This window comes from Phyllobates terribilis, unplaced genomic scaffold (assembly GCF_046119375.1).
Source record: "Phyllobates terribilis strain yellow unplaced genomic scaffold, ASM4611937v1 Scaffold_3__8_contigs__length_932513732, whole genome shotgun sequence".
NCBI classification, from domain to species: Eukaryota; Metazoa; Chordata; class Amphibia; order Anura; family Dendrobatidae; genus Phyllobates; species Phyllobates terribilis.
In genome coordinates, this window is record NW_027362763.1 from 146445370 (window position 1) to 146733727 (window position 288358).

A 288358-nucleotide genomic window follows, 5' to 3' on the forward strand; every position below is an offset into this window, starting at 1 on the left:
TCTACTCTCCTTGACTGCTAACCCTGCTTCAGCCCCGGGTTTATATAGGGGAAGTTCTTCCCCTCCCAAGACTGGGCAGGAGGTGTGGCATGCACAGGATCCCTGACCAAAGGACCTCCCACCTGCTCTCAGACATAACATCTCTATCACTGTGGCAACCAGACCCCTGGGGTGTCACACATGCGTCCACCATTCTCTGGTGCTCTGCGCCTGTACAAAGGATAACCTTTGTCATTGGTTTGAGTATCTTTTAAAAGTTTCCTTGGATATTTTTTGGTACATTTTCCTTCTTTCATGCATGGCGATGAAGAATTGAATGTACCACATGGCTCGTGAATCATATTCTTTGTCACTGTATCATAGAGCTTTTGATCGGTTTCTGGGTTTGGTATCTCAGCACATATGATTTCATCAATTTGGTTCGGATGCAATTTTTCCTTTAACCACAGCAGTAAGTGCACATGAGGCAAACCTCGCTTTTGCCACTCGATCGAGTACATGAAGCATTGCATATCACCAAATATGTTACCTTTTGTAAGTAGAGCTACCAACTTCTGTACTTTTATTCTAAATACTCGAGCTGTTAAGTCATGTCTGTCCGTTGACCAGCCATAAGCTCTTTGGTGATTTCAGGCCAAGCGGGGTTGCAAGTCATTGTAATAAATAAATCAGGCCTCCCATAATTACGTACGTATGTGAACGCATCTTGTGTGCATTCGTGTAGGTATCTCGGGCTATTTACAAATGATGACGGGAGAATCACCATCTGACCTAAGTTATTTGGATCCAAATCCGCATCATTTCTTATTGCATCTTGCAAGTGAATATAATTTTCTGCGCGCAGTTTTTTTGGATTTAAAGAAATGAACCTTAAGCGCTCACTTTCCATCTTTACATACATGCCGACCAGAAACTGATGAAGTAGGAGCCCACACTTAAGCATCAAATTAAAATCGCTGCGACGGACCATCAAGTGAAAGGCATAAAAATCTTTGCAGGACACCTTTTTGCTTGGCATTGCTTGTTTGGTAATTGGATTTATCTGAGGAATATCAGTGCTGTACCCCTCTTGTCCTTTCCAAAAAATTATTGGGTACTCGAGAGCGTCATAGAATCTATGTGTATCGGGAACCCTAGTGAGCATGCCATCGCGCGGCTGCACAACGATGTCCCGAGACATAGTTTATTCGCTGCTAACTATTACAGCAGCTATTTCATTTGTAGTAGGGGCATTGAATCGTCTCTCATGTTGACCACGTGGTACACGGTCTGGGTGAATCACTACTTTGAAATGATCGTCATTGATCATTCTGTCTCTAGCCGTTTTAAATTCATGCACCAAAATGTTGTGGTCGTGAAGTACTCGTTGTAATTTTTTAACTATGTTTCTATCTACACTTTGCACGCACTCAGTATGCCTGTTGATTTGTTCTTCTTCGTCACCTATGAAATAAACTTGTAAAAATTGTGGTTGCGAAATGGACGTAGGAATTAAAGAACCGATACGGTGGTATACTTGTCCTTGTATTGTAAAGGTCGGGCAAAACCCTGGCATTGAGACAATTTGATCTGCTCCAAAAGACGTCATATGAAAGCACATGTTGTATTTTCTTATATTATTTAGAAAAAGGCGAGATTCATCAGTTTCATTAGAGAAAAGCTCTTTTAAAGGTTGAACTGGCTCGTCTATATAAGGAAGAGCTACTTTCCCGTCCAAACAACACATACCTGCTGCTTCCTCTTTCCACTTAAGAGCTCCGCAATATTTGCAATCTATGGTCATTGCTTCTATTTTTATAAGCTTGTGAGTTTCATAATCAAGAGTCTTGTCATACTCAAATGCAGCTTTATTAAACAATATCCATGTATTTCTTGTAAATGTTTGACGTCGCTGTGCTGCCCTTTCAGCAACAGTTCGTCTGCGAGATTCGGCCATTTCATAAGTTTCAGTGGCTCTTTGGGACGCCATGTAAGTTTCTTGCTGCTGACGTCGAGCTTTGGACTGTTCTGGAGTTTCAGCAGCCCGTTGAGACGCCAGATACTCCGCATGCTGTTCACGTCGGGCTTGGGACTGTTCTTGAGTTTCAGCAGCCCGTTGAGACACCAGATACTCAGCATGCTGTTCACGTCGGGCTTGGGACTGTTCTTGAGTTTCAGCAGCCCGTTGATATGCCAAAAACTCCGCATTCCGTTCACGTCGGGCTTGGGATTGTTCTGGAGTCTCTGCAGCTCTATGTGCCGCACAACGCACCGCCTGCTCAAGCCTTCGTTGCTCGGCTTGTTGAGACGTCTCATCACGTCTAATTATTTTCATAGCTCGGGCTTTATTAGAGCTTTGCGAAATGTTAGACTTACGCTTTCGCGGCATTTTTATAAGTACTAATTACAAAATAGGTACTTAGTAAAGTTCAAACAAAATACTAAAACAATCTAATTAGCTATATTACGATCACTGTACAGACGATATCAGTTGTATATGACTGGTCTATGAGGAGCAGCTGTGGCGCGGTTACCCATAGCAACCATTCCCAGTGCTCTGTGGGAGCTGAGAGCTGCCTGCTGGTGCTGTGGGTGACATGCTGCGCTGCACACACACAGGGCTGTGCTGCACACAGGAGGGGAGGACGCCATTTGTGTAGCGCTGCTGCCGGTGCTGTCAGGCTGCAGTGTGTGCATCCTCCATGGAGCCGCGCTCAGGTTACTGCCCCTCCCCGTGTGTGAGCCACTTCCCCTCCGCCCAGTTATAGCTTATAAAGGCAGATGGTGTGTTGGTTATGTGGCACCCCAGGGGTCTGGTTTCCACAGTAACAGCCATGTTATGTCTGAGAGCAGGTGGGAGGTCTCTTGGTCAGGGATCCTATGCATGCCACACCTCCTGCCCAGTCCTGGGAGGGGAAGAACTTCCCCTATATAAACCTAGGGCTGAGGCAGGGTTAGTGAGTAGAGAAGAAGCAGAGAAAAGAAGCAAATATAGGAAGAAACAACAGGAGCTCTGTGGGAGCAGTGTTACAAGGAGTCAGGGGCTGGCAGCTGCAGAGCTCGCCCTGACTGAGAAGTTATCACCGGACCCGGAGTCCGAGGCTGTGGGGACTAACTCCTATCCAGCAGCAGAAACCGTCCGGCAGGGGATTGCAGGTCCTCTGGCCCAGAAACCCGAAGGCCCCGAGTCACCGGCCATACGGGTGAGCACCACACGGTACACTCAGGGACGTGGGCTACTTATACCCGCCTCTAGCAAGGTAGCCAGAAGCGTATCGTTAGTTTGGGAGGCCTACAACTCCGCCTGGCCAGGGGAGATCCCATCTGCTCAAGGACTGACCAGGCCCCAATCGCTAGCCAGTACTCCGGGAGGGTCTATCTTTGTCACCAGTAAAGACCCTGAACTACACAGTACCGTCTCCGAGTGGTTCCTGCTACCCCCATCATCCACGTCGGCTGCCCTGAGGCCATACCCCTCCCGTTGGGGGTTATACTATCACGCTGCACAATCCTACCACCGGCCTCAGCGGTCTGCCCTGCAGCAGCAGCTCCCTGGCTGCACTCAACGGGTGGCGTAGTCGTCCAACATCTACCACTAAAACAGCGCCACTTAGTCTGACTCCCTGGGCACGGACCGGATCACCGCCACGAGACTACAACCCTCAACAGATCCGGCTCCGGGTAAGCTCCCGCGTGCGCAACGCAGCGCGACACAGGCCCAGGGGCGCGTCAACTTTTGGCGTAGTCGGCAGGATTTCGTGCCCGCAACCACCGGGTACTGCGTGCCTGAAAAAGAGACTTTTAAAACTTACCTGTGGTGAAGATTCCCGCCATCCGGCGCCATCTTCAGCCTTCTTCCCGCCATTGGTGAAGATTCCCGCCATCCGGCGCCATCTTCAGCCTTCTTCCCGCCATCCGTGGAGTTTTCCCGCCGTTGGACGCCATCTTGGGGACGCCGCGCGGGAAGAAGAGGGGCGTGGACTCCGAAAACGCGCGAGAACTGAAGCCCCGCCTCACGTCCGGACGTTGCGTAAGGTCCTGGAAGGAGCCCAGCAGACGCCGACGTCACAGGAGCGCGACGGAAGGTCCTCAACCCTGACGATCCACTGCGGAGCCGCGGCCTACGGAAGAGGATCATCGCAAGGTAGGCCACGGTCCACTACGGGGGAGAAGGATGTCGGATACGGAGGAGAGCTTCACCGCTCCAACCCCCGCCAGCGCCACCGCTGTTGCGGTCATGCCTTTCACCATGCCCTATATCCCGGGGGCAGCCTGGCTACCCCAGTACTCAGGGGAGTCACATACCCTGCAGGACTTTAGAGAAAAACTGGATAGCCTCTTCCAGGTGTACCCCCTCACAGAAGAGCAAAAAGTAAGCATCCTGGTGGCCCAATTAACCGGGGCAGCCCAAAGGGAGGTAAAGTCCTGGCCACCTGGGGGGAGGACTGTCGCAGGGATACTAACCCGGCTGAGGGACACCTTTGATACCCGCACCTCAGCCGAGATCAAGCTTAGATTCTACGGGTGCAAACAGCGGGCACATGAGAGTATAAGGGACTATGCCCTGAACCTACAAGAGGCCCTGAGAGCCATTAAGCAGACCGACCCTGACGGCGTGGGAGACGAGGACAGGCTGTTAACTGAACAATTTATAGAGGGTTTATATTGCAATGCCCACCGAACCCAGTTGCGGGCAATGGCCTTACAGGACCCTCATCTGGGATTTGCACAGTTCAAGGACAGAGCCATCCGGGTGCTCCGAGAACCGGCACCAGGTGGCGTTGTGACCCACAGACGCCCCACTACCACCTACCACCAGGAGGCGGCGCCCTTGTCGGCAGGGCCTGTGGGAGCTGATGCGCAGGCTTTGAATAATGACTCGGCTCCAGACCTGCACCATCAGGTCCAAGAGCTAGCTAAAAGCGTTGCTGCGCTAACCCGAACTGTGCAGTCTTTACAGGTTTCCACTCCAAGGAAGATCCAGCTGGCATCCGGACCGGAGGACATCCCGTGGCGTCGACCAAGGAGGACCCCACCGGCCAGAGGAAGACCCAGCGACCGATACAACGAGGACGGACGACCCATCTGCCGCCGCTGTAATCAACCCGGACATATGGCAAAGTACTGTCCTTTAAACTGGCACAACCTAGGGTAGAGGGCCAACCCCTAGGAAAAAGATCATCAGGCCCATCGAACTGGCGCGACAAATATGTGGGAGGACGTCCAGTCTTGCCTGTGGTACTGGATGGCATTCCTATGAGTGCCCTAATGGACACCTTGCTTTCTTCAAAGACTGCACCCGGTTACGGACATGCCGTGACCACCTTTATGTGTTTCTTTATTGTATTGTTATTGTTATATCTTGTTATGTTTTTCTAAAATATGTTTAGTCCCGGAGTACTAAATTTCACTAGGGGGGAATGTGGCACCCCAGGGGTCTGGTTTCCACAGTAACAGTCATGTTATGTCTGAGAGCAGGTGGGAGGTCTCTTGGTCAGGGATCCTATGCATGCCACACCTCCTGCCCAGTCCTGGGAGGGGAAGAACTTCCCCTATATAAACCTAGGGCTGAGGCAGGGTTAGTGAGTAGAGAAGAAGCAGAGAAAAGAAGCAAATATAGGAAGAAACAACAGGAGCTCTGTGGGAGCAGTGTTACAAGGAGTCAGGGGCTGGCAGCTGCAAAGCTCGCCCTGACTGAGAAGTTATCACCGGACCCGGAGTCCGAGGCTGTGGGGACTAACTCCTATCCAGCAGCAGAAACCGTCCGGCAGGGGATTGCAGGTCCTCTGGCCCAGAAACCCGAAGGCCCCGAGTCACCGGCCATACGGGTGAGCACCACACGGTACACTCAGGGACGTGGGCTACTTATACCCGCCTCTAGCAAGGTAGCCAGAAGAGTATCGTTAGTTTGGGAGGCCTACAACTCCGCCTGGCCAGGGGAGATCCCATCTGCTCAAGGACTGACCAGGCCCCAATCGCTAGCCAGTACTCCGGGAGGGTCTATCTTTGTCACCAGTAAAGACCCTGAACTACACAGTACCGTCTCCGAGTGGTTCCTGCTACCCCCATCATCCACGTCGGCTGCCCTGAGGCCATACCCCTCCCGTTGGGGGTTATACTATCACGCTGCACAATCCTACCACCGGCCTCAGCGGTCTGCCCTGCAGCAGCAGCTCCCTGGCTGCACTCAACGGGTGGCGTAGTCGTCCAACATCTACCGCTAAAACAGCGCCACTTAGTCTGACTCCCTGGGCACGGACCGGATCACCGCCACGAGACTACAACCCTCAACAGATCCGGCTCCGGGTAAGCTCCCGCGTGCGCAACGCAGCGCGACACAGGCCCAGGGGCGCGTCAGTTATATTTTATAAGGGAGGACATTGGAGGTTATAGTTCATAAGGGGGGGCAAAGTGGCATTGTAGTTCATAAACGGGGATGATGTGGAGGTAGTATTTTATAGGACAGGACAGTGTAAAGGCATTGTACCAAAAATGGGATAGTATGGGGGTCATATTTTGTGCAGAGAGCACAATGTAGAGCAATTATTTATACAGAGGCACAGCATACACGGATATTTTTATACATTTGACCTTTTTATTTTTAAGGGCACTGTGTTAAGATATGCTGCAGAAGGCAGTAGAAAAGGGAAGTCTGCATAGATGAGCTGTGAATGTGAAAAGTCATCATGGCATCTGCACCAGATGGAGAAGAAAGGGATGGGAATGATTCCAAACACCTGGCTGGATGTAAAAGTTTTCTTGTGATACTGACTACTAGTGTTGAGCGAGTATGTTCTGTTAACCCTTTCGCCGAGTATGCTCGGGCGAGCACCGAGTAGTTACAGCTGCTCGGTGTTATGTTTAAATCACTCCCGTGTGCATGATTTGAGACTGTTTGTCAGCTTTAATACATGTGAGGAATGATTGTTTCTTTTGCATTCCTCACATGTAATAAAGCTGTCAAACAGTCGCAAATCATGCACACGGGAGAGATTTAAACATAACACCGAGCAGCTGTAACTACTCGGTGCTCGCCCGAGCATACTCGGCGAAAGGGTTAACAGAACATACTCGCTCAACACTACTGACTACGTTTAATTAGTATTGTGGTGTACTATATAGGTGGGGCTGATATGACATTGCAATTGATTGCTTTACTAAACTTGGTGTTGATGGTGGTTCTAATGCTACATTCATATACTGAAAGGGATTCTGATGATGCATTCATGTAACCATGATGGTCCTGGTGCCTGTATTCATGTACTGATTGATGGTGGTTTTGTTGCTGCTTTTATGCACTAATTTTTAATCTGGTGATGTATTCATGTACTGATATTAATTCTGGTACTGTATTAATGTTCTGATTTACAGTTTGGTGATATGTTTGTCTTCAGATTATGGTTCTGCTGATGTATTCATGTACTGATAACAGTTCTGGTGATGTATTCATGTACTACCAGTGTTTTTAGAAATATATTTATGTACTAATGATGGTTTGGTCCTGTATTTATGTTGGTTCTGATGCTGTATTCTGTATTCTGATGTTGATTCTGCTGATGTATTAATGTACTGATGTTGATTCTATTCATAATTTCACTGTTTTTAAAGTTCAAAATAGACTTAAGTCCATTGAGTTCAACCACACGTGGTCAAAATTGTTGGTACCCCTCGTTTAATGAAAGAAAAACTCACAATGGTCACAGAAATAACTTGAATCTGACAAAAGTAACAATAAATTAAAAATTTATGAAAATGAACCAATGAAAGTTAGTCATTGCTTTTCAACCCTGCTTCCACAGAAATTTTTTAAAAATTAATCTCATGAAATAGGCCTGGATAGAAATTATGGTACTCTTAACTTAATATTTTGTTGAACAACCTTTTGAGGCAATCACTGCAATCAAACGATTCCTGTAACTGTCAATGAGACTTCTGCACCTCTCGACAGGTATTTTGGCCCACTCCTCATGAGCAAACTGCTCCAGTTGTCTCGTGTTTGAAGGTTGCTTTTTCCAGGCGACATGTTTCAGCTCTTTCCAAAGATGCTCAATAGGATTTAGGTCATGGCTCATAGAAGGCCATTTCAGAATAGTCCAATGTTTTCCTCTTAGCCATTCTTGGGTGTTTTTAGCTGTGTGTTTTGGGTCATTATCCTGTTGCAAGACCCATGACCTGCGACTGAGACCAACCTTTCTGACACTGGGCAGCACATTTCTCTCTATAATCCCTTGCTAGTCTTGAGATTTCATTGTACCCTGCACAGATTCAAGACACCCTGTGCCAGATGCAGCAAAGCAGCCCCAGAACATAACAGAGCCTCCTCCATGTTTCACAGTGGGGACAGTGTTCTTTTCTTGATATGCTTCATTTTTCCGTCTGTAAACATAGAGCTGATGTGCCTTGCCAAAAACTTCCATTTTTGTCTCATCTGTCCATAGGACATTCTCCCTGAAGCTTTGTGGCTTGTCAACATGTAGATTGGCAAATGCCAGTCTGGCTTTTTTAGGATTTTTTTTCAACAATTGTGTTCTCCTTGGTCGTCTCCCATGAAGTCCACTTTGGATCAAACAACTACGGATGGTGCGATCTGACACTGATGTTCCTTGAGCTATAAGTTCACCTTTAATCTCTTTAGAAGTTATCCTGGGCTCTTTTGTTACCATTCGTATTATCCATCTCTTTGATTTGTCATCAATTTTCCTCCTGCGGCCTCGTCCAGGGAGGTTGGCTACAGTCCCATGGATCTTAAATTTCTAAATAATATGTGCAACTGTAGTCACAGGAACATCAAGCTGCTTGGAGATGGTCTTATAACCTTTACCTTTAACATGCTTGTCAATAATTTTTTTTCTAATCTCCTGAGACAACTCTTTCCTTTGCTTCCTCTGGTCCATGTTGAGTGTGGTACACACCATGTCACCAAACAGCACAGTGAGTATCTGTAGCCCTATATACAGGACCACTGACTGATGACAAGATTGTAGACGCCTGTGATGCTAATTAGTGGACACAACTTGATTTAACATCTCCCTTTTCTCACATTATTTTCAGAGGTACCATCATTTTTGTCCAGGCCTATTCATGAGTTTAATTTTTTTTTAAATTCTGTGGAAGCAGGGTTGAAAAGCAATGTCTGATTTTCCTTTGTTCATTTTCATAGATTTTTAATTTATTATTACTTTTGTCAGATTCAAGTTATTTCTGTGGCCATTGTGGGTTTTTCTTTCATTAAACGAGGGGTACCAACAATTTTGACCACGTGTGAAGCTCAACATGTTGATCCAGAGCAGGGTTGCAAACTTGATTATTTATTTTTTCTGGAAAGCTAATCAAAAAATCACAGATATTCAACTTTTTTATGGACACATTAAATGACCATACTATATCATTAAGATTATAAGTGAAATATGTTTACAGACAATAAATCCTATATGAAGACATTAGTTGTATTCACTGTGAACTATAAAAGGGTGATAAATACAGTCATAAAAATCTGTACAAGTCTCTCCAGCTTAAAAAAAATCACGGACACATCTATTTTTTTTTGGACAGAGGAAAAGTGTGCCCTTTCTTATTGACTTATAACCTTCTGGATGGTTGGTAACCTTGATCCAAAGGAAAGCAAAAACCCCATGGGGCAGATCCTTGTAGCTCCATATTAGGGGAAAAATCCCTTCCCAAGTCCACATATGCAAATCAGACTAGCTTCCTGGATTAACCTCCCATCATAGAATCTATTACCCATAATCTGTAATATTATATTTTTCAAGAACGGCATCCAGGCCCTTTTTGAAATTTTGTATTGAATTTATCATTACAACATCAAGTGGCAGAGAGTTCCATAGCTTCACTGCTCTTAGGCTAAGTGCCCACGTAGCGTTTTTCAAGCGGATATGCTGTGGAATTTCCGCAGCATAAACGCTTGGGAAACGCTTGGTAATCCGCCCCCCATGGTCCCCAATGACAAGCCGCACTTTCAATGCCCATGCTGCGTTTTTTTCCGCAGCTTTTATGCTGCGCTCAAAAATCCGCAGCATGTCCATTAATTTTGTGGAAGCGCGGCGTAATCGCCGCCATTGACTGGCATTGAGACGCATATAATCCGTGTCAGTACATTTGTACTCACGGATTATATGTGTTTCAATGTGCGGATGGTACCCACGTCTGGAGGAGAGGAGACTCTCATCCAGACCTGGGTACCATAGAAACTGTAAAAAAAAAAGAATTTAAAATAAAAAATAAAGATTATACTCATCTTCCGATGTCTTCTCAGTGTTTTGTCTGCTCCGTCCAGTGTCTTGCAATGTTCGCGTAGATGTGAGGGACCTGCCATGACGTCACTGAATCATGTTACCCTTCACATGGCTCAATGACGTCACCGCAGGTCCTTCACACCGCCGCAAGCAGTGCAAGACACCGGACGGAGCAGAAAAAACACCGGGAAGACATCGGAAGGTAAGTATAAACTTTATTTTTTTTATTTTTCACCATTCTTATTCTTTATTTTAAATAACTTGGTCACGCTACTATAAATCCATGCCGGTTGCATGGATTTATATAGTGTGAACAAGTTGTCAAGCACTTTTCCAAGTGATGCTAAAATCCCTTGGAAAAGCGCTTGATAACCCGCATGCAGAAATGCATGAAAAGACGCTTGACAAACGCTTCTACCTGGCGGGAAAACCGCATGTAAAATTCGCATGCGTTTTTCCTGCCAGGGAGAAGCGTAAAAAATCTGCTTCATTTCCGCAACGTGGGCACTTAGCCTTACAGTAAAGAATCTGCGTTTGTGATTATGACTAAACGTTCTTTCCTCTAGACCTAGAGGATGTCCCCTTGTCACTGTTGCAGGTCTAGGTGTAAAAAAAATCATTAGAAAGATCTCTGTACTGTCACCTCATATATGTATACATTGGTTGCTCTTCTCTGCACCCGTTCAAGCTCAAGTTCAACTATGTACTTCTTATACACCGGAGACCAAAATTGTACACAGTATTCTAAGTGTGTCTGCAATAGTGACTTGTATAGAGATGTTCTTGTCATAAGCATCTAGGCCTCTTTTAATGTATCCCATTATTTTATTTGCCTTAGAAGCAGCTGCCTGGCACTGGTCACTAAAGTTGAGTTTTCAAGCCACCCATATGCCCAAGTCTTTTTCAGTGACAATTTTACCCAGTGTTTTACAATTTAGTAAATAATTATATATTTTATTTCCTCTACCCGTGTGCATGACCTTATATTTATCTACATTAAACTTCAATTGCCATTTGTCAGCCCAAGCCTCATGCTTACATAAATCCCTCTGTAACATTGCATTATTCTCCACTGTGTTGATTTCCTTGCAAGGTTTAATATCATCTGTAAATTTTAAAGAGGGCACAATACTGACCCCTGTGGTACCCCACTGTTAACTGTAACCCAATCTCAGTGTGTTTCATTAATAATGACATTTTATTTCCTATCACTGAGCCAGTTGATAATCCAGTTACACATATTTTTCCCTAGTCCCACTACTCTCCTTTTATGAACCAACCTTTGCTGTGGCACCATATCAAATGCCGTTTAAAAGTCCATATAGACAATATCCACTGCATTTCATTGGTCCTGTCTGGAACTTACCTTTTCATAGAAGCTGATGAAATTAGTTTGACAGGATCGATCCCTCATACAGCCATGGTCATGCTGGGTTTTGAGGTTATTCTTATTGAGATTCTCCAGTATAGCATCTCTTAGAAAACCCTTGAGGATTTTACCCACAGAAGAAGTTAAACTTACTGGCCTATAATTTCCAGGCTCAGATTTTGTCAAATTTTTGGATATTGGCCCCACATTTAGAATGTGCCAGTCCTGGGGTACAGACCCTGTTATTATTGAATCTTTGAATATAAAAATTATGGTCTGTTTATCACAGCACCATATTCCTGCAGTACTCAAGGGTGTATGCATCCGGGCCTGGTGATTTGTCTACTTTAGTGATTTTGAGGCAGCTCCATACTTCCTACTGGTGACATTTAATGGAGAATTTATGGTATCCATGTCGTTGGTCATAGGATTGCTGTATAAATGTTCTGATTTTGGTTCTGGTGATACATTCATGTACAGGATATGGATCTGCTGATGTATTCATGTATAGATTACAGTTCTACTGCCTATGAGAATGAGGATCTCATAGACTTACCTTGGTAGCTTGTGACCGTTACCTCTGACTTACGGTCAGTCAGGTGTTGCAGCTGTAAAGGCCCCGACTACCAATGGCGGGGGTAAGATTCCGTTTTGATACAGTGATGCCACTGACAGGACAGATGAGCTTCTAAAGAAAAACGGTGGTAAAACAATAACAAAATTTATTGTAACAAAACTCGTCCCTGTTTGTATGGGGAAGAAAAGTGAATAAAATAAACAGTAAAATTTTTAACCCTACAACTCGTACAAAAGAATTGTGTTTTATTTTCCTTACCAGGAGAACAGCCACATATCCCTGGTCCCAGTAAGGGGATGTCTTCTCTTTGGCCAATAATGCCACTCCTCTCCCCTAAATGTGTCCGGACTTAAACAGGGCTAGTTCCTAAGGGGAAGCCATAATATGTGTCTTTTCTCCTGGCTCACAATCTTAATACTATTCTCAGTCAATAAACTCTCTGGGATCCCAATATGACCAAACTCAGCTGTACAGCTAGGCGTATTACAGCCCATGTTCACCTAACAAGAATAACATATAAAATAAACAACCATATTCAATTCCCATTTACAAGAACACAGATGATAGCAAATTCATTTGATTAGCATGCTCTGCGGGAAATTCAATCCAGACAGGTGGGTGCCTTGGGAGCTTCAGAACTGACTGTGGCTTTTCTGAACTTCGCACTGCGCTATCAACAGTCGTTGACAAGATGAACACAGTTCATGCCTCACTGACACCGTCCCATAGAGACTAGTCATTTAGATTGGTCTCAACACCTAGCTGACCCTAACTAACTCGTTGGACCGGTCAGGGAGAACTTAAAATAATAAGAAGAACATGAGGTACCTCATCCTTGTTTAAAACATAGGGTGCTTGACCCTCCGCGGGCGCTATGTCACACTTCACAAGATGGCTGGCTCTTTTCAATGTTATCCCACTGTTGAACTTCCCTGCTCTCTTCACCGAACAGAAATAGAGGATTATTGTCCCAGACGTCACCAATCACAGGAGCACGAAACCACTGCACTCCAAGGGGGGAACCAGGTTCGCCTACTCCGGATATTCTATTTCTCTTCACCGAACAGAAATAGAAGATTATTGTCCCAGACGTCACCAATCACAGGAGCACGAAACCACTGCACTCCAAGGGGGGAACCAGGTTCGCCTACTCCGGATATTCTATTTCTCTTCACCGAACAGAAATAGAGGATTATTGTCCCAAACGTCGCCAATCACAGGAGCACGGAACCACTGCACTCCAAGGGGGGAACCAGGTTCACCTACTCCGGATCTTCCTTTTTTTCCTCATCCACCAGAAGCTCCCAGACCACACGCGTCACGTCTCAGCTCCTTCTCCCTGGCAACCCAACCCCTCTCCACCAAACAAACTTTATCCATCCTCAGCTTGAGTGGCAGAGCAATGATGCAATGAAAGTATTTTATAAATCAAGCAGCAAAATTGCATTTTCACTGCACAGTTCGTCTATTATTTGCATCGCAGCATTCATAAAATTATTCAAGTATTGTTTTGCTAACACTTAATAAAATTTAGATCAACAGTGAGTGTCACTGACATCTAGTAGTCAGATGTCATCGTTACAGGTGTGGTCTCCACTCACAGCCATCACCAACACACATATCTCTATACACCCTCTTACACAGCCACAAGATGGCGGCGTGGGACTGGAGTGGCATAAGGAAGAGCTGAAGAGAGCGGCTGGTGAGTATATTATTATGGTCTAGGAATAGTGATAAGCGAGCATGCTCGCTACTGCTCGATGCTCGCCCGAGCATCTCAATGCTCAAGATGCTCGGCGCTCGCTTAGTATTTCAGGGGTTGCTCGGCGGGATCTTGGGTCCACTCCCTGCATGTTTGGCGCTCTTTCCAGAGCCAGTGAACACGCAGGGATTGCCTGCCACTCACTGTAATGCCGCAGCTATATTGGTTGTGGCATTACAGTGATTGGCTGGCCGCACAGTGTCATCAGGTCTATATCAGACCTGGTGCCACTATGCTCGTCACAGTCACTCTGGAATCAGACAGTGTAGGGAGAGCTGCTGCTGAGCTAGGGAAAGATTTGCTTGTTTCTAGTTAGTGTAGGTGTACCAAACTATATTAGAGACACATATCCATCTCAACCAACAGTCCTTCTGAGGACTAATCCATCTGCAGAGATATCAGGCAGGGTATATAGCAGACTTCACAAGAGGCTCCATTCCAGTTTTGTCTGCTGCTACTGTTAGATATTTCTATACATAGGCCCAGGTCTCAGGGGCCAGGAATAATTTTTTTTGGGATCTTAATCCTCATTATTTGCTTAAAAAGCAATCCAGTGAACACCGTTTTTCTGTGCCATTTGCTTGTTGGCATTGCAGAATACAGCCAGGTCCATTCCATATTACAGCGCTAAAAATCCAGCTATTTAAAACTGTGGTTGGTTCGTCACATGGATCACATATAATTGTGCTGCAAATACTGCCACTTCTGGCCTCCATTAAAAATTTGTTTCAGTGTGTCAGTGAAGCTATTGACACCAGTTTGCTGTTCAAAATAGTTACCTACAGGCCAGGTATTTAAAACTGTGTTTTCTCCGGCACATGGATCACATATACGTTTTCAGAAAATACTGCCATTTCCAGTTTGCTGTTCACAATAGTTATCTACAGGCCAGGTATTTAAAACTGTGTTTTCTCCGTCACATACTGCCATTTCTGGCCTCCATTAAAAATTTGTTTCAGTGTGAAGCTATTGACACCAGTTTGCTGTTCACAATAGTTACCTACAGCCCAGGTATTTAAAACTGTGTTTTTTCCGTCACACGGATCACATATAAGTTGGCTCCAAATTCAGCCATTTCTAGTGAGCGTGGAAGATATTGTCCTCCATTTAAAATGGGCAAGGCACGTGGCAATGGACAGGGAACTGGATGTGATGGTGATGGTGCATGCAGAGGCCGAGGCCGTGGGCAATCTGAAATTGTGCCACAGCAAACACTCACATCTTCTTGCTCGACCTTCCTGTCCCAATTAATAGGGGACCACAGAACACCACTATTGAACACAGAGCAGTGTGAAAAGGTTATTGGTTGGATAGCAGATAATGCTTCCAAGCACTTAGCCACCACCACCACCACCCTGTCTTCCACACGGTCAAGTCTCAGTAGCCATGAGTCTGGACCGCATATTCCTCACCCTGAACCTCCTTCCTCCCACCATGCCGAGTGCCCACACTTGGACACTCTGAAGAGCTGTTCACATTTCCATTTATAGATTCGGGCCTCTGGTCTGGTCCACTTGAAGCAGGGCAAGAGGGGATTGCATGTAGCGATGTCAAAATATTTGAGCAGCAATGGTCACATGAAGGCGACGGTGGGAAAGTGTCACAATAGGTGGACGATGATGAGACACAATAGCCAGAAAGTCAGGAGGAGGACCAGGGTGCAGAAATGGAAGACGAGGTAGTGGATGATATAGTAACTGACCCAACCTGGCAGGAGGAGATTCAGAACGAGGACAGCAGCACACAGGGGTAGGGAGGCAGAGCACCCCAACAGGCAGGAAGAAGCAGTGTCGTGGCCGCAGACAGAAGGAAAGCAACCGTTCTCCTTAACACTAACACGAAGGAAGTTGCCAGTACAACTGTTAGGTCTTCCCGAGTCTGGTTGTTTTTTAAAGACTCTGCCGATAACCCCAAAAAGGCCATTTGCACCACCTGCCAGGCCAGCATCAGCAGGGGTGGCAAAACTACCAGCCTGACCACCACCAGCATGATCAGGCACATGGCAGCAAATCACCTGACTTTGTGGGCTGAACCCCAAGGTCCAGGAACAGTGTCTGCAGGTGGCACCACTGCTTCTTCCGCTTTTGTGCATGCAAGCCAATCCCCTGTCCATGGTGCATGCGAAGATGCCTCCTGCCCTGCACCTGTCATTGCACACTCTCAAGTAGCAGCATCAGGAAGCACGTCCATGTCCTTGTCCCACCGCAGTGTTCAGTTGTCCCTACCCCAGTCCTTGGAACACAAGTGCAAATATGCTGCCAACGCCCCTCAGACCACACTACTAAATTCCCACATTTCGCGACTGCTTGCTCTCGAAATGTTGCCTTTTAGGCTCGTGGAGACGTAAGCATTCTGCAACCTGATGGCGGCGGCCATCCCTCGGTACTCGGTCCCCAGCCGCCACTATTTTTCCCGGTGTACCGTCCCCGCATTACACAAGCATGTGTCCCAAAACATTAGCCATGCCCTCAACAACGCAGTTACTGGGAAAGTCCACCTAACCACGGACAAGTAGACAAGTGCTTGTGGGCAGAGACAGTTTATCTCGCTGACGGCACACTGGGTTAACAAAGTGGAAACTGAGACCCAGTCGGATCTTGGGACGGAACACGTCCTCCCGACACAAAGGATTGCGGGTCCTAGGTCAATCAGGGTTGCCCCTACAGTCTACAGCTCCTGCACCTCATCCTCCTCAGCCTCCACCTCCTCTTCAGCCTCCATCTCTGAAATGACGACATCACTCACAAGCTGGAAGCACTGCAGCACTGCCTCGGCCAAGCGGCAACAGGCTGTGCTGAAGCTAATATGCTTAGGTGACAAACCGCACAATGCTGAAGAGTTGTGGACAGCTCTGAAAGAGCAGGCAGATCTGTGGCTTACACCGCTGAACCTACAGCCAGGCATGGTCTTGTGTGACAATGGCCAGAACCTGGTGGTGGCTCTGAGGCCCATGTGCTTAACCTTGTGGTTCAGCAGTTTCTCAAATCCTACCCGGAGCTGCCGGATCTGCTTATTAAAGTACGCCGCCTGTGTGTCCATTTTAGAAAGTCACCTACAGCTTCCACCGCCCTTGCCGTGTTTCTTCTTCCTGCTCACAGACTGGTGTGTGATGTCCCCTCGCGTTGGAACTCTACACTGCAGATGTTGGGAAGGATTTGTGAGCAGAAGAGGGCAGTTGTTGAGTATCAGCATCTACATGGCCGTCTGTATTCAGTTCAGACTCCACAAGACCTCAGGAGTGGACATGGATGTCAGACATATGTACCATCCTCCAAAACTTTGAGGGCTCCACCAAGATGGTGAGTGGCGATGGCACCATAATTAGCTCCACCATCCCGCTTCTCTGTCTTTTGAAACGCTCTCTGCTCACAATCAAAGAGGATACACTGCAGGCGGAGCACGATGAGATGGAGCAAGGAACCATACAGGGTGATTACACACAGCCCAGCCTCATCTCATCCCAATGTGGATTGGGTGACAATGAGGAAGAGGAGGAGGAGGAGGAAGGACATGAGCTAGTTTCATGCGCTATAGACGGTACTACCTGCACAACTGTCATACCGTCTGTTCAGTGTGGATGGCCTGAGGACAGAGAGGGGGAGGAGGAGGAGAGCATGGTCTGTCGTCCTCTTGGTGAGGACACGGAAGTCTTGCCTGTTAGCAGTCTGGCACGCATGGCTGAGTTTATGTTGCGCTGCCTTTCCCATGACCCTCGAGTTCTCCAAATTTTGGGTGACAGTCATTACTGGTTGGTGAAACTTCTAGACCCACGCTACAAGGAGAACTTTATATCTTTTATTCCTGAGGCGGACAGGTCTACAAAAATGGGGCAGCACCAGAAGGCCCTTGTTGCTGAACTATTAAAAAAATTCCCAACTGAAAACGCAGGCGGCAGATGTCACAGTTCATTGGACAACCAATGACTACAGGCGAGAGAGACACAACTCCAATCCAGCAGAGACAGGGGAACACTGTCCAAGTTCTGGGAGAATTTTCTCAGCCCCTCCCATCGCACAGGCCCTGAGGTGCGGGGTACTCTCACAAGGAGTGCAAAGTTTGGGAAGATGCTGAGGGAGTACCTTGTCGTCCGTACCAATGTCCTCCGTAATTCCTCTGTGTCTTATAATTATTGGGTATCCAAGCTGGATACGTGGAATGAACTGGCTCTCTACGCCTTGGAGGTGCTGGCCTGCCCTGCCGCTAACGTTTTATCAGAGCGGGTTTTTAGTGCCGCCGGTGGAATTATAACTGATAAGCGCATTCGCCTGTAAACTGTAAATGCTGACAGGCTGACACTTATAAAAATGATCAAGGGTTGGATTGGGCCAGACTTCTCAACACCACCGAATGATAGCAGCGTAACATAAACTCAAATCCAGTGTCTTTTTTTGGGAGGTGTATTCCCATGCAACTTTTCACACCCAGACATGGGTATACACTTCCTGATTTTGGCTATTTGCTCTTCTCCTCCTTCATCTCCTCATCCTCCACCACCATATCACCAGGGTGACCGTGGTCCGTGATGCAACACCCACATAATTTTTTTAAAGGGTGTTTATGATGCCCGTAAAAAAAAATGTTATACAGTATGTTCATGTGTACCCACCAGGGGTAAATGTTTGTCAGCCCATACACTTAGTGCATGGGCATTACAAATATAGGAGACCCGCTCCCTTCTAATGGGAACATTTTTTCCTGAGGCCCTGTACGTCTCTTCCATGGGGCATTGGAGTGCCTCCCAATTTTTGTCAGCCCTTGCATTCACTTCATAGGCCAACACTATGGGAGACCCACTTCCTAATAATGGGAACATTTTTTCATGAGGCCCTCTACGTCTCTTCCAAGGGGCATTGGAGTGCCTTCCAATTTTTGGCAGCCCTTGCATTCACTGCATAAGCCAACACTATGGGAGACCCACTTCCTAATAATGGGAACCTTTTTTCATGAGGCCCTATACGTCTCTTCCAAGGGGCATTGGAGTGCCTCCAAATTTTTGGCAACCCTTGCATTCACTGCATAGGCAAACACAATGTGAAACCCCCTTCCTAATAATGGGAACATTGTTTTCATGAGGCCCTCTGACCTCCATGTCTCTTCCAAGGGGTATTGGAGTACCTCCAAATTTTTGTCAACCCTTGCATTCTCTGCATAGGCAAACACAATGGGAAACCCACTTCCTAATAATGGGAACATTGTTTTCAGGAGGCCCTCTTACCTCCACGTCTCTTCCAAGGGATATTGGAGTGCCTCCAATTTTTTGGCAACCCTTGCATTCACTGCATAGGCCAACACTATGGGAGACTCACTTCCTATTAATGGGAACATTTTTTCATGAGGCCCTCTAGTCTCTTCCAAGGGGCATTGGAATGCCTCCCAATTTTTGTCAGCCCTTGCATTCACTGCACAGGCCAACACTATGGGAGACCCACTTCTTAATAATGGGAACATTTTTTCATGAGGCCCTCTACGTCTCTTCCAGGGGGCATTGGAGTGCCTTCCAATTTTTGGCCACCTTTGCATTCACTGCATAGGCCAAAACTATGGGAGACCACTTCCTATTAATGGGAACATTGTTTTCAGGAGGCCCGCTGACCTCCACGTCTCTTCCAAGGGGCATTGGAGTGCCTCCAAATTTTTGGCAACCCTTGCATTCACTGCATAGGTAGACACAATGGGAGACCCACTTCCTAATAATGGGAACATTGTTTTCAGGAGGCCCTCCTCTAAGTCTCTTCAAAGGGGTATTGGGGTGTGTCCAAATTTTCAAAGGAGTATTGGGGTGCATCCAAATTTTGGCCAGTCCTGCCACTCACTGCATACACAATAACAGTATAGGAGACCCACTCTTTAGTAATGGGAACAACAAAGCATAGCCGGCTGATGGCTCTCTAAGAATAGTGAGGGCCCACTGCTGGCCCTTTAAGAATAGTAAAGGCCGCCTGATGGCCCTATAAAAATAGGCTTTGTGAATTTCAGAGTCCCTCCTTCATAAATGAAACACAATGTGTCTGATGATATCTCACTCACCACATGGCCAGATAAGGTTGTAAAATGTTAAAATGACATTTCTCCTGTGAATGCATTTGTCTCTGTTGAAAGCAATGCAAAAGTGCAAAAACGCATCAAAAACGCTATGTGTGAACATAGCCCAAGGTGTGGAAGAGTATTTTTGTTTTTGGTTATTTATATTGCCTTATATACAAGTCATTACCCTGGAAAGGATGTTCCTTAACATATTTCCCAGGAAAATGCATTTTGGGTTCGTTTTTGTATGTTTTATTGTGAGTCAGTAAAAGTGGCGTAATACCTCTGACAACATTGTTGACAGCAGTGACCTGGGAGTCAGAAATGCTTCCAGGGGTCTTCCCCATGCTGATCCCATACCATTTGAGCACTGTTCCCATTGATTTGGGAAATTTATAGATCCTCTGCAGACCGCCGGGGGTACCGCCTGAAAAATGCTTGAGTTTTCCATAGACGTATATTGGGCTCATTGCTCGGGTCGAGCACCCAAGTATTCCAATGTGCTTGACCCGACCAACGAGCACCCGAGCATTTTAGTGCTCGCTCATCACTATCAAGGAACTTAGGTAAGTAGCACCACTCCAGCACAGAGAAAAAATGCTGGAGTGATGCTTTAATGAGCATTGCCTAATGGTATGTGTACACTGTCAGCAATATTAGCGCTTTGAACGCAGTATACTTGATGCTGCGTTCAAAGCGCTGCACGCAGGTGAAGCCGCATGTGTTCATTGAACACATGCGGCTTCACCGCATCCTATCCATTGCACTGGTAGAATTTCTCTTTCGAAGACTAGCGTCTCTGCAAGAGAAATAGACATGCTGCGGTCTGTGAAGATGCGCCGTATGTCCGTCTCCGTGGGTAAGCCGCATGAGCACGGGAACGCACAGTGGGCATGGGATTTGTACAAATCCCAGCCACTATGCTGTAACATCTGGCCGCTGCGGATTGCATGCAGCGCAAGTGTGCTGCGTCCAATCCGCAGCGTTTATTGATCGTCTGCACATACTTTATGACTTAGGATAAAAGCCAAACCAAAATCCCTAATTGCGGACACATGTTTTGGGGTGTGTAGTGCAGTGGTGTTCACACTGTGCTGTAATGAGGCAGTGACCCAGTAAAGTTCAACTTAAATGTCTTTATTTTCCAAAAACTCACAAAGTAAAGGTAAATGGTATCCTCCAGATCGCAGCCGGATTGTAACACAGTCCGTCTCCAAACCCGTTACCTTAGGCGACTGCACTGCTGTGTCGTGCTGAGGTGCGCCAGGAGTTTTGCTTTCCTTGGCTTTATGGTTGCTTCGCACAGACCTATGTTGCAAAGCCACCTGCTCTGCAGCTTGCAGACAAAACACTGACACACCCAAACCTTTGTTGTGGGTTTTTAAAAATGAATCTGTGGCCATGTAAGACCCGGCTGGAGGGAGTGACCTGTCCCACTGCCACCTGTAGTTCACTCCCAAAATAAAAGCCCATGTCGGGTTTTCTTAAATCCAACTTAGCCAAATAGCTTGACCAAGTTCAAACTTTACTTTTATTCTACACTGCAACCACAGCTGTGTCTGTGATTGCAATGCACTCCAGCGGGTTCAATATGCCTCTATGCACATTCTAGGAGACACATACCGTCCCTCGCATATGATCCCTCTCACTGCCTCAGTGCAAAGTAAGAGATCTGATTTGGCTGTATGAGGGGCTTATGATTGGGGTCTAAGTAGTAACATCTCTCCTTGTGTTGAGTGACATGTCTAACATGCCCTTAGACCTCTCATACAGCCAAATCAGATCTATTGCTTTGCACTGAGGAGGGGCAAAACCCAAAAACACGTGTCTGCAAATAGAGATTCTGGATTGGCTTGTCATGTGGCAAGGCTCGGTAAAAGGTCAATATTGACTTTTAGGATTGCTACTTCCAATAGGTGGCAGGATTTAAAGGATGATTCTGGCAGCCAGCTGCAAAACTAGGTATATCACCTCCCGGACAGGAAACCAGGTATATTAATTAATTTGTGTCTTTGAAAAGTTCAGTGACACTCAATTTTATTTGTTAGAAAACTGAATCTTTCAAAGCCTGCTGTTGTTTCCCTTAGCCACACATTCAGGATTTACCTATGGCAAATCTGAAGTGTATTTTGCAAGAGGAACAGCAAAAGAAGTCATAATATAATGCACTATACAGATTGTTCTTACACAGCTTAATGCCATAGGAAGAGGGAGGGGGAGCACTGTGACCCTTAATTGTGCTGATCAGTGACCTCCATTAATCAAACAATGATGGCCTATCCCAAGGAGACACAGTCACGATGTGTTCTGCAATGTTGAAAAGAAGACATTCACATTTACAATGTCATTAGAAGATCCAGCATTTTACATGTATTAATAATTGATTTATGACCGTGTCTGCTACCTTGATATCATTTTCTATAAGTTGAAGAGTTAGCATATAAATATCTCCTTTGTTGTAGGAATTAAATGCACTTTCATCTTTTTACATTAGAGACTGTAAATTGAAGTAACAGAACCATGGGTCACCCTCCAGCATATAGGCGGATCGTGTGCAAATAGGCCAACCGACAAGTGTTAGCAGCATATCTGCATAACCTATATGCAATGCTTTTGTGTAGGCAGTCATCTTAGTGTATATTCACGCAAATTACTGTATATAAATTCCATTTATTGTAAAATCACCATCTTTTAGTCAAATGTTTCTATGGGTACTGAGGTACAATTATAAGAATTTCGTACGTTTTTTTAAATTTTTTATTGACAAATACACAATGGAATAACTAGAATTCTATGTGCCCTGGTGCAAAATTTGGACCTTGGCCCCCACCAGCATGTTGGTCAGAGATATGGGTCGTTCTAGAGCCTATATAAACATATGTGTTCGCTCTCCCCCCTTTAAAAAAAAAGACTACAGATAAAATATATAAATCCATTCGAAAGCACATCAATAAGATAATTTTCTAAGTAATACTTCTAAGTAGCAGTCATACAGTTACTAAATAACAAATGTCACTATACTGTTGCTGGATAAGTCCGCTATACCAAAACTAATATACTGGAAATAAACCACGTAAAGGGGACTGCCACATAATGACCATATATTGTCAATGCATAGTGTTCCAGTATAACCACCATTCTGTTACTGGACAAAATCCACTATACCAAGCCCAATATGCCAATAATATCACATGCAAAGAATAAATATCACAAGTAACTGAATAATATCACCATACTGACCATTATCAAAAACCACAGTACTAACGTTAATATCACTACCAGTGACATTATACACAGGAGCTCTGTAGATCATATAATGTATATGGTAAATCCAGAGACTTACTGGTAACGCATCCAAATGAAGTCCTTCATTTTCGCTTTTATTCTTCATCTGGCTCTGACCGCTATGACTTCTTCCAGCCAGGTTTGCTTTTCTTTTTCACCTGGCTCAGATAAAATAATCTGCAAAAATGCAGTATATTACATTAGTGATATCTCCCTTCGTGACTCCTTCACAGTAGAAAACTGTAGCCCCCGTCCAGCATTTATGCTTATGTCCCCTTTTATGGACCTCATGCAATACTAAAATTCCTTTTTGTGGCGCCATTCAGAAGTAATGTCCTTCTTTGTGCTCAAATATAACAGTAATGTCCTCTCCCCAGTGGCAACAATACAATAGTAACACGCATGTCTGCCCCCATGCAGTAATAGTGTCCACTATATGCCTCGATATACTTGGAACATCCCATATTGTGGCTCCATAAATTAAAATACAATAATGTATGGGCCACAATTGGGAATATTATTAATGTCCCCCATAATCGAGTTATAGTGGCCCCTATTGTTACCACCATACAGTAGTAATGTCCCCCAATTGGCCCCATACAATAGTAATATTCCCCTTTTGTCCTTATTCAATAATTATGTGCCCCACTTGCTACCATAAACTAATAATGTAAGTTCCAAATTCTGACCCCCATGCAATAATTATATCATCCATGTTGTAATAATGTCCCCTATCCTAGCCCATATCCTTCAATAATGCCCACCATCCTGTCCCCTTTGTATAACAATGTCCTCCATACTTTAAAAATGTCCCCTATCCTGTAGTATTGTCCCCAATCCTGACCTTATTGTTTAATAATGTCACCCAGACTGGCCCCTTTGTTTAATAATGTCCTTCATCCTGGCCCTATTCTTTAGTAATGTCCCCAATCCTGGCCCCATTCTTTCATAATGTCCTCCATCCTACTCCCCTAGTTTAATAATGTTCCCATTCTGCTTCTCTATCTTTAATAATGTCCCTCATCCTGGCCACTTTGTTTAATAATGTCCCCCATCCTGTCCCCCCTTGTTTAATAATGTCTCCCATCCTGTCCCCCTCGTTTAATAATGTCCCCTATCCTGTAGTATTGTCCCCAATCCTGACCTTTTTGTTTAATAATGTTCCCCATCCTGGCCCCTTTGTGTAATAATGTCCCCCATCTTGGCCCCCTTGTTTAATAATGTCCCCCATCCTGTCCCACCTTGTTAATAATGTCTCCTATTCTGCCCCCCCTTGTTTAATAAAGTCCTACATCCTGTCCCCTTTGTTTAACAATGTCCTCCATATTTTAATAATTTCCCCTATCCTGTAGTATTGTCCCCAATCCTGACCTTTTTGTTTAATAATGTTCCCCATTCTGGTCTCCTTGTTTAATAATGTCCTTCATCCTGGCCCTTTCTTCACAGGTGAGTGTACTGGCACTTTTTAAATTCAGCAAATAGCCCTGTGAGTCTACACATGCGCCCTTTCTTTTCTTTTCACTTTCTTTAATATTGTCCCCACCCTGGCCTCATTCTTTCATAATGTCCTCCATCCTACTCCCCTTGTTTAAGAATATTCCCATCCTGCTCCTCTATTTTTAATAAAGTCCCACATCCTAGCCCCTTTGCTTAATAATGTCCCCCATCCTGTCCCCTGTTGTTTAATAATGTCCACATCCTGGCCTCTTTGTTTAATAAGGTCCCCCATCCCGCCCACCCCTCTTGTTTAACCACTTCGCACCAGAGCCTGTTTTTGCCTTCGTGACCAGGCCAATTTTGTCAATTCTGACCACTGTCACTTTATGAAGTAATTACTCTGGAACGTTTCAACGGATTCCCCTGATTCTGAGATGGTTTTTTCGTGACATATTGTACTCCATGATAGTGGTACAATTTCTTTGATATCACTTGCGTTTATTTTTGAAAAAATCGGAAATTTGGCGAAAATTTTGAAAATTTCGCAATTTTCAAATTTTGAATTTTCATGCCCTTAAATCAGAGAGATATATCTCACAAAATAGTTAATAAATAACATTTCCCACATGTCTACTTTACATCAGCACAATTTTGGAACCAAAATTTTATTTTTTAGGGAGCTATAAGGGTTAAAAGTTGACCAGCGATTTCTCATTTTTCCAACAAAATTTACAAAAACATTTTTTTAGGGACCACATCATATTTGAAGTCACTTTGAGGGGTCTTTATGACAGAAAATACCCAAAAGTGACACCATTCTAAAAACTGCACCCCTCAAGGTGCTCAAAACCACATTCAAGAACTTTATTAACCCTTCAGGTTCTTCACAGGAATTTTTGGAATGTGGAAGAAAAAAATTAACATTTACCTTTTTTCACAAAAATGTTACTTTAGACCCAATTTTTTTTATTTTCACAGGGGTAATAGGAAAAAATGGACCCCAAATTTTTTTGTGCAATTTCTCTTGAGCGTGCTGATACCCCATATGTGAGGGAAAACCACTGTTTGGGCGCACTGCAGGGTTCAGAAGGGAAGGAGCGCCATTAGACTTTTTGAATGTAAAATTTGTGTGAATAATTAGCAGACGCCATGTTGCGTTTGGAGAGCTCCTGATGTGCCTAAACAGTGGAAACCCCCACAAGTGACACCATTTTGGAAACTAAACACCTTAGGGAACTTATCTAGATGTGTGGTGAGCACCTTGAACCCCAAGGTGCTTCACAGAAGATTATAATATTGAGCTGTAAAAATAAAATTTTCACATTTTTCCCACAAAACCGTTTTTCATCCCTTAATTTTGCATTATCATAAGGGTAATAGGATAAATTGCACCATGAAATTTGTTGTGCAATTTCTCCTGAACACGCCGATACCCCATATGTGGAGGCAAATTACTGTTTGGGCGCATGGCAGGGTTTGAAAGGGAAGGAGCGCCATCTGACTTTTTGAATATAAAATTTGTTTGAATAATTAGCAGACGCCATGTCGCATTTGGGGAGCCCCTAATGTGCCTAAACAGTGGAAACCCCCCACAAGTGCCACCATTTTGGAAACTAGACCCCTCAGGGAACTTATCTAGATGTGTGGTGAGCACCTTGCACCCCCAGCTGCTTCACAGAAGTTTATAATATTGAGCCGTAAAAATAAAATTTTCACATTTTTCCCACAAAAAATGTTTTTCATTCCCTAATTTTGCATTATCATAAGGGTAACAGGATAAATTGCACCATGAAATTTGTTGTGCAATTTCTCCTAAGTACGCCGATACCCCATATGTGGGGGAAAGCCACTGCTTTGGTGTACGGCAGGGTTCGGAAGAGAAAGGAGCGCTATGTTGGCTGGGATAGGTGGCAGACACCATGTCACATTTGAAGAGTCGCTGACATGCCGAAACAGCAGAAACTCCCACAAGTGACCCCATTTTGTAAACTACACCTCTCAAGGAATTCATCTAGGGAAGTAGTGAGTATTTTTTAATTTTTATATTTATACCACTGGTCAGTGAAAAAAGCATAATTATATTTTTACCACAAAAAATGTTTTACCCTCAGATTTTACATTTTCACACAGGGCAATGGGTAAAAATGGTGCCGAAATGTGTCACACAATTTCTTCTAAAAGTGGCAATACCCCATATGTGGCTGTATCGTACCGCTCAGCCATACGGCGAGATCTGGGGGGGATGGAGTGCTATTTGACAATTGGAGAACAAATTATTGTGCAATAGGCATTTGGGAGCACAAAATTTTCTGAATTTCTTTTGGGGGGCAAGGGCCATTTCGCTTTTCCAGAGGCAGTAGAGTTACTCTGGACTCCGTCTGGCCTCTGTTTAGCGGTGTCCTGTTTTTCAGAAGTCCACAAAACTGTGGCCAACCGCACTTTTATGCACGCCTAAAACAAATGACACCATGGGATCCCAGGCTAGACGGCGTCCACAGTGGCCTATATCTGCCTCTTTACAGGGAATCTTCCGTCATGGGTTCCGGCTGAATCACATATTTCAGAGATTTACACGGAAACTCTGGTGTAAGTGCTCAGCGCAGAGCGCAGGATAAATGTGAGCAGAGCCTTACTGCGATCTTTGGGAGACATAATAAACAAATCAGTAGCAGGTGAAGAATTGGTTTTATTTATTTTTTACACCGTTCCTCGTGCGGTATAAGTGATGAGATTACTTTATTCTTCGGGTCAGTGCGATTACAGAGATACCAGATTTATATCGGGTTTTTATGACTGACAGCTGTCACACACTAAAAGACGCTTTTTTTTGCAAAATCTAGTTTTTGCATCACCATATTTTGAGAGCTATAATTTTTCCATATTTCGGCCGACAGAGTCATGTTACAGCTTGTTTTTTGCGGGACGAGTTGACATTTTTATTGGTACCATTTTTGGGTACGTGACGTTTTTTGATCACTTTCTATTCCATTTTTTGGGAGGTAAAATTAACAAAAACCAACAATTCAGGAATTGTTTTTTGAGTTTTTTTTTTATGCCGTTCTGCGTGTGGTAAAAGTGGTCAGGCAGCGTTATTCTTCGGGTCAGTACGTTTACAGTGATACTACACTTACTGTATTTTTTTATGTTTTGGCGCTTTTACACAATAAAACAATTTTATAGAAAAAAATATTTTTTTTGCATTGCTTTATTCTGAGCGCTATAACTTTTTTATTTTTCGGCTGATGGAGCTGTATGGCGGCTTTTTTTTTTGCAGAACAAGATGACGTTTTCAGCGGTACCATTTTTATTTCTATTTTACTTTTTGATCGCATTTTTTTCCACTTTTTGTTTGGCGATATGATGAAAAAGCATATTTTTTTGCTCCGTTTTTTATTTATTTTTATTACGGTGTGCACAGAAGGAGTTAATTAGTGTGACGGTTTTATAGCTCGGGTTGTTTCAGACGCGGCGATACCAAATATGTGTACTTTTTTGGTTTTGTAAAAATATACGGATTTATTGGTTTAATATTTTATTTATTTATTTTTATTTATTTTGTGATTTTTTTTTTAACAGTTTAAAAACATTTTTTTTTACTTTTTTTTACATTTCTACTTAGTCCCTGTATGGGACATTAATTTTTATTTTTCTGATCACTGATCTCATGTAATGTAATAGACATGTATTACATTACATGAGATCTTTGCTGACTGTTTCACAGTCAGAGTCTCCTGCCTGGCTTCAGCTGCAGGCTGAGCCAGGCAGGACACCATATATGGCAGATCTGGAGGCGGTCATGTGACCTCCAGCTGCCATAGCAACCCCAGGTCCTGGAAGGTATCAGGGGTCGTCGGAGAGGTAAGTAAGACGATCCCCTCTCCTCTGTCTATCTTCTATATGCCGCAATCACTATAGATCGCGGCATATAGAACATAGCAAAGGGTTAACATCACTGGGACATGATCCAATCAGTTCCCGATGATGTTCCCTGTCAGAGCTAACGCTCTGCACTGGAATCGCAGCGCTTGCAGGACCCTGGGGGTCCTGAGTGCTGCGAGACCACCCACCGTTTTTAAACATCGGCGCTGCACAGAGCCCAGCAAGCGCCGACGTTTATCTACAGTAGGCGGTCGGGAACCGGTTAATAATGTTTCCCATCCTGCTCCTCTATCTTTAATAAGGTTCTCCATCTTGCCCTCCCTTGATTTATAATGTTTCCCATCCTGCCTCCCTTGTTTAATAAGGTCCCCCATCCTGCCCCCCTTGTTTAAAAAAGTCCCGCATCCTGTCCCCTTTGTTTAACAATGTCCCCCATCCTGCTCCCCCTTGTTTAATAATGTCCCCCATCTTGCTCCCCCTTGTTTAATAATGTCCCCATCCTGTCCCCCCTTGTTTAGTAAAGTCTCCCATCCTGGCCCATTTGCTTGATAATGTCCCCCATCCTGGCCCCCTTTGTATAATAATGTTCACCCACTTTTGGGGTTGAGATCTGGAGAGTTTTCTGGCCATAGACCCAAAATTTCAACGTTTTGTTCACTGAGCCAGTTAGTTATCATTCTTGTCTTTTGACATGGTCTCCATCATACTGCAAAAAGCGTTGTTCATCACAAAATTGCTCCGGGATGATTAAGAGGAAGTTAAGATATCTTTCTTTAAGCATGGCAGTTCTTACCCAAAAATAATGAGTGAGCCCCCTCCCCTGGATGTAAAGCAAAGCCACACAGGAATGGTTTCAGGAGGCTTTACTATTGGCATGACACAGAACTCATGTCAGAACTCACCTTTTCTTCCAAATATCCTCAGACTGATGGAGGCTTCATCAGAAAAAAATAACTTTACTCCAGACCCTCCAATCCAATCTCTGTACTTGCTGAAGAATATCAGTCTGTCCATGATGTTTTTCTTGAAGAGAAGTGGCTTCTTTGCTGCCCTCTTTAACCCTTTTTAATCTTATTGTATATACTCCTCTTATATTATATATATTCCTTTTATCGTATATATTCTGCTCCGCTTCTCGGTGACGTCACCGCAGGTTCGACTAGCCGGCTCACTCTATGCCCCATGCGTAGATGTTCTCCTCTTATACGCCAAGTTGTTCTGCTTTCTCTGTCATTTCTGCTGCTCTCTTCACAATTCGCCACTCTTGTGATTATAATATGGTTTTATGACACAATATATGAATTTTGTCTTTTTTCTCCATTGAACTCAAAATGCCAGGAGACGACGCAGAGCTCCAGTCAACACATAACATTGCAATCTGATCCCTAATGTTGGATCAAACAGTCAGTAGGTTTTGTGATTACATCTGTCACGGATATGACAGGGCAAGGTCAAGTTTTTGTCTACACCTGAGCAATGGCTTAATAACTGGAAAACTAGTGCAGCAGAAGAAATAGAAGTTACTCCTTATCTGCAAAGTGCGAATCAGCCATGTTGTAGAGATGAACTTTCAGAGTATGTTCACACATGACAGAAAAAAACCTGTGTAGTTTCTGTTGCAGGTTAAATTACATTCTAGTGGATTTTTGTGTGTATTTCATCCTCTGCATTTCCAATGAGGAATTCCACAGTCAAAAGCGACATTTAGGGAAAGAGATCTCCTTGGCTCGTCCATGGGCGCACATTGGCCCTCTCACGACATTGTTGCCATGGCATCCAGCTGTACAAAATAAATTTTTTGGACATCGCACCTTGTCTTACTCGGAGGGGTTATGGGTGTGTTCACACTATGTCTTTTTGTGGTTTAAAACAACTGTTTTCAAGCAGGTAATCTATTGTTTTCTCTGGAGTTTTGTGAATTTGAAGAGCCTTTTGATTCTCATTTTTACAAAGTGCTGATATTTTTTTAACCTCTAACATGAAATAAAGAAACTTTACAAGTTTGGTATATGAAATTGACCTGAAAAATCGTGCTGTTAGGTAATTTCTACAGCAAAATGAACATCAGAGGCCTCTTATAAAGACAAATCAGATTTCTTGCTTTGCACTGAGGAGAGGCAAGACCCTGATACACATGTCTGCAAATAGAGATTCTGGTTTGGCTTTTATCCTATGTCATGTGGCAAAGCTCGTTAAAGGGTCGATATTGACTTTTAGGATTGCTATTTACAGTAGCTCCATTAGCGTTTAATTCCTCTTCCGTTCTCAAGAGGCAATTTGCAAGTTGGAAAAACAAAACTTAAAAAACAATGTCAGAATTGCTTATTTTTCACAATTTCTTTGCATTTGGAGTTTTTTTTCCAGTTTTTATATACAATATATTGTGTGGTAAAGTTAATGGTGTCATTCAAAAGAACATCTCACAAATAATAAGCGCTCATACGTTTATGTAGACGAGAAAAATACAAGGCCACGTTCCCACGTTTAGTACTTGGTCAGTATTTGACATCAGTATTTGTAAGCTAAAACCAGAAGTGAGTGAAAAATCGAAAAGTGATATTTCTATTATACTTTTCCTCTGATTGTTCCACTCCTGATTTTGGCTTACAAATACGTATGTAAAATACTGACCAAATACTGACCGTGTGAACACTGCCTAAAAGTTATGGCTCTTGGAAGAAAAGAAGGAAACAAAAACGAGGGTGCAAAAACAAAAATTGGTAGCATCAGGAGGTGTGAAATATCCACAGCGCAGTTCTATTTCTGCACAGAAATTATCTGCATCGTGTGGATGAGATTTTTGATATCTCAAACACTTTGTTGCTACTGTAGCCAGTTGCAGATTTACAAACCATGATAAAAAATCCACAGCTAATTTGCAATATGTGAATAGGCTTTAGGTGCATACAGACTCTCCAGGTCAGGATTATTGGATGGTCATAGAAAAGTATAAAAGTTAAAGGGTTATTTCCAACAAACAAATTATCTTATGTCCAAAAGAGACAGATCATGCCAGCTCCGCTCCATTCAATATGGCACTAAAGAGTCCCAATCTCTGAATTCCAAAGCCCTGACCTGAGGTTGGACCCTCAGCAATCTTCAAATTAGGGGATATCTTGTTTTTTTGGAATAACCTTTTAAAAAAATAATATTAAACTTCTAATCAAGAAAATTCCTAATTTTTCTAGTATACGGGGGTGTGATAGGGAATATGAGCCGTCATAGGCACCTTAACTGTTCAGGGTGAGAGAAGCATAGACATTTTTCCCCAAAACAGTGTCACATCTGAGCTAAAATAGAAGATCGGATTGGGTGATCTGATATTGATGACATATTCTATCAATAGGTCATCAAAATCATATCTATTGCCTATGGACAATTTAGGGTTTTCTCCAAGATACACTTATTGGAAGTGACTGGTTTATGGACCTATATGTAGCAATGGAGAGGGGTTTTGTAATTTAGGACACTTTGCTATAATAATTGTAATATCATTCTATATAATGTGACTTTTCATCGAATTGCTGGTGAATGTATTACACCTAGCCACTAGATGGCAACCATGAGCTGCAGTTTTCCCATCAGTAGGTAAATACATTATATGTAATTAAATCCATAGAAATGTGTCAGTAAAATTGAACTTAACAATATCCAAAAATGTCTGCTGCTCAATGCAGAGACACACGCCTTCCCTGAAATATTGTCATTAAATAGAGCATATCACATTTCATTTAGAAAATGACTAACCTCATTTATGTGAGCATGGACGTATATATTAGAATATCGCATTAACAGCAATTCCAGATAGGTAACGCAGTAATATATGAATGTCATGTGAAAAAGTGGGAGCCCCTGGATATTAGAACAGGAGAAAAGAGATAAATCCATGCTATGTCCAGGGATGAACTGACATTCAGCCCCGGTATTTGAAAGCACACAGGTCTGTGTAGCCCCCCACACACACTTCCCCAGATTGGGATCTCTATTTTATTGCCTGAAGTTGAAAGAAATTAAGATTTACTGCAAGACCAATAGTACAAATAATACCGCTATATAAGGTTAAATAATACAACCACATAGTGACAGAATAATGCCGCCATACTGATCATTACCAAACACGACTGTGCCAAGACAAATATTAGCATCAATGCTTCAATATGAGACAAATAATACCGCCAAACCATAACCACATATTGGCAGCATGTGGAGTGGTGATACCACCATACTGATCATTAACCAAAACTACTGAACTAAGACTGATATTACCACCATACAGTGAACATATAATGATAGATATCAATGACTCACCAGTGATGTCCTCACTAGTGATGAGCGATCATGCTCGCCACTGCTCGATACTTGATCGAGCATCGGGGTACTCGGCTACGCTCGTTTGAGCATGGCTAGCTCCATGCTCAAATCCCCGCCCTGCATGTTTTGCGGCTGTGCCCATGATCAGTAATTCTAGCGTTCTGGACACTGTATTTTCGCTGTAACCAAAATGCTGCATTGTACAGTACAAGCACAGTGGATGGGATTAATAGAAAGCCCTTGCCCAATGTGCTTCTTGTTTGCGCTGCATAAACTTACCTGCGGTGCGGGTTTCCAAGCCGCAGCATATCAATTTCTCTAGCGGGAACACTCAGTCTTCTGTGCCGAATTTCCCCATAGACTTGCATTAGATGTGATAAAGCCGCAATTAAAAAAAAAAAGCACATGCGTTGTAAGTGCGTTTATGCAGGTGTTTTTAGCCTGGTTTTATTAAATAAATAAATAAATAATGAAAAAAAAATGACGTGGAGTCCCTCATATTTTTTGATAACCAGCCAAGGTAAAGCAGACAGATGTGAGCTGATATTATTAGGCTGGGAAGGTCCCTGGTTATTGGGCTCTTCCTAGCCTAAAAATACCTGCCCGCAGCGGCCCCAGAATTGGCGTATCACATGAGATCCACCAATTCTGGTGCTTTTCCCAGCTCTTCCCAATTGCCCTGGTGTGGTGGCAATTGGGGTAATGGTAGTTGGGGTTGATGTCAGCTGTGATTTGTCAAAAATCATAGCCGCCATCAACCCCTGGTGTTAATAATTGAGAGGCGTCTATCAGACACCAGCATTACTAACCTAGAAATAAAAAATAAAAACACACACACAGAAAAAAAACACTTTATTTGAATGAAGACTTCCCCACACTATCCCTCGTTCACCAATTTATTAAAAAAAAATACAAAAATCCCATGCTGGTCCAAATTAATCCAACAAATCCACAGTAGTCCAGAAAAGGATAACTGAAAGACATAAAAAGAGAGAAATAAAGACAATACATACTCCCTCATTCACCAATTTATTACCCAAAATGTTTCCACGAAGCTTCGATGTAGTCCACGCTCCCCGATGTCTCCAGCATATGTGAATAGCAGTAAAGTGACCTCTATTCACACGTGCCGTGTTCTGACTATGACGCTCATCAGAGCTACTGAGTATCACTGCGCTAAGCGAGACCTGGCGACGATGATGAGCGTTGTTACTTCTTTCCTTTTTTGAAGATAGGGACAAAATTTGCCCTTCTCCAATCTTCTGGCACTTTTCATCTTCTCCAGTGTTTTTCAAAGATTGTGGATAGTGGTTCTGCAATTTCCTCTGCTATCTCTTTCAGTACTCTAAGATGTAATTCATCTGGACCAGGAGATTTAAATTAATTTAAATTAGATAAGTGTTCTCTCACCATCTCTCTGTTTATCGATAGTGTGGATTATTTTATTCCTTTGATAGCACAGTGAAGATCAGTTGATAGTTACATTTGCTTTCTTAGAGAAGACAGATGCAAAATTGGAATTTGAAAAACATCATCTCAACATCATTTTTTACCACTTCACCCTTTTCATCCTGCAAAAATCCTATAGCATCTTTGGCTTTTCTTTTGCTTTTGACATACCCCCAAAATCCTTTTTTATTGCTTTTGGTCTCCCTTGCAAGCCTCACTTCATTACTGGCTTTAGCTCTTCTAACGCTTGCCCTACATTCCCTGCAGACAGCCTTATATTTTTCTTTAGCTATGCCCCCCTCTTTCCATTTGATATAAATTTCTTTTTTCATTTTTGCAAGTGTTTAAGTTCTGTGCTCATCCATCTTGGTCTCCTTAAATGCTTCCAATTCTTCCTTTTTGGGATTGTTACTGATTGTGCAATGCAAATTTCATTTAGCAAAATCTCCCATTCTTCTCAAACATTTCTGTCCTTTAGAACAGAGGTCCCCAACCGCCGGTCCGCGGACCAGGACCGGGCCGTTGGGGTTTTTCAGCTGGTCCGCGGCGCCGCTGACAGTTGTAGAGGATCAGCAGGGAGAAAGCCAGCATGTGATCAGTAGCCTATAAGAAAAGAGGAGGAGGGACTGACAGTGAATAGATAATTAGCCATGCGGCCCTACTCGCAGAATGTGCTCAGGCAGGAGCAGGGACAAGCAGGTCATGTGTGTCCAGCGCTCCTTCCCCTCCTGCTAGCTGCGAGTTGGAGGGGGAGGGGCTCTGGATGCTAATGGGCAGCTAGATATGATGTCAGGTGTCCCACCCTTATGACTCCTGTAGCTGTGTTCTGGTGTCGTGCGGCCCAGCAGCAGATTTTCTGGTTAAAGTGAAAAAAGCAAATAACAGTGAAAATTCATAGCAGCAGTGGCTGTGTCCAGTAGCAGCAGTAGTGGTCATCATCATCAGATGGGACCTAGATGGGACCGTCTTGTTGCAGGAAAACAAGCCCAGTGCTCCCACTGATCCGGGGAAACAAGCCTGGTGCTCCCACTCATTCTGAACCTATGGTAAGTTGAATCACATTCTCATTATAAATGTCATAATTATATGATAAGTATGCACTAAGCTCCACCCCTCCATAACCCCACCCACATATGACCAAAGCCCCGCCCCCACCCCCACCGGGCCATTGAAAACTGGTCTTGCTTAAAGCCGGTCCCTGGTGCAAAAAAGTTTGCCGACCACTGCTTTAGAACATCCAGCCATTGGATCTTTCTGCCCTCTTTCTGAATTCATTAAAATCTACTTTTCTGAAGTCCAGCCTTAAGATCTGAGTCCTCGCAGGTCTACCTCCTCCTGTAATCCAAAATTCGAGGATAGCATAATATCTGCCTCCTAAAGTCCCAGCTACCTTTACTTCCTCAACCATTTCCTCCCAGTTAGTAAGAATTAGGTCCAAAATGGCAGATCATCTTTCCTTTTGCCCCTGAAACACAGAACAGTTCCTTTTTCACGTCCAACGAGCACAGCAGCAACTTGGTCAAAGCCGACCTTTTACCTTCTGACCATTATGTTGGATTCTGAGGCTTCTCTCACACTCAGGTCTCCCTGGCACTGGACTTCCCCACATAGATGATCGAGTAGGGACCTTGGGAGACAATCACTACAGATGGAACACTAGCTGTTTCGGCTAGGTCCAAGGTCTTGATGTTGTCTGTGGAAGACGTGGAGCTTCTGATGGTTTCTCCACTGCTCTTCTGGGTGCGCTAGGAGGGACCTGAGAGTGTAGGGCTTGGAGGGGTGGGAGCCTTGCAGACGGGATGGGATTGGGTGGCCGCCTTGGGATTCGCCTCTTCTGGCCAGATAACTGCCACCATGTACCATCCCTGCAGCCCTTCTTCTTTTACAAAGTGAATAAAGTCACCTTTTGTTGATTGGACCCGTAATGCAAGGAACCGGCATTCACATACACTCGGTGGCCGGTTCAATCTTGCGGCACAAGACCGTATCCCTTTTTGTCCATCAAAATACCTTATGCAACCGCTAGTCATCCGGTCGCCAACCTCTCCACCCCTGGGAAGACTCAGCTCTTTCTTCCCTTGGATCACCCTCCCCACCCATCTGGCCTTAGTGGAGTCTGGGGCTAGGGCCTTTTCCTCATATAACCATGGCAAGGGTGGGTGGGAGCTACTTCCTGAGCAGGTACCTCTCTAGGGGTCCAAGGGGTACTCACCGCCAATGCCGCCACCATGGCTTTCAGCCATTCTGCCTGACCACAGGGCCTCAGCCATACTGACATGGCCGCCTCCGCCTTGGGATTGGGTTACGGTTTTGGGACCTGTGGTGGAACCTCCTTCCTGAGATCGGGCTCCAAATCCTGGGCCTCAGCTGGGGCCTTCGCACAGACCTCTGTTGTCTGCAATTCTCCTGGCTGCATCTCTTTCTCCAGCTGGGCCATCTGCCTCTTCCACTCTGATCATCCTGAGCCTCCACGGAGTGGTGCGACACCATATCACTGGCCATCTTCTCCCGTGCCCAGCAAGGGCAGGCACCACTCATTATAGGTCGCTTCCTCCAGACAGGACCCTTACCAGGCTGGATAGATTTTCTGGCGCTTCAGATGTGCCGACGCCCACAACGGGTGGGGTTCCCTCCGCCTTGTGCACCACCATCCTCTATCTTGGGTTGGGCTGCGACCGCCATCTTTACCTTTGCAAAAATCTTCCCATTTGCCATCCGTCTGCAATCACCACCATAGCTAATAACAAAGTGAATATTTGTACAACTCCTAATAGGATGAGTATTTGAAAAAACATTTGTCTTCAGTCCAGAAAAAAAAAAAAAAGTTAATTTTTCCACCAAATAGTTTTCTATGTCTGTTTTGCACTTCTCTATGTCATATACTGTATATGTAAGCTTTTACTTTCACAATTAAAAAAAATAAATAAAAGACTTTATGAAGTTTTCTAGGTAATCTGTGCAATGGAGCCATTAAGAATTCATGCCATATGGATGGTGGCAGTATCCTTTTTTTTAAACGTACTCATTGAATTCTAGGGGAGAGTGTCATCCAAAAAATGAAAGAGACAAGTTCATGCTGTGTTTTTCTTTCACACTGTCACTCGGTCTGTATGGATAATCACTTATTTGAACTGACACATTCACTTACATTCATCTGTGTGCTATCCGATTTTCAGATGCTCCTCTCATAGGATACATTTATGGCAGATTCATATGTCTTATAAATGTCAGTGATCAGTGAGAATCTCACTGCTGGGATTCCCATTTTCATGGGTTGTCCAGAACATTGATATTAATAACCTTTCATTAGTATAGGTCATCAATATCAGATTGGTGGGGTCTAACACTTGGCACTAGAGATGGAAGAATTGAATCCCAGGATTCCTGACTGTCGGCCAAGCCAGCACTCTTAGACTGCTGTAAGGGAAGCTTGTGAATCTCCTTACATTGTTCCTCTTTTGATTAACGTCATCGTTGAGGCGTCATGCATACACAACATCGTGCCAGCTCGGCCAATCAAAAGAGGAGCCTGGAATGCCGGGTGTAAGGAGATTTGTAGGGCTTCTCTCCAGTGGTCACAGAGTCCTGTGAATCAATTTTCCCATCTCTTTTTGGCACCCCTACCAATCAGCTGTTAGCCGGCCTTCAACAGTGTATGAAGCTGGAACAACACTGCTCTGTACACTGTGTAGATTCCTTTCTCGGGTACTGTAGCTCAGCTCATATTCATCTAAAAAGCAGAGGTGATACCGTGACACAGTGAGCCCTCCAAAAACTGCAGACTGTGTGTTATCTTATTGTTAACATAAAGTCTGTTCTCTCTACGAGAGATTGTTGTGGCTGTCACACCTGTTGCCTCTTATAAGACCTTTGTAACCATCAAGCCTGTTGCCTCTTATAAGACCATTGTAACCATCAAGCCTATTGCCTTTTATAAGACCATTGTAACCATCAAGCCTGTTGCCTCTTATAATACCATTGTAACCATCAAGCCCGTTGCCTCTTATAAGACAATTGTAACCATCAAGCCTGTTGCCTCTTATAAGACCATTGTAACCATCAAGCCTGTTGCCTCTTATAAGACCATTGTAACCATCAAGCCTGTTGCCTCTTGTGTGAGACCCTTATAACTGCCTGCTTGTTTCCACACACACAACAAAAAACAGTTCCCAATCCACAACACCTGTAGATTCAGATCCTTGGATTCAGGGAGTTTGGAAGGGAGGAATTTGGACTGAATTGCTGTCTGTATTTTATTAATTCTTTACATTTCTTTTTATTTAACATTTTTGTCTAGGGCAATCCCCATTAGGAAATGAGCTCCATTGTCAAATGCTATCCAGTGTACATCTTGCCACATGTATGCAATCCTTGAACCGCTGGTCGTGGAGGCATACTGCTGTACGAGATGTGTGCACGTTGTGCGTTTGGAAGCCCAGATACTGGATCTAAATGAGCAGCTGGCAACACTGAGATCCATTGACAATATGGAAAGGAGCCTGCTGCTCACTGAGCAGATGCTCACTGGGGTAGATGTGGGGGAGGGTGGTAGTAGGGAGCTGCAGGACAGTGAGGCAGCTAGTTGGGTGACAGTTAGAAGGGCGGGTAGAGGGAAGAGTGCCAGGGAGGCTAGTCCTGATCTGACACACCCCAATAAGTTTGCAAAGTTGGCAGATGAGGGGGGTGTCGGTACAGGGGTAGCACTGCTGCAGCAAGGCATGTCCTCTGAAAGCCGGAGGAGTGACAGCTCCAGTAAGGGGGGAAATAGGAGAGCTGGGCAGGCCAGGCAGGTGCTGGTAGTGGGGGACTCAATTATTAGGGGAACAGATAGGACAATCTGTCACAAAGACAGAGATGGTCGAACAGTGTGCTGCCTACCTGGTGCTCCAGTCCGGCATATCGCTGATCAGGTTGACAGATTACTGGGAGGGGCTAGTGAGGACCCAGCGGTCATGGTGCACATTGGCACAAAAGACAAAGTTAGAGGTAGTTGGAAGGTTCTTAAAGATGATTTCAGGTAATTAGGCTGCAAGCTTAAAGTAAGGACCTCCAAGGTGGTATTCTCTGAAATACTACCTGTACCACGTGCCAGGCCAGAGAGGCAATGGGAGATTAGGGAGATAAATAAGTGGCTCAGGAACTGGTGTAGGAAGGAGGGGTTTGGGTTCCTGGAGAACTGGGCTGACTTCTCTGTTGGCTACAGATTCTACGCTAAGGACAGGCTGCACCTCAATGGGGAAGGTGCAGCTGTGCTGTGGGAGAAAATGGCTAGAAGGTTGGAGGAGTGTTTAAACTAGGGATTGGGGGGGAGGGTATTCATTTTATAGATGGGGAAGACAGTGCAGATAGTGACCTGGGCACAAATAAAGAAATTGGGGGTGGGTTTAGAACAGTCAATATAGTAAGAAGGAATAGAGGTACAGAGAGATACATAAAATGCATGTACACTAATGCCAGAAGCCTCACCAACAAAATGGAGGAATTAGAATTAATTTTGTTGGAAAATAATTATGACATGGTAGGGATATCTGAGACATGGCTGGATGAGAGCCATGACTGGGCAGTTAATTTACAGGGCTATAGTCTGTTCAGAAATGACTGTACAAACAAGCGAGGGGGAGGTGTGTGTTTATATGTAAAATCATCCTTAAAACCCATCTTGAGAATATAAGTGAATCTAATGAAAATGTAGAGTCCCTGTGGGTGGAGATAAGGGGAGGGGGAAAAAATAATAAATTACTGATAGGGGTTTGTTATAAGTCTCCAAAAATAATGGAAGCAGCGGAGAATATCCTCATAAAGCAAATAGATGAAGCAGCGACTCAAGGAGAACTCATTATTATGGGGGACTTCAACTACCCTGTAATACATTGGGGAACATAAACCTGTAGTTCAAGCAAAGTTAATAGGTTTTTGACAACTTTGAGAGACAATTACCTTTCACAACTGGTTCAGGACCCAACAAGAAGGGGGGCACTGCTAGACCTAATATTAACCAACAGGCCAGACCGCATATCAAATATACGAGTTGGGGGTCACTTGGGTAATAGTGATCACGAAATAATACGTTTTCATTTATCCTTTAATAAGATGTGTAGTAGAGAGGTTACAAGGACACTAAACTTCAGGAAGGCAAATTTCCAACGATTGAGAGATGATCTTAGTGCAATAAACTGGGACGATATCCTGAGACATAAAACTACACAAAGCAAATGGGAGACATTTATTAGCATCCTGAATAGGACCTGTGCACAATATATACCCTATGGGAATAAACATGCTAGAAATAGGAGGAAACCACTATGGCCAAATAGAGCTGTAAGGGGCGCAATAAGTTACAAAAAGAAAGCATTTAGAGAACTAAAGCAAGTAGGTAGTGATGAGGCATTAAATAAATACAGAAAATTAAATAAATTCTGTAAAAACAAAATCAAGGCAGCAAAGATTGAGACAGAGTGACTCATTGCCAGAGAAAGTAAAAATAATCCCAAAATATTTTTTTATCTACATAAACAGTAAAAAACTAAAAAATGATAGTGTTGGCTCCCTTAAAAATAGTCTGGGTGAAATGGTGGATGAGGATGAGGAAAAAGCCAATATGCTAAATGATTTTTTTTCAACAGTATTTACACAAGAAAATCGCATGACAGAAAACATGATTAGTGATGACAAAAATTCTCCATTAAATGTCACTTGCTTAACCCAGCAGGAAGTACGGCGGCGTCTAAAAATCACTAAAGTTGACAAATCCCCGGTGCCGGATGGGATACACCCGCGAGTACGGCAGGAATTAAGTAACGTCATAGATAGACCATTATTTTTAATCTTTAAAGATTCCATAATAGCAGGGTCTGTACCACAGGACTGGCGTATAGCAAATGTGGTGCCAATATTCAAAAAGGGGACAAAAACCGAACTTGGAAATTATAGACCAGTAAGCTTAACCTCTACTGTGGGTAAAATCCTGGAGGGTTTCCTAAGAGATGCCATACTAGAGTATCTGAAGAATAACCTCATGACCCAATATCAACATGGGTTTACGAGGGACCGTTCCTGTCAAACTAATCTGATCAGTTTTTTTGAGGAGGCAAGTTCCGGACTGGACCAAGGAAATGCAGTGGATGTTGTGTATATGGACTTTTCAAAAGCTTTTGATACGGTTCCACACAAAACGTTGATGCATAAAATGAGAACAATGGGGATAGGGGAAAATATATGTATGTGGGTTAAGAACTGGCTCAGTGATAGGAAGCAAAGGGTGGTTATTAATAGAACACACTCAGACTGGGTCTCAGTTAACAGTGGGGTACCACAGGGGTCAGTATTGGGCCCCCTTCTTTTTAACACATTTATTAATGACCTTGTAGGGGCATACAGAGTAGTATTTCAATATTTGCAGATGACACTAAACTCTGCAGGGTAATCAATACAGAGGAGGACAATTTTATATTACAGGAGGATCTTTGTAAACTAGAAGCTTGGGCTAATAAATGGCAAATGAGCTTTAATGGGGATAAATGTAAAATAATGCACTTGGGTAGAGGAAATAAAATGTATAATTATATGCTTAATTGTAAAACACTGGGCAAAACTGTCACTGAAAAAGACCTGGGTGTATTGGTGGACGACAAGCTTACATTTGGTGGCCAGTGTCAGGCAGCTGCTGCAAAGGCAAATAAAATAATGTGATGCATTAAAAGAGGCATAGATGCTCATGAGGAGAACATAATTTTACCTCTATACAAGTCACTAGTGCTACCACACTTAGAATACTGTGTACAGTTCTTGTCTCCGGTGTTTAAGAAAGACATAGCTGAACTTGAGCGGGTGCAGAGAAGAGCGACCAAGGTTATTAGAGGACTGGGGGGTCTGCAATACCAAGACAGGTTATTACACTTGGGGTTATTTAGTTTGGAAAAACGAAGGCTTAGGGGTGATCTTATTACTATGTACAAGTATATGAGGGGACAGTACAAAGACCTTTCTACTGATCTTTTTACTCTGAGGCCTGAGACGGGGACAAGGGGGCATCTTCTACGTCTGGAGGAAAGAAGGTTTAATCATAATCACAGACGCGGATTCTTTACTGTAAGAGCAGTGAGACTATGGAACTCTCTGCCGCATGATGTTGTAATGAGTGATTCACTACTAAAATGTAAGAAGGGCATGGATGCCTTTCTTGAAAAGTATAATATTACAGGTTATATATACTAGATTCCTTGATAGGGTGTTGATCCAGGGAACTAGTCTGATTGTCGTATGGAGTCAGAAAGGAATTTTTTCCCCAATGTGGAGCTTGGTGTTTGCCACATGTTTTTTTTTGCCTTCCTCTGGATCAACATGTTCGGCTATGGGTTGAACTAGATGGACTTAGTCTTCCTTCAACCTTAAAAACTACTTTACTATGTTACTAACTGTCCAAGTGTGTGTTTTTGTGCTATCATCAATTGGGACCCCAGACAGACCATTTTCAAGGCCAAAAAAATCTTGGTAAAGACTGACATCCTTATATGCAAAAGTGGACAAATGCATCTTCTTCATTTACAAGTGTCTGGTTATTAACAACATCAGAAATCAGAAATAGAAGAGTGTTGTTACAAATAGCGACTGCACCGCGTGCGCGTGCGGAGGATTGACCCTGTGTACAAGAATGTTATTTCCTGGAAGACAACCGGGACATGAAGATCTCATTTATAAGCATGTTATACAATGTCTCTCTAGCAGGAGCCGACGCTCTCAGGACAATGATGATATTCTACTAGACAGAACTCTAGTAGGATCAAATTCAAAAGAAATATGGGAAAAAATTGCTTGTGGCAGATGATCTCACTGTAGGTAATGTCATTTATCCGCCACCTAACATGGCTAGAGCACAAGGAGGGCTGTAACTTAGAGGGAAAAGTGATATAAATCAATTACATGGCAACATCTGTAGACATGTGCTGCACAAAGGACGGACAGGGATAGACCGGGTGCGTGAATGAAGTGTGACACAGGAATTGGGTCCAGAAAATGCATAAAATAAAGCATTCTTCATAGCAATCCCATGAGATCATTGACTCACAGGGATGACCTGTGTGACACGGGACTCGTGTTTTATCTATACCCTCTCCATTTGCTGACATATCAATATTAATAACACAGGGTCAGTTAAAAGCAATATCTACTTTTCATATGTAGTATTAGGGCATGATTAGTTAATGGTCAGGCTCCCACTTTATTAGCCATGTTCGGCACAACTCTTGACAGGGGGAAGCCAAACATGCTCTGGCAACTTTGAAGAAAGAAATTAGGAAGATTAAAAAAGGCATTTAAAATATAAAATGTGTGCCCCAACCATTTCTATAGGAATGGACCCCAATATACAGAATTTGAATTACACCTCAGATAAATCCAGATTCCGAAAACTAATATAGACCCCCAGAATTAATATAAAGCCCAGACCGCCAATAAAAATGTTGACCTGAGACCAGATAGTAGGAATAAAAATAGACCCAGAGCCTTTAAAGAAATCCCCAAAAATCTCAATACAGGCCCCAGACCAGACCTCCATATACAGGTTCCAGATCAGTTACTCCATTTCTACATACTCAAGACCAGTCCCAGCATTTATTCAGACTTCTGACCACAACAGAGACCCCATTTATACAGACTCTAGACAAGTCCCTCATTTATACAGATCCCTGACTAGACACCATTTTTATATCCCTTAGACAGACCCCACCGTTTTACAGACTACAGAGCACACCTCTCTTTTACATAGACTTTAACCCAGACCCCCCAATTTATACAAAACCCAGAAAAGCTCAATGACTAATACAGGCCAGACATACAGATCTCTCTATATTTCCTCACCTTTCATCAAACACAGCCGCCACAGAAGAAAACCTTCTGATGCAGGGACCTTTCTCAAAGTTGTCTATAGTAGTGAAGAGGAGTGCAGGAATGAGGGAGGTCAGTAAGGTTTTAAAAAAAGATGCCGCTGCTTTTTCATTCTTGAATCTTAGAAATCCTTTTATCTGGAAGTTTTTCAGACACTTTCCATATTTGTCCATTATGTAGCGACCTTAAAGGGGTTCCCTGGGCATATTATATTGATGACCTATCCATTGGATAGGTCATCAATATCAAAGTACTGGGGGTCCAACAACACGATACCCCACCGATGAGCTGCTATTACCTCTGGCAGCCGAATGTAAAAATTGAACCGGGTACTTAAGATCTGTACTGATTCTTTTGATCAGCTAGCAGCTGATTAATGCGGGTGCTAATGCCGCGGTTGTGCTGACTGGGGTACTCGGTAGCCGGGCAATCTGTCTGACAGCAGTATCACGGTGGCGGTTGCCCAGTTTCGTGGCCCTGACTGGGCTAGTGAAAGAGGGGATTATTTATAGGGGATTATAGTTTATAATCTATCTGGCCAGTGATGACCAGCGCTGCATATGGTGTCCCCAGGGGATAGATGGTAGTGCAGCAAGGTAGATCACTCCCCTCAGCCGGAGCGAGCCCTTGGGGTGATGATGGGGGTTGTGATGAGCAGTGCAGCAGAAAGAAGCAAATAGGCAAATTAATTCAGGCTTTACCTTTACTGATGATGGATGGCAAGTTGATTCCAGCGGTACTGGTCACCAGGTCCAGGGTCCAGCCAGCCTGGAAGCAACTGGAGTCCACTCCACCAGATGGGATCAGTATGCCTTTCTTCTGCCCTTTATATTTAGATTCTCAGATGCCTGTGAGCTGATCTGTTCCTCTTTTGTGCTCCCTTTTCTCTGTAATTTTCCCAACCAGCAGGCAGTGTGAGCCTATCAGGGGTGTTGTCAAGTTTATTACAGCTCCATGCTCTCTATACTGTGATGCTTTTGAGTCTATACGTGTGACCAGCAGACTTGTAATCCTCTGGTCTCCAGACTTGGCTGCCGGGGCTTGCAATTCCCTGAATAGTCCAGTGCTCTGGTGTCCTCCTCTCAGCATGAGCCTGGAGTCAACCTGCCAAAAAACCAACCCCAACCCCCCAGAGCTCTTGTATCCTTTAGCCTCTTCTCCCTTCCCTTCTTCACACTACTGCCTCTCTCTCCTCCCCCCAGCCAGAATAGGCTGTAACTCCCCAAAACTAGGTGCTTGTGCTCCCCTTTCTGGTCAGGGATCAGGCCTGTGTGTAGATGCGTGGTTATCTAATGCAGGGAGCTCCATTTACCTCCAACATGATACCACCCCCAGGTAGGGAGGCGATACCATTGTGGCTGCCGGACCGCAGGGACGCCACAGTAAGTGGCTGTACTAAACCGATCTGATATTGATGGCCCAGCTTGAGGTTAGATCATCAATATCATATGCCCAGAGAACCCTTTTAACTTCTGCGTATTATAGATCAACATATCCCCGCCGCTCTGGTTCCAGAAATCACTCTCACCTACATTGTAATACACAAACATTTGGATATTGCTTCATGTGAATTCAGGTCATTTATGCAGGGGCATTTATGCATATAGCATTTATGCATACTTTATTGAAGTGCCATAATTTAGCAAAGTGCCCTGGCAGTTAGAAAATGGCATTGCTAATATTCATCTTTCTTCTCTTCTTACAGGTATATATTTTTCACTGCTTGTGTGATCTGTCCTGAAAACTGCCTTGTATCTCCATGCAATGCTCTGCAGACTATCAATTTCTGGTATTTATTTTTCACTGCTTGTGTGATCTGTCCTGAAAACTGCCTTGTATCTCCATGCAATGCTCTGTAGCCTATCAATTTCTGGTATATATTTTTCACTGCTTGTGTGATCTGTCCTGAAAACTGCCTTGTATCTCCATGCAATGCTCTGCAGCCTATCAATTTCTGGTATATATTTTTCACTGCTTGTGTGATCTGTCCTGAAAACTGCCTTGTATCTCCATGCAATGCTCTGCAGCCTATCAATTTCCGGTATATATTTTTCACTGCTTGTGTGATCTGTCCTGAAAACTGCCTTGTATCTCCATGCAATGCTCTGCAGCCTATCAATTTCTGGTATATATTTTTCACTGCTTGTGTGATCTGTCCTGAAAACTGCCTTGTATCTCCATGCAATGCTCTGCAGCCTATCAATTTCCGGTATATATTTTTCACTGCTTGTGTGATCTGTCCTGAAAACTGCCTTGTATCTCCATGCAATGCTCTGCAGCCTATCAATTTCTGGTATATATTTTTCACTGCTTGTGTGATCTGTCCTGAAAACTGCCTTGTATCTCCATGCAATGCTCTGCAGCCTATCAATTTCCGGTATATATTTTTTCACTCCTCTACCTTTTTTATTCCATGATACTTAAAGGTCATCACACTTACTTTAAGAGTTTATGATCCATGCCGAGTTTGCTAGTCTGTTTTTTTTTTTTTTCCCTGCACTTTATGGTCTCCTGTTGTCTTTTAAGCTAGTGATTGATTGTTAATGAGTTAAATCTGTGCAGATCTAAGCAGATACGTCCCTATATATTGAGACTTAGTTAAGGGGCAGCATTTATGCGGGGGCATTTATGCATATAGCATTTATGCATACTTTATCGAAGTGCCATAATTTAGCAAAGTGCCCTGGCAGTTAGAAAATGGCAGTTGGACAGGGCAGGAGACAGGTAAGACATGCAAGACAAACCAACAAACTTGCTTCCAGGTCATCTTTTTGGCAAACAGTATTCACCATTTGTATCTGTGCCATTTATTTTCTGGTTGCTACAATCATCCACATTCACCGTTCTCCCACAAATGCGGCACACTTCATCCATATTAATCCCTCACTCCTCTCTTCTCCTATGTACAGTTGTCATGCTCTCTTCACAATGTTATACCACGCAGATCCATTCATTCCCACCATACAACGCAGGAAACGCTCTCACAAATCACTCAATCATCTGCTCACTCTCTGTATCTTCCTTCTTTTAGTCGCAGGTGATATTTCTCCTAATCCAGGACCTTCCAGTAATAATAACACTAACTCTTTCCCTGTTACATTCAGAAACCCTGCTAATCTCATTAATATTCCCTGCATATCTTCTGTCTCATTCAACTGTGCCCTTTGGAATGCACGCTCAGCTTGTAATAAACTCTCTTACATCCATGACTTTTTCCTCTCTAATTCCCTCAACCTTCTGGCTCTCACTGAAACCTGGATCCAGCAGTCGGACACCACCGCCGCTGCAGCTCTCTCCTATGGTGGCCTACACTTTTCTCATACTCCGAGACCTGACAACAGATCAGGTGGAGGTGTTGGTCTGCTTCTTTCAACAAAATGTACTTTTCAGGTTATCCCCCCTGTACCCTCCCTTATCTTCCCGTCCTTTGAGGCCCACACCATCAGACTCTACCGGCTCTTCTCCCTGCGAGTGGCGGTTGTCTATCGCCCCCCAGGTCCCCCCCGTCAATTCCTGGATCACTTTGCTGCCTGGCTTACAAATTTTCTATCCTGCGACATCCCCACGATAATCATGGGAGACTTTAACATCCCAATTGGCGATCCTCTTTCCCCATCTGCCACGCATCTTTTATCATTAACCTCCTCCTTCGGCCTTTCACAGCTTGCTAATTCTCCTACACATGAGGACGGGAACACATTGGACCTGATCTTCTCCCGGCTTTGCTCAGTACATGACTTTACTAACTCTCCCCTTCCACTCTCTGACCATAATCTTCTTTCATTCTCTGTCAAGAACTGTGACTCTACTCAAGACACTCCCACCGTCCACACTTATAGAAATTTACGCGCCATTAACACCCAGAAATTTATAAAAAGGTTGCAATCATCATTGGCCCCAATCTCCTCCCTCTCATGTCCCGACTCTGCATTGAAGCATTATAACAAAATAATGCTATGCGCCCTGGATGAAGCCGCACCTTCTACACAAAGAACAATTCGGCATAGACGGCGACAACCCTGGCACACGCCTCAAACACGTCTTCTCCAGAGGTACTCCAGGTGCGCTGAACGGCTGTGGAGAAAATCAAATCTGCCCGAAGATTTCCTCCACTATAAATTTATGCTGAAAACATATAACTCTGCCCTTCACCTCTCCAAACAAACCTACTTTAACAACCTCATCATCTCACTTTCCAATAATCCTAAACGACTCTTTGACACGTTTCATTCTCTCCTCAATCAAACAGCACAGGCCCCGACCACCGACCTCAGCGCTGACGATCTGGCTAACTATTTCAAAGAAAAAATTGACCATATCCGACAGGAAATTTTCTCCCAATCCCCAAATATTATGCATGCTCCCCCCCGCCACATTGTATCTTGCTCATTTTCTGACTTCGAACCAGTCATGGAAGATGAAGTGATCAGGCTCCTTGCATCTTCTCACCCTACCACCTGCACCAGCGACCCTATTCCCTCACATCTCCTTCAGTCCCTTGCTCCAGCTGTCACCTCTCACCTAACTAAAATTTTCAACCTTTCCCTCTCATCTGGTATCTTTCCCTCTTCTTTTAAACACGCCAGCATACATCCATTACTTAAAAAACCATCCCTCGACCAGAACTGCACGGCCAACTACAGACCTGTTTCCAATCTTCCCTTTATCTCTAAACTCCTGGAACGCCTGGTCCACTCCCGTCTAATCCGCTATCTCTCAGACAACTCTCTTCTTGACCCTTTACAATCTGGTTTCCGCTCTTTACATTCTACTGAAACTGCCCTCACTAAAGTCTCTAATGATCTACTAACAGCTAAATCTAATGGTCACTACTCCCTGCTGATTCTCCTGGATCTCTCTGCAGCATTCGACACTGTGGATCATCAGCTCCTCCTCACTATGCTCCGCACTATTGGCCTCAAGGACACGGTTCTCTCCTGGTTCTCCTCTTATCTCTCTGACCGCTCCTTCTCTGTGTCTTTTGCCGGCTCCTCCTCCTCCCTACTTCCTCTTACTGTCGGGGTTCCTCAAGGATCAGTCCTAGGCCCCCTTCTTTTCTCCTTATACACCGCTCCTATTGGACAAACAATCAGTAGATTCTGTTCCAGTACCATCTCTATGCTGATGACACCCAATTATACACCTCTGCTCCGGACATCACCCCTGCATTACTACAAAAGACCAGTGATTGTCTTTCTGCTGTGTCTAACATTATGTCCTCCCTCTACCTAAAACTGAATCTGTCAAAAACTGAACTACTCGTCTTTCCTCCCTCCATTAATCTACCTGTGCCCGATATTGCCATCTCCGTTTGTGGCTCAACCATTACTCCCCAGCTACAAGCCCGCTGTCTTGGGGTCATTTTTGATTCAGATCTTTCTTTAACATCAAATCACTCGCTCGTTCATGTCATCTATATCTCAAAAACATCTCAAGAATCAGGACTTTTCTCACCTTTGACTCGGCAAAAACTCTTACTGTCGCTCTTATTCATTCTCGTCTTGACTATTGCAACGCTCTACTAATCGGTCTCCCTCTTACTAAACTCTCCCCTCTCCAATCCGTCCTGAACGCAGCAGCCAGGATCATATTCCTTGCCAACCGCTACTCAGATGCCTCTTCCCTGTGCCAGTCATTGCATTGGTTGCCCATCCAATATAGAGTTCGTTTTAAACTTATCACGCTTACCCACAAAGCGCTCCATGCTTCAGTACCCCCCTACATCTCCTCCCTTGTCTCAGTCTACCACCCTACACGTGCCCTCCGTTCTGCAAATGACTTGAAACTAAAATCCTCCATAATCTGAACTTCCCACTCCCGTCTCCAAGATTTCTCGCGTGCTGCGCCAATTCTCTGGAATGCACTACCCAGGACAGTTCGATTAATTCCCAATACCCACAGTTTCAAGCGAACCCTAAAAACACATTTCTTTAGACTGGCATATCACCTAAACACACTCTGTCCATCCCAGCTTTCCCCCATATTAAAATCTTCTTCAACTGCGGGTTCAAACCAACCATGCACATAAAAGCCTCTGTCAGGACTGCACACATACTGGCTGGCGACCAGTCCATGTATTATTATTTATCCTATTCAGTATATCAAGGCTGCATTATACAATATATGTACTTTTTACCTTTTGTGTCTCCCCCACTTCCTCATAGACTGTAAGCTCGCGAGCAGGGCCCTCACTCCTTTCGATATGAGATATGCTTATTCTGTATTGTCTGTATAAGTCCCCCCTAAAATTTGTAAAGTGCTGCGGAATATGTTGGCGCTATAAAAATAAACTATTATTATTATTATTATTATTAGGTAACCTCTATTTTGACCTTGACCCTGACCCTGGTATTAATCTTGCATTTGGATTTTGCTTTCCTCTTTCTCGTTTGATTTGATACTTGTTTCAGTGTTTCTCATCAGTCTGTTGAAATCCTCATTCAGCGGGTGGCATCAGGTGGCCACTGCAGCCAATCAATAGTCACTGATTGACTGCAAGTCAGTTTTCACCAAAGCCAGAAGAAACAATCTGTTCTTTCTTTGATCTTGGTCTTGAATATGACCATTGCAGCAATCATCTGGCGCTCTCTGTCAGAAGAGGAAGCCAGAGTTTAATGGGTGACACCGGCAGCAGTACCAAGGAGCAGCAAGGGTCTGGTGGATGAGTATATGGAGCTTTTTTCTGTTAAGACCACTTATTTTTAAACAAATGTGGTGGACAACTTCCTTAAGGGGGATTTCCAAGGGTGCCAAAAGTTCAGAGAAGTGGCTTTATATTTCTGGTTACTCTTGAAATAGAAGAGAAAAAAAGGTGATTGTGGTGTAGGGAGCAGAGAGGCTTAGAGAGAGAAAATCCCATCCTCTTGGAATATTGGCCCCAGTTCATCAATGTGAATGTAAGGGTGTGTTCGGGTCAATTCATGCCCTTCATCTCTTCCTAATGAAATAGCTAAGCTCTTGTTGTAATGTCTATAAGTTTTTATAATTATTAACACTGTGAATGATTTAAATATATCTTATTGACATTGACATATTCATTGACATTACATGATTAGATAGGGATAATGTAAGGATAAGCCGTTAAAATATAGGTATAAGACTAACATTAGACATAGGTTAAAACTTTAGATAGTGCAGTTATGGGCACAATAGAAATAGGACGTTCAGTTCATGCTGTTAGAGGGTAGTGACAAATGTTAAGTGGGTGAAGGGTGAAATTTGGCCAGCAACCAAAGGAGACATTTGGTGATTGGTCTAGCTCCAGTGTGGGAGGGGCTTAGTTAAGGAGTTTAGGGAAATTCCCAGTTGGGAGGAGTAGGAGTGGATATAGGAATGGGCACTTCCTGGTTACATTTAGTTTAGTCAGAGGTGGTGAAGTGACTAGTGTGATGTCCAAGTTCAGGTGCAGTGGGCTTCTAGAACAGCATGTGTCAGTCATGCGAGGCCAAACTGAAATCTACAATGGATATTCCTGTAATGTCTGACGCCTACGGCTTGGGCCAGGTACCAAGGAGCCAGCCTGGTCTTCAGGTCAGCGGACGTGGAACTATATGGGGAGCAGGTGGCCGGTCCCGGGTGCACTGCCAGAATGTACAGCGAATCGCTAAGGCTGATGGAGTCAGCGGGCTTGGGGTTTGTCCAGAATGAGCGTGTGACAGAAGAGAAGAGGAGTTGTGCTAACGAGGGAGAAAATCTGCATTGCTGTGTCCTATCCCACCTGTATGTAGTAGTGGGGAAGGACGTAGTCTTCCTTTGGCACTGAAAGAGTTAAAGAGAATGTTCCCATAGTTAGATCTCTTTGAGCTGACGTTAGGTCCAGTTAAGGGGTTAGCTGTGACGATCCAGCCAGTAGAGTAGAGGGTGAACTTAGTGCCATGATCAAGCATAAAGTGTGTATAAAGCTTGTCCCTGATATATTTCCTTGTGGGGCTGTAGTACTTTTAATCGGCCACAAGATGCCACTGTCGGGCGCAGCTGTTAGTGAGAGCCTGCTACCAGAATGACAGTGACAAATTAACTGCCGCAGGGGGCGGAGGTAACCTAGGTAACGTCTGGAGAATTTTCCAGAAAGTGTCAGTTGGAGTCCTGTCAGAGTTGTGACAGAAAGCCATACGGGTGGACAGCCAGGGAAATTGGCTGCTAGGGTAGACAGGGGCTCCCTACCCTCAGACAGTGGATAAGCAGTGTAAATATCTCTTCATGCATGAGTCCCATTAGCCGGCCGGAGAAACTCAACAGAGATATTGAGGACCCCGGGGCACTTCTAGTCTGCAGGTAGCAGAGAAAGATAGGACTCCAGGCTAAGCCGTGAGGGAGATATAGGATCCGGATACACTGTTGCTGGTGAGGAAACTTCTCTTCAGCTTAAGAATAGAGTTAGAGAGATGCTTCATCTAAAGAGGGCACCAGGGCTGAAGATGTTTCTATGACCTGTATGGGAGATGAAAACCTGTTGGGCCTTATCCAATGTACCTGACTGTAAATACTGTATATACTCCTCTCCCCCAAGTAAAATCCCAGTTATGGTTAAGAACTTCATGTCCTCTGAATTTATTGCTGCCCTGGTCCCAGAAGAGAAATGCCTGCAGACAGCCGTGATCAGATGGTTTGAAGTAAGTGAAGAATGTCACATACCCAGCCACACATCAGAGGGAGGACTCAAATTGTCTGTAGGGTGTCAAAGCGAGCAGGGGCTACAACTCGCCCACGACTACCTCACTGGGGCTCCTTACATGTATATACCTGATGAACTTGGACTGTTAAGTAAAAGTTTGAATGTTGCAAAGAACCTGGTGTCCCAAGTATTGTGTGTGGCGGCTCCTGAGGACAGAAGTCTGGAAGAAGCAGAGACCTACAGCCCACAAGTGAGTCTGATGCACCCCACACCCTACAGCACACTTGGACTAGGACACCCCCCTGTCTGTAAAGTGCCAGAGCACAACTGGATAACAGCTCGGTCGCGACTACCGATCTGCAGCACTTTACTCGATTACTCCAGAATTCTGATAAAAATTGCTTTGTAATGTGGAAAAAATGTTGTGATATGCAGAGTTGAGCACAGCAGGGGGTTGGGGCATGAATTAAGGCCCCGTCACACTTAGCGACGCTGCAGCGATCCTGACAATGATACGACCTGTCAGGGATCGTTGCTGCGTTGCTATGTGGTCGCTGGTGAGCTGTCAAACAGGCAGGCTCACCAACGATCAGGGGAGCAGCGACATCGTGGAAAGAATCTTTCCACGATGTCCTGCTCCTTGTTACCAACCTGCTGAAGCAGGAGCAGGCTGGTAACCATGATAAACATCGGGTTACTAGGGGCACACGCACACCTAGTAACCCATTGTTTATCATGGTTACCACTCTGCTACGGTGAGCGGGAGGTTACCGCTCACTTTAGCGGGCTCGTAACCATGATAAACATCGAGTTACTAGGGGCACACGCGCACCTAGCAACCCGTTGTTTATCATGGTTACCGCTCTGCTACGGTGAGCGGGAGGTTACCGCTCACTTTAGCAGGCTCGTAACCATGATAAACAGCGGGTTACTAAGTGCACGTGTGCCCCTAGTAACCCGATGTTTATCATGGTTACCAGCCTGATCGCTGCTCCCGCTGGTAACACACAGTGATGTGTGCTGACAAGCGGGAGGGCAACGACCAAAAAATGGTCCAGGACAATTTGCAGCAATCAGCGACCTCACAGCAGGGGCCTGATCGCTGCAAAGTGTCACACATAGCGACATCGCTGGTGAAGTCGCTGTTACGTCACCAAAACCGTGACACAGCAGTGATCTCGCTAGCGATCTCGCTATGTGAGACGGGGGCTTTAGACGAGCTGAATTCTTGACTGGAGTAAGATTTGTGAGGAGTCTCACACGGAAACACAAACCACTCATCAGATTCTCCTGAGTCATCAAGAGGTGAGAAATTGTAAATGAATCAGTTGTGTCTGACTCCAGCTCATCTCCTCATCAAGACAGACATAACATTTGCCGATCTTGATGAATTGAGGTCATATTGTACTGATCTTGCTGTTGAAATGAGCTTCTAAAGGAAAATTGACACAGTGCTGCACCATAGTGTTTGGGAGAGAATGAAGCAAAGTAAGGTAAAGTAATGAAGTATATTAGAAAAATATCCTAACTTTTCCAATGTCTAGAGAATAAATAAATTTAAAAAAGTTGAGTTACTCTTTAACTGTACCTTGTAGTTGAGCAATTCAAGCTCAACACCGGGAGAGGTTTAATAATCAGCGTCAGCTGCTGCACCTGACTTGTATTCCGGTCAGTATGAATGCTTTATTGCCACTTACCTTAATTTCTGCTGAAATAGACAACGTGTTTTGGCACCGTGCTGGTACCTTCATCAGGTTCCGGCGATAACTTAATGTTTCAGCCCGCTCCTGGGCCCAGGAGCGGGACGAAACATTAGAGGAGTTGTCCAGTACTTTTTATTATCTCCCCAATGTATTCACCCTGTGCCCATAAGTGTTCTTGTAATTACCTTGCTGTGTCTTTATGGCCTGTGAGCGGCGCTATCACTGGCCGCTCACAGGCATAACGTGACCCCCGGCTGCAGCCTGCTCTGACATCCGCTGATGTCACATCAAGTTCCGGCTGCAGCCGGGCGTGACCCAGTGCTGCATTCCACGGTGGATGCTGGGCTGTGGGTGGGGTTACCCCGCACGTCACACTCAGCAATCACCGTGGGCTCTCCCTCTGCTCATTCATTGGGAAAGTGCGCGGTGGATGCTGGGTGTGACGCACGGGGAAACCCCGTCCACAACTCAGCATCCACAGTGGGGACTTCGTCACTAATGTCATACCTCACTTGACTTGACATCAGCGGGGGGTCACGTGATACCTGTGAGCAGCCAGCGATAGCGCTGCTCACAGGCAAGAAGGACAACTAAAGGTAATTACAAAAACCCTTATGGGCACCGGGTGAATACATTGGGGGATAATAAAAAGTAGTGGACATCTTCTTCAACCCCTTAACAACATTAGACGTACTAATACGCGTCTGTGCCCTGGGACTTAAGAGCCAGACCCGTATTAGTACGTCATGGCGATCGCGGTCGCGCACAGGCTGTGCGGGTGCGATCACCGCCGGGTGTCAGCTGATTGTCACAGCTGACACCCGGTACTATGTGCAGGGAGCGGTCACGCACTGCTCCCAGCACATTAACCCCCGCGATGCTGCGATCGAAGTCGATCGCAGCATTGCGGTGGCAAGGGGAGGTGATCGCAGATACTCACCTCCTCTTCCGGCTTCCAGCGCTGTCTGCCGTGGCTTCCAGGATGTTCCCATGACGACCCGATGTCGTCATGACAACATCCGGGTCACCAGACAGCAGGAAGATTTTTTGGACATGCGCAGTGCATCTCCAAACAATCTTCTACCTGTCCAGCGCTGACAGCCTGCATGGCACAAGGATGGTGCTGCATTCCTGTGCCATGCAGGCGATCAGAGAAAAAAAAGTGAAAGTCCCACAGTGGGACAAAGTAATAAAGTATAAAAACTATCAGAAAGTGAAAAAAAAATTTAAAAAAAAATTGTGAAAATATAAAAAAAAAATAAAAAAAATAATCCACAAAAATAAAAAAATATAATGTACCCATCAATAAATATTATTATAAAAAAAACAAAAAAAAACAATAAAAGTACACATATTTGGTATCGCCGCGTCCGGAACAACCTGACCTATAAAACTGTCCCACTAGTTAACCCCTTCAGTGAACACGGTAAAAAAAAATAATAAAAAACTAAGCAAAAAACAATGCTTTATCACCATACCACCAAACAAAAAATGGAATAACACGCGATCAAAAAGACAAATATAAATAAAAATGGTACCGCTGAAAACGCCATCTCGTCCCGCAAAAAACAAGCCACCATACAGCTCCATCAGCTGAAAAATAAAAAAGTTATAGCTCTCAGAATAAAGCGATGCTAAAAAATAATTTTTTCTATAAAATTGCTTTTATTATGTAAAAGTGCAAAACATAGAAATACGATATAAATGTGGTACCGCTGTAAACGTACTGACCCGAAGAATAAAGCTGCCTTATCAATTTTACCACACGCGGAACAGAATAAAAAAAAAACAAAAAAAAACAATTCCTGAATTGTTGGTTTTTGTTTATTCTGCCTCCCAAAAATCGGAATAGAAAGCTATCAAAAAATGTCACGTGCCTGAAAATAGCACCAATAACAACGTCAACTCATCCCGCAAAAAACAAGCCGTCAAATGTCTGCCAAAATCTGGAAAAATTATAGCTCTCAATATATGGCGATGCAAAAACTAGATTTTACAAAAAATGCGTCTTTTAGTGTGTGACAGCTGTCAGTCATAAAAAGCCCATATGATTCTGGTATCGCTGTAGTCTCACCGACCCGAAGAATAAGGTCGTGTAATCACTTATACCGCATGAGGAACGGAGTAAAAATTAAACTCTCAGGTTAGGGTTGTGCTACGGTTAGGGTTGTGTTAGGGTTAGGGCTGGGGTTGGGGTTAGGGTTGTGATGGGGTTGGGATTTTTTTCAAAAGTAAGAAAAAAAGATGACGATATGGCGACTAGTGTTGAGCGCAAGTGCTCGCTACTTGAGTTTGCATCGGGTGTTCTGGTATGCATTGAGTATCGTGGGTATTTGAATGACATGCTCTAGTCTCTGCCCCATATGCTTTACGGCCCAAAAAACTTTGCGGGGATTGCCTGCCATGCACGAGCGATCCCCGCATGTTTTTTTTTGGGTGTCTAATAACCGTGAAATATCCGGGCGGGGACTCGAGCATGTCACTCGAGCACACGCAGTACATGGTGCATACCTGAGTACCCGATGCAAACTCAAGTAGCGAGCACTTGCGTCGAAGACTAATGACAACTTATTCAATATGATGAGCTAATGTTATCAAATTCTGTGTCGTACCTCTGGGTTCAAAATGTTCACTATACACCTTAATAAAATCCTTGAGGGGTATAGCTTCCAAAATGGGGTCACTTGTGGGGGAGCTCCACTGTTTAGGCACATCAGGGGCTCTCCAAACGCGACATGGTGTCCGCTAACAAATTGAATGGAAAATCGGCTCAAATTGTTAGCGGACGCCATTTTGCTTTTGGAGAGCCCCTGTGTGCCTAAACTTTGGAGCTCCCCCACAAGTGACCCCATTTTGTAAACTAGACCACCCAAGCCACCTATCTAGATGCATAATAAGCACTTGGAACCCCCAGGTGCTTCACAAATTGATTCGTAAAACTGAAAAAGTGGAAAAAAAAATACTTTTTCATTTTTACGAATCAATTTGTGAAGCACCTGGGGGTTCCAAGTGCTCACTATGCATCTAGATAGGTGCCTTGGGTGGTCTAGTTTCCAAAATGGGGTCACTTGTGGGGGAGCTCCAATGTTTAGGCACACAGGAGCTCTCCAAACGCGACATGGTGTCCGCTAACAAATTGGAACCATGTCGCGTTAGGAGAGGCCCAGTGTGACTAAACATTGGAGCTCCCCCACAAGTGACCCCATTTTGGAAACTAGACCACCCAAGGCACCTATATAGATGCATAGTGAGCACTTGGAACCCCCAGGTGCTTCACAAATTGATTCGTAAAAATGAAAAAGTGAAAAAAAAACACTTTTTCATTTTTACGAATCAATTTGTGAAGCACCTGGGGGTTCCAAGTGCTCATTATGCATCTAGATAGGTGCCTTGGGGAGTCTAGTTTCCAAAATGGGGTCACTTGTGGGGAGCTTCAATGTTTGGGCACACAGGGGCTCTCCAAATGCAACATGGTGTCCGCTACAAATTGAATGGAAAATCGGCTCAAATTGTTAGCAGACACCATGTTGCGTTTGGAGAGCCCCTGTGTGCCCAAACATTGCAGCTCCCCCACAAGTCACCCCATTTTGGAAACTTGACCCCCCAAGGCACCTATATAGATGCATAGTTAGCACTTGGAACCCCCAGGTGCTTCACAAATTGATTTGTAAAACTGAAAAAGTGAAAAAACAAACACTTTTTCATTTTTACGAATCAATTTGTGAAGCACCTGGGGGTTCCAAGTGCTCATTATGCATCTAGATAGGTGCCTTGGGGGGTCTAGTTTCCAAAATGGGGTCACTTGTGGGGGTGCTCCAATGTTTGGGCACACAGGGATTCTCCAAATGCAACATGGTGTCCGCTAACAAATTTAACGGAAAATCGGCTCAAATTGTTAGCGACACCATGTTGCGTTTGGAGAGCCCCTGTGTGCCCAAACATTGGAGCTCCCCCACAAGTGACCCCATTTTGGAAACTAGACCCCCCAAGGCACCTATCTAGATGCATAGTGAGCACTTGGAACCCTCAGGTGCTTCACAAATTGATTCGTAACAATGAAAAAGTGAAAAAAAAAACACTTTTTCATTTTTACGAATCAATTTGTGAAGCACCTGGGGGTTCCAAGTGCTCACTATGCATCTAGATAGGTGCCTTGGGGGGTCTAGTTTCCAAAATGGGGTCACTTGTGGGGGAGCTCCAATGTTTAGGCACATCAGGGGCTCTCCAAACGCAACATGGCGTCCGCTAATTATTCAAGCAAATTTTACAATCAAAAAGTCAAATTGCGCTCCTTCCCTTCCGAGCCCTGCCGTGCGCCCAAACAGTGTTTTTTCCCCACATATGGGGTATCTGAGTGCCCATGGGAAATTGCACAACAAATTTTGGGGTCCATTTTTTCTTGTTACCCCTGTGAAAGTAAAAAAAATTGGGTTAAAGTAACATTTTTGTGAAAAAAGTTAAATGTTCATTTTTTTCTTCCACATTCCAAAAATTCCTGTGAAGCACCTGAAGGGTTAATAAAGTTCTTGAATGTGGTTTTGGGCTCCTTGAGGGGTGCAGTGTTTAGAATGGTGTCACTTTTGGGTATTTTCTGTCATAAAGACCTCTCAAAGTGACTTCAAATGTGATGTGGTCCCTAAAAAAATGGTTTTGTAAATTTTGTTGGAAAAATTAGAAATCGCTGGTCAACTTTTAACCCTTATAGCTCTATAACAAAAAAAAATTTGGTTCCAAAATTGTGCTGATGTAAAGTAGACATGTGGGAAATGTTATTTATTAACTATTTTGTGTGACATATCTTTCTGATTTAAGGGCATAAAAATTTAAATTTTGAAAATTGCAAAATTTTCGTCAAATTTCCATTTTTTTCCCCAAATAAACGCAAGTGATATCGAAGAAATTTTGACCAAAATCATGAAGTACAATATGTCATGAAAAAAACATCTCAGAATCAGGGGGATCCGTTGAAGCGTTCCAGAGTAATTACCTAATAAAGTGACAATGGTCAGAATTGTAAAAATTGGCCTGGTCATTAACGTGAAAACCACCCTCGGGGGTTAAGGGGTTAAGTCGCCTCTAAACACAAGAACCGTATTTTGTTCGCTACTTGCACTTTTTTCCAATGTACTATTAAAAACTTTTGCATTGAACCCTCTGAGTGTGCGGTGAAAATTTCTATACTCTAGTGATCGTGGTGTCTGCAACTCCCTTCCACCTACACCTCACTCTACAGCTGTGTGCATGCCAATTTTTGTAATTACTGATAACACATGCAACAGCTGAAGCTGCTTTTCTGCCACTCAGGTGGCACAAATATCAGTTTTGTAGACTACTATTGCTAGAAAAATTTAAGGACAGTAACACAGGTAGTTGACTGAAAGTAAGTGCAGGCCTACCGGTCCGGGAGTACTACTGCTACAGTCAACACACATGAAGGAGACCCAATTTGGAGTGGAAACATATTCAAAAATTTGGGGCAGATACTACTAAAGTGGCATCAATTTCACCAGAGTAGAAACAGTATAATGGGACACTGACACCCCTTCCACTACATGAAGCACACCAGATGGAGACCTAACTAGGAGTCTCCATATTTCAAAAAATTTATTGCCACACACCACAAAAGTGGCATCAATTTCACCAAAGTAGAAGTAGTACAGTATAATGGAGCACTGATACCCATACCACTACAGGCAATGCACCAGATGGAGACCCAACCAGGAGTCTCCGCATTTCAAAAAATTATTGATAATATCAGTAGCAGTAGCAACAGTAGGCACAGAAACCATGACAAAGATGTCAAAGACTGCAATAATGTGAGATCAATGCAGCACACTAAAAACTACATCGCCTAGTCTTCACAGTCTACGATTGGGGTGCAAAAGTCCTTAGAGATTCACGTCTTGTTCATCTTGATGAAAGTTAGGCGGTCTACGCTTGCAGCGGACAGCCGGATGCGCTTATCCGTCAGGACACAACCAGCAGCTCTGAACACACGTTCTGAGAGAAAGCTGGCTGCCAGGCATGACAAAACCTCCAAGGCGTGACAGACAAGCTCAGGCCACTCTTCCATTTTTGAAGACCAAAATGTAAAAGGGTCCAAACCTTCCCTGATGGCATTGATATTGAGCTTGAGATACTCCTGCACCATCCTCTCCAGTCGTTTCACTATGTGTCAGACCTGTACTCTGTTCTGCTGGTGCACAGGCTGGTGTAAAAAATGTATGAAATGGCTCACAGAAATTGCTTCTGACACTTACACTGCTGCTGCTGCTAATGTTTTTGCGTTGATGACTCAGCGTTCCCAGGGTTGGAAATCTACAACTGCGATGCACAATGTGTGCCTCGCTGCTGTCTTGGGAAAACCACTCTTAAGGTTGTCTACATACCTGTTTCTATACTCCAGCATGCGCACGTTCCTTTCCAGGGGGAAAAAGCATCTGGCAAAATTTACTCTTGTGCTGTGGATCTAACAGAGTGGCAACCCAGTAGTAAGCTCTATTTTGAATCCTAACAATAAGGGCCCTTAGAAAAAGCCGGTATACCGGCGAAACGCACGTCAGGGACTCTGCCCCGAGTTGCGTTATTGGTGTTTGAAAGGGAATCACCAATATAATCTCATAAAATAGCCCAGTGGTAATGCTTTCAACAGTGGCACTTATAATGTGTACCAGCACAGCTGCTGCGAGTGCATGTTACAAGCTACAGCGATCAGCTTTGTGCTTCGGGTACGCCGATCGCATGTGAAGGTAGCGGAGTCAGAGATGCATGGAGTCGTCCGGTCACATGGACCATCCCTTGCCCTGACAGCAGACCTTTACAGATCATCCCTCCTTAGCCGGGTTATTGCCATACCCTCCGGCAGCGTTCAGCTGTGTTAGTGTGGACACGCTGTCAGATGCATGATCGTATGGGGTAGTGGGGATACATTGCACAACCTGCAATTGCGGAGGCTCATGCTGCCTATCTTATTAATACAATCATCAATCTAATAATATATTTGCCATATTAGCACTCATATGACCTATGTGCTTTGGCTGGGGACTGATTAATGTGAATAGGGACTTTATTTAATGAACCATTATACTGTAGGCCCTATGAATTTTATGACGGACATCTTATTAGTGCCATCTATGTCTGTCATATTTTGGGGACAATTATTACATGGTGTGATGTCCTATGAGATTCACATTTTTTAACTCCTGAAATGGAATAATTTTGAAAGAGACGATCTTTACTATTTGCCAAATTGGCAATATTGTGTATAATATACAGCCATAACTAACTTAACTAAAGGATTGGGTTAGGCATTCCCATATTATAGTAACACACTACGCAACCGGGAATATTTGTGGGTACTGTCTGAATACTTTCTAGACGGGTATCTTATATGCATCTGTAGATGCATGAGAATTATATATTTTATTAATCAATTTTAATAATTTTTCCAATAAAGATTAGTTTTATATATTCACACCTTTTTTTTTCTTCCCCCTTCCCTACAATTTTGCTATAGTTTTTTCGGTGGTGTACATCTGTGATTATAGGCCGGATGAGGTTTGACTTATGGTTTAGGTTAATTTTAACACTGGCTGATTGCGGTAAGCCCTGGCTGCGCAGTACGGAGGCAGGGAGGATTATCTCTGCCCTGTTGGAACATGTGTCTCATTTAAGCAGAGGTTGAGAGCACAGGTGGAGGCCCTAAATGAGGTGGGTGAGGCAGAAGTAGGTGGAAGAAGTGTTCGATAAAGAGGTTTGTCCCGCAAGCCTTGAGGATTCCAAGACTTAAGGAGTAGCCCCTTCCCTGTCTGCCCTCACAGTCACCCAGTGCCCAGTCAGCAAGATGTAATGCTCCTGGCCATGCTTGCTCTTCCAGGTGTCTGTGGTAAAATGCACCCTGGCAGACAGATTTTTTCAAAGAACGGGTGATGTTGTCTGCGACATGCTGGTGTAGTGCAGAAGTAATGGCAACTGGGCAACTAGTACTGGGGGACTGCGATTGCCATCAGCTTTCGGATACCGTCTGTATCAACCATGCTTAAAGGCAGCATTTCCATGGCCAACAGATTGGAGAAGGAGGAGTTCAAGCTCTTAGCTTTGGCATGTGTAGGAGTAAACAATCTTTTACGTGACCACAACTGTGGGACCGAGGGTTGGCTGCAGTGCTAAAAGAGGGTGGAGTACGGTGAACATGACAAACTGCTGGACTGTGAGAGAGGTGCAGGCGGAGATGTTATGGTGGATTGAGAAAGATGTGGTGTGCTCGGTAAAACAAAAACAACAGGCATGTCCACTTCCATAACAGCTGACGGGCTCTCACTCACCCCAACTTTAGTGGGTAAACATAAACATGTCAGCCCTATATATGCAAGAAGCAAACCAAAGATTGTTTTGCTGATGAGCCGGGACCATGCCAGCATCAGCATGTACATACCAGCCCCAATTACATAATGAATATAGGAGAAAAGATATAGGACATACAGGTAGCAGCAGAATATATATAAGTTTATTAAATAATTGCTTATTCACGCTAAATATCGCATAGTAAACAGACGCTTAAATAACACACAATGGATACATACATAGACAGAGTCACAGCTTGGATGATCAGGTGTATATGGTCAGGAGTGTCCAGCGTACCTCAAAAAACACCCCCCACACATCTCTGTTTTATAAATGCCTCAAAAGAATAGCAAAACCGAGATAGGGGGAGGGAAGGGAGGAAAGGGCAGTAGATGCACCGACAAAAATAAATCCAGGGCTATAGTGGTAAACAGTCCAAGACATAGTGTCTATCTAGAATAACAAGCGCCCATAGAGACAATAAAAGGTGCTATTACCTAAAATATGAGGGAACGCTGGAGGTGAAGAGGGGTTCCGTAGAGAGAGATGCCTCGATGCGCGTTTCGCCCTCAGCACGCAGGCTTTCTCGAGAAAGCCTGCGTGCTGAGGGCGAAACGCGCGTGGAGGCATCTCTCTCTATGGAACCCCTCTTCACCTCCAGCGTTCCCTCATATTTTAGGTAATAGCACCTTTTATTTTCTCTATGGGCGCTTGTTATTCTAGATAGACACTATGTCTTGGACTGTTTACCACTATAGCCCTGGATTTATTTTTGTCGGTGCATTTACTGCCCTTTCCTCCCTTCCCTCCCCCTATCTCGGTTTTGCTATTCTTTTGAGGCATTTATAAAATAGAGATGTGTGGGGGGTGGTTTTTGAGGTACGCTGGACACTCCTGACCATATACACCTGATCATCCAAGCTGTGACTCTGTCTATGTATGTATTTATTGTGTGTTTTTTAAGCGTCTGTTTACTATGCGATATTTATCGTGAACAAGCAATTATTTAATAAACTTATATATATTCTGCTGCTACCTGTATGTCCTATATCTTTTCTCCTATATTCATTTAGTGGGTAAACAGTGGAGGTTCAGCGGCCAGAGACCTGTGTGAAAACACTTGCAACGGTGATGGAGGAGGAAGAAGCAGCAGATGCGGTTGATGGTTGGCGAGGCCCTCTAGTCGCAAGCTGCAACGTAACCTAGTCTTCATCCTCCACCTCTTCCGCTGAGCTACTCAGCTGAATACTTCTGGGTTCACACCAAGTGAGATCTACAACCTCATAGTCATGCTCTCTGTTCTTCCACTCCTCGTCCTGAGAGTCTCCCTCCTCCTCTTCCTGCCCTTACAGCACAGTACAGTCCGTGGGCGCCTCAAGTATCTGAGTCTCATCAGGATCACCTCCACCCCAGGGGTTAACTTCTGGTGATGATGGATTTCGCTTGGACTCTACTTCTTACTCCTCTTGAGTCTGTGAATCTTTGGAGCAGACCTCTAATGCCCATGGCATAGAATGTGTGAACAGCTCTGCTGACTCGCCCATCTGTGGTTCCCCACTGTTAGATGGGTGGTTGGAGAGTTGTGACGCTGGAGGAAAAGGGTAATTGGGGTGCTACCTCTGAGGACTGTACTGTGTGTGATGTTGAGGTGAAGGAAGAGGAGGTGAAGCCACTTGAAGCAGTGCTTGCCATCCACTGGAGCACATGCTCTTTCTGGCCCTCATCTACAAGGCATAGGGCTGTGTGGCTGCTAAAGAAAGGGAGTGGAGCAGCCTGTCAAGAAACAGAAGTTGTCAGTTGTCTTTGGATAGGACGAGTCACTGTTGTTCTGTAGAGCTTTCACTAACATTACCACCTACCCCATGCACACTTTGAACACCAAACCTATTCCCCCTTCCACCACAACCTTGCTTTTTCCCACTCATGTTGGATGTACCCTTCCCCTCTTTTAACCAGCTGTTTCACAACCCTAGGCCCAAACCTTTCAGTCACCTGTCACTAAATTACTAATCAGTATTAATTTGCTGAGAATTTAGATTTTCAAATGTGGACTCCTGCCTGGCCAAAAATATTACCAGCACAAAATATTTCTATGCACAAATGTGGCCTTGTTTCAGGTCAATGCTAGTAGCACAAAGAAATTAGATGTTCAAATGTGGACTCCTGCCTGGCCAAAAATATTACCAGCACAAAAGAGTTATATGTTGAAATGTGGCCTTGTTTCAGGACCATGCTATTAGCAGAAAGAATTTAAATTTTCAAATGATGACTCCTGGCTGGAGCACAATATTAGCAGCACTAAAGAGTTATATGCTGAAATGTGGCCTTTTTTCAGGAACCCACTATTAGCAGAAAGAATTGAGACTTTCAAATGTGGACTCCATGTGCAAATCAGAATAAGGATGATCCCTCTACACTGTGACATCTCTTCAGATTCAGCTTGAAATCCTGAAGAAAGCCCCTGTAAGGCCGGGATCCCACTAGCGTATCACATCTGATGCGAAAGCATCGGATGCCATATGCCAATGACATTCGGCTCCTGCTCTCAGGCGGGAGCCGAATGTCATTCATTGCTCCATGCTTCGATCCTCTCACACGGAGAGGATCGCAGCACAGCTGCGGAGGGGACGGAGAAATCATTTTCTCCATCTCCTCTGCTGCTGGCATCGGCGGGTATCGCACTGCATTCAGGTGATAGCTGAGTACAGTGCGATGTTTCACACGCACCCATAGATTATATGGGTGCGTGCGATCCGAATGCAGCATGCAATCGCAGCACGCTGCGATTTTTTTCCAGCCCGATCGCAATCCGATCAGCACTGGAAAAAAAAAAGTAACTGAGCACACACTCATAGGATTAAATTCGTCTGAATGCTATCCAATTTTTTATCGGATTGCATTCGTCCGATTTAATCGCAAGTGAGAGTGAGCCCTAAGGTGTTGAAATACATTGACCATATTTACAGATCATTTTTCTCCCTTTTCTGGTTTCACTTTTTATTAATGTGAATGGGATATAAAGAAAAGGTCTGGAACATTATATTTGCTATTCCCACATCACCCATTCACTTTAGAAGGCTGTGAAAAGCATAAACCGAACATATATAAAATGTCATCACCAATACCAAACAACAAACAGGAGACAAAATCCTTCTCATAATTAGATATATTCCACTAATATGAGGGAATTTAAGTCTCTGTTGTGCTGCAATATGCATCACCCTACATAACATGTGCATTACGGCTCTGGCTATATTTAGTCATTCCATTCAATATGCATTCGCGTGCATGTTATGTTTGATGTTACCTCCTCTCCTGTGTATCCTCAGGCTGTGAATTCACTATCCTAAGGCAAAATGATATTTCATGCATATTACGAATGTGCTTTATGTGACTTTATTTAAGTATGCGTAGGCAATGGAATCCATGCATAAATATATACTCTGTGGATCAGAATAAATAATAAGGGGAGGGGGTGTGTGTGACTTATTATGGGAAAGATGCCCTTAGGCCAATTCGAATTTCTTTGAATTTTTCTACCAGGATCCAGACTCTTATATTGAATATATATTTTCCTTGCATTATATTTTGTGCTATTTTTGCTCTTTGATATGCATATTACCTAGCAGATGTAAAGAGCACAGTAATAACCCATACATCAAGTGTCAGCCTTACCCGGGTAATATCATGTAAAGCTTTTCTCCTTCCTAATAAAGAGTCCTGTACAGACTTTCGCATTTGAATGTCCTAACACCTGCTCCGATTCCCACACCATAGCTCCACAATTGCTTTTCCTTCCCGAACCCCTCGTCTGGATTGCATAATTTGTTAATCTGCAGCAGATATCACGCTGAGAGCTGTAAAGCATGATCTCACCAGGGCTATCACTATTTTCCACTCCTTTGAGCTCTAATAAGCCTCTCTCCAGATATGCAGCAGGATATCGTATTAAAAAGGCCATAAATATATATTAAAACAGATGATACAGTATAAAATGTGTATTATGTAATCCCGGCTATACGGGCAAGGACAATGTAACCTCTAGCTGCTCAGTCGTTCATTATCATCCTATCAATGGATACTTAATGCAATGGATACGATTTATAGAAGGAGGATGGGAATGGCTTGTTTTTTCGGCAATATCAAGAAGGAGAAGCTTCGTGAAAGAAGAGTCATTTCTTCCGACAAGCCTTGTGACTAAATGACACCCCTCACAATGACTATTTGCAGTCCTTATATCCCACTCCATCAGATCCAGTTGACTTGGCAGTGAATCTATCTAGAGTACCAGTCATATTACCAGAAATGTCTAAAAAAAATTTTCTTGCTTTTCAGCTCCAAAAAAAATCTCCAACATTTTCAACACAAGTGTAAGTCTAATACCAGCAATAAATAGCCGCTTTTCATCTTCCTCCGTGCCTTGTTCAATGATTATGACCCCAGGCCTAACAATTACCTACATGTTTGTGACTTGATGGCTTTGTGCTCGTGATTGCGGCAGACTTTGTTAAGGCAAATCAGCAATTTATTAAATATTCCCCGCTCTGATTTTCTAAAAGTCTTCACGTGTAAGAGGGAAATAGTCTAGGATTACTTTTTCAGTATGGCATTGTAAAAAAAAGAAAGAGGCAAGGCAACAAACAAAAGGAGGGGAAATGAAAAATAAGCAAAAATGAAAATGTAAAAGGGGATGAAAAAAATCTAATTTTGTGTAATATTAATTTATCCCTTTAAGTGACAAAATGATCTGGTCCCTGGTAAAATCAGCTGACCGTTTTCAGAAGCCAGAACATTGGCAATCAGCTGATAGATGAAGGTTTCAGAAGCCAGAACATTGGCAATCAGCTGATAGATGAAGATTTCAGAAGCCAGAACTTTGACAATCAGCTGATCGATGAAGGATCAGAAGCCAGAACTTTGACAATAAGCGGATAGATGAAGGTTTCAGAAGCCAGAACTTTGACAATCAGCTGATAGATAAAGATTTCAGAAGCCAGAACTTTGACAATCAGCTGATAGATGAAGGTTTCAGAAGCCAGAACTTTGACAATCAGCTGATAGATGAAGGTTTCAGAAGCCAAAACTTAGGCAATCAGCTGATCGATGAAGATTTCAAAAGCCAAGATTTTGGCAATCAGCTGATAGATAAAAGTTTCAGAAGCCAGAGCTTTGACAATTAGCTGATTGATACATCAGTTCTTACATAATATGGCCAAAATCAGCCCTAGGCTTTATCACACATCAGTATTTTGATCAGTATTTCAATCCCAGAACAAATCCCAGTATTTCAAAACCAGAAGTATCTCCAAAACACAGAACAGGGGGCAATTTTTCAATTATAGTTTTTCTCTGAAAGTTCCACTCCTGGTTTTGGCAAACAAACACTGATGGAAAATACTGACCAAATACTGATGTATGCGTGAGAGAATGGCACAATAAGGCTGCCTCAGGCTGCCTGTGTCCTGTCATAAACAAACTTATTTATATTCCAGAAGGGGCAGAAATCTTGGTGATTTGTGTGGAAGACTTGGCCCACCGGCTTGGCAGTTTCAGGAAGTTTCAGGGCTAACACACAGCAATACCATTGTGACAAATGTCAAAATTGTGAATGATCAGGTCAATCTTACTGGATTCTCTGGGATAGCTGGAATTCAGGCTTTCAATGTTCGATAAATAAGGCGTATAGCCTGTAGCCACTCAGATATACAAAATCTGCATTGATATATTAACTTCATACTGGCAGACCACAGTATTTTTTTTCTCCTGACGATTTCTAAAAACCCTCTAAGGTCTTGTTCACTCGCAGTATTTTTGCTGCATTTTTTTCTCCCTCAGAAAAATGCAATGAAATTTCTCGCGGTAAAATGTGCATTTTTGCTGCATTATTTTTTTCTCAGTCTCATTGATCTCAAAGGAGGAAAAAAATGTGTAAAAAAACACAGAAAGAGTCAATATGCTGCATTTCTAAAAATAACCTACTGAGGGTCAATAAATGCAAGGAAAATATGCAGTGTGTAGTTGAGATTTTAGAAATCTCATTCATTTGCTGCTACTATAAAACACTACATTTTTCTGCCTTAAAAAAATGAATGGAAAAAAATGCCGCAAAAGCCCTATGCGTGAACAAATGCTATCTTCCTCAGGTAAAACCTGAGGAAGATACCATTTGCTATCGAAACGCGTCGTGGCGTTAGAGAGCATATTAAACTATAAAAGGTTTGTGTGTTATAACCTTCATCCCCTGTCTAGTTGTTCTAGCACTTCCCTAACACCACTCAATTCTTTCTGTCTTGACTTCTTGATTGCAGGCAGTTCTAGTTGAGTGAGGGACAGTGACTAGTGAGGAAGTGTCAGGAGGACACAGGAGAAAGTGCAGGAGAAGGGTGTATGTGTGTCACATTCTGGGAGATTTTGGACAACCTTATCTGGAAGGTGAATCCGAACTGTCTAGACAGCGGGGACAACAAGAACAGATGTACCTGGAGAGGTCAATTTGAGAACTTCACCTTACATGCCAAGACAGGACAGCCTCATCAGGGAGGTGGATCCAAGCAGGTCAGGCAGTGGGACAGAGAATGGAGTTACCCAGAGAGCTGGCGCATTCGGCGTTAACCTTCATATCCAAATCGGTGTCCATGTCTTTCATCACTGGTAAAGTGGTGCTGTATGTGCAGAGATCACAAAGACACTGTATTACTTGTTACTCCCTGAATGTGACTGTGGCTGCAAGTAAAGAAGTTTTTACGTGTTTAAGCTGGTCTGGTTTTCTCCTTCTGAAGGCTAAAAGACTCAACACCCGGGATGGCGGGATAGAAGTGAGTATGGAGGTCTCCTCCGCGGAAGCACCACAACACACACACACCCAGGGATTCTCAGAGTCCCCTCTTTCTGTAGCGGGCCAAGGTGAGGATTTAATCACTGAAACTGACATGCCACTCGCCACTGACTGCCACCCTGCCCCCCGTCACATTTGGCGTAGTGGGCAGGATGCGAAGTCCTCGCATCCAAACAGCGGGGTGAATGGGTCCTGTGGTAAGAGAGAGAAGATGCCGGATAAGGACCGCAAGAAAAATACCCCTGGCGCAAGAGAGGCGCCTGAAGATAAAACGGAAAGAATTGGAAAACGTGCAAACCACGATGGCAGATGCAAATGGCGATCTCAAGATGGCAGCCGGCAACGTGAGTCCCAAGATGGCGGATGATGGCGCGGAAGCTCGTGATAGCTCCGCCCATCGTGGGCATCCTGAGCGCAAAACAGCGGGAAAAACTGTATGGCATGGACGCCGGGCTGAGACTGCAGTCCTCTGTGAGCGGTGCCCGCCTGCGGTGGGCGCGGCGAAGAAAGAAGAAACCCCGGCCACCATTGAAGATCCCAGAAACAGAGTGGGAGGAATTGGTGGAGGCGGCCCCACCTACGGACGGGCGGAGCCTGGAAGGAGGATCCCTCGTGTCAAGCAGTGTGGCGCCATTGCTGAATGAGACGGTGAAGCAGCAATAGCCTGAGACCATGTCACATCGCGGTGGCCTTGGACGCATGGACTGGGAGCGCTGCAGGCAGCGCCAGGAGAAAAAGCCTCCAGACGGCTGCTGGGGAGTTTGCGACCTACACGAGTACCCGATGGAGGATGGCATGTTACTTGCACCAGGCTGGTCCCCGTATGCACATCTGCGGAGGGATATCATGCCGCTGGCAGAAGCTGTGACGGCTCCCATGATGACGCGCCAGAAGGCAGAAGAAGCGGCGGAACCAATCTGGGCAGCCGGAGGAACAACGGCAGCGGTGGTGCCTGCGAATGATGGAGAGCCAGCTCCGGTGACCATGGCGGCAGTGAGTCTTGATCCAGTTCCTGCCCCTAGCCCATCGCCCCCTACTTACCAGAAAGCGGTGAGAACCCCCAGAGGGGAGGAGGAACGGTGGATCACGGGGGTCATCGCCGAGAAGAAGAGGCGGGAGCGCCGCATTCGTGAGGAGCTGCAGAGCTCGGGGGGAGGAGCCATGTCCGGCCGCATTACGCACGGCCTAGTGATGTACTATGAGCTTTTCTGCGACTATGAGTTCATTCAAGAGACTGATACCGGCGAGACAGTATACGTGAATGCCAGATCTGTTTGCGGCCGCGGCCCCTTTCTTTCAGGCAGTCGAGTGTCGTGCATTAAGGAGTATGGGCCCCGAGGCCCATATGCGGTGGCTGTCGTTGTACTACCCGAGACAGAGGAACAGGCGATGAACCAGCCTGTGCGGCCGACTGTGGTGGCCGCAGTACAGGTGGCAGTGGGCCAAAGCGAAGGCATGGATCCCAGAGCAGCATCCCCTGCGCAGGAGTCACTGGGAGCTACGGCCGGCTCTCAGGAAAGCGTGCGGTCGGAGTCCCCGAGCCTGTCAGCATCGGAGACAAGAAACTGGAGCAACAGCGGAGGGTCTGCCTCCAGTGGTTCATCCTCTGGCACCACCATCATCTACATTCAAGGCCAGGGAGTGGCCCATTACAGCAGTCACAGGGGAATTCCCGAGTGAAGTGGCTACTTTAAAAGTGTCTTGTTGTGCTAGTTGCACGGTGAAGCCTATGAAGAAGAACTGTTCTGCGTTCCTAGGGGTAGGAGCCCCTGTTCAGCCCGGTGATGACTGGAGGTGGCCAAGGATGTGGTCACCAATAGAGACTGTTCTGCGTCTCTTAAAGGGCAAGCAGCCCTGAATGCACCAGGAAGCAGTGGTGCTGGCCGGACTGCCAGAAGATGACTTTAGGTTTGCGTGTTTCCCCCTCTCCAAGTTCTGTTGCGCACGTTTGCGCATTCCCCTGCTGGATTATGGGACTGAACCCTGATAGGGTTAAATCTCCCACACTGAAGGACTGTGTGTAACTGCTCCATGGACTGTGCTCTTGTATAGGAGCTATTGAGCAGTACATGGTTCTTAAAGGGACCGTACTCACCAAAAAGGAGGGAGGGGGAGAAACTGTCAAGACGACCCGAGGATCGTGCCGGGTCACTGCTCCAGGACTGTCGAAGCAGGATTTGTTGGCCAGTGGGCCTGTGATAGACATTTTTTTTGTGGGTCCCAGGAGCAAGGGGACCCGGGTCAGACGGACCCATAGTCAAAGGAACTTGAACTTTGTGCTCAAGGGTCCCAACCGAGTGGGACCGGGTCAAGGTTGACCAGCAAGAAGAAGTGATTAAAGTGAGTTGATCTATTGTGCATTTTAATATAAGCATATGTGTTAAATGTTTTAAATGTGCATTGGTGTTTCTTTTTACAGGTGTTCTCATGGTCGGGGCGACCATTGTTTTAGGAGGGAGGTATATAAGAGGGTGACTGGGACGGTCATGCGCCTCTTCCCTCTTAATGCACATAATGCTGTGTTCTATGTTTATATATGAGCATTCATATGATCTACTGTCTGATGGGTTACATATAGGTTCAATATAGGTTGGTGCGGGTAGACTATTAGATTGATAGAAGAAGTAGTGCAGAAGTGGGCACTGTAGCACACAGAGTATGCAGTTATGGTTGGGAAAGAGTTAAGGGGTTTAGGAGCTGCTCCAGTGTGGGAGGGGCAGGTTTAGTGAAGAAAGGAGTCACTTCTTGATTGCAGGCAGTTCTAGTTGAGTGAGGGACAGTGACTAGTGAGGAAGTGTCAGGAGGACACAGAAGAAAGTGCAGGAGAAGGGTATGTGAGTGTGTGTGTCACATTCTGGGAGTTTTTGGACAACCTTATCTGGAAGGTGAATCCGAACAGTCTAGACAGCGGGGACAACAAGAACAGATGTACCTGGAGAGGTCAATTTGAGAACTTCACCTTACATGCCAAGACAGGACAGCCTCATCTGGGAGGTGGATCCAAGCAGGTCAGGCAGTGGGACAGAGAATGGAGTTACCCATAGAGCTGGCGCATTCGGCGTTAATCTTCATATCCAAATCGGTGTCCGTGTCTTTCATCACTGGTAAAGTGGCACTGTATGTACAGAGATCACAAAGAGACTGTATCACTTGTTACTCCCTGTATGTGACTGTGGCTGCAAGTAAAGAAGTTTTTACATGTTTAAGCTGGTCTGGTTTTCTCCTTCTGAAGGTTAAAACACTCAACACCCGGGACGGCGGGTCAGTAGTGAGTATGGAGGTCTCCTCCACGGAAGCACCACAACACATAAACACCCAGGGATTCTCAGAGTCCCCTTTTTCTGTAGCGGGCCAAGGTGAGGATTTAATCACTCAAACTGACATGCCACTCACCACCGACTGCCACCCTGCCCCCTGTTACAAATACCACAAGTAGTGAAGAGAGAATGTTACAAATCTAGTCAGCCATTTTGAATTTATATAGCAGAATCATCTGGTCAACCGGTCACCTGGTTCTGTACACAATCTCTGCCCTGTTTTCTGCTCTCCTCATGTCTGTCAGTCTTTGGTATGGAAATCACATAGATGTAAATCCACCTTTAGGCATTGGTTGGTGTATGTTACCTTTATCCCAGAAATAGTGTAATTCAGAGAAATAATAAATTAAATTGAACTATGCAAAAATGATTGCCCCACCTGTACATGTAGCTGAGAGTATTCAGTGTGAATTCAGCACAATCCTGCTCTCTCCTGGATATGTGAGTGTCACAGTAATCAGATATGTAACGAGGAGGAAAGTCACATTAATGACTGTGTAAGAGAAACATGTCTGCGCTGCTTGGAGACACGGGCTCCTCAGGTTTACACCTCCAGCACCAGGGCTTGTGCAGAACAAGGACTTACAAGTAGGGATGAGAAAACCATCTGGCTGTAAGATTGTGATAATTCATGCGCAGCCGAGGTACGAACATCTGTATAGCCTGGAGCAGACGGAAAGAACAGGCTCCACAGCGGTAATGTGTAATAATGGCCATCACAACAACGACACTGCTGAGAGAAATATAGGTGTGCATTGTGTCCAATACACAATATGATTCCATTACAGGGGAAACTAGTCAGTGCACGAATGATAAAAATCTACATAATAGTTCACTGTCCGAGGCCAAATTCTGTGTCTCAGTGTCCGAGACGGCACTCCAAGCTATCAAAGAGAAAAAGCTGTTCTCTTTATTCTCCAATATCTATCTATCTATCTATCTATCTATCTATCTATCTATCTATCTATCTATCTATCATCTATCTATAATCTATCTATCTATCTATCTCTATCTATTATCTATCTATACTTCTACTGTATCTATCTATCTATCACATATCTATTCCATATCTCTCTATCTATCATCTATCTATCTATCTATCTATCTATCTATCTATCTCTATCTATTATCTATCTATACTTCTACTGTATCTATTTATCACATATTTATTCCATATCTATTATCTATCTATCTATCTATCATCTATCTATTATCTATCTATCTATAGATCTATCATATATCTATCATATATCTATCTATCTATCTATCTACTGTATCTATCTCTCTATCTCATATCTATCTATCTATCTATCATCTATCTATCTATCTATCTATCTATCCATCTACTGTGTCTATCTATCTCTCTATCTCATATCTATCTATCTATTCTATCTAATTATCCATGTGCATGCTATGCATTAATATGCTAATTAGCTGTCATGAAGCTTTTAGACACTTACAACCATGGAACCATTATAAGCTTTAAGGATGATTGCTGAGTTGAAACATTGTAACAAGCCCTTTCATAACATTTCTTCCCTCCTAAATCTAAATCTTCCCTCATCACCTGTGAGTGATATTATTGAGAAGTGGAAGAAACCACAGAAACTCAGCCACAAAGTGGAGACCCCATAACGTTACAGAGTGGGGGGCCAAGTGCTGAGGAGCAGAGGGCAAAAAAGTCACCAATGCTGTGCTGACTCCATAACTGCAGAGTCCAGAGCTCCTCTGGTGTTACCATCAGCACAAACACTGCACCCCCCCTGCCGGGAGCTTCATGCAGCCTTACATCACCAAGCACAATGTTGAGTGTCGGATGGAGTGGTATAAAGCTGCCACCACTGGACTATGGAACATAGGAAACGTGTTCTGTGCAGAGACGGATCATACTTCTCTCTCTGGTGTCTGATGGAGGAGTAGGGTTTGGTTAATGTCAGGAAAATTTTGCCTGCCTGGCGGCAGTGTGCCACCTATACAGTTTGGTGGAGGAAGGATAATGCTATGTGCTTTTTTTAAGGAGTCGTCCTCGACCTCTTACATTTAATGAAGGGAAATCTTAATGCTTTAGCATAAGACATGTTGGACAATTGTAGCCTCCAACTTTATGAGAACAATTTGGGGTAGGTCCTTTTCTATTCCCTATTTCTGTGGCCGAGTGCACAAAGTAAGATCCATAATGGCATGGTCCGGGGAGTTTGGTGTGAAAGAACATAACTGATTGCACACAGCTTTGATCTCAGCCACATCTAACACCTTTGGGTTGAACTAGAATTGACATTGTGAGCCAACATCAGTGTCTGATCTCACAAATGCTCTTAAGGATGAAGACACCTCCAAAATCTTGTAAAAGAAGAGTGGAAGCTGTTATAGCTGCAGAGATAGAACCAAATCCGTATCAATCCCTATGCATGTAGAATGGGACATCATAAAGGCTTCTGTAGGAGTAATGCCTACCTGTCCCTATACTTTTGTCCTTACATTATATCTAGCAACATTTGTTTTTGTGTCTACACTCTTTCCAGCGGTAATAAACAGCTTTGACCACAAGAGGGCAATATTTTTCCATGTAACGCTCAGTATCAAGCTGTGATTTAATAATAAAAAGAAACAGTCTCCTATTTGAAAATAGTTCAAAGTCAGATTTGTAGAAGTTGCTGGCACTGGCAGCTGAACTTCTAAGGAAATGATAATCTCTTTACATGTTTAATGCTAACATTACCAGCTGTTATTATTATTGTCGGTGTGAATCTAGCGATCTATAGAAAAACAATAGTCATGCAATCTCCAGCACACGATGATCCCAGTACAGACGTCTTATCTGAAGACAACTAGAAAAAAAAATCTAAAAATGAATGAAAATTGGAACATGTTAAAACTTCAAAGGAGGCTACAAAGTCACATCTGCATTAATCAGGGTCTAATAAAAACTATATGTTTTTGCTGTGATTTTTAGCAAGCAGCACCAAAACCGCATATTAAAAATTGTAAAAACCAGTAGGTTTTTTTTTTTTTTCAGATGAGGCAAATTTGTTTTGGTTTTTGGTGGAATTTCCACATAAAAAAAAAAAATCAACAACAAAATTATTCTAACGCAGGTAAACAGAGGGTTAAATAAAATCACCTTTACTGTTTTATGTGTTGAGGATTTTTAGAAATTCATGGCATATCTGTAGCAAAATCAGCATTAAACTCACATGCATATTGTGCTGCATATTTGCTGTCGATTTACATACCCTTAAGACCCTCAAACACATTACACATAAATGTGGCCAAATCAGCTGGATCTGCCGAAGGTCAAGAGTGTTGGGGGAAGGAAGGATCCATATGTTGGAATTTCAATAACCAATCCTTTTTTTGTCCCCAAGATAAGCCTCTGCCAGAAAAGTCTGGCAGCGGCTTTCTCATAGAGAACACAGGAGCGCTCGGCTGAGCTGAAGGTTCTTGTGTATGGGGAGTTGGATATGGTAGGCTGATGTTGGGATTTTTGCTGCTGATTTTCTGTGGATGTGCTGCAGATTTTGCAGCAGATCTGCTTAGAAACTAGCCCCATTGTCATCCAATGGGGCTAATCATTGGCCTTGAAACGCGTGCAGTGTCGGACTGATTTGACCAATTACATTGACTCTGGGGGCATCTACATGCGAATATTACGTTACACTCTTCCACTAATTTGCCTCGGCTTCTATATGATAAACTGTGTCATTTGCTGAGTGAATGATGAGAAGCTGCTTTTGTCTGTATACAGTGAATCAACTGTATTGGGCTCATGTTGGGGGGTAAGTGGTTTATAGCGGCCCACCGGGGGATTCACCTGTTTCCCCATGGGCCAGTCCAAGCCTGAATGTGTGCTACTTGACTGCAAAAATTAATCCACCCAAAAATTTCTTGTTGCATTTGAAAGGGGTTGTGGAATCCCCATTAACATTTACGGAATGCAGATTGTCGTCAGATTTTGGTTCAGATATCATGACGGAATGTGAGCTGAATAGAAACGATATGACACTAAAATAATAATAATAATAATATTTACCTATAGGAGTCGTCCAGGATAAGAAGAAGGTTTTTGCTATTTTTTCTCCAGAAACAGTGCCACACCCATCAGTGGGCAATGTCTGGTATTGCAGCTCAGCCACATTTACTTGAAAAGAGCTGAACTGTAACACCAGACAGTCCATGGCGTTGACAAGCGTGGCACTAGGAAAAGCCGATCCTATGATATATACTGGACGAGATTAGAACTTTCAACAGAAAAATAAATCTGGATAATTATGAATTAGAGCTGAGGGAATCACCTAGAATTCAATTTGGTGAGATTCACTCAATTCAGGGGGAAAATCCAATTTGCATCAAAGAAATTCAATGCAAATTGAGTTAGCTGGGAAAAGATTAAAAAAAAAATCCTATACACACCTCTCCTAGTTCCTGCCTGTACCTGTCCTGTTGGAGCCACCAGTCCTTTCTTTGGCTCTTCTTCTTTCTATCTATCATTCCTAACGTCAGGCCAATTTCATCCCAACCGTCCATTCGCTAGGCCCCACGTCGTCGTCATGGGGGGCGCAGTGCACATCACTGGCACGCATTGGTGGGGCCCCAGTTAGGTGGGGCCCAGAGAATGGAAAATGTGGCCGGAGTTTAGGAGCAAAGATAAAAGACAGAAGTCAGAAGAGCTGATTGGAGGATCGGCAATGATGGCACAGGTATGGGGAGAATAACATTTTTAACCCCTCCCATACTATTTTACTACATTCACCCAAAGTGATTTGGCAAATGCAATTTTTTGAGGAAAATTTATGGTAAATTCGATTTGCCATGAAGCGATTAGCTCATTTCTATTTTTTATGTTAGCAAGTATTATTGAGGATTTGTTGCTACTTTTAATACTACAACTACTACTAATAACAATCATACTAATGATCATTTATTATTAGTATTTCCATCAATCATTATTATGATAGTTGTAATAATTGTGATGATTATTTTTGTTATATCTATTGTTGCACATAATATAATCATGATCAAATATTGTTCTGAAATAATAATAATAAAAATAATAATAATAATAATAGTAAAATAATAATAATAATAGCAATAAGGTATTGTCATTATTTATGGCCAGCTATTATTACATTTACATTTCTTTGCCTCTCTCCTTGCCTTAACTAGCAGTGAACATTAGTAAATCCTCCAAATATCCTAAGCTGCTTCAGCAGATGTATTCATGAAAAATTCACACACATAATATATGAAAGGGATCCTGTGCAGCCCTGGTTAGTTACCTTCCATTCTGCAGAATTATTGGACTACTCTGACCTAGCCCAGGAGGCAATATGATTTCTAGGGAGCTAATGTCCTTTTTACTCCATCCAGTGCAGTCTCTTCCCTCCTGGGAACAGCCAACAAACACTGCACAATCCAAAATTGATGAAGTATCAGTCCAGTCTGACAGCTGGTGGAGGGCTCAGCTGTAGTGGGGTGTAGAACTTCTAGTCTTAGTTACACTCATTTATAAATATCAGTCTCCCTGTTGGTGACATTTACTTGTCTTTACTAAATTGATAGATTTACAGTCTATCTATCTATCTATCTATCTATCTATCTATCTATCTATCTATCTATCTATCTATCTATCTATCTTTTCATATTTGTCTACTGTATATAAACATCTATTTTATTATTATTATAATTATATAATCTAGCTATCTCATGTATATATATATATATATAGCTAAATAAACTCATAATTCTATTCATTTCATATCTATCTATCTATCTATCTATCTATCCCATATTTATCTATCTATCTATTTATCTATCTATCTATCTATCTATCTATCTATCTATCTATCTATCTATCTATCTATCTATCCCATATTTATCTCCTGTATCTATCTATCTACCAGTGGCATACATAGAAATCACAGGAAAAAAACAACTTTTATACACCAGGAGAAATACATGTATTGTGGCATACAGTAATTATATCTCTATTTGAATCCCATTTGCGTTCTCACCAGCGATACCTATTTTATAGCCATTATAGAGTTTGTTGCTTCCAAAAATGCCCACACCCACAGAGTATAATACCCCCACCTACAGTCACCCCACATGTACGGTTTGATCACTCCACAATACCTCCAGCAATGTCCACACAGTGCCACTAACCCTGTATACTGCCCCTAAAATGTCCATCCAAGTCTGATATCCCCATAGTTCCCCCCCACACAGTATCATTGCCCCCACATGGTCTGTCAATGTGATGATCCCACTCAGTATGATGGCCTCGACAGCCCCCACTCAGTATGATGGTTCCAACAGCCTCCCATACAGCATAATATCCACCACAGCCCCCATACAGTATGTTGTTCACCACAGCCCCCATACATAGCATGTTGTCCACCACAGCCACTCACATACCATATGATGGCCCCCACAGCATACAGTATTATGGTCTCCATAGTTCCCCTACTAAGTATGAGGGTCCCCACAGCCCCCTACTCAGTATCGGAGTACCTACAGCCTCTCACACAGTATGATGACCCCCACAGCCCCTCACATAGTATAATGGCCTTCACAGCCCCTCACACATTATAATGGCCTTCGCAGTCCCTCACACAGTATAATGGCCCCAACAGTCCACTACTCAGCATACGGGGTCCCCACAGCCACTCACACAGTATGAAGGCCACCACAGCCCCTACACAAAATGAGGACCCATACAGCACATCTCCCAGTATAGGGGGTCACCCTTAGTATGTTAGCCCCCACAGTCCCCAACTCAGTATGGGGGCCAGTATGGGGGCCTTCACAGCCCCCATTCCATATAATGGCCTCCACCCACCCATTCGGTATAATGGCCCACATCAGTCCTGGACTCAGTAAAGTTGCCTCCACAATCTCCCACTCAGTATGGGAGCCCCTACAGCCCCTCACACAGTATAATGACGCCAACAACTCCCCACTCAGTATGATAGCCCTTACAATCCACGACTCAGCATAAGGGCCAGCACAACCCCTCACACAGTATAAGGGCCACAATTGCCCCCATTCAGTATGGGATCCACCACTGTCCCCAACTCACTATGGGGGCTCTCAAAGCCCCCAATTCATAATAATGGCCCCACAAGCCCCCATTCAGTATAATTGCCCCTCCAAACAGTATGGGAGCCCCTACAGCCCCTCACACAGTATAATGACGCCAACAACTCCCCACTCAGTATGATAGCCCTTACAATCCACGACTCAGCATAAGGGCCAGCACAACCCCTCACACAGTATAAGGGCCACAATTACCCCCATTCAGTATGGGATCCACCACTGTCCCCAACTCACTATGGGGGCTTTCAAAGCACCCAATTCATAATAATGGCCCCACAAGCCCCCATTCAGTATAATTGCCCCTCCAAACAGTATGGGAGACACTTTAGCCCCTCAGAAAATATGATGGCCCCCACAGCCCCTCACACAGTATAATGACCCCCACAACTCCCCATTGACTATGATGGTCCCCGCAGCCTACCACTCAGCATAAGGGCTCCCCACATCCCCTGACACAGTATGAGGGCCACCACAGCCCACTAAACAAAAGGAGGACCCAGGCTGCAAACCTCTCAGTATGAGGGCACCAACTCAGTATGCGTTAGTCTCCACAGTCCCCAACTCAGTATGGGGGGCCTCACAGCTCCGAATCCAGTATAACAGCACCCACCAGCACCCCATTCAGTATAAAGGCCCCCAATAGCCATACATTAAGTATACTGGTCCCACCAGCCCCACATTCAGAGTAATGTCCTTAACAGCCCCCCACTCAGTATGGGAGCCCCTACAGCCCCTCACAAAATATGATGGCCCCCATAGATGTCACACAGTATAATGGCCTCCACAACTCCCCACTCAGTATGATGGACCCTACAGCCCATCATTCAGCATAAGGGCCTCCACAGCCCCTCACATAGTATAAGGGCAACCACAGTCCTATACACTAAATGAGGACCCAGTTTCTAACTCATTATGGAGGGAATCACAGACCCCATTCAGTATAATGGCCCCCACCAGTCCCCCATTCAGTATAATGGCCCCCACCAGCCCTCCACTCAGTATAATGGCCTCCATATCCCCCCACTCAATATAATGGCCCACTCAGTATGAGGGTCCCCACTCAGTATAAGGTCCCCCATGGCTTCCAACTCAATATGATGGCCCCCACAGTTCCTCACTTAATGCCCTCATAATTACTCACATTAAAAAACACTACTCACTTGACCCTGTTTCCCTGACAATGACAAGTCTCTAGTTTGCAACTGCTATGCTGCTGTTAACCATTTCATTGCTACAAGTTGTAAGACAACTTCTTACAACAATTCTTTAAACAGATGTTTTTCAGGAGAGATGTTGGGAACACGTCAACCAAGGGTGGACACACAATTGGTGCAACTTGTGCAGCTGCACAGATTCCCAATATGTTAGGGGGCCCACTTTCATCTTAAAATCAGTTTCAGACTATCAATTAGATTGCATGTAAAGGAATGAATAAACTTCTTAACTCACAATTAAAAGTTGATTATTAGAGAGAAATAATGGAATAACAAGGGTCCATGTACAGTCCTTGCACAAAGAGCCTTCTTCTCTTTGGCTGCTGTTCTGCAAAATTGGATTGTACCTCAGTCCATATGTCATGAATGTCCTGAAAGACATTGCTCACAAAAGAAAGTTGAATTTTCTTAAAAAAACTGCAGTAGCGCTGCTGCTATAGTAAGATCAGATAGGCAAAGAGCTGCAATCTCAAAGCACCGTATGCCCTGGTGCAAATAATAATGAAATGATAAAAAGAAAAGAGATGCGCTGCAAACCACTCATAAAATACAAAAAGAGTGATTCCTACCTGTCTGTAGACAAGTAGGAATCACTCTTTTTGTATTTTATGGGTGGTTTGCAGCGCATCTCTTTTCTTTTAATAATTTCAAAGTTGAATTTTAGATGCGATTGGTAGAAGAAGATGACGCTCTCGATCGTAAATTGTGTCTAAAGGAAATTATCCTGAAGACTCAGAAACTGAATTTTATGGGCAAATTTATCGCCAGTCAGCAAATCCGACCTATTATCTTGATGGCAGTTAGAGAAAATTCACAGGAATTTCTACAAAGACTGATTCTGTAAGTTTGCCCAATATTTTGATGCTGATAAGCAGACAAGTCTTAGAATAATTTTAGATTCTTGCAGAGTGCTCTCCAGAACCTAGAAGCAAACCTCACACCAAGATCAGACACTATTTGAGCTGGAAGACTGTAGAACCAAAATATTTATATGAAGAACTCTTTAGCCAGCTGTCGAGCAGATGAGATGGAGGTCCTGGTAAATTGAGATGGGCAAGTTTTTTCGAGTGGTATTGAATTCTACACAAATTTTACAAAAATCTATATTATTCAGAATGTGAATTTCTTGTAATTTGCTCTGAACTAATCCATCAAAATAGCAGCCAGATTACTGAACTGTAGAGGGCTATCAAAAGATAAAAATAAAAACAAGAATCAAAATACCTGACCATTCACCTGTTGGAGCACCACTGCTGCCTCCGTTGCCCATTGTTCCCGATCTGGTTCTCAGGGACTCTTCTTTCCACAGTCGCGCACTAGTGTCTTCCCTCTAGTACAGGACTTCTGGTTATGATCAGGCATTAGAGGTCATTGCGTGTTGTATTATCATGACATGATGACGCGTCCTGGCCTCCGAGGCCTGGTCAAGGCCAAAAGTCCTGTTCTAGAGTGAAGATATCAGGTCTCTGAAGTCTGGTCGCAGTAGGTAGTCCTGTTTTAGAGTGAAGACAATGTCATTAAATATAGGAATGACAGAGAAGTAAATGCAGTCTGATATCTTTCAGAAGGTCAATGGTTAATAGCATCAATGCATACAAACTGGGATTTGTAGCAAAGAAATAGTTAGCTGCAGAATAACAGAGTAGCATAGGCAAACTGGAGAATCACTTGAAGAAATGTGCTACCTTTAGAGGTCATCAAATGTTTTGAAATGTGAATAGGGAGACTATGGGGCCATGATACTATGTATAGTGAGCTGTAGAGGTCATCATACTGTTTATAAGGGGAGGGGCTTAGGGGCAACATACTGTGTATATGGGGCTATGGGCCATCATAAAGTGTTTTATGAGTTGTGGGGGCATCATAATGTGTATATGGGACCTATGGGCCATGAAACAGTGTATAGTTGGCTGTGGGACATAGCACTATTTATAGGGGCCCAAATGCAGCAAAAGAGACCAAGGCCATGATATAGCACCAACCATGTTTAACAGGTGGCATGAGGTTTTTATGCTGTAATGTAGTGTTTTTTTCTGTCCAAACATAATGCTTCTAATTTATACCAAAAATCTGTATTTTGGTTTCATCTTTTTAAAAAACATTGCTTCAATAGACTTCTGGCTTGCCCAGGTGACCTTTAGCAAACTGCAGATGGACAGCAATATTCTTTTTGGAGAGCAATGGCTTTCTACTTGCAATCCTGACATGCACTCCATTGCTGCTCAGTGTCCGCAGTAGATCAATGTATGTTTTTTTAATGTGCAGTCCAAGTCTTTTTCTACAGTTATAGCATATTGTATTATGTCCCTTCTTTTTTTTATTTTGCTTGGACCATCAATCTTCTTTGTATGGTTCACCATGTGAGGTAGATCCTCAAAGCCCCAGGTCTGGGTGGGCATACAGATCCTGGGTGCTGATGCAGCAGGGAGGCATGTGTGGAGCAATGAAGGCCACATGCAGACAGGACACAGGAAAGTCCAAAATAATACAAGCAGAAACAAGCCAGGAGCAGACAGAGGTGCACATCAAAAAACATAGGACAAAGAGTCTTACTGCCAAGACACAGGTGTGTGTTTTGGTAGGCCTTAAATAGGCCTAGGCAGATGATGTCATGGGAGCACACCGGCCCACTTGTAACACCGGACATGGAGCACAGCAGAGGGCAATGGCCATAGTGGAAGGTGGTGAAGCCCTGCTAAGCTTAGGCAGATACGTAACACTCCCATTTGATCCAGGTATTTTTAGTTAGCAGAAGACGGCAAGAAGAGTTCTACCTATTTTTGCTCTCAGCTTATTATCTGAGAACATGTAGCAGGTGAGTTTTTTAGGTACTTTCACTTAGTGCTGGTGCATTTATGGTGGCCATTGCTGCTGTAATGCTATGCCTGTGGGATTGTGGGGAGTCATGGGGACTTTGCCTTGCAGCATGGGTGCTGTGGACATCATGTCGCTCCCCCTGCTGGTGCGCTGTCACTTTGGCTGTGGTTGGTGCATTGAGCTGCACCTTTTAGGTCAGAAACCCACTGATATATTCACCATGACATGCTAGTGAGCTTCATACAGTCTGATCAAAATGTTCAATTAAGAACCTCATGTTTAGATTTGTACATTTTTGCTTAGTTTCAAAATATATTGGGTTTTGGATGTGCGGTCCATGTCTTCTGGTACAATTATATTTAATTAACATTAGCTAATGTGGGAGAAGCCTTTAGCTTCTTAAAGGTTACCTTGGGTTCTTTGTGACCTCTCAAACTAGTATATGCCTTGCTCTTGGGGTGGTTTTTGTTGGTCAATTTCTCCCGGGGTGGGTAATAAAGGTCTTTAATTTTCTCCATTTGTATACTTATCTGTTTGACTGTGGATTAATGGATTCCTAAGTCTTTAGGGGTGGTTTTGTAACAACTCTTCTACTGAGGTCCCCAGAAGTCTCTTTTGTTTGTCCCGTGATACACTGCCATAAGATGATCAGACTTTGAAAGATCCCCATTCTTTAAATAAAACAGGATGCCCACTCACACACTCACAACTGATTTTAATCCCATTGATTGAAAACACTAGACTCTAATTTCACCTCCACCTTTCACCATCCTATAGGCAGCATGGTGGCTTAGTGGTTAGCACTGTAGCCTTGCCACGCTGTGGTTCTGGGTTCAAATCCCACCAAGGACAACATCTGCAAGGAGTTTGTATGTTCTCCCCTTGTTTGCGTGGGTTTCCTTTGGGTTCTCCAGTTTCCTCCCACACTCCAAAGACATACTGATAGGGAATCTAGATTGTGAGTTAATGGGGACAGTGCCGATATTGTCTGTGAAGCGCTGTGGAGTTAATGGCGCTATATAAGTGAGTATAATAAATGGATAAAAAATAATAAAATCCTAAAGGTTCACATTCTAGCATTTTTTAATTAATTTCTTTTATTTGGTTCTCTTTATCTAGTTTTAGGATTTGTGTGAAAATCTGATTGAGTTTTAGGTCAAAGTTATGCAGAAATATGGAACATTTTGAAAGGTTCACAAATATTCAAGCACAACTATATGGCTATGGGTAAATGGATGGTAACTGTTCTTCTCTAAAATTTGGTCACACACACTATCTGTACAGCATACTCAGAGTTTTTTGGCTTTTTCTCCCTATTTATATTTCTAATCTATGACCGGTGACAGCCTCTCACTAAACAGATTCACTGCATTCCCTGCCTCAACTTTTATACAAGCTATGGTTTGGCTGTGCTATACTTTGATGATTCTGCTATATTATATGATAGCTGCAAGGCATTATGGGGAACTCTCGCTTGAGGTCATGTGAGCCTGCAATGTCTGAAGCAATCTTCTCCATTTGTGTAAATTATCACTGAAAATAAGGCAGCTGTATTTACATATACCAAGACACAATATTAAATTCACTGCAGGATACCGTAGGCCCCCATGATATAAAAGCCTTACCCCTGTGCATTTGTAATACAAGGTGACCACCCCCTCCATGAATTGGTAGGTTTTGAGTGGTTGTTTCATCAGAATTTTGCACCGTGGTCAAAATTGTTGGTACCTCTCGTTTAATGAAAGAAAAACCCACAATGGTCACAGAAATAACTTGAATCTGACAAAAGTAATAATAAATTAAAAATCTATGAAAATGAACAAATGAAAGTCAGACATTGCTTTTCAACCCTGCTTCCACAGAATTTAAAAAAAATTAAACTCATGAAATAGGCTTAGACAGAAATGATGGTACCCCTGAAAATAATGTGACAAAGGGGACATGTTAAATCAAGTTGTGTCCATTAATTAGCATCACAGGTGTCTACAATCTTGTAATCAGTCAGTGGGCCTGTATATAGGGCTACAGATACTCACTATACTGTTTGGTGACATGGTGTGTACCACACTCAATATGGACCAGAGGAAGTAAAGGAAAGAGTTGTCTCAGGAGATTAGAAAGAAAATTATAGACAAGCATGTTAAAAGTTATAAGACCATCTCCAAGCAACTTGATGTTCCTGTGACTACAGTTGCACATATTATTCAGAAATTTAAGATCCATAGGACTGTAGCCAACCTCCCTGGACGTGGCCGCAGGAGGAAAATTGATGACAAATCAAAGAGATGGTTAATACGAATAGTAGCAAAAGAGCCCAGGATAACTTCTAAAGAGATTAAAGGTGAACTTCAAGCTCAAGGAACATCAGTGTCAGATCGCACCATCCGTAGTTGTTTGATCCAAAGTGGACTTCATGGGAGACGACCAAGGAGAACACCATTGTTGAAAAAAACCCATAAAAAAGCCAGACTGGAATTTGCCAAACTACATTTTAACAAGCCACAAAGCTTCTGGGAGAATGTCCTATGGACAGATGAGACAAAAATGGAAGTTTTTGGCAAGGCACATCAGCTCTATGTTCACAGATGGAAAAATGAAGCATATCAAGAAAAGAACACTCTCCCTACTGTGAAACATGGAGGAGGCTCTGTTATGTTTTAGGGCTGCTTTGCTGCATCTGGCACAGGGTGTCTTGAATCTGTGCAGGGTACAATGAAATCTCAAGACTATCAAGGGATTCTAGAGAGAAATGTGCTGCCTAGTGTCAGAAAGCTTGGTCTCAGTCGCAGGTCATGGGTCTTGCAACAGGAGAATGACTCAAAACACACAGCTAAAAACACCTAAGATTGGCTAAGAGGAAAACATTGAACTATCCTGAAGTGGCCTTCTATGTGGCCTTCTATGAGCCCTGACCTAAATTCTATTGAGCATCTTTGGAAAGAGCTGAAACATGTAGTCTGGAAAAGGCAACCTTCAAACACGAGACAACTGGAGCAGTTTGCTCATGAGGAGTGGGCCAAAATACCTGTCGAGAGGTGCAGAAGTCTCATTGACAGTTACAGGAATCGTTTGATTGCAGTGATTGCCTCAAAAGGTTGTTCAACTAAATATTAAGTTAAAAGAACCATCATTTTTGTCCAGGCCTATTTCATGAGTTTAATTTTTTTTAACAATTTGTGGAAGCAGGGTTATAAAGCAATGTCTGACTTTCAATTGTTGATTTTCATATATTTTTAATTTATTATTACTTTTGTCAGATTCAAGTTATTTCTGTGACCATTGTGGGTTTTTCTTTCATTAAATGAGGGGTACCAACAATTTTGACCCCATGTGTATATCATGGGGACTTCTGCATCATGTAATTAATTTAATATTATGTCTTGGTGTTGCTAAATACATGCTGTACCCTTTTTTCTGTCATGAATTTTATGCCCTTTCGATGAATTGATTTGCCAAAAAATAGCGGTGGACATTTGGAATTGAAAATTAGTAGAATTCACCGTATCCAGCAAATTTCCTAAAATTCAACATGAATTTGATTCACATAAAATTGATTTGCTCATTTCTAGTTACCTTAATTGTAGAGGGCATGTGTGACCATTGAAAACAGTTGCAAAAAATTTGTAACTTGCTTGCTGAGTGGTAGCTCTGGACAATGCTGGATTTAGTTTAAGACTTATCTGGTGAGGTGGATCCACTAGGCCTCTCGTCCGAGTGGGCACAAAGACCCTGGACACTGGTGCAACGTTCTCGCGATCACATGGAATCGTGAGGTCTTGGGCATACAGGAATTACAGAACCAGTAGGACAGATGAGGTGGAATCCAGCAGAGATTAAATAAAGTTAAAGCACAGTAAACACAGATGGTGGAACACAGCAACATACGACTCTGGAGCCTAATTCTAAGACACAGCCGGGCAACCTCTGCAAAACCTGATGTGGAGCACAACAGAGGGCAGTGGATCGAGGTGAAGGAAGCAGAGCCTAAGATACCTGGGACAGGTGTGTAACACTGAGCTTGAAAATAATACTGATTGTAGCATTGAAGTCAGAAGTAGCAGAGGGGATGATAGACACCTGGCTGGAGCGGAGTCAGGAGAAGTAGCGCAGAGTCAAACTTCTGACAAACTTGAGGCTGGGTAAGCAATATCTTCTAATACTCAAGCACCTGGCCATTGCCTGTGCTGGCCATAAAAGGCCGAAATGGGGGTAAATCTATCTATCTATCTATCTATCTATCTATCTATCTATCTATTCATCTGTCTTTCTATTTTTGGCCAGTCTACCTGTCTTTCTGTTTGTATATCTATTCGCAAGATATGCCATCAATTTCCTCTGGGACCCATACCTTTCTTTAAACTTTAGATCCATCAACCTAGGTACAACATCCAGTTGTTAATGACTGGATATGACGCCCAGGCATGTGCTTGGCTGTTTCTGTAAGTTCCATAGAGCCCCATAGACAAAGTAGTGCACATGCACAACCAAATCTCTATTTACTTTCCTAAAATTGCTTGGCACAACATTTTGGACCTAAAAAGTTAATGGTGGCTATTAAATTTAGTAATAGTATAGTATATTTGATGTCATACTCTGTATATTACAGTTGATGGCAAATAATATCTCTCTTTCTATGCTCATATTGTTTATTTTAATTTCCCCCGGTAATTTCCCATTTTGATTATATAAAATAAAAAAGAAGTGTAATAATAAATTTCGTTAATATTCTTTTTATAATGTGCTGCTCTTGAGAATACTGTTTTCTCATGAATATGATGGGATAATGATGATGTAAACACGCACCATGGTAAAGCGTTTATGGGTCACGATGCTTACCCTGAATGCATACAAGCTTTGCTAATTAACAACAGGAAGTGTTCCTCTTGAGACATTTTAAAAAGTAGTTACTTTAAAGTAGTGATTTCCAATAAGATCCAATTGACCTTAATTAGTTGTAACAAGTGTAAATACTTAAGGTGCTCAAAATGATGCAAAAGAACAAAAATATAGAAAGAAATGTGTATGTAATAACATAAATGTCTAAAAATCTCATGCACTGATAGATAATATAACGGTTAGCAGTCGAAGAAGCCAGATTTATTACATGATACCTTTTTACGTGCCATTAAAGGGAATCTGTCAGCCCAAACTGGCAGCATAAACTAAGCACATAGTCTTCAAACAAGAAGAAAAAAATGGAGTAACCATGAACCACCAATAAATGTAAAAATTCATAATTTATTGAAACAAATTATTTAAAAACAATCATCAATAGTATGAGCATATGTCAGATAAGGAGGAAAAAGCAATGGAAAGCAAAAATAGGATCCAACATCATAACCTGCAATTAAATGTGCAGTACACCTATATAGACGGTCTCAAACCAGCATGTAAGGTAAAGGGCAAAGTAGCCATACAAAGTAAAGTGAGACAGAAAAATAGGTTATAATAAATATTGCTTACCCATAATGAGGGTGGAACTGTATTGAGCCCGCCAGCACTACCCCGACGCGCGTTTCGCGTATGGCTTTCTCAAGGGGAGGTGTGATTATTGTAGGGGGTATGGCCCCTATATAGATTGCACCTTTAGTGTTCTAATTGCTATCTCAGTTCTGCAGAAACTGAAGTTTAATCAAAATATGCTAATTAGGGTGCTCAGTGCACCCTGGGTGTGTCCAAGAGGCTCAGTGCACTGTTCTGCCTACTGGTTTTTAATGTACCTGCCTCCCTCACTGGCTGAAGACGGTGCTCGCTCCAGGCTAGCCAGTGCTGTCATTCACCAGTGACAGAGGCCAGGGCATTGTGCAGAATGGTGCACTGAGCCTCTTGGTCACACAAGGGTGCACCGATCACCCTGATATATAGCTTCACAGTATCATAGTCTTAAGGTTAAAAGAAGACACAGTCCATTGAGATAAATTTTTTATCCTAACATGTTTTATGCTAGCATATTTGATTTACCTTAAGTTTCTGCAGAATGGCGACAGAGATGAATATATTTGAAGTGCGGTTTTTATAGGCATCATATCCCCTAAAAGAGTAGTTTACACTCAGATTGAGTTGAGAATAAAACACAAAAAGTCAGAGATCTAGAAGTTAATAGTTAAAGTACTAATGTCTTGTAAAAAGTATGACATATATAGCTACAAATATAGTGGGCTATATGCCATTCTGAGCCAGCTCCGATCCCAGCAGTTTAATCTCTTAGATGCGTCTGTCAATCATGACAGCGGCATTTAAGATGTTGGAGACTGGGATAGGAGTCCCTTCTAATTCTCATCTCCACACTCCTGCAACATGATTGTGGGGTGCCATTGGCCCATAAAGCCCCTGGGTCTGTCATGTTTGTAGGCCTTCTCAACTCTCATCTCCACACCCCTGCATCATTATTGCAGGGTGTCATTGGCTCCTCTCGTCAATATGTCTGTCATGTTTGTAGATCTATTAAGCACAGTCACAATACATTGCAATATTACACCTGATCCCCCACTGAAGAATGTAAAAAAAATTAAAAATATTTTTTAAAAATTAAAAATATAAAAGTTTATTAGTGCAATAACAGATTTGCTGAATATTGGTTACTTTGCTTCACATAAAAAGGTACTAAAAAGAAATGAAAAAGCCATATTGACACTTTGATGATAACAGCTACATCTCATAGTGTCAAAAAACAAGCCCTGATACAACTCTGTCGACCAAAATGTATAAAGGTTATAGTTCTTGGAAGTTGAGGAGGAAAAATTGAAAGTGAAGAGGAGCCCACATAAAGCTGAAGCCTGACATCGATGGACACCCCTGAACCCTTTAGAGCTGAATAGAAACAAATAATAATCAAAGTGACTAAATCCGTGGTTCACCCACCAGCTCCTGACACATATCAACAATGGTTACAACTAGGGTGTGTTGGTTACACATGGGATTATTGCAGTATATGGCCAAATTAACAGTCTTCTTTAAATCCTAGCTACAGGCTGGGCTTCATAGACGTAAAAGGCACCCAGAGATTGTGTAGGTGTAGTGAGTAGCCAGTGGGTGAGTTAACAGACCCAACCCCAGGATTTAACTTAAAGAAATTCACAGTAGCATGTAAGTGGTTAAACAGCAACAAGCAATGCTTGCTCCGATTGCTGTTGTTAGAAGCAGGTTCTGGATGTATAATACAGATGCCGCCCGCCGTATATGGAGGTATATATTCAGCTCATGAGTAGTGTTGAGCCACCCCCGTAGTGTTCGGGTTCGGTTCGGTTCGTCGAACACCGGGATGTTCGAGGAACTGTTCGTCGAACTGTTCGTCGAACACCTTAGAACACCGTCGAACACCGTTAAAACCAATGGCAGGCAAACAAAAACACATAGAAACACATAGAAAACACCTGCAAAGGTGTCCAAAAGCTGACAAACTGCTCAGAAGACACTCTCTTTAAAAAAGCCGGCCGGCAAATTCAGCAGCGGCATACACCGGTACCCGACAATTTAGACAAGAAGGAATAGAGCATCACACATAGATTAGATAGATAGAAACATGTCAGTCACACATATAAGAAGCACAGTGACAGTGTTGGTTACTGCACTTGTCATTTAGTGTAAAGGATTTATTAAAAAAAATATTAGTATTTTCATGCACCGTCTCTTTAAAAAAGCCGGCCGGCAATTCAGCATCTGTACCCGACAATTTAGAACAGAAAGAATAGAGCTTCACACATAGATTAGATAGATAGAAACATGTCAGTCACATATATAATAAGTACAGTGAGAGTGTTGCTTACTGTACTTGTCATTTAGTGTAAAGGATTTATTTAAAAAAATAATAGTGTTTTCATGCACTGTCTCTTTAAAAAAGCCGGCCGGCAATTCAGCAGCGGTACCCGACAATTTAGAACAGAAAGATAGAGCATCACACATAGATTAGATAGATAGAAACATGTCAGTCACATATATATGAAGTACAGTGATAGTGTTGGTTACTGTACTTGTCATTTAGTATTAAAATAAAGGATTTATTATTAAAAAAATTGGCGTGGGGTTCCCCTTAATTTTAGGCTCCAGCGGAGGTTAAGCAGACGGCTGGGGCAGATGTTTGAAGCCTGGGAAGGGGGTAATACCCACGGAGCTTCCCAGGCTACTAATATCAGCCCCCAGCTGAATACATAGCCTTTACTAGCTATTAAAATGGGGGACCCCCCCAAAAAAATGACGTGGGGTCCCCCCTAATTTAATAGCTAGCAAAGGCTAGGCAGACAGCTGGGGGCTGATATTAATAGCCCAGGAAGGGAGCCATGAATATTGGCCCCCTCCCAGGCTAGAAACACCAGCCGTCAGCCGCCCCAGAAATGGCGCATTCATAGGATGCGCCAATTCTGGCACTTAGCCTCGCTCTTCCACGCTGCCCTGGTGCGGTGGCAGGGGGTAATAGGGTTGGGGTTGATGTCAGCTTATAATGCCAGCTGACATCAAGCCCAGGTTAGTAATGGAGAGGCGTCTATAAGACACCCCCATTACTAACCCCATAGTCAAAGTTAAAAAAAACACAAACACCCAGAATAAAGTCCTTTAATTGAAATAAAGACACAATCCTTTATTGTTCTAAATTAAACCATACTTACCATCACGCCCATTCCAGCTGAAGCCAACGATCTCCTGCAATAAAAGAAAAATAATAAAGCAACCTCATCCTTACCTTTCCATGGTTCCCACGACAGCTTCAGCTCTGCTACATCGAGATGACAGGCTGGACCGCAGCAGAACGCTGCCATCCAGCCTGTCATCCCGCAGACACTGAGAAGCGCAGGCTTGCTTGCGCTGCTCAGCGTCTCTCTGTGACGACATTCAGATGAGCCGAGTTCATGTCCAATGAACTCGGCTCACCTCATGCACGTCACTGACAGCGTGGGAAAATTCTCACGCTGAAGCGCTGATTGCAGGAGAATTTTCCCACGCTGTCAGTGACGTGCAGGAGGTGAGCTGAGTTCATTGGACATGAGCTCACCTCATGCACATCACTGACAGCGTGGGAGAATTCTCCTGCACTCAGCACTTCAGCGTGAGAATTTTCCCACGCTGTCAGTGACGTGCATGAGGTGAGCCGAGTTCATTGGACATGACCTCGGCTCATCTGGATGCCGTCACAGCGAGACAGTGAGGAGCGCAAGCATGCCTGCGCTTCTCAGTGTCTGCGGGATGACAGACTGGATGGCAGCGTTCTGCTGCGGTCCAGCCAGTCATCTCGATGTAGCAGAGCTGAAGCTGTCGTGGGAACCATGGAAAGGTAAGGATGAGGTTGGTTTATTATTTTTCTTTTATTGCAGGAGATCGTTGGCTTCAGCTGGAATGGGTGTGATGGTAAGTATGGTTTAATTTAGAACAATAAAGAATTGTGTCTTTATTTCAATTAAAGGACTTTATTCTGGGTGTTGTGTTTTTTTTAAATACTTTACTAGAAATTCATGGCGGTCATGTCTAATACTGGCGTGACCCCATGAATTTTGGGCTTGGGGCCAGCTGATAATACCAAGCTGGCCCTAACCCCTTTATTACCCAGTGAGCCACCGCACCAGGGCCCTGGATGAGTTGGGTACAGCGCCAGAAGATGGCGCTTCTATGAACGCGCCATTTTCCGGGGTGGCTGCGGACTGCAATTTGTAGCGGGGGGGGGCCCAGAAAGCTTGGGCCTCCCTGCGCTGCAGATTCCAGCCCCCAGCTGCCTAGTTGTACCTGGCTGGACACAAAAATAGGGCGAAGCCCCACGTACTTTTTTTTTAATTATTTCATGAAATTCATGAAATAATTAAGAAAAAAAGGCCTTCCCTATATTGTTGTGTCCGGCCAGGTACAAATAGGCAGCTGGTGGTTGGGGGCAGCCCGTTCCTGCCTGCTGTACCTGGCTGGACACAAATATAGTGCGAAGCCCCACTTCAATTTTTTTTAATTATTTCATGAAATTCATGAAATAATTAAGAAAAAAAGGGCTTCCCTATATTGTTGTGTCCGGCCAGGTACAAATAGGCAGCTGGTGGATGGGGGCAGCCCGTTCCTGCCTGCTGTACCTGGCTGGACACAAATATAGTGCGACGCCCCACTTCAATTTTTTTTAATTATTTCATGAAATTCATGAAATAATTAAGAAAAAAAGGGCTTCCCTATATTGTTGTGTCCGGCCAGGTACAAATAGGCAGCTGGTGGATGGGGGCAGCCCGTTCCTGCCTGCTGTACCTGGCTGGACACAAATATAGTGCGAAGCCCCACTTCAATTTTTTTAAATTATTTCAGGAAATTCATGAAATAATTTAAAAAAAATTTACGTGGGGCTTCGCACTATATTTGTGTCCAGCCAGGTACAGCAGGCAGGAACGGGCTGCCCCCAACCACCAGCTGCCTATTTGTACCTGGCCGGACACAACAATATAGGGAAGCCGTTTTTTTCTTAATTATTTCATGAAATAATTTAAAGAAAATTGACGTGGGGCTTCGCCCTGTTTTTGTGTCCAGCCAGGTACAACTAGGCAGCTGGGGGCTGGAATCCGCAGCGCAGGGAGGCCCAAGCTTTCTGGGCCACCCCTGCTGCAAATTGCAGTCCGCAGCCACCCCGGAAAATGGCGCGTTCATAGAAGCGCCATCTTCTGGCGCTGTACCCAACTCATCCAGGGCCCTGATGCGGTGGCTCACTGGGTAATAAAGGGGTTAGGGCCAGCTTGGCATTATCAGCTGGCCCTAAGCCCGAAATTCATGGGGTCACGCCAATATTAGACATGACCACCATGAATTTCTAGTAAAGTATTTAAAAAAATCACAACACCCAGAAAAAAGTCCTTTAATTGAAATAAACACACAATTCTTTATTGTTCTAAATTAAACCATACTTACCATCATGCCCATTCCAGCTGAAGCCAACGATCTCCTGAAATAAAAGAAAAATAATAAAGCAACATCATCCTTACCTTTCCATGGTTCCCATGACAGCTTCAGCTCTGCTACATCGAGATGACAGGCTGGACCGCAGCAGAACGCTGCCATCCAGCCTGTCATCCCGCAGACACTGAGAAGCGCAGGCTTGCTTGCGCTCCACAGTGTCTCTCTGTGAGGGCATCCAGATGAGCCGAGTTAATGTCCAATGAACTCGGCTCACCTCATGCACGTCACTGACAGCGTGGGAAAATTCTCCTGCACTCAGCGCTTCAGCGTGGGAGAATTCTCACACTGAAGCGCAGAGTGCAGGAGAATTCTCCCACGCTGTCAGTGACGTGCAGGAGGTGAGCTGAGTTCATTGGACATGAGCTCACCTTATGCACGTCACTGACAGCGTGGGAAAATTCTCCTGCACTCAGCGCTTCAGCGTGGGAGAATTCTCACGCTGAAGCGCTGAGTGCAGGAGAATTCTCCCACGCTGTCAGTGACGTGCAGGAGGTGAGCTGAGTTCATTGGACGTGAGCTCACCTTATGCACGTCACTGACAGCGTGGGAGAATTCTCCTGCACTCACCGCTTCAGCGTGAGAATTTTCCCACGCTGTCAGTGACGTGCATGAGGTGAGCCGAGTTCATTGGACATGAACTCGGCTCATCTGGATGTCGTCACAGAGAGACGCTGAGCAGCGCAAGCAAGCCTGCGCTTCTCAGTGTCTGCGGGATGAGAGGCTGGATGGCAGCGTTCTGCTGCGGTCCAGCCTGTCATCTCGATGTAGCAGAGCTGAAGCTGTCGTGGGAACCATGGAAAGGTAAGGATGAGGTTGCTTTGTTATTTTTCTTTTATTGCAGGAGATCGTTGGCTTCAGCTGGAATGGGCGTGACGGTAAGTATGGTTTAATTTAGAACAATAAAGGATTGTGTCTTTATTTCAATTAAAGGACTTTATTCTGGGTGTTTGTGTTTTTTTTAACTTTGACTATGGGGTTAGTAATGGGGGTGTCTTATAGACGCCTCTCCATTACTAACCTGGGCTTGATGTCAGCTGGAATTATAAGCTGACATCAACCCCAACCCTATTACCCCCTGCCACCGCACCAGGGCAGCGTGGAAGAGCGAGGCTAAGTGCCAGAATTGGCGCATCCTATGGATGCGCCATTTCTGGGGCGGCTGACGGCTGGTGTTTCTAGCCTGGGAGGGGGCCAATATTCATGGCTCCCTTCCTGGGCTATTAATATCAGCCCCCAGCTGTCTGCCTAGCCTTTGCTAGCTATTAAATTAGGGGGGACCCCACGTCATTTTTTTGGGGGGGTCCCCCATTTTAATAGCTAGTAAAGGCTATGTATTCAGCTGGGAGCTGATATTAGTAGCCTGGGAAGCTCCGTGGGTATTACCCCCTTCCCAGGCTTCAAACATCTGCCCCAGCCGTCTGCTTAACCTCCGCTAGAGCCTAAAATTAAGGGGAACCCCACGCCAATTTTTTTAATAATAAATCTTTTATTTTAATACTAAATGACAAGTACAGTAACCAACACTATCACTGTACTTCATATATATGTGACTGACATGTTTCTATCTATCTAATCTATGTGTGAAGCTCTATTCTGTCTGTTATAAATTGTCGGGTACAGATGCTGAATTGCCGGCCGGCTTTTTTAAAGAGACGGTGCATGAAAACACTATTATTTTTTTTGATAAATCCTTTACGCTAAATGACAGGTACAGTAAGCAACACTGTCACTGTACTTCATATATATGTGGCTGACATGTTTCTATCTATCTAATCTATGTGTGAAGCTCTATTCTGTCTGTTATAAATTGTCAGGTACCGCTGCTGAATTGCCGGCCGGCTTTTTTAAAGAGACGGTGCATGAAAACACTATTATTTTTTTTGATAAATCCTTTACACTAAATGACAAGTACAGTAAGCAACACTGTCACTGTACTTCGTATATATGTGGCTGACATGTTTATATCTATCTAATCTATGTGTGAAGCTCTATTCTTTCGGTTCTAAATTGTCGGGTACAGGTGTATGCCGCTGCTGAATTGCCGGCTTTTCATGTTTCACTGTTGGCACTGTTCCCATCGATTTGGGCAATCACTGTAATGCCACAACCACCATGGCTGTGGCATTACAGTGAGTGGCAGACAATCCCTGCATGATTGGTGCTCTAAATAGCGCCAGACATGCAGGACACGCTTTTGGTGCACGAACAGTTATCGAACATAACCTCGAACAGCCGAATTTTTTGCAAATCGTTCGGGTTCGTCGAACAACTTGAACACCGCCCAAAACAGCTCGAATTTGAGATTGGCGAACAGTTCTAGTCGAACACCGCTCATCTCTACTCATGAGCCCCTTCCATATACAGTGGGGAAGATAAGTATTTGATACATTAACGATTTTGCAAATTTTCTCACCTACAAAGAAAGGAGAAGTCTGTAATTTTTTATCGTATGTACACTTCAACTGTGAGAGACAGAATCTAAAAAAAATCCATAAAATCACATTGTATGATTTTTACATAATTAATTTGCATTTTATTGCATGAAATAAGTATTTGATACAATAGAAAAACAGAACTTAATATTTGGTATAGAAACCTTTGTTTGCAATTACAGAGGTCAGACGTTTCCTGTAGTCCTTGACCAGATTTGCACACACTGCAGCAGGGATTTTGGCCCACCCCTCCATACAGATCTTCTCCAGATGTTTCAGGTTTTGGGGCTATTGGAGAGGTTGGAGTGTGATTGATTGAGTGTGTGGACAGGTGTCTTTTATACAGGTAACGAGTTCAAGCAGGTGCAATTAATACAGGTAATGAGTGCAGAGTAGGAGGGCTTCTTAAAGAAAAACTAACAGGTCTGTGAGAGCAAGAATTCTTTCTGGTTGGTAGATGTTCAAATATTTATTTCATGCTATAAAATGCAATTTAATTATTTAAAAACTATACTATGACTTTCTGGATTTTATTTTTAGATTCTGTCTCTCACAGGTGAAGTATACTTATGATAAAAATTACACACCTCTCTATTCTTTGTAGGCGGGAAAACTTGCAAAATCAGCCGTGTATCAAATACTTATTTTCGCCACTGTACCTACAGTACAGACCAAAAGTTTGGACACACCTTCTCATTTAAAGATTTTTCTGTATTTTCATGACTATGAAAATTGTACATTCACACTGAAGGCATCCAAACTATGAATTAACACATATGGAATTATATACTTAACAAAAAAGTGTGAAACAACTGAAAATATGTCTTATATTCTAGGTTCTTCAAAGTAGCCACCTTTTGCTTTGATGACTGCTTTGCACACTCTTGGCATTCTCTTGATGAGCTTCAAGAGGTAGTCACCGGAAATGGTCTTCCAACAATCTTGAAGGAGTTCCCAGAGATGCTTAGCGCTTGTTGGCCCTTTTGCCTTCACTCTGCGGTCCAGCTCACCCCAAACCATCTCGATTGGGTTCAGGTCTGGTGACTGTGGAGGCCAGGTCATCTGATGTAGCACCCCATCACTCTCCCTCTTGGTCAAATAGCTCTTACACAGCCTGGAGGTGTGTTTGGGGTCATTGTCCTGTTGAAAAATAAATGATGGTCCAACTAAACGCAAACCGGATGGAATAGCATGCCGCTGCAAGATGCTGTGGTAGCCATGCTGGTTCAGTATGCCTTCAATTTTGAATAAATCCCCAACAGAGTCACCAGCAAAGCACCCCCACACCATCACACCTCCTCCTCCATGCTTCACGGTGGGAACCAGGCATGTAGAGTCTATCCGTTCATCTTTTCTGCGTCGCACAAAGTTGGAACGAAAGATTTCAAATTTGGACTCATCAGACCAAAGCACATATTTCCACTGGTCTAATGTCCATTCCTTGTGTTCTTTAGCCCAAACGAGTCTCTTCTGCTTGTTGCCTGTCCTTGGCAGTGGTTTCCTAGCAGCTATTTTACCTTGAAGGCCTGCTGCACAAAGTCTCCTCTTAACAGTTGTTGAAGAGATGTGTCTGCTGCTAGAACTCTGTGTGGCATTGACCTGGTCTCTAATCTGAGCTTCTGTTAACCTGCGATTTCTGAGGCTGGTGACACGGATAAACTTATCCTCAGAAGCAGAGGTGACTCTTGGTCTTCCTTTCCTGGGGCGGTCCTGATGTGAGCCAGTTTCTTTGTAGCGCTTGATGGTTTTTGCAACTGCACTTGGGGACATTTTCAAAGTTTTCCCAATTTTTCGCACTGACTGACCTTCATTTCTTTAAGTAATGATGGCCACTCGTTTTTCTTTACTTAGTTGCTTTTTTCTTGCCATAATACAAATTCTAACAGTCTATTCAGTAGGACTATCAGCTGTGTATCCACAACTGATGGTCCCAACCCCATTTATAAGGCAAGAAATCCCACTTATTAAACCTGACAGGGCACACCTGTGAAGTGAAAACCATTTCCGGTGACTACCTCTTGAAGCTCATCAAGAGAATGCCAAGAGTGTGCAAAGCAGTCATCAAAGCAAAAGGTGGCTTCTTTGAAGAACCTAGAATATAAGACATATTTTCAGTTGTTTCACACTTTTTTGTTAAGTATATAATTCCACATGTGTTAATTCATAGTTTTGATGCCTTCAGTGTGAATGTACAACTTTCATAGTCATGAAAATACAGAAAAATCTTTAAATGAGAAGGTGTGTCCAAACTTTTGGTCTGTACTGTATGTATGTTACATGTTAAGAATGGGTTGAAATAAGTCTCTCAGGGCTGTTTGCTACTATTGCCTATATTAAGATCATGTGGCTTCACCTTTTCTCATCTTGCTCTGGTAGTCTTGCCTTCTCCCCTCTTGTTAACCACAATCGTCTAACTTTGGACATTTTTGCTAACAGAATATTTCTTCCTCTGTTTATTAGCGATACATTTATTTAGCTGATCTTTCCTAATGTGTACCAGAAAAAAATACAACGATCTCAGATAAACTCGACTCTACTGTATGTTCCATATCACATGCAGACGGTCCAGTGCTACATATTAGAAACACTGATGTCATACAGTAATATGCCACTGAAACACTGAAATTCAATAAGTCCCCCGCTCAATATTCAGTCCCTCAGCAGAGATCAAGTAATTTGTGGCATTAAAGGGATCGTGCCTGAAGTGAAATTTCTCTGTAAAATTGATGTGACCACAAAGCCAGATATGTAACCGAGAAAAAAAAAAATAAAGCAGAGAGAAGAGAGATTGCATTACCTCGATAGATATCCTTACCCAGCAGTGGAACATCAACAATACAAAATAATTGTTTTCAACGGATTATATTTTATTACCTGGAGGTTTCAATATTTTGCTTATAAATGGAAGTTGAGCTACAGGGAGAGCTGTTTCTAATTTGCAGGTTTTTGGACTAATTCTTCAGTACTTGATACTGGCCATACACATAAGTTTGCTGTCAGCAGAATGTATCGTATGTTTTGCCAAGAACTATCCATCCCAACTCCAACAAAAACATGAACGCAATGTGGGACTGGGGTGTGATGAGCCCACCAGTGACATCGATTTTGCCTGCCCACTGTTCAGATACATGCAATATCACCTAACTTTTGTTGATCAATTTGCCTATTCCTCTATATTGTTAACCAAAAAAGCCAATAGCTTGAGTATTAAAAAAGTTTCTAACATAGAAATTCCAATTGAAACTAAGTGTATTGGATATGCATTAAAAATACCAAATCCCAGACGAACAAAACAGATAATACACAATAAAAGAACCCTAATAAAAGGAGCATAGAAGAGGGTGCCAATCAGATAAACAAGCCCAATTTTGATACCAAGCAATACCAGGGGGCAATGAATTACCCTTCACCTATGTCCTGAATAATGATACTGCCATCCGCGGATGTTAGCACCCTAAATAATGGACAATGATGGCGCCCCAGCTCCACGACAACTAAACTGCCCTAGAAGGCACTAATACAGACCAATGTCTGTGATATTAGGTCAAACAATATATGATAGACCAGACAATAGTCAGACATGGCATACAAGTCAAATGAGCAATACACAATTCCTCATACAAATGCTGACGCGAAAACTGATACTTATCAAATCATAGCTAATGACTCTACATGTTTTCCCAATTTGCATGGTTCATCAGGAGATCAATATACAGTAAGCAAAAGAGCCAGAGGTTCACAAGCCCACTATGACAACTCGTCAGGATCCTGGATTAGGTGAGTACATGATGTTTATTATTTTAATTAAAACTTGTAGTATGACACTGGGGGCATCATAAACAATGGGGAACCCTCATACACTGTGGGGGGGGGGGACCTTATACAATGTAGGAACATCTGTGGGGGTCCTCATAAAGTGTGGGTGCCATTATACAGAGTGGAAGCTAAGGGTTACCAATTAGGGGCCCACTGAGATGTTTTGCTCTCCCTGAGCTGAACCCCTAGCTATGCCTCTGGGCAGGTCACAAACTGCTGGAGACTGAAGGGAGTGGTGACAATAAAAGGTGGTCACGGCAGCAGGTAAGTATGAGACTAGGGTCAAGGAACTTAGGTTAAAAGCACCACTCCAATTTTGAAATAAAAGAATGCTAGATTTGGTGCTTTAAGTCCAAGTGGGTGTTATTAGATAGCAAGTTATACCTGGAGAAGTGCACACCCCAGTGAAAAGTATCTGATAACACCCACTTGGAATTAGCTAAAGTTAATTCATTAGGTACCAAAAGACTTTGACTGCTAATATCTCCACAATGTAGAGGCGAAATAAAAAACAAAAAAACAAAACACTTTTATTCCGCTCTGCAGCCACTATTAGATTATGTGTCAAGTTTAACATCAAACATTTTGTAAATGAATGATGAGATGCTGACCTTGTTTGTACATGTTGCATTAAGTTTACTGTGCCAAACTCTGTACTTGTAGAAAGTGGGAGGCCCACTCATGCATAGGGGCCTACCGGAGGATTCACCTTCTCCCCAGTGGGCCAGTCTGAGCCTGCATGAATGCTGGGCACGCACAATGCCTCTCCAGAAAGCTAAGTCTGTTTTTTGACAACTTTGGTAACACTTTATTGTCCACATCATTTTCAACTTTTTCTCTGTGATACTAATGTAGAAAGTTCCTATAACAATGTTCAACCATTGGATTTGGAATCTTCTCTTGTTCCTCTACCCAGTAACCTGTGGCTTAACATTGTGTTCACCATGAGTCTTTTGAGACTCTAAAGCAGAACAAAAACAAAACCCAGGATAAAAACAAATGAGCAAATATCCTGCAGTAAGTAAATAAATGGTAATACTACATGTAAATAACATAGGGTACTTAGTTGACACTATTTTTATCAAAAGAACGTAAAAGCCATCCCATCATGACAAGGTATGCCCAATCAGGATGATGCATGACTCTAGTAACTCACCTCGCTACATGCCAGCAGTCCTCAAATGGACAGGACACAGCAAGACCCAGACCTGAGTGTTCAGACACCTGCTCATGGAAAGCTACAATGGCTTGCGAAAGTATTCACCCCCTTTTTAGCTATTTATTTACATTACAATCTGTGTGCAACTATTTTTGTAATTTGATTTGTGTGTGATGTATCAGCACTAAATAATCTAAGTTGGTGAAATAAGTGAGAAAAATATAGGCATAAATTAAATTTACTGGATCAAATAATTAAAAATTGGCATGTGCATATATATTCCACCTTTTTGCTATGAAGCCCTTAAAAATTTCTGGTGCAAGCAATCATCTTCATAAGTCACATGCTTAGTGAAAGGAAGTCCATCTGTGTGCAATCTAAGTGTCACATGGTCTGTCAGTATATACACATCTTTTATGAAAAGCCACAGAGGCTGTAATACCATTAAGCAACTGGCACCACTAACCAAACAATACCATGAAGACCAAAGAGATCTCCAAACAAGTCAGGGACAAAGTTATTGAGAAGTACAAGTCAGGGTTGGGTTATAAAAAAATATCCCAATCTCTGATGATCCCCCGAAGCACCATAAAATCCATAATCATCAAATCGAAAGAATATGGTACCGCAACAAACATGGCAAGATAGGGCCGCCCACCAAAACTCTCAGTCCGGACATTGTTACCCTTTAACAGACAGAACCTAGTGTGACGAGCTGCCCATTTACTAAAGACTTCCAGTACGGAGCACCAGTTTTCGTCGATCTTCCTGTTTTGTTTTATTAGTGATTTCTTGATGTGTTTGATTCTCCTTCTTGCTCGTCAGTATGTGCACTAATTTCACTTATAAAGCGTCCAGCATTCCAGCAATCTCATTAGTATCTAAGGAGCCTCTAACCATTGTTCAAACAGTGACTAGGCCAATTGTGTGAGTGATGAAAGTAGATCCGGTGGAGCCGTCACCACAGGGAGTCTCACATGCAGACCCAGGTGATGGGTTTGACCAGAGAAAAATACCTCCACTAAAGCACACTTAGCTTTGAGGGGGGGTAGGTGAGAGCAGTTCTGCCCATTCAGAGGGCTGATCCCAGAGAAGGAGAACAGAAGCCACATGTTTAGTGAAGAGTTGGTGGAATGTCATCCAAGGGATAGGATCTAGTCTGAGGACCTGGACCATGGATAGATTGATGGCCTACGGAGTACAGCTCGGCTGTTGACTGGGCTGGATAAACGTGCTACAGTTGTAGGATCTGTCGTCTGGATTTGATAAATATTCCTAAAGGACCCTTGCTACTGGATAACTTTGCTTCTATCATTTTATCTGTCATATGGAGGATAGTGGACTGTGATTACAGACTATACTGGCTGGAGATACGAAATCTGTGGGCCAACCAAAAGTTGGGGGATCATGAGTATCGCCTGGCACAAAGGTAGTGGAACTACCGCCCGAGGAGGGGATCTTGTGGACTGAGACAATTGTATTTTGGACATTTACCTGGAATTGCTGTATTACCATGGATGCAAGGAATAAAATATTGTTTCATCGTTAACCTGCCTAGGTGATTATTAAAACCCACAATCTCAGATCTTCACACCTAGGATAAAAACAAATGAGCAAAAACCGTGCAGAAAGTAAATAAATAAATAGTAATAATACATTTACATAGCATAGGGTACTTAGTTGACACTACTATGGATACTATTAAAGTGCATAGTGTGAATGTTCATCTACACATTACACTTATACTAAAATGGGTGCCCGCCCATTTCTTCGGTTCAGTTTAAGAACACAAATGCCTGGTTGTCCTCCTGATGTTTATTCTTGAGCAGCTGTCTTTTTTTACCCATAAATTCTGAATCCCTGGACCAGGTCTTTACCCTGCATCCTGACCCCTGTACCAGTATATGTAATAATTAGTGATGAGTGCACATGCTTGGCACTGCTCATTAGTCTATCAAGCATTAGGGTTCTCGAGCACGCTCGTTACTCAGCCAGTTATCGGGGATGCTCGAGCTCAATGTTTGAGTCCCTGTCACACATGTTTTGCGGCTGTTAGACAGCCAATCAACATATGGGGATTGCCTGCCATACACAGTAATGCAGTAGCCATGTTGGCTACTGGCATTGCTGTAATTGGCCAGCCGCATGGCGTCATTGGGTCTATCTAAGACCCGGGGACCCGATGCTCGGCCCACTAACCACTGAAATCAGAGGATAAAATTAATAATTTACTGCTTCACCTGTCCATCACTCGGCGTTGAGAGATAGCGGAGGAAACAGTGAATATTCATTAATCAGTTATATCTGCTTAACTGGCTGATGAGTTATTTAAAAACAAATCAACACACACAAAAGTCCTTTATTTAAAAAAATCATTCCCCAACCATTCCCCTCATTTACCTATTTATTAGAAAGTAAAGGTCCAGCGCAGGTCTGACGTAGTCTACTGCACCACAATCACCTCCATGACGTTCGCGGCATATGTTCACAGAACGAAGCTTGAAATGCTGTAGTTCTCACGCTGAGGGTAGGATACCGCCAGGGCTCATTATGCTGGAATTTTGGACTGGGCTCATGGTGGGACATAGATGTGGATTAGAGCAGATCCATTGGACTATGGCAGACCGGCGTGGGATTTTTGGTGGGAAATAAATTGATAAAAGAGGGTGTCTGTTTTCTTTTGTTAAAATAAAGGACTTTTCTGTGTGTGTGTTTCTTGATTTTTACTTTCAGTGTTAGTAATGGGAGTGTTTGGCTGACTCTTTCCCTTAAGTTTCCCAGGCCTCATGGCAGCTGTGAGGACTGGAAACCTTAAGGGAGCTTTTAAGGGAGACTTTAAGGTTACTGGAGTTCCCAACTGCAGGGACATATGGAGGCTATGAACTAAGGCTACCAGAGTTCCCAACCTCCAAGTGTTCCAGCAGCTGGGAGCTCTAGTAACCTTAAAGTCTGCCTTAAAGACTTACTTAAGTTTTCCGGGCTTTACAGCTGCCGGAACACCTGATGACTGTGAACTCCAGTTCACAACCACTGGGTCTCCAGTGGTCTTTCCCATGCTGTTACCATTACATTTCAGCAGTGTTTCCATCCATTTCAGCAGTTTACCACCCCCCATCCCCTGGACTTCCTGGTAGGGTCTGCTGGAAAAATTCTCCAGTTTCCCATTGTTTTCCATTGTGCTCGTTACTTGAAACGAGCATCCGAGCATTACGATTTGCTCGACTTGAGTAACAAGCAGCCAAGTATTTTATTTCTTGACCATCACTAGTAATAATCTTTGTGAAATTACATCTGTTAAGTCACCATTTGGCTGGATTCTTTTTAGGGTCAGAAGGGGTTAAAATATTATACTCACTTTGCTCCTCACTTGTTCCTCAGCTTCAGCTCCTTGCACAGTCCTCTGGTCTTCTTTTCATCACTATTCTACATTTCCTGCCTTTATTAAGCTTTGTGTGAAGTCATGAAGCGTTTTCTCTCCACAATGTCATGATGTCTTGTGAAACCTAATCAGTCAGAGTGCTGATGAGTGAAAACTTAAAAGAAGACGAGAGGCAGAGGAAGTGAGCCAAAGGAAAATGGATGTGTCACACTGATCTGTAAGTGGTCACCCGACTGCTCTAAAATTGCTACTATGGACTGGATTAGCGCAATTCACTCCGTTTATCAGATTCAAGGGTTTTCCCTAGGTCTTCAACCCCTGTACAGGGATCTGGACTTACACAGGGGCCCCTGGATTGGGGTCACGGAGTTAGCTGCTGGTTGATGGTGCAGGCTGGCAGGAATGATCAAGTAGCCAGGTTTGAACCAAGAGGACAGGTAAGGTACAAAATTGGAAAGAAAAAGAAGGGTCAGTAAACAGGCCACAGTCAGAGAAAAGGAATATATTAATCAAACAGAAGTGGCTATCACAGGACTGAATCGGAGTAGACCTAGCCATATCTACCAGCAAAGCTGGGAGTATTTGTAGAGTGTGGTGCTATCCAATTAGCCGAAGCAGAGAGCTGATTACTCTAGCTGGACAGCTTACACACCCATACTGTGAGACTGGTTGGCACTACAGGTCCCAGCCACCCCAGTTCCGATGGCTAGACAGAGCCTTTGCATGCAGTTCTTCTAGCCACGATGTCTCCTCCATCACCAGTACAGCCAGCAGAATGAATATTGTGGTGCTTGGCAGGTCCGGTTTTAGACAAAGTGGAGCCCTGGACAAAAGTTTAAAGTGGGACCCCAAATGCTAACATATTGTACCACCACACAGAAACATTTTTGTTGTATTTACATGTGCTGAGGTCAGGCCATTAAACGAGCGCGATCGACAATATTGAAGTCGTTCGAAGCTTGTTTCCTGGCCTCTTGACACCGAAGAAGAATGGTGAGGTAGAATGATGGGGACAGAACGATCACTAGTAGATCAATCTGACCTCACACAGTATCATGTTATCAGCAACATATCTACAGTTTTCATGGAGTGATATGCTTCTGAGAACAATGATTTTGGTTCTGGCATAAATAATCCAAGCACTCGATGAATAGGCAGCATTTTACTTGTTTAGTATAATGCACCCCATACTACTCCATATAGAAAAATGCACACCCCATAGCCCTCCATATAGTATAATGTACTCCATAGCCCTCCATATAGTATAATGTGCCCCATAATCCTCTACATAGTATAATCAGGGCTGTCGCCAGGAATTTCAAGGCCCATACTTGGAAAATTTTCGGGTCCCCTTGACACTCCACCTCTACCCCTGCTCCGCCTCCACCCTTCGAACCTTCCACAGTCACACCGCCCACTTTTGGAAAACTCTACTTCTGCACCACATCCTCACCAATTACACAATAACAATTCCCATTGAACACCTTATCACATACATCAGCTTTTGTTTTGGCCAAAAGATTTTTTTAGCCGCCACCACTACAAGGTAGACTCTTCTGGCCAGCCCTGATCTACTCTAACTTATTAAACATTTCTTATAATACCCAGTACTCTTTTTAGGTATATTTTTATTTATTTTTCTTTAAGGGAATGTGTCACATAAATTTTTTAAAATGACCAATAATACCACATACTAGAGACAAATACCATCACACCATAGCTGGACCACATATTACCACTATATAGTGACAGAATAATACCAAATACAAGGAATACCACCACACCATGACTAGACCACATATTACCACCACATAGTGACCGAATAATACTACATATGACGCGCCCCCTAGGCCATATTCGTTAGTGGGAATATCCGGAGCCGGATCAGATGGGGGTTGTAGTCTTCCGAGTGGCTGTGACCCGGTCCGTGCCCAGGGTGTCAAACTCAGTTGTATGTGGCAGTCCTACAGATGTTATTAAGTTCTTAATGTCGACTACGCCACCCGTTGTGTTGCGGTCACTATGGCCGCCGCTGCAGCAGGGTCCGCTGAGGCTGATGGTGCAGGTGCAGCTTTGGTGATATAACCCCCAACGGGTGGGGTATAGCCTCAGGGGGATCAGGTGCAGAGGATGGGGGTTGTGGTGATGCAGTGTAGACGGCAATCAGAGACAGAGTCGGGTTATGCAGTTTAGGATGTTTACTCACTGCTGATGTTCTGGTCACTCCAGCTTCGAGTGACCTCCCGAGCCGTGCTGCGTCCACCAGGTTCTGGATCCAGCCAACCCCCAAATAAGTCCGGAGCGTGACCCTGAGCTCTCCTTCTGTCCTTTCCTCTGGCCGTCCCCACTAGAGATCCACCCAGGTCCAGCTCCCTCGGGCCTTCTGTTGGGAGACCCTTGGCCTTGGGTTCCCTGACCCTCCACGTGGTGTGCCTTCGTGGTGGATGTGGTGGGTGGCCGTGGCAAACGCTGCCCACGGCCTCCGGTCTCTGGCTGGGGTGTGTTTTTGCCCCCACCAGCTTGGGTTCCGGTACCCTGCGCCGACCCTTCACCCGGGGATTTAATTTGGGGTCTTAGAGTCCTTTCTTCTGTTTCCCCCTCTGGGTCTCTCTCTCTCCTCTCTCACTCTGGGTCTCTCTTCTCCTCCGCTCGCTGACTTTCTCTCTGCAACTGACCCTGATCTCTGATGGTGCCCACCTTATATACACCCTCTATGTGTGAGCTCAGGTGACCAGCACCCAATGAGCTCCTATCTTTACCCAGGCTGCTCCCCCTATCTGCCCCTACACTACTTGGGATGTACCACCCCCCTCCCACTCCAGCCAGGAACAGACTCGGTCGTACCTGCACATTTCTAAGTGGGAGTACCGTCGGTCTGCTCCTCGGAAATGGGATGTGTGTAGTGCACGCAGCCTGCCGCGCTCAGATCCACACTCCATCCTTACCCGGGAGTGGAATATCACACCTCTGGGTTGAGGTGCAATACCCCTGTAGCAGCCGAATCCTCAGGGTGCTACATTCCCCCCTGGTAAATCACAGCACGTCCTCGGGCTGTAAGACATAAACACCAAAACATACAAAATTTTTTTCGTAAACATATAAAACATATTAAACCACATTATATATATATATAAAACATTCTCGTCGCCTCTGGCTCCTCCTCCGGTCACTGTGCAACGTGTGACCGGGTAAAGTGCGACAGTCTCTCTGAAAAACTGGTTTTCCCTATAAAACCGGTAGGGGGCGCTTTAGGACGCGCAACTATATACAAGGATAGTGGCCGCTCTCAGTCCTCGGCCAGTAAAGGAGGGAAAGGGGAATGGCTGCTCACAGTCCTCAGCCTGTGGGATTGAGGGAAAAACGGGTAACAGTTCACACTTGCTGGTCCCAACGGGGACTATATTAGCAACTACAGTTTCAGTTTCAGTTTCACGGTTTCAGTTTCAGTTTCAATTCACTGTGCCCCGACGGGCAACTATATACAGCTCCTGCTTCGCTGTCCTTAGCGACGGCGTCCTCCTGCTCTTTCTTTGTGGTTACCTTTAGCTCTAGTTTCAGACCCGTCCGGATCCTCTTGCTCTTCCTCCTCACATCGCAGCTCCTCCTCTGTCAGGCGATGCACATGGAGGGCGTAAGGTCCTTTGGCACACTTGTGCCGGGTAAAGGTGACCTCGTCCCCGATATAAAGGTCACGACCTCTGTGCCCCTCCGGCAGATGGGACTCCACATCTCTGCGCGTGACAACGACGTCGCCGGGGGTGTTGTGGTCTCTGATGAAGCCCCACCCATGCTGCATGTTGAACTTAATTACAGTCCCGGTGGTGCGGGGACTGTGCGCTGCACGGGGGTCCCTCCTGGTTCGGCTCTTCTGCTCGGCGCTCCTTATTTGGGCCTGTTGTTCCCGGACCCGCCTCTCTCTCCGCTCCCTCGCAAACTCCTCGAGCTGCTGTCGGCAGCACGCAGCACGCTCCGCTGCAGCTGCCCTGGTTTCTTGAGTGAACCCCATTAGGTCTTCTCCGGTGGGGTCCCACTCAAATTGGGTCTCTTCAAGCGGGGGCGAGATCCTTATCACGGGCTTCGGAGCCGGAATCAGGGGTGCACACATGGCCACAACTCTCCTCTGGTGCTCCAGTTCATAATATTTCTGGGGCCAGATGAAAGGCTGCCCGTCCGGCCACGTGTGCTGGGCAAACAAGTCCTCTCCCAGACGCGGCACCCTTGGTTTTACGGGTGCGGGCGCGGTGGTGGTGGCGCCCGGGTTGCCCAGGCCTTGCGGCCAGGCCTGGGGCACCTGGAAGGTGAAGGGCACTGTCAGGACGGCGGCGCCCTGGGCTACCTGGCCCTGCGACCAGGCCGGGGGCTCCGCGGAGGTAGGGGGCGCTGTTGGTGATGCGACGCCCGGGAATTCTAGGCCCTGCGACCAGGCTGGTGTTACTTCCTGTTTTGCCACGCTCGGGGTCGGTGCGCATGGCGTCACAGGGGTCGCGGCGGCTTCCGGTTGGGGCCTAGTCTGCGTCGGTGACATGGCGTTTTCGGGCACAGCAGGGGGACTTTCGGGCTCTGCGACGGGGAGCTGGGGCAGGTAAGCGGTGTCCTGGTTTGGGGTATAGACGTTCCCTTTACCTGCCTCCATGCGTTCGGCTCCCTTCTCGGCGCCGTCTCCGGCCTTGGGTCCTCCCGCGCCATCCTCAGAGGCGGTCTGTCTCCTCATCTTGGCTGGCGTGCTCCGGGTCTTGGTTTGCTGGGCCATCTCTCGGCTCCACTCCGCCAATGTCTCTCGCTGTACCCGGGCCATCCTCCGTGCGAGGCCCTCCAGGGCAGTCTGCGCACACTCCCGGTCTCGGGGGAGCTGTGCGAGGACCTCCACTAGGCCTAGTGGGGTCGTGGTTTCCAGCAGGCTCCTGACCAACGGGTCGGTGCTGCTCTGCTCTTCTTCCAGCAGGCTCCTGGCCAGCGGGCCGGTGCTGCTCTGCTCTCTGGCCATCTCCGGGTGAGCTTCTCTGCTACTCCTCTCCAGGCTTCTTGCCTCCGGGTGCGCTCGCTCTAGACTGCTCCAGGCGACACCCATCTTTGTTCTCTCCTTTCGTCTCCTCCCCCTTCGAGGGCGGTCCCTGGGCCACTTGGTGACTGTCAGCTCCAGGGGCTGTTCTTTCACGCTGACAGACACCTCTAGCATCACAGTCTCTGTTGGTGGGGGCGGTTTCCACTTTTGGCGCCATTTTCGGTCCTGGCCCACGATGGGAGGTGGCCTCTCGCCACCCTCTGGCACGCCCATAATGGCGTCCGCTCTTCCAAGGCGGGAAACCTTTGGAAATGGCGGGAATCGCTTCCCAGTGGCGGGAAACTCTGCAGATGGCGGGAAAAAGCTGTTAATGGCGGACAACCGGCGGGAATCGATCTGTGATGGGGTCCGATGGCGGGGACCCACCGGAACCGGCAGGAGACTTCTTTTTGAGGTAAACTCGCACTTTTCTTCAGGCACGCAGTACCCGGGTGTTGCGGGCACGTAATCCTGCCGACTACGCCAAAGTTGACGCGCCCCCTGGGCCATATTCGTTAGTGGGAATATCCGGAGCCGGATCAGATGGGGGTTGTAGTCTTCCGAGTGGCTGTGACCCGGTCCGTGCCCAGGGTGTCAAACTCAGTTGTATGTGGCAGTCCTACAGATGTTATTAAGTTCTTAATGTCGACTACGCCACCCGTTGTGTTGCGGTCACTATGGCCGCCGCTGCAGCAGGGTCCGCTGAGGCTGATGGTGCAGGTGCAGCTTTGGTGATATAACCCCCAACGGGTGGGGTATAGCCTCAGGGGGATCAGGTGCAGAGGATGGGGGTTGTGGTGATGCAGTGTAGACGGCAATCAGAGACAGAGTCGGGTTATGCAGTTTAGGATGTTTACTCACTGCTGATGTTCTGGTCACTCCAGCTTCGAGTGACCTCCCGAGCCGTGCTGCGTCCACCAGGTTCTGGATCCAGCCAACCCCCAAATAAGTCCGGAGCGTGACCCTGAGCTCTCCTTCTGTCCTTTCCTCTGGCCGTCCCCACTAGAGATCCACCCAGGTCCAGCTCCCTCGGGCCTTCTGTTGGGAGACCCTTGGCCTTGGGTTCCCTGACCCTCCACGTGGTGTGCCTTCGTGGTGGATGTGGTGGGTGGCCGTGGCAAACGCTGCCCACGGCCTCCGGTCTCTGGCTGGGGTGTGTTTTTGCCCTCACCAGCTTGGGTTCCGGTACCCTGCGCCGACCCTTCACCCGGGGATTTAATTTGGGGTCTTAGAGTCCTTTCTTCTGTTTCCCCCTCTGGGTCTCTCTCTCTCCTCTCTCACTCTGGGTCTCTCTTCTCCTCCGCTCGCTGACTTTCTCTCTGCAACTGACCCTGATCTCTGATGGTGCCCACCTTATATACACCCTCTATGTGTGAGCTCAGGTGACCAGCACCCAATGAGCTCCTATCTTTACCCAGGCTGCTCCCCCTATCTGCCCCTACACTACTTGGGATGTACCACCCCCCTCCCACTCCAGCCAGGAACAGACTCGGTCGTACCTGCACATTTCTAAGTGGGAGTACCGTCGGTCTGCTCCTCGGAAATGGGATGTGTGTAGTGCATGCAGCCTGCCGCGCTCAGATCCACACTCCATCCTTACCCGGGAGTGGAATATCACACCTCTGGGTTGAGGTGCAATACCCCTGTAGCAGCCGAATCCTCAGGGTGCTACACATACAAGGAACAAATACCGCCACACCATGACTAGACCACATATGGCCACCACATAGTGACCGAATACTACAATACTGATCATTACTAATATTACTAATATTACCATAAGTGCCATTATACACTGGAGCTCTGTATATAGTATACAGTTTCAGTGAACAGATAACACACTGACTCACCAGTGACGCCACTAGTTTAAGTCCTTCATCTTCGCTTTTCTCTTTCATCCAGCTCAGACCGCCATCACTTCTTCCAGCCAGGACTCGTCTCTGCATAAAATAACAAAAAGTTATCTAGAGCATATCCCCCAACTTCTACACTATGCAGCTAAATACAGACATGCACCCACCATTAATATATAATTAGCTATTATGCAACCCACCATTCCAAATATAAATTGTAATCCTTCACTGCACCCCCACTCCCCAGTCCCAGTTCAACATATGCTCTGCCCAGTTCCAGTCCATCATATGCTCTGTCCACTCCCCAGTCCCAGTTCATTATATGTTGTGCCCCCTACCCAGTCCCAGTTCATCATCTGCTCTCCCCCCTCTCCAGTCCTAGTTCATCATATGCTCTACCCAATCCCAGTTCATCATATGCTCTGCCCCCTCCCCACTCTCAGTACATCATATGCTCTGCCCACTCTCCAGTTCCAGTTCATCATATGCCCTGCCCAGTTCCAGTTCATCATATGCTCTGCCCACTCCCCAGTCACAGTTCATCATATGCTCTGCCCACTCCCCAGTCCATCATATGCTCTGTCCACTCCCAAGTCCATCATATGCTCTGTCCTCTCCCCAGTCACAGTTCATCATATGCTCTGCCCAGTCCCAGTTCATCATATGCTCTGTCCACTCCCCAGTCACAGTTCATCATATGCTCTGCCCAGTCCCAGTTCATCATATGCTCTGTCCACTCCGCAGTCCAAGTTCATCATATGCTCTGCCCACTCCCCAGTCCCAGTTCATCATCTGCTCTCTCTACTCCCCAGTCGCAGTTCATCATATGCTCTACCCAGTCCTAGTTCATCATAGGCTCTGCCCACTAACCAGTCCCAGTTCATCATATTCTCTGCCCACTCCCCAGTCCCAGTTAATCATATGCTCTGCCCAGTCCCAGTTCATCATATGCTCTGCCCACTCCCCAGTCCCAGTTCATCATATTCTCTGCCCAGTCCCAGTTCATCATATGCTCTGCCCACTCCCCAGTCCCAGTTCATTAGATGCTCTGCCCACCCTCCAATCTCAGTTCATCATATGCTCTGCCCACTCCCCAGTCCATCATATGCGCTGTCCACTCCCCAGTCCCAGTTCATCATATGCTCTGCTAACTCCCCAATCCCAGTTTATCATATGCTCTGCCCACTCCCCAGTCCCAGTTCTTCATAAGATCTGCCCACTCCCCAGTCCAAGTTCATCATATGCTCTGCCCGCTCCCCAGTCCCAGTTCATCATATGCTCTGCCCACTCTCCTGCCCATTTAGCATAACGCATCCCCATAGTCCTTCCTATAGTATAATGCATTTTCTATAGTCCTCTATACAGTGTAATGCACTCCCCATAGTCCCCCATACAGTATAATGCACCCCATAGTCCTCCATACAGTATAATGCAGCCCCCATATAGTACACCTAGTATAATGCACTCCCGATAGTCCTCGATAGAGTATAATGCAGCCCTCATATAGTAAAATGCAACCCCATAAAATACATTTAGTATAATGCACTCCCCATAGTCCTCGATAGAGTATAATGCAGCCCCACAAATTATTATGCCACCCATAGAGTATAATGCAACCCAATATAGTATAATGCCACTCCATAGAGTAAAATGCCTCCCCGTAGAGTATAATGCAGCCCCCATAGAGTATAATGGCGCACCATAGAGTATAATGCTGCCCCATAGAATATGATGCCTCCCCATAGAGTATAGTGCAGCCCCATAGAGTATAATGCAGCCTCATAGAGTATAAGGCAGCCCCATAGAGTATAATGCAGTCTCATAGAGTATAATGTCGCCACATAGAGTATAATGCAACCCCGTACAGTATAATGCCTCCTCATAGAGTATAATGCAGCCCCCATAGCGTATAATGCCACACCATAGAGTATAATGCCACACCATAGAGTATAATGCCGCCCCATAGAGTATAATGCAGCCCCATAGAGTATAGTGCAGCCCCATAGAGTATAATGCAGCCTCTATAGAGTACATTCAGTATAATGCAGCCCCATAGTCCTCCAGTATTATGGCCATCACTTATTCACAGATTTAAAAAAAAAATACATACTCACCTCCTATCTCTGCAGCGTGTCCACTCAGCAGCTCCACTGCCCAGCACAGAGTGGTGTGTGATGAAGTGACATCTTATCACGACTGCTGCGTCAGACATCAGACGCAGAGGGGGAATGATGGAAGAGGGAGAGTCACCTGACACTCTTTCCTCCATCATTGCTTTCAACTGTATTGGCATCTATGATGCTGATACAGTTGAATGTTGAATATGCGATGCGGGGGGGGGGCGGAGCTAGCGCTGGCCCCTTATTTACTGGCTCCATATCGGCCATATGGTGTGCCGCTATTAGAGGCACACCACTGGTTGGGGCCCCCTGGGGGAGTGAGGGCCTTAGGCAAATGCCTGTTTTTTTTGCCCCTAACACCGGCCTCAAGGTTAATACCCAAGGTTGGAGAGCAATAATAGGTGGATATACAATTCAAAGGGTAAGTTCACTTTCAAAATATTTTTTTTGTGTTTTATAAGACCTTAAAGAGGTTGTCTGGTTTAAAGATATGGATTACCAATTCTTAGAATAAGTCATCATTATCAAATCGATGGGGGCCCACACTCTGCAACCCCACTGATTAGCTGCTATAAGCTTCAATGGTGGTTGGATGTAAACACATTGAATGGGCTGCAGTGTGCAACTCTATTCAATGTGTAGTGCCCTCTGCAGGGTACAGCAGGAAAGTGCTTTTTTTTTTAAATGAGCTGTAATCACATTGAATTGAGCTTCAATGTCTAGCAGCCTGAATAGGAGCTGTTCTGCAGTACCTGAGAGCAGTCACTTATAAGCCTGTACATTGTAGCTCCATTCAATGTGTTTACATCCTGCTGATGCTGCAGTTGATCTGTGGAGGGGCCGGGCAGTGCCAGACTGGTCATCAGACAAATGCAAAATGGGTCGTCCGGCACTGTTAACAGTGTTGGCATCCTCAGGATGCCAGTACTACTTCAGCTGTGGCAGAGCACTGGCTTAATTTCTAACTTTGGCAAGCCTCGGGTTACTTACAGTCTGTTGGCCGCTAAATGCCGGCACCACACAAGGGAGTCAGTTTGTTCAACGAAGGGCTGGAGGGCAGAACAAAAATGAGTGTCTGTAGGAAACAGCGAAGCATGATGGATGATCCTTGCAGTTTGGGGCATTATTTCAGCAAATGATGTTGAGGATTTGGTCGGGATTGATGCTGTCCTAAATGCTAAGAAAAACAGTCAGAACTATCTTCAGTGTAAAGAAGAACAAGAAGTCTTGGAAGTGATGATATGGCCTCAACAGAGCCCTGATCTCAACATTATTAAGTCTTTCTGGGATTACATGAAGAGAAAGAAGGATTTGTGCAAGACACACACACAGAAGATCTGTGGTTAGTTCTCCAAAATATTTGAAACAACTTCCCTGCTGAGTTCCATCAAAAACTGTGTATGAATGTACCTTGAAGAATTAATATTTTGATGCTGTTTTGCAGGCACAGGGCGGTTACAACCAAATATTGATTTGCTGTAGATTTCTCTTTTTTTCATTCACTTTGTGTTTTGGTATTTGACAATTGTAAACTATTAACACTTCTATTTTTTAAAGCATGCTTACTTTACAGCTTTTTACATACCTGCCTAAAACATTTACAGAATATATGATCTATTCTACAATTTGGCAACTGTATACAAAATCAAAACTGTAAAATTAACCTGAGTCATTTTGCCAGAATCAAGCTGATACAAAAATTCAATGCACAGCAACAGATGGCATTATAATTGCTTGTCAAGTTTGCCAAATGTAGTAGAATTTGGAGAAGCCACTTATTAATTAGAAATAGTTTATATTGAATTTGATGGGCTTGTAAATTTTCATTATTTCACAATTTGATTCTCATTTCTTAATTTCCACAATTTACAAAGTATTATTTATTACTTATTATTATAATCAGTGTGTCTGGTAGTAAGTATAACCAGGACCAGCATTTACGATTAGACTAGATTCACGCATTTGTGTGTTGCAGTCTAAGTACAGACTGCGATACAAAGACCAGCTACGGGTCTCCTAATCTGAACTTGACAGCCTAATATATACCTATGTCTCTGCTGAGTTGGGATCAGGAGACTCACGACTTGTCCTTGTATCATGGATCATCTCATACGGATATGTAATTGCAGCCTTAGTGTGATTAGTGGATTAAAACAAAGCTTTTTTGATATTTAACAAGAAGCATTTGGATAAATGTATAGAACTAGAAGGTCGAAGTGAAGCAACAACCATTGAGACAACCCCTTCTGCTGTCTTTGGATCTTTTAAATTGGGACCACAATTAAACCCTTTTGTCTCTGGATGGGAATATGTGTGATTCTAAACCAACTAATGTGTGAAATACTTCTTAATATACTCTTGGGGCAATAAGTTTCCAAATTTTACTTAGATTTAAGAGTCCTCAGTGGTTGATACCTTTTAATGGCTAACTGAAAAGATGGTAACAGGTTGCAAGCTTTCAAGACTACTCAGGCCTCTTTATCAGGCTAGTATAACCCAAAATCTGAAGAGTCACATATTTATACACAATGGGGCACAAAAATAATGCAATAGATGAGACAGGTGATGAAAAGCAGAGCTATTATTATGAGAGAGATAAACATTTTTGGCTGTAAATATTTTAGCAGTTCATAGATAAGGACTGTGAAAGTTTTATTGTTTGGTGCAGTGTTGTGATGACCTCACAAGTCTGATGGGCACATTCCTTAGTTGATGTAGAATGACATAAATCCTTGCGACACATTCATTCCTGCTCTGAAGGTGTCAAAGGTTACCATTAGTTTATATACCAAGACTCTTCTTTCTCTCTGAGATTTGAAGTTACCTTTTAATACTAGTAATTTCATGTCTTTGATGCTGTGATCAGGGGAACAAAAATGCTTGGCTACAGGTAGATCTATTCTTTTTTCTTTTATTGTGTGTTGATGATGATTCATCCTTGTCCTAAGTTTTTGCCCCATCTCCCCTACATACAGACACCCAGCTGGACATTTAATACACATAATTAAGTACACTACATTAGATTTGATACAGCTGAAAGTACCTGGGATCTTGTAGTCCTGATGTGAATTGGGGATCTTCATCTTGTCTGTGGTCATTATAAATGGACAGGTTTTACATTTTTACATTTTTTTTGGTTGCAGGGAAAGGTACATGTAGCTGGTGGAGATGACAGGGAGCTTCTGACAATGATGCTTCTTAGATTTGGGGGCTGCCTGAAACACAGAAGTTGGGGTTCTGGAAATATGGATTGTAATCGGGCATCTTTTTGAAGTACTACAACAAACTATGGACCCTTTCTGATTCATAACAAGGAAAAGCAGCTAAACAGATTCAGGACGCTATACAAACATATACAAAACAAAGCAAAAACCAGACAACTTGGATGACCACTCCATTACAGACACAGAAACATCTAACTGTGTCATCATTCTCTCAGACTGTACAACCTGGCTGAGGAGCTTCACTCTGACGTCACGCTGCACGCACTAGAGGAAGAAGCCCAGGAAATGGTGACGTGCGGTCCCGCGTCAACGCAAAAAACTCTAGAAGACATTGTGGCTATATTAGAGGAGTTTTACGGAGAGAGGCGCTCGGCCGCTAGTTTCCGGACGCTCTTCTTTAATTGGTGTCCGCAAGAAGATGAAAGCATCTCCTAGTATATAAATGCTTTACAGAGAATGTTACAGACCTGACAAAAAAATGCAAGGCTGGAGCCTCTATTTTCATGGATCCTGACACCATACTGAAAGAACAATTTGTTCAGGGACGGATGGATACATTGCTGAGGTGGACATTGCGAGATCAGATATGGGCAAATGAGACACTTCAGCTTGCTTAGGTTGCCACAGAAGCTTTGACTCGTGAAGGCGAGGATGATATGGGCCCCAGCACTGAGCAGATGTATGGCCCTGCAGGGCAGGGAATCCAGGCTGAAAATCTGCAGTCTGACTCCTTGGCTGAGATGAGGTCCGCAGTCCAGGAACTGATCCGACAAGTGGATCAGCTAAGAAGGTCTCACACCCCGTCGCCCCCTAAAGTGGGGTGGGGAAAGCCAGTCCATTCAACATACGACCCATCGCCAGACAAATGGGGTAGGAAAAACTGAGACATCCAACAAACATCCCTTCGTATAGTTCACCAGAAGAGACCCGGGACTGAACGGCCCCAGCGGAGACTGACCCACCTCCAAGGACAATCTCGCCCAAACCAGGACCAAACCCGACAACACTTCAACTCTCTCTACCCTGGGGCCCAATATGCTGGCGGTGCCGAGAATGAGGGCATGTCTCTAGGAACTGCCCCCAGCTCAGACAACAGATGGTAGAGTGCGAGCCAGAACATTTAAACGAGGATCACCTCCAGTGGTAGGGCACACTGGAGGGAATAACCCATGTAGGCAAGGCCTGAAATGCTCTAAGAACCTGGTGTCCTGAATTCCAGTGATGGACGTACTGATTGAACACAAGACCGTGCGTGGCCTAGTGGATACAGGAGCCGAAGTCTCCACAATGCCACTGGAGTACTTCAAAACCAATTTCGGTCACTTTATCAAAGCCGAGCCAGGAAAACTGATTAAGCTGATGGTCGTTAACCAGACAAAAATTCCAGTCCATGGGATAGCGTGGATGCACGGGAAGATTGGAGACCTAGATGTGGGTCAAAAAGGGATCGTGCTGGTGGATGGGGATTCACGGTCAGTAACCTCGATTATATTAGGAATGAATATCCTGCGTGATCTGGACCATTAATGTTCCACAAAGATTGCCCGGGATAATGGCAGAGAGTCACCAAATATCGGCTTACACAGAAGGTGTTCCAGAGAAAAAGTCGGGTATGTGGGATTCGCTACTGTGTTCCCGAAGATGAAGTGATGGGGATTGCGATTGTCCCACCAGGGCGTGAAAATATTATCTCGCCTCGTCAGGAGCGGATAATTCAGATGGATATGGGTAGCCATCGAAGACTCAATGGAATAGAGGTGATTATTGAGCCCCAGAAGCCGACAGGAACCGGACAAGGCCTGATGATCGCATATACTATGGCAACAGTGGTGGATGGACAAGTTGCCGCCCAGTGTGCGAATGTACATGATTATCCTGTCGTGCTTCGTTCAGGTGAAAAAGTTGCAGATTTGTACGTGCATGGACTAGAGACAGTCCCCAAAGTCCAATTGGCCCTGATTGCTGAGGAACAGGAACCATAGACTGAGTCTGTGTCTGAAGCTCCGAGGACAGAGCTGACTCCGGAGTGGAATGGCCAGAAGATCCTAGAATTAAACAACTGGACACTAATCAATTCTCCTCTGAGCCAATTCAACTTATAGAAGACCTGCTATGGGAGTTTGAAGCTGCTTTCTTAAGAAATGAAGATGATTTTGGATGTACAATCCACATTAAACACGAGATTCTGAAGGGAGACACACCTCCAATCCGTGAGCGATATCGACAAATTCCCCCTATCCTGTACCAGGAAGTAAAAGTCATGCTATCACAGATGCTGAGTAGTGGAGTAGTGCGGGACAGTCAAAGTCCATGGGCCACACCAATAGTGCTCGCTCGAAAGAAGAGCAAAAGCATGAGATTCTGTGTCAACTATTTCAAATTGAATAGTGTTACTGTACGAGATGCTTACCCTTTGCCTAGAGCGGAAGAGTCCCTGACAGCACTTCGACAGGCCAAGTTTTTCTCCAAGTTAGATCTGGCAAGTGGCTACTGGCAGCTTCCAGTGGCTGAAGGGACAAGCCCAAGACAGCTTTCATTTTAACAATGGGTCTGTATGAGTTCAATAGAATGCCTTTTGGACTCTCCAATGCACCTGGGACATTTCAGCAGTTAATTGAACGCTGTTTGGGTGAGCTGAATTTTGAATCCATCTTGAGCTATCTGGACGACGTCATCGTTCATGCACCGACATTTAAGCAACATATACGAAGACTACGACAAGTGCTGACCCGTCTACAGGCCCACGGTCTGAAGTTAAAACCCCAAAAGTGTCATTTGTTTCAGACAAAAATTGAATATCTAAACTCTTGAGTGGAGTCTGCCGGCTGGAAGAAAATTGGAAACTGTAAGGAATGGGCCTCCCCTACAGACCCTTCTAGAGCTGCGAGCCTTCCTGGGACTAACAGGATATTATTGACGTTTCACCTCGAACTTTGCTAAGATAGCCGAGACTCTTCACAAGTTACTGAAGGGGACCACAAAAGGCCCAAAGAATTGGCCCATTGCCTGGGGACCTGTGGAAAACGAGCCCTGAATCAGCTGAAAGAAGCTTTGACCAATGCCCCGGTGTTGGCATAGGCCCAATATGATTGTCCATTCATTCTATATATGAACGGAAGTCTTCAGGGATTGGAAGTGGTGCTGGCCCAGGAGCAAGGGGGCCAGGAACGAGTAATAGCATATGGCAGTTGGTACTTGAGAGATTCCGAACACAACACAAATAACTACAGTTCCTTTAAGCTGGAGCTGTTGGTGCTCGTCTGGGCCTTGACCGAGAAGTTCGTCGAATACCTCACTGGAGCACAGGTCTTTCTTCGGACTGACAATACTTCATTAGCTCATCTGCAAAGTACAAAACTGTGGGCCCTGGAATAGAGGTGGGTCGTCCGAATGGCGAAATTTAATTACTCCATCAAGTACTGTCCTGGCAAAGAGAATGCTAATGCTGGCGCTTTGTCTCAAGTCACCCTTCCCGTTTTCTCTGGAGAGGTGGATGAAGAAGAAAAATAGACGGAGATACCGGACTTAGGTCGAGTGAAAACCGTGGCCTCCATAGCCAAGACTAATGGAGTAAAAACAGGTCGGATGGTGTTGCTCAGCAGGACACTGGCTGTATGGGCCCAGACCCAAGATGACGACCTTGTAATCCGGATGATCAAGGGCTGGCTACTAGAAGGGAAATGGCCTTCAGTGATGGCTCGGGCCGAATTATCCTCAGATGGCTGGAAGATTCTGAATCAGTGGGAAAGACTCCATGTTAAAGATGGCGTAATGTACCGGACAGTTTATTTGCCGTCAGAGAGAGAAAAGAAGTGGCAAGTCATGATTCCTAGCAGCCTAGCTTGGAGTGTGGCTAAGGAGGGCCATGAGAAAAGTGCCCATTTCGATCCAGAGAAAACTTACAAATGGATTAAATGATTTGTGTACTGATCTCAGCTGGAGCCGATCGGCAGAGAAGTCTGCCAACAATGCAGAGCTTGCGAACTGGTGAAGACACCGGAGCAGAGGGCCCAAAACAAATCATCAGGTCAACTGCACCTCTGGAGATCTTGATGATCGATTATCTGCTGTTCAGGCCTGCCGCAGGAGGACTACAGTACTGTTTAGTAATGATGGATCACTTTTCAAAGTTTGCGGTGATCAACGACCAAACTACAGAGACGGCGGCTAGAGTAGTGTGTTGACACTTAATTCAGGTATACGGATGTTGTAGGACGATTCACTCTGACTAAGGAGCATGCTTTCAAGGAAAAGCTCTATGAGATCTATGGGATACGGAGGTCCCGAACAACACTTTATCACCCACAGGGAAAAGGCGCCTGTGAGCAATTTAATCGAACACTGCTGCAGATTCTTCGAACCCTAGAGGGAGATAAGAAATTGCTGTGGCCGGATTATTTCCCTGAACTGCTCTGGGCCTACAAAAACTGAGTACATAGCACTACTAGTTACACTCCCTACATGTTATTATTTGGACATTCGGGAAAAAAGTGTCCGAACTTAACTTGAGTACTCCAACCGAATAAAAAACACCGCACTCCAGACACATGGGTGCAGGAGCACCGAATCAAACTGAAAACTATTCACTAGTTGGTAGGAGTCTAGCAATAAAATCAGTTACCCCAAGACCGTGGTCCAATCCTAACTGAACTATTCAAACCTGGGGACAGAGTGCTGGTGGGTGTAAAGACTACCATTGGAAAGTTGGATGTGGGAGTCAGAACCCTACAAGGTGTTGAAGCAGGTAATTAATAATAATAATAATTGTTTTATTTTTATAGCGCCAACATGTTCCGCATCACTTTACAATTTTAGGGGGGACTTATACAGACAGTACAGAATAAGCATATCTCAAATCAAAAGGAGTGAGAGCCCTGCTCGCAAGCTTACAATCTATGAGGAAATGGGGGAGACACAAAAGGTAAAGTGTACATATATTGTATAATGCAGCCTTGATATACTAAATAGGATAAATAATAATACATGGAAAGGTCGCCAGCCAGTATGTGTACAGTCCTGACCGAGGCTATTAAGTACATGGATGGTATGAACCTGAAATTGAAGAAGATTTTAATATGGGGGAAAACTGGGATGGACAGACAGTGTGTTTAGGCGATACGCTAGTCTAAAGAAATGGGTTTTTAGGGTCCGCTTGAAACTGTGGGTATTGGGAATTAATCAAACTGTCCTGGGTAGTGCATTCCAAAGAATTGGCGCAGCACGCGAGAAATCTTGGAGACGGGAGTGGGAAGTTTGGATTATGGGGAATTTTAGTTTTAAGTCATTGGCAGAACAGAGGGCACATGTAGGGTGGTAGACTGAGACAAGGGAGCAGATGTAGGGAGGTACTGAAGCATGGAGCGCTTTGTGGGTAAGCGTGATAAGTATAAATTGAACTCTATATTGGATGGGTAACCAATGCAATGACTGGCACAGGGAAGAGGCATCGGTGTAGCGTTTGGCGAGGAATATGATCCCTGCTGCTGCGTTAAGGACGGATTGGAGAGGGGGGAGTTTAGTAAGAGGGAGACCGATTAGTAGAGAGTTGCAATAGTCGAGACGAGAATGAATAAGAGCTACAGTAAGAGTTTTTGCCGAGTCAAAGGTGAGAAATGTCCTGATTCTTGAGATGTTTTTGAGGTGTAGATGACATGAACGAGCGAGTGATTTTATGTGAGGAGTGAAGGAAAGATCTGAATCAAAAATGACCCCAAGACAGTAATTCCAAATGGACCCGTATACGATGTGAAGCGAGAAGACGGATCCAGTCCGGTACGCCAACTACATAGGAACATGCTTTGCCCCTGTTATTCCATCAGCCCCCTGAGACAACCTCGGCCTGGAACAACATAGGAACAACATAACCCTAGTGGAAGATTATGATGATGATGAATGGTGGTCACGTCAAGTTCTGGCACCCGAACCAGAGACGCAACTACAGAGGAATAGAGAAGCTGAGGGTCCTATAGAGTCCTTGGACCCTGCTGGCTTGCGTAGGTCAGAGCATCCCACAGTGGGCGTCCCTCCACAAAGGTACCTCCAAAACGACTTTGAGTGGGGCCAGATCTCAGTTGGTGCTGTTTTTGCTGAGACGTCAAAATGTTAGTGGGGTGGAATGTAAGGGTTAATCACTGTTTACTGTATTTGTGATGCAAAATATGATCTGGCCAGTAGAGGGCAGCGGAGAGGCCAGAGTTTCAGCGCAGGGGTTTGGCAGTTGGTGACTGTTGCTAGGGGAGTTCAAGGAGAGTCACGCTACGCATCGTTAGAAAAAGGTCTGGATAGTGCGGTGCGACTCTGGATCTGTTTTTGGTGACTCTGGGACGTGTTGTTCAGCTTGACATGAGCCAACTCAGTGAGGACAACCAAGAACACAGCATCCTGGACTAGGCCACGTGAGGCCTTATTTCTAAGGATGTACAGAAGCCCTGCGTTTGAGAGATCTTCATTCTCTAAGAGATTCCAGTCAGTGTTTCTTATTATTCGGGACTCAGCCCAGCAAGGAACCGTCCACTTCAGTCTCAGGACGTACCTGTACCATCTTACATATTAATATATATATATATATGCACATTAATAATTAACTTTATGGAGTACTAGTTAGTTAGGAGAAAATGCCTTTTCTTTAAGAGACACTTCAAAAACTGCTCCGAGTAGGCGATTACTAGAATACTGGCACAACACTGTCGTTTTATGGCGTTATGCATAGAAACGGTTAATCGCACGGATTTTTGCTGGCATATAACTATTAGCTCTGTTAACTGTACCTGTGTATACTCTTATTCGGTGTTATTGAGAGGAATTGCTGTCATCGTATTTGTTATTTATCCACTGTTTACCTACAATCCTTTCCTTTGTTTCCTGTTTAGTAAATATTTATAATTTATTCAATATTAATATATCTATTGTGCGTATCTGCTGATTGTTGCTGTATCCCTCGTCCTGTGGCCATCCCTCGCCCATGTTTCATTAGCATAGTACATTCCCCACTTGCTATCTAGCTATGACGTAGACTTGTTTGGACATTTTAGGTTTCACAGCTTTTCCTCTTTCTACTTGTGACTGACCTCTATAAGGAAAAAAAGAGGAGTTTTAACCTCATTGTCATGCATATAGGGAAGGGAGGGTTGCATAGTTATAAGTAAACATCGGTAACCAGGGGGAATCTCCCACAAAACAAGGTCAGTGGTAACCCACAGGAACTTATAACATCCAGCAAAGAATATCTCAACCCTGGGTAGTTCAGAAAATAAGAATTGGGTTCATATGGAATAAATCCTTAATTTTTGTGAAAGGGTTGTAGACTTGTGCTTAATCTTCTTGCATGTAGGCACATTTTCTACCGTTTATATGATACAAACCACAGGTAATATTTTGTTGATTGGTTTGCAGAACAATAGTTGTTAATAAGCCTATAAAGCATGTAAGATTTTTAAGCAAATCATGATATCCATTGTCTCAGTTCTCTGTGCAGACTTTGTATTAATCATCAAGGTTTCATAGGGCATCTGACAAGTCAATGCTTGGGTCTGTAGAAACTGTAATCTTCTGATATTAAATCAAAATGCAATATGTGTACATAACTAATGTATAACAAGCAAATATTGATGCATTATAATTCATTGGGATGTAAATAACGCGGTGCATTCAAGATCCAGCTATGCTATAAATCTTATAGACAGCAATAAATAAGAACTGCAAAGTCGCCTACGTCTATTTATTTCGCTACCATCAAATGCAGGATTTACTAAAACAACCAAAACTAAAACTAAGCAAAAAAATAACTTTAGCAAAGTAGCATTGAATAAGAGCAAATGAACCCAAAATAAAGAAAAAAATACTTATAAAATAATTTTTTTGTTTATTTAAGTTGCATCTAATTTATATAAAAAAATATTTATTTTCCAGTTTAGTTTGTCTACCAAAATCTCTCATTCACTGTATTTTACAGGGATTAACCCCTTAAGCCCCGCGGGTGGTTTGCACGTTAATGACCGGGCCAATTTTTACAATTCTGACCACTGTCAATTTATGAGGTAATTACTCTGGAACGCTTCAACGGATCCCCCTGATTCTGAGATGTTTTTTCGTGACATATTGTACTTCATGATTGTGGAAAAATTTCTTCGATATCACTTGCGTTTATTTGTGAAAAAAATGGAAATTTGGCGAAAATTTTGAAAATTTTGCAATTTTCAAAATTTGAATTTTTAAGCCCTGAAATCAGAGCGATATGTCACACAAAAGAGTTAATAAATAACATTTCCCACATGTCTACTTTACATCAGCACAATTTTGTAACCAAAATTTTTTTTTGTTAGGGAGCTATAAGGGTTAAAAGTTGACCAGCGATTTCTCATTTTTCCAACAAAATTTACAAAAACATTTTTTTAGGGACCACATCACATTTGAAGTCACTTTGAGAGGTCTTTATGACAGAAAATACCCAAAAGTGACACCATTCTAAAATCTGCACCCCTCAAGGTGCTCAAAACCACATTCAAGAACTTTATTAACCCTTCAGGTGCTTCACAGGAATTTTTTGAATGTGGAAGAAAAAAATGAACATTTAACTTTTTTCACAAAAATGTTACTTTAGACCCAATTTTTTTTATTTTCACAGGGGTAACAAGAAAAAATGGACCCCAAAATTTGTTGTGCAATTTCCCCTGGGCACGCAGATACCCAATATTTGGGGAAAAAACACTGTTTGGGCGCACGGCAGGGCTCGGAAGGGAAGGAGCGCCATTTGACTTTTTGATTGTAAAATTTGCTTGAATAATTAGCGGACGCCATGTTGTGTTTGGAGAGCCCATGTGTGCCCAAACTTTGGAGCTCCCCCACAAGTGACCCCATTTTGGAAACTAGACCCCCCAAGGCACCTATCTAGATGCATAGTGAGCACTTGGAACCCCCAGGTGCTTCACAAATTGATTCGTAACAATGAAAAAGTGAAAAAAAAAACACTTTTTCATTTTTATAAATCAATTTGTGAAGCACCTGAGGGTTCCAAGTGCTCACAATGCATCTAGATAGGTGCCTTGGGGGGTCTAGTTTCCAAAATGGGGTCACTTGTGGGGGAGCTCCAATGTTTGGGCACACAGCGGCTCTCCAAACGCAACATGGTGTCGCTAACAATTTGAGCCGATTTTCCGTTAAATTTGTTAGAGGACACCATGTTGCATTTAGAGACTCCCTGTGTGCCCAAACTTTGGAGCTCCCCCACAAGTGACCCCATTTTGGAAACTAGACCCCCCAAGGCACCTATCTAGATGCATAGTGAGCACTTGGAACCCCCAGGTGCTTCACAAATTGATTCGTAACAATGAAAAAGTGAAAAAAAAAACACTTTTTCATTTTTATGAATCAATTTGTGAAGCACCTGAGGGTTCCAATTGCTCACTATGCATCTAGATAGGTGCCTTGGGTGGTCTAGTTTCCAAAATGGGGTCACTTGTGGGGGAGCTCCAATATTTGGGCACACAGCGGCTCTCTAAATGCAACATGGTGTCCGCTAACAAATTTAACGCAAAATTGGCTCAAATTGTTAGCGACACCATGTTGCGTTTGGAGAGCCGCTGTGTGCCCAAACATTAGAGCTCCCCCACAAGTGACCCCATTTTGGAAACTAGACCCCCCAAGGCACCTATCTAGATGCATAGTGAGCACTTTGAACCCCCAGGTGCTTCACAAATTGATTCGTAACAATGAAAAAGTGAAAAAAAAACACTTTTTCATTTTTATAAATCAATTTGTGAAGCACCTGAGGGTTCCAAGTGCTCACAATGCATCTAGATAGGTGCCTTGGGGGGTCTAGTTTCCAAAATGGGGTCACTTGTGGGGGAGCTCCAATGTTTGGGCACACAGCGGCTCTCCAAACGCAACATGGTGTCGCTAACAATTTGAGCCAATTTTGCGTTAAATTTGTTAGCGGACACCATGTTGCATTTAGAGAGCCGCTGTGTGCCCAAATATTGGAGCTCCCCCACAAGTGACCCCATTTTGGAAACTAGACCACCCAAGGCACCTATCTAGATGCATAGTGAGCACTTGGAACCCTCAGGTGCTTCACAAATTGATTCATAAAAATGAAAAAGTGTTTTTTTTTTCACTTTTTCATTGTTACGAATCAATTTGTGAAGCACCTGAGGGTTCCAAGTGCTCACTATGCATCTAGATAGGTGCCTTGGGGGGTCTAGTTTCCAAAATGGGGTCACTTGTGGGGGAGCTCCAATGTTTGGGCACACAGGGTCTCTTCAAATGCAACATGGTATCCGCTAACAATTTGAGCCGACAATTTGTTAGCGGATACCATGTTGCATTTGAAGAGTCCCTGTGTGCCCAAACATTGGAGCTCCCCCACAAGTGACCCCATTTTGGAAACTAGACCCCCCAAGGCACCTATCTAGATGCATAATGAGCACTTGGAACCCCCAGGTGCTTCACAAATTGATTCGTAAAATTGAATAAGTGAAAAAAAAACACTTTTTCATTTTTATGGATCAATTTGTGAAGCACCTGGGGGTTCCAAGTGCTCACTATGCATCTAGATAGGTGCCTTGGGGGGTCTAGTTTCCAAAATGCGGTCACTTGTGGGGGAGCTCCAATGTTTAGACACACAGGATCTCTCCAAACGCGACATGGTTCCAATTTGTTAGAGGACACCATGTTGCGTTTCGAGAGCCCCTGTGTGTCTAAACATTGGAGCTCCCCCACAAGTGACCCCATTTTGGAAACTAGACCCCCCAGGGAACTTATATAGATGTGTGGTGAGCCCATTGAACCCCCAGGTGCCTCTCAGAAAATCATAATGTTGACTTGTGAAAATAAAAAAAAAACATTTTTTCCACAAAAATGCAAAAAAAAATATTTTCACAAGGGTACTAGGAGAAATTGCACCCCATAAGTTGTTGTGCAATTTCTCCTGAGTACTCATATACCCCATGTGTTGGAAAAAAACTACTGTTTGGGCGCATGTAAGGGCTCGGAAGGGAAGGAGTGACGCTTTTGAACGCAGACTTTGATGGAATGGTCTGCGGGCGTCATGTCATGTTCTCAGAGCCCTTGATGTGCCTAAACAGTGAAATGCCTAACAAGTGCCCCCTTTTTGGTAGTGTTAGTTGATTTTTGAATTTTGTAATGTAGTGTTATACATCAGTTGTGTAGGACAATCTGACGAACACTACACAACTGATGTATGACAACCTGACGAACACTACGTCAGCTGTGCAGTGTTCGTCAGGTTGTTATACTTCAGAAATTAATTCAATAGTCCATCGAAGTATGGTACCTTTTGAAGCAGTCTTTCATACACAGGCCAGGTTTGTCAGGGCAGGTGTCACATTGATAAATGGTGTCCTTGCGTATTCCACTTTTATAACACACTCGGCACCTCTTTTGTGACTTTCCTTTTTTTCCGCTGTGAGGGATCTGCCCTGGGAAATGCTGGCCTGGTACAATTCTTGGTCCTTCAATTCCAGAAGTACTGGGGCCCTCTCTGTCACCGCTGCCAAATATCAGGGCCTTGATAACTGTTTCCTGAAACTGAAGGTACGACGCAGAAGTCTGGCCTGCACATTGTGACAGAAGGAAAGCATTGTGCATTGCCATCTGTACAATGTGCACGGCCAGCTTCTTGTACCACACTCTGGACTTTCTCAAAGCACTGCATGGCTGGAGGACTTGATCAGAGAGATCAACTCCCCCCATGTACTTGTTGTACCCCACTACACAGTCTGGTTTGACGACCTGTGTAGTGGAACCTCGTACAGTGCTGAGTGTGCTGCCATCACCATGTATGGTGGTCAAGAAAAGGACATCCCTTTTGTCCTTGTACTTGACCATCAACAGGTGGTCGCTACATTGGGCTCTGCTCTCACCCCTCTTGAGCAGCTGCCCAATTAGCGTCTTTGGGAGGCCTTTCTGAATTTTGCGGACAGTACCGCAGGCTGCGGTACGTCGCGCAGAGAGGGACTGGAAGAGCGGGATACTTGTATAAAAGTTATCCACGTAGAGGTGATAACCTTTATCAAGCAGTGGGTGCACCAAGTCCCACACAATTTTCCCACTCACTCCCAGAACAGGGGGGCATTCAGGGGGTTCAATCCGGGAGTCCTTCCCTTCATAAACTCTAAACTTGTGAGTGTATCCTGAGGTACTCTCACAAAGTTTATACAGCTTGATCCCGTACCTTGCCCTCTTACTGGGCAGGTACTGCCGGAATCCAAGCCGCCCCTTAAAAGAAATTAAGGACTCATCCACACAAATGTCCCTTTGGGGCACGTACACTTCACCAAACTTGTTGTTGAAGTGTTCGATGACCGGCCGAACTTTGAAAAGACGATCAAAGTTCGGGTCATCGCGTGCAGGACACCTTGCATTATCTTGGTAATGCAAGAACTTGTAGATGGCCTGAAAACGTGTCCGGGGCATGACCATTCGGAACACTGGAGTGTTATACAAAACGTCAACACTCCAGTATTGCCGAAGCTCGGGCTTCTTCAAGATCCCCATAAGAAGGACCAGGCCCCAAAACTTCATCATTTCTACTGCGCCTACAGGAGACCAGTTAGAAAATGATGAAGAGGGGTTTTGTTCTAAAAATTGATGAGCATATAAATTAGTTTGGCCCACCATGAGGTTTATAAAATCCTCAGAGAAAAAGACTTTGAAAAAGTCTATTTCTGTGAGGCCGGTGGTGTCAAACTTGATTCCTGATTCCGCTACGAAATCAGGAATCAGCGGCTCATAATTTTCGGGGGGCGAAGTCCATATAGGCTCAGTAGTGGGGGGCGCTGGAACATCTCTCCTGCGACGACGGCGGGGCGGGCCAGCAGAACCTGAGGAAGAGGAGGAAGAAGAGAAGGAGGAAGACGACGAGGAGTCGGAAAAACAAAGAAATGTGGGATCCTCACCCTCACTGTCAGTGTCGGAGGCAAGAATAGCGTATGCCTCCTCCGCTGAATAATGAGTTTGGGATGAGCTGGACATTGTTTGTTATGTATGTGCTGCGTGTGTGTCAATTCTTTGAGAGTGTGTGTGTGTCAGTACTTTATTTAGAGTGTGTGGAAAAAGGAAATACTGTATGTGGTGCAAACAGCGAGCACGAGTGTGGATTGGTGAACTATGCCACCGATCAATACTCGGCGGCTGCTGGATGTGCGCACAAATGTGTGGGGAGTGGGAAGAGGGGAATTGGGTTGGATGAGGGGAGATCAGATTACTTACCAAAGTCCTCTCTGTTCTTTCAGGACCGGGAGCCCGTAGCAGGAGCCCGGCGCTGGTGACCAGGAGCCCGGCGCTGGTGACCGGGAGCCCGGAGCAGGAGACCGGGAGCACGGAGCAGGAGACCGGGAGCCCGGAGCAGGAGACCGGGAGCCCGGAGCAGGAGACCGGCGCTGGTGACCGGGAACCCGGAGCAGGAGACCGGGAGCCCGGAGCAGGAGACCGGGGGCCCGGAGCAGGAGACCGGGGGCCCGGAGCAGGAGACCGGGAGCCCGGAGCAGGAGACCGGGAGCCCGGAGCAGGAGACCGGCGCTGGTGACCGGGAGCCTGGAGCAGGAGACCGGGGGCCCGGAGCAGGAGACCGGGGGCCCGGAGCAGGAGACCGGGGGCCCGGAGCAGGAGACCAGCGCTGGTGACCGGGAGCCCGGAGCAGGAGACTGGGGGCCCGGAGCAGGAGACCGGGAGCCCGGAGCAGGAGACCGGCGCTGGTGACCGGGAGCCCGGAGCAGGAGACCGGGGGCCCGGAGCAGGAGACCGGGAGCCCGGAGCAGGAGACCGGGGGCCCGGAGCAGGAGACCGGGGGCCCGGAGCAGGAGACGGGAGCCCGGAGCAGGAAGACAAGAGCCCGGAGCAGGAAGACGGGAGCTCGGAGCAGGAGACCAGGAGCACGGAGCAGGAGACTGGTACTGGAGCTGGAGATCAGAAGCAAAAGAATTAACAGGGACACTGGGGTGAGGCGGATTGGGATGGGAAGGGGGGTAAAAAGACAGGGGAGTGGGAAGAGGGGTAAAAAGACAGGAGAGTGGGAAGAGGGGGATTGGGGTGGATGAGGGGAGATCAGAGATGGACTTACCAAAGGGTCGGCAGGACTGGAACAGAAGACCCAGAGCAGGAGACCAGGAACCTGGAGCAGGAGACCAGGAACCCGGAGCAGGAGACCAGGAGCCCGGAGCAGGAGACCAGGAGCCCGGAGCAGGAGACCAGGGGCCCGGTGCAGGAGACCAGGAGCCCGGTGCAGGAGACCAGGAGCCCGGTGCAGGAGACCAGGAGCCCGGTGCAGGAGACCAGGAGCCCGGTGCAGGAGACCGGTACTGGAGCTGGAGAACAGAAGCAAAAGAATTAACAGGGACACTGGGGTGGGAAGAGGGGTAAAAAGACAGGGGAGTGGGAAGAGGGGGAAGAGGGGGATTGGGGTGGATGAGGGGAGATCAGAGATGGACTTACCAAAGGGTCAGCAGGACTGGAACAGAAGATCCAGAGCAGGAGACCAGGAACCCGGAGCAGGAGACCAGGAGCCCGGAGCAGGAGACCAGGAGCCCGGAGCAGGAGACCAGGAGCCCGGTGCAGGAGACCAGGAGCCCGGTGCAGGAGACCAGGAGCCCGGTGCAGGAGACCAGGAGCCCGGTGCAGGAGACCTGGAACCCGGTGCAGGAGACCAGGAGCCTGGCGCTGGTGACCAGGAGCCTGGCGCTGGTGACCAGGAGCCCGGCGCTGGTGACCGGGAGTGGAGCTGGAGACTCGGACCAGAGCTGGAGACCGCTGCAGGACGCAGAAAAAAAAGGTAAGGGGGGGTAAAAAGAGGGGGGAGGGGGGATTGGGGTGGATGAGGGGAGAACAGACTTACCAAAGTCTTCTCTGCAGGATCAGCAGCAGGCTCTGGAGCAGGAACCACAGCAGGTCAGGAGCAGAAGATCCAGGAGCTGGAGCAGAAGATCCAGGACGCTGGAACAGAAGATCCAGGAGCAGCGGCAGCAGCAGCGCCTGGAACAGTGAGAATATTCTGTGGCACTACAAGGCCCAGCACAGACACATCAGATGTGATCGCTCTGTAGAAATCCTCACCAAATGTGAGGGTCTGCAGGGCGGTCACAGGGTGATGATGGGGTGGTGACAGGTGGAGGTAATCTGATTGGAGCAATCATTGATGACATCGATCGCTCCAATCAGAGTACCTGAATACAGGTGACCAGGCGGTCACAGGGAGGTGTCACCCCTCTGTGACCCCCTGTGGTGCATGTTGTGCCCCAGCCATCTGATTGGTGACACTGATTGCACCAATCAGACATGGCTGGAGCAGAGCACGCACCACAGGGGGTCACAGAGGGGTGACACCTCCCTGTGACCGCCTGGTCACCTGTATTCAGGTACTCTGATTGGAGCGATCGATGTCATCATTGATCGCTCCAATCACAGCAGTCTGGGGGCTTGAGTCACATTACAGGGGGTCATGGGGCGGTGACAGGCAGGTCACAAGCCGGTCACCGCCCCATGACCGCCCTGTCACCGCGCGGTCGCGCTACGATTGGTGCGATCGATGTGATCGGCGATCGCACCGATCATAGTAGTCCGGTTCCAGGGCTGGGGTGTCCTAGCAACAGTCTAGGATCGGTGCTCATAGGAGCACCGATCCTAGGCTGCAGATCACTGTTTCCGGCAATCACATTGCCGGAAACAGTGAGAAATGCTGTGATTGGCTGTTCAGATTTGAACAGCCAATCACAGCGATCGCTGGTGCGGGGGGGCGGCGACAGCCCCCGGGATGATGACGCCATCTACCAGGAGGTAGGATGGCACCGTAACTTTAATGCTGTCACCGCGACTTAAGTCGCGGTGCCGCATTAAAGATATGACGTACTAATACGGGTCTGGCTCTTAAGTCCCAGGGCACAGACGCGTATTAGTACGTCAGATGTTATTAAGGGGTTAAAAAATCCATCCTGATCATGTGATGAATGCACAGGTGCATGGCTTGATAAAAAAAGTAAGCCCTCATAACCGCATTGTATCTATAATGAATGTATCTATAAGGGCTCTCTCACATCTGTGTATAAATATGCTGAGTGCAATGTGATAAAAAATCGCACTGCACTCGCATCAATGTTAATCAATGAGTCAGTGCTTTTCTGAAAGTTTTTCCTTAGCTGTAATTGGATTGAGGAAAAAATCACAGCATGTTGCGAGTGGCCGCGTATATTGGACAAGAGTCGCCAATGCAAGTCAATGGGTGCGAGAAACAAAACTGATATCACACAGACCATCCGAATGCCTTCCGATTTTTAGGCACACATCTCAAAGGAACGAGGAAATTGAAGCAGCCAAGTACAGTAACTTCACAGCCAGAACCCTCAGAACAGATAGATAGATAGATAGATAGATAGATAGATAGATAGATAGATAGATAGATAGATAGATAGATAGATTGATAGATAAATATCCTTTATATATATAATTTTGCAACCCCCCTATATACACTGCTCAAAAAAATAAAGGGAACACTTAAACAACAGAATATAACTCCAAGTAAATCGAACTTCTGTGAAATCAAACTGTCCACTTAGGAAGCAACACTGATTGACAATCAATTTCACATGCTGTTGTGCAAATGGAATAGACAATAGATGGTAATTATTGGTAATTATCAAGACACCCTCAATAAATGAGTGGTTCTGCAGGTGGGGACCACAGACCACATCTCAGTACCAATGCTTTCTGGCTGATGTTTTGGTCACTTTTGAATGTTGTTTGTGCTTTCACACTCGTGGTAGCATGAGACGGACTCTACAACCCACAGAAGTTGCTCAGGTAGTGCAGCTCATCCAGGATGGTACATCAATGCAAGTTGTGGCAAGAAGGTTTGCTGTATCTGTCAGCGTAGTATCCAGAGACTGGAGGCAGTACCAGGAGACAGGCCAGTACACCAGGAGACGTGGAGGGGGCCGTAGGATGGCAACAACCCAGCAGCAGGACTGCTACCTCTACCTTTGTGCAAGGAGGAACAGGAGGAGCACTGCCAGAGCCCTGCAAAATGACCTCCAGCAGGCCACAAATGTGCATGTGTCTGCACAAACGGTTTGAAACCGACTCCATGAGGGTGGTATGAGGGCCCGACGTCCACAGATGGGGGTTGTGCTCACAGCCCAACACCGTGCGGGACGCTTGGCATTTGCCACAGAATACCAGGATTGGCAACGTCGCCACTGGCGCCCTGTGCTCTTCACAGATGAAAGCAGGTTCACACTGAGCACATGTGACAGACGTGACAGAGTCTGGAGACGCCATGGAGAGTGCTCTGCTGCCTGCAACATCCTTCAGCTTGACCGGTTTGGCAGTGGGTCAATAATGGTCTGGGGTGGCATTTCTTTGGAGGGCCGCACAGCCCTCCATGTGCTCGCCAGAGGTAGCCTGACTGCCATTAGGTACTGAGATGAGATCCTGAGACCCCTTGTGAGACCATATGCTGGTGCGGTTGGCCCTGGGTTCCTCCTAATGCACAACAATGCCAGACCTCATGTGGCTGGAGTGTGTCAGCAGTTCCTGCAAGATGAAGGCATTGAAGCTATGGACTGGCCTGCCCATTCCCCAGACCTGAAACTGATTGAGCACATCAGGAACATCATGTCTCTCTCCATCCACCAACCTCACGTTGCACCACAGACTGTCCAGGAGTTGGCGGATGCTTTAGTCTAGGTCTGGGAGAAGATCCCACAGGAGACCATCCGCAACCTTATCAGGAGCATGCCCAGGCATTGTAGGGAGGTCATACAGGCACGTGGAGGCCACACACAATACTGAGCCTCATTTTGACTTGTTTTAAGGACATTACATCAAAGTTGGATCAGCCTCGCCGCATGTCACTGGAGAGTGGCATCAGTCGAACATCCCTTTGGCGGATATTAGCTACTCACAAATGGCACCCTTACAAAATCCAGCTGCTGCAGCATCTCAACGAGGATGACCCAGATCAGCGCACTGAATTTACAGAATGGGCAAAAAAAAATTGGAACAGGACCCTCAGTTTACACAGAACATTATGTTCAGTGATGAGGTAAACTTTTTTGTAAATGGTGAAGTTAACAAACAAAACCACCGCTATTGGTCTGACACTAACCCACAGTGGATAGATCCCTCCTAGACTGTTGGAATACAAAAATTGATGGTATTGTGTGGTATATGGGGTACAAAGATAGTGGGGCCATTCTTCATCAATGGAAGCCTCAATGCCACTGGATATCTAAAATTTCTACATGATGATGTGTTGCCCTCTTAATGCACTGAAGATGGCACGTTCCCTGAGTTTTTCCAACAAGATGGTGCACAACCGCATTATGGGTGTCAGGTCTGAGCATTCCTACATGAACAGCTTCCTGGAAAGTGGATTGGTCGTCGTGGGCCAGTTGAATGGCCACCAAGGTATCCCGATCTGACCCCCTTAGACTTTTATCTTTGGGGTCATCTGAAGGCAATGGTCTGTGCTGTGAAGATACGAGATGTGCAGCATCTGAAACAATGGATACTGGAAGCCTGTGCTAGCATTTCTTCTGCGGTGTTGCTATCAGTGTGTCAAGAGTGGGAGAAGAGGGTTGCATTGACAATCCAACACAATGGGCAGCACTTTGAACACATTTTATAAGTGGTCATAAACTTGTAAATAACTCATGAAAGAATAAAGTTACGTTAAAACCAAGTACACCATTGTTTTTCTCATGAAATTCTCAATAAGAATGATGTGTCACATGACCCTCTTCCCATTGAAAAAAATAAAGTTGGATCCAAAATGGCCAACTTCTAAATGGCCGCCATGGTTACCACCAATCTGGAAAAGTTTTCCCCCTCCCATATACTAATGTGCCACAAACAGGAAGTTGATATCACCAACCATTCCCATTTTATTGAGGTGTATCCATATAAATGGCCCACCCTGTACAGCATTTTAGGCTTGTTTAACCATATAAATAAATAAACAAATGAAAAAAATGATGCCCCCTATTTTATGAAGCCAGCAAAGGTTAAGCAGACAGCTGAGAGATGATATTATCAGGCTGGGAAAGTCCCTGGTTATTGGACCCTTCCAATTCTAAAAATATCAGCCCACAGCCGCCTCAGAAGTGGAGCATCACATGAGATGCTTCAATTCTGGTGCTTTGCCTTCGCTCTTCCCGATTGCCAATGCACCAGATAATGGGGCTTAGGGTTGTTGTCAGCTGTGAATTGTTCAAAAACACAGCTGGCATCAAGCCCTGGTGTTAGTAATAGAGAGGTGTCTATCAGACATCCCCATTAGTAAATCAATACTAAAAAGTAAAAAACATACATTCAAAAATACTAAAATACTTTATTTAAAAAAACTCTCCCTGACACTTTCCCTGGTTCAACAATTTATTAAAAAAAAAAAAAACACCCCACACAGGTCCCATGTAGTCCAGGGAATCTGACGGAGTCCACAAATGTAGCATGAAAAACATAAAAAGAGAGAAACAAAAACAAGACACTGTTCCTTGTTAACCGATTTATTAGAAAGCAAAGTTCCCACCCAGGTCCCACGTAGTCCAGCTCTTCCCATAATGTAGGCAAAGAGAAGCTGAATCCTATGATGTATCACTTAGATTGACTGAGTGCAGCTGTTATGACACAGAGTTTTAGCATAGCTGAGGAAGCTAACCCAGCCCACACCACAGCTGACCCTGCCCACACCACAGCTGACCCCTCCTACACCACAGCTGACCCCTCCCACACCACAGCTGACCCCTCCCACACCACAGCTGACCCCACCCACACCACAGCTGACCCCTCCCACACCAGGTTCTGTATGTACAGACAGTGAGTTGCTTATCACAGGAGGGGGTGGAGTGGAACAAGCATGCACACCCTATTGTAGCTGCTGTAGTTTAGACACATATAATCACCAGGTGTAAAAACCTTTATTGTAAGTAAACAACAGCACATACCCTGACATTTGACACATTGTTGAAATCTGTATTTTAATCCCTCATGCTGTCCTCAGATTACATAGCAAAAACCTGCTGAAATATTCTCTTTAAGAAATCAATGTAGCAATATGTATTCATCCAATTAAAGATAACTTGACTCCTGTGTCGTACTGCCCAAAACGCAGGCAGTGTGAATCACAGCCTGGCTGCACGATTTAAGCCAGGTTTGTTTTCTCTGAAATGCTCTGCTGAAGTCACCAAGAACGGCGCTGAGAGTAGCCGGCCAAGAGAGGTATCGAACTAGTCTCGTGCAGCCAGGCTCTGATTAATACTACCTACATGAATCACATCTCAGGTTCCCTCTAACACTGAGCATGCATATGAATCCATGTATCGCAAGGGAACATTTTTTATCTTAGGTCTACAATGTAAAATTCTTTGTATAAGATAAAACAGTAACATAAACACAAGAGGTAAAAATATCTTTAATAAGCCCTAGCAGATATGTCTGGGAATGATGGATTACAATATGACACCTTGAAACAATCGAGCAGTTTATTGAAAAGACCTTCATTTTTCTGCCCATGAAGCAATGCAATGCCTCACATGTTAGATAGATTCTAAAGTTGAAAGATTAAAAAAGATTTATATGTAGGCAACGTCTGGAGGGTTTCACTTGTTTCAATGTCTTTGATGCTTTTTCTAGTAACATAACACTGTCAGGCCCGAGAATACATCTGATGATGGCCTGTTATATTCTTAAATCAAACTTTTCTTTTTTCAGAAGACGACTTTTGTTAAGATTAATTCCCTCAATGCTTTGGCGGTAAGTTATGAATCTCAGCTTTACAATGTTTTCCATATTTCCGTGGACTGATTAATTTGATCCAGCGATTCTGCTCTCATTTCAGAAGAATGATTTTACAATGTGATGCAGCCACCCATCGTCTGAGTGGTCCCGGAAGAAAAGCCGACGTCTCTGGAAGAGTATTGTTCGGTAACACATGGAGCAGTTAACACAAACATTCATGCGATAGCAGATCTTCACATCTTCAATAAATCAGAGTATATCACAATATGTAGAGAGAGGAAGCAGATCACTCAAGGAATGTTCTCTGGTTCCTTCACGGAATAAAAAAGAAAAAGAAAACCTTTGCTTCTTTAGAAATTGGAAACTTTTAAAAATGAAATTTGAGCTGCTAAACTCCAGAGAAATCAGTTTTTAATGCTTGTCATGCATTGCGACTACTGATGGTGTATTTAATAGGTATTTCATATTGTAAAACTTGTCCTATAAGACCTATACATGCCTTCAATTGTTAACAAATCACTGCGGGCATGAGACAGTCACGACATGCCAGGAACCATGCCAGGCAGCACTAAGATCTTTTACACTAGGACTACATGACTTTGGTTGCGTGACTTCAAGTCTGGGAAAATTTTGCCTCCAAAAATACTTGTGGCCAAAAATTCAGCGGGGTTGAATTTTTGGCAAAAGTTGCACTAAAGTATGTCACATCACATGCCACAGACAACCACACTGACAATTATTAGATCCGATGTCACAGGGAATATTGCAATCTTGATGTTGCATGACCAAAGTTTCCATGTAGCCCTAGCCCTATAGCCATCAATAGAACTCAGAAAGTTATGAGATATTAATGTTTTTGGGGCGCACTGGAAATGTGACTTCTACAGTGTAACCCATATTTAGCCCTGTGACTCACAGGATAATTTTCACACCTTTTCCAAATACCTAAATTCTAGAGTTGTTCAAGAATATTTGCTGGTCCTTCAAACTTCCTCGGTTGGCCATCAAGTGCATACTGGGAACCTATGATATTTACAAGAACCCCGCAACATCATGACGTCCTGGCATGGTGCACATCTTGATGTCGCTTGATGCCCATTAACTAGACCTCACGCAACGTCATGATGTTGTGGGGACCTTGTAAACTTCAAAGATGTCTATTATGTTGGCATTCGAGTGCCGAATGAGGAAGTTCTCAGGAGCCTGCCCTGCTGCCACGGATTCCCAACGTTGATTCCAGAAAGAAATCTTTTTGCTCATTTCTATTCAATTCTAAAATAACATAACCTAAAAAAAGATTATACCCATATGATGTTTGAAAATTAACACTTGTGAAAATATCACTTGGCATTTTCCAGTCGTGTACATTCAAAATGCAATTTTGCATCAAAGTGTAGCTGACCATAAGAGCTTACACTCTACAGGAGAGAGAGAGAGGACCCCACTCACCATAAGATCTAATACTCTACAGGAGAGAGAGAGGATCCCGCTGACCATAAGAGCTTACAGGAGAGAGAGAGGACCCTGCTGACCATGAGAGCTTACACTCCACAGAAAAGAGAGAGGACTGTACGGACTGTAAGAGCTTACACTTTACAGAAGAGAGAGACAGAGAGGACCCAGCTGACCATAAGAGCTTACACTCTATAGGCAAGAGAGGACACTGCTGTCCATAAGAGCTTACACTCTACAGGAGAGAGAGATTACCCACTGACCATAAGAAAGAGATAGAGATAGAGAGGACCTCGCTGACCATAAGAGCTTACACTCTACAGGAGAGAGAGGACCCTGCTGACCATAAGAGCTTACACTCTACAGGAGAGAGAGGACACTGCTGTCCATAAGAGCTTACACTCTACAAGAGAGAGAGGACCCTGCTGATCATAAGAGCTTACACTCTACAGGAGAGAGAGGACCCCGCTGACCATAAGAGCTTACACGCTGCAGGAGAGAGAGGACCCTGCTGACCATAAGAGCTTACACTCTACAGGAGTGAGAGAGGACCCCGCTGACCATAAGAGCTTACATGCTACAGGAGAGAGAGGACCCTGCTGACCATAAGAGCTTACACTCTACAGGAGAGAGAGGACCCTGCTGTCCATAAGGGCTCACACTCTATAACAGAAAAAAACTCACCCAGTGATTCGAGTGTTGGAAAAAGACTCTGCTGTACAAATTGTTCTCTGCTGGGAACCACTGATCTGTGATGGCCTCGGTAGTGACCTCCACTATACAAGGTATGATAATCCACTAGATGTCATAGCTGCAGGGCATTATGGAGAAGCCTCTGGACTAATGCAAAATTACTTTAGCCCGCTCTCTGATGGAAAATGGTGCCAGACAAGTTTTTTTTTGCTAATCTCAAATTGTTCGAATTTACATGAAACTGTGACTTTCAGGAATTTTGACTCAAACTCGATCCTCTGTGGCTAAAAATTCTTCATTCTGCCGAACAATGCATGTTTCAGCATTCGGGCCCCAACTGATCAGTAAATTATCGACAACTTATTTTTACCGGACAACACTTTTAAATCCTCATCTTTACTGAAGCTAAGGTGTTATAGCTGGTTTCTAATCAATCTATCCCTTCATCTCTGATAGGTCGTTTCGTGAGGGTGAAGCATATTAGGGATGGTCAATCAGGGGCACCTGTGAAATAGGCTCCTAAGGAGCAGTTATGTATTAACACCTATCTTCTCTCCCTGTGCCTCATCATCATATGTGATAATTTGTTCTTTAGGGTACCCTTCCATAGTACTGACAAAATAAAAAAAAATCAAAATTACACTTTTTTTATGGAAGTGTCTCTTTAAACCAGTGCTTCTCAAGCTGCGGGGCACCCCTAGTTTTTGGTGATGCTCAACTGGAGAGGCAGTTTTAACAAAAGTGATTGTAAGCTACACACATCTTTAACTACAGCAATTTCTGGTTTAATAATTGAGTTGACTTTCATTTTGGCTTATTTTAATGTTATATGAAGGATAAATGGATAATCTGAGCTACATTTTTAATTTTGCATTTTCGACCATGGTGAGGCCCAGAGTTAACCAAGTAAAGATGACGCGCCCCTGGGCCTGTGTCGCGCTGCGTTGCGCACGCGGGAGCTTACCCGGAGCCGGATCTGTTGAGGGTTGTAGTCTCGTGGCGGTGATCCGGTCCGTGCCCAGGGAGTCAGACTAAGTGGCGCTGTTTTAGCGGTAGATGTTGGATGACTACGCCACCCGTTGAGTGCAGCCAGGGAGCTGCTGCTGCAGGGCAGACCGCTGAGGCCGGTGGTAGGATTGTGCAGCGTGATAGTATAACCCCCAACGGGAGGGGTATGGCCTCAGGGCAGCCGACGTGGATGATGGGGGTAGCAGGAACCACTCGGAGACGGTACTGTGTAGTTCAGGGTCTTTACTGGTGACAAAGATAGACCCTCCCGGAGTACTGGCTAGCGATTGGGGCCTGGTCAGTCCTTGAGCAGATGGGATCTCCCCTGGCCAGGCGGAGTTGTAGGCCTCCCAAACTAACGATACTCTTCTGGCTACCTTGCTAGAGGCGGGTATAAGTAGCCCACGTCCCTGAGTGTACCGTGTGGTGCTCACCCGTATGGCCGGTGACTCGGGGCCTTCGGGTTTCTGGGCCAGAGGACCTGCAATCCCCTGCCGGTCGGTTTCTGCTGCTGGATAGGAGTTAGTCCCCACAGCCTCGGACTCCGGGTCCGGTGATAACTTCTCAGTCAGGACGAGCTCTGCAGCTGCCAGCCCCTGACTCCTTGTAACACTGCTCCCACAGAGCTCCTGTTGTTTCTTCCTATATTTGCTTCTTTTCTCTGCTTCTTCTCTACTCACTCACCCTGCCTCAGCCCTAGGTTTATATAGGGGAAGTTCTTCCCCTCCCAGGACTGGGCAGGAGGTGTGGCATGCATAGGATCCCTGACCAAGAGACCTCCCACCTGCTCTCAGACATAACATTGCTGTTACTGTGGAAAACCAGACCCCTGGGGTGCCACATTCCCCCCTAGTGAAATTTAGTACTCCGGGACTAAACATATTTTAGAAAAACATAACAAGATATAACAATAACAATAAAGAAACACATAAAGGTGGTCACGGCATGTCCGTAACCGGGTGCAGTCTTTGAAGAAAGCAAGGTGTCCATTTCACCAAAACAGGGAGACGTAACCAGGTAGGGGTCTGTCCTGCCCCGAGTCCTTAACAGTCTTTAGTCCGTCCTGGGTTACGCTCCAACTATGTACAAAGGATTCCCGGTAAATCCACCAAGGACTCCTAAAAATAACTAGAAACACATAATTATACACAAGCAACAATAAACAGGTAACCACAAATAAAACAATTTATACACTTCAAATCCTCCAACGTGCGGGTAACTGGCCCCTAGTGGCCCTAGTGGACCTACGGAGCTGACTGTCTGGCCCTGAACTACAGGGTGTAGGAGCTGTTAAGGGTAAATTGGGCAGCGGTCTACGGGCCCTTTGGCTCACTAGGGATATGGCAGGCTCACTGCAAGCAGAGGGTTGATCCTCCTGGTCTGCTGGTGTGGGGTCTTCTGCCTCCTGGACCGGCTGTTCTTCCAGCTCTACCTGTTGCTCCGTAGGTGCTTGGGATGCTGGTTGGAGGAAGGTGAGTACGGGTACCACAACTGCACCATTGACTTGAGTCCAAGACCAAGGGAAGTCTCCGAGCACAGTATTAACCATGTCTTCCCTTTCCTCTACGGGTCGAGGGTCTTCTTGTTCCTCTTCAGGGTTCCGTAGCTGTTCGGGACACTTCTTCAGGTGATCCCGGGATACAATGGTTGTGGTTTCCCCTCCGTCTTTACTGATGGTACAGACCTTTGGGTTGTCGTGGCTTGAGGGCAGTACGGTGTACGGGTCCTTCTCCCACTGGTCGTCCAACTTGTGGAGCCGTCTTTTTCTCTTCAAGACCTGCTCTCCGGGTACCAGGGGAACAGCGGGAGCATACTGGTTGTAAGTTTTCTCTTGTCTTTCCCTAGCCTGACAGAGACTTCGCTCCACGCTCTCCTGTACTCTCCGGTACTGCTGCTGCCTCTCTGTGTCCCAGTCTGCTTCTGGTGAAGTGTCCTCAGGTGTCAGGACTCCCATTTCCAGGTCAACAGGTAACTTACCAGGTCTCGCCCTCATTAGGTAAGCCGGGGTACAGTTGGTGGAACCTACCGGGATGTGGTTGTATAGGTCCACCAGATCGGGCAGCTTCTCAGGCCACAGACTGCGTTCTTCCAGGGGCAACGTTTTCAGAAGATCCATTACCACCTGGTTCATTTTCTCACAAAGTCCATTAGTTTGCGGATGATAGGGTGTCGTCCTTATCTTCCGGCAGCCATACAGAGTGCAGAATTCTTGGAAGACCTCCGCTTCAAAGGCAGGTCCCTGGTCTGTCAACACTTGGTCCGGGTACCCGTGTGGACGGCAGAAATGCTGCTGGAAGGCTCTCGCTGCTGTTCGAGCTGTTAAGTCCTTGACGGGGACGACAACCAAGAACCGGGAGTAGTGATCCACGATGGTTAGTGCGTAGACGTAGCCACTTCTGCTTGGGGTCAGTTTTACATGATCCAAGGCTATCAGTTCCAACGGCTGCCGGGTGACGATGGACTGCAGGGGAGTCTTCTGGCTGACACGGTCCTTCCTTCTTAGGTTGCACGGGCCACAGTCTCTGCACCACCTCTCGATGGTTCCCCTCATGCCTACCCAGTGGAACCGCTCGCGCAGCAGGAACTCCAGCTTCTTCCATCCGAAGTGTCCAGCCCCGTCGTGGTATGCCTCCATCACCATGGCTGCGTCTCTTCGTGGCACCACTACTTGCCAGATTAGTTCATGCGTCCGGGAGTTAACCATTCTGCGGCACAACTTCCCCTTATAAAGGAACAGTCGACTCTTCTCAGCCCACAGTTGCTTGGCTTCCTCCGGAGCGTCTGGGTCAAGGCGAGCCTCTGGCCGAGTCAGCATCTCCTTCACCAGTCGGACGGCAGGGTCACTGTCTTGCGTTTCCTCCCAGTTGTAGTGAGGCAAGGGGTTAAACGTAGCGGCTTGCTTACTCCTTACCAGGTGGGAATACTGGATAGTCCCATGCCGGTGGAACGCAGGGAGTTCGACTTCTTCCAGTCCCTCTGGATCTTCTCCTACGTCCGGTAGGTTTGGCATCCTGGACAGGGCATCCGCGTTGGTATTGGAGCGTCCTGCCCGGTATTTGATTGTGAACTCGTAGTTGGACAGACGGGCCATCCATCTCTGCTCTAGGGCACCGAGTCTTGCTGTGTCCAGGTGTGTCAACGGGTTGTTATCCGTGTACACGACGAACCGGGAAGAAGCGAGGTAGTGCTTAAAGCGTTCGGTGACTGCCCACACCACTGCCAGGAACTCTAGCTTAAATGAGCTGTAATTCTCAGGGTTTCTCTCGGTGGGTCGCAGTTTTCGGCTGGCGTAAGCGATTACTCGTTCTTTCCCCTGCTGGATCTGGGACAGCACGGCTCCTAGCCCGATGTTACTTGCGTCGGTGTAGAGGATAAAGGGCTGGCTGTAATCCGGGTACGCCAGGATTTCATCCCCCGTGAGGGCCATCTTCAGCTGGCGGAAGGACTCCTCTTCCAACTTCTCCCATCTGAAGGGCGGCTTCTGGTTCTTGGCCTTCCGGGACTGGCCTATCAGGAGGTCCTGCATAGGAGCTGCCTTTTTGGTGAAACCGGGGATGAACCTGCGGTAGTAGCCTACCAACCCGAGGAACTGCCGCACTTCCTTTACACTGGAGGGACTTGGCCATTCCTTAATTGCGGTGATCTTATCAGGGTCGGGAGCCACTCCGTCAGCGCTCACCACGTGTCCCAGGTACTGCACCTTTGGTTTCAGGAGGTGACACTTGGAGGGTTTCACCTTTAGGCCGTAGCTTGCCAGAGCTTCGAACACTTCCGCCAGGTGTTTCAGGTGGTCCTCATAAGTCTTAGAATATACGATGACATCGTCCAGGTACAACAGGACCGTCTCGAAGTTTCTATGGCCCAGACAGCACTCCATTAATCGTTGGAAGGTTCCTGGTGCGTTGCAGAGTCCGAACGGCATGCAGGTAAACTCGCTAAGTCCCATCGGGGTGGTGAATGCGGTCTTCTCCCGGTCCTCCTCTGCTACAGGAACCTGCCAGTACCCACTAGTGAGATCCAAGGTAGAGAAGAAGTTAGCAGATCTTAAAGCAGCCAAAGACTCCTCTATCCTTGGTAAGGGGTACGCATCCTTGTGTGTGATACGGTTGATTTTCCGGTAATCTACACACATCCTCATGGTGTTGTCTTTCTTTTTGACTAAGACTAGTGGAGCTGCCCAGGGGCTACAGCTATCCCTGATCACCCCAGCCTCCTTCATGTCTCTAAGCATCCCCTTGGCGTGTTGGTAGTGTGCAGGGGGTACGGGTCGATACCTCTCTTTTATGGGAGGATGGTCTCCCGTGGGGATGTGGTGTTCTACCCCCTTGACTCGCCCGAAGTCTAACGGGTGTTTACTAAACACTCTCTCGTACTCTTGAACCACCCGATAGACTCCCTGTTTCTGATGTGAGGGAGTGGAGTCAGTACCCAAATGTAGTTGCTGACACCAGTCCTCCATTGTTTTCTTAGAGCCGTTACCTTCCTCCGGGTGAGATGGAGGCAAGGGTTCCACAGATTGTATAGCATTTTGGTTAATGGTATATAATTTGGCTAGCGTGGCATACCGGGGCAGGTACACTTCCCTCTTCCCGATATTGATTATGCGAACGGGCACCCTCCCATGGCGTACATTAACCACCCCCCGTGCTGTCAAGATGGTGGGCCTACTGTCTGAGTAAACTGGTTCTACCATTGCCTGGTAATCTCTACCTCTCAGACCAATAGCTGCCCGGCACCAAATCATCATTTCACTTTTTGGGGGCATGGCAATAGGGAAAGGGTCACACATTCTCACGCTACCAATCTCACCGCCGGAGAGTTCCACCTGTTGCCGTCGCATCAGTGCCCGGATCTCTTTTTGGAGCACTCGCTGCTCGCCGGAGCTGGCGTTCTTGGCAACCTGCTGTAAAAGGAAAATCACCTCTGCAAGACAATTTTCAATTACATTAGTTCCTAGAGTTATCTTTGGGTGACTCTCGTGTTTGTCAATGTCTACAATGATCAGTCCCTGTGCTGCCAGTTCAACTCTACCAATTTTAATGGTCACCTCTTTAAATCCGATCTGTGGCACGGGCTGACCATTGCTGGCGATGATACTCAAGTCGTCGTCAGGGTAGCGGGTAATATCCGAGTCATTCCAGTACTGCTTGAAGAGATGGTGGATGGTGGTGACCTGTGACCCGGTGTCCAGTAGGGCACTCATAGGAATGCCATCCAGTACCACAGGCAAGACTGGACTTCCTCCCACATATTTGTCGCGCCAGTTTGATGGGCCTGATGATCTTTTTCCTAGGGGTTGGCCCTCTACCCTAGGTTGTGCCAGTTTAATGGACAGTACCTTGCCATATGTCCGGGTTGATTACAGCGGCGGCAGATGGGTCGTCCGTCCTCGTTGTATCGGTCGCTGGGTCTTCCTCTGGCCGGTGGGGTCCTCCTTGGTCGACGCCACGGGATGTCCTCCGGTCCGGATGCCAGCTGGATCTTCCCTGGAGTGGAAACCTGTAAAGACTGCACAGTTCGGGTTAGCGCAGCAACGCTTTTAGCTAGCTCTTGGACCTGATGGTGCAGGTCTGGAGCCGAGTCATTGTTCAAAGCCTGCGCATCAGCTCCCACAGGCCCTGCCGACAAGGGCGCCGCCTCCTGGTGGTAGGTGGTAGTGGGGTGTCTGTGGGTCACAACGCCACCTGGTACCGGTTCTCGGAGCACCCGGATGGCTCTGTCCTTGAACTGTGCAAATCCCAGATGAGGGTCCTGTAAGGCCATTGCCCGCAACTGGGTTCGGTGGGCATTGCAATATAAACCCTCTATAAATTGTTCAGTTAACAGCCTGTCCTCGTCTCCCACGCCGTCAGGGTCGGTCTGCTTAATGGCTCTCAGGGCCTCTTGTAGGTTCAGGGCATAGTCCCTTATACTCTCATGTGCCCGCTGTTTGCACCCGTAGAATCTAAGCTTGATCTCGGCTGAGGTGCGGGTATCAAAGGTGTCCCTCAGCCGGGTTAGTATCCCTGCGACAGTCCTCCCCCCAGGTGGCCAGGACTTTACCTCCCTTTGGGCTGCCCCGGTTAATTGGGCCACCAGGATGCTTACTTTTTGCTCTTCTGTGAGGGGGTACACCTGGAAGAGGCTATCCAGTTTTTCTCTAAAGTCCTGCAGGGTATGTGACTCCCCTGAGTACTGGGGTAGCCAGGCTGCCCCCGGGACATAGGGCATGGTGAAAGGCATGACCGCAACAGCGGTGGCGCTGGCGGGGGTTGGAGCGGTGAAGCTCTCCTCCGTATCCGACATCCTTCTCCCCCCTAGTGGACCGTGGCCTACCTTGCGATGATCCTCTTCCGTAGGCCGCGGCTCCGCAGTGGATCGTCAGGGTTGAGGACCTTCCGTCGCGCTCCTGTGACGTCGGCGTCTGCTGGGCTCCTTCCAGGACCTTACGCAACGTCCGGACGTGAGGCGGGGCTTCAGTTCTCGCGCGTTTTCGGAGTCCACGCCCCTCTTCTTCCCGCGCGGCGTCCTCAAGATGGCGTCCAATGGCGGGAAAACTCCACGGATGGCGGGAAGAAGGCCGAAGATGGCGCCGGATGGCGGGAAAACTCCACCGATGGCGGGAAGAAAGCGGAAGATGGCGCCGGATGGCGGGAATCTTCACCACGGGTAAGTTTTCACAGTCTTTTTCAGGCACGCAGTACCCGGTGGTTGCGGGCACGAGATCCTGCCGACTACGCCAAAAGATGACGCGCCCCTGGGCCTGTGTCGCGCTGCGTTGCGCACGCGGGAGCTTACCCGGAGCCGGATCTGTTGAGGGTTGTAGTCTCGTGGCGGTGATCCGGTCCGTGCCCAGGGAGTCAGACTAAGTGGCGCTGTTTTAGCGGTAGATGTTGGACGACTACGCCACCCGTTGAGTGCAGCCAGGGAGCTGCTGCTGCAGGGCAGACCGCTGAGGCCGGTGGTAGGATTGTGCAGCGTGATAGTATAACCCCCAACGGGAGGGGTATGGCCTCAGGGCAGCCGACGTGGATGATGGGGGTAGCAGGAACCACTCGGAGACGGTACTGTGTAGTTCAGGGTCTTTACTGGTGACAAAGATAGACCCTCCCGGAGTACTGGCTAGCGATTGGGGCCTGGTCAGTCCTTGAGCAGATGGGATCTCCCCTGGCCAGGCGGAGTTGTAGGCCTCCCAAACTAACGATACTCTTCTGGCTACCTTGCTAGAGGCGGGTATAAGTAGCCCACGTCCCTGAGTGTACCGTGTGGTGCTCACCCGTATGGCCGGTGACTCGGGGCCTTCGGGTTTCTGGGCCAGAGGACCTGCAATCCCCTGCCGGTCGGTTTCTGCTGCTGGATAGGAGTTAGTCCCCACAGCCTCGGACTCCGGGTGCGGTGATAACTTCTCAGTCAGGGCGAGCTCTGCAGCTGCCAGCCCCTGACTCCTTGTAACACTGCTCCCACAGAGCTCCTGTTGTTTCTTCCTATATTTGCTTCTTTTCTCTGCTTCTTCTCTACTCACTCACCCTGCCTCAGCCCTAGGTTTATATAGGGGAAGTTCTTCCCCTCCCAGGACTGGGCAGGAGGTGTGGCATGCATAGGATCCCTGACCAAGAGACCTCCCACCTGCTCTCAGACATAACATTGCTGTTACTGTGGAAAACCAGACCCCTGGGGTGCCACATATATACTGGATATGTAGTTAGATTGTCGTGGAAGAGTTTATTTTAAAACATTTTTATGACATTTTTGGATGTCTTTTTGTTCTTGAATACTTGTTTTTTTCCTTCAATTATGGAAGAAATAGCAAAAAAAGTTTTTTTTTCTGATGACATTTTTAATGCAGTTTTCTGCATATGATTATGGGGGCGGCCATGTTACCTGAGATGCTGTTAACAGCATATAGACATGTACTGCTGTCACACCGTCTGTTCAGCATGGATGGCCAGAGGACAGAGAGCAGAAGGAGGAGGAGGAGGAGGAGAGCATGGTCAGTCATCCTCTTGGTGAGGACACGGAAGTCTTGCCTGTTAGCAGTCTGGCAAGCATGGCTGAGTTTATGTTACACTGCCTTTCCCATGACCCTCGTGTTCTCAAAATTTTGGGTGACAGCCATTACTGGTTGGTGACACTTCTAGACCCACGCTACAAGGAGAACTTTATATCTCTTATTCCTGAGGCGGACAGGTCTACAAAAATGGGGCTGTATCAGAAGGCCCTTGTTGCGGAACTATTAAAAAAACTCCCATCTGAAAACGCTGGTGGCAGAGGGCAAACTTCGTTGGACAACCAAGAAGTACAGGTGAGAGAGACACAACATCAATCCAGCAGAGGCAGGGGAACACTGTCAAAGTTCTGGGAGAGTTTTCTCAGACCCTCCCATCGGACAGGCCCTGAGGCGCGGGGTACTCTCACAAGGAGTGCAAAGTTTGGGAAGATGCTGAGGGAGTACCTTGCCGACCGTACCAACATCCTCCGTGATTCCACTGTGCCTTATAATTATTGGGTATCCAAGCTGGATACGTGGAATGAACTGGCTCTCTATGCCTTGGAGGTCCTGGCCTGCCCTGCTACCAGCGTTTTATCAGAGCGGGTTTTTAGTGCCGCTGGTGGAATTATAACTGATAAGCGCATCCGCCTGTCAACTGAAAATGCTGACAGGCTGACTCTTATAAAAATGAACAAGGGCTGGATTGGGCCAGACTTCTCAACACCACCGAATGATAACAGCGCAACATAAACTCCAATCCAGTGTCTTTTCTTGAGAGGTGTATTCCCATGCACCTTTTCACACCCACACATGGGTATACGCTTCCTGATTTTGGCTATTTGCTCTTGTCCTCCTCCTTCTCCTCATCCTCCACCACCATATCACCAAGGAGACCGTGGTCCGTGATGCAACACCCACCTAATTTTTTTAAAAGGTGTTTATGATGCTCGTAAAAATTTTTTTGATACAGTATGTTCATGTATACCCCCCAGGGGTAAATGTTTGTCAGCCCATACACTTAGTGCATGGGCATTACAAGTATAGGAGGCCCGCTCCTTTCTAATGGGAACGTTTTTTTAAGAGGCCCTCCTCCACGTCTCTACCAAGGTGCATTGAAGTGCCTACAAATTTTTGGCAGCCCTTGCATTCACTGCATAGGCCAACACTATGGGAAACTCCCTCCTTTCTAATGGGAATTTGTCGTTCCTTGTTACTGTGGCCCTGCTCTGTGTGTCTTTAAATTCTTAGTGGGTTTTTTCCTAAAATTGTCAGCCGTTGGACTCACTGCATACCCTATAACTGTATAGCAGACTCTCTCCTTTCTAATGGGAACATGTCGTACCTTGTTACTGTGGCCCTCCTCTGTCTGTCTTTAAATTCTTAGTGGGGTTTTTCCCAAATTTTGGCAGCCCTTGCAATCACAGCATGGGCATTACCACTTATAGGAGACCCTCTCCTTTATCATGGGAACATTTTTTTACTCAGACCCTTCTCTATGTCTCTTCAAAGGGGTATTGGGTTGCGTCCAAATTTTTGGCAGCCCTTGCAGTCACTGGATATGCAATAACAGTATAGGAGACCCACTTGTTAATAATGGGAACAACAAAGCATAGCCGGCTGATGGCTCTCTAACAATAGCTAGGGCCAACTGCTGGCCTTTTAAGAATAGTAAGGGCCGTCTGATGTCCCTATAAAAATAGGCTTTATGACTTTCATTGTCCCTCCATCATAAATAAAACAGGAAGTGTCTGATGATGTGTCACACACCACATTGCCAGCTAAGGTTGTAAAATGTTAAAATGACATTTCCCCGTGAATGCATTTGTCTTAAAAAAAAACTTAAAAAAAACAAAACAATAGGATCTTTCTTTAGTATAAAAAACAGCGTCACCAATTTAACAACAATGTAATTTCATTGTTCAGCTCATGCACCTCCTCCTCCATTTCCGAAATGACCACATCAGTCACAAGCTGACAGCACTGCAGCACTGCCTTGGCCAAGCGGCAACAGGCTGTGCTGAAGATAACATGCTTAATGCTTAATTGACAAACTGCCCAGTGCTGCAGAGTTGTTGAAAGCTGTAACACAGCAGCCTGATCTGTGGCTCTCACCGCTGAACATACAGCCAGGCATGGTCATGTGTGACAATGGGCGGAACCTGGTGACGGAGAAAGGACAGCCGGGGTAGATATGGTTTCCCTCTATGCCAGTCCTTTCACTGAGCTAAAGAATATGGCTGTGGTGAAATACAACTCGCACTGAGAAGCTGTTTCAGATTGAAAAACATTGTGCTCACCAGAGGATTTGATTATGAGGGCTAAGCTTTCTCCCCCGCTCAAGAGCCCCATAGCAGCTGCAAAGATAGCACTATCATGAACTTTCCTGAGGTAGAAACCAAGGCACACCAGAGGATTCTCTGGTGGGACCGTCCAACCCTGCCGAGAAGCAGTCCTGGCTAAGAAAAGTGTGTGGAAAGGTTCCCGGACACTATATGGCTGCTTTTTTAATGTGGATCGGCCATGCTTATGCATGTTATTTCTCAAAACGCATTACAGATCAGGCCATTGTCCAACTCTGTATTCAAGAAATTAAATGCGCAAAGAAAGATGTGTGTGTGTGTCAAAGCACCACCGACAAGGGCAAGTTGATGTTGGACGGGCTGCCATTGCTTCTGCAACAAGCTGCATTACAGGACTTCCTGTGAGAAATGATATGCAGGATAGATAGGGTTTCCCTCTATGCCAGTCCTTTCACCGAGCTAAATACAACTGTCAGCAAAAAAAAGTTGTGGACTGGCTCTGTACCGTCCCTGGCCACATTCACATGTCCACGTGCTTGTGGTTAGGCGGTCCTTCCCAGTAAGTGCACTGGGGAGGGCACGGGTAATGCTGTGGGAGCCGTGATTGTGGAAGGCGGAGGCGATACCGGGAAATATAGTGGCGGCTGGGGACCAAGTATGGACACCCGGCCGCCGCCGGCATGAGGTTGTGAAAAGCATCCGCCTCCACGAGCTTAATAGGCCACATTTCAAGTGACAGCAGCTGTCAAAAATTTGGCAGTATAGTATTGCAGCCTGTGGCTGGGTGGGTGGCTGGCTGCCTGCATACTTGCGCTTGCATTCCAAGGAATGGGGTAGGGACAACTGAACGCTGCAGTGGGACAAGGACATGGACGGTGATTGTTGCAAGTCTGCAATGACAGGTGCATGGTGGGAGGCATCTTCGCATGCGCCAAGGATCACTTATGATGGGCACACTTTTAGGCAGTGACCTGGGAGTCAGAGATGCTTCCAGAGGTCTTCCCCATGCTGTTCTCATTTCTTTTCAGCACTGTATGCATGTGTCTGATGATGTGTCACACACCACATGGCCAGATAAGGTTGTAAAATGTTAAAATTACATTTGCTGGTGAATGCATTTGATTTGGTTGAAAGCAATGCAAAAGTGCAAAAACGCATCAAAAACGCAACGTGTGAACATAGCCCAAGGTGTGGAAGAGTATTTTTGGTTATGGTTATTTATTTTTCCTTCTATACAAGTCATTACCCTGGAAAGGATGTTCCTTAACATATTTCCCTGGAAAATCCATTTTGGTTTCGTTTTTGTATGTTTTGTTGTGAGTCCGTAAAAGTGGCGTAATACTCTGACAACGTTGTTAACAGCAGTGACCTGGGAGTCAGAAATGCTTCCAGGGGTCTTCCCCATGCTGTCCCATGTCATTTGAGCACTGTTCCCATCGATTTGGGCAATTTTTAGTCCCTCTGCAGACCGCCGGGGGAGCCGCCTGAAAAATGCTCGAGTTTCCCTTAGACTTACATTGGGCTCGTTGCTCAGGTCGAGCACCCGAGTATTCCAATTTGCTCGACCCGAGCAATGAGTACCCGAGCATTTTAGTACTCACTCATCACTACATGCTATATGAATAATTAGTTACATTGTATTATGTCTAATAGTACACACATGTATTAAGCCAATGAAACTGCAGTCACATCCTATGAGCAGGAAGAACGTACTGAGGGAAAAGTAGTGTGAATCCGATCTTCAGAAGCCAGATGTGCCTCTTGGCAGGTGGAATTGTTTTTTTTTCTGAATCTGTGTGGTTTGAAGCAGCAGGCATGTTAGTCTGGCATAAAACAAGGAATCACAGAAACACAGGGGTCTTGACTGTCCGCCAAGCAGAGACGAGCACAGGAAGCCTAAATAAGTATTATTAGACCCGTTTGTGTAACATCATTTGAGGGGATAGATAAGAACTTACACGTGTCTTACATAAGTGATTACACTAAGTGGAGACTTTAAAGGGCTCATCCAGGATAGTAAATCGATGTATACAGAAAAAAAGAACAAACTTGTCCTCCCTCTGTCTTAAACTGAATCTCTCCAAAACTGAACTTCTTGTGTTTCTCCCCTCTACTAACCTAACTCTACCTAACATCAAAATTACCTTGGAGGGTTCAACCATAACCCCCAAGCAGCACGCCCGCTGCCTTGGGGTCATATTCGACACTAACATTTCCTTTACTCCCTATATCCGATCACTCACTCTCTTCACCTGCATCTTAAAAACATCTCCAGAATCCGACCTTTTCTCACCTTTGAAACTGCTAAAACTCTTACTGTCGCTCTTATTCACTCTCGTCTGGACTACTGCAACTCTCTTCTGATCGGTCTCCCTCTTACCAAACTTCCTCCTCTCCAATCCATCCTGAATGCGGCATCCAGGGTCGTATTTTTGTCCAGCCGTTTCACCGATGCCTCCACCTTGTGCCAGTCATTACGCTGGTTGCCCATTCACTACAGGGTCCAATATAAACTCATTGCTCTCACCCACAAAACTCTCCACAGTTCTGCACCACCTTATATCTCTTCTCTCATCTCTGTCTATCGCCCTACACATGCCCTCCATTCTACAAATGACCTAAGACTAACATCCCCCATAATCCGAACCTCGCACCTCCATCTCCAAGACTTCTCTTGTGCTGCACCAGTTTTCTGGAATGCACTACCCCAGATGATCTGACTGATGCCTAGCCCCCACGTCTTCAGGCGCGCTTTAAAAACCCATCTCTTTAAACAAACCTACCACCTTAACTACTCAGTAAACTAACTTTTCCTTGTTCCCTCCTTCTAAATATTATTCAGAATCTGCTCCCTACTATTCATCTGTCTCCACACCCTCCATGCACACGATAACTGCACTCGATACTTGATAATTGCACTTAAACATACTGGCTGATGACCAGATCATGCAGCTTTATATGGAAATCCCTTTTTATTATAATTTCTAGACCTGAAATAACAAGCACTTTCCACCTATTGCGTCCCCCCATTTCCATGTAGATTGTAAGCTTGCGAGCAGGGACCTCACTCCTAATGTAGCTGTATAAACTGTCTTAAATTGTATTGAATTTATTGTCTGTACATGTCCCCACTTAATTGTAATGTGCTGCGGAATAGGTTGGCGCTATATAAATAAAAATTATTACTATTATTATAGGTTCTTATACCTTGTAATTTACAATTTGGCCCCATACACTCTATGAAGACCCAAGGTAATGGCAAGTCACGTGAGCCATACACGAAAGCACATGGGTTCCAGTTCAACATATTTAAAGCATATCTGTCATCAGATTTTACAGTTGAAACAGATTTCTCAGTTCTGATGAGACTGGTGTGCTTACTTTGAAAATCTATATCAGAATTGCTGTATAATCCATTTTGAAAGAGTCTTTGTATATTTTGATGATTACTAACTTCACACAATTCTTCATTTTGCAAGAATTTAGGTTTGGTACTCGCTCAGCTCTTCAGTCTGTACCCTCACAAATTAGATTTGAAGATACCTTTGAACTTTCCATAGATCATCATTTCCCAAGAGACAGGGGATTGCTTTCTTTACGCATAATGTAATACTTAAACATACTTCGCTTTCCTTCTAGTCCAGTGAAGTGACCGCGGGCAAGGCCGCGCATTGGTACCTATGATCTGGCCCAGCAAGATCCCCACACACAGACTCTATCTTGATAACCAAATCTTTACTCGTATACATTTTTAACACAGCAAAGAAAAACAATAAATGACAACCGTAAATATACACAGTAATAACGTGTACTGATAAGCTGACCCTCACTGTCCCTACTCACACGTTACCAGTCCTTTACTCCAGAAGGATGTGTCCCCCGTCGCAGGCCTGTCTGTCTTTGCAGGAGGGCGTCCCAGCCGGAAAAAAAACAGGAACAGCAGAATTCGCGGAAAGAAAGGAAGGGATACTTCGGCCTCTCGCCAGAGGTCCCGCTTACAGTCTCTCTGATCCGGATAGAAGCTCTGGTGGGTCCCCTTATATAGTCCACACTCCAGTAGCAGGGAGTGTAAAAGCTGAATCCTTCAGCAGTGCAGAAGCTGGTGAAGGCTCCGAGGATATGGTGTCAGATAGAAGAAATCACATTGAGAGTCTCTCCTGCGCCACACACGAGGGCCTGCACACCGTCCTGGCTCTTTTCACAGACCACAGCAGACTCTTCGCGCGCTTTTTTATGCTTCCCACTTTGGTCACGTGACTCTCTAGGGCGGGACACAGGAGGCACAGTCTTTTTCTCTGTCATCACACCCTGCGCAGGTGCAACCTCTGGCAACAAGGTGGCAACATCATCCTGCGTAATCACTTCTGTAACAGACTCTATTTCAATGATCACAGAACTGCCAGAGCCTGCCAGCTCACTACACGCCCCCCCACTCAAAGGTTGGCAGTCCCTGCCAACGACCTTCTCCAGGGCGGCGATGGCTGTGGATGTGACAGGGGGCGGCTGGGAAGAGGGCCACACATATTGGTCTCTGTAGGACTGTCCAGGAGGTACCCCTGCAGTGGTCCTCGTTGTCCGCCTAACGGGTTGGATCCCCTCTCTCCTATCAGTCACCCCACTCTCTTTCCCAGTCGACATGTCAGTAGAGGAGGTAATCGGTTCAAGTGCGTCAGTCGGACGGACAGGGGTAGGCATGCATTCAATCTCTACATCCCCGGGGTCAGTGTCTCCGACAGTATTAGTGATATCCATCTCTCTAGGTATCACAGTAGGGGAGTCAGGCTGGGAACGGCAGGGGCGCAACATATTACGGTGCAAAGTTCGGATGCTGCCGCTGTCTTCGCCCTGCACTCGATAGATGGGGCCACCGGGGTACGGCTGTCCAATTACTCGATAGACTTCGGTCTCCCACTTGGGCCGGAGTTTCCCTTGCGGTTTCTTTATACGGACTAGGACCAGTTGACCTACATTCAGTGGGTCTTCTTGTACCGGAAGTGGGTCAGCGTGCACTTGATCCTGAATTTGTCGGCCTACTAGCCGGTAGACAGTCTCCATTCTCTGGCGGTGTGTTTGTAGCCAGGAAGGATAGGTACCACAGGTATCTTCTTCGGAGCTAGACAGTTGCAACTCATGGATGTCTTTGCCTGGACGGCCAAAGAGAAGGGTGTATGGGGTGTATCCGGTAACAGAATGGACCTGATTATTATAGGCCCACAGCAGTTCCGGGAGGAATCGAGGCCAGTCGGGCTTTTTGTCTTCAGCCAAAGTCCGGATCAGTTGTAAGAGGGTCCGGTTAAAGCGTTCACACGCGCCATTCCCTTGTGGATGGTAAGGGGTGGTCCTGGACTTCTTGATTCCATACATCCGTTGGAGTTCTTCAATGACTCGCCCTTCGAAACAAGCCCCCTGATCAGAGTGTAGCCGCTCCGGACACCCGTAGACCCGAACGAATTGCTGACAGATGGCCTGTGCAGCTGATTCAGCAGTCTGATCCTTGGTAGCAACAGCGACAGCGAATTTCGTGAAGTGGTCCACCATCACCAGACAGTACTGGTAGCCACTATTCGCCGTTCCGATCAACAGATAGTCCACCATCAACAGCTCGAGGGGCCTCGACGTCTTAATAGTCTGGACGGGGGCACGCTGCTCCGCGGACTTGTGGAATTCACAGGTACGGCATGCTTGACAGACGTTTTCAACCAACTTACGGAGCCCCGGACAAAAAATGAACTGCTGGGTCCACCGGAGGGTCTTGTCTATGCCGAAGTGGCCGTTCCTCCTGTGAGCTTCGCCCACCATCTCATGGGCCAACTGCACCGGGACGACAATCTGCCAACACTCCTCCAGCATATGGGATAAAAGGGCCCTGCGACACAGGACTCCATCTTTCACGATCAGCCGATCCCACTGGGCAAGCAGAGCCAAGGCTCCGGTCGATAGTCGGGCTCTCACTTCGGAGGGCGGTTTCTCTTGTTTATTCACATACTGTTTCAGTAAGACGTGCTTGGGATCTCGATCTTGAAGCTTGGCCCATTCTTGCTGGGACAGGGGAGATCCCACTATGGCTTCAATCCCTCCTACCGCATACTGGCGGCTATCTTCTATTTGCTTTGCGAGCCGGGCAAAGTCAGGCATCTCATCTTCCTCCAACTCTTCATCTCGGTCCCCCACTGGCGGGGATGATGTCACTCTAGACAGGCTGTCAGCATTCTGATTCTCGTTCCCCGCTCTGTATTTAATTTTGTACTGGAATCTAGAGAGCCTGGCCATCCAGCGCTGTTCCATTGCCCCTAGTTTGGCATTCTCTAGGTGGGCAAGAGGATTGTTGTCCGTCATGACCAGCACCTCCGCTCCTGTCAGATAGCCGGCAAATTTCTCCGTCATAGCCCAAGTCAGAGCCAAGAGTTCCAAGCGGAAGGAGCTGTAGTTGACGGGATTCTTTTCGGTGTCACGGAGAGACCTACTGGCATAGGCTATCACGCGTTCTTTATTATCTTGAACTTGAGAGAGGACCGCCCCTAGACCTTGAAGGCTGGCGTCGGTGTGCAACTGAAACGGTAATGTGTAGTCTGCATATGCCAGAACAGGGGGTGATGTTAGAGCAGCCTTAAGTGCCTGAAAGGATTTTTCTCGGTCAGGCCCCCAACTGATGCGTCGTCCTCTGGGGCTGTTCGCGGTCCCTCGGAGAACCTCATGCAGTGGTTCAGCAAGCCGAGCAAAGTCCTTGACAAACCGACGGTAGTAGCCTGCTAGCCCCAGAAAGGCCCGGACTTCTTTGACGGTAGTTGGCTGCGGCCACTCTTGAATGGCTGCTATCTTCTCCGGAGAGGGCTGGACGCCTTTGGCCGAGATCCGGTGGCCCAAGTAGTCGATTTCCTGCTGGAACAGACGGCACTTGCTGGGCTTCAACTTCAAGCCGTGTCTCCTCAAGCGCTGGAACACTTGGCCAAGCTTATGAAGATGATCCTCAAAGGTGGCAGAATATACCACGATGTCGTCAAGGTATATCAGCGTAAACTCAAAGTTGAAGTCTCCCAGACAGCGTTCCATTAGTCTCTGAAAGGTCCCCGGTGCGTTATTCAAGCCGAACGGCATCCGGTCGAACTCATACAGGCCCATGGGAAGGATGAAGGCGGTCTTTTCCCTGTCCTTCTCACTCATTGGAACCTGCCAATATCCACTGGCCAGGTCTAGGGACGAAAAATATTTGGCCTTCTTCAGGGCGGTCAGTGACTCTTCGATCCGAGGAAGTGGATATGAGTCCCGGATAGTGCAAGTGTTCAGCCTACGGTAGTCCACGCAAAACCTTAGGGAACCATCTTTCTTTTTGACTATCACCATGGGTGCAGCCCACGGGCTCTGGCTTTCACGTACCACTCCGGCGTGTAGCATAGATTCTAACAGGCTTTTCACCTCCTGGTATTGCTGAGGTGGTATCTGCCGGTACCTCTCGCGGATAGGTGGGGTATCGCCCGTGGGTATCTCGTGGTACACCCAAAGTCTGTGTCATGCTTTGCAAAGGAGTCTTGGTGTTCCCGCAGGAGTTCCTCCACTTGAGACACTTCTTGTTTGGTGTACTGAGACGTGTCTAGCTGCACTTTTTCCCGTAGTTTTCGCCCAATGTCTTCATCGTCTACTTGAGTGCTTATGGCTGAGACGGTTACCGTCCAGTCGCCTTCTGTAGACGGGGTGAATTCTAGGGGTCCAATGGGATTCACTTCCGTGGGTAGAGCATATACCCGAGCAAGTTGAGTGCCGGCTTCAAGGGCTAGGCCTACGTCCGCAGTGTTGTTTAGCCTGACAGGGACTCTCCCGTTCCTCACGACGGCTAGAGTGCGAGCAACTAGTGGGTTTAGCTTACCCCCACTTGGGGTCTTCGGCTCGATCAACACTTCAACCCCCTCAAGTTGTCGGTGGGTGTTAAGGGGTAAGGAAATGACTGTCTCTTTTTCAGCGGGCAAAGTAATCCGAGTACGGCGTGGCACCGTAATGGTGGCTAGGGGTAGTTGTTCCTCTGCCATCTGTTGAAGTCCAACGGTCCGGATTACGCGCTGGAACGCCAGACGAGTCGGCTTATGTTTGGTGACTTTCTGCCAGTATTTGGGTCCTTTTCTTGTCAACAGCATAAGATCCAGGTCTTTCAAGATGTTCATTCCAACTATCACTGGGGTCTCGGAGCCGAAACCTTCCTTGACGATGATGATCCCTCATTTCCCTAAGTCCTGTCCGCAGGCCTTTGTGTCCATCCAAGCAACTCTGGTCACTGGAATGGGTAGATTATTAGCCGCAATAATCTTAATGGCGGTGTCTGGGTCACGAGCAGTTCTTGGTTTGAGGTAATTTTCGTAAAACTGTTCAGAGATCGTGGTCACTTGTGACCCGGTGTCCATCAGTCCCTGTACGGCAATTCCTTCCAGGACAACTTCAAGTGTCGGGCTATTCGAGGCAAGAGCACTCCGCCATCGGCTCTGTTTTTCCACACCCCTCTCCTTGGCCTCCCCTGCTGCGCGAGCCTCAGCTGCAGGGGTGTCTACTTTAACGGCGGCCATTGTGGTGAGGCCCGGCGTGGTAGCTCTGCTTGTGGATATGGCTGGGGTTCCATTCGCTGGTCTGATCGAAATTCCCTTCGCTGGGGTGACTGAGGGTTTGTTCGTTGGTGCGACGGAGGTTGTTGCGGAGGGAAGTGTTGAGGACAACGATTTGCCCTACGGCGAGGATCACCGCATGACCAACACTGTCTCACGGGACGACTAGGCTGTCTTCGCTGGTCTCCCTGTCGGTCTAATGTTAACTGTAATATCTGTTTCTGTAAGTCTGCTACCATCTGTTTCAGGTCTTCCGTGTCACTGTTCGGATTTTTAATGTCAGATATGGATCTGCACGCTGCACCTGGAATCCCCACATCCATGACGGGTCCCCTTGAACGTTCTATGGCTTCCTGTTTGACTTCAGCAAAAGTAAGAGTCGGCATCATCCGGATCAAGTCCTGTAACATGCGGTTAAGATACTGGTCTCTCAGTCCTATTACAAATTGGTCTCTCAGTACCAGGTCACGAGAAGCCATACCAGCTAGTTGCTCCCCTTTTCCACAGGTTTGTTCAAGGAGTACCTGAAGGGCGTTCGCATATTGGGGAATATCCTCCCATTCAAGCTGCGTCCGTCTAAAGAACATGTGTCGCAGTGTTCCCTGGTATGTGGTCGGCCCATAGGTGTTCTCCAGCACCCGCTCCAAATCATCTACTGTACGCTGGCCCCTGACCGTCTCCAGTCTGACTGGCGTCCATGCCTCCTCTTCTAGCGTCAGTACCGCCATTTCTGCCAAGGTCTTAGGGTCAATATTATACATTTCCCCCAGTATCCGGACTTGTTCCGCCCACTCTGGTACAGGGTAGTTTCGTCCGCCAAATTTCCTGACCTGATTCACAATAGACACCGGCGGGGGTTTCTGACTGTACACGTGGCCTGGGTGGGAATCCTGTTGGTCACAGATCCTGCCGACTACGCCAGATGAAGTGACCGCGGGCAAGGCCGCGCATTGGTACCTATGATCTGGCCCAGCAAGATCCCCACACACAGACTCTATCTTGATAACCAAATCTTTACTCGTATACATTTTTAACACAGCAAAGAAAAACAATAAATGACAACCGTAAATATGCACAGTAATAACGTGTACTGATAAGCTGACCCTCACTGTCCCTACTCACACGTTACCAGTCCTTTACTCCAGAAGGATGTGTCCCCCGTCGCAGGCCTGTCTGTCTTTGCAGGAGGGCGTCCCAGCCGGAAAAAAAACAGGAACAGCAGAATTTGCGGAAAGAAAGGAAGGGATACTTCGGCCTCTCGCCAGAGGTCCCGCTTACAGTCTCTCTGATCCGGATAGAAGCTCTGGTGGGTCCCCTTATATAGTCCACACTCCAGTAGCAGGGAGTGTAAAAGCTGAATCCTTCAGCAGTGCAGAAGCTGGTGAAGGCTCCGAGGATATGGTGTCAGATAGAAGAAATCACATTGAGAGTCTCTCCTGTGCCACACACGAGGGCCTGCACACCATCCTGGCTCTTTTCACAGACCACAGCAGACTCTTCGCGCGCTTTTTTCTGCTTCCCACTTTGGTCACGTGACTCTCTAGGGCGGGACACAGGAGGCACAGTCTTTTTCTCTGTCATCACACCCTGCGCAGGTGCAACCTCTGGCCACAAGGTGGCAACATCATCCTGCGTAATCACTTCTGTAACAGACTCTATTTCAATGATCACAGAACTGCCAGAGCCTGCCAGCTCACTACACCAGCGCTTCTGCCCTATCTCTTTTAACCCCTTGGTGATGGCGAATATACTTGTACGGTGTCTGTGCACCATTTTGTGCACCATTTCTATATGGAACAGGTTCAGGTGCTCAGGCCAGAGTCAGTTGTGTTCCATAGTTGGCAAATGAAAGTATATGATACAATCAGAATTAACCTTTTAAATGCCACTGTCATGGATGACAGCGGCATTTTAAATACTTTGCCACCCACACCAAACGATTGATTGCCATGGCAGTCAGGGGCCAACTGAGGGCTCCCTTGTCTAGCATACTAGAGCTCCTATCAAGCCTATCCTGTGGCCGGGAAATCAGAGAACATCATCAATTTTACAATACACTGCAATAGTGCGGCATCAAAGTGTACAGATTAGGCAGTCTAATTAAAAATGTCTAAAAAGCATTACAAAATATTTTTTAAAAATATAACAAACAATCTAAAAGTATAAAATCACCTATTTTACTTATATTTTTCTTTTACAAATTTCAGATTTTTTTAACCACTATAATATATAAAAAAGTATAACATTAGTATCACCATAATAATCTTACTAAAGAATCATGTTGCCAGGGCATTTTTGCTACATAATAATAAAAAAAAATTTCAAAAACAACTACATAAATCTATTTTTTCACACATTGCATTTTTGCTGAGTTTTTTTTTTTTCACAGTCAAAACCTGTTCTCTTGGCAGTAAAGAAGCAGCATCAAAAAAGCAGGTTTTGCTGCGTTTTTGCTGCATTTTTTGCTGCATTTTTATTGTTTCTTGCACATGCTGATAACATTTAGTGCCCCCTAAATAAGATGATGCAACTTCCTTAGTTTTTTTGCACCAAAAACGCTGTTTTTACTGCGTTTCTTCACTTACCCATTGCTTTTGATAGGTGAAAAAACGCTGCAAAAACGCTGAGAGAAGTGACACGCTGCAGTTTGCAAAAACACAGTAGTTTTCCAAATCAGTCTGGATAAAAACCCAATGTGTGTGCATGAGATTTTTGAAATTTCATAGCTTTTGCTGGTACTGTAAAGCGCAGCTTAAAATTAACATAAAAAATGCAGCAAACACGCAACGTGTGAACATAGCCTAATTGTGTTTTTTTCACCATTTAGTTCCATTTGAATTTTTTTTCCTGCTTATCATTACATCATATGGTAAAATGAATGGCGTAATTAAAAAATACAATTCATCCAGCAAAATTAAGCCCTTGTATGACTATGTTGAAAGAAAAAATGCAAAAATGTATGGCTCTTAAAAGAAAAAGAAAAAGTCCAAAAAAAAAACCAAGTCTGAAAGGGGTTAATAAAGTTACATTTCATAGCTCAAGCCTATATTAGACCTTTTGTTGCTACTTATACATACCTTAGTACCAATCATAGGGTCTGTAAAACTTGGGTACCTAAAAAATGTCTATCTTCCTATATTTACCTGGGGTTTATGGGCACCTCCGAGCTTTAAATCTTTGGATTAGAAGCTATGAATGATATCTTCCCATAGTAGTCAGATTGAAACACATCCTTATTCTTTAATGGATAAGGCAATATCTCCTCCCAAGGTGTTCCGCACTTTGTGTGTATGCAGAACTCCTTTAAACTTGCTTTGAGATGGTACCTTACATCATCAGTCTCAAATTTATGAAAATTGTCAAGTCCTATAGTTGAGAAACAGGAAAAGAGAAAGGCAAGAAACCACTGTATGTTGTAGAGCTTCTCAGGTATTCAGGCTTTTTGGCCTATAATCTACCAATTACCTTAGTTGGTCCTCTTCGGTCTTCTTTCCCACCGACCATGCTCCTACTAAACATATGACTTCCATGTAAGTCCAAACCAACCGAAAAGCGAATGCTTGCTGATACACCTGGTATCCCATTCCCCCCATTTCATCTTCTTCATCCCTCTATATTTACCCACATCTAATCTCAGTTTGGTCTCTTGTTAGTCTAGAAATAATACTCTTCAGATTTGGTCTTGTTTGCTTGTGTACAATTCTGCTATATAAATATATGGAAAACCTTGTTACTAGTGGAATTTTATATTCTTTATTGCTCCAATAACCAAATAACCTAATAAAAAGAAAATGAAAAAGACTTTATATTTTCCAACAATGTATACAATGGCAAAAAATTCAACGAAAAATAGATTATTGACCAAGATATTACAACAACTCTTTAAATGTGTCTATATCCACACATTGATTCTAGAGTAACCAATATCCAATATTAATGACTAGCCACCAGGTATCTGTCAAGAAAGAGAATGAAGTCATCATTGCTCTGACCTTTACTCTACAATGAATATCATCATCAGTGGAATAAACCAGTGGAATGGGCTCATTTATTTAAAATCCATGCATACTGCATACATAAATGTCCCTGCAGCCATTATTTTGCAAGCTCCAATGATTTTAATTGTGCTATTGATTCCAGTGATAGTATATGAGTATTAGAAGTTAAAGGGAAAAGGGAAACTTCAGAGCTCACATTGTAAGTGTTCATTAGTCATTCTGACTTGCGTTCTACATAAGTTATTGACTAAGACACAGCTTAGAATTTCTTGACCCATTGACTGCAATGCACTCTGTGCTTAAAGGTTACTGGTGAAAATATGGAAGTGTCTGTGTCACTAATCAGTGAAGATACAGTATGTTGCATGCATTAAATAGGCATCTAGCACTCCTGCATGCAGGTGACTCACCCACTAATCATTAGTGATGCAGATTTTCTTTATGCAGTTTCTTCAAAGGGATTCTCCAAGAATGTTATAAAATGTCCTCTGTCGTGTAATTAAAAATGCAGCTCATCCTACTCACTCGTCAGGATGGGCTTCAGTCTGAAGAAACACAGCTTTGTCTCAACTGACAGAGGAGCAGCACTGTAAACACACATACCTCAGTGAGCTGTGGTAGCAGGGCTGTGACATGAGAAGAAATAAATCTTATCGCTGACTGAGTGTGCACAAAAGATTGAGGCTGGAGAATAAAAATCATTTGTTGGTCAGCGATAAGATATATTTATTCTCATATCACAGCCCTGCTTCAGCAGCTCACTGAGGTATGTGTGTTTAAAGCTGTGTTTCTTCAGATTGAAACCCATCCTGACATGTGCATAGGACAGACTGCAGTTTGAATTATGTGATCTGGGTCATTTTAGCACATTGTTAAAGAACCACTTTAAAGAGTTATCCAAGCATTTCATAACCTATCCACTGGAGTTTTACCAATGGCAACCCCCCTATCCCCAAAACTATCCCAAACTCTGACAGCGGCATTTAACACACACCGGCAGGGGGTGCATCATTCCATGTGCCCATCGGCGCGCCCGTGATAAATACAGTAAAAAGTAAAAAAAAAGTTTTAAAAAATATGTACAAAATAAAAAAAAAACACAAAAGTTCAAATCAACCTCTTTTGGGCCATTAAAAATAAAGCAATTAAACACTTGAAATTTTATCTCACATTCCAGGTTTACAAAATGAATGGTGTCATTCAAAAGTCCCCCAAAAAACAAGCCCCCACATGTCTATATTGATAAAAAAAAGTTATGGCTCTTGGAAGAAGGGGAGGGGAAAAAACAGAAACAAAGAAAAAAACAGAAAATGGCCATGGCGTGAAGGGGTTAAAGGACGTTGAAGGCGGTGGCCATAGCTAGGAGAGCATCATGGCTTTTCAACCATTCTTACATTGCTAAGCATGCCCTCTAAGCTTTGCAAAAAAAGAACCATCTGCCTAAGAACTGCCTGATTTGTAACGCCGCAACGCAATGGAATTCATTGCTGCATAAGTTGGAAGTTTTGTATGGCAGTGCAAAGCAGTCATGATTATATCAAGACTATATCATGCGGCAGGCAAACCGGAGCTTGGATTACTTTGAAAGCTGTCATTAGCAGCTGATGAATGATGCAAGTCACCTACTAAAGCCCTTTGGAGAGGTTACTACATTTGAAAATTTGTCATTAGGGAGAACTGTGGCAACAAGTATGTGCCCCCCCCTCACCCAATATTTATATTGGAAAAGACACTCACAAGGATGCAACATGGATTGGAGGAAGAATAGCAACTTTTACATGTTCATCACTGCCCTGGGGCAGGATGTGAGGAAGCAGGATGTGGGAGAGCAGAGAAGGAGCAGCAGCAAATGTATATGGAGGGGAATATTTATTTATCCCAAGCAGAGGCCTAAGCACAGGATGAGGATGAATTGTAAAATGAACTACGATGATGATGATACTATCCATGATGACCAAGAGTCACAGCAGGGTTCGGAAAGTGAACCATCGGGGCCATGGGTTATGTTGGCGAGCATGGCAACCTGTATGATCGATTGCTTATGAGCTTAGAGGCATGTGATATGAATTAGGCAAAGATAGATATGCTTTTAGATCCTCATTATAAAAGCAAAATTGGGGAATATGTCCGGCACCAAAACAGGTGTCAAAATTGGTGCATTATGAGGATAACAGTTGACTACGACAGCACATCTGAATAGAATACTCCTCTCCACTCCCCACAGAGCCTACTCTTCCGACCTGTGCCAACATTAGGGCCACATAAAGTAGTTCTTGGTCCAACAATTGGACCAGTGGCAAGGACTGGCCCAGTTTGCTAAGGGCGTACTGTCATTTCCAGCCTCCAGTGTTCTGTCAGATGTTCATCTCATCAGGTAACTTTGGCATGCACAAGCGGGCCAGATTGTCCTTTGTATGTGTGAAACACCTTACATATGTCAAAATGAAAATTCAACGAATTTTGATTCAACTACAGCTGTTGGTGCCAATGATTACATAAGCCATAGAATCTGCCTGCCTTTCCATTGTGTTCTACACTGTTCTGCTGCCTCCATTGACAATGCCCGAGCATGCCCCGTGCTTGTCTATCATGTTATATCTATACTGTGCTGCAGTTGCTTCTGCCGGAGCTGCCAGTACTGGCCCAACATAGCCAAACATTCCCTTGCCCGTTCCTTCATATTCTAGACTATGATGTTGCTTCCACTGCTAAAGTAACTGCTGGTAGTGTGTTGGCGGAAGCTGAACAAAATGATGTCAGAGTGAGTGGACATTGAGTAAAAATTCAATTCATGTGCTTTTAGCTGAATTGGGGGCATTGCAAAAATGTGTCAGGTCAGACAATTGTGTAAATTATGATTGCAGCTTGTGTGTAAGGGGATAATATGCTATATCCACGTGTATAGGCTTTACCCATCACTGTCAGGCTAATGTTAATATTCAGGGAGAAGCCAGAGAGCAAAACACAGTCTACTGTATGTACACATCCTAGCTTTTTGGCAGTAAGCATCTATGGAAACAGCTGCAGGCCGGGGACTGAGTAAAGACCTCAGAATAATGTGGGTTAGCTGCAGCTGTGGGGGATGATGGCTAACACAGCGGGTACAAGGGAAAGTGAGAAGTCGGATTGAGTGAAAGGTGTGACTGGTCAGGGCTGTGGAGGAAGATGAAGGTAATGGTTGTAGGATATACAACACTCCATGCCATTTAGAATATTTATTTATTTTTAACAGTCTTTGGCTCAATCTCTAGCCATGACGACTTGATGAATGAATGATATGTGGAAAGATCAATCTTGTGCAAGTCTAGATACATCCACCAGAGTCTTCTCCACTTTTAACGGGTTGATGGTCTTCCTCTTTGCCTTGTTCCTTCTATTCTTCCGACCATGATGACCTTCTCCAGTGATTGCTTTCGTCATATGATGTGTCCAAAGTAGGAAAGTAGTAGCTTGGTGATCCTTGCTTCGAGTGACATGTCTGGCTTGATTTCTTCCAAAATAGATTTGTGTGTTTTTCTTGCCATCCATGGTGTTGATAACATCCTTCTCCAGCACCACATTTTATAGGCGTTGATTTTTCTTCTGTCTTGTTTCTTTACCGTCCAGGTTTCACATCTGTATGTTACTACAGAAAAGACCAAGCGATGTATGAGTCATGTCTCCGTCACCAGTGAACTGTTCCTCTATTTGAAGACCTTGTCCAGTGGCTTCATTGCTGATTTGCCCATAGCTATTCTCTTATTGACTTCTGGTGTTGGCGCTGCTCATTGATCTGAGTAGGTTGAAGTCCTTTACAACTTCCTGTTCGTTGCTATCCATCTCAAATGTGTCCCAGTCATACCCGGCAGTAGTCAATATCTTTGTTTTCTTTGTATTGAGTAGCAGTCCCATGTTCGAGCTTTACATCTTGATTAATTATAGGTTATATATTGTATTATGCACAGTGTATTAAGAACAAGAGCAATGATCATCCATTTGAATTTTAATAAGTTTACTGAAACTTGAAGGTGCAACTATAGCAGAATTTAGACTCTGAAACTAACAAGTGGCTGTGTCTCATTTGTTGGAAGCCCTTACGAGTTCAAAACTTCCTTATATAAGTCATCCCTTATCTGCCACCCTCCTACTCCATGATTGACTCAGCACACACAATCTACATCCTAAATCAGTCACTAACACTGTGCCGCCAATCAAATAGCAAAATCACCTCTTGCGACTTGCGTATTTTCAAAGTTCCGCAAAGATCATCTTTTTTCCCCCACCTTAGATGTTGTAGAGTAAGGCCATGGCCCCACTATCAGTATTTGGTCAGTATTGTTCTCAGGAGTGGGAGCTAAAACCAGGAGAGGGTCAGAGAAAAGGTATAATAGAAACAAGTCACCAATTCTGCATTTATCACCCACTCCTGGTTTTGGCTCCCACTCCTGAGAAAAAATACTGACCGAATACTGATCAAATACTGGCCTATCACTGACAATATAGTATTGGAACTGCCCAGGAAATATCATAAATAAAAATGATGTTGCATTTACTAATTTTTTTTCTCATTGCCCCCCCCCCCCAAAATAAATTATTTGTAACTCTAAATGATGCAAATGAATCAACTTGCCCTTCCAAAAATAAAACAAACCCTCACTTGGCTATATCAGAGTATAAAAAGTTATCTCTCAAAATAATTATGTTTATTTTTAAATTGTGCAAAACTGTATTATTTATACTGCACAGTGTAGACTTCATAAGAAACAAAAAACGTAGTGAATATATTATTTTTTTTTTTAGCTCCTCCCAAAAAACAAATTAATTAATATTTTTCTCTTATTCTGAAATTGAAAAAATCCTTCATATGGCTACATCAGCAGATTAATAAAAAAGTAATGGTGCTTGAAATGTAGTGGTAGAAAATATTAAAAATATTTGGTTGAAAAAAATAAGTCTAATTTGTGTAGGGAATCAAAATACAGAATATTGGCCCGGCCCTGTTATAGACAGCTACATATCTACTTATCTACTGCCTTCTCCTGTCCAAAGTATTCTGTTGCTGTACCTTATATAACTGCTGCAGCAGTGGCTGTCAGTACTGGTTCTGCATTGCCGGACATCTTCTTGCCATCATATTCTATACTGTGTGGTTTCCACCACTACTATTTTCATTACTAAAGCTGATAGATTGCCATAGACATCTCCTGCTTGTCCATTATATTTTATAGCTATACAGTACTGTCTATATGAAACCTAAAAAATATTTATTTTTCCACAGCATTTTAAGGAGCCATTGCTTTTTCACTTTCAAAAAAGTAAACCATTGTTCCGCTCTCATAAAAAAAAAAATTTTTGGTTGACGTCTTAAAAAGCCATTGCTTCTCTAATTCCCAAACAGAAAGCATGTTGCTGATCCCAAAATGGGGATAATTTTTGGAAGGCTTTATAAAAAAGACAAACAGCAAACCAACTGCTACCCCCAAAAATGGTATACTTATTGAAAATCTTGTTAAAACGCTATAGCTATTTAATTTTACAAACAAACCTTTCACTTTTCCTGAAACAGGAATCATTTTTGGACCATTGCTTGCCAAAAAGCCATGGCTTCTTCCGTGTACAGTACCTGTGTATAAATGCTGGAAGGACAGTCACCTGCTCTCAAAAGCAATACAATAATTTTTGAACCATTTTTACATTTTTAAAAGCATAAAAAGTCTACCAGCACAGAGTGTTATTAGATAAGCTGTTTGTTACCTTGGATTTTCATTTGCTTACCCATGGCCATGGAAAGGGGTTCAATGCAGTCCTAGGTGACCTCAGAGCATTACACATGTCTTTTCCGGACAATTGAAAGCTTTGCAGTACTTGCGATTTGCAGTGAATTGATTCGCTGAAAATCAAATTTTTTAAAAAATATTTGAAGCTGATAAATTCAAATTTCGAAAGATTTACTATTCTCTAAATTCTACACCTTGGAAATGCAGCCATTTTTTTTAGATTTTTGTTCACAATGTCTTTTACCTCTTTACTTTCCAAAAACCACAACTTTTTAACTTTCTGGTTTAGAAAGTCTTGAGCTTGGTTTCAGTGGGACAAGTTGTAGTTTGAGTGACAGTATTAATTTTGATTGTTCTCATTGGGAGAAACAATGTAATAATCTTGTAGTTATAATACCTTTTAATGGCTAAAAATAAGTGATGTTACAAAGCAAGCTTTCGAGACTACTTAGGTCTCTTCATCAGGCGTGGTATAGCAAAGTATTAATTTTATCATACAATGTACTAGAAAACAGGAAAAAATCCACTTTGGAATGGTCCCAGGGCATTGGAAAAATATAAATAAAAATATCACTTGACACCGTATCCTCTATTACACGTACGCCACCTAAGTTCAGATAGGGGTGAGACCGGTTACATGAATTCGTTGGAATCCCGGGGGAACCATTACTCAGGGCGACCATAGGCTGCAGCTTCTCTCAGGCACAGGATAGATTCAATTGCTGACCAGACACATTTGACAAGAGTCCTCAGAAACGGTAGCACAGTAACATTTAATGAGGCACGGCCAGTGCAATTTAAGTGTCTCTTTGAGCAACAGGCTCCAGTAACAACAGTACAGTCTCCTCTGCAGCACAGTAGTACACAGTCTATCCATTAGCACAGTACAGCACAGTTTAATGCATACACAACCACAGGCTTTTCCTTCACAAGGACTAAAAAGTAAGCATTCTTAATCCTGCATGGAGATGGAGGGGGAGGGTTTGATAAAGGAGATGATCCATATGACAGGTTTCCTTCCAGTCCTTATCTTTCTGCCTGATAATACTCCACACTGTTAGCTCAGGGAGTCTATATGACCTGTGTTTAGCTTCCCTCCTGACCTGAATTCTGTTCTCTTGCCTTCTGTAAGATGCAGATCATACACCACCTTTCTCTTCAGCTCTAGCCAGACAGTAAACAACTTCCCCACAATCCCCCTGGGGCTCTGCTAAAACACTCCCTGTCTTCTGTGACTGTGTTAACCCCTCTAGTTGCAGGATGCTTCTGGAGCACAACACTTCCTGTCTCCTGTGCTTGTGTTACTTCTAATAGTTGCTGGATGCTTTTGAAGCAACAGCACTACTTCTGCATGTCACACCTCTGCTAGGATGAAATATGATGAAATCTGAAGGCTGCGAGATATAAAAAGCCAGGAGACCGGCTAGAGATTCATTGGTGAGTGCGGAAGAGAGGCGCCGATCTGAGAGTTGAGTATATGTATTTTTTCATTTTAACACTCTGAGTCCATTCAAACGGGTTTGTAAATTAGTTGGAAACCCTTTGAAAATAATTCTGCCAGGATACATGAACTAAAATTCCATAACTATAGAGCGAGAGTTGGATACATTTATTTCTAACGGTTGGTTTATAAGCACTATTTTGTTTTTAATGGGTGATATTTGTCTCCAGTAACTATTATTGGTGACATTGCTGTTTGATTTAAAAAATAATATAGACAAATATATTAGGTTTTCTAGAAAGAGGATTTCAAAAAGCTTTCTTCTAAAAAGTTGGAATCAAAACTGTGCCCTTCACAGCTATTTATTTTATAAGCCTTTTCTCAATATTCCCTACTCTTGCTCTAGATTACTTGGAGGTTAGATGAAATAGATGAAATTTATTGAAACTTTTCATCAGTAAATCTTTCAGCATTTGCCTCCTGACACACAATTTTCTAACCACTGGATATCTTGGCTGAGATTTTAAAGGCTCTTAGGATGTGATGACTCCCAAAAACTCATGAAATGCAATGTGTGCTCGAATATTCAAAAGTAGGGAAAACTATACAACGTTGCAGAAGTTCTGAAAATATTCTCACATTTCTATGTTACTTTTTAAAAATGACTTAGAATATTATTATAAATCTGGACCGGTTGATATTTTGATTTGGCTAAGTGTCTTTGAAACTCAATACCAGAACCTCTGCACTGAAATCCCGGGTGCATTTAGCTTACAAGAGATTATTTGCAAAGCTGAAGACATCCAGAAGAAATCAATACTCTAATTCTTGGGTAAATAATCAGAAGTCTCAAGATCTAGACTTTCATATTTTTAATATTACTGAACAACAGTACATTTGCACATTCGATTCAAAGACATTTAATCATTGCCAGAGAACATATTATGTGGAAGTGATGGAGCTGGAAGTGATGCTTTTATGTTTGTATGTTTGTTGAGTTGTTTGTTAAAAAAAAGGAAGCAATAATAAAAAGTAAAACATGCGCATCTCCAACATTTCTATGAAAGTGGATCTCTAACCCGATTTCAAAATACAAATTTATACATAATTTTAAAAAAAGGATCTCTTAGACCTGATGATGCTGTCATACTGACTTTGAAAATCAATGTCAGATAAGCTATATAATCTTTTAAAGTTTTCGCAGAATCATAAATGTAAAAACAAGAAACTCTTCAATCTTTTCCATTCTCAAGAATGGAGGGATTTTTACCTTTTTTTTGTTTATTTCATGTTGCCAGTGTAGCAGCAGTGCCTATTCAGTTAGGCAAGGAGAGAAGTGTTTACAAGCTCTTTTTAATAGAGCTTGTAAGCACTGCTCTGCAGCTGTCCTGCCTGCTGGATCTGGCTAACTTCAGTGCCCCTGTTCTCCCTTGAGGCTGGAAAGGCAAAGCTGCCTCTCCTTGCTGCATCAGAGAGGAAACAATTTGGGTCGTAGGCACAACTCTGTCACTGGTCTGAAGTGTCAATCTTTCAGGAGCTCACTGTGTTAAGGCAAGCTGGAAGCTGAAAGGCAGAGGAGCTGTGTGCTCCTGAAGAATGTTCTTGAGACAACCACTCTCAAATAATAACATTTTACATATAATTAAATGCTCATCTAGACAACAGCCTTTGATTGTAAAGTAAGTACACTTGCCTCATCAGGCTTGAAATATCTATTTAATTTTAACAGATCCTCTTTAAAAAAAAATTCCTATAGAAATCAATTTTTTATTCTGGTTCATTTTTGTGTTTTTTGTGTTACAATAGGCTGACACTTCCTGTCATATTTCAACTTGTACTGATGAAGTCTCGTTCCAGTCTTTTTTCAAAGCATCTTCCAAAGCATAAACATAAAGTGAAAGAGAAAAAGCGCTATCAAGTCACCTGTATACAATTCTGGCTGTCTTTAGTATGATCACTGCATATTTTTTTATTATTGAATACCGTAAACTCTTTCTAGTTGTGGCTCGAGGCAGCCAAGAGCTCTGATATAAATATTAACCATCACAGAATGTTGGACTTCTTTAGATAAAAAAGAGAACAAAATGATTCATGATTGGTCACGTATTTTAAAGCAGCTACATCAAGTAATAACTAAAATATACCTTAACTACATTAGTGTTCTGCTCACAGCTGCAGATCATACAACGCTATGGAGACTGTGAGTTGATAGGGGGCTACGGTGTCTCAATTTCAACAGTATCTACATCCTCCATGTTCCACCATTGAACCTGTGTGTTGGAGTCTCAGCACAGCAGGAGTGATGGCATCACTAAATTGTATCTGCTGCGTGGAGCCTCAGGCCACACGCAGAGCAGAGTTGTGCATCGGGGGAAAGGTTAGCAGTTTTTATTTTGTTAGTGAGAACTTGTAGGGGGCTGTGAGACCTCATAATGTGTGGCCGAGACTGTGGAGGCCATAATACTGTGTGGGGGGCTGTGAGGGGCATCATACTGTGTGCATGTAAGGGTGGGTGAATGTGATGGACATTAAACTGTGTGGTGGGGAGCTGTGGGGGCAGCATACTGTGTACTGTGTGTGTGTGTATGGAGGGGTGACTGTGATGGCAATTATTCTTTGTGGGGACTGTTGGGGCATCATACTGTGGGTGTGTGTGTATGGAGGGGTGACTGTGATGGCAATTATTCTTTGTGGGGACTGTTGGGGCATCATACTGTGTGTGTGTATGGAGGGGTGAATGCGATAGTCATTATACTGTGTGGGGACTGTTGGGGCATCATACTGTGTTTGTATGGAGGGATAACTGTGATGGACATTTTACTGTGTGGGGAACTGTGGGGGCACCATACTTTATGGTGAGGACTATGGGGGCATCATATTGTGCAGTGGTGCTGTGGCGGTGATCTTACAATATGTGGGCGATGTGTGAATCACAATACTGTGTGTGGGGGATATTGTTTGGGAAATGATAGTCTAAAGCAGCCATAAAAGGGTTATTGTAGTGTGTGAGAACACCAAAGGGTCTTTAGCAGGGGCACAATTACTGTGTAAGTGCTGCAATACATGTCCTTCTCATTATCCATAAAACATGGGAGGTATGCCCTTTTGTGATTGTGCCTATGTATCGTGACCCCGCTTACTCTGCCTAATATTTCTTTTTGTAGGAGTGAGGGGCCCAATTAGTACTTATTCTATGGGGCCCTATAATTTCTATGTACTTCCCTGCCTAATTAAATCCATTTCTTGTTTAGTCATCTACAATTCCACACCGTGTAACTTCAGTGTAGCGCAGACTGACAATTACACAAAGACTGCAGTAGAGGGGAACCTCCAGGCGGTCATCAAAAAAATGCGCAGATTGAGATTATGACTTATTGACGTGATTTAGAGATTTAATTGAGACGAGATCTCAATCTACACATACGTCTCTATGGATCTGCATCTGCGCCGTCCGTGGCAAGTATGGCACCACCGTGAAATTTCAAACAGGAGGCAAGTCACTCACAAAGCAGTGGTCTGTCATATAGACATCAGAGGCAAGAGGAGGGGCCGGGGGGAAGGAACCCACAGTTCCGTCCCTATGCACCTAAATCTAATTACCTGAAAACCTCAAATGCTGATTAAAGGGGATATCAGGGACTTTATAAAAAACAAAAAATATACCTAAGCACTAACAGGCAGGTAAAATGTAACTTACCTGCCTGTTGTGCACGGCGCCATTCTTTCCCAGCACACAGCGGTCACAGACCGCTCCTGCCGGGTATTCAGAAGTCTATGTTGATGTCACGTCTACAGAGAAGAGGCTTCTTTTCCGCTGCACTCATTCGACGGGATGGGACTTTCTTCATTCTGATTGACAGCCGACCCCGCTGCCTAACTGAGGGAGCGGCTGTCAATCAGAATGACATCAGAAGTCACACCCCGTCGCATCAGCAGGGGCAACTTAATCCCCGGCAGGAGTGGTCTGTGACCGCTGTGTGCCAGGGAAGAACGGCGCTGTGCACAACAGGAAGGTAAGTTGCAATTACTGGCCTGTTGGTGCTTAGGCACATTTTTTGTTTTTCCATACAGTCCTATACAAAGAACCACAGAGAAGACTTCTACACCAAATGTATCAATTTACTCTGTATTACAGCGCCATTATGGCCATGCCTTTATTTTACATTACTAAATCCTGTTGACAGGTATTTTTTAAGGGGTTGTCCAGTTTCAGTAAAAAATTGTGACAAGACTGCTTATGGTTTATAATAAAAAATAGCATTGCTTATCTATGAAAGCCCCTGATGCTCCAGCAGGACCTCTCAGCTTCTTTTTGCTGGTGTCTGTTGACAGTTCTAGAGCTCAAGAAGACCTTCATACCCAATCTCTGGGTTCAGTGGTGATGCTGATGCAGATGCCACAAAACTGCTGTGCCCAGTGATTGGCTGCAGTGGTCATGTTATAGATGTCACCTCTACAGCCTTATAAACAAAGAACTGCAAAAACAGTGGAGGGGTGGTCAAGAATTGGCACAGGATTGGCATGATTCCGCCGCGAAAACGCATTAAAAAACGATTGTTAAGTTGTCTGCCAATGATAATCCGCATGTGCTGTGCACATGCTGCGGAAATTTCTGCTGCAGATTGTCATTGCGCAAAAATCCGCAGCACGACTATTAATTTTGCGGAATCGCTGTGAAATCACCGCCATTGACTTGCATTGGACCGCATAACATCCGCATGACTACATGTACACATGCGGATATTATGCGATTCAATGCGCGGATGGTACCCGGGTCTGGAGAAGAGGAGACTCTCCTCCAGACCTGAGTACCATAGTACCTGTAGTTAAAAAATAATTAAAATAAAAAAAAAAACATATACTTACCTTCCAATGGCCCCCTGTCTGCTCCCGGCGGCGCTGCCGACTCTTCGGCTGTTCGCGTGACCTGTCACATGACTAAATGACGTCATGGAAAGTCCTTTTACACCACCGCGAGCCGCCGAAGACAGCAGAAGCACCGTAGTTGAGATTGGGGACCATCGGAAGGTGAGTATAATGTTTTTTTTTTATTTTTCAACATTTTTTTTTTTTTTTTACTATTGATGCTGCATTTGCAGCATCGTTTTGGTCACACAACATAAATCCATGCCAGTTGCATGGATTTATATAGTGTGACCAAGTTGTCAAGCACTTTTCTAAGTGATGCTAAAATCGCTTGGAAAAGTGCTTGACAACCCGCATGCGAAATCGCATGTTAAAAACGCTTCACAATCGCTTCTACCTGGCGGGAAAAACGCATGTACAATCTGCATGCGTTTTTTCTGCCAGGGAGATGCAGAAACGCAAGAGTGTGCAAAGTAGTCATCAAAGCAAAAGGTGGCTACTTTGAAGAACCTAGAATATAAGACATATTTTCAGTTGTTTCACACTTTTTTGTTAAGTATATAATTCCACATGTGTTAATTCATAGTTTTGATGCCTTCAGTGTGAATGTACAATTCTCATAGTCATGAAAATACAGAAAAATCTTTAAATGAGAAGGTGTGTCCAAACTTTTGGTCTGTACTGTATATATATATATATATATATATATATATATATATATATATATAAATATAATATTATTTATTTATTACCTGTAGTTCCATGCCGAAAAGCCAATTACAATCAACTAAACTCCAACTGTCAATGGTGCTTCTATTCCCACAGCAATTACATAATGTTTCTACATGAATGCTGATGCCATAAATGTAATTTGCAGGGAAAGGCTCTTTAAGATTCATAGGCAAAATTAGGAAATGAGGTGATGCATGATTGCTGCATGAATGACATCCTCATGGCTGCGTTACTTCAATCCACACATTACTGAAAAGTGTAACTCCTTGGTCTAATTAAAGCGTTTGACAAGTAGACCGGACATAGATCTTCCGGTTCTGTGACAGAGGATCCATAAAGAAGCTGCTGTATGCTTTTTCTTAGTATTATTATTTTTATTGTTCCCTCTTTTTCAGTTCTCATGCGTCTGACTGCACATAAGCTACACAACCCAGCAATTTCTGAGTGAGGGATCTAAATCTGATGATTTCGGTCCCATCCTCCCTCTGTGATATCATCGGTATATTGCCCAGCACGCCTAGCCGCTGGGTTGGTCTCTGGGGGAGTTATCAATCTCTGCACTTCATATATTATTAATCCTCTTTGTATCTATTTGCAGCCATTTATGGATTGAGTTTCTACATTTATCTATTTTTAAACTTGTTTTCCAAAGTTCACACAAAGAAGCAAAAAGTTGGATGATGATTTGGGGTTATGTTTACGCTGCCACCTTTTCTTTATATGTTTTTGATCCAAAGGTAAAAACAATGATTTTTGCTGATTTGGATACTTGTGCCATCATTGTGGTCTAGTAAGTAATTCTACACTGTACTGAATTGTCCCAAGTGCTATACCATAGCACTTTAGTATGTATTGCATTGTAACAGATGCGACTATATGTTCCCAATCGATATATAGGGCATCAATTTTATACATTTACAAATCACTTTATGATCAACCACTTGGTCCCACTATTCCTGTCCAGCTCTGTGGTCCTTTTTATTTTTTTTAACCTGTGCAGGTACGCACCCAGACCCCTGTCTGTGCAGGTAAGCCCCATTCCCTGAAATAAAACTGGATCTCTGTTCCCCTGCACAGTAAAGAGCTTCGGTCTTTTCAGTCTCAGGATCAATGGTGGTTCCCAGAGATTAATCCCCACAATCTGGAGCAATTATACCTCCTGCTCACTCCAAGGTGAATAAAATTAACTTTTGTTTGTGGGAAAACCCCTTTAAATGTGAATAGGTCCTTAAAGAAACAGGTTTTGTAAATGTCTTGAAAAAATGATAACTTGCTGCTCAACTTTTAACCCTTCTAACATCCTAAAAAAATAAAATGACGATTGTAAAATGATGCAGATGTAAAGTAGACATGTGGTGAATGTTATCAATTATTGTGTACAGTACGACTTATTGGTTTGAAGTTTGAAAATTGCAAATTTTTCAAAATTTTTGCCAAAAATCCATTATTTTCACAGATAAATGCAAAACGTAAAAAAAAAGTACAATGTTTCATGAAAAAAAAAATTTTTTAGAATCACATTGGGATCCGTTGAAGCGTTCCAGAGTTATTAGTGGTCAGATTTAAAAAATTTGGCCTGGTCATTAAGGTCAAAATTGTCTCGGTCACTAAGGAGTTGATTCATCCTCCACTTTGTTGATTATTATGCATAATTTATTATCATCTATACCTGGGCTCATTGAACAAAGCAGTATTCTTGCAGTTTTTGCCCCGAGATATGGAAAAAATCCAAGACAAAACAGCAATGTGTAGGATGACCATTGGCCTTCAGAAGTCTTAAGCCCAGGAAGGTCTCCCCGAACATGGCATATTATAATACATTATATAAGACACTGATTGGTCAGAAAATTCGATTCTGGGGTCACTGACACAAGAAGTGATGATGTCATTTGATTGACAGATGCAGACAGGGTAACATCATTTAGATCAGAAGGAACATCACAAAGAAAATGAATGCACTCATGTCACATAAATCTCTTCCAAAAATCCCGTTGTTTCCAGTGCAGTGTACGCAGAGAGGGACATAAACAATCAATATGTTTGTATGCAGAGTCCATCGTGACTTTCTGAGCCTTAAAGTACGATAGAAAGCTGGTTTAATATTCGGAAATACCTATCCAATTAGTTTACGTCAATTACAAAAAAAAAAGCAAAACACTGATACGACTGCACCCGAAATCTCAGGTATCATTTCAGGAACTGTTATCATTTTTCAAACACCAGTAGGGGGCAGCAAAGTTCAAGCAAGCGTTTCTGTGATTGCTACTATTGCCTTTACCTGATTTACTGTAATTGTAGGCAATATAAAAACCAGAATGGCCTATATTTGTCATTTACAACCCAATATTCATATATGAGTAATTATCACTATCGACTGCACTTACATTTCAGAAAACTACAACCGAGTGTCAGCATTTCCTCAATATTAATATGTTCATGGTATATCTCATTCGATGGTGCATAATATTTAATTCTGCAATGCATTTTAACATTACATTTTTACATTTATGGCTCCTGCATCTTGTACAACTGTATTAAAGAAGTCATGAATTTCCCATGGAGGAGTCGCACTCGCACCTACTGTGGCTTTAGAGTTTTAAATGAATCAGTCAGTAATACTTTTAAGTCGATCTCTATATTACATGAATATAAAATAACGTTTATTTTCAGTGCCGTCCTCTAAAATTGCTGGTGAAACTTCTGAACTTTCCACGATTATAGGTGATATCATTTTATTTGCAATTTCCTTAAAGCAAACCGGTCACCAGATTTCACATTGTAAACTGCATACATTATTAGATAGATCTGTGAGACCTGATGAAGTTGGTGTAATTATTCTGATAATGCATGTCAGAATGGCTGAATAATCGCCTGATTGACAGCTCCTCAGTGTCCCTCCTCCCTCCTGCTGCTGAGATCTCACACTGCTCAGTACAAGCTGCAGCTCTAAGTCAGGCTGGGTGGGTGAGTGCGGACTGAATTACACTTGGATTCATGTGCTATTTCATTCTATACCTACACTCTTAAAAAGCTCATCTTAATATCAGAATTATACAGTCATACTAGCATGGATTTTCAAAGTAAGTAGAGCAGCCTCATCAGGTCTAAGAGATCTACTTAATAATGTATGCAGTTCATATTGTGAAATCTGCTGACAAATATGCTTTAAAAAATATCTGAACTTTCAGAAAACTTTTGACCTAACGGGTAACGCTTCTCCTTGCGGAGAGTGACGAGCCAGGCCTGGCATGTCAGAGTGAGGAGACTTATACGCCATGCATGCTCCTCTGGGAAATTAAATATGCAAATCGCCTCTTCAATTTGCATAGAAAACTTTTGAAAATGTCCAAAACAGAAAGTGTATCTTAAGTCTCAGAAGAGAGCAACTCTCAGCTGAGCGCTTTTGCTTCTGGTTTTCTATCATTGAGGAGAAGGGGGAGATCAACACCGAGCACCTTACTGAACAAAACTTCACTATGACAATTCAATAGTTTTCTATAAGTGCAGTTAGGGTGAGATCACATGGCGGGGCTGGTCTAAAGCCAAAATTCTGCCCACATGGGAGGGCAAAGATTCGGCCATGTGGAATGTAAAGTTGTAAAAATCATTGTAAAGGGAACCTATCAGAACAATTTTACTACTAAAACTTTTGGCATGGCTGTACAGGTCCTAGTGAGTTGGTTGCTTTTACCGCTATGGGTATGCAAATCCTTCTTAGTTGCCTGCTGCCAAATTAGTTATCAAATGTATGTGCATGCACAGAGAATAACAGACACTTGAGTCTAGCTAGATCAAATGCAGAAGTTGTAATAATTTATTGAGTTATTGAGGAAGTGCATAACATTTATAGCAAATCTCTTGGAGTATTTCCAAGGGTGCATAATCTTTATTACAATTGGTTAGCTGCAATTATTCCCTTATATGATAACATGCAGAATATAAAGTAAGTTCCTTAAAAGTCATATAGCATAGGTGTGGTGCAGGAAGCCAGCGCCATTTTGGATATCTCCATATCATATTGATATCAGTCAGCATAAATCAAAGCCTGGTGATTGCAGTCAGGTATGCCTTCCTCTGAAACATGTTGCTGACATGGGAGAGACTTGTCAATCAGCTGGAGAGGAGAGGGGAGAAGCTGGCCAGGGGCTGTGCCGGACTAGTCAAGTCTCTCACTATGGTCCACAGTCGACTTTTCAAACTATGCTCTGAAAACTGCAGGTTGCCAACTTCATTTTTTATTTTTTTTATGTTCAAAAAATCAAACGACAGACAATTTTTTACTACGGACACATTAGACAACCCAAATAAGCCCATAAAATTATAAGTGATTTATGTTTACAGCCCATAATTCTGATATGAAGACATTCGTTGGATTCACTGTGAACTGTACAAGGATGTTCTTTACTGGCATAATTTTATGAGTTGCTCCAGCTTAAAACAAAAAAACACAGACGTAGCTAATTTTCGTTTTTTACGGATAGAGAAAAAAAGTGCCCTACTTTCACAGACTGTCTAGGAAAATCTCGGAGGTTGGAACCCTGAGTGTTTCAGGAAAAGACATACCTGGCTCAAAAACATAACCAGGCTATGATTCATCCTCGTTCGGGAAGCATGAATTTAGTGACAGCTGAAACTTAATAAAGACGAACAGAAGAAGTTAAACAGGCATAACTGATATCAGGAATTGAGTGTAAAATCAGTCTTAAAGAGGACCTTTCACATTTTAGCATTATACACTGTACATTCCTGCACATAGTAGTAGGAATGTAGATTAAATTTTTTTTTTGTTTTTATCTCCACTCTATTGTGGATAGGAGGGTGCCAAAATGTATGGCTCCAATTTTCTTATCATTCAACAGGGGCATGTCATTTCTTTCAGCTCTTTGGGCGTATACTTCAACCCTATTATATTGCTGTCCAATCATAAAAGGGCAGCGCTATATGGAGGAAAAAGCAGATGCCCACCATTCTGACTGAAATGGTGGGCCCATAGAGAAGGTCAGACCTATGCCAAGAGTGATCGTGCAAGACTATCTGTCTCATGTGACCAATAGTCAATAGTCAATATAGGGCAGAACAGTGGCTCAGTGGTTAGCACTGCAGCCTTGCAGCGCTGGGATCCTGGGTTCAAATCCCGCCAAGGACAACATCTGCAAGGAGTTTGTATGTTCTCCCCGTGTTTGTGTGGGTTTCCTCTGGGTTCTCCAGTTTCTTCCCACACTCCAAAGACATACTGATAGGGAATCTACATTGTGAGCCACAAAAGGGATAGCGCCGATAATGTCTGTAAAGCGTTGTGGAATTAATGGCGATATGTAAGTGAGTAAAATAAATAAATAAATAAATATACAATGTGAGTAGTGTATAGTGCAGAATGTGCATAGTGTAAGCACAGGATAAGACATAGTTTAGTGCGTAGGATAAAGATAGATAGTGACTGTAGGTAAACTTGGATATTAGATACTATACAGTTAATGTTTGAGATTAGCCCACATTGGAAGGGGTAAGGGCCAGTAAAAAGAGGATTATTTCCTGATAGAAGATAGAGATAGTGAGTTTGCTGGTTACAAGGTCAAGTTCAAGGTGCAATGGGCTGGTAGCATGAGTTGCACATATTGTTCTGGGTGGTATAAGACCTTAGAAGACTCCCTGCGGGCATTCCTGCAATATCCAGAGCCTAAAGCTCGAACCAGGCGCTATGGAGAGCACCTTAACCACTTCCATACAGAGGAAGATGGACATAAAACCGTGTGAGGGAAAGGAAATGTATTTCAGCAACACTGCGGGGCTGGACAGGAATCCCTGGAACAGGATAATGACTGACAGTCTTTTCTCCCGATCTGTATGTCTCACACTGGTAATTCTCCCTTTCATTTATCATAAGCTCTGAAAGCAGATTCTCAGAGAGATCTGTATCCGGCCCATAGATCTTAACAGCTCATTCTCGTACATATTAAGAAAAACTTGGATGTCTTTGGAATAATACATTGGATCGCAGATATCAGGGTATCCATATAGGCGGCTTAGGAGGGTTGATCCTACTGACAGTTTACCTTTAACCATTTCCCGACATGAATCGTATATATATATGGCGCTGCGAGAGTTGCGTTCCCGCAAACCGCCATGTATATACGGCTCTGAGATCGCGTGGGCTCATGCTGAGCGATCAAGTTCAGGTGTCAGCTCAATATGAGATCTGACGCCCTGCAGCAACACCCACGATCAGTGCTAGCACCGATCGCGGGAGTTTAACTCCTCTGATGCTGTCAATAGTGACAGCAACATCGAGAAGCATCACAGAGGGAGGGGGCTCCCTGTCTGCTCCCTTCAGCACAATGAGATGCAGTCGCATTGTGCTGATGGTTTCCATGGTGACCCCGGGCCGCAAGATGGCCGCAGGGTCCTTCAGGGTCATTCAGGGAATGTGGCAGGAGAGCAGGAGCTTACACGCCTCCTCTGTGCCTGTCAGACGCTGCACTAATGCTCTGCAGTGCATAAGCATTGCAGAGAATCAGATCAGAGATATGACAGTGTAAAGATGATGTCCCATAGTGAGACAATGTAAAAAAGTAAAAAAAGAAAGTTATTAAAAATTATAAAAATATAAAAAAATCCCCAAATAAAGAACAAAAAAAATAAAAAAATATTAATCCAATTAATACATTTATGAATGCAAAAAAAAAAGAAAAAAAGGTCACATATTTGGTATCACCGTGTCCGGAACTACTCAACCTATAAAACTGTCTCACTAGTTAATCCCTTCAGTTAACACTGTAAAAAAATAAATTAAAAATGGAGCAAAATACTATGCTTTATCTTCATACCACCGAACAAAAAGTGCAATAAAACGCAATAAAAAAAGACAAATGTGAATAAATAAAAATGGTACATCTAAAAACATCATTTAGTCCCAGAAAAAACAAGCTGCCACACAGCTTTATCAGCGAAAAAATAAAAATTTTATAGCTTTCAGAATAAAACAGTGCAAAAATAATTATTTTTTCATAAAATAATTTTTATTGTGTCAAAGTGCCAAAACCTAAAAAAGATAGAAATGTAGTATCGCTGTAATCGTACTGACCCGAAGAATAAAGCTGCCTTATCAATTTTACCACAACGGCGTAAAAAAATAAATAAATAAAAATTGCTGAATTGCTGGTGTTTAATCATTCTGCCTCCCAAAAATCGGAATACAAAGAGATAAAAAATGTGCCCGAAAATGGTACCATTAAAAACATCAACTCATCCCTCAAAAAACAAGCCCTCACATTACTTTGTCAGCCAAAATATGTAAAAATTATAGTTCAAAATATAGTGATGCACAAACTCATTTTTGCAATAAAAAGTGTCTTTTAGTGTGTGATAGCAGCCAAACATAAAAACCAGATATAAATTTGGTATTGCTGTAATCGCACCGACCTGAAGAATAAAGTCGTCTAATCACTTATACTGCACGAGAAACGGCATGAAAAATAAATAAAACTAATTCTTCACCTGCTGTTGATTTGTTCGTTCTCCCTCCCAAATATCACAGTGAGACTCAGCTCACATTTATCCTGCTCTCTATGCTGAGCACTTACACCGGGATTTCCATGCAAATCTCTGAAATACATGATTTAGACGGAACTACCAGAGGAAGATTTCCTATAATGAGGCAGTTGGAGGCACTGTGGACGCCGTCTGGCCTGTGATCCCGCAGTGTCCATCTTATTAGGTGTGCATAAAAGCGCCGTTGGCCACAATTTTGTGCACTTCTGGAAAGAAGAACACTGCTGAAAAGAGGCCAGACTGAGTTCAGAAAATGGTCCAACATGTACATATATTGACAATCACCTCCGCCCATTGGTGGAGACCTTACCTTCCTATATCAAAGACACATCAGATGTCCTTAGACGGGTTGACGGAGTCCTTGTGGATAATCAAACCATGATGGTCACGGCCGATGTGGAGAGCCTGTACACATGTATCGAACACGAACTCGGTTTGGGAGCGGTGCGTCTCTTCCTTGGGGGATCGGACCTGGACGGCCCCTCCTGTGATTTTTTGCTCGAGCTCCTCTACTTTGTCCTGCATCAGAATTATTTTCTTTTCAAGGATATAGTTTATCTGCAGAAGAGCGGCACGGCCACGGGCGCGGCCTGTGCGCCCTCATACGCCAATCTCTTTCTGGGAGCGTGGGAGAGAGATCCTTGGTGATGGGGGCGTACGGGGCACCGACAGGGTCGTGACGTGGCTGAGATATATAGATGACATCTTTTTTCTTTGGCAGGGCTCGGAGGAGGAGCTTGATGAGTTTATGGGCAGGCTGAATCAGAATAAATGGGGGATTAAGTTAACATATGCTCATCATCAATATAAAATGCCGTTTTTGGACATCAGCCTGGAGGTCGATGCAGCGGGCCATATCCAGACTGATGTGTTTCGTAAATCGACAGCAGTTAACTCCCTCATTCATGCCTCATCTGCCCATCACACTACAACCATCGGGGCCGTCCCGATCGGACAATTCCTGAGGATGAGACGGATCTGCTCGTCTGACTCTCTATTCGAGAGACAGGCGGCAGACCTAACTAAGCGCTTCAAAATCCGGGGATACAGTAACAGGTGCATCGGCTGTGGCTATAGGAGAGCAAGGGGGACTTTACGTAATCATTTATTGTATCCTGCCCCAACTGATAGGAAGAAGGATTTGGGCAAGATCCGATACATTTCCACCTTCAATCACGAGTGGGGGGCAATGCGGTGGATCTTCTCCAAACATTGGGGAATCCTTGGTGTGGAGCCCTCCCTACGGGAATTAGTAGGTGATTATCCATTGATGACACCTAGGAAAGCCAACAACTTAGGAGACGTGCTGATGTGCAGTCACTATGTCCCCCTTTAACCAACCCATTTGGATCCCGGGGACCCAGGGCAGGGTTTTTTCCATGTGGTCACTGTCTGGCATGTGCCAATGCCGTGCGCTCTGTCTCCTTTACCTCATCTGATGGCTCCCGTGAATATCAGATCCGCAATTATATCTCCTGCGGCTCGACTCATGTAGTGTATTACGCGACTTATGCATGTAAATTGATTTACATTGGTTTGACCACTCGGGAGCTCAAAGTGAGGGTACAGGAGCATGTGCGCGACATTTGTGCGGCCAGGACAGTGACCGATCCACGGGAACTGAGAACTCTCCCACGTCATTTTCAACGTAAACATAATTGTGACCCTAAATCCTTGAAGATATGTGGGATTGATATCTTACATCTGGGATCCCGTGGGGGTAACTGGGGCAAAATTCTTGCCCAGAAAGAAACAAAATGGATTGTTCGCCTGGATACCATGGCTCCCCAGGGTCTGAATGAGGCACTTGGTTTTGCCTCTTTTCTGTGACGAATGTCTTGTCTGGTCTAAGTGTCTCCGTTTTTGCCCTATAGATCTGACTCTGGCATCAGGTTTTTAATATGTAAGTTTTTAATTATTATTATTTTCATTTTTTCCTTTTTTCTTCTTTTTTCCTTCATCAGTTTTGAAGTGGGACAATACCTAACGTTTGGGGTCATTCACATCATCGGATGAACTGGATGGACCATGCCTATTTTAAACTATGCCACATGTTTATTTATGACATTGTATCTCTATCTTTCATATATTGCTGTTAAATATTACCATACTGTATTGTTATGTATATTGTCCTGCCTTCCCCTTCTCCTTCCCCTCTATCTCTTTTTTCTTGTCACCATGCTGCCTTGCGACCTATGATGCGGTGCGCATGCGCGTTTGGTTGCGTGGTCTCTGGTCCGTGCTCAGCTGTCTTCACTCCCGGCTGCGCACTTCCGGGTTGCGTGATTCTGTGCTTCCGGATATGCGCCGCCGGGTGATGACTGTTGCCCGCACTATGAGACCTCGGGACCCGGGGCATGCGCCGTAGAGCACCAGTTGCTCGGCAACCTCCCGATCACGTGACTGACATTCCGGTCACGTGATCATTAGGGGAGCCATTTAAAAAGGTCCTTTTACTCAATCAATCCCATGCCTCTTGAGAAAGCCTGCAGCTTCAGCGGCGAAACGCGCATCGGGGCTCCCTCCTGGCCAGGTGACGATCCAATTTTCACCCCTCTACGTTTCCCTGTGATATTAGCCGGTAAGCGGAACCTCTGGTGATCTCTATGATGTGGCAATTGCACACACTAGTGAGTAATATAAATACCAGCGGTCTGCCGGTCGTGCTAAACATCTACTAGGGTCCATACTTTGTGTTTGCTTCTAGGGGTGTGATGGCCTGTTTGCACGTTATATTTCACTCTGTATTGTGATGGATAATATATACTGTGATATTATATGACTTTGTTGACTAGATTTTAATCATGTATTAAATAAAAATTTGTTTTATGCCATTTATACTCTATGTCTCTCCTGTCATACATATATAGCTGAGTAGGCATGCGGGTGACAGGCACGATGTATTGACGGGTTGCCTGTCAACCTGTTCTGAAAGATGAAGGCTGTTCTTTGTTTGAGTTCAGAAAAACCCTACTGCCTCATTATAGTGAATGCATTCATCGGGGGTTTCATTTGTCACGTCACTAGGAGATTTAGATGGAAACCCTGATATCAGTGTTCAGTGTAGAGCGCTGAATAAATGTGATCCCAAGTATTACGTAAAATGTTCCCAATAAAAGCTTCAACTCATTCCACAAAATAAGCAAGTCCCAACTCAGGTCCATCATCCGTCAACAGAAATATAGGGGGCTTTAATGTTTACTGGTAGTACAAAAGGCTCAGGAAAAGCACTACGACTCCTCGCCCTCCAAAAGAAATTCAGCAAATTCTGCGCTCCTCAAATCCAAATGCCCCCCTTATCTCTGAGCCCCAGTGTGTCTAAGTCACATTTAGCGTCCATGTGTTTGGCATTTCTGTAGCGATGAGAGCCTGCCTAATTTACTGGTGTGTGTCTCCAGAAGCATGAGCTGGGCACAACGAACTGGTCACTGCAATGGCAGTTTGCAATTTTCACTCAGCTACATGCACTACTGCTTGCTTCTGGAAAACACCCATGGAGTCAAAATCAACACTACACCTGTAAATAAATTTCCAAAGGGGTATAATTTCCAAAATGAGGTAACTTGAAGGGGGATTCTGTTTTTCGAGCACTTAGGGGCTCTGTATATGGAGTCCACAAACTATTCTAGGAAAATCTGCGCTCTAAGAGGCAAATAGCGATCCGTCCCTCCCCGGGTCTCGCCGTGTGGCTACGCAGTACTGTACAGCCACATATGGGGTATTTCTACATTCAACAGAAATTGTGAGATACATTTTGATGCCATTTTTAACTATTTCCCAGCATGAAAATGTAAAATCTGGAGCTAAAACAAAATTTTGATGGTAAAGAGAAAAATTATTTTTTCTTCACTGCCTAATGGCATAATATTGTGTGACATATCTGTGGTGTCAATATGATTATTGCACCCCTAGATGAATTCATTGAGATGTGTAGTTTGTAAAATGTGGCCTCTTATGGGGGATTCTGCTGTTCTGGCACCTCAGGGTCTCTACCAATGTGACAGGGCACCCACAAACCAGTCCAGCAAAATCTGAACTTCAATATGGCGCTACTTCCCTTCCGAGCTTTGCATTGTGCCTCAAAAGTAGTTTTCGATCACATATGAGATATCGGTGTACTCAGGAGAAATTGCACAACAAATTTTGGGAACCATTTTCTCCTGCTATCCTTGTGAAAATTAAAAGATTTGGGGCTAAAACAACATTTTTTGGGGAAAAATATTTTTTTTTCATTTTACAGATCAACAATGTAAAATTCTGTGAAGCACCTATGGGTTCAAGGTGATAACCACATCTCTAGATAAATTCCTTGAGGGGTCTAATTTACAATATGGGGTCACTTGTGGGGGGTTTCTACTACTTAGGCACATCATGGGCTCACCAAACGCAACATGTCACTTGCAGACTATTCCATCAAAATCTGCATTCCAAAACGTCACTCTTACCTATTCTGAGCCCTGCCGTGTAGTTTTCACCCACATATGGGGTATCTGCATACTCAGGAGACATTGCACAGCAAATTTTGGGGTCCATCTTCTCCTGCTACCCTTGTGAAAATGCAAAATTTGGAGCTAAAAACATTTTTGAGGGAAACAACGGGATTTTTTTACTTTCATGGCTCAACATTCTAAACTTCTGTAAAGCACCTTTGGGTTCAAAAAGTCAAATGGCTCTACTTCCCCTCCAAGCCCTGCCGTGCGCCCAAACAGCACATATTGGGTATCGGAATGCTCAGGAGAAATTTCACAACAAATTTTGAGGTGCAATTTCTCCTGTTACCCTTATGAAAATGCAAAATTTGGGCTAAAAAACATTTTTGTGGGAAAAATTCACCTGTGGGTTCAATACAACACAACACATCTAGATAAAAAACTTATGTGAAGCACCTGGAGGTTCAAGGTGCTCACCACATATATAGATAATTTCCCTGAGGGGTCTAGTTTCAAAATGGTGTCACTTGTTTGGGGTTTCCACTGTTTAGGCACATTAGGGGCTCTCTTAATACGACATTGCGTCCCCTAATTATTCCAGCAAATTTTACTTTCCAAATGTCAATTGGTGCTCCTTCCCTTCCGAGCCCTGCTGAGAAACTCATTAAGCTAGTAGAAAAAATGTCCTACTCCTCAAAGCGCTTCTCACTAGTGTTGAGCGAACATGCTCGACACTGCTCGGTACTCGCCCGAGCATCACGCTACTCGGGATGTTCGGCGAGCACCGAGCATTTCCGAGTTACTCGGGCGGGAGCTCGCGTCTCCGCCCTGCATGTTTGGCGCTCTTTACAGAGCCAATGAACATGCAGGGATTGCCAGCCAGTCACTGTAATGCCGCAGCCATGTTGGTTGTGGGTATTACATTGATTGGCTGGCCGCACAGCGTCACCGCGAGTATTTAAAACCGGGCGCCGCCATCTTGGACACAGACGGCTGGGATCAGACAGTGTAGGGACAGCACTGCTGATTTAGGGAGAGATATATACTGCAAAATAGTTAGTGTAGGGTCTGTAAAGGCTGCCAGATCAAACAAACAGTCCTTCTCAGGACTAATATCCATCCCAGATATCAGGCAGGCAGGCAGGCAGGCTGTATAGGAGACGCAGTGGTTATACCAGCAAACGCTGCATTACAGTCCTGTGTGCTCCTGTTGCTAAAATTGCTGGACTTAGCTCCAGGTCTCAGGGGCCAGGAAAAATCCTTTTTTTTTCATCTAAATCCTCTTTTTTTTTTTTCCTTCCTTCACACTGTACAAATACCCGTCTTATTAACCTTTTGGTGCCCCCCCCCCAAAAAAAAAAAAAGTGTGTCTGTGACAGTTCAGACACAAATATATCTGTTGAAAGTAGTCTGGTGCAGGCCAGAGAAACAGAAGTGTGGCTTTGTAGTTCCACGGTTCAAACCTCTGTATTATCCACTTTTGGGCCATTTGTATCTAAAAAAAAACAGTTTGAGTGTATCGTTCACTGTTCAGCCACAAATATATCTATTTAAAAAAGTCTGGTATACACCAGTAAATTATAACTGTGGTTTTGCTGTTCCGCGGTAAAAAATCTCTATTATCCTGCTTTTGGCATTTTTTGCCGTAAAAAAAAAATGTAATAGTGTCTCCCTGATTTCTCAGACACAAATGTATCTGTTGAAAATAGTCTGGTGTAGGCCAGAGAAACAGAAGTGTGGTTTTGTAGTTCCACGGTTCAAACCTCGGTATTATCCATTTTTGGGCCATTTGTATCTAAAAATAAACAGTTTGAGTGTGTCGCTCACTGTACAGCCGCAAATATATATTTAAAAAAGTCTGGTATACACCAGTAAATTATAACTGTGGTTTTGCTGTTCCACGGTAAAAAATCTCTATTATCCTGCTTTTTGCATTTTTTGCCGTAAAAAACAACTGTAATAGTGTCTCCCTGATTGTTCAGACACAAATATATCTGTTGAAAATAGTCAGGTGTAGGCCCGAGAAATAGAACTGTGGTTTTGCAGTTCCACGGGTCAAATCTCAGTATTTTCCTCCTTTTGGCATTTTTTGCCGTAAAGAAAAACAGTAATAGTGTCTCCTGATTGTTCAGACACCAATATATCTGTTTAAAAGAGTCTGGTATACACCAGTAAATTATAACTGTGGTTTTGCCGTTCCACAGTAAAAAATCTCTATTATCCAGCTTTTGGTATTTTTTCCGTAAAGAAAAACAGTAATAGATTCTCCCTGATTGTTCAGATTGTTTAAAAGAGTTGGGTGTAGGCCAGAGAAATAGAACTGCTGTTTTCCTCTTCCACAGTTCTAATCTACTTTTTATTACAATTTTCCATTGATAGTGCGAGTGTAAGCTATTTTACTTCCTTTACAATGGGCAAGGCGCATGGCAAGGGATGTGGAACTGGACGTTCTGGTGATGGTGCGTGCAGAGGACAGGACCATGGCCAAGGTGAAAATGTGCCACAACCATCAGCCACATCTTCTCGCTCCCACTTCTTGACCGAATTACTAGGGAAGCACAGAACAACACCAGTATTGAGAACTGATCAGTGTGAACAGGTTATTAATTGGATAGCAGATAATACTTCCAGTTACCTGGGCACCACCACCTCCGGTCTGTCTTCCACACGGTCAACTCTTAGTAGCCGTGAGTCTCGACCGCATACTCCTCCTCACCCTGATGCTCCTTCCTCCCACCATGCCGAGTGTCGTCAGACAGCAAGTGATCCCACACTGGGACACTCTGAAGAGCTGTTCACTGGTCCATTTCTATATTTGGGCCCCTCGCCTGATACGCTTGAAGTGGTGGAAGAGGAGATCCCATGTTGCGATGCCCAAATATTTGAACAGCCACGGCCACAGGTAGTTGACGCTGGCAATTTGTCACAAGAGGTGGACGATGACGAGACACAATTGCCAGGAAGTGAGGAGGAGGATCGTGGTGCGCAAGTGGAAGAGGAGGAGGTGGTGGATGATCTAGTAACTGACCCAATGTGGCAGGAGGACATGCAGAGCGAGGCCAGCAGCACACAGGGTGAGCGAGGCAAAGTACCCCAACAGGCAGGAAGAAGCAGTGTGGTGGCCGCACACAGAAGGCAGGCAACAGCTCCCTGTAACACCAACACGAGGGACGTTGCCAGTACAACCTGTAGGTTTTCCAGAGTCTGGAATTTTTTTAAAGACTCTGCTGATAACCCAAAAAAGGCCATTTGTTCCACCTGCCATGCCAGCATCAGCAGGGGTGACAAAACTACCAGCCTGACCACCACCAGCATGATCAGGCACACGGCAGCAAAGCACCCGACTTTGTGGGGTGAACCCCAGGGTTCACGACCAGTGTCAGTGGGTATCACCACTGCTTCTTCCGCTGTTGTGCATGCAATAGAACCCCCTGTTGTGTGTGCAAGGCAATCCCCTGTCCATACTGCATGCAAAGATGCCCCCTCCTCTCAGTCATCACTTGTTATGTCAGTTTCTCAAGAAACAGCATCAACATCCACGTCCACGTCCCACCGCTGCGTTCAATTGTTCATATCCCAGACTTTTGAATGAAAGCGGAAATTCGCAGCTAACGCCCCACAGGTCACAGTCCTAAATTCACACATTTCACAACTGCTTGCGTTGGAAATGCTGCCTCTTAGGCTGGTGGAGAGGGAATCCTTCCGCAACCTTATGGCGGTGGCCGTCCCTCGGTACTCGGTCCACAGCCGACACTATTTTGCCCGGTGTGCCATCCCCGTACTACACAAGCACGTGTCCCAAAACATCTGCCGTGCTCTCAACAATGCAGTTACTGGGAGAGTCCACCTGACAACAGACACGTGGACAAGTGCTTGTGGCCAGGAACGGTACATCTCCCTGACGGCACACTGGGTAAATATAGTGGAAGCCGGGACCCAGTCAGACCTTGGGACGGAACACATCCTCCCCACACCGAGGATTGTGGGCCCTATGTCAGTCACTGCTTGTGAGTTGTGGACAGCTGTGAAGGAGCAGGCAGATCTGTGGCTGAAACCGCTGAACCTACATCCAGGCATAGTCGTGTGTGACAATGGCCGTAACCTGGTGGCGGCTCTGAGGCGAGGCGAGATCACACACGTACCATGCCTGGCTCATGTGCTTAACCTCGTGGTTCAGCGGATTCTGAAATTGTACCCTGAGTTGCCAGATCTGCTCATCAAAGTACGTGCCTGTCAGCTCATTTTCGCAAGTCGGCTACAGCTTCTTCCGCCCTTGCTGTGTTGCAGAAGCGTTTGCAGCTTAAGTCACACCGACTGGTGTGTGATGTCCCCACATGTTGGAACTCTACCCTTCACATGTTGCAAAGGATTTGTGAGCAGAAGAGAGCAGTTGTGGAGTACCAGCTGCAACAAGGCCGTCGATATTCAGGTCAGACTCCACACATAAGACCTCAGGAGTGGACCTGGATGTCTGACATATGTACCATCTTGACAAACTTTGAGGAGTCCACCAAGATGGTGAGTGGCGATGACGCCATCATTAGCGTCAGCATTCCACTTGTCTGTCTTTTGCAACGCTCTCTGCAGAGAATTAAAGAGGAGGTATTGCAGCCAGAGTATGATGAGATGGATCAAGAAGCCGTAGCAGTCGATTAAACACAGCCCAGCCTCATCTCATCCCAACGTGCATTGGGGGACAATGAGGGAGAGGAGGAGGAGGAGGAAGAACAGGAGCTTGTATCATGCTCTGTAGACGGTAGTACCTGTACAACTGACATACTGTCGGTTCAGCGTGGGTGGCCTGAGGACAGGGGGGGAGGAGGAGGAGGAGGAGAGCATGGTCTGTCGTCATCTTGGTGAGGACTCGGAAATCTTGCCCGTTACCAGTCTGGCACGCATGGCTGACTTTATGTTACGCTGCCTTAACCGTGACCCTCGCGTTGTCAAAATGTTGGGTGACAGTCATTACTGATTGGTGACACTTTTAGACCCCCGCTACAAGGAGAACTTTCACTCTCTTATTCCTGAGGTGGAGAGGTCTACAAAAATGGGGCAGTACCAGAAGGCCCTTGCTGCAGAACTGTTAAAAAAATTCCCATCTGAACACGCTAGCGGCAGAGGTCACAGTTCGTTGCCCAACCAAGGCGTACATGCGAGAGAGACGCAACTCCAAACCAGCAGAGGCAGGGGAACACTGTCAATGTTCTGGGACAGTTTTCTCAGACCCTCCCTTCGGACAGACCCTGAGGCGCGGGGTACTCTCACAAGGAGTGGAAAGTTTAAAAAGATGGTGAGGGAGTACCTTGCTGACCGTACCAGCGTCCTCCGTGATTCCTCTGTGCCTTTTAATTATTGGGTATCCAAGCTGGACACTTGGAATGAACTCGCTCTGTACGCCTTGGAGGTCCTGGCCTGCCCTGCCACTAGCGTGTTATCGGAGTGTGTTTTTAGTGCCGCTGGGGGAATTATAACTGATAAGCGCACTCGTCTGTCAACTGACAATGCTGACAAGCTGACCCTTATCAAAATGAACAAGGGCTGGATTGGGCCAGACTTCTCATCACCACCAAATGACAGCAGAGTAACATAAAGTCAAATCCACTGTGTTATTTCGGGAGGTGTATTCACATGCACCGGTTCACACCCACACATGGGTATTCGCTTCCTCATTTCGGCTGTTTTATGTTCTTCTCCTTATCCTCAGCCTCCACCACCACTATACCACCAGGGTGACCGTGGTCCATGTTGCCATTATTGAATGTTCCTCCGTCCTTATTTTTGTCATCTTTTGCTTGGAAGGCATAGGCAAAGACTATGGGAGACCCACTCCCCAATAATGGGAATAATGTTTGTAATATGCTGTACTGCATGGCTCTTTTAAGGGGCATTGCAAGTTCCTCCATCCTAATTTTTGTCATCTTTTGCTTGGAAGGCATAGGCAAAACTATGGGAGACCCACTCCCCAATAATGGAAATAATGTTTGTAATATGCGGTACTGCATGGCTCTTGTATGGGGCATTGCAAGTTCCTTCGTCCTAATTTTTGGCAGCTTTTGCTTGGAAGGCATAGGCAAAGACTATGGGAGACCCACTCCCCAATAATGGTAATAATGTTTGTAATATGCTGTATTGCATGGCTCTTGTAAGGGGCATTGCAAGTTCCTCCATCCTAATTTTTGGCAGCTTTTGCTTGGAAGGCATAGGCAAAGACTATGGGAGACCCACTCCCCAATAATAGGAATAATGTTTGTAATATGCTGTACTGTATGGCTCTTGTAAGGGGCATTAAAAACGTCTTGTTTAGCTACTGGGACCTCCACGTCTCTTCCGAGGGGCATTAAAACCGTCTTGTTAAGCTACTGGGACCTCCACGTCTCTTCCGAGGGGCATTTAAACCGTCTTGTTAAGCTACTGCGACCGCCACCACTTTTTTAAGGGGCATTAAAACCATCTTGTTAAGCTACTGGGACCTCCACGTCTCTTCCGAGGGGCATTAATACCGTCTTGTTAAGCTACTGCGACCTCCACCACTTTTCCAAGGGGCATTAAAACCATCTTGTTAGCTACTGGGACCTCCACATCTCTTCCGAGGGGCATTAAAACCGTCTTGTTAAGCTACTGTGACCTCCACGACTCTTCCAATGGGCATTGCATTTCCTCATAATTTTAGTCAGCTTTTGCTTTTCAATGCATAGGCGAACTCTAAGGGAGGTCCACTCCCCAATAATGGGTAGAAGGTTTTTAGTACGCTGTAATCCACGTCTGTTTCAAAGGGCATTGCAGTTCCTCATAATTTTTGGAAATCCTTCCATTCACTGCTTAGGCCAACAGTGCACAGGAGACCCAGTTGCTATAAATGGAAAAAATGGTTTAGTTAAGGCCCTCTGACCTCCATGTCACTTCCAAGGGGCATTGGAGTGCCTCTAAATTTTTGGTAGGCATTGCACTCACTGTATGCCTTATAACTGTGTAGCCAAACCGCTCATTTTAGTACAGAAACATATCCTACAAGACATGTGTGGTTGACTGGCCTGATATTGACGTGAATGGTCCCTGTTCCTCCTGCTCTTTCTCCTTTGCCACCACCTCATCTATCATTTATCACCTGAAGCTTTGTTTTAACGGGAGTCATAGAACTGGGATAGTAGCAGGAAAACATCCATCAATCCTTGGAGGAGGTAGGATATGCGCTAAAACGCTGACCACCTCAGGCCTAGCAGCTACTACATACATGCGCTTGCATTCCAAGAAAAAAAAGCAGATGCTAACTTCTATCATCATCATGCTCCTCACCTTGGCACTCTCAACTCCCCTGATGGAGACGCCAGGGCCCACTGGAGGAGTCTGGTTCTCTGGTGGGCTCATCCAATGCTGCCCTAAAGCAGGCCAGGCTAAGAAAAGTATGGGGAAGGTTACCGGGACAAATAGTGGCGGCTGGAGACTGAGTATGGAGACCTCGCTGCCGAAGCAGCCACGAGGTAGTGGCCAGCTACAGCCTCCTCCTAACTTAAAGGCCCCAATTCAAATGCTAGCTAGCAGTATGGTATTGCAGCCTGGGGGTGGGTGGGTGGCAGGCTGCATATTTGCGCTTGCATTGCAAGGAATGGGGGAGGTACAGTTGAACACTGCCCAGGGACAACGACTTGCACGGGGATAGTTGCAAGTCTGCATCTTCTGATGCAGCAAGGATCATTTCTGATGGGCATACTTTTAGGCAGTGACCCGGGTGTCAGAGATGCTTCCAGGGGTCTTCCCTATGCTGTTCCCATGTCTTTTCAGCACTGTATGCATGTGTCACACAGCACATGGCCAGATAAGGTTGTAAAATGTTAAAATGACATTTCCCGGTGAATGCATTTGTCACGGTTGAAAGCAATACAAAAGTGCAAAAATGCATAAAAAATGCTACTTGTGAACATAGCCCAAGGTGTAGAGGAGTATTTTTTTTTGGGATATTTATTTTACCTTATACACAAGTCTTTACCCTGGAAAGGAACTTCCTTAACATTTTTCACAGGAAAGCAGTTTCAGTTTCGTTTTTGAACTTTTTATTGTGAGCCCTTAAAAGTGGCTTAATACCTCTGACCACATTGTTGACAGAAGTGACCTGGGGGTCAGAAATGCTTCCTGGGGTGATCCCCATTCGGTCCTTATGTCATTTGAGCACTGTCATTATCGTTTTGGGCACTTGTAAGGCTTTTAAAAGACTGCTGGGGGTGCCGCCTTGCTCCTCCTGCCAAAAATTGGTGAGAAGTAGTGTTGAGCGAGCACTAAAATGCTCGGGTGCTCGAAGCTCGGGCCGAGCTCACCGTGATACTCGGGTGCTCGACCCGAGCAACGAGCCCAATGTTAGTCTATGGGAGACCCGAGCATTTTGCGGCGGCACCCCCGGCAGTCTGTAGAAAGCCTAAAAAGTGCCAAAACGATAGTGACAGTGCTCAAAAGACATGCGGGCAGCATGGGAATAGCCCCTGAAAGCATTTCTGACCCCCAGGTCACTGCTGTCAACAACGTGGTCAGAGGTATTAAGCCACTTTTACGGGCTCACAATAAAACGTTCAAAAACGAAACTGAAAGTGGTTTCCTGTGAAATATGTTAAGGAATTTCCTTTCCAGGGTAAAGACTTGTGTATAAGGTAAAATAAATAACCAAAAACAAAAATACTCCTCCACACCTTGGGCTATGTTCACAAGTAGGATTTTTCATGCGTTTTTGCACTTTTGTATTGCTTTCAACCATGACAAATGCATTCACCGGGAAATGTCATTTTAACATTTTACAACCTTATCTGGCCATGTGCTGTGTGACACATGCATACAGTGCTGAAAAGACACGGGAACAGCACAGGAAGACCCCTGGAAGCACCTCTGACTCCCAGGTCACAGCCTAAAAGTGTGCCCATCAGAAATGATCCTTGCCGCATCAGAAGATGCAGATTTGCAGCTGTCCCCGTGCAAGTCCTTGTCCCAGGGCAGTGTTCAATTGTACCTCCCCCATTCCTTGCAATGCAAGCACAAATATGCAGCCAACCACCCACCCACCCGCAGGCTGCAATACCATACTGCTAGCTTTCACTTGAAATGGGGCCTTTTAGTTTGGAGGAGGCTGTAGCTGGCCACTACCTCATGGCTGCTTCGGCAGCGAGGTATCCATACTCAGTACCCAGCCCCTATTTCTCCTGTCACCTTTCCACACACTTTTCTTAGCCTGGCCTGCTTTAGGGCAGCATTGGACGAGCCCACCGGAGAACCAGACTCATCCGGTGGGCCGTGGCTTCTCCATCAGGGGAGTTGAGAGTGCCAATGTGAGGAGCATGATGATGATGATAGAAGTTAGCATCTGCTTTGTTTTCTTTTAATGCAAGCGTAAGTGTGCAGCCTGCCACCCACCCACCCCCAGGCTGCAATGCCATACTGCTAGCTTGCACTTGAAATCGGGCCTTTTAGTTTGGAGTAGGCCGAAGCTGGCCACTACCTCATGGCTGCTTCGGCGGCCTGGTATCCATACTCAGTCCCCAGCCGCCCGGCGGCCGGGTGTCCACACTCGGTCCCCAGCCGCCAAGTGGCGGCCGGGTGTCCTTGCTCGGTCCCCAGCTGCCCCGTGACCGAGTGTACACAAACAGTCCCCAGCCACCTGGGAGCGGCCGAGTGTCCATAAACGGTCCCCAGCCGCCCCTATTTCTCCTGTCACCTTCCCACACACTTTTCTTAGCCTGGCCTGCTTTAGGGCAGCATTGGATGAGCCCATCAGAGAACCAGACTCCTCCGATGGGCCATGGCTTCTCCATCAGGGGAGTTGAGGGTGCCAAGGTGAGGAGCATGATGATGATGATAGAAGTTAGCATCTGCTTTGTTTTCTTTTAATGCAAGCGTAAGTGTGCAGCCTGCCACCCACCCACCCCCAGGCTGCAATGCCATACTGCTAGCTTGCACTGGAAATTGGGCCTTTTAGTTTGGAGTAGGCCGAAGCTGGCCACTACCTCATGGCTGCTTCGGCGGCCTGGTATCCATACTCAGTCCCCAGCCGCCCGGCGGCCGGGTGTCCACACTCGGTCCCCAGCCGCCAAGTGGCGGCCGGGTTTCCTTGCTCGGTCCCCAGCTGCCCCGTGACCGAGTGTACACAAACGGTCCCCAGCCACCTGGGAGCGGCCGAGTGTCCATAAACGGTCCCCAGCCGCCCCTATTTCTCCTGTCACCTTCCCACACACTTTTCTTAGCCTGGCCTGCTTTAGGGCAGCATTGGAAGAGCCCATCAGAGAACCAGACTCCTCCGATGGGCCATGGCTTCTCCATCAGGGGAGTTGAGGGTGCCAAGGTGAGGAGCATGATGATGATGATAGAAGTTAGCATCTGCTTTGTTTTCTTTTAATGCAAGCGTAAGTGTGCAGCCTGCCACCCACCCACCCCCAGGCTGCAATGCCATACTGCTAGCTTGCACTGGAAATTGGGCCTTTTAGTTTGGAGTAGGCCGAAGCTGGCCACTACCTCATGGCTGCTTCGGCGGCCTGGTATCCATACTCAGTCCCCAGCCGCCCGGCGGCCGGGTGTCCACACTCGGTCCCCAGCCGCCAAGTGGCGGCCGGGTTTCCTTGCTCGGTCCCCAGCTGCCCCGTGACCGAGTGTACACAAACGGTCCCCAGCCACCTGGGAGCGGCCGAGTGTCCATAAACGGTCCCCAGCCGCCCCTATTTCTCCTGTCACCTTCCCACACACTTTTCTTAGCCTGGCCTGCTTTAGGGCAGCATTGGAAGAGCCCATCAGAGAACCAGACTCCTCCGATGGGCCATGGCTTCTCCATCAGGGGAGTTGAGGGTGCCAAGGTGAGGAGCATGATGATGATGATAGAAGTTAGCATCTGCTTTGTTTTCTTTTAATGCAAGCGTAAGTGTGCAGCCTGCCACCCACCCACCCCCAGGCTGCAATGCCATACTGCTAGCTTGCACTGGAAATTGGGCCTTTTAGTTTGGAGTAGGCCGAAGCTGGCCACTACCTCATGGCTGCTTCGGCGGCCTGGTATCCATACTCAGTCCCCAGCCGCCCGGCAGCCGGGTGTCCACACTCGGTCCCCAGCCGCCAAGTGGCGGCCGGGTTTCATTGCTCGGTCCCCAGCTGCCCCGTGACCGAGTGTACACAAACGGTCCCCAGCCACCTGGGAGCGGCCGAGTGTCCATAAATGGTCCCCAGCCGCCCCTATTTCTCCTGTCACCTTCCCACACACTTTTCTTAGCCTGGCCTGCTTTAGGGCAGCATTGGAAGAGCCCATCAGAGAACCAGACTCCTCCGATGGGCCATGGCTTCTCCATCAGGGTAGTTGAGGGTGCCAAGGTGAGGAGCATGATGATGATGATAGAAGTTAGCATCTGCTTTGTTTTCTTTTAATGCAAGCGTAAGTGTGCAGCCTGCCACCCACCCACCCCCAGGCTGCAATGCCATACTGCTAGCTTGCACTGGAAATTGGGCCTTTTAGTTTGGAGTAGGCCGAAGCTGGCCACTACCTCATGGCTGCTTCGGCGGCCTGGTATCCATACTCAGTCCCCAGCCGCCCGGCGGCCAGGTGTCCATAAACGGTCCCCAGCTGCCCCTATTTCTCCTGTCACCTTCCCACACACTTTTCTTAGCCTGGCCTGCTTTAGGGCAGCATTGGATGAGCCCACCAGAGAACCAGACTCTTCCGGTGGGCCCTGGCTTCTCCATCAGGGGAGTTGAGAGTGCCAAGGTGAGGAGCATGATGATGATGATAGAAGTTAGCATCTGGTTTGTGTTCTTGGAATTCAAGCGCATGTATGTAGCAGCGGCTAGGCCTGAGGTGGTCAGCGTTTTGGCGCATATCCTACCTCCTCCGAGGATTGCTGGATGTTTTCCTGCTACTATCGCAGTTCTATGACTCCAATTAAAACAAAGCTTCAGGTGATAAATTATGGATGAGGTGGTGGCAAAGGAGAAAGAGCAGGAGGAACAGTGACCATTCACATCAATATCAGGCCAGTCAACCACACATGTCTTGTAGGATATGTTTCTGTACCAAAAGGAGCGGTTTGGCTACACAGTTATAAGGCATACAGTGAGTGCAATGCCTACCAAAAATTTAGAGTCACTCCAATGCCCCTTGGAAGTGACATGGAGGTCAGAGGGCCTTAACTAAACCATTTTTTCCATTTATAGCAACTGGGTCTCCTGTGCACTGTTGGCCTAAGCAGTGAATGGAAGGCTTTCCAAAAATTATGAGGAACTGCAATGCCCCTTGAAACAGACATGGATTACAGCGTACTAAAAACCTTCCACCCATTTTTGGGGAGTGGGTCTCCCTTAGTGTTTGCCTATGCATTGAAAAGCAAAAGCTGACTAAAATTAGGAGGAAATACTATGCCCGTTGGAAGAGTCGTGGAGGTCGCAGTAGCTTAAGAAGACGGTTTTAATGACCCTTGGAAAAGTTGTGGAGGTCACAGTAGCTTAACAAGACGGTTTGAGTGCCCCTTGGAAAAGTGGTGGAGGTCACAGTAGCTTAACAAGACGGTTTTAATGCCCCTCAGAAGAGACGTGGAGGTCGCAGTAGCTTAACAAGACGGTTTTAATGCCCCTTGGAAAAGTGGTGGAGGTCACAGTAGCTTAACAAGATGATTTGAATGCCCCTTGGAAAAGTGGTGGAGGTCGCAGTAGCTTAAAAAGACGGTTTTAATGCCCCTTACAAGAGCCATACAGTACAGCATCTTAAAAACATTATTCCCATCATTGGGGAGTGGGTCTCCCATAGTCATTGCTTATGCCTTCCAAGCAAAAGCTGCCAAAAATTAGGACGGAGAAACGTGCAATGCCCCTTACAAGAGCCATGCAGTACAGCATATTACAAACATTATTCCCATTATTGGGGAGTGGGTCTCCCATAGTCTTTGCTTATGCCTTTCAAGCAAAAGCTGCCAAAAATTAGGACGGAGGAAATTGCAATGCCCGTTCGAAGAGTCTCGGAGGTTAGAGTTAATTAAAAACATCATTTCAATGCCCCTTGGAAGAGCTGTGGAGTTCAGAGTGGTTTAACAAGACGCTTTTAATGCCCCTCGGAAGAGACATGGAGGTCCCAGTAGCTTAACAAGACGGTTTTAATGCCCCCCGGAAGAGACGTGGAGGTCGCAGTAGCTTAACAAGACGGTTTTAATGCCCCTTGGAAAAGTGGTGGAGGTCACAGTAGCTTAACAAGACGGTTTGAATGCCCCTTGGTAAAGTGGTGGAGGTCACAGTAGCTTAACAAGACGGTTTGAATGCCCCTCGGAAGAGACGTGGAGGTTGCAGTAGCTTAACAAGACGGTTTTAATGCCCCTTACAAGAGCCATACAGTACAGCATCTTAAAAATATTATTCCCATTATTGGGGAGTGGGTCTCCCACAGTCTTTGCTTATGCCTTACAAGCAAAAGCTGACAAAAATAAGTACGGAGGAACTTTCAATAATGGCAACATGGACCACGGTCACCCTGGTGGTATAGTGGTGGTGGAGGCTGAGGATAAGGAGAAGAACATAAAACAGCTGAAATGAGGAAGCATACACCCATGTGTGGGTGTGAACCGGTGCATATGAATACACCTCCCGAAATAACACAGTGGATTAGACTTTATTTACTCTGCTGTCATTTGGTGGTGATGAGAAGTCTGGCCCAATCCAGCCCTTGTTCATTTTGATAAGGGTCAGCTTGTCAGCATTGTCAGTTGACAGGCGAGTGCGCTTATCAGTTATAATTCCCCCAGCGGCACTAAAAACACGCTCCGATAACACGCTAGCGGCAGGGCAGGCCAGGAACTCCAAGGCGTACAGAGGGAGTTCATTCCAAGTGTCCAGCTTGGATACGCAATAATTAAAAGGCACAGAGGAATCATGGAGGATGCTGGTACGGTCGGCAAGGTACTCCCTCACCATCTTTTAAACTTTCCACTCTTTGTGAGAGTACCCCGCGCCTCAGGGTCTGTCCGAAGGGAGGGTCTGAGAAAACTGTCCCAGAACGTTGACAGTGTTCCACTGCCGCTGCTGGATTGGAGTTGCGTCTCTCTCGCATGTACGCCTTGGTTTGGCAACGAACTGTGACCTCTGCCGCTAGCGTGTTCAGATGGGAATTTTTTTAACAGTTCTGCAGCAAGGGCCTTCTGGTACTGCCCCATTTTTGTAGACCTCTCCACCTCAGGAATAAGAGAGTGAAAGTTCTCCTTGTAGCGGGGGTATAAAAGTGTCACCATCAGTAATGACTGTCACCCAACATTTTGACAACGCGAGGGTCACTGTTAAGGCAGCGTAACATAAAGTCAGCCATGTGTGCAAGACTGGTAACGAGCAAGACTCCCGTGTCCTCACCAAGATGATGACTGACCATGCTTTCGTTCTTCTCCTCCTCCTCCTCCCCCCTGTCCTCAGGCCACCCATGCTGAACCAACGGTATGACAGTTGTACAGGTACTACTGTCTATAGCGCATGAGACAAGCTCCTGTTCTTCTTCCTCCTCATCCTCTTCCTCATTGTCCACCAATGCACGTTGGGATGAGATGAGGCTGGGCTGTGTGTAATCGACCGCTACGGCTTCTTCATCCATCTCATCATACTCTGGCTGCAATGCCTCCTCTTTAATTCTCTGCAGAGAGCGTTGCAAAAGACAGACAAGTGGAATGCTGACGCTAATGATGGCGTCATCGCCACTCACCATCTTGGTGGACTCCTCAAAGTTTGTCAAGATGGTACATATGTCAGACATCCAGGTCCACTCCTGAGGTCTTATGTGTGGAGTCTGACCTGAATATCGACGGTTTTGTTGCAACTGGTACTTCCCAACTGCTCTCTTTTGCTCACAAATCCTTTGCAACATGTGGAGGGAAGAGTTCCAACATGTGGGGACATCACACACTAGTCGGTGTGACGGAAGCTGCAAACGCTGCTGCAACACAGCAAGGGCGGCGGAAGCTGTAGCCGACTTGCAAAAATGAGCTGACAGGCGGCGTACTTTGACGAGCAGATCTGGCAACTCGGGGTACGATTTAAGAAACCGCTGAACCACGAGTTTAAGCACATGAGCCAGGCATGGTACGTGTGTGATCTCGCCTCACCTCAGAACCGCCACCAGGCTACGGCCATTGTCACACACGACCATGCCTGGATGTAGGTTCAGCGGTGTCAGCCACAGATCTGCCTGCTCTTTCACAGCTGTCCACAACTCACAAGCAGTGTGAGGATTCTCACCTAAGCTTATGAGTTTCAGCACAGCCTGTTGCCGCTTGGCCGAGGCAGTACTGCAGTGCTTCCAGCTTGTAACTGATGTGGTGATATCTGAGATGGAGGCTGAACATGAGAAGGAGGAGGAAGATGATGTGCAGGAGATGTACACTGTGGGGGCAACTATGACTGACATAGGGCCCGCAATCCTCAGTGTGGGGAGGATGTGTTCCGTCCCAAGGTCCGACTGGGTCCCGGCTTCCACTATATTTACCCAGTGTGCCGTCAGGGAGATGTACCGTTCCTGGCCACAAGCACTTGTCCACGTGTCTGTTGTCAGGTGGACTCTCCCAGTAACTGCGTTGTTGAGGGCACGGCAGATGTTTTGGGACACGTGCTTGTGCAGTGCGGGGATGGCACACCGGGCAAAATAGTGTCGGCTGTGGACCGAGTACCGAGGGACGGCCACCGCCATAAGGTTGCGGAAGGATTCCGTCTCCCCCAGCCTAAAAGGCAGCATTTCCAACATAAGCAGTCGTGAAATGTGCGAATTTAGGACTGTGACCTGTGGGGCGTTGGCTGCGAATTTCCGATTTCATTCAAAGGTCTGGGATATGGACAATTGAACGCAGCGGTGGGTCGTGGACGTGGACGTTGATGCTGTTTCTTGAGAAACTGCCATAACAAGTGAAGACTGAGAGGAGAGGGCATCTTTGCATGCAGTATGGACAGGGGATTGCCTTGCACACACAACAGGGGGATTTATTGCACGCACAACAGTGGAAGAAGCAGTGGTGACACCCGCTGACACTGGTCGTGGTCCCTGGGGTTCACCCCACAAAGTCGGGTGCTTTGCTGCCATGTGCCTGATCATGCTGGTGGTGGTCAGGCTGGTAGTTTTGTCACCCCTGCTGATGCTGGCATGGCAGGTGGTACAAATGGCCTTTCTGGGGTTACCAGCAGAGTCTTTCAAAAAAATTCCAGACTCTGGAAGACCTACAGGTTGTACTGGCAACGTCCCTCTTGTTGGTGTTACGGGGAACTGTTGCCTGCCTTCTGTCTGCGGCCACCACACGCCATCTTCCTGCCTGTTGGGGTACTCTGCCTCCCTCACCCTGTGTGCTGCTGGCCTCGCTCTGCATGTCCTCCTGCCACGTTGGGTCAGTTACTAGATCATCCACCACCTTCTCCTCTTCCACTTGCGCACCACGATCCTCCTCCTCACTTCCTGGCAATTGTGTCTCGTCATCGTCCACCTCTTGTGACAAATTGCCAGCGTCGACTTCCTGTGGCCGTGGCTGTTCAAATATTAGGGCATCGCTACATGGGATCTCCTCTTCCACCACTTCAAGCGGAGCATGCGAGGGGCACAAATCTGGAAATGGACCAGTGAACAGCTCTTCAGAGTGTCCAAGTGTGGGATCAGTTGCTGTCTGACGACACTCGGCATGGTGGGAGGAAGGAGCATCAGGGTGAGGAGGAGTATGCGGTCGAGACTCACGGCTACTAAGATTTGACCGTGTGGAAGACAGATCAGAGGTGGTGGTGCCCAGGTAACTGGAAGTATTATCTGCTATCCAATTAATAACCTGTTCACACTGATCAGTTCGCAATACTGGTGTTGTTCTGGTGTAATTCAGTCAAGAAGTGGAGCGAAAAGATGTGGCTGTTAGTTGTGGCACATTTTCACCTTGGTCATGGCCCCATCCTCTGCACGCACCATCACCAGAACGTCCAGTTCCACATCCCTTGCCTCGCGCCTTGCCCATTGTAAAGGAAGTAAAATAGCTTACACTCGCACTATCAATGGAAAAACGGTAATAAAAAGTAGATTAGAACCGTGGAAGAGGAAAACAGCAGTTCTATTTCTCTGGCCTACACCCGACTCTTTTAAACAATCTGAACAATCAGGGAGAAACTATTACTGTTTTTCTTTACGGAAAAAATACCAAAAGCTGAATAATAGAGATTTTTTACCGTGGATTTGCACAACCACAGTTATTGTTTACTGGGGTATGCCAAACAATTTTAAATAGATATATTTGCGGTTGAACAGTGAGCGACACACTCAAACTGTTTTTTTTAGGTAAAAATGGCCCAAAAGTGGATAATACAGAGGTTTGAACCGTGGAACTGCAAAACCCCACTTCTATTTCTCTGGTCTACACCAGACTATTTTCAACAAATATATTTGTGTCTGAACAATCAGGGAGACACTATTAATTTTTTTTTTTACGGCAAAAAATGCCAAAAGCAGGATAATAGAGATTTTTTACCGTGGAACGGCAAAACCACAGTTATAATTTACTGGTGTATACCAAGCTCTTTTAAACAGATATATTGGTGTCTGAACGATCAGGAGACACTATTACTGTTTTTCTTTCCAGAAAAAATGCCAAAAGCTGGATAATAGGATTTTTTACCGGGGAGAGCAAAACCACAGTTATAATTTACTTTTGTATACCAGACTCTTTTAAACAGATATATTTGTGTCTGAACAATCAGGAGACACTATTAATGTTTTTCTTTACGGCAAAAAATGCCAAAAGCAGGATAATACAGAGATTTGACCCGTGGAACTGCAAAACCACAGTTCTATTTCTCGGGCCTACACCAGACTATTTTCAACAGATATATTTGTGTCTGAACAATCAGAGAAACACTATTGCAGTTTTTTTTTATGGCAAAAATGCCAAAGCAGGATAATAGAGATTTTTTACCGTGGAACGGCAAAACCATAATTTACTGGTGTATACCAGACTTTTTAAATAGATATATTTGCCACTGAACAGTGAGCGACACTCTCAAACTGTTTTTTTTTTTAGGTAAAAATGGCCCAAAAGTGGAAGGAGAGTGATGGGGTACTACGCCAGATGACCTGGCCTCCACAGTCACCAGACCTGAACCCAATCGATATGGTTTGGGGTGAGCTGGACCGCAGAGTGAAGGCAAAAGGGCCAACAAGTGCTAAGCATCTCTGGGAGCTAATTCATGATTGTTGGAAGACCATTTCCGGTGACTACCTCTTGAAGCTCATCAAGAGAATGCCAAGAGTGTGCAAAGCAGTCATCAAAGCAAAAGGTCGCTACTTTGAAGAACCTAGAATATAAGACATATTTTCAGTTGTTTCACACTTTTTTGTTAAATATATAATTCCCCATGTGTTAATTCATAGTTTTGATGCCTTCAGTGTGAATGTACAATTTTCAAAGTCATGAAAATACAGAAAAATCTTTAAATGAGAAGTTGTGTCCAAACTTTTGTTCTGCACTGTTTCTCTCCCTAAATCAGCAACGCTGTTCCTACACTGTCTGATCCCAGCCGTCTGTGTCCAAGATGGCGGCGCCCGGTTTTAAATACTCAAGGTGACGCTGTGCGGCCAGCCAATTAATGTAATGCCCACAACCAACATGGCTGCGGCATTACAGTGACTGGCTGGCAATCCCTGCATGTTCATTGGCTCTGTAAAGAGCGCCAAACATGCAGGGCGGAGACCCGAGCTCCCGCCTGAGTAACCCGGAAATGCTCGGTGCTCGCCGAACATCCCGAGTAGCGTGATGCTCGGGCGAGTACCGAGCAGTGTAGAGCATGTTCGCTCAACACTAATAGTCACCTGTCCACAGACTCCATTAATCAGTCAGACTCTAACCTGTACATCATGGACCAGACTAAAGAGCTTTCTAAGGATGTCAGGGACAAGATCATAGACTTGCACAAAGCTGGAATGGGCTACAAAACCAAAAGTATGACGCTGGGTGAGAAGGAGACAACTGTTGGTGCAATAGTAAGAAAATGGAAGAAATACAAAATGACTGTCAATCAACATTGATCTGGGGCACCATGCAAAAATCTCACCTCGTTGGGTATACTTGATCATGAGAAAGGTGAGAGATCAGCCTAAAACTACACGGTGGGAACTTGTTAATGATCTCAAGGCAGCTGGGACCACAGTCACCAAGAAAACCATTGGTAGCATATTATGCCTTAATGGTTTAAAATCCTGCAGTGCCAGCAAGGTCCCCCTGCTCAAGAAGGCACATGTGCAGGCCCGTCTGAAGTTTGCCTATGAACACCTGGATGATTCTGTGAGTTATTGGGAGAAGGTGCTGTGGTCACATGAGACAAAAATTGAGCTCTTTGGCATTAACTCAACTCGCCGTGTTTGGAGGAAGAGAAATGCTGCCTATGTCCCAAAGAACACCGTACCCACTATCAAGCCTGGAGGTGGAAACATTATGTTTTGGGGGTGTTTCTCTGCTAAGGGCACAGGACTACTTCACCACATCAATGGGAGAATGATGGAGCCATGTGCCGTAAAATCCTGAGTGACAACCTCCTTCCCTCTGTCAGGACATTAAAAATAGGTCATGGCTTGGTCTTCCAGCAAGACAAATACCCAAAACATACAGCCAAGGCAACAAAGGAGTGGCTCAAAAAGAAGCACATTAAGGTCATGGAGTGGCCTAGCCAGTCTCCAGACCTTAATCCCATAGAAAACTTAAGGAGGGAGTTGAAGCTCCGAGTTGCTAAGAGACAGCCCCAAAATCTGAATGATTTAGAGATGATCTGCAAAAAGGAGTGGACCAAAATTCCTCCTGACATGTGCGCAACTCTCATCATCAACTACAAAAAACGTCTGACTGCTTTGCTTGGCCACAAGGGTTTTGCCACCAAGTATTAAGTGTTGTTTGCCAGAGGAGTCATTTTGTATTTCTTCCATTTTCTTACTATTGCACCAACAGTTGTCTCCTTCTCACCCAGCGTGTTACTTATGGTTTTGTAGCTCATTCCAGCTTTGTGCAAGTCTATGATCTTGTCCCTGACATCCTTAGAAAGCTCTTTAGTCTCGTCCATGTTGTAGAGGTTAGAGTCTGACTGATTAATTGAGTCTGTGGAGAGGAGTCTTTTATACAGGTGACTATGTAAGACAGCTGTCTTAAATGCAGGTAACGAGTTGATTAGGAGCGTCTAACTAGTCTGTAGGAGCCAGAACCCACAATGGTTTGTAGGGGATCAAATACTTATTTCTCACTGCAAAATGCAAATAAACGTATCTACTTTATACAATGTGATTTTCTTGATTTCTTTTGGGATATTCTATCTCTAAATGTTAAAATTAACCTACTCTTAAAATTATAGACTGTTCATGTCTTTGTGAGTGGGCAAACTTACAGAATCAGCAAGGGATCAAATAATTATTTCCTTCACTGTATGTATAATGTAACCTGCTCAATAGTTAGTTAATAAATTGATCTTTATAGGATAATATTTTATAATAAAAACTATAAAATGGTATATAGTAAAATTCCTTTAATCTGACATTTATAGAACCTTAAAGAAACCGGATGATTGAATAAACCAGATAACTAGATAAACTAGATTATGAAATATCTATAGATTACAAGTGGGGTGGTATTGGGAGATTAGTATGGAGATATATTGGAGAGACAGATTCTGGATGATCTTGTAAATTATTGCTAGTAGATTATACTGAATTCTCTGGGTAATTGGAAGCCAGTGAAGGGATTGGTAGAGGGGAGAGGTTGAGGAGTAGCGAGGGGAGAGGTGGAATTATTAGTGAGCAGAGATCTGGATGAAATGAGGGATGGGAGGGCGAGAGTGTTAGATGGGGAACCATAGAAGAGTGGTGATGAGAGATTGTACCAATATTATTTTTTACTTGTCAACTAACAGTTTGTTGATTTTGGAATTTTATTTTTGATGGATTTAGCATATGTGGTAGAGTTTGGATATGTAGTTTAAAGGACAGGGTCAATGGTTACAACCAAGCAGAGGACTTGTGAAAGTGTGGAGTCATTTACTGTGATCCATAGGTCTGGGAGCAGAACTGATTGAGATAGAGGAAGGATTTTTAATTAAAGAACACTACCAGGTTATTGCCTGACACGTCTGATCTTTTTAAGTCCCATATCTGTACTGAGATCTGTGCTAGAAATGTTTGTTGGAGTCTCAGAAATGGTAAATTATCAGAAACCAGAATAAAATAAATATGCAGTGCATGTATAGGCATTTTTTGACAGTTTGGTTGGTTCCACTGCTGTTGTAATTCTTGCCCGATACTAGGCGAAGAGGGAGGTATCGCCGTAGCATTAACTCTCTAAAGATAAATTACTCACGCCTATGTCCATTTCTTAGAGTTCCTTTGTGTTCACTGGACAAATGCCTATTGATTGCAGACTAGGGCCATATACAGAGTTAAAGAACTAATGTGGTGACTCCCACAATTGGGTGCATCACACTGCACGGAGAGACTTTGCAATATTACTTCAAATTACCCTTTGTTATCCCTGTTACCATTCCTTTGTTTAGAACACCTGTTACATATATATATAAACTGTTTATATCCATCCCTGACTGTCCTCGCCTTGTGTCTCTGTGCATTGCATTCTGGCACCTGCATTACAGTATCACGAGCGATGAGCAGAAGAGGCAAAATTAAAGTTCACCTTTTTTCTCCGATTTATTTTCTCCGAAAGGTTCTTCTCTGCAAATTGATTGTCCCTTATCATGCTCTGAGGTCTCACCAGAACCCAGAGAATAATAAACATAAAATGTAACGTTATTGCAGTTTGTTTTCTTTAAAACTTTCACATTTGCCAAGAATCAGGATTAACATACTAGTCATGTATCAGAAGGATTATTAAATCACTAATTATATTTACAGATATGATATTTATATATATATATCTGTAATGTATGTCATCAGTTGCTCTTTACCGTTTCCTACTGAAATGCCTTCTTAGGTGACTATTTTAATGTGCCCTTTCAGTAAAGCAATATGCTCATACTAATGAACTTTGCAGAGCAGGTTTTATGACAGATTCCCCTTTTAAATTAGAGATGACACTTTGTCAACAACCACAAGGCCGAGATGTAAGAAAATGAGATATTCTTAAAATAAAATATCATTATGTAATAGCATAAGAAAAACAATTTAATAATAGCTCATCACATCAAAAATATCAACATGTAATAATAATTTGTAGTTTTAAAGGAGAAAAAAAGAGGAAACCTCTGAAGTCAGCTTACATAGATGGAGATCCAATGCTCGGAGACTTCAGTGCATCAGGAATAAGGAAGAAATGATATCCAGTATACAGATCTTCCATAACAATCCAAGCTTTTATTATAAAAAAGTAATTCCAAGAAAAATTTAAAAAAAAAACAACGAAGCATCACCACCACAATAAAAGATTAAAATGCAGGGCAAATGTGTTTCGGACAGATGTCTTTAATCATTGCAATATGTAATTCTACCTCTATATACAAATTAGACCTTGCTCATAAATCAGTCATTTTTGGTCATTGAGCAGATCATTTCTCAAATTCAAACTCGCATGTTCATGTGGATTTTCCCAGAAAAGTTATTCTCCATGAATTGAATGTAGCTTATTATGTTCTGGAGCGTTATAGGACCAGAGAGCGTAAAACATGTAAAATCTATAAAAAAAAAATGCTTTTACTCATCATCACCTGTCCGATCCTCATCTCATCTTCTTATCATTGCCTCAAGTGCTGAGTCGTCTCTTCATATTGGTACTTCAGCTCTGATGAGGCCCAGGACAGTTCTGCGCATGCGTGTTAAAGGATAAGTCACACGTCCCTCATCAGAGCCAGCGTGAAAAAGCAGTGAGAAGAAGTTGCGATGAGGACTGAAAAGGTGGCGGTGAGGAGCCAAGGTGAGTGGTAAGGTGATTATAAATGTTTTTTTTTAACCTTCTAATGGCTCTTTGGGGTTCAGCTATTTTGCACAGAAGCAGATTACAAAAAAAAATCAGCATTTTGGCGAATGCGGATATTTATAATGCTCGACTAGAATTCAATTGCACTCAAATATATTCACTCATCTCCAGTGCACACTGCTTGTACGGAGCTGGTTCAGGAGTTGTGCTTGCGCCTTACAGCCCAGGTGCCAATCTCTTATACAGATGACATGTGAGAGTAACTGCTGGAATATAAACAAGCTCCAAATGCAACAGGTTAACTTCTTAAAGAGCACTTTTCACTGGATTTTTACATTTAAAGAGAACCTGACAGCTGATACATGCTGCCCGATCAGTGGACAGCATGTATCAGGCACTGGCTAGATGAACTCAGGCACTCAGGCATTTCAGAGAAAAACATACTTTAAAAGCCTCCGGGGACCATTGTGTTATATGCATATTTGGTGTTGAGAATTGCTATTTCTGCAATTAATGTCTTAAATGGCAATACTTATCCATATGTTGCAACCTGAGGTGAATGGGATTACAGAAACTGTGGAGAAGTTGTGCACAGCTGTGTTTGTAACTCCCATTCACTTCTATGTGTATTACAAAATCAGCATGGCGTAAATCCTTCAAAGCTCCATTCTCTAGCAAAGAGCCACACCCCATATAAGATGCTGAATGTGGCCCAGATGCAGCTATGGTAATATGGAAGCTATAGAAATATGGATTTGATACTGTAGATAGGTCCTACATAGGTAAATGGTTACTTTACATTTTAGATAACTTATTCTTATTTCATATCTAATATAATAAATAGAGAACTTGCAAATCATTTAATTCAAAAATTGCATTGTTTTAGATTCTAAAAATCACTCCAAATGGCTGGCGGCTACATGTCTCCCTTCTGTGTAAATCGCTGTATACTGCCTGTTGTTAAGAGTAATCCGTCTCTATCAGCAGAGATGCGAGGACGGAATACAGATGGAATTAGTTGGAAACGGAGATAGGTTTGTCTTTACACCTGTTCTCCTCTTTGTTAAACTGCATACAAGAATAACAAAGGGGTGGGCTTTCAGTTTCGGGGTTGGCAAGCCATTGGATAATGACAGACTTAATGCATACTGGAAAGGGAAGGATGTTTCAGCAGCCTTAGTGCTTGCTGAATACTGAAGAAGAGGAAGTGCCTACTCAGAAAGAGTGGATATCAACTTATAGAGCATGAAAGTCAGGGCAGTTTCTGGACCTATTAAACTGGTATGTGCACTAAAGATGAGCGGATTGCTTTGCGTTACCCTGGCCCATTGTCTAGGTCAGTGCATCCTGGCTGTAGACAAGGTCTGTGCAAATTTTCTTGCACTCCAGGATCCCCAGGCTTGGCTTATGAGTAGCAGGGCTAGCGAAATGTCACCTCCATGTCTCACGCCACACAGATGACATCATGCCAGGACGTTGATTCACACACTGTGCTGAGGAACCTGGAAGCTCAGGAAATTCTCATAGTTCCTGTCCACGGCCAGAGAGGACTGACCTGAGTTGCACAAAGTGATCTACTCATCTCAAATGAGCACCAAAAACACCTTTAAAATGTTGTACATAATATTAGTTCTATGAGGAACCTGAAACCATCTGCAAGGTACAGATGCATGATTCATTGCTCTGATTATTTTTGAGATACCTATTTTTTATATCACATATGGATTGTTTTAATATATCGGAGAATGAATGGCACATGAACAGCTGAGAATAAAATAAGCTGGCGTTCTCCAGATGTGAACAATGAACTTTAGTTGCATCCACTTTTTCAAGTTTTAGCTCTTGTCAATTACGGTACGGATCACGCTGCATCTGCAGCTTCACTTTAATGTCCTGTAAAAAAACATTAAAGAATGTAAGAAGTCAAACTTAAGAGAGCAGCAATTCGCAATGATAAAAGCTGCCTTCTCTGTTACCTTTTCCACGCTTGCCTTCAAGCATGTCTTCCTCTAAAAACCCGGCATATACTTTTAGAATTTTCTCTTTTCAACTGTAGTTATGAAACTTTCTTCTAAACAGTTTTATTAAACTGGAATATACAGTATAAATTGCTTGTTTCTTAGGGGCTGTTCACATCATGTTTTTTAACGCCATTTACTGTATACATCTGGAAAAGTTCGATACATATACAGTAAACAGGGACAGCACCGATAGACTTTCATGTTAAAATATACAGATGGTACAATATATATTTTTTAATCCACTCCACAAAATAATATACTCTACTGTGCTATTCTGTTCTTTAGTTTATGATAAACTAACATATAACCCCGCCAGCCATAGGTGAAAAAAAAGGGGTTCGTCACATTATATATTTATAAGAAATACCAAAAAGTGGGTACAATTCAACTAACATATATAATCTTTAGAAGTTCTACTCTAGCCTTTGTTTCCCAAACACTTCCCCTTTATCATCTAAATATTCTATGTCAAAACCTATCCTAAAAATGACTAATGAAGGAAATGTAAGGGGTAAGGTTTCTTCTTGTGGAGAGTGACAAGCCAGGTCTGGCATGCCAGCATGAGGAGACTTAAATGCGTTGCATGCTCCTCTGGGAAATTAAATATGAAAATTGTCTCTTCACAGAGGATGAGGACTTGAACTCTAGTGCCACTTATTGGAAGTAGCAATCCTATAAGTCAATATAGACCCTTTAACAAGTCGTGCAATATGACTTAGGATAAAAGCCAAACCAGAATCCCAATTTAAAGACACAGTGTTTCAGGGTATTGCTCTTCATCAGTGCAAGGTATGTGATCTGATTTGTCTAAGTGAGAGGCTAAGACAGGGATCTATGGGGTAAGATTTCTCCTTGCGGAGAGTGACAAGCCTGGTCTTGCATGCCAGTATGAGGAGACTTAAATGCTTTGCATGCTCTACTGGGAAATTAGATATGCAAATTGTCTCTTCAGAGGGGAAGAGGACTTGAACTCTAGTGCCAACTATTGGAAGTGAAAGAGAGATACAGTTGTGCTCAAAAGTTAACATACCCCGGCAGAATTTTTGCTTTCTTGGCCTTGTTTCAGAGAAGATGAATGATAAGAAAAAACTTTTTCTCCACTCATGGTTATTGGTTGGGTGAAGCCATTTATTGTCAAACTACTGTGTTTTCTCTTTTTAAATCTTAATGACAACCAAAAACATCCAAATGACCCTGATCAAAAGTTCACATATCCCACTCTTAATACCGTGTATTGCTCCCTCTAACATCAATGACAGCTTGACATCTTTTGTGGTAGTTGTGGATGAGGTTCTTTATTTTCTCAGATGGTAAACTATTCCATGAACACAAAACAATTGACAGATTACATAGCACCAATCTGATGAATGTGTGTGTCCTTCCCTACATTTTGGCCTGGTTCAGGGAAGTGAACATAAAATAGCCAATTTGTCATCCCTCAAAAAATGTGCGTTTTGCGCACATGTGGTCACTTGCCGACTAGACGTGTTTGGCTTCTCTCGATAGAGAATTGAGAGAAGCCACATGAGTAGTGATGAGGGAGCACTAAAATGCTCGGGTGCTCGAAGCTCGGGTCGAGCACATTGGAATAGTCGGGTGCTCGACCCGAGCAACGAGCCCAAAGTAAGTCTATGGGAAACTCGAGCATTTTTCTGGCTGTTCCCCCCGGCGGTCTGCAGAAGGTCAAAAATTGCCCAAATCGATGGGAACAGTGCTCAATTAAACGTCAGGCAGGCAGGGTATATAGGTGGGTGCATGAAAAACATAGCCGGCCGGCAATTCATCAGCGGCATACACCGGTACCCAACAATTTAGAACAGAAAGAATAGAGGATCACACATAGATTAGATAGATAGAAACATGTCAGTCGCATACAGTACAGACCAAAAGTTTGGACACACCTTCTCATTGAAAGATTTTTCTGCATTTTCATGACTATGAAAATTGTACATTCACACTGAAGGCATCAAAACTATGACTAACACATGTGAAATTATATACTTAACAAAAAAGTGTGAAACAACTGAAAATATGTCTTATATTCTAGGTTCTTCAAAGTAGCCACCTTTTGCTTTGATGACTGCTTTGCACACTCTTGGCATTCTCTTGATGAGCTTCGAGAGGTAGTCACTGGAAATGGTTTTCATTTCACATGTGTGCCCTTTCAGGTTTAATAAGTGGGATTTCTTGCCTTATAAATGGGGTTGGGACCATCAGTTGTGTTGTGCAGAAGTCAGGTGGATACACAGATGATAGTACTACTGAATAGACTGTTAGAATTTGTATTATGGCAAGAAAAAAGCAGCTAAGTAAAGAAAAACGAGTGGCCATCATTACTTTAAGAAATGTTAGTCCAAAAAATTGGGCAAACTTTGAAAGTGTCCCCAAGTGCAGTTGCAAAAACCATTAAGCGTAAAAAAGAAACTGGCTCACATGAGGACCGCCCCAGAAAAGGAAGACCAAGAGTCACCTCTGATTCTGAGTATAAGTTTATCCGAGTCACCAGCCTCAGAAATCGCAGGTTAAGAGCAGCTCAGATTAGAGACCAGGTCAATGCCAAACAGAGTTCTAGCAGCAGACACATCTCTATGTTACAGATCCGGGTGGTGGAACCTCTGTGCTGCGGTGCAAGGAGGGACCCAGAGGGGCGTAACTGAGTATCAACTTGGACCAACCTAGGTCATACGGCGGCTAACGACTCCGTGAGCAGGGAGGGACCGAGCAGAGGGACCAGGTGCTACTCTGGGGACGACCTTGTAAGAGAGCAGGTGACTCCCACGGGTCAGATGGCTGGGACTGACCGATGCTGCAGATGGGCACAGCAGGCAGGCTGATGAGAGATCCGGGTAGATGAACTGGCAGAGACAACAGGCGACAGGCTGGAGCCTCTAGGTAGGCTGTCAGGTGGTCACGGCAAGTAACATAGTAACATAGTTTTTAAGGTTGAAGGAAGACTAAGTCCATCTAGTTCAACCCATAGCCTAACATGTTGATCCAGAGGAAGGCAAAAAACCCCATGTGGCAAACACTAAGCTCCACATTGGGGAAAAAAATTCCTTCCCAACTCCATACGACAATCAGACTAGTTCCCTGGATCAACGCCCTATCAAGGAATCTAGTATATACAACCTGTAATATTATACTTTTCAAGAAAGGCATCCAGGCCCTTCTTAAATTTTAATAGTGAATCACTCATTACAACATCATGCGGCAGAGAGTTCCATAGTCTCACTGCTCTTACAGTAAAGAATCCGCGTCTGTGATTATGATTAATCCTTCTTTCCTCCAGACGTAGAAGATGCCCTCTTGTCCCCGTCTCTGGCCTCAGAGTAAAAAGATCAGTAGAAAGGTCTTTGTACTGCCCCCTCATATACTTGTATATAGTAATAAGATCACCCCTAAGCCTTCTTTTTTCCACACTAAATAACCCCAAGTGTAATAACCTGTCTTGGTATTGCAGACCCCCCAGTCCTCTAATAACCTTGGTCGCTCTTCTCTGCACCCTCTCTAGTTCAGCTATGTCTTTCTTATACACCGCAGACCAGAACTGTACACAGTATTCTAAGTGTGGTCGCACTAATGACTTGTATAGAGGTAAAATTATGTTCTCCTCATGAGTATCTATGCCTCTTTTAATGCATCCCATTATTTTATTTGCCTTTGCAGCAGCTGCCTGACACTGGCCACTAAACGTGAGCTTGTCGTCCACCAATACACCCAGGTCTTTTTCAGTGAGAGTTTTGCCCAGTGTTTTACAATTAAGCATATAATTATACATTTTATACATTTTATTTCCTCTGCCCACGTGCATTACCTTACATTTATCCCCATTAAAGCTCATTTGCCATTTATCAGCCCAAGCTTCTAGTTTACATAGATCCTCCCGTAATATAAAATTGTCCTCCTCTGTATTGATTACCCTGCAGAGTTTAGTGTCATCTGCAAATATTGAAATATTACTCTGTATGCCCCCTACAAGGTCATTAATAAATATGTTAAAAAGAAGGGGGCCCAATACTGACCCCTGTGGTACCCCACTGTTAACTGAGACCCAGTCTGAGTGTTTTCCATTAATAACCACCCTTTGTTTCCTATCACTGAGCCAATTCTTAACCCACATACATATATTTTCCCATATCCCCATTGTTCTCATTTTATGTATCAACCTTTTGTGTGGAACCGTATCAAAAGCTTGCCTCCTCATAAAAACTGATTAGATTAGTTTGACAGGAACGGTCCCTCGTAAACCCATGTTGATATTGGGTCATGAGGTTATTCTTCTTCAGAAACTCTATTATAGCATCTCTTAGGAAACTCTCCAGGATTTTACCCACAGTAGAGGTTAAGCTTACTGGCCTATAATTTCCAAGTTCAGTTTTTGTCCCCTTTTTGAATATTGGCACCACATTTGCTATACGCCAGTCATGTGGTACAGACCCTGCTATTATGGAATCTATAAAGATTAAAAATAATGGTCTATCTATGACGTTACTTAATTCCTGCAGTACTCGAGGGGGTATCCCATCCGGGCACAGGGATTTGTCAACTTTAGTGGTTTTTAGACGCCGCCGTACTTCCTGCTGGGTTAAGCAAGTGACATTTAATGGAGAATTTTTGTTATCACTAATCATGTTTTCTGTCATGCGATTTTCTTGTGTAAATACGGTTGAAAAAAAATCATTTAGCATATTGGCTTTTTCATCATCCTCATCAACCATTTCACCCAAACTATTTTTAAGGGGGCCAACACTATAATTTTTTATTTTTTTACTATTTATGTAGTTAAAGAATAGAGATGAGCGGTGTTCGACTAGAACTGTTCGCCAATCTCAAATTCGAGCTGTTTTGGGCGGTGTTCGAGTTGTTCGACGAACCCGAACGATTTGCAAAAAATTCGGCTGTTCGAGGTTATGTTCGATAACTGTTCGTACACCAAAAGCTTGTCCTGCATGTCTGGTGCTATTTAGAGCACCAATCATGCAGGGATTGTCTGCCACTCACTGTAATGCCACAGCCATGGTGGTTGTGGCATTACAGTGATTGCCCAAATTGATGGGAACAGTGCCAACAGTGAAACATGAAAAGCCGGCAATTCAGCAGCGGCATACACCGGTACCCGACAATTTAGAACCGAAAGAATAGAGCTTCACATATAGATTAGATAGATAGAAACATGTCAGCCACATATATATGAAGAACAGTGACAGTGTTGATTACTGTACTTGTCATTTAGTGTAAAGGATTTATCAAAAAAAATAATAGTGTTTTCATGCACCGTCTCTTTAAAAAAGCCGGCCGGCAATTCAGCAGCGGTACCCGACAATTTGGAATAGAAAGAATAGAGAATCACACATAGATTAGATAGATAGAAACATGTCAGTCACATATATATGAAGTACAGTGACAGTGTTGCTTACTGTACTTGTCATTTAGTGTAAAGGATTTATTAAAAAAAATAATAGTGTTTTCGTGTACTGTCTCTTTAAAAAAGCCGGCCGGCATTTCAGCATCTGTACCCGACAATTTAGAATAGAAGGAATAGAGCATCACACATAGATTAGATAGATAGAAACATGTCAGTCACATATATAATAAGTACAGTGACAGTGTTGGTTACTGTACTTGTCATTTAGTGTTAAAATAAAGGATTTATTTTAAAAAAAATTGGCGTGGGGTTCCCCGTAATTTTAGTCTCTAGCGGAGGTTAAGCAGACGGCTGGGGCAGATGTTTGAAGCCTGGGAAGGGGGTAATACCCACGGAGCTTCCCAGGCTACTAATATCAGCCCCCAGCTGAATACCTAGCCTTTACTAGCTATTAAAATGGGGGACCCCCCCCCAAAAAATGACGTGGGGTCCCCCCTATTTTAATAGCTAGCAAAGGCTAGGCAGACAGCTGGGGGCTGATATTAATAGCCTAGGAAGTGCCATGAATATTGGCCCCCTCCCAGGCTAGAAACACCAGCCGTCAGCTGCCCCAGAAATGGCGCATCCATAGGATGCGCCAATTCTGGCACTTAGCCTCGCTCTTCCCACTGCCCTGGTGCGGTGGCAGTGGGGTAATAGGGCTGGGGTTGATGTCAGCTTATAATGCCAGCTGACATCAAGCCCAGGTTAGTAATGGAGAGGCGTCTATAAGACACCCCCATTACTAACCCCATAGTCAAAGTTAAAAGAAAACACAAACACCCAGAATAAAGTCCTTTAATTGAAATAAAGACACAATCCTTTATTGTTCTAAATTAAACCATACTTACCACCACGCCCATTCCAGCTGAAGCCAACGATCTCCTGCAATAAAAGTAAAATAATAAAGCAACCTCATCCTTACCTTTCCATGGTTCCCAGGACAGCTTCAGCTCTGCTACATTGAGATGACAGGCTGGACCGCAGCAGAACGCTGCCATCCAGCCTGTCATCCCGCAGACACTCAGTGTCTCACTGTGACGGCATAAAGATGAGCCGACAATGAACTCGGCTCACCTCATGCACGTCACTGACAGCGTGGGAGAATTCTCCTGCACTCAGCGCTTCAGCGTGAGAATTTTCCCACGCTGTCAGTGATGTGCATGAGGTGAGCCGAGTTCATTGGACATGAATGAGCTCACCTCATGCACGTCACTGACAGCGTGGGAAAATTCTCACGCTGAAGCGCTGAGTGCAGGAGAATTTTCCCACGCTGTCAGTGACGTGCATGAGGTGAGCTCATTCATGTCCATTGAACTCAGCTGACCTCATGTACGTCACTGACAGCGTGGGAGAATTCTCACGCTGAAGCGCTGAGTGCAGGAGAATTCTTCCACGCTGTCAGTGACGTACATGAGGTGAGCTGAGTTCATTGGACATGACCTCGGCTCATCTGGATGCCGTCACAGAGAGACACTGAGGAGCGCAAGCATGCCTGCGCTTCTCAGTGTCTGCGGGATGACAGGCTGGATGGCAGCGTTCTGCTACGGTCCAGCCTGTCATCTCGATGTAGCAGAGCTGAAGCTGTCTGGGAACCATGGAAAGGTAAGGATGAGGTTGTTTTATTATTTTACTTTTATTGCAGGAGATCGTTGGCTTCAGCTGGAATGGGCGTGATGGTAAGTATGGTTTAATTTAGAACAATAAAGAATTGTGTGTTTATTTCAATTAAAGGATTTTTTTCTGGGTGTTGTGTTTTTTTTAAATACTTTACTAGAAATTCATAGTGGTCATGTCTAATATTGGCGTGACGCCATGAATTTCGGGCTTAGGGCCAGCTGATAATGCCAAGCTGGCCCTAACCCCTTTATTACCCAGTGAGCCACCGCACCAGGGCGCTGGATGAGTTGGGTACAGCGCCAGAAGATGGCGCTTCTATGAACGCGCCATTTTCCGGGGTGGCTGCGGACTGCAATTTGCAGCTGGGGGGACCCAGAAAGCTTGGGCCTCCCTGCGCTGCAGATTCCAGCCCCCAGCTGCCTAGTTGTACCTGGCTGGACACAAAAATAGGGCGAAGCCCCACGTATTTTTTTTTTTAATTATTTCATGAAATTCATGAAATAATTAAGAAAAAAAGGGCTTCCCTATATTGTTGTGTCCGGCCAGGTACAAATAGGCAGCTGGTGGTTGGGGGCAGCCCGTTCCTGCCTGCTGTACCTGGCTGGACACAAATATAGTGCGAAGCCCCACGTCAATTTTTTTTAAAATTATTTCATGAAACTAGATGGTGGCCCGATTCTAACGCATCGGGTATTCTAGAATATGTATGCGGCAGACCCGGCGCAATCAGCAGAGCGGTGTTTAAATTTGGCGCCAAAATCGCTGACTGGTCGCGGCCAGCAACCGCGACCAATCAGCAAAGCGGTGTTGAAATTTGGCGACTATATCACTGATTGGTCACGGCCGGCGGTCGCGACTAATCAGCAGAGCGGGGTTTAAATTTTGCGCCAATAATGCTGATAGGTTGTGGTTGCGACCAATCAGCAAAGCGGTGTTTAAATTTGGCGCCAATAATGGTGATTGGTCACGACCTCGACCATTCAGCAGAGCGGTGTTTAAATTTGGCAGCAACAATGTTGATTAGTCGCGGCCGGCGGTCACGACCAATCAGCAGAGCGGGGTTTAAATTTGGCGCCAATAATGCTGATTGGTCGCAATCGCCGGCCGCGACCAATCAGCAGAGCGGTGTTTAAATTTGGCGTCAAAATCGCTGATTGGTCGCGGAAGGCAACTGTGACCAATCAGCAGAGCGGGGTTTAAATTTGGCGCCAAAATCGCTGACTGGTCGCGGCCAGCAACCGCGACCAATCAGCAAAGCGGTGTTGAAATTTGGAGACTATATCACTGATTGGTCACGGCCGGCGGTCGCGACTAATCAGCAGAGCGGGGTTTAAATTTTGCGCCAATAATGCTGATAGGTTGTGGTTGCGACCAATCAGCAAAGCGGTGTTTAAATTTGGCGCCAATAATGGTGATTGGTCACGACCTCGACCATTCAGCAGAGCGGTGTTTAAATTTGGCGGCAACAATGTTGATTAGTCGCGGCCAGCGGTCACGACCAATCAGCAGAGCGGGGTTTAAATTTGGCGCCAATAATGCTGATTGGTCGCAATCGCCGGCCGCGACCAATCAGCAGAGCGGTGTTTAAATTTGGCGTCAAAATCGCTGATTGGTCGCGGAAGGCAACTGTGACCAATCAGCAGAGCGGGGTTTAAATTTGGCGCCAATACTGCTGATTGGTCGCGGCCGGCAACCGTGACCAATCAGCCGAGCAGGGTTTAAATTTGGCGCCAATACTACTGATTGGTCGCGGACGGCGACCGCGATCAATCAGCAGAGCGGTGTTTAAATTTGGCGCCAATAATGCTGATTAGTCGCGGCCGGCATCCGCGACCAATTAGCAGAGCGGGGTTTAAATTTGGCGCCAATCTCGCTGATTGGTCGCGGCTGGAGTCCGCGACCAATCAGCAGAGCGTTGTTTAAATTTGGCGCCAATCTCACTGATTGGACGCATCTGGCGTCTGCGACCAATCAGCAGAGCGTTGTTTAAATTTGGCGCCAAGCTCGCTGATTGGTCGCAGCCGCTATTTAAATGTGGCGCCAAAATCGGTGATTGGTCGCGGGCAGCGTCCGCGACCAATCAGCAGAGCGGTGTTTAACTTTAGCGCCAAGATCACTGATTGGTCGCGTGCAGAGAGCACGACCAATCAGCTAATCGTATTGGTGAGGACCGGGGAGCGCCGCTGCCTGGTCGGATACTTCCGTTGCGAGAAGCCGGGAGATGAGCGACTGCTCGCAGCAGAAGTATCCCGACCCGCAGCGCTGCTCCCCGGTCCTCCCTTGACACCCTAGCCGCTGATGTCCCCACAGTATCCGCATGGTGTAACAAAGATCCGGACATTTGTGTTAAAAATCGCTGATTGGTCGCGGGCGCTGCCCGCGACCAATCACCGATTTGGGCGCCAAATTTAAATATCGTCCGCAACCAATCACCAATCTTGGCTCCACATTTAAACACCGCTGTGCTGATTGGTCGCCGACGCTGGGCGCGACCAATCACCGATTTTGGCACCACATTTAAATAGCGTCCGCGACCAATCAGTACAGCGGTGTATAAATGTGGAGCCAAGACGGGTGATTGGTTGCGGCCGATATTTAAATTTGGCGCCCAAATCGGTGATTGGTCTCGGGCAGCGCCAGCGACCAATCAGCGATTTTTAACACAAATGTCCGGACCTTTGTAACACCATGCGGATACTGTGGGGACATCAGCGGCTAGCGTGTGAAGGGAGGACCGGGGAGCGGCGCTGCGGGTCCGGATATTTCTGCTGCGAGCGCCCGCTCATGTCCCGGGTTCTCGCAGCGGAAGTATCCGCACAGGCAGCGGCGCTGACATCCAATTGGTCGCGGCCGCTATTTAAATGTGCGGCACAAATCGGTGATTGGTCGCCGTCTTGACCGCGACCAATCACTGATCTTGCCGCCAAAGTTAAACACTACTGTGCTGATTGGTCGGATATTTAAATTTGGCGCACAAATCGGTGATTGGTCGCGGGCAGTGTACGCGACCAATCAGCACGGTAGTGTTTAACTTTGGCGGCAAGATCAGTGATTGGTCGCGCGCCAAGACCGCGACCAATCACCGATTTGGGCGTCACATTTAAATATCGGCCGCGACCAATCACCGATCTTGGATCCACATTTAAACAACGCTGTGCTGATTGGTCGCGGCCGATATTTAAATGTGGCGCCCAAATCGGTGATTGGTCGCGGTCTTGGCGCGCGACCAATCACTGATCTTGCCGCCAAAGTTAAACACTACCATGCTGATTGGTCGCGGACACTGCCCGCGACCAATCACCGATTTGTGCGCCAAATTTAAATATCAGCCTCATGCACGTCACTGACAGCGTGGGAAAATTCTCCTGCACTCAGCGCTACAGCGTGAGAATTTTCCCACGCTGTCAGTGACGTGCATGAGGTGAGCTGAGTTCATTGGACATGACCTCACCTCATGTATGTCACTGACAGCGTGGGAGAATTCTCCTGCACTCAGCGCTACAGCGTGAGAATTTTCCCACGCTGTCAGTGACGTGCATGAGGTGAGCTGAGTTCATTGGACATGACCTCGGCTCATCTTTATGCCGTCACAGAGAGACACTGAGGAGTGCAAGCAAGCCTGCACTTCTCAGTGTCTGCGGGATGACAGGCTGGATGGCAGCTTTCTGCTGCGGTCCAGGCTGTCATCTCAATGTAGCAGAGCTGAAGCCGTCCTGGGAACCATGGAAAGGTAAGGATGAGGTTGCTTTATTATTTTTCTTTTATTGCAGGAGATCGTTGGCTTCAGCTGGAATGGGCGTGATTGTAAGTATGGTTTAATTTGTGTGTTTATTTCAATTAAAGGACTTTATTCTGGGTGTTTGTGTTTTTTTTTTTTAACTTTGACTATGGGGTTAGTAATGGGGGTGTCTTATAGACGCCTCTCCATTACTAACCTGGGCTTGATGTCGGCTGGCATTATAAGCTGACATCAACCCCAGCCCTATTACCCCCTGCCACCGCACCAGGGCAGCGTGGAAGAGCGAGGCTAAGTGCCAGAATTGGCGCATCCTATGGATGCGCCATTTCTGGGGCGGCTGACGGCTGGTGTTTCTAGCCTGGGAGGGGGCCAATATTCATGGTACCCTTCCTGGGCTATTAATATCAGCCCTCAGCTGTCTGCCTAGCCTTTGCTAGCTATTAAAATAGGGGGGACCCCACGTCATTTTTTGGGGGGGTCCCCCATTTTAATAGCTAGTAAAGGCTAGGTATTCAGCTGGGGGCTCATATTAGTAGCCTGGGGAGCTCCGTGGGTATTACCCCCTTCCCAGGCTTCAAACATCTGCCCCAGCCGTCTGCTTAACCTCCGCTAGAGACTAAAATTACGGGGAACCCCACGCCCATTTTTTTTTTAATAAATCCTTTATTTTAACATTAAATGACAAGTACAGTAATCAACACTATCACTGTACTTCATATATATGTGACTGACATGTTTCTATCTATCTAATCTATGTGTGATTCTCTATTCCTTCTATTCTAAATTGTCGGGTACAGATGCTGAATTGCCGGCCGGCTTTTTTAAAGAGACGGTGCATGAAAACACTATTATTTTTTTAAATAAATCCTTTACACTAAATGACAAGTACAGTAATCAACACTGTCACTGTACTTCTTATATATGTGACTGACATGTTTCTATCTATCTAATCTATGTGTGATTCTCTATTCCTTCTATTCTAAATTGTCGGGTACAGATGCTGAATTGCCGGCCGGCTTTTTTAAAGAGACGGTGCATGAAAACACTATTATTTTTTTTGATAAATCCTTTACACTAAATGACAAGTACAGTAAGCAACACTGTCACTGTGCTTCTTATATGTGTGACTGACATGTTTCTATCTATCTAATCTATGTGTGAGGCTCTATTCCTTCTTGTCTAAATTGTCGGGTACCGGTGTATGCCGTTGCTGAATTGCCGGCCGGCTTTTTTAAAGAGAGCGTCTTCTGAGCAGTTTGTCAGCTTTTGGACACCTTTGAAGGTGTTTTCTATGTGTTTCTATGTGTTTTTGTTTGCCTGCCATTGGTTTTAACGGTGTTCGACGGTGTTCTAAGGTGTTCGACGAACAGTTCGACGAACAGTTCCTCGAACATCCCGGTGTTCGACGAACCGAACCGAACCCGAACACTACGGGGGTGGCTCAACACTATTAAAGAATATTTTGGGGTTATTTTACTTTCTCTGGCAATGATTCTCTCTGCCTCAATCTTTGCTGCCTTGATTTGTTTTTTACATAATTTATTTAATTTTCTATATTTATTTAATGCCTCATCACTACCTACTTGCTTTAGTTCTCTAAATGCTTTCTTTTTGTCACTTATTGCGCCCCTTACAGCTCTATTTGGCCATAGTGGTTTCCTCCTATTTCTAGCATGTTTATTCCCAATGGGTATATATTGTGCACAGGTCCTATTCATGATGTTAATAAATGTCTCCCATTTGCTTTGTGTAGCTTTATGTCTCAGGATATCGTCCCAGTTTATTGCACTAAGATCATCTCTCAACCTTTGGAAATTTGCCTTCCTGAAGTTTAGTGTCCTTGTAACCCCTCTACTACACATCTTATTAAAGGTTACATGAAAACGTATTATTTTGTGATCACTATTACCCAAGTGACTCCCAACTCATATATTTGATATGCGGTCTGGCCTATTGGTTAATATTAGGTCTGAACCAGTTGTGAAAGGTAATTGTCTCTCATAGTTGTCAAAAACCTATTACCTTTGCTTGAACTACATGTTTCTGTCCCCCAATGTATTTCAGGGTAGTTGAAGTCTCCCATAATAATGACTTCTCCTTGATTCGCTGCTGTATCTATTTGCTTTACGAGGATATTCTCCGCTGCTTCCATTATTTTTGGAGACTTATAACAAACCCCTATCAGTAATTTATTATTTTTTCCCCGTCCCCTTATCTCCACCCACAGGGACTCTACATTTTCATTAGATTCACCTATATCCTCCCACAAGACGGGTTTTAAGGATGATTTTACATATAAACACCCCCCCCCCTCGCTTGTTTGTACAGTCATTTCTGAACAGACTATAGCCCTGTAAAATAACTGCCCAGTCATGGCTCTCGTCCAGCCACGTCTCAGATATCCCTACCATGTCATAATTATTTTCCAACAAAATTAATTCTAATTCCTCCATTTTGTTGGTGAGGCTTCTGGCATTAGTGTATATGCATTTTATGTATCTCTCTGTACCTCTATTCCTTCTAACTTTATTGACTGTTCTAATCCCACCCCCAATTTCTTTATTTGTGCCCAGGTCACTATCTGCACTATCTTCCCCACCTATAAAATGAATACCCACCCCCCAATCCCTAGTTTAAACACTCTTCCAACCTTCTAGCCATTTTCTCCCCCAGCACAGCTGCACCCTCCCCATTGAGGTGCATCCGGTCCCTAGCGTAGAGTCTGTAGCCGACTGAGAAGTCGGCCCAGTTCTCCACCAACCCAAATTCCTCCTTCCTAAACCAGTTCTTGAGCCACTTATTTATCTCCCTAATCTCCCGTTGCCTCTCTGGCGTGGCACGTGGTACCGGTAGTATTTCAGAGAATACCACCTATGAGGTCCTTGCTTTCAGCTTGCAGCCTAATTCCCTGAAATCATCTTTAAGGACCTTCCACCTACCTCTAACTTTGTCTTTTGTGCCAATGTGCACCATGACCGCTGGGTCCTCACTAGTAGTGTTGAGCCACCCCCGTAGTGTTCGAGTTCGGTTCGGTTCGTCGAACACCCGTGTGTTCGCCGAACTGTTCGTCGAACTGTTCGTCGAACACCTTCGAACACCGTTAAAACCAATGGCAGGCAAACAAAAACACATAGAAACACATAGAAAACACCTTCAAAGGTGTCCAAAAGCTGACAAACTGCTCAGAAGACACAACTAACACATGCAAAAGTGACAAGTACATATAGTCATGCGAAAAGAAAAGAGGTGGAGGAGTAAAAGGAGGGGGAGACACAGATATAGGCATGTCATGCCCTTCTAAAATCCAAAAAGTGAGAAGCCGAGACGGCCAGTCCGCTCCTGCCCGTGCCACCTCCGTGTCGCCGGGTTTGTGCCAGAGCCGCGGTGAACCCTGACGGCCAGCCCCCCTCTCCCAATACTGGTGCCTGTCCGCTGGTGGGTCGAGAGAGCCCCCCTGTGGTGGAGGCAGCTCTAAGCTTTTTAATTTAAATTGTCCCTCTAATTTGAAAGAATACACTTTAAATCCATTTACAAGGATCTATTGGAGGGCAAGTCTCATGCCAGCAGCCGCGTAATTCCAGCTCCAGTAGCGTCCACTAAAGCTGCTGCAGTTAAAAAGCTTTTATAAGGATCGAGCTCGGCTGTCCACCGCAAGGCATCCTAGTGCCAGTCCCAGCCCCTATGCCTTGGGGTGCCTCCTGATGCTCTTCACTGAGTATCCCGTGGTCCCGAAGCATTTCCTTTGAAAAAATTAAGTGTCCAAACTACAGGTGGTGTAGCTTGCTTAACAGCCGGGATAATCCGCTGACTAGCAGACACTGCTACTAGGCACAAAGTATTTCCTGGGCTAGATGCAGTTAAAAATTTGTAAGTAGATACTCTCGTTGGATGCTGAGAAAGCATTCCATAGAGTCTCCTGGCACGCCATATATGATTCTCTTAAAAAGCTTGGGGTAGGGGTCTAGGGGACCCTTTTATAGCCAAAATCACGGCCCTGTATCACAATACGTCACCTAGGCTGAAGATAAATGGAACTGTAGCACCGAGGGCTCGGTTGCTACAGACGTATTGCACCTCACCCAGAGGTGTGATATCTCACTCTCAGATAAGGATGGAGTGTGGATCAGGACCCGACACCTGCATGCATTACACCACATTGCCGTGGGGCAGGGCGACCAATATGCCCCTGAGATGGGCACGACAGTCCCTGTCCCTGGCTGGAGTGGGGGGAGGGAACACTGAGGAAGGGGAACCCTGCAGTGCAGGAGCAGGGAGGAAGCAGTTCCTGGGTGCATTGAGAAGGGAGTATAAAAGGTGGGCACCATCTTAGTTCAGTGCAGAGAAGTCTGAGCAGAAGTGGCAGGGAGCAGGGGCTCTGCATGAGCTCTGCTCCGGAGGCGGGCCTAGTAACAGAGGCCCAGGCCTGCAAGAGGGAGAAGGAAGGAAGAGGAGCGGAGAAGGCTCCAGGAACGAGGAATGAAGGGATCCCAGGGGTGCGGACGGGCGAGTCGCCACCGCACGCCCGAATCCACCTGTGTGGAGGGGTCAGGCCAAAGGGGGAGACCGGTCCCCGAACTAGTGGAGGCAGGAAACGACCCTCAGCTAGAAACCGGACGCTCTGACATTTTATGTGGCGCAGCCCCTTGCTCCACCCGCTAGGAAGGCACCACATAGGGTCAGGGAAACTGGCGCCAAGTTTACCAAGAGGAGGCCCGAGGCAGCCGGACAGAAGTGTTGGTAAGAAAGGCCAGACAAAGGACACACAAAGGGGGTCCTGTGAAGCGCTCCAAAGTTATCTGGGAGTTGTCTGAGCCCCTCACCTGGTGAGCACAGTACGACGTGGGCAGCCGTTACCTGCAGACGTGGTCTGGATAATAAGAACTGTGAGTAAAGGCCCTGAACTGCATCACTGACTCCGTGTCGTTACTGCTGCTGCCCTGCACCATCACCCCCATCCTCCGCATACACTGCCCTGAGGCTATACTCCTCCCGTGGGGAGTTATGCTACGCTCTGCTGCACCCACAACACCAGCCTTAGCGGTCTGCCCTGTAGCGGCGGTTCACTCTGACCGCAATCCACGGGTGGCGTAGTCGGACATTTAAACATCAAAACCACATAAATAGTTCCGCCACTGGTTTGACCGCCCTGAGCCACGGAACCGGATCGCCGCCACGAAGACTACAACCACCAGCATCCACCAAAAAGGGTCCGGCTCCGGGTGTCCCAAGGCCCAGGGGGTGCGTCAGAACATTTTCATCACCTTTCACAATCACCAATGGGACAAGGCAGGGATGTCCTCTGTCCCCTCTCTTATACATCCTAGTGACGGAGCACCTGCTCTCATCAATTCGCCATAACCCCAATATTAGGTGGATTGAGGTGAGAGGCACCGAGTACAAGTGCTCTCTATTTGCTGATGATGTCCTAGTATATATCACTCAATCACATATATCCATCCCTGCTGTTATGGCTGAAATAGATCACTTTGTTACATGGTAAAATTTTAAAATCAATGCAGCGAAGTCTGAGGCCCTCGATGTCTCCCTCCCTAAATCCATATAGGATTCCATCCAGTCCAACTTTCCCTTTGCCTGGCCCTCACAGGGTATCAAATACTTAGGAATTCCTATTCATAGAGACCTCTCCCATCTATGTTATCTTAATTTTGGGCCCTTTATTGAACAATTCCATACAGACCACGGTTGGCAAGTTAGAACTGTAAGATTCACTACGTGAACCACTGGTGTTTTGTGGAAAAGCACATGTACACCGCGTTCCAAATTATTATGCAAAAAGTGTTTAGGAGTGATAAGGGAAGAATTTGTTTGTTTGTCAGTTAAACTCATTGATGGTGATGTGTGTCAGGGCTCTTTATATCACTGTAAGCAATTGCAGACACCTGTGCTAATTAGTTTGGCAGGTGTGTCCAATGAAAGGCAAGACTACTTAAGAAGGCTCTCTCACATTATTAAGCAGCCTACATTTTCTGCCAAAATGGGAAAGAAAAAGGATGTGTCGGCTGCTGAGAAGCAACAAATTGTGGAGTGTTTAGGTCAAGGCATGACTACAATCAACATTGTGCGATGATCAGGATGAAGTGTCTTGGCAATCAAGAAGTATGTAGCTGATTCACAGTACACACGTGTGCGTGCTGATAAGGGCAAATTGAGGACTCTTTCCTACAGGCAATTACGTCAGGTTGAAAGAGCAGCGGCAAAAAAGCCTTGTCATAGCAGCAGACAAGTTTTTGAAGCTGCTTGTGCCTCCAACGTCCCCCGAACAACAAGATGCAGGGTCCTTCAGAGGTTTGCAGCTGTGCATACGCCATCCTGTCGACCTCCTCTATCCACTTCACACAAGCAGAAACGGCTCCAGTGGGCCAAACATTACATGAAGACTGATTTCAAAACTGTTTTGTTCACGGATGAGTGCCGTGCAGCGCTCGATGGTCCAGATGAATGGAGTGGAGGATGGCTGGTTGATGGACACCCCACGCAAACACGGCTACAGCGCCAACAAGGAGGAGGTGGAGTAATGTTTTGGGCTGGAATCATGGGGAGAGAGATTGTCGGCCCCTTTAGGATCCCTGAAGGCGCTAAAGATGAACTCCATAATGTATGTGGATTTTCTCAAACAGCACTTCCTGCCATGGTTCAAGAAGAAGAACCGTGTATTTCACAGCAAGATCATTTTTCTGCATGATAATGCACCATCTCATGCTGCACATAAAACATCTGCATCTCTGGCTGATATGGGCATGAAAGGGGACAAACTTATGGTGTGACCCCCATGCTCCCCTGACCTCTACCCCATTCAGAACCTTTGGAGCATCATTAAAAGGAGTGTCTATGATGGCGGGAGGCAGTTCACATCTAAGCAACAGCTCTGGGAGGGTATTCTGTCCTCATGCAAAACAATTGAAGCAGAAACCATCCAAAACCTGACAAATTCAATGGACGAGAGAGTTCAGAAGCTCCTTTCGAACAAGGGGTCCTATGTGAAAATGTAACATCACCTAGAATAAAGTTTTGAGTTGAAAACTGTTTGATTTCAGTTTCTAACAACCTGCTAATGCTTATAATTTCAAAAATGACCATTTTTTTGGTCTTTATTAAAATGAAAAGGTTGATCGAAAAGTTTGGGGGATCTAAGAGTGTGGCAACCCAGTAGTCATGATTACTTCGAATTCTGACAATATGAGGGTCATGCTGCAGGTAGTGCAGCAAGAATGCACTTATGTGTCTTGCGCATCTCGGAGCCCCAAAATTATTTTCCGGGCTAGATGCAGCTAAAAATTATTTTTAATTTTAAATCTGGTGAAGCTTATTATAGATGGCCTAATAGGATCAGTGCTGCACACTGCTACAAAGCCCAAATTATTTTCCAGTCAAGATACAGATAAACATGATTAGTAATTTGAAAGCTTAAAACGGTTGGTAGGGTGATTTTAACCAATCATCAAGCTTTTACTGTCCCCAGGATGACACAGGGGTAGAAAAGTCGTTTCGGATCCATGATTTGTTCATCTTTATGAACGTGAGTCTGTCTACATTATCAGTGGAGAGCCGCGTGCGCTTATCTGTCAGCACACCACCAGCAGCGCTGAACACACGTTCAGACAGAACGCTGGCTGCGGGGCATGACAAGATCTCCAAGGCGTAAGTGGCTAGCTCCGGCCATTTATCCAGATTGGAAGCCCAAAAAGAGCAAGGGTCCAGTGACACAGTCGTGGCTTCAATGTTTACTTGGAGATACTCCTGTACCATCGTCTCTAGGCGTTGACTATGTGTCAGACTTCTTGTCTCCTGTGGCCTTGCAAAGGATGGGCTAAAAAAGTGGTGAAATGATTCCGCAAAATTGATGTTACCAGCAGATACTGTGGTTCTGTTACGGTTTGAGTGCTGAACACTTGACGGTCCCACGGTTGGCAAGTTGGAACTGTGAGATTCACTACGTGCACCACTGGTATTTTGTGGAAAAGCACATGTAAGATTCTGCAACAGTCTCTGCTGATACTCCTGCATGCGTGCATCCCTTTCTATGGCAGGAATAATTTCTGCAAATTTACTTTTGTACCGGGGATCTAACAGTGTGGCAACCCAGTAGTCAGGATTATTTCTAATTCTCACAATTCGAGGGTCATGTTGCAGGTAGTGCAGCAAGAAGGCACTCATGTGTGTTGCGCATCCAGGAGCACCAAGTCCCTGTTGTGTTGGTGGAGAGGTAACAATCATGCTTCCTTCCTCTGTCCTCTCCCCCCAACCTCGCACAACAGAAATGTGATCAAGGTCTCCCTCATCTGATGAGTCTTCCATCAGTTCGTCCTCCACTTCTTCCTGGGCTCCTGCACCTTCCTCACTAGTTTGGCTGCTACCATGCGCCCTGGTAAAATCATCTCCCCCACCCTCACATGCCTGCCGCCTTGGTGCTGCCGACCGTCTGGACCTTGCAGATGTTAGCCCTTCCGCATACAATTCCTCCTCCTCTACTTCCTCCACCTCCTCTTGTGCCACCACCTGACTCCGAATTCTGTTTAACATGTGCTCCAGCATGTAAATCACCGGAATAGTCATGCTGATAATGGCATCGTCAGCACTAAACATCTTCGTCGCCATTTCAAAACTGTGCAGAAGGGTGCATAGGTCCCTGATCTGAGACCACTCCTCCAGCGTGATTTGCCCCACCTCTGAATCTCGTTGGCCCAAGCTATACGTCAGAACGTATTGCACCAGGGCTTGTCGGTGCTGCCACAGTCGCTGCAACATGTGCAGAGTTGAATTCCACCGGGTAGGCACATCGCATTTTAGCCGGTGAAGTGGCAGGCCCAACGACTTCTGTAGAGATGTAAGTCGCTGAGCTGCGGGATGCGAACGGCGGAAGTGAGCACACAGCGACCGTGCCCTCTGCAGAAGGCCATCTAGTCTGGGATAGTGGGCTAAAAATTGCTGGACAACCAGGTTCAACACGTGAGCCATACAAGGCACGTGTGTGACATTGCCCCGGCGAAGGGCCGCACCCAGGTTTGCAGCATTGTCGCACATGGCCTTCCCTGGTTTCAGGTCCAGTGGAGACAACCATTCATGAAATTGGTTCTCCAGAGCTGACCACAACTCCTCAGCTGTGTGACTCACATTTCCCAGACATTTCAATGTAAAAACCGCCTGATGACGTTGAGCCCTACTGCCAGCATAGTAAGGAGGTGTGCAGGATCCCTTCTGCGCAGTTAGAAAGCTTGTGGCATGACCAGACAGGCTTTGGGTGCAGGTGGAAGACCGAGAGGAGGTTGAGGAGGCAGAAGCAGTGGAGGAACTTTGACATAAAGAGGATTGACGCACAACTCGTGGGGATGGCAAGACTTGGACAGCAGCCCCTTGTCCTGCTGTCACCATAGTTACCCAGTGCCCAGTCAGCGACATGTAACGCCCCTGTCCATGCCTACTCGTCCAAGTGTCTGTGGTGAAATGCACCCTGTCACACACAGAGTTTCTCAAAGAAGCGGTGATGTTGTGTGCGACATGCTGGTGGAGCGCAGGCACACCTTTCTTTGAGAAGTAGTGCCGACTGGGCATCTGGTACTGGGGCACTGCGACGGACATAAGGTCTCGAAAATCCTCTGTGTCCACCAGGCGGAAAGGCAGCATTTCTGTAGCCAAGAGCTTGCAGATGGTGAAATTCAACCTCTTAGCTTTCTCATGGCTAGGAGGAAATGGTCTTTTACTTGTCCACATCTGAAGGACCGAGGACTGGCTATTGTGCTTAGACGGGGTTGATAAGGGTGTCCCCGGCAAACTGCCGGTCTGTGAGGAAGATGCAGGCGGACATGTTAGGTTGCCTTGATCCAAAGGTGGTGCTATCGATGTCGGACAGCGCTCAAGACCAGCTGGTGTTACCACCTCCAAAGAAAATGATGACCTGCCAATCACGCTGGCTGTTGCGGGTAAAGAGGTGGCAGGTCTGCGCCTCAAAACAGGTGTGACTGCTGTCCCCCCAGTCACAGAGGATGAAGAGGCCGCGGATGCACAAGATATGGCAGACGGTGGTTGGCCCGGCCGGCTAGGCCGCATTGTAGCACACTGAGCTTCCCACTGCAACTTATGCTTCATGTCCATGTGCCGGTTCATGCATGAAGTACTCAAACTATGTATTTTTTGGCCTCTAGTTAGCTTTTGCTGACAAATGTTACAGATAACACGAGTTGGGTCATCTTTATCGATCTGAAAAAATGCCCAGGCTATGCAAGGCTTAGCACCCATGTGACCTGAAGAGCCACCACGACTTGTGGTGAGAGGCAGAGTTGTGTTTGAGGATGCAGTTGTTGACGTGCTTCCAGTACTACGTCTCTGTCCAGGAAGGCGCAACCTGACCTCGTCGTCACTAGCATCTTCCTCCACCTCCTCTGCTGACCTCATCTCTTGGCTGACTGTGGGTTGACAGTAAGTGGGATCTCCGACCTCATCATCATCACCCTGTGCGTTATCACACCCGTCGTCCTCAGAGCCAACCTGTTCCTGCCCTGACAAAAAACTAAAGTTGTCGCTCCAATCAGGTATTTGAGTCTTATCATCGTCTTCCTCATTGTCTCCACCAACAGGAGTTACAGTTTGGGAATGAGGGTCTACATTATGGTCAGAACCTTCTGCGTCTGGTCCTGGATCCGACTCATAAAGATTCTGGGCATCAGTGCAGATCATTTCCTCGTCTGGATTCACAGAAGCGCTGGAGTCGACCTCTGATTCCCAGGCTATAGTATGAGTAAACAGCTCTGCAGACTCAACCATCTGTTCTACCTCATACTCAGACGGGCAGCTGGAGATTTGGGAGCTGTGAGGAAGCAAGTGCGATTTGGGTGACACCTTTGAGGACTGGAGTATTTGTGATGTTGAAGTTGATGTGGAGGAGAGCCCACTTAAAGGAGCACTTGATATCCGTTGAAGCACCTGCTGTTTTTGTGCCTCATCTGGAATTTGTAGCGATTGGCGTGGCCGTAAGAAAGGGATCTTATCACATTGTCCGCTAAAAGAAGTAGACATTTTAGTTTGGCTGGAAGATGGTCTTTCTTCTGCACCTACCCCACGGACACAACCTTTTTTCCCCTTCCCAACACGCCTATTCCCCTTTCCACCAGCAGCAGGCCTTTTTCCACTCATTTTGGTGGTTAACTAATTCACAACTCTGGAGTTGTTTGCACAAAAAAACAATGGATGGTAACCGAGCAGAGCTGAGTGGCCAAACTGTGGTATTAGGCCAAAACTATTGGCTGGGTTAGATGCAGAAAAAAATTATTTTTAATTTGCAACCTGATGGAGGTCAGTATAGATGGACTAATAGACCAAGTCCCACACACCGCTAGAAGCCCAAATATTTTTTCAGAGCTAGATGCAGAATTTTTTTTTATTCAATTTGCAACCTGATGGAGGTCAGTATAGATGGACTAATAGACCAAGTCCCACACACTGCTAGAAGCCCAAATATTTTTTCAGAGCTAGATGCAGAAAAAAATTATTTTTAATTTGCAACCTGATGGAGGTCAGTATAGATGGACTAATAGACCAAGTCCCACACACCGCTAGAAGCCCAAATATTTTTTCAGAGCTAGATGCAGAAAAAAATTATATTCAATTTGCAACCTGCTGGAGGTCAGTATAGAAGGACTAATAGAACAAGTCCCACACACTGCTAGAAGCCCAAATATTTTTTCAGAGCTAAATGAAGAAAAAAATTATTTTTAATTTGCAACCTGATGGAGGTCAGTATAGATGGACTAATAGACCAAGTCCCACACACTGCTAGAAGCCCAAATATTTTTTCAGAGCTAGATGCAGAAAAAAATTATTTTTAATTTGCAACCTGATGGAGGTCAGTATAGATGGACTAATAGAACAAGTCCCACACGCTGCTAGAAGCCCAAATATTTTTTCAGAGATAAATGAAGAAAAAAATTATTTTTAATTTGCAACCTGATGGAGGTCAGTATAGATGGACTAATAGACCAAGTCCCACACACTGCTAGAAGCCCAAATATTTTTTCAGAGCTAGATGCAGAAAAAAATTATTTTTAATTTGCAACCTGATGGAGGTCAGTATAGATGGACTAATAGACCAAGTCCCACACACCGCTAGAAGCCCAAATATTTTTTCAGAGCTAGATGCAGAAAATTTTTTTATTCAATTTGCAACCTGATGGAGGTCAGTATAGATGGACTAATAGACCAAGTCCCACACACTGCTAGAAGCCCAAATATTTTTTCAGAGCTAGATGCAGAAAAAAATTATTTTTAATTTGCAACCTGATGGAGGTCAGTATAGATGGACTAATAGACCAAGTCCCACACACTGCTAGAAGCCCAAATATTTTTTCAGAGCTAGATGCAGAAAAAAATTATTTTTAATTTGCAACCTGATGGAGGTCAGTATAGATGGACTAATAGAACAAGTCCCACACGCTGCTAGAAGCCCAAATATTTTTTTAGAGATAAATGAAGAAAAAAATTATTTTTAATTTGCAACCTGATGGAGGTCAGTATAGATGGACTAATAGACCAAGTCCCACACACTGCTAGAAGCCCAAATATTTTTTCAGAGCTAGATGCAGAAAAAAATTATTTTTAATTTGCAACCTGATGGAGGTCAGTATAGATGGACTAATAGACCAAGTTCCACACACCGCTAGAAGCCCAAATATTTTTTCAGAGCTAGATGCAGAAAAAAATTATATTCAATTTGCAACCTGCTGGAGGTCAGTATAGAAGGACTAATAGAACAAGTCCCACACACTGCTAGAAGCCCAAATATTTTTTCAGAGCTAAATGAAGAAAAAAATTATTTTTAATTTGCAACCTGATGGAGGTCAGTATAGATGGACTAATAGACCAAGTCCCACACACTGCTAGAAGCCCAAATATTTTTTCAGAGCTAGATGCAGAAAAAAATTATATTCAGTTTGCAACCTGATGGAGGTCAGTATAGATGGACTAATAGAATGATGCTATGCCCAAAAGATTTTACTTCACTAGGTGCAGTAAAAAAATTGGTATTCTATACACAGGTGGTATATCTTGCAACACAGATAGGCTACTCCACTGACTAACACACTCTGCAATAGGCCAAAAAGGATTAGCTTTGCTAGATTCAGCCAAATGCTGTGAAAAAAACTTGCACAGCACTGGCACAGACCTGCCTGGCAAAAACTGATAGGAACTGATGTAACCTAGTCCTGAAAAGGACTCCAATTACAATTAGTCTTTACTCCCACAATCTATCTATTTAAGAGCACAGACCTGCTTGATAAAAGTCGTAGGAAATGCTGTAACCTAGTCCTTAAAAGGACTGCAATCACAACTATTCCCTACTCCCAAGCTATCTGTATATTTGTGCGAAAATTGGCTTGAAATTAACAAGGTATAGCGCACACAGCAACAGCGGTGCCGTCTAACACGCAGCTGCAGCAGTGAGAAAATGGTGGCGACGGGGAAAATGGCTTGGTCTTATAGGGCAAGGACATGTGACATACACTGCCAATCACACATGCCCTTGCTTGTGTGAAAAAAAGCACTTCGCTCCGTGTGTGCGCTGCTGATAGGCTGACAGATTGCACCTCCCCACTGCAAATGCGGGAAAGAGAAAAAAAATGGAGATCTTCATTGTTCCTGCAGAGATCCATCCCCTGCCCCTCCCCCCGCCCCGCTGTACACTCAAACTGCGTATTAACATTAATTTTCATCATTACTGAGAAAAAATCCAGTTATGATTTTGGTGCACGAACAGTTATCGAACATAACCTCGAACAGCCGAATTTTTCTCAAATTGTTCGTGTTCGCCGACCGGCTCGAACACCGCCCAAAACAGCTCGAATTTGAGATTGGCGAACAGTTCGAGTAGAACAACGCTCATCTCTACTCACTAGCCCCTCCCAGTAATCTGTCAACCCGATCAGCGATGTGCCGGACTCGAGCGCCAGGTAGGCAGCACACTGTTCGACGATCCATGTCTTTGTGACAGATTGCCCTATCTGTTCCCCTAATGATTGAGTCCCCCACTACCAGCACCTGCCTGGCCTGCCCTGCTCTCCTATTTCCCTCTTTACTGGAGCTGACACTCCTCCGGCTTTCAGGGGACATGCCTTGCTGCAGCAGTGCTACCCCTGTACCGTCACTTCCCTCATCTGCCAACTTTGCAAACTTATTGTGGTGTGCCAGATCAGGACCAGCCTCCCTGGCACTCTTCCCTCTACCCCCCCTTCTAACTGTCACCAAACTAGCGGCCTCACTGTCCTGCAGCCCCCTACTACCACCCTCCTCCACATCTACCCCAGTGAGCAGCTGTTCAGTGAGCAGCAGACTCCTTTCCATATTGTCAATGGATCTCAGTGTTGCCAGCTGCTCATTTAGATCTAGTGCCTGGGCTTCCAAACGCACAATGTGCACACATCTCGCACAGCAGTAAGCAACCCCGACTTGCTGTTCAAGGAATGCATACATGTGGCAAGATGTACACTGGATAGCATTGTCAATAATGGAGCTCATTTCCTAATAGGGATTGCAATAGACAGAATGTTAAGTAAAAAAAAAAGTAAAGAATTAATAAAATACAGACAGCAATTCAGTCCAAAATCCTCCCTTCCAAACTTCCTGAATCCAAAGTCACTGAAAAACAAGTCACACACTTACTTTCGTTCGCACTTACACTCCGGTCACACTCAAGAGATTTAAAGAGTTTTTTTTTTTTCCCTTTTCCAGCAATGCACCCTACAGCTTAATGCACTTCCAAAAGGTGACGGCAAGGAGCCTCCACGTAGGCTGACAGGTGGTCACGGCAAGTGAAAGGCAGGAGACTCTAGGTAGGCTGTCAGGTGGTCACAGCAAGTGACAGGCGGGAGCCTCCTGGTAGGCAGACAGGTGGTCACGGCTAGTGACGGGCAGGAGCCTCCAGGTAGGCAGACAGGTAACAGGCAGGTGCTTCCAGGTAAGCAGGCGGGCAAAGCCCATAGACAGACTGGTGGACTGAACGGAAGACAGACTGTTGGGCTAGAGAGTAGTCAGGCTGGCGGACTGGACTGATAGTCAGGCTGGCGGGCAGGACTAGTAGGCAGGCTAGCAGCGGGACCTGAGGGCTGAAGCAGAGGTAAGTACACTGTGCATCAACTATTGCTCGGGCACGCCCATATTGGAGGAGGTGCTTTATATATGGGAGGACCTCCGGCAATTGGCCGGGGACTCCTTAGGGCGACGCGCACTGCCCCTTTAAGAGGGAGGGAGTGCACGCGTGCCCTAAGCACAGTGCCCCGGGGAGCTGCGCATGCCGGCAGAAGCAGGAAGGGGAGAACTGGAGGACGCCGATGCTACAGTACCCCCCCCTTTACGCCCCCTCTTTTTTAGGCCAAAAAGAAATTTTTCAAGGAGAAGCGGGGCATGAATGTTCTCCCTGGGTTCCCAAGTTCTCTCCTCTGGGCCAAACCCCTTCCAATCCACCAGAAAAAAGGTTTTTCCTCCTACCCTCTTGGTGGCCAGAATGTTCTCTACCTCAAAAACGTCCTCAGCGGAAACCGGAGCAGGGGGAGTACCTGGACTGTTGGAAAAATAATTAAACACAACTGGTTTGAGGAGAGATACATGGAAGGAGTTGGGAATCCGTAAGGTGGCCGGGAGTTTTAACTTGTAGGCCACTGGGTTGATTTGTTTGAGGACTTCAAATGGACCGATGAACCGAGGACCCAACTTGTAGGAGGGTATTTTGAGCCGAACGTGTTTGGAGGAGAGCCAAACCTTGTCTCCCAGACGGAATTGAGACAGATCCAGATGTCTCTAGTCAGCATATCTCTTCATCCGCTCGGAGGACTGAAGAAGTGCGGACCTAGTATTTTCCCAAATGGTGGAAAATTCGCTGACCAGAGACTCCGCGGCAGGGTTGTCCACAGAAGCGGAGACGGGAAACGGAATCCGGGGATGTTGACCATAGACTACAAAGAACGAGAACTTGGAGGTCGATTCGCTCTCATGGTTGTTGTAGGAGAATTCGGCCCATGGTAGGAGGTCCACCCAATTGGTATGGTGAGCATTAACAAAGTGCTGGAGGTAGCTGGTAAGGATCTGGTTGATATGCTCCCCTTGGCCATTGGACTGTGGATGGTAAGCGGAGGAGAAATCAAGGGTGACATCCAGCAGTTTACACGTAGCTCTCCAGAAGCGTGAGGTGAATTGAACCCCTCGATCCAACACAATGTGGAGGGGTAGGCCATGGAGACGGAAGATGTGAAGGAAGAAGTCCTTAGCCAGCTCTGATGCAGACCGGAGACCAGGCAGAGGGATGAAGTGGGCCATTTTAGAAAAGCGCTCGGCGAGCACCCAAATGACTGTACAGCTGGCAGAAACAGGGAGATCTGTAATAAAGTCCATAGCAATGTGTTGCCAAGGGGCGGCAGGTACAGGAAGAGGCCGGAGGTGACCGGCTGGAAGATGTCTGGGAACTTTGTTGCGGGCACAAGACGAACAGGCCGAGACGAAGTCTACCACATCCTTGCGCAGGGTAGGCCACCAGTAATGCCGGGTAATGAACAGGAAAGTTTTCTTCTGACCGGCATGGCCGGCTAGTTTAGATGAATGACGCCAGTGAAGAATCTTCTCCCGTTCTGGAACCGCTACAAACGTCTTACCGTGTGGGAGACGAGTCAGATCTAAGGGGGCCATACTCATCACTTTGGAGGGGTCGATGATGTGCATAGGCTCCTCCTCTAGATTGGAGGACAGGAAGGATCTGGACAAGGCGTCAGCTTTAACATTCTTGTCCACCGGGCGGAAATGTAGGATAAAGTCGAAGCGAGCGAAGAACAAAGACCACCGGGCCTGACGCGGATTGAGTCTTTGGGCATTCTGGAGATATGCAAGGGTTTTGTGATCAGTATAGATGATCACTGGGTATAGAGCCCTTTCAAGCAGGTAATGCCACTCCTCCAGCGCCAATTTGATGGCTAGCAGTTCTCGGTCTCCTATGGAGGAGTTGCGCTCGGACGAGGAGAAGAGTTTGGAGAAGCCGCAGGTTACCATTCTCCCGGATGAAGATCTTTGGATGAGCACCACTCCGGCTCCGGAGGAGGAAGCATCAGCCTCCAGGAAGAACTGTTTGTTGCAGTCCGGACGGTGCAGCACTGGGGCAGAGTAGAAGGCTTGCTTTAAGGAAAGGAAGGCCTCCTCAGCTTCGGGCGGCCATACCTTGGGATTTGCTCCCTTACGGGTGAGCGCAGAGATGGGAGCAGGCCAGGAAGAGAAGTGCAGGATGAAGAGACAGAAGTAGTTGGCGAAGCCCAGGAATCGCTGAATCGCCTTCAACCCCTCCGGACGTGGCCACTTTAAGACGGCAGAGAGCTTCTCGGGGTCCATTCGTAGACCTGTCTGGGAGATAATATAGCCCAGAAACGGAAGGGAGGTCTGCTCAAAGAGGCACTTCTCAAATTTGGCATAGAGGTGATTCTGCCTGAGCCTAAGCAGGACCTGACGAACATCCCTCCGGTGTGTGGGAAGGTCCAGAGAGAAGACCAAGATGTCGTCCAGGTACACCACCACGCAGGAATATAGAAGGTCATGGAAGATGTCATTGACTAATTCTTGGAAGATGGCGGGAGCATTGCAGAGACCAAAGGGCATCACACGGCATTCATAGTGACCGTCCCGGGTATTGAATGCTGTCTTCCACTCGTCTCCTTGACGGATCTGGACCAGGTTATACGCCCCACGTAGATCCAGCTTAGAAAAGATCCTGGCAACCTTAAGGGGGTCAAACAACTCGGAGATGAGTGGCAGGGGGTATTTGTTTTTGACCTTGATTTGATTGAGTCCTCTATAGTCAATACAGGGGTGTAGCGAGCCATCCTTCTTCTTGACGAAGAAGAATCCGGCTCCAGCCGGGGAGGTAGATTTCCGGATTAATCCCCTAGCCAGATTTTCCTCAATGTACTCCGACATGGCCCGGGTTTCGGCTGACGACAACGGGTAAATACGCCCATGGGGTGGAGTGGCTCCGGGTACCAGGTCGATCGGGAAATCATATGGCCTATGAGGTGGCAGTGTCTCTGCTTTCTTTTTGTCTAAGACATCTGCATAGGACCAGTAAGGTGCCAGTAAACCGGGTAGATTAGTCGGGGTGGGTGGAGGACGAACCGGGCGGACCGGGACCAGGCAGGTCTTATGGCAATCCTGCCCCCAACGGAGAACTTCACCGGATTGCCAATTCAGCACAGGTTCATGTTTCTGAAGCCAGGGTAGACCGAGCAATAGGGAGTGAGAGAGACCGGAAAGCACATGGAAGGAGATCCTTTCAGAGTGCAGCATTCCCACCTGCAGGGTTATAGGTTCTGTGACGAGCAGGATGATCACCGGAAGGAGTCTTCCATCCACGGAGGCAACTGCGAATGGTTCAGCCAGAGGTTTGGTGGGAATGTGATATTTCTCTACCAGGGAACGGGAAATGAGGTTCCCAGCAGCTCCGGAATCTAGGTGTGCAACTTCAAAGTAGCGGTTCTCTCCCCAGGAGATGGAGACAGACAAAGTCAGGAAAGGAGAGGGTTTACTTTTGCCTAGGATGACCACTCCGAGCGGTTCTAGACACTGGTGTTTCCCGGCTTCACCGGGCAGGAATGGATGAAGTGCTCCTTACCGCCACAGTAGAAACAGCTCCCCTCGGCTCGGCGTGACTATTGGCGAGATCTGACCATCTTGATCTGGTCGACCTGCATGGGTTCGGGCGAGCATGCCCGGGGAGTTGCTAATTGACAGGCAGGTCTCTGGAAAGTAGGAGCAAGATGAGGAAATCTTCGCTCCCGGGTAGTCTCTTTAGCACGTTCCAGGAAACGGATGTCAATCCGGGTAGCTAGCGACACCAGGTCATCCAGGGTGGTAGGAATGTCCCGGCCGGCTAACTCGTCCTTAATCCAACCAGAAAGGCCCTCCCAGATGATGGACACCAGGGCCTCGTTGTCCCAGGCAAGCTCAGAAGCGAGGGTACGGAACCGTATGGCATATTGGCCCACGGTGAGACTCCCTTGGCGGATACGAAGCAGAGAGGAGGCAGTAGAGGATTTTCGTCCTGGTTCATCGAAGACTTTCCGGAAAGCAATGAGGAAAGACAATCGATCGGACACCAGGGGATCCCCTCTCTCCCACAGGGTATTTAGCCATGCCAGTGCTTCTCCAGTGAGGTGAGACATGATGAACGCCACCTTGGCCTGGTCGGAGGGAAACTGATGTGCCAAAAGTTCAAAGTGCAGGGTGCACTGGTTTATGAAACTCCGAGCTAGAGCGGGGTCGCCTCCAAAACGAGGAGGTGCAGAAAGCCGGGGACCTGGGTTGGATGCCGTGGTATTGGTGGGCAGCGGCGCTGCCGGAGCGGGAGTCGCACGACTCGAGGCGGACACAGGTGGAACAGTCAGTGTGTCCAGGCGGGAGTTGACACTCCGCAGTAAGTTCAGGATGGTTTCCTATTGGGATCTCTGATGAGAAACCTCCTGGTACAGGTCAGAGAGCGAAGGAGCTTGGGGGACACCGGGTTCCATGGCCCGAGCAAACTGTTACGGATCCGGGTGGTGGAACCTCTGTGCTGCGGTGCAAGGAGGGACCCAGAGGGGCGTAACTAAGTATCAACTCGGACCGACCTAGGTCGTATGGTGGCTAACGACTCTGTGACCAGGGAGGGACCGAGTTCAAGGACGAGGTGCTACTCTGGGGACGACCTTGTAAGAGAGCAGGTGACTCCCACGGATCAGATGGCTGGGACTGACCGATACTGAAAATGGGCACAGCAGGCAGGCTGACGAGAGATCCGGGTAGATGAACTGGCAGAGACAGCAGGCAACAGGCGAGAGCCTCTAGGTAGGCTGTCAGGTGGTCATGGCAAGTGACGGGAAGGAGCCTCCAGGTAGGCTGACAGGTGGTCACGGCAAGTGACAGGCAGGAGCCTCTAGGTAGGCTGTCAGGTGGTCACAGCAAGTGACAGGCGGGAGCCTCTAGGTAGGCTGTCAGGTGGTCATGGCAAGTGACGGGCAGGAGCCTCCAGGTAGGCAGACAGGTGGTCACGGCAAGTGACTGGCAGGAGCCTCCAGGTAGGCAGACAGGTAACAGGCAGGTGCTTCCAGGTAAGCAGGCGGGCAAAACCCGTAGACAGACTGGCGGACTGAACAGAAGACAGACTGTCGGGCTGGAGAGTAGTCAGGCTGGCAGACTGGACTGATATTCAGGCTGGCGGGCAGGACTAGTAGTCAGGCTAGCAGCGGGACCTGAAGGCTGAAGCAGAGGTAAGTACACTGTGCATCAACTATTGCTTGGGCACCTCCATATTGGAGGAGGTGCTTTATATATGGGAGGACCTCCGGCAATTGGCCGGGGACTCCTTAGGGCGGCGCGCACGCCCCTTTAAGAGAGAGGGAGCGCACGCGCGCCCTAAGCACAGTGCACAGGAAGCTGCGCGCGCCGGCAGAAGCAGGAAGAGGAGCGCTGGAGGACGCCGGGCGGGGAGCACGGCGGTGAGAGGGACGGCGTCTCTGCCGGGCAGGGGGCAGAGAAGCCGATGCTACACTCTACAAATAACTGTTAAGAGGAGACTTTGTGCAGCAGGCCTTCATGGTAAAATAACTGCTAGGAAACCACTGCTAAGGACAGGCAACAAGCAGAAGAGACTTGTTTGGGCTAAAGAACACAAGGAATGGACATTAGACTAGTGGAAATCTGTGCTTTGGTCTGATGAGTCCAAATTTGAGATCTTTGGTTCCAACCACCGTGTCTTTGTGCGACGCAGAAAAGGTGAACGGATAGACTCTACATGCCTGGTTCCCACCGTAATGCATGGAGGAGGAGGTGTGATGGTGTGGGGGTGCTTTGCTGGTGACACTGTTGGGGATTTATTCAAAATTGAAGGCATACTGAAACAGCATGACTACCACAGCATCTTGCAGCGGCATGCTATTCCATCCGGTTTCAATTTAGTTGGACCATCATTTACTTTTCAACAGGACAATGACCCCAAACACACCTCCAGGCTGTGTAAGGGCTATTTGACCAAGAAGGAGAGTGATGGGGTACTACGCCAGATGACCTGGCCTCCACAGTCACCAGACCTGAACCTAATCGAGATGGTTTGGGGTGAGCTGGACTGCAGAGTGAAGGCAAAAGGGCCAACAAGTGCTAAGCATCTCTGGGAACTCCTTCAAGATTGTTGGAAGACCATTTCCGGTGACTACCTCTTGAAGCTCATCAAGAGAATGCCAAGAGTGTGCAAAGCAGTCATCAAAGCAAAAGGTGGCTACTTTGAAGAACCTAGAATATAAGACATATTTTCAGTTGTTTCACACTGTTTTGGTAAGTATATAATTCCACATGTGTTAATTCATAGTTTTGATGCCTTCAGTGTGAATGTACAATTTTCATAGTCATGAAAATACAGAAAAATCTTTAAATGAAAAGGTGTGTCCAAACTTTTGGTCTGTACTGTATATAATAAGTACAGTGACAGTGTTGGTTACTGTTATTGTCATTTAGTGTTAAAATAAACGACTAATTAAAAAAAAAAATTGGCGTGGGGTTCCCCGTAATTTTAGTTTCTAGCCGAGGTTAAGCAGATGGCTGAGGCAGATGTTTGAAGCCTGGGAAGGGGTTAATACCCACGGAGCTTCCCAGGCTACTAATATCAGCCCCCAGCTGAATACCCAGCCTTCACTAGCTATTAAAATGGGGGACCCCCAAAAAAATGATGTGGGGTCCCCCTTATTTTAATAGCTAGCAAAGGCTAGGCAGACAGCTGGGGGCTGATATTAATAGCCCAGGAAGGGTGCCATGAATACTGGCCCCCTCCCAGGCTAGAAACACCAGCCGTCAGCCCCCCCAGAAATGGCACATCCATAGGATGCACCAATTCTGGCACTTAGCCTCACTCTTCCCACTGCCCTGTAGCGGTAGCAGTGGGGTAATAGGGCTGGGGTTGATGTCAGCTTAATGCCAGCTGACATCAAGCCCAGGTTAGTAATGGAGAGGCGTCTATAAGACGCCCCCATTACTAACCCCATAGTGAAAGTTAAAAAAAACATAAAACACCCAAAATAAAGCCCTTTAATTGAAATAAAGACACAATTCTTTAATGTTCTAAATTAAACTCTACTTACCGTCACGCCCATTCCAGCTGAAGCCAATGTCTTCTGCAATAAAAGTAAAATAATAAACCAACCTCATCCTTACCTTTCCATGGTTCCCAGGACGGCTTCAGCTTTGATACATTGACATGACAGGATGGATCGCAACAGAACGCTGCCATCCAGCTTGCCATGCCGCAGACACTGAGGAACGCAGGCATGCTTGCGCTCCTCAGTGTCTCGCTGTGACGGCATCCAGATGAGCTGAGTTCATGTCCAATGAACTCAGCTCACCTCATGCACGTCACTGACAGCGTGGGAGAATTCTCCTGCGCATGCGGTGCCGGCAAATGAAGTCACTGCTTGAGCAGGAGAATTCTCCCATGCTGGGATGGCATTGAGATGGCAGGCTGGATGGTAGCAGAATGCTGCCATCCTGCTTGTCATCCTTCAGAGACATTGCCTGCGCTCCGAAGTGTCTCTGAAGGATTGCACGCTGGATGGCAGCATTCTGCTACCATCCAGTCTACCATCTCAATGCCGTCCCAGCGTGGGAAAATTCTGCTGCTCAAGCGGTGACGTTATTTTCCGGCACCACATGCGCAGGAGAATTCTCTCACGCTGTCAGTGACGTGCATGAGGTGAGCTGAGTTCATTGGACATGAACTCGGCTCATCTGGATGCCGTCACAGCCAGACACTGAGGAGCTTCACTGAGGAGCTTCTCAGTGTCTGCGGCATGGCAAGCTGGATTGCAGTGTTCTGCTGCGATCCGGCATGTCAGGTCAATATATCAGAGCTGAAGCCGTCCTTGGAACCATGGAAAGGTAAGGATGAGGTTGGTTTATTATTTTACTTTTATTGCAGGAGATCGTTGGCTTCAGCTGGAATGGGCGTGACGGTACGTAGAGTTTAATTTAGAACATTAAAGAATTGTGTCTTTATTTCAATTAAAGGACTTTATTCTGGGTGTTTGTGTTTTTTTTTAACTTTCACTATGGGGTTAGCAATGGGGGCATCTCATAGACGCCTCTCCATTACTAACCTGGGCTTGATGTCAGCTGGCATTATAAGCTGACATCAACCCCAGCCCTATTACCCCACTGCCACTGCTACAGGGCAGTGGGAAGAGCGAGGCTAAGTGCCAGAATTGGCGCATCCTATGGATGCGCCATTTCTGGGGCGGCTGACGGCTGGTGTTTCTAGCCTGGGAGGGGGCCAACATTTATGGCACCCTTCCTGGGCTATTAATATCAGCCCCCAGCTGTCTGCCTAGTCTTTGCTAGCTATTAAAATAGGGGGGACCCCACATCATTTTTTTGGGTCCCCCATTTTAATAGCTAGTAAAGGCTAGGTATTCAGCTGGGGGCTGATATTAGTAGCCTGGGAAGCTCCGTGGGTATTACCCCCTTCCCAGGCTTCAAACATCTGCCCCAGCCGTCTGCTTAACCTCCGCTAGACACTAAAATTACGGGGAACCCCATGCCATTTTTTTTTTAATAAATCCTTTATTTTAACACTAAATGACAAGTACAGTAACCAACACTGTCACTGTACTTATTATTTACAGTACAGACCAAAAGTTTGGACACACCTTCTCATTTAAAGATTTTTCTGTATTTTTATGACTATGAAAATTGTACATTCACACTGAAGGCATCAAAACTATGAATTAACACATGTGGAATTATATACTTAACAAAAAAGTGTGAAACAACTGAAAATATGTCTTATATTCTAGGTTCTTCAAAGTAGCCACCTTTTGCTTTGATGACTTCTTTGCACACTCTTGGCATTCTCTTGATGAGCTTCAAGAGGTAGTCACCGGAAATGGTCTTCCAACAATCTTGAAGGAGTTCCCAGAGATGCTTAGCACTTGTTGGCCCTTTTGCCTTCACTCTGCAGTCCAGCTCACCCCAAACCATCTCGATTGGGTTCAGGTCTGGTGACTGTGGAGACCAGGTCATCCGGAGTAGCACCCCATCACTCTCCTTCTTGGTCAAATAGCCGTTACACAGCCTGGAGGTGTGTTTTGGGTCATTGTCCTGTTGAAAAATAAATGATGGTCAAACTAAACGCAAACCGGATGGAATAGCATGCCGCTGCAAGATGCTGTGGTAGCCATGCTGGTTCAGTATGCCTTCAATTTTGAATAAATCCCCAACAGTGTCACCAGCAAAGCACTCCCACACCATCACACCTCCTCCTCCATGCTTCACGGTGGGATCCAGGCATGTAGAGTCCATCCGTTCACCTTTTCTGCGTCGCACAAAGACACGGTGGTTGGAACCAAAGATCTCAAATTTGGACTCATCAGACCAAAGCACAGATTTCCACTGGTCTAATGTCCATTCCTTGTGTTCTTTAGCCCAAACAAGTCTCTTCTGCTTGTTGGCTGTCCTTAGCAGTGGTTTCCTAGCAGCTATTTTACCATGAAGGCCTGCTGCACAAAGTCTCCTCTTAACAGTTGTTTTAGAGATGTGTCTGCTGATAGAACTCTGTGTGGCATTGACCTGGTCTCTAATCTGAGCTGCTGTTAACCTGCGATTTCTGAGGCTGGTGACTCGGATAAGCTTATCCTCAGAAGCAGAGGTGACTCTTGGTCTTCCTTTCCTGAGGCGGTCCTCATGTGAGCCAGTTTCTTTGTAGCGCTTGATGGTTTTTGCAACTGCACTTGGGGACACTTTCAAAGTTTGCCCAATTTTTCTGACTGACTGACCTTCATTTCTTAAAGTAATGATGGCCACTCGTTTTTCTTTACTTAGCTGCTTTTTTCTTGCCATAATACAAATTCTAAGGCTATGTGCCCACGTTGCATTTATGAAGCAGAAAATTTCTGCTTCATAAATGTAAGTCCTCTCCCGGAAAAACGCATGCGGAATTCTGCACGCGTTTATCGCGCTTTTTTCGCGCGTTTATCACGCGTTTTCCACATGCGGAATTGCCTTGCGTTTTTTATGCATTGGACAAAGGCAATTCCGCTTGCGGAAACGCAAAATTAAATGACATGCTGCGGATTTTTGAACGCAGCATAAACGCTGCGGAAAAATCCGCAGCATGTGCATAGAACTTGCGGAATCCCATTGGGGACCATGGGGTGCGGATATACATGCGTTTTTCAAGCGTTTACGCTGCGGAAATTCCGCAGCATATACGCTTGAAAAATGCTATGTGGGCACACAGCCTTACCGTCTATTCAGTAGGACTATCAGCTGTGTATCCACCAGACTTCTGCACAACACAACTGATGGTCCCAACCTCATTTATAAGGCAAGAAATCCCACTTATTAAACCTGACAGGGCACACCTGTGAAGTGAAGACCATTTCCGGTGACTACCTCTTGAAGCTCATCAAGAGAATGCCAAGAGTGTGCAAAGCAGTCATCAAAGCAAAAGGTGGCTACTGTGAAGAACCTAGAATATAAGACATATTTTCAGTTGTTTCACACTTTTTTGTTAAGTATATAATTCCACATGTGGTAATTCATAGTTTTGATGCCTTCAGTGTGAATGTACAATTTTCATAGTCATGAAAATACAGAAAAATCTTTAAATGAGAAGGTGTGTCCAAACTTTTGGTCTGTACTGTATGTGACTGACATGTTTCTATCTATCTAATCTATGTGTGATGCTCTATTCTTTCTGTTCTAAATTGCCGAGGACTGATGTATGCCGCTGATGAATTGCCGGCTTTTCATGTTTCACTGTGAGCACTGTTCCCATCGATTTGGGCAATCACTGTAATGCCACAACCACCATGGCTGTGACATTACAGTGAGTGGCAGACAATCCCTGCATGATTGGTGTTCTAAATAGCGCCAAACATGCTCACGCCCGAACATCGCGCAAGTACTCGGCGAGCTCCGAGCATCTTGAGTACTGAGATGCTTGGACGAGTACCTAGCAGTGGCGAGCATGCTCGCTCATCACTACACATGAGACTAGTTGGTAAGTGACTGCAAGTATGCAAATATGACTGCATGCTCACAACCGCAGTAATGGGGAATTGTAACATTGTCACGATTCAGCAGTCAGCAAATAGGGAGAATGCGGACTTTTTGTCCTAAGCCTGGACAATCCTTTTACCTTTTATCAAACTCCTTCTGACTTAAGTTATTCTTATATCATATGCTTAGAAGAAACAATGGAATATTAACTGTCATGTGTGGCTCTAACACTTTTACACACATTTTATAAAATTGACAATGCAGTGTTACATTTACAAAATGGCATTGTTCTACAAGCACATTTTCATATTCTGCACAGTAATATAGTTTTGAAGCATAATTATTAATTGTAAACTGTAAATGATACTTTTAATAAGCTTTTGCTTTGTGTTTAATGTAATCATAGCAGCTGTTTATTGATTGAAGCCCTCAGGGGCCGTCACAGGTAATTTTGTTATGATTTCCTTGGAAAAAGCTATATATATTTCGACAATTGTTTCATGCGTAATAATCATATTTATGTCTTTATCTTAATTATCTCATGATATATTTCTTCCTCCTGGAATGGAAAAGAACTAAATGCTAGTGAAGAAATCTAGGGAAGGCGTAAAGTTGATGGTTACATGAGGGAGAAAGGAAAAATCTACATGAACTTGTTATGTCTGACCACTTAGTGGAACCATCAGTCACAACCAGGTTCATTGGGTGAAAATGAATCAGACATTTTTTGTTCAGTCTGCGCTACAAAACTATAAAGTGTAACTGTCCTTTCACACAAACCCTGTGGAAAAGCATTGTCTCTCTGTCCTCAAAAACCACAACCATGTTAAAATTGCTTTTGCGGCACATACCCTTTTAAATTTACAGGAATTGTTGGAAATCTCTTGTTCTGTAACTTGCCATCCACTGCTTTTGAGTTCATCAACTAAATTCTGCCAGCATTTAAGGTGCAGGGACTTTCTTTCTCTTACATTCCAGCATGCATTGTGCCTGCCATTGTCCAATGGCTTGGCTAGTGTTGAACCCCAGCATGGAGAACTTTTTCTGTTGTTCGAAAAACTGGCAAAAAAACAGAACCAAAGTGGACCCCAAACTAATCGATGGAGCCCTTCTGCTGACGTTGCATAACTGATACAAATAGATAATCGTAGATATGAATTTCACTGATTCCTCTAAATAGAACAGACAAATAAAATGTATGGGATACATGCAACAAATATAAGTAACCAATAAACAAAGGAAGCAGAACACCCAAATCAGTATAATAATCTTTATTAATACAATCAGAACAGTAGAATAAAAACTGGATAAAAGATATGAGCGTGGAACAAAGGTATATTTGTTACTTTTCCCAATTTTGGGATTTTTTTTGCACTTGCACTTTCTATTGTTTAGCTGTGTGCCCATTATTTTGGGATATTAATTTTATGTATCTATTTTCTACTTTCCTCTGTAAGATTATTCCATAAAATTGCTGCCATATTTTGACATAATTATGTTTAGCTGGAGTTATGCATACGTGTAGTATGTGATTATACTTCAGAATCCTGGACTTTTCTTACCTGTATCAGTTTTATGCAGTTGGTCCCTGGGATATTGAGGTCCTTTGTTCCACACTCCTATCTTTTATCTTGTTTTTATTCTATTAATCTGCTTGTATTAATAAATGTTATTATAGTGATTTGGGTGTTCTGCTTCCATTATTTATCTGTTTCTTACTTTAATCACATTAGTATTTCCTTAAAATACTATATATGTGCATGGTTGATAAGTGGTTAAATACTGGACTTATAGAAAGCCATTGATAGCATGCTTTTAACAGCGGTAACCGAATCTAGCTCTGATTGCTGCTTTTTAACCACTTAAATGTCAGTGTCAGTCTCTGACATTGGCACTTAATGGGAATCTGTCAGTAGGATCAACCCTCCTAAGCCGTCTATATGGCCACATAGGTCATAGGAAGTTGAATAAAATGATACCTTGATATCTGCGATTCGATGCCTTATTCAAGAGAAATACAAGTATTTATTAATGAGAAAAACCAAAGACAAGCAAAATACCCAAATAACTGGAAGTAAATGGATAAATCGCACAGTGCAAAAAAATATGATAAATAATAAAGGGTATTTTAGTTAACATCATTTTGATCAAAATAATGTAAAAGCCATCCCGCACGTCACAACAACCCTTATGGGACAGTCCTAACTCTAATATTAAAACCTTACCAGTTGTCAAGTGACATACATATGGATAAGGGCAGAGAGACTGAACCCCTAGTAGAAGCATAGATCTGAGAGGCAGAATGAACCTTTCAGCTCAGACAAAGGGCGGCCACACCCTTATATTTACAAAGAAGTCGACGTGAAACGCGCTTTAAGGTCTGTACCTCACTCCATCCACCATTCCTTGGTATATTTGTTACTTTTCCCAATTTTGGGATCTTTTTTGCACTTGCACTTTCTATTGTTTAGCTGTGTGCCCATTATTTTGGGATATTAATTTTAAGTATCTATTCTACTGCCCTCTGTAGGATTATTCCATAATATTGCTGCCACATTTTGACATAATTATGTTTAGCTGGAGTTATGTATATGTGTAGTATGTGATTATACTTCAGAATCCTGGACTTTTCTTACCTGTATCAGTTTTATGCAGTTGGTCCCCGGGGTAGTGAGGTCCTTTGTTCCACACTCCTATCTTTTATCTAGTTTTTATTCTATTGTTATGCTTGTATTAATAAATGTTATTATAGTGATTTGGGTGTTCTGCTTCCACTATTTATCTGTTTCTTACTTTAATCACATTAGTATTTCCTTAAAATACTATATACAAAATGTGCATGGTTGATAAGTGGTTAAATACTGGACTTATATAAAGCCATTGATAGCATGCTTTTAACAGCGGTAACCAAATCTAGCTCTGATAGCTGCTTTTTAACCACTTAAATGTCAGTGTCAGTCTCTGACACTGGCACTTAATGGGAATCTGTCAGTAGGATCAACCCTCCTAAGCCGTCTATTTGGCCACATAGGTCATAGGAAGTTGAATAAAATGATACCTTGATATCTGCGATTCGATGCCTTATTCAAGAAAAATACATGTATCTATTAATATGTAAATGAGCTGTTAAGAACTATGGGGCGGACATAGATCCCCCTGAGAATCTGCCTCCAGAGCTTGTGTAAAATGAAAGTGGTGATTTACCAGGGTGAGAGATGTAGATCAGGGGAGGAGACTATCAGTCATTACATGTCTCACACTGTTAACACCTTCTTTAATTTAAAATAAGCTGTGGAGGCAGATTCTCAGGGAGATCTAAGTCCGGTCCATAGATCTTAATGTCTCATTTGCATATAAGAAAAATGTAGATTTCTCTAGAATAAGACATCAGATCGCAATTTTCAAGGTATCATGTTATTCAATTTCTATGACCTACATGTCCATATAGACAGTTTAAGAGGTCTGATCCTACTGACACATTCCCTTTAAGTAGAGCAATCCTGGTGGGGCATCTTTTAGTGCCCATTGTCACCAAATGTAATTGGTACCCATTGCATTTTTGTCAATGATTTACCATGGAAGCCAGGGCCACTGTTGTATGTACCCCAAAATGGTACTAATAAAACTTACAGCAAGCAAGAAACAAGCTTTCAGAAGGTTCTATCCGTGCAAATATGAAAAGTATCATTCTTGGAAAATTGTGAAACAAGCCAAATCTTTTCTTTTTACAAAATTCTGATTTTTTTTGAGCCATTATATAATAAAAATTCCCACAAAGCTTGGTATCACCACTGCTGTACTGACCCGAATTATTATATATTGACAGGTGCTTTTACGACACAACGAAAGCCGGAAAAACAAAATCAATAAAACATTGGTGGGATTGCATTTTTTCACCATTTTATCCTCACTTGAAAATTGTTTTTCACATTTTTCAAAACATTATATGGTGATATAGTGTAAATGGTATTGTTCATAACAACAACACATACTGCAAAATACATGTCCACTTATGGCTCTATCGGTAAAAATATCAAAATTATAGCGCTTGGAAGAAGAGAAAAAAAGGAGAGCACAAAAGCAAAAATTGGCCGCATCATTTAGGTATTAAAGTGAGTTTTTGAGGTAAAACACAATAATTTTTCAATAAAGTAATTTTCTAGATTCATCATGGGGATTTGTATGTACAATCCTGTGAATGTATCACATATAGGACAAGCAATTTGCCAATATTTCTTCTTTAAAGAGAATTTAAACACAGTATAGTAGATTTCACAGCATGATGAGGGCCCCCACACAGAGTGTGATGGTTCCCACAGCCCTCACAGTCAGTATGACTCACCACAGAGTATAATGTCCCCCACAGCCCTTCAAAAAATATGAGGACCCCCACAGCCCCTGACACAGTATTAGGGCCCCCATACACAGTATAATGTCACCCACAGTGGCCACATACACAATAGGATGTCAACCACAGTCCAAACAGGCAGAATGAGGGCTCTAATACATGATATGATGTCCCCCCACAGCTCTCAACACAGTATGAGGGCACCCATTCACAATATGATGTCCCCCACAGTGCCTCACACACAAAATACGATGTCTACCACAGTCCAAACAAGCAGTATAAGGGCCCCCCATGCATAGTATGATGTCCTCAATAGTGCCCCACATATACACAAAAAAATGTCCCTCACAGCCCAAACAGGCAGTTTGAGGGCTCTAATACACAATATGAAGTCCCCCCACAGGCAGTATGAGGTCCCCCCACAGGCAGTATGAGGTCCCCCACAGCTCCTAACCCAGTATGAGGGCCTCCATACACAATATGATGTCCCCAACAGTGCCTCACACACAAAATAGGATGTCCCCCACAGTCCAAACAGGCAGTATGAGGGCTCTAACTCATGATATGATGTCTCCCACAGCCCAAACAGACAGTAAGAGGGCCGCCACACACTGTACGATGGGCACCCACTGCCCCCAAAACAGTATGAAAACCTCCACACACAATCTTATAGCCCTGCAGTCCGCACACACTCACAGTATGATGCCCCCACAAAGTAACATGTTCCCCACAAGTACTGACAAAAAAAACCCCAAAAGACCTACTCACTTTCCGCCATTCCCCCTATATTTGCTCCGGACAGGTCACCCTGTCCAGAATTGCTTCCAGAGAAGAACATTTACTGATACTTGGCACCTAACACAACTGCAACTTTGATGGTTAGTTTTTTCATGCTGCACATAATTAAACATCAATGAAAAATATGTGAAAACAGGAACAAAGATAAAGTAAACTAAGATGCCCTTACTTCATTGTTGTACCTTTAGCCACATAAAAAAAACAAATGCAAACAAATAATATTTCATGTGTCAGTGTCTGATCCATAGTGTGAAGTTAGGACTTTGCTTTTGTGATATGGACCAGTAAAGATAGCTTCATTTTTTATCAGTAACATTGGAGAGCTATTTCTGTAAAACACATAACAAATATGGTGCAAATCACGAAGGACAGGTGGTTTTTTGGGGGGCGCTCAATAAATTATATTCTGCTCAATAAACCTCCTCCATTGTGTCTGTACACTGCAGGCAAAGTACAATGACAGCAGAATCACAAAGTCTGAAGGTTTCCAAATACATTGATAAAATTACACACAATGGCATATCTCTGTTCTTGCACCTATATATCAGATGAGAATATGAAACCAATACAACAACAATGGAACATGATAGATATTAAAATAGAAATAAATAATGTGTATTTATTAACTCTTCTGCAGTCCCATAGACAATGAATGAGGCAGAGACATGCAAACCGGACTACTGCTCAATTTTAAAAGGTGTAAGGTTTTTCCTTGTGGAGAGTGACATGCCAGGCCTGGCATGCGGGAATAAGGAGACTTGAACACCTTGCATGCTCCTATGGTAAATTAAATCTGCAAATTGTCTCTTCAGAGAAGAAGAGGACTTAAACTCTAGTGCCACCTGTTGGAAGTAGCGATCGTACAAGTCAATATCGACCCTTTAACGAGCCTTGCAATATGACTTAGGATAAAAGCCAAACCAGAATCCCTATTTGCAGACACGGTGTTTCTGGGTATTGCTCATCATCAGTGCAATGTATGAGCTCTGATTTGGCTAGGTAAAAGGCTGAAAATTGGGATTCTGGTTTGGATTTTATCCTAAGTCATATTGCAAGGCTTGTTAAACGGTCGATATTGACTTATAGGATTGCTACTTCCAATAGATGGCGCTAGAGTTCAAGTCCTCTCCCATTTAAAAGGTCATATCAGAGCCTCGTTCTTGGAAATGGTGGGCGATGGCGTTCCAGTAGTTGTACTCAAGGTGATCAGCGAGTTACTGTCTTTCTCCCTTTAATTGTAACAGCAAACTCCTTTACTATTAAGTTGTGTTTTAGAAAAACTGTTGTATCTTCCACTATATTATTCCTCTTGGCATTACAATGAGAACCTCAAGGGTTGATTTGAGATCTTAAAGCTGTCATAATTAAACACAAATGAATACCTGCCTGCAGAATAATATCCTACTGTAATTTTTTTGCAATTTCAAATTGCTTTTTGCTGTTACTGAATTACTGTACCTGCTATGTTCATATTTGCTATTTAGGTTATTGCTCTAATTAATAGGTTGATTTCACTAATTGCCTCTACATTTTTATTATACCTAAGAGATAATAAAAATTTATGGTTTAATGTCTATTTTCCAAAAAGAACAGAACATATGGTGAAAGCTATTATAATTAGATCATTTTATTTTTTTAATGTATTAAATGTAAAATTCTTGAAGAAAAAAGAACATCGCAATGAAATTCTAAACTCAAAGTAGATGTGAATAGAGTATGTGAATACGTCATACGCCTTTTTTGGTGGCAAAGCCACTGCATATGTCTAGGCTAGGGCTCTTCAAGAAGATACCAGCAGTCTTTTTAGTTAAGCAGATTCTCTGGCAGTTTTGCCATTATTTTTGTGGCAGCTCCGCCACCTGCTACTTTGTTCTATACTTTCAAGTGTACAGATCGGGCTGTTTCCAAACAAAGCCATCAGAATGAGCATGTCATTCCTTTTAACAGCTCCAAGGTTTCCAAACACTGAAGCAGTTAAAAAAAGTGACATAAGTCTGAACATGTGCACAGCAATGTCGCTTTTACATTGTTATGCACTATGATCATTTTTTTCAGCGCTTTTTTTAGGTAGTAGTGTGTGCACATTCCCTATAAGAGAATTACAGAATCTTTCTCAAGTAGACCTTTGTCTGGTGATCATTGCTAAACGCGCGTCGGGGTGTATGTCACACTCTTTTCTCTGGACCACCAAGGTATTTTTTTTTTTACATTATTCCATCACGTCTTCCCTTTATGAGTATTAACTTATTATTTATACTGATATTCTTATCACATAGTATATATCACAACGGTCAAAGTATAACTTCCCAATGATATAATAGAAACACAAAAACTGCCACTAAGTAAGTGCAGCTTCAGCAGGAAGACATAAAACTCATAGCTTAAAAAAATAATTTTTATTTAAATATGCAAAATAAAAACTAACAAGAATAAAAAAATATTAGTAAAAAAGCAGGAACCCTTAAGTTCCCTACATATCAGCTCGCTCAAACATGTAGTAAATGCACTGAATCCAATAGTTGGGTATAAAAATATCCCCCTGCAAGTAATTTACCCTAAGCAGTATAAGCCCAAGTGCCCAAAATAACAATGGTTAGGTCCCATTAAATATATAAAGTGCTAGTGCCTATAGAGAATGATCCTAACTAGTATAAGCGAATAATAAGGTAAATAAATAATACAGTAAACATAGACCAGGTAGTATGTCTTAGTGCCTCCAAGGGAAAGACATTAGTATATATATAAATACAAGTGTATATAAAGATCCAGGGATTAAGGTATATTACTTACAAAAAGAGAGAGAGCTTGTAGGGAACCAACTCCAACTATTGTCTGACAGGCATTTATTAAGTCTTTCTACCTAACTATAGCTTTTTGCACAAATTGTTATATATTTGAAGGGTTAAGTATCTGACCATATTTTTGTCATTTGTGGATTTTAACAGTATTCATACTACGTATCATTACATTAGCCTGTAGCACTATTTTACTGTATTCATATCGATATCGTTTTACATCAATAGTGGACTAGTGCCCTCTACTGTCTGTCATTCTTTTTGGCTATTAATACAATGCTGCAATTATATATTCATATATATATATATACTGTATTATATATATACACATATATATATATATATACATACCACATCCCCCCTTTTTATCCCCTTCTCTTGGTAAATGTCCTTTCTTCCTGTGGTTCAGAGTGATTTATTTATTCATACAACTGTTTAATTTAATGTGTACCTATTACATCTGATTTTATTGAGATGTGGGCACCCGTCTTCTACAGTGCCATCATATAACCAATTGTTTGTCAAATAAAGGTTTTTTTACTTTTAAGATCTCCTTTTGTTCTGACGTCTTTTATGACCACATGTTCGGTGCTCTCTCCTTTGGGTTTATAATTCTTCCGAATGGTCTACCATTCACTTTCTAGCGGATATATGTCATTCTTTGCTTTATGTGTCCCATACATTGTTCTACGGTTTGACGTATATCATATGCTCAATCCAGAATATGTTGTGTTAAATTCTGATTGTTTCAGAACTGCTACACCCAGTAAACTAAATGATACATTGTTGGATTCAGGGTCTCTTTGTCTTTGTATCATACTGCTCTTACAAAAGGTAGCAAAAACCCTTTAAGGAGGAGTATTCAAAAGCAGACCAAAATTAACCTCACAGCTCCCTGATTAAGCAGCACCAAAAGTCCCAGGGAAAAAACAGGACTGTTGCTATCATGCGTCGCCAGCAATAGAGGTGCATTGCTAGCAATAAAGGTGCTCTGCTTTCCAGTGGCCAAAGCGGAAGCAGAGGAGACACGAATGCTACAGAAGCAATGCAATAAATAAGGAAAACAACATTTGAATATCATAACACTAATCTACAAAAACACATTTGCGAGAAGGTCACTCCTTATCTAAATGAGATTTTTCTGTTTGCCATCTTCTAATATCTTATGTATAATTGATATACAAGAGAATCACCCCTCTAGAAGGTCATATTTTACAACATGAAGGGCTTTGCGTAAGTTAGACGATGCCCTGTATGGTACCTACTGTTGATATTCCCGATATCTGATACAGTGTCTTACTCATAAAATGAATGGCGCAGTGGTAAAGTATTTGCACTACTGCTCCAGTAACACAGAGGCGGATCCATGGGCGACATAGTAGACCTCCAACTAACATTTGCGTGTGACATAATCCCTTTATATGGAAACAGACCATAAATTGACCACATAACACTACTAAACGGTTAAAGAAGAACTCCTTCAACATTTTTATCCTCATAATATATTGCAATCATCATATGATACAGCACTGTGTACTTACAATTGCTCATTTTGCCTTTCTACCCAGCTAATTCTTCTCTTTGCTCTGCACTATGTAGAAACAGGAAGTCTTTTTTCCCTGTATAAGTCACCCCCTCTTCAACTCCTGACCCAGCTGCTCCCTTCTCCCCCTGCCTTAGAACTTTTACAGTAACTCATGACTCATGCAGGGAAAATTGACCTCCTGTTTTTACATAGAGCTTAGAAGGATTCAGCTAGACTGTTACTAATCATGTGATGTCATAGAACTGATTGAAAAGAAAAGAATTAAATGGGTAGAAAGGCAAAATGAGCAATTGTAAGTACACAGTGCTATAGAATATAATGAATGCAATATATTAAGAGGATAACTATTTTGATGAGAGGGTTTCTTTAACTGAATAAAAATATTATATAGTGCTATCAATATCAATATGCCCTGAAAAAATAATGCTCCGCACAGTGCTTAAATACTGCTTCTAGGGGAGAATATCTCAGTACATACTGCAAGCACCATGGCTAAAATAAGTTTACAAAGTAGGTGCTACATGTGAAAGGTTATAGGGCTTTTGTTAACAAGCAACAATGCCTTGGCCAGACATAAGATTAACACAGACGTAAGATTAATCAGGGGGTGTGGGGAGCAGACTGGGCACTTGCACACGCCCCTCCCCCCCCATCCACAGAGGAAGCCCCTGCTGTGCGCTCAACTCAGTACTTTCTTTCTGTGGCAAAAATGTGCTTATTGCTCCGGCTGTTGTCCTACTGAGTGCCGCGCTGTCCGGTGTTATCGCAGCAGCAGAAAAGTTGGGAGCGCACTGTTCACCTCACCAGATCTCGAGACTGAGATGAAATGAGTATGGCTCTCCTGACATCTGCCTGCAATGGAGCTACAGATAACTCTAGACAGTGCTGCACTCACTAGGGCAACAGACAGAGTGATAAGCACATCCAGTTATTTGTAGCAGCACTGCTCACCTCTGCTCTGCTTCTCTGCTATATGGGAGCCAGCAACACATAGTGACTTATACTATGTCCTGACAGCTGCTGTGCAATGTCAGGAGATAATATACTCAGCATAAACCTATAGTTTTCACACATGGCTATTTAAAACTTTTCATGATTGCTGATGATAGTTAATTACTATCATCAGCAATATTTTTTTATTCTGTGCTAAGAAACTGCTGATATATTTTTATTAGAATTACTTATATATTTAAATATAGAAATTATAAAAAAAAGGTTTCTCCACCTTTTTTTTTTTGACAATCCATGAATATCGGACTGCACTTGGATGTCATCCGAGTGTAGTCCATTTTTTTCACTGACCCATTAACTTGGATTGTAGATTTTGATCCGACCCTGTGATCGAAATCAGACATGTCTCCGCGATTTTCATTTGAATGGAAATGGCCCCAATGACTATCACAGGTACGAGTGCTATAAGTAAAAAAAAAATGGATAGCATTCGTATGTGAAAATCAGTTGTCTGAATGAGAACTTAGCCCGCAACACAGGACTGATCACTGATGAGAATTATTCTGCACCTCAACACCAGTTACACACAGTAAAACAACACACAAGGCGGCAACCCTAACCCTTAGGCTGCGTGCCCACAATGCAGAAATGAAGCAGAAAATTTCTGCAGCATTTCTGTATCTCCCTGGCAGAAAAAACGCATGCAGATTGTGCATGCGTTTTTCCTGCAGAATACATGCGGAATACATGTTTATTCACATGCGTTTCCGCATGCAGATTGACAAGCGCTTTCCAGGCGATAGCATCACTTGGAAAGTGCTTGACAACTAGGTCACAATATATAAATCCATGCAAACGGCATGGATTTATATAGTGTGACCGTAAAAATAAAAAAAATAAAGCTATACTCACCCCCGATGCCCCGGCGTGGCTGCAGCGCTCGTTCCTGTCTGGTTCCCGGCTGCCGGCATATCGCGAGACACAGCGGTGAAGGGCCTGCGGTCACATGACTGTGACGTCACCGAAGTTCTTCAGCGCTGCCGGCATGCAGAGAGAGCCGTCGGAAAGGTGAATATAACTTTATGTATTATTTTATTCTTTTTTTTACAGGTACAATGTTACCCAGGTCTGGATGAGAGTCTTCTCTCCTCCAGACCTGGGTACCATCCGCACATTGAAACGCATATTATCTGCTTGTACAAATGTACAGACACGGATTCTATTTGTCTCAATGCAAGTCAATGGCGGCGCTTCCGCTGCGCTTCCACAAAATTAATGAACATGCTGCGGATTTATGAGCGCTGCAGAAACGCTGCGGAAAAATCCGCAGCATGTGCATTGACATTGCGGAATGCCATTGGGGACCATGGGGTGCGGATTACCACACGCTTTTGATGCGTTTCCGCTGCGGAAATTCCGCAGCATAAACGCATGAAAAACGCATCGTGTGCACGCAGCCTTACACCTAATGTAATAACAATAAAAATAAATAACGAGAAAGAAAAAGCACAAATTTAAAGTGATAAAATGAATAAAATCAAAAATACCTGCTGTCACCCAAATACCTGGATTTCTGCAATGTGCGATGGCACCAGAAATTAAGATGTCACTCTGCTCCCCAGACACAGGTCCACTGGGGCCTGTGATCGGCTGCAGCGGCCCGTTATTTGCACTGTTCATTTTTGTATATTGTTCTGATGATGTGCTGTTTTAGTCACCTGACCACTGCAGCCTGTTACAAAACCAATGGTCCTATTGCTGGTGAGCACAGTCAAGTCACCTATTTTGAAACCATACCCAAAACGTGGCAGAATTGCTGTTTTTTTCCTTTCCCCTTCTTAAGGGCTCATTAATTCACATGTACATTTTTCCAGTATGTGTCTTTTTTTTTTTTCACGGCTCCCACACGTTCATATTATAACCTATCTTGCTATTCACATGTCCTTTTTATTTTACACAGACTGTGTGTCTATTCAAAACACATGGAGACATGTCCATTTTTTCCTGGTATCCAAGGGATAACGTTTCTCCTTGCAGAGAGTGACATGTTAAGCATGTCAAGGTGAGGAAACTTTTAAGCCACAATGCTCCTCTGGGAAATATGCAAATTGTCTCTTCAGAGAGGAAGAGAACTAGAACTCTAGTGCCACCTATAGGAAGTAGCAATCATAAAAGTCAATATCAACCCTTTAATGAGCCTTGTCACAAGACTTAGAATAATAGCTAAAACCAAAATCTCAATTTGCAGACACTGTGTTTCGGGGTACTCCGCAAGGAGAAACGTTACCCCTTGGATACTGGTCAGATGCCTCTTACCCAGCCAAACCATATCTCACACTTTGCACTGATGAGGGGCAGTACCCTGAAACACAGTGTCTGTAAATTGAGATTTTGGTTTTGGCTATTATCCTAAGTCATGAGACAAGGCTCATTAAAGGGTTGATATTGACTTTTAGAATTGCTACTTCCTATAGGTGGAGCTAGAGTTCTAGTTCTCTTCCTCTCTGAAGAGACAATTTGCATTTTTTCCTGGCAACAAAGATGACTAGGGCAATACAAGTTTATGAGGCAATGAAAAACATGCACTGCACACGGATGGCATCCGAGTGCAGAGGTCAGCTTCCCTATAGGCAATTAATGAAGCGTAGGTTGGATATGAGCACTGCCGTTTCATTCTAGTGAGGATAAAAGCTCCCTGTTCTGCCGATCAGTGAGGGTATCATTGGTCAGACCCCCACAGATCAATAACTTAACTTACCGATCCTGTGCTTAGATGATCATTTATTTTCACCAGGCAACTCCTTTAAGTGAATCTTTTGACATAAACTTAAACTGCTTGTCCGGCATCATTCATTGTTCCATCAGGAGGTGACTTGAGCTGATGATGTCTCATCTACAGATACCTGTTGGGACGCATGATTCTCAGGTATCAGTCACGTGTCTTATTAGACAGGCTATGGGTTAGTAGCTGTACTGGTTTTATCATTATTTGAGTGAAAAAGTTGGGGCCCTATTTTTATTTTTTTCCCAGGGCCCCACTTTGTCTTAAACAGTGACTGACCACATAAAACAGGAGAAGAACAGAAATAGGTCCAAGGCACAGGAAAGGCTGTGGACTGTGCCATGTGCATTTGCATTCATGTCATGGGCCATATGCTTGATTCTTTGATGGGATGTTGATTTTTTTGCCTTCTTCTGAATAAGCACATAGCATTATAGGTTAAACTAATAGAATTGTATCTTCTATCAAGCCTAAAAGTATTATCCTGCCTATGGTTCCATACTAGGGAGCCATATGGCCTTAGGGTACTGCCATATAGTCTCTAACTACTCCAAAACAACGATTTGTTCAATGTTTTAAGCAATTATCTTATTCCACGTTTATATTTTGGGATTAATTGTTCAAGAAATAGCAATATTATATTTGGCTATTTTCACTAGAAATTGACAGAAAAAACTTTCTATATGTTATACGAGTTTTATATGTTAATTAGCATCATTATAATTTAATTTTCATGCATATGGAGAACATTAAGGTTACTATTGTCATAAAGAATTGGAATGTGGAAGTAGAAGTCAGTCAATAAAGAAAGTTATGAGAAGTATTTCAGAGGAAAACGGACAGGGAGATAGAAATGAAGGTCAGACGCAATGTGCGAGATGTGCGCGAGAGATAGGCTCGGTTACACTGCCTTGGTCAGACAGAATTTGAAATGTAATCAGAGTACTCGTATCATAAAATATGCTTGACTCCATAACAAAAAATAATTTTTATCTATCACTTATATTTTTGTCTTTTCTGTCAAATGTGAATTTTGATTGAATATTTTTCAAGTTACATATCATGTAAGCAGTGTAATGTACCATACTGGCGTGAAATCAATGGACATGATTTCCACAATAAAGCAAGTTTGGTGGCCTGACTCTTAAACTTTCAGGGTTATCATTTAAATTTGGACTTTTACCACTGTTTTATTATATATAATATGGAATGCTTATAGGGATCCATTTACCTATTATGTCTGTCCTTTTTGAATGTTATTATACAGCATATTTTACTACAACCCCAATTCCAAAAAGTTGGGCCAGTGTGGAAATTGTAAAGAAAACAAAAATGCAATGATTTGGAAATCTCTTCTAGCCATATTTTATTCAAAGCAGAACATACAACATATATCAGAAGTTGAACGCAAGACATTTTTCCAATTTATAAGAAAAAAATAATCTCAAAAAAGTTAGGACAGGGCCATATGTACCATTGTGGAGCATCACATCATTTATTTACACCAGTCTGTAAACATCTGGGAGGTAAGGAGAATAATTGCTGGAGTTTTGTGAGAGGAACGTTGTCCATTCTTGTTTGATCTAGGACTCTAGCTGCACAACTGTCCTGGGTAGAGAAGAATGGATCGATCTGGAGGAACAAGTTTGAGTTGAATTTCCTGAAATTCACGGTTCTACTCAAATTCGAACACTTTTAAATTCTCTCTAACATTTTTTTAATTTTGCTTTAACTTGCATTTGTGGATCACATGGCAAACTGTGTTCACAGACAATGATTTATGGAAATATTCCTCAGCCAAAGCTGTGATTTAGATGACTTAATTATGCCTGTTAATGTAGTGCTGCCTGAGGGCCCAAAGATCATGAGCATCCAATATTAACCACTGATTTTATCCCTTGTGCACATGGATTTCTCTAGAAATTCTATATCTTTTGACAATATTGTATATTGTAGATAGTTGGATATTCAAAGACTTCACAATTTTACGTTGAGGAACATTTTTTTCTGAAATTGTTGCACTTTTTTTTTAGACATAGTTGATCACCGATTGGTGAACCTCTGACCATCTTTTCTTCTGAGAGACTCTGCCTCTATAACCTGCATATTTTATACACAGGCATAATTAAGAACTCTATTTTTCTTGTGTGTAAAAATGGTATATATGTGATCAGCATTTTGAATCAGTTTCATAATTTTTAAGGTTAAAAATAGACATTGAATTTAATATAGCCTTACATGTTCATCCAGAAAAAGGCAAAAACCCCATGAGGCAGATGTTAATTGTCTCATATTAGAATCTGGATCAACACCCCATCACGGAATTTGGTACCCATAACCTGCAATATTATATTATTCTAGAAAGGAATCCAGGCCCTCCTTGAACTTTTGTAGTGAGTCAACCATTACAACATCATGTGGCAGAAAGTTCCATGATCTCACTGCTTGTAAAGTACAGAATTACCATCTTTGATGATGACTTAACCTTCTTTACTCTAGACGTAGAGGATGACCCCTTGTCTTCATTGCTGACCTAGATGTAAAAAAGATCATTAGAAAGATCTCTATCCAGTCCCTTCTTATATTTGTGCACTATAGTAAGATCGCGCCTAAGCCTTTATTTTTCCAAACTGAATAGCACCAAGTTTAATAACCTGTCTTGGTACAGCAGTCCACCCATTCCATTAATAACCTTGATTGCCTCTGCACCCACTCTTGTTCACCTATGTCCTTCTTACACATCGGAGACTAAAATTGTACACAGTGACTTGTATAGTGGCAAAACATGTTCTCATTATAACAATCTATGCCTTTTTTAATGCATCCCATTATTTTATTTCCCTTGGCGGCAGCTGCCTGGCACTGGTCACTAAAGCTGAGTTTACCAACCACCCATATGCTCAAGTATTTGTCAGTGGAAGTTTTACCCAGTGTTTTATCATTTAGTACATAATTATACATTTCATTTCCACTGCCCAAGTGCATGACTTTACATTTATCTGAATTAGACTTCAATTGACATTTCTCAGGTCAAGTCTCCAGCTACATTAATCCCTCTATAATATTAAATTATCCTCCATTATCCATTATTATCTTGTGTTGATTACCTTGCAGAATTTCATATAATCTGAAAATATTAAAATTCTACTCTGTATACCTTATACAAACTCATTAATAAATATGGTAAAAAGAAGAGGGCCCAATACTGACGCCTGTGTTAACCTACTGTTAACTGTCACCCAATACTAGTGTCTTCCAATAATAACCACCCTCTGTTTCCTATCACTGAGACAGTTGTTATCCGAGTTACACATATTTTCGCCTTACTCCTTTTATGCACCAACTGTCTTTGAAAAGTCCAGATAGATAACATCCACGGCATTACTCACGTACAGTCTGGAACTTACCTCTTCATAGAAACTGATCAGATTAGTTTGACAGAACCGATCCCTCATAAACTCATGTTGATGCTGGGTCATGATGCTATTCTTATTGAAATACTCAAGAATTGCATCTCTTAGAAAACCTTCAAGGATTTTTCCCACAGTGGGAGATAAACTTACCTGCCTATATTTTCCAGGCTCAGATTTTGTCCGCTTTTTGAATATTGGCACCATATTTGCTATGCACCTGCCTAATAACAGACCCTGATATTATAAAATCCTTAAATATTAGAAATAGTAGTCTATGATGGTACTTAATTCCTGCAGTACTCGGTTTTGTCTGATCCCAGAGATTTGTCTACTTTAGTATTTTTGAGCCAATGTCGAACTTCCTGCTGGGTTAGGCAAGTGACATTTATTGTAGAATTTAGGGTATCCCTGATCATCTCTTTTGTCATGAGATTTTTTTTGTTTAAATACTGCAGAGAAAAAGGAGTTTAGTAGAATGACCTTTCACTATTCCTCTTCCACCATATCTTCCAGATTATTTTTGAGGGGGTCAACAATATTAGTTTTGAGCTTTTTGATGGTTATGTAGTTGAAAAATATTTTTCGATTATTTTGACTTTTTTGGCGAAGAAACTCTTGAAACTCAACAATCTTGACATGCTTTTTACACAAATCTATTTTTTTCTTTATAATTATTTGTTGTTTCATCACTACCTTTTTGCTTTAATTCTCTAAACGCTTTCATTTTGTCATTTATTGGGCCCCTTAGAGCTTTATTAAGCCATAGTGTTTTCCTCCTATTTCTCACGTGTTTATTCACAAAGGGTATATATTGTCCACGGGATATATTCATTGAGTCATCATTGTGCTATCAGTGTGTTATCAGGGTGTCATCAGTGTTTTTCACTTACAGATAGCTAAATGACAAATATTCTCCTATCCTTTGCAATGTTAAACATGGACAGTACACGGATGGCACATTCATGCCATGTGTGTACTGTACGTGTTTTCTACGGACAAAACAGAAATGTTTTGGAACTTTTTATCTTTGCTGACGGAAGAAAACGGACATGTCTTTGTGAGTTTGATATGGTCAAAGGGTCAGTGGAAAAATATGGACATGTGTACAGCCTCATAGCCTACAGTATGATGACTACGTGTTCTATCTATGAAACCATGGATAGAACATGTACGCGCAACACACGGATATCCAAACGAGGACTCATGCGACTTAGTTAAATATTGACTATTCAGTTTTTTTTTACTATTGCCACTTTCTTTTCCAGCCTTTTCCTAACCCAGTCGCAACTTTTTTAAGATGTGTCGCTGCCATCATTTTTTTAAATTAGTTAATTTTTTTCAACCGAAATGGGAAAATGTGTAAATTTTAACTTTCAATCTGTATTTTATGGTCTATTGTGTATAAAATATGGCTATAAGAGATTTTCAAATCTTTGCATTCTTGTTTTCTTTACATTTCACACAACATCCCATCTTTTTTGGAATTGTGTTTGTACATTTATACTGCAAAGCATTGATTAAAAGCAGGCAAAATACAGTATAAAAAAAACAATTTTTGGAAATAAACACAGTTGGTCTTGTTCATATAGGAGTCCAGAAAAAGTAAAATTATTAAGATCTATTGCTTATAAGCAGCAGAAAGCTAAATTTTATCTTCAGGCTAAAAGAACAAGGTATAGCAGTATTTAAACAAAAAAATCTGTGCTTTATTAATCATATTTGCTGGAGCTATCATGGAAATTCATCTCTGATTTTGCTTTAATTCATTTTGTTGAGTAAGGTAAAGTTGGATTAACCTCGGGGTCCAACTCCATCTATAGATTCTTTGTTCCAAGCTGGACACCGGCCAGATAACATTATAAGCTTTTTATTAATGAAAGTAAAACACGGTATTTGAAGAAGACAGATGCACGCTGCTTTAAGTCCATTACCCAGCGGTTGAAAAAGAGTTAGCAATGGATCTCTGTAAATGCTTAAGATATAAAAATTTTTAGCTCACCTCCCCCTGTAATAGGCAAATAGGATCTACTATGCACTAGGTAAAGCATTCAAAAGGTAACTAGAAAATCTGCACAAAGTATTGCACAATAATGTATGGGTATGTTATAACTTTATGATCGGTGAGGGTCCGGTTCTGGACCCCCACCAGTCCTGATAATAAAGGGGATGCAGCGGTGGTGTATGACAGCATCCCCCTACTTTTATTCCTGGGCGCTCACTGTGCAGTAACAGCCATATTCAAGTGAATGGAGCCGGCTGTAGGGTCTAGCGATAAGATGTTACTGCTGATAGTTTTGAGTTTTAACTTTAACTAAATTCTATTCTTCTACCCTGTGTTTTGACAATGCCTTAGCCTCGCTGCCTTGAAGCTTCTGCCTGGTAACCTGATCTTGTTCTATTGCACCATTCTGGACAACACTGCATGACTATTGCAATCCTCTATTCTTGCTATTATGCTCACTTATACAGCGCCATCATATTTCACAGCGCTTTTACAGACAACATCACTGTCCACATTTTGGCTCACAATCTACATTCTCTATCAGTATGTCTTTGGAGTGTGGGAGGAAACTGGAGAACCCAGAGGAAAGCCACACAAACATGAGAAGAACATACAAACTCCTTGCAGACGTCCTTGGTGGGATTATACCCAGGACCCCAGTGCTGAAAAGCAACAGTGCTAACCACTGTGCCACAGTTGTGTTTTTCTGATTATGGTTAGGGAAGAGTGGACCCATGGATGTTTGGGTTCGTCGGGTCCGAACAAAGTTTAAAAAAAAGTTTGGCTCTGGTACCGAACTCGAACCACATTCAAATATGACAGCGTGGTAAATACTGGCTCTGACCGGCAATAACCTTATTGAAGTCACTGACGGTCACAGCCGCTGGGTATCGCAGTTCCTACGCTGTCACACAGAGGACAGCGTTGGAGCCAACAGCTGTGACTGGCAGTGACAAGGTTACTTCTGGTCAGGCACTGTCATCAATGTGTCCTGCTCTCACTGATAGTATCGAGAACAGGCGACGCTGATGAGAGCATTCATCAGCCGGCACCTGTGCATAGTGGTAGCTTTACTGCTATCCACAGGCGTTGGAGGCAGAGAAGAAGATGGACATGGATTATTTTGCGGGATCATTTAATTAATAAATGGGTACACGAGAGCTAGTGTGGGGGAATCTTTAACCCTAGAATGCATACCTGGGGCCTCGCAGGCCCGCCCTGTTAATTGTTTTCTATTTTCTGCAAGATTACTTTAGTTAGAATTTTGAAACTCTAGGTATTCCTCAGGTATATAGTTGTTTGTCATTTTTGTTTGAGTTATTCCATGTTATTTGCACACGGGCCTAAAAGGCCCCAGGTATGTGAAAAAGTAGATTTTTATGGTCATGCGTTCTAGGTTTAATTAAATAAAGTTTTTTTTTTCTGTGTGTGTTTATTTACTTTTACTACTGAGTTAGTAATGGGGGTGTTTGACTGACACCTCTCCATTACTAACCCCATTACTAACCTCTGGGCTTTATTGTCAGCAGACATTACACAGCTCATATCAACCCCTAAAATTACCCTGCTTGCCAACTCACCAGGGCAAGCGGGAAAAGCCAGGCACAGCACTAGAACTGGCGTATCTAATGGATGTGCCTTTTCTGGTGCTACTGCAGGCTCCTATTTTTAGGCTGGGGAGGGCTAAATATCCATGGACCTTCCCAGCCTGAGAATACAAGCACCCAGCTGTCTGTTTTACCTTGGCTGGACATCATAGCCATTTTTTTTAAATTATTTGTTTAAATAATAATAAAAAAAATGGCATCCCTTTTTTTTTCCCCTAACATGGTGCATTAGCCCATCACAGCCCTGTCAATACTTGGCATAGCTGTGATGGCACCGGAAGTGCCCACACGGGAAAAGCTTGTTGATTGGCTGCGCTGCAGCCTTTCTACAACCTTTATTAGTCTGTTGAACCCAAATAGGAAACCAGAGGTACCGTAAGAGGTCTGCTTAAGGGGTTCAATACCAGAAACTAGGTGTCCGGTATGGACCTCGAACTTTACAGTTCGGGTTCGCTCATCCCTAATTATGATTGCATCCTTTGGTCTGACTTCTGATTACAACTTGGCTAGAAGATATTATATACAAGTATATTATTATCTGTATTTCAAGTTCTCCAGTGAATATTTTTTCCCTTAGTTCCCACTTAAAATATTGAAAGTAACTTTACTAATTCACTGTACTAATAAACCTAGTCTTATGGCTGTAAATGTCACAGAACAACAATAAAAATGATGCCTGTCTTGTAGTAATCCGACATGCCAACATTAAAAGACAAAACTTTGAAGCCACATGCAAATTAGCTGGGACATGCCTTGGGGGCAGGTCAATGCTCCATAGACATTGGCTGCGTTCACACATTGCGTATTTCCCTGCGTTTTTTTACGCGCGTGTATTTTCCTGCTTTTTTTGGCTGCGTTCACACATTGTGTATTTTCGCGTGCTTTTTTGCGCGCGCTTTTTCAAAATACGCAATGTGCCTTGTGATTTTACGCAGCGCGAAAGCGCAGCTGCGTAAACAATTGACATGTCAATTCTTTACGCAGCTGCGTCCTGCGCTTTCTCCTATTGTGCCCATTATATGCGATGGAATTATGCAGCGGTGTTCACACACTGCGTAATTCCAGCGCTTTTTTATGGATGCGCAGGAGAAACGGATGGATGCGCAGGAGAAGCGGTCCCGCGCTTCCAGCATCTGCCAGTGAAGCGATCAGCTGTTAGCTAACCGGCTTGTAACCGGCTTCCGGTCAGCTGATTTACAAGCTGGTCACGTGACAGTCAGCTGATCGCTTCACGGCAGATGCTGTTCATACACTGCTTTAAAAGAAAAAAACTATGGATACTCACCTATCCGATGGATGAGAGAGGCGTCCGGTCCAGTCCCGCAGCTTCCAGCATCTGCCGTGAAGCGATCAGCTGACTGTCACGTGACCGGCTTGTAAATCAGCTGACCGGAAGCCGGTAAGCTACAGTTACCTGATCGCTTCACTGGCAGATGCCGGAAGCGGCGGGACCGGACGGCTCTCCCATCCATCGGATAGGTGAGTATCCATAGTTTCTCCTGCGCCTCCATGAAAAAGCGCTGGAATTACGCAGTGTGTGAACACCGCTGTGTAATTCCATCGCTTATAATGGGCGCAATAGGAGAAAGCGCAGGACGCAGCAACGTAATGAATTGACATGTCAATTCTTTACGCAGCTGCGCTTTCGCGCTGCGTAAAATCACACAGTGTCTGAACGGCAAAGTGAATTTCCCATTCACTTTGCTGGCAGACACAAGGCACATTGCGTATTTTGAAAAAGCGCGCGCATAAAAGCGCGTGAAAATACGCAATGTGTGAACGCAGCCATTCTCTGGGCACTAAAATCTATAGTCTTCTTTTACTTATAAACCATACCCTTACCCAAATAAACATATTTAACCTGAAATTTCAAGGGTTCTAGGTTGATGGTTTAAAATAATGGCAGGTGCAGATGACCATAGGTTCTCTCATCTGTGAGAATTGGGTCGATTATGCTAATCACATCAGAGTTTGATCAGAGTATGATCATAGTCTGGTCTTATTCTCATGGATGAGGAGGAGATGCATAAAAAAAATTCTCCTTCTTCGCCATTCTGTCTGTGGAAATCAGGCTGCACTCAGATGCCATACAAGTACATACCAATAGTTTCCACGGACTCATTGACTTGCATGGCGATCCGAATATCAGATTAAACTCAGGCATGTAGCAATTTTTTTCCTTGGAGCAGCCCAGTCTGGAGAAAAAAATCTGACATCTGTAAGGCCCCTTAGCATAACATTTGTCCGAGTGCAATCTGATGTTTTGTCGGATGACACTCGGACTGAAAATACGGTTGTCTGCGCCTGCCCTTAGGATAAGCCATCCATTTGTGATCAGTGAGTGCCAGTGATTGCGAGCACTAAAATGCAAATCGTAATGCTTGGGTGTTCGACCCAAGTAACGAGTATAATGGAAGTCAATGGAATAATCTAGAAATTTTCCAGTGTCCCCCCCTATCCCAGAGGTCTGGAGGGGGTCTAAAAATTGCTCAAACAGCGCTAAAATAGCATGAGAAAAGCAAGGAGAAGACCCCTGGAAGCATCTCTGAATCCCAGGTTGCTGCTGGGAACAATGTTGTCAGAGTATTATGCCACATTTACTGACTGATAGTGTTGAGCGAGCACTAAACTGCTCGGGTACTCGAACCTCGGGCCGAGTTCACCGTGATACTCGGGTGCTCGACCCGAGCAACGAGCCCAATGTTAGTCTATGGGAGACCCAAGCATTTTTGCGGCGGAACGCCCGGCAGTCTGTAGAAAGCCTAAAAAGTGCCCAAAACGATAGTGACAGTGCTCAAATTACAAGGGGACAGCATGGGGATTGCCTCTGGAAGCATTTCTGACCTCCACGTCACTGCTGTCAACAACGTGGTCAGAGGTATTAATTCACTTTTATGGGCTCACAATAAAACATTCAAAAACGAAACTGAAACGTTTTTCCTGTGAAATATGTTAAGGAACATCATTTCCAGGGTAAAGACTTGTGTATAAAGTAAAATAAATAACCAAAAACAAAAATACTCCTCCACACCTTGGGCTATGTTCACAAGTAGCATTTTTTATGCATTTTTGCACTTTTGTATTGCTTTCAACCGTGACACATGCATTCACCGGGAAATGTCATTTTAACATTTTACAACCTTATCTGGCCATGTTCTGTGTGACACATGCATATGTAGCGCCCCGAGGGTTCGGTCGCTACAGAGGTATTGCACCTCAACCAGAGGTGTGATATCCCACTCCCGGGTAAGGATGGTGTGTGGACCGGGACTCAGTTAGCTGCATGCATCACACACACCCCATTTCCGGGGGACAGCTCAACGGTGCTCCCATTAGTACAGTAATGCAGGCACGACAGAACATGTCCCTGGCTGGAGTGGGGAGGGGGGAGGAAAACCCAGTGATGTAGGAGCAGGAGGGGACGGTTTCTGGGCATAGGTAGGAGCCCATTGGTTGCAAGTCACCTGGGCTCATTCACAGAGAGGGAGGTATATAAGGTGGGCACCATCTTAGATCAGTGTTCAGTCTGAGAGAGGAAGTGACAGAGCAGGGCCTCTGTGGAGCTCTGCTCCGGAGGCGGGCCTAGCCTGTGAGGCCCAGCCAGCACTGGAAGAAAAGAGAGTAGAAGGAGAAGTTCAGTCAGACAGGAGGAGGAGAGAAGGAGTTCAGCCAGGAGGGCTAACAGGGAGCTGTGGCTCAGTCTGAGCCCAGCTCCACAAGACAGGCCTGGAGTGGAGGCCAGAGCCAGAGGAGAGGAACGGAAATAGAAAGGAACAGAAAGGAAAGTAAGAAGGAACAGAACACCAAGAGAGGCCCAGAGACACGGAAGCAGAAGGAACCCTAAGGACCCAGGAGATAGCGGGTGACGGGTTGGCAGAACAGGGTACCGAATCCCAAGTTGGTGGAGACCACTAATCCTCAGCCAAGGACCGGCGGTCGTGACGATTTACTGGTGCGACCCCTCACTACACCTACTAGAAAGGCACACCACATAGGGTCAGGGAAGTGGACACCCAGTCCTCCCAGGAGAAGACCCGAGGCAGCTGGACAGAAGTAGTGTCACTGGTGGGGCACGGCTGACGAAAGGATAGAAGGGAGTCCTGTGCCACACTCCGGAATTGCCTGTGGGTTGATCGAGCCCCCTGCCTGGTGGACGCAGCACGGCTTGGGCGGTCCTATCTGTGCACAAGTCACCTGGATGAGAACTGTGAGTAAAGAACCTGAACTGCAACACCTTGTCTCTGTGCTTTCTCACCGCGTCAGCACTACTAGTACTGGGACGCCCATGCACCATCACCCCCACCATCCACTACACTGCCCTGGGGCTGCACTCTTCCCGTGGGGAGTCACACTACCTCAGCTAGATACACCATCAGCCCCAACGGTCGGCCTTGCAGCCGCGGTCCGCACTGACCGCAGTCCACGAGTGGCGTAGTCGGACATTAAACCACAAAAACCCTATAAAGACTGCCACTGGTTTGACCACCCTGAGCCACGGGACTGGGTCGCCGCCGCACGGAGACTACAACCCCCAGCATTCCACAAAAGGGCCCGGTTCCGGGTTCCCCACGCGGCCCAGGGGGCGCATCACATACAGTGCTGAAAAGACATGGGAACAGCATGGGGAAGACCCCTGGAAGCATCTATGACACCTAGGTCACTGCCTAAAAGTGTGCCCATCAAAATTGATCCTTGCCGCATCAGAAGATGCAGACTTGCAACTATCCCGTGCAAGTCCTTGTCCCAGGGCAGTGTTCAATTGTACCTACCCCATTCCTTGCAATGTAAGCACAAGTATGCAGTCAGCCACCCACCCACCCCCAGGCTGCAGTACCATACTGTTTGCTTGCTTGCACTTGAAATTGGGCGTTTTAGGCATGTGAAGGCGAAATCTGGCCACCACGTCATGGCTGCGTCTGCGGCCTGGTATCCAAACTCAGTCCTCAGCCGCCCGGTGGCCGGGTGTCCACGCTCGGTCCCCAGCTGCCAGGGGGCGGCCGGGTGTCCATACTCGGTCCCCAGCCACCCCGCGGCCGGGTGTCCACACTCGGTCCCCAGCCACATGGGGGCGGCCAGGTGTCCATAAATGGTCCCCAGCCACCCCTATTTGTCCCTGTAACCTTCCCCACACTTTTCTTAGCCTGGCCTGCTTTAGGGCAGCATTGGCCGAGCCCACCAGACAACCAGACTCCTCCGGTGGGCCCTGGCTTCTCCATCAGGGGAGTTGAGAGTGCCAAGGTAAGGAGCATGATGGTGATGATAGAAGTTAGCATCTGCTTTGTTTTCTTGGAATGCAAGCGTAAGTGTGCAGCCTGCCACCCACCCACCCCCAGGCTGCAATACCATACTGCTAGCTTTCTTGCACTCGAAATTGGGCCTTTTAGGCATGTGGAGGAGGAATCTGGTCACCACGTCATGGCTGCGTCGGTGGCCTGGTATCCATACTCAGTCACCAGCCGCCCGGCGGCCGGGTGTCCACGCTTGGTCCTCAGCCACCAGGGGGCGGCCGGGTGTCCTTAAACGGTGCCCAGGCGCCCCTATTTGTCCCGGTAACCTTCCCCACACTTTTCTTAGCCTGGCATGCTTTAGGGCAGCATTGGCCAAGCCCACCAGACAACCAGACTCCTCCGGTGAGCCCGGGCTTCTCCATCAGGGGAGTTGAGAGTGCCAAGGTGAGGAGCGTGAAGATGATGATAGAAGTTAGCATCTGCTTTGTTTTCTTGGAATGCAAGCGTAAGTGTGCAGCCTGCCACGCACCCATCCCCAGGCTGCAACACCATACTGCTAGCTTGCTTGCACTTGAAATTGGGCCTTTTAGGCATGTGGAGGCGGAATCTGGCCATCACGTCATGGCTGTGTCGGCAGCCTGGTATCAATACTCAGTCCCCAGCCGCCCGGCGGCCGGGTGTCCACGCTAAGCCCCCAGCCGCCAGGGGGCGGCCGGGTGTCCATTCTCAGTCCCCAGCCGCCCCGCGGCCGGGTGTCCACGCTTGGTCCCCAGCTGCCAGGGGGCGGCTGGGTGTCCATAAACAGTCCCCAGGCGCCCCTATTTGAGGGACAGCCTAACCATAAACACGTGGACAAGTGAATGTGGCCAGGGATGGTCCATCTCACTGACGCCTTCACACTGGGTTAATATTGTGGAAGCCGGGACACAGTTGGACACTGGGATGCAACACGTCCTCCAGACATAGAGGATTGCGGGTCCTGGGTCAATCAGGCTTCAACACAAGTTCAGAAGGTATACAGCAGCAGTGGTCGGCTTCCTACACAACGAGTAAATTATTCATGATCATGCGACCATCTATCTCCTTAGCTTTCTGTTCCTTGGAATGCAAACGCATGTATGTAGTAGCGGCTATGCCTGAGGTGGTCAGCGTTTTGGCGCATATCCAACCTCCTCCGAGGATTGCTGGATGTTTTCCTGCTACTATCCCAGTTCTATGACTCCCGTTAAAACAAAGCTTCAGGTGATGAATGATGGATGAGGTGGTGGCAAAGGAGAAATAGCAGGAGGAACAGGGACCATTCACAACAATATCAGGCTAGTCAACCACACATGTCTTGTAGAATATGTTTCTGTACCAAAAGGAGTGGTTCTGCTACACAGTTATAGGGCATACAGTGAGTGCAATGCCTACCAAAAATTTCGAGGCACTCCAATGCCCCTTGAAAGTGACATGTAGGTCAGAGGGCCTTAACTAAACCGTTTTTTTCATTTATAGCAACTGGGTCTCCTGTACACTGTTGGCCTAAGCAGTGAATGGAAGGCTTTCCAAAAATTATGAGTAACTGCAATGCCCCTTGAAACAGACGTGGATTACAGCGTACTAAAAACCTTCTACCCATTATTGGGGAGTAGGTCTCCCTTAGTGTTCGCCTATGCATTAAAAAGCAAAAGCTAACTAAAATTAGGAAGAAATGCAATGCCCGTTGGAAGAGTCATGGAGGTTAGAGTTAATTAAAAACAACATTTCAATGTCCATTGGAAGAGCTGTGGAGTTCAGAGTTGTTTAAAAAGACTGTTTTAATGCCCCTTGGAAGAGACGTGGAGGTCACAGTAGCTTAACAAGACGGTTTTAATGCCCCTTGGAAGAGTGGTGGAGGTCGCAGTGGAATAAAAAGACAATATCAATGCCCCGTGGAAGAGACGTGAAGGTCACAGTAACTTAAAAAGACGATTTTAATGCTCCTTGGAAGAGTGGTGGAGGTCGCAGAAGCTTAACAAGACAGTTTTATTGCCCCTTGGAAGAGTGGTGGAGGTCGCAGTTGAATAAAAAGACAATATCAATGCCCCTTGGAAGAGCGGTGGAGGTCAAAGTAGCTTAACAAGACAGTTTTAATGCTCCTTGGAAGAGTGGTGGAGGTCGCAGAAGCTTAACAAGACGGTTTTAATGCCCCTTGGAAGAGTGGTGGAGGTCGCAGTGGAATAAAAAGACAATATCAATGCCCCTTGGAAGAGTGGTGGAGGTCGCAGTGGAATAAAAAGACAATATCAATGCCCCTTGGAAGAGTGGTGGAGGTCGCAGTGGAATAAAAAGACAATATCAATGCCCCTTGGAAGAGTGGTGGAGGTCGCAACAGCTTAACAAGACGGTTTTAATGCCCCTTGGAAGAGTGGTGGAGGTCGCAGTGGAATAAAAAGACAATATCAATGCCCCTTGGAAGAGTGGTGGAGGTCGCAGTAGCTTAACAAGACAGTATAAATGCCCCTTGGAAGAGACGTGGAGGTCACAGTGGAATAAAAAGACAATATCAATGCCCCTTGGAAGAGTGGTGGAGGTCACAGTAGCTTAACAAGACAGTTTTAATGCCCCTTGGAAGAGTGGTGGAGGTCGCAGTTGAATAAAAAGAGAATATCAATGCCCCTTGGAAGAGCGGTGGAGGTCAAAGTAGCTTAACAAGACAGTTTTAATGCCCCTTGGAAGAGTGGTGGAGGTCGCAGTGGAATAAAAAACAATATCAATGCCCCATGGAAGAGACGTGGAGGTCACAGTAGCTTAACGAGACGGTGTTAATTCCCCTTGGAAAAGCGGTGGAGGTCACAGTAACTTAACAAGATGGTTTTAATGCCCCTTGGAAGAGCGGTGGAGGTCTCAGTGGAATAAAAAGACAATATCAATGCCCCGTGGAAGAGGCATAAAGGTCACAGTAACTTAACAAGATGATTTTATGCCCCTTGGAAGAGTGGTGGAGGTCGCAGTAGCTTAACAAGACAGTTTTAATGCCCCTTGGAAGAGACGTGGAGGTCGCAGTGGAATAAAAAGACAATATCAATGCCCCTTGGAAGAGTGGTGGAGGTCGCAGTGGAATAAAAAGACAATATCAATGCCCCTTGGAAGAGTGGTGGAGGTCGCAGTGGAATAAAAGACAATATCAATGCCCCTTGGAAGAGTGGTGGAGGTCGCAGCAGCTTAACAAGACGGTTTTAATGCCCCTTGGAAGAGTGGTGGAGGTCACAGTGGAATAAAAAAACAATATCAATGCCCCTTGGAAGAGTGGTGGAGGTCGCAGTAGCTTAACAAGACAGTTTAAATGCCCCTTGGAAGAGACGTGGAGGTCACAGTGGAATAAAAAGACAATATCAATGCCCCTTGGAAGAGTGGTGGAGATCGCAGTAACTTAACAAGACGGTTTTAATGCCCCTTGGGAGAGTGGTGGAGGTCGCAGTTGAATAAAAAGACAATATCAATGCCCCTTGGAAGAGCGGTGGAGGTCGAAGTAGCTTAACAAGACAGTTTTAATGCCCCTTGGAAGAGTGGTGGAGGTCGCAGTGGAATAAAAAACAATATCAATGCCCCATGGAAGAGACGTGGAGGTCACAGTAGCTTAACAAAACGGTTTTAATGCCCCTTGGAAGAGTGGTGGAGGTCGCAGTGGAATAAAAAGACAATATCAATGTCCCTTTGAAGAGTGGGGGGGGTCGCAGTAGCTTAACACGACGGTTTTAATGCCCCTTGGAAGAGTGGTGGAGGTCGCAGTGGAATAAAAAGACAATATCAATGCCCCTTGGAAGAGTGTTGGAGGTCGCAGAAGCTTAACAAGATGGTTTTTTTGCCCCTTGGTAGAGCGGTGGAGATCGCAGTAGCTTAACAAGATGTTTTTTTTGCCCCTTGGAAGAGCGGTGGAGGTCTCAGTGGAATAAAAAGACAATATCAATGCCCCGTGGAAGAGACGTGGAGGTCACAGTAGCTTAACAAGACGGTTTTAATTCCCCTTGGAAAAGCGGCGGAGGTTACAGTAACTTAACAAGATGGTTTTAATGCCCCTTGAAAGAGATGTGGAGGTCACAGTAACTTAAAAAAACGGTTTTAATGCCGCTTGGAAGAGACGTGGAGGTCAGAGTGGTTTAACAAGACGGTTTTAATGCCCCTTGGAATAGACATGGAGGTCACAGTAACTTAACAAGACGGTTTTAATGCCCCTTGGAAGAGACGTGCAGGTCATAGTGTCTCCTGATTGTTCAGACGCCAATATATTCGTTGAAAATAGTCTGGTGTAGGCCCGAGAAATACAAGAGTGGTTTTGCAGTTCCACGGTTCAAACCACTGTATTATCCACTTTTGGGCCATTTTTACCTAAAAAAAACAGTTTGAGTGTGTCGCTCACTGTTCAGCCGCAAATTTATCTATTTAAAATTGTCTGGTATACCCCAGTAAACAATAACTGTGGTTTTGCCATTCCACGGTAAAAAATCTCTATTATTCAGCTTTTGGTATTTTTTCCGTAAAGAAAAACAGTAATAGTTTCTCCCTGATTGTTCAGATTGTTTAAAATAGTTGGGTGTAGGCCAGAGAAATAGAACTGTGGTTTTCCTCTTCCACGGTTCTAATCTACTTTTTGTTACCCTTTTTTCATTGATAGTGCGAGTGTCAGCTATTTTAATTCCTTTACAATGGGCAAGGCGCGTGGCAAGGGACGTGGAACTGGACATCCTGGTGATGGTGCGTGCAGAGGAGGGGAACGTGGCCAAGGTGAAAATGTTCCACAACCAACAGCCACATCTTCTCGCTCCCACTTCTTGACCGAATTACTAGGGAAGCACAGAACAACACGAGTATTGCGAACTGAACAGTGTGAACAGGTTATTAATTGGATAGCAGATAATGCTTCCAGTTACCTGGGCACCACCACCTCCGGTCTGTCTTCCACATGGTCAAATCTTAGTAGCCGTGAGTCTCGATCGCATACTCCTCCTCACCCTGATGCTCCTTCCTCCCACCATGCCAAGTGTCGTCAGACAACAACTGATCCCACACTCTGAAGAGCTGTTCATTGGTACATTTCCAGATTTGTGCCCCTCGCCTGCTCCGCTTGAAGTGGTGGAAGAGGAGATCCCATGTAGCGATGCCCAAATATTTGAACAGCCACGGCCACAGGAAGTCGACGCTGGCAACTTGTCACAAGAGGTGGACGATGACGAAACACAATTGCCAGGAAGTGAGGAGGAGGATCGTGGTGCGCAAGTGGAAGAGGAGGAGGTGGTGGATGATCTAGTAACTGACCCAACATGGCAGGAGGACATGCAGAGCGAGGCCAGCAGCACACAGGGTGAGGGAGGCAGAGTACCGCAACAGGCAGGAAGAAGCAGTGTGGTGGCCGCACACAGAAGGCAGGCAACAGTTCCCCCTAACACCAACACGAGGGACGTTGCCAGTATAACCTGTAGGTCTTCCAGAGTCTGGAATTTTTTTAAAGACTCTGCTGATAACCCCAAAAAGGCTATTTGTACCACATGCCATGCCAGCATCAGCAGGGGTGACAAAACTACCAGCCTGACCACAACCAGCATGATCAGGCACATGTCAGCAAAGCACCCGACTTTGTGGGGTGAACCCCAGGGTCCACGATCAGTGTCAGCGGGTGTCACCACTGCTTCTTCCGCTGTTGTGCGTGCAATAGAACCTCATGTTGTGTGTGCAAGGCAATCCCTTGTCCATACTGCATGCCCCCTCCTCTCAGTCTTCACTTGTTATGGCAGTTTCTCAAGAAACAGCATCAACGTCCACGTCCATGTCCCACCGCAGCGTTTAGTTATCCATATCCCAGACCTTTGAACGAAAGCAGAAATTCGCAGCCGACGCCCCACAGGCCACAGTCCTAAATTTGCACATTTCACGACTGCTTGCGTTGGAAATGCTGCCTTTTAGGCTGGTGGAGACGGAATCTTTCCGCAACCTTATGGCTGTGGCCGTCCCTCGGTACTCAGTCCCCAGCCGACACTATTTTGCCCGGTGTGCCATCCCCGCACTACACAAGCACGTGTCCCAAAACATCTGCTGTGCCCTCAACAACGCAGTTACTGGGAGAGTCCACCTGACAACGGACACATGGACAAGTGCTTGTGGCCAGGGACGGTACATCTCCCTGAAGGCACACTGGGTAAACATAGTGGAAGCCGGGAGCCAGTCGGACCTTGGGACGAAACACATCCTCCCCACACCGAGGATTGCGGGCCCTATATCAGTCAGAGTTGCCCCCACAGTGTACAGCTCCTGCGCATCACCCTCCTCCTCATGTTCAGCCTCCATCTCAGATATCACCACATCAGTTACAAGCTGGAAGCATTGCAGTACTGCCTCCGCCAAGCGGCAACAGGCTGTGCTGAAACTCATAAGCTTAGGTGAGAAACCTTACACTGCTTGTGAGTTGTGGACAGCTGTGAAAGAGCAGGCAGATCTGAAGCAGACCGCTGAACCTATATCCAGGCATGGTCGTGTGTGACAATGGCCGTAACCTGGTGGCGGCTCTGAGGCGAGGTGAGATCACACACGTACCATGCCTGGCTCATGTGCATAACCTCGTGGTTCAGCGGTTTCTTAAATCGTACCCTGAGTTGCCAGATCTGCTCGTCAAAGTATGCCGCCTGTCAGCTCATTTTCGCAAGTCGGCTACAGCTTCCGCCGCCCTTGCTGTGTTGCAGAAGCGTTTGCAGTTTCCGCCACACTGACTGGTGTGTGATGTCCCCACACGTTGGAACTCTACCCTCCACATGTTGCAAAGGATTTGTGAGCAGATGAGAGCAGTTGTGGAGTACCAGCTGCAACAAGGCCGTCGATATTCAGGTCAGACTCCACACATAAGACCTCAGGAGTCGCCTGGATGTCTGACTTATGTACCATCTTGACAAACTTTGAGGAGTCAACCAAGATGGTGAGTGGCGATGACGCCATGATTAGCGTCTGAATTCCACTTGTCTGTCTTTTGCAACGCTCTCTGCAGAGAATTAAAGAGGAGGCATTGCAGCCAGAGTATGATGAGATGGATCAAGAAGCCATAGTGGTCGATTACACACAGCCCAGCCTCATCTCATCCCAACGTGCATTGGGGGACAATGAGGGAGAGGAGGAGGAAGAACAGAAGCTTGTATCATGTGCTCTAGATGGTATTACCTGTACAACTGTCATACCGTCGGTTCAGCGTGGGTGGCCTGAGGACAGGGGGGAGGAGGAGGAGGAGAAGGAGAGCATGGTCAGTCGTCATCTTTGTGAGGACACGGACGTCTTGCCCATTACCAGTCTGGCACGCATGGCTTACTTTATGTTACGCTGCCTTAACCGTGACCCTCGCGTTGTCAAAATGTTGGGTGACAGTCATTACTGGTGGGTGACACTTTTAGACCCCCGCTACAAGGAGAACTTTCACTCTCTTATTCCTGAGGTGGAGAGGTCTACAAAAATGGGGCAGTACCAGAAGGCCCTTGCTGCAGAACTGTTAAAAAAATTCCCATCTGAACACGCTAGCGGCAGATGTCACAGTTCATTGCCCAACCAAGGCGTACATGCGAGAGAGATGCAACTCCAATCCAGCAGAGGCAGGGGAACACTATCAATGTTCTGGGACAGTTTTCTCAGACCCTCCCTTCAGACAGACCCTGAGGCGCAGGGTACTCTCACAAGGAGTGGAAAGTTTCAAAAGATGGTGAGGGAGTACCTTGCCGACCGTACCAGCGTCCTCCGTGATTCCTCTGTGCCTTTTAATTATTGGGTATCCAAGCTGGACACTTGGAATGAACTCGCTCTGTACACCTTGGAGGTCCTGGCCTGCCCTGCCGCTAGCGTGTTATTGGAGCGTGTTTTTAGTGCCGCTGGGGGAATTATAACTGATAAGCGCACTCGCCTGTCAACTGACAATGCTGACAAGCTGACCCTTATCAAAATGAACAAGGGCTGGATTGGGCCAGACTTCTCATCACCACCAAATGACATCAGAGTAACATAAAGTCAAATCCACTGTGTTATTTCGGGAGGTGTATTCACATACACCACTTCACACCCACGCATGGGTATACGCTTCCTCATTTCGGCTGTTTTATGTTCTTCCTCTTATCCTCATTCTCCACCACCACTATACCACCAGGGTGACCGTGGTCCGTGTTGCCACTATTGAAAGTTCCTCCGTCCTTATTTTTGTCAGCTTTTGCTTGGAAGGCATAAGCAAAGACTGTGGGAGACCCACTCCCCAATAATGGGAATAATATTTTTAAGATGCTGTACTGTATGGCTCTTGTAAGGGGCATTAAAACCATCTTGTTAAGCTACTGCGACCTCTATGTCTCTTCCAAGGGGCATTAAAAGCATCTTGTTAAGCTACTGGGACCTCCACGTCTCTTCCAATGGGCATTAAAACTGTCTTGTTTAGCTACTGCGACCTCCACGTCTCTTCCGAGGGGCATTAAAACCGTCTTGTTAAGCAACTGCAACCTCCACGTCTCTTCCGAGGGGCATTAAAAGCATCTTGTTAAGCTACTGGGACCTCCACGTCTCTTCCAAGGGGCAATAAATCTATCTTGTTAAGATACTGTGACCTCCACGTCTCTTCCCAGGGGCATTAAAACCATCTTGTTAAGCTACTGGGACCTCCACGACTCTTCCAAGGGGCATTAAAACTGTCTTGTTAAGCTACTGCGACCTCCACGTCTCTTCCGAGGGGCATTAAAATTGTCTTGTTAAGCAACTGCGACCTCCACGACTCTTCCAAGGGGCATTAAAAGCGTCTTGTTAAGCTACTGGGACCTCCACGTCTCTTCCAAGTGGCATTAAAACTGCTTTGTTAAGCTACTACGACCTCCACGTCTCTACCGAGGGGCATTAAAACCGTCTTGTTAAGAAACTGCGACCTCCACGTCTCTTCCGAGGGGCATTAAAAGCGTCTTGTTAAGCTACTGGGGCCTCCACGTCACTTCCAAGGGGCATTAAAACTGTCTTGTTAAGCTACTGTGACCTTCATGTCTCTTCCGAGGGCCATTAAAAGTGTCTTGTTAAACCACTCTGAACTCCACAGCTCTTCCAAGGGGCATTGAAATGTTGTTTTTAATCAACTCTAACCTCCACGACTCTTCGAATGGGCATTGTATTTCCTCCTAATTTTTGGCAGATTTTTCTTGGAAGGCATAAGCAAAGACTATGGGAGACCCACTCCCCAATAATGGGAATAATGTTTGTAATATGCTGTACTGCATGGCTCTTGTAAGGGGCATTGCAAGTTCCTCCGTCCTAATTTTTGGCAGCTTTTGCTTGGAAGGCATAAGCAAAGACTATGGGAGACCCACTCCCTAATAATGGGAATAATGTTTGTAATATGCTGTACTGCATGGCTCTTGTAAGGGGCATTGCAAGTTCCTCCGTCCTAATTTTTGGCAGCTTTTGCTTGGAAGGCATAAGCAAAGACTATGGGAGACCCAATCCTCAATAATCGGAATAATGTTTGTAATATGCTGTACTGCATGGCTATTGTAAGGGGCATTACAAGTTTCTCCGTCCTAATTTTTGGCAGCTTTTGCTTGGAAGGCATAAGCAAAGACTATGGGAGACCCACTCCCCAATAGTGGGAATAATGTTTTTAAGATGCTGTACTGTATGGCTCTTGTAAGGGGGATTAAAACCGTCTTGTTAAGCTACTGCGACCTCCACCACTTTTCCAAGGGGCATTCAAACGGTCTTGTTAAGCTACTATGACCACTACCACTTTTCCAAGGGTCATTAAAACCATCTTGTTAAGCTACTGCGACTTCCACGACTCTTCCAACGGGCATTGCATTTCCTCTTAATTTAGTCAGCTATTGCTTTTCAATGCATAGGCGAACACTAAGGGAGATCCACTCCCCAATAATGGGTAGAAAGATTTAGTACACTGTAATCCACATCTGTTTCAAGGTGCATTGCAGTTCCTCATAATTTTTGGAAAGCCTTCCATTCACTGCTTAGGCCAACAGTGCACAGGAGACCCAGTTGGTATAAATCTAAAAAACTGTTTAGTTAAGGCCCTCTGACCTCCATTCACTTCCAAGGGGCATTGGAGTGCCTCAAAATTTTTGGTAGGCATTGCACTCACTGTATGCCCTATAACTGTGTAGCCGAACCGCTCGTTTTGGTACAGAAAAATATCTTACAAGACATGTGTGGTTGACTGGCCTGATATTGATGTGAATGGTCCCTGTTTTTCTCCTTTTCCACCACCTCATCCACCATTTATGACCTGAAGCTTTGTTTTAACGGGAGTCATAGAACTGGGATAGTAGCAGGAAAACATCCAGCAATCCTCGGAGGAGGTAGGATAGGCGCCAAAACGCTAACCACCTCAGGCCTAGCCACTACTTCATACATGCGCTTGCATTCCAAGAAAACAAAGCAGATGCTAACTTCTATCATAAGCATCATGCTCCTCACCTTGACTCTCTCAACTCCCCTGATGGAGAAGCCAGGGCCCACCGGAGAAGTCTGGTTATCTGGTGGGCTCTTCCAATGCTGCCCTAATGCAGGCCAAGCTAAGAAAAGTGTGTGGGAAGGTGACAGGAGAAATAGGGGCGGCTGGGGACTGAGTATGGATACCAGGCCACCGAAGCAGCCATGAGGTAGTGGCCAACTTTGGCCTCCTCCAAAGTAAAAGGCCCCATTTCAAGTGCAAGGTAGCAGTATGGCATTGCAGCCTGGGGGTGGGTGGTTGGCAGGCTGCACACTTACGCTTGCATTAAAAGAAAACAAAGCAGATGCTAACTTCTATCATCATCATCATGCTCCTCACCTTGGCACTCTCAACTCCCCTGATGGAGTAGCCAGGGCCCACCGAAGGAGTCTGCTTCTCTTGTCGGCTCATCCAATGCTGCCCTAAAGCAGGCCAGGCTAAGAAAAGTGTGGGGGAAGGTGACAGGAGAAATATGGGTGGCTGGGGACCGTTTATGGACACCCGGCCGCCCCCAGGCGGCTGGGGACCGTACGTGGACACCCGGCCGCTGGGCGGCTGGGGACCGAGCATGGACACCCGGCCGCCCCCTGGCGGCTGGGGACCGAGCGTGGACTCCCGGCCCCCGGGCGGCTGGGGACTGAGTATGGATACCTCGCTGCCGAAGCAGCCATGAGGTATTGGCCAGCTTTGGCCTCCTCCAAACTAAAAGGCCCCATTTCAAGTGAAAGCTAGCAGTATGGTATTGCAGCCTGCGGGTGGGTGGGTGGTTGGCTGCATAATTTCTCTTGCATTGCAAGGAATGGGGGAGGTACAATTGAATACTGCCCTGGGACAAGGACTTGCACGGGGATAGTTGCAAGTCTGCATCTTCTGATGCGGCAAGGATCACTTCTGATGGGCACACTTTTAGGCAGTGACCTGGGAGTCAGAGATGCTTCCAGGGGTCTTCCCCATGCTGTTCCCATGTCTTTTCAGCACTGTATGCATGTGTCACACAGCACATGGCCAGATAAGGTTGCAAAATTTTAAAATGACATTTCCCGGTGAATGCATTTGTCACGGTTGAAAGCTATACAAAAGTGCAAAAACGCATGAAAAATGCTACTTGTGAAC